The sequence below is a fragment of the Meriones unguiculatus genome, chromosome 1 (genome assembly GCF_030254825.1).
Source record: "Meriones unguiculatus strain TT.TT164.6M chromosome 1, Bangor_MerUng_6.1, whole genome shotgun sequence".
NCBI classification, from domain to species: domain Eukaryota; kingdom Metazoa; phylum Chordata; class Mammalia; order Rodentia; family Muridae; genus Meriones; species Meriones unguiculatus.
In genome coordinates, this window is record NC_083349.1 from 186,125,821 (window position 1) to 186,353,858 (window position 228,038).

The 228,038-nt window shown below is 43.7% G+C and overlaps 8 protein-coding genes and 3 long non-coding RNA genes across 21 annotated transcripts; 5 read left to right on the top strand and 6 right to left on the bottom strand.

Moving 5' to 3' along the window:
- Positions 1 to 227: 227 nt before the first annotated feature.
- Positions 228 to 28,383, bottom strand: Dlat (dihydrolipoamide S-acetyltransferase). The gene is made up of 14 exons (XM_021658638.2): positions 28,108 to 28,383; positions 27,593 to 27,694; positions 27,065 to 27,189; positions 26,755 to 26,911; positions 22,676 to 22,802; positions 19,658 to 19,845; positions 18,417 to 18,558; positions 11,816 to 11,883; positions 11,139 to 11,231; positions 10,718 to 10,825; positions 6,639 to 6,754; positions 3,425 to 3,587; positions 2,949 to 3,085; positions 228 to 2,171 (listed from the first exon to the last, which is right to left on the bottom strand). The coding sequence occupies exons 1-14, from the start codon at positions 28,381 to 28,383 to the stop codon at positions 2,042 to 2,044; spliced, it is 1,932 nt and encodes a 643-aa protein (XP_021514313.1). The 3' UTR covers positions 228 to 2,041.
- A 491-nt stretch (positions 28,384 to 28,874) lies between these two features.
- On the top strand, positions 28,875 to 29,782 carry LOC132649587 (uncharacterized). Its single transcript, XR_009588088.1, has 2 exons — positions 28,875 to 29,012; positions 29,260 to 29,782. It is a non-coding gene; the product is annotated as an uncharacterized LOC132649587 (long non-coding RNA).
- A 4,563-nt stretch (positions 29,783 to 34,345) lies between these two features.
- On the bottom strand, positions 34,346 to 105,959 carry Dixdc1 (DIX domain containing 1). Its single transcript, XM_060373633.1, is given in 21 exon segments — positions 34,346 to 36,429; positions 37,842 to 37,950; positions 39,108 to 39,213; positions 55,090 to 55,156; positions 55,594 to 55,761; positions 56,272 to 56,361; positions 57,233 to 57,304; positions 57,382 to 57,474; positions 57,857 to 57,910; positions 58,328 to 58,432; positions 60,906 to 60,956; positions 62,032 to 62,085; positions 63,349 to 63,438; positions 66,623 to 66,771; positions 68,803 to 68,915; positions 75,488 to 75,595; positions 76,674 to 76,905; positions 79,871 to 79,996; positions 84,869 to 84,909; positions 84,911 to 85,074; positions 105,591 to 105,959. Coding segments are annotated over 21 exon segments (2,133 nt in total). The 5' UTR covers positions 105,651 to 105,959; the 3' UTR covers positions 34,346 to 36,348.
- On the top strand, positions 72,421 to 75,269 carry LOC132649590 (uncharacterized). The gene is made up of 3 exons (XR_009588090.1): positions 72,421 to 72,458; positions 73,092 to 73,310; positions 74,808 to 75,269. It is a non-coding gene; the product is annotated as an uncharacterized LOC132649590 (long non-coding RNA).
- Positions 105,960 to 106,441: 482 nt separating the features above from the next.
- LOC132649589 (uncharacterized) lies at positions 106,442 to 117,279 on the bottom strand. Its single transcript, XR_009588089.1, has 3 exons — positions 117,053 to 117,279; positions 115,518 to 115,609; positions 106,442 to 106,655 (listed from the first exon to the last, which is right to left on the bottom strand). It is a non-coding gene; the product is annotated as an uncharacterized LOC132649589 (long non-coding RNA).
- Positions 117,280 to 117,486: 207 nt separating this feature from the next.
- On the bottom strand, positions 117,487 to 124,493 carry C1H11orf52 (chromosome 1 C11orf52 homolog). Its single transcript, XM_021658635.2, has 4 exons — positions 124,319 to 124,493; positions 120,135 to 120,172; positions 119,142 to 119,206; positions 117,487 to 118,591 (listed from the first exon to the last, which is right to left on the bottom strand). Exons 1-4 carry the CDS (start codon positions 124,390 to 124,392, stop codon positions 118,343 to 118,345), a joined length of 426 nt encoding a protein of 141 aa, XP_021514310.1. The 5' UTR covers positions 124,393 to 124,493; the 3' UTR covers positions 117,487 to 118,342.
- A 3,358-nt stretch (positions 124,494 to 127,851) lies between these two features.
- Positions 127,852 to 129,587, bottom strand: Hspb2 (heat shock protein family B (small) member 2). 2 transcript variants are annotated; one of them, XM_021658660.2, is made up of 2 exons: positions 128,899 to 129,587; positions 127,852 to 128,235 (listed from the first exon to the last, which is right to left on the bottom strand). In XM_021658660.2, exons 1-2 carry the CDS (start codon positions 128,990 to 128,992, stop codon positions 128,069 to 128,071), a joined length of 261 nt encoding a protein of 86 aa, XP_021514335.1. In that variant the 5' UTR covers positions 128,993 to 129,587; the 3' UTR covers positions 127,852 to 128,068. The 2 variants fall into 2 exon arrangements, with proteins under 2 accessions (XP_021514335.1, XP_021514334.1); XM_021658659.2 differs by having other exon boundaries at positions 127,852 to 128,517.
- A 107-nt stretch (positions 129,588 to 129,694) lies between these two features.
- Positions 129,695 to 133,421, top strand: Cryab (crystallin alpha B). Its single transcript, XM_021658661.2, has 4 exons — positions 129,695 to 129,834; positions 129,925 to 130,216; positions 131,303 to 131,425; positions 133,080 to 133,421. The coding sequence occupies exons 2-4, from the start codon at positions 130,016 to 130,018 to the stop codon at positions 133,281 to 133,283; spliced, it is 528 nt and encodes a 175-aa protein (XP_021514336.1). The 5' UTR covers positions 129,695 to 129,834; positions 129,925 to 130,015; the 3' UTR covers positions 133,284 to 133,421.
- A 7,232-nt stretch (positions 133,422 to 140,653) lies between these two features.
- Positions 140,654 to 145,354, bottom strand: Cfap68 (cilia and flagella associated protein 68). Of its 6 annotated transcripts, none has more exons than XM_060373695.1 (6): positions 145,187 to 145,353; positions 143,245 to 143,329; positions 143,009 to 143,133; positions 142,110 to 142,334; positions 141,167 to 141,233; positions 140,654 to 140,963 (listed from the first exon to the last, which is right to left on the bottom strand). In XM_060373695.1, exons 1-6 carry the CDS (start codon positions 145,229 to 145,231, stop codon positions 140,803 to 140,805), a joined length of 708 nt encoding a protein of 235 aa, XP_060229678.1. In that variant the 5' UTR covers positions 145,232 to 145,353; the 3' UTR covers positions 140,654 to 140,802. The 6 variants fall into 6 exon arrangements, with proteins under 6 accessions (XP_060229678.1, XP_060229688.1, XP_060229693.1 ...); XM_060373705.1 differs by having other exon boundaries at positions 140,662 to 140,963; positions 143,245 to 143,359; positions 145,187 to 145,331; XM_060373710.1 differs by having other exon boundaries at positions 140,662 to 140,963; positions 143,245 to 143,355; positions 145,187 to 145,328.
- Positions 145,355 to 145,556: 202 nt separating this feature from the next.
- Fdxacb1 (ferredoxin-fold anticodon binding domain containing 1) lies at positions 145,557 to 150,236 on the top strand. 2 transcript variants are annotated; one of them, XM_021658637.2, is made up of 5 exons: positions 145,557 to 145,773; positions 145,934 to 146,087; positions 147,322 to 147,525; positions 147,783 to 147,941; positions 148,569 to 150,236. In XM_021658637.2, exons 1-5 carry the CDS (start codon positions 145,602 to 145,604, stop codon positions 149,743 to 149,745), a joined length of 1,866 nt encoding a protein of 621 aa, XP_021514312.1. In that variant the 5' UTR covers positions 145,557 to 145,601; the 3' UTR covers positions 149,746 to 150,236. The 2 variants fall into 2 exon arrangements, with proteins under 2 accessions (XP_021514312.1, XP_060229711.1); XM_060373728.1 differs by lacking the exon at positions 147,783 to 147,941 and having other exon boundaries at positions 145,560 to 145,773.
- Positions 150,237 to 151,246: 1,010 nt separating this feature from the next.
- Alg9 (ALG9 alpha-1,2-mannosyltransferase) lies at positions 151,247 to 217,130 on the top strand. Of its 4 annotated transcripts, none has more exons than XR_009588147.1 (16): positions 151,247 to 151,488; positions 152,290 to 152,425; positions 154,806 to 154,940; positions 156,766 to 156,836; positions 158,383 to 158,471; positions 162,271 to 162,406; positions 164,703 to 164,790; positions 164,933 to 165,038; positions 172,312 to 172,434; positions 175,096 to 175,250; positions 177,539 to 177,668; positions 178,483 to 178,630; positions 180,807 to 180,936; positions 199,111 to 199,241; positions 199,360 to 199,476; positions 216,346 to 216,576. XR_009588147.1 is itself a non-coding variant. In XM_060373748.1 (16 exons), exons 1-16 carry the CDS (start codon positions 151,352 to 151,354, stop codon positions 216,408 to 216,410), a joined length of 1,830 nt encoding a protein of 609 aa, XP_060229731.1. In that variant the 5' UTR covers positions 151,247 to 151,351; the 3' UTR covers positions 216,411 to 217,130. The 4 variants fall into 4 exon arrangements, 3 of the variants coding, with proteins under 3 accessions (XP_060229731.1, XP_060229728.1, XP_060229740.1); XM_060373748.1 differs by lacking the exon at positions 199,360 to 199,476 and adding an exon at positions 211,943 to 211,992 and having other exon boundaries at positions 216,346 to 217,130; XM_060373745.1 differs by lacking the exon at positions 199,360 to 199,476 and having other exon boundaries at positions 151,249 to 151,488; positions 216,346 to 217,130.
- The last annotated feature ends 10,908 nt before the right edge of the window (positions 217,131 to 228,038 follow it).

Genomic DNA, 228,038 nt, shown 5'->3' on the forward strand with positions numbered 1-228,038 from the left:
ACATTATCTAACACAGCTAGATCACACTTTCCTTCTTGGCAGTAAGGGTCACGCCTCATCACAGGGTTTTTCTAACCCCTTTAGCTTCTGTGTTAGATTATAGCCTGATGACATCACTCATCCTGCCAGTTATACAACTGAATTTTCACTTGTAATGGGAGCTTCAGAGTATGCAGCTGACACTGGATATTAATTAATGTGAAACAAACAAGTAAATAAAAAATCAGTTCAGACACACTGAAAACATATTTAATTTTTAAACAATGGTTTTTGACCCAAAACACTGTTTCTAACTTCTTTCAGTTACTATGCTGAGCCCAGATTTAGATTACAGGTGAGAGTAAGTCTTAACTGAGAACATTTTGTCAAATGACAACCTTTTATTTTTCTTTCAAGGGAACAATAGAGCATTAGCAAAGAATGAGTCATTTTTCAGTTTCAACATTTGATCGGATTTGGCTTGTGCTAATGATGGACCCTTGTGACAAGCATGGTCTTTCTGTACAGTTTTCAGTGCAACCTAGAATAACTCAGTGCTGAGGAGGCAGGCCACTCCACTGGACTGTCTTTACAGTAACACAGCAGCAATCGGATGTTTGTGGACTGTTTGGAGTGTCACTTGTGCACCATGTAATAATGAACATTTAGAAACAGATTCAACACCAATGAAACACTTCATTACCCACATATTACACACAAAGGAAGGGTTATTTTAAAGTCACAAATAATCCCACATTTATTAAAACACATCACATCAGCAGGAAGTCTGGAATTGTGATAATGTTCCCAATGCATTTCTACTACCCTGAATATCAGCCCTGCTTCCCTCCAAAAGAAAGGTAAAGCATAGTAAAACGAAAAGAGCACGTAGGCTGCTAAGGGAAACACCTATTAAAGTTTTTCCCTCCAACAGGGTCTTAGAGCTGTTATTTTACACAAGACAGGACTGGGGTGAGAAAGCAAACACTTGTCAGTACACACTTTGTTATTGTGGGCATCATTTCTGTTTGTTGTATTGAGATAGACTCTTGCTATGTTGTCCAACTATCCTCCTCCTTTACTGCTCTGAGTAGCGGAGACTACGTGCCAGATGCCCATTTAGACACTGTGAAGTGTCCACTAACATCCTTTCTTCATTTCTTTTCAGGCAAGATCTGGTGATAAATGGACTTTGGCACATATACAACTCTAAAACCATATATTACATATGTACACTTATCCCATATACATTCCATAGTCATTCAGAGTTCTCCAATTGAGTAATAACATGTGAAAATTGGGTTCATTTACAATCAACATCCAGTTCATCTCAAAATGAAAATTCTATTTCTACAACTTGTTCATTTCAATAAGCATGTCCTTTTATTTGGAGGAAACTTCAGAATTCTCAAATTATACATTGAAATTATTTATAAATAAATACATAAATTCTCATTTATACCAAGAAGCTAGCTTATATCTATCTCAAGGAAGGAAAAGCTTTTTTTTATTTAGAGATTCATATAAAAATAACTGTTGGTTGAAAAGGTCTGAGAAAATGCTGACTCTTAAAGTTTCACTTATTTTCCTTGAAGTTCTCATGAATGATAAACGAAGATCATGTAATAGGAAACTTTAACTAGGGTTTGATTGCAAAATAAAGCTTCAGTTCAAACTCTTTTTGTAAGAAATAATTTTCATGACTTTGTCCCCTCACACTAAGCCGAATCAAGCCCTCAACTGCAAGGCCTCACCCGGGGTACTTTTATGAGCCTGTCTGCAGGGGACCATAATCCCACTCATCCCGCACCCCAGCAAGGACTTGGCAGCAGATTTAGCCACATGTCCTGTCATCAGAAGTATACAGCTTTAAACTGAAGTTAATTATAAAGGGGTACATTACTTGGGTGTAACTGGTATTTTAAAAAGATTCACTAATGGCTATTACAAATAAATTATCTGGACCAACTCAATAATAAAATAACTAGTGAAACTTTAAAAGAACCATCTGTTTAATAACATATAAATATAATGTCAGCAGAGAGTGTAGATCTTGGGTAAATTATAACAACATGGTCATAGGCTTTTCAAGGTACTTTTTGAATTCAGCAAGCCACTGGGCTCCAACTGCTCCATCCACAACTCGGTGATCACAGCTGAGTGTAACAGACATCATGCTAGCCACATCAAAGCTAGAAAGAAAGAACAGCAGTGAGTATTCTGAGAGAAACCAACGACTCTGAGACAGCAGCCACCATGTGCTGACTCCTCCCATAATCCTACCTAGGTAGGTTATCTCCCACTCACTCATTCAGAGGACTGAATTTAGGCCTTTTGCATGCTATGCAAATGCTTTGCTACTGAGCTATTCCTGGGCCTCTTTAAAAACAAAAACAAAAACAGGTTTTTAAATTTCTGAGACAGTTAACCAGGTTGGTCTTAAACTTGCCATGCAGTTGAGACAGGCTTTGAACTTCTAACCCTAGAGTAGCTGTGATTATCGATCTGCACATGAAACTTGTTCCATCCACTCTTTATCTTGAGCTCAACCTGGCAGCTTGGGGCAAAACTAAATACATCCGTGGGAACATGGATTACCAAACTATACAACATAGGCCAAATTTTGCTTTCTGTCTATTTTGATGAAGATCTACTTTTCTTGAAGTCATTAGCATATATTTTGTCTGCTCTCACAGTAAAATGGCAAGGACTCAATAACAGACCACACAGCCCAGAAAGCTAAAGTATTTACTATCAGACTCTTTAAAACATGCCAACCTGCCATCTAGAAATTTCAAGATCACATCTCAAATATGACTGACTGAAATCAGTAAATAAGTCAATAAAAATGGCTTACCTTTGCATTTCATGTTGTATTTACTGTATTTAATTAAAGCCATATCTATACAAAAACTAGTAATAATATAATGCAATTGAGTTCCCAACACCCGCTCCACTTTCCCACTCACCCTTTTTCATTATCTGCTGGGAGCAGTTTATCCTCTGAAGCACCAATTGCCAAAATACATGCCTGAGGTGGGTTGATAATTGCAGAGAAATTCTTAATTCCAAACATCCCCAAATTGGAGATTGTAAATGTTCCACCCTAAAGGAAAAAGTATAAAAACAGATTATACTGTCCACATAATACAGAAAAAAAATTACAAACATGCTCTAAAAGGGCAGTGAGATAATCTTTTATTTAAGAAAGCCTTGAATAGGACACAGATGATACGAACCAAAGACAATTGTTTTCCCAATGCAACCAGTTTTTCCATGCAATTATGAAAACATGTCTTTCAGCTTTTCACACGTAACTCAATTGCTTTATAATTGCTTTATTTTCCAAGACTAAGTATATGTAGCAAAATCAGAACAAAAAATCCAAGAGAAGAATGTAGCTGACCTTCAAAGTAATACTTATAGCTCAGGGATGATGTCCTACCTGAAACTCATGAGGCTGAAGTTTACCCTCTCTGGCTTTGGATGCTAAAGAAACAACATCATTCGCAATGGTTTCCAGTCCTTTTATGTGTGCGTTAAACACAATAGGAGTGATAAGTCCTGCAGGGGTACTAACAGCAACGCTGACATCAACCACATGGTTTCTGTTGAAAAAAAAAAAAAAAAAAAAGAATCAAACTCATCAACATCAAAGACTAAGAGCTGCAGGGGCTGGCGATGGCTCAGGGTGGAGAGCACTGGCTGCTCTCCCGGAGGACCTGGGTTCAATTCCCAGCACCCTCATCGCAGCTTGCATGCCTATAACTCCAGTTCCAGGGGATCTGACATACATGCAAGCAAAGCACCAATCGACATAAAAATAAATAAATCTTAAAAAAAAGAAAAGAAAAGAAAGAGGGGCTGGACAGATGGCTCAGAGGTTAAGAGTATTTGTTATTCTTCCAAAGATTCTGAGTTCAATTCCCAGCAACTACATGGTGACTCATAACCATCTATAATGAGATCTGGTGTCCTCTTCTGGCATGCAGGCAGAACACTGTAAAATAATAGACAAATAAATCTTTAAAAAAAAAAAAAAAGGCTGGAGTGATGGGGGTCTCCTTCAGTTCTTTCCTCTGCTCTGCCAAAAAAAAAAGGAAAAGAAAAAAAGACCAAAAACAGCCACCACCACCACCACCACCACCACCACCACCACCCCCCCCCAAAAAAAAGAAAAGGAAAAGAAAACCAAAACCAGACCCCCAAAAAGTACCAGGTTAAATATGGATCTTGGATATTTACTTGAAATACTGTAGGTGCTTAGGATGTAGCTTAGTGGTAGAGCATCTGCCTATGCACAAAGGTGAAACCTCATAACACGAACCACACTCCCCAGGCACACACAAGGTTTTAGAAGCAGCTGTGCTACCATGCAGAGATGTCTATTGCACACATTAACATCTCGCCGTGCCTTTTCTTTCACTTGTACTTTTAAAAAAGGTTGGTTTCACACTTTAATTTCCCTTGACTAATAATACACAGAGTGGCTCGCAAATACATCACAACTAGCATGAAAAAAACTGACCTTTCTGAGTTGTAAGAGCAAGTACATTGGCTTTAGTAGTCTGCAACAAAGCTTGAGCACATGGAGAAGGAGAGAGAGAGGAGGGATACACTGTGGGGATGGGGATGGGGATGGGGATGGTAAGATGGCTCGTGGGTAAAGCACCTGTAGCCAAGCTGCCAACTTCAGTCCTGGGAACTCATATGGTAGAAGGAGAAAACATACTCCCAGAGGTAGTACTCAAGTTGGTCATGGCACACATGTATGTCAAAGAGGGGGGGAAGTAGGTAGGAAGGTAGGTAGATAGAGGAATAGAAAGAACAGAAGGGGGAGGAAGAGAAACAAAACATAAAAAACAGAGACAGGATGGGGGAGAAACCAGAGTGCCCAGGACACAGATGTGGCCATGAACGACTCCGGAGAAACTTAAGGTAGGATTCCCAATCTTTTCTAGAGTAGACCAGCGATGGACTAAAACCCTGAGAGGAGCATCTCAGACTTTATTTGTTGAACTCTGTGTCTCTCTGTAGGTCAAGGTGGTCTAAATTTCATCTGTACAATTTGCAGAGTTTTCAGTACACTTGAGCATTTCCCTAAGCTCTGTGACTTGTCCAGTTAAAGGGGTCCTGGGAACTTGTTTATAGTCAGTTGCCAGATCTGAGAGCAGCATCTCCAGAGGGGGCAGTCATGTGGGACTGGGGCCAGATCTCTGAGATCGGACATTATCTCCAGGTACACATTCAATCAGAATGAAGCACCTAGCTGCTGCCCACAACAAACCAACTGGCTGATCTCTGATGGCACGTATATGTGGTAACACGTGTGGAGACAGAAAAAAAAGGAGGGGGTAGAAAATGTTTTTGTTCTTTTTTTTGTTTTTTAATTTTATGTGCATTGCTGTTTTGCCTTCATGTATGTCTGTAGGTGTCAGATCTTGGAGTTACAGTCAGCTCTGAACTGCCATGTGGGTGCTGGGAATTGAACCCAGGTCCTCTGGAAAAGCAGTCAGTGCTCTTAACCGTTGGGCCATCTCTCCAGTCCCCCTTCTTTTTTATCTTTTGGTTTTTTGTTTGTTTGTTTGTTTGTTTTTAAGATTTATGTTATTTACTATATATACAATGTGTTTTGCATGTACATCTGAACACCAGAAGAGGGCATCAGATTTCATTACAAATGGTTGTGAGCCACCATGTGGTTGCTGGGAATTGAACTCATGACCTCTGGAAGAGCAGCTAGTGCTCTTAACCTCTGAGCCATCTCTCCAGCCTTCCACGTTTTTACTTTTGTTTTTCATTTAGTAATAATTGTAATAATACTGGGGCTGGAGAGATGGCTTGGTTAAAGGCATCCACTGCACCAGGTGGATGTGGTGTGGTGGCATATACCTGTAATCCCAGCACTCGGGGGGGGGGGCGCAGAGGCAGGTGGATCTCTGTGAGTTTGAGGCCAGACTGGTCTACAAAGTGAGTTCAGGACAGCCAAGGCTACGTAAAGAAACCCTGTCTCAAAAAACCATCCACTGCTGTTGCAGAGGACCTGAATTTGGTTCATAGCACCTATGTTAGGCAGTAACTCCAGTTCTAAAGGATTTGGTGCTTCGGGTCTCCTTGGGGATCTGTACTCATTCACAGACACCCATATAAAGAAACACATTCAGACACAAAATTAAAATAAAATTTAAAAATATAAAAGTTCCTACCTACATACTAGAAAAGGCCTGGGCTTGAGCTGGAATGCTGACCCTAACCAACTTACTAACCTGGGAAAAGCTACAGAACTCACTGAGCCTCCGTTTCTTCATCCCCCCCTCCAAAAAAATTATGGATGTGAACACAGTTAAGTGATAAAGTGGTTCCAAAGGCCTAATGAAATGTACCAAACCACTCATGTACCTGTACATTCACAAATACTTTTCAGTATGTTGGCAGAACTCACTGGTGGCCAGGAAACTGACTCCCCCCTGCTTTCTGACAGTTGTTATCAGTGTAACTGGCTTTACACCGGTTTCCTTTTACTGAATCCATAAAAGGAATAACAGCCTTTCCTGGCTGGTCAAACCTGCTTACCACGGGCGTCAATCCTCCCATCCCTAGCTGCAATTAGCAGACATAAGCAAACTGCAGGCTGCCATGCACATTCTCCAGTCACGTACTGTCTTATGACTGTGTCCATCCAAGATGAGTTTGCTTCAGGGACTTTCAGACAAGCCAGAGCTGAAGCTTTTATGATGAAGTCATTGACGGAGATTTTTCCTTTCCCTTCAAGCATCTGTTAAGACAATAACCAACTAGCTTTATTAAACGCTCCCTCAGAATCAGGTTCCTTTATTTGATTAATGGAGGCATTAAGAACTGCTTGGCACTGCAGCATCTGAACACTGTGAATTATGGTGCATTGCTATTTTCATTCAACTGAACCAAAATGGCTTTTTCTTTTCGTTTGTTTTTTTGAGACAAAAAAACAAAAAACAGCTGTGTAGCTCCAGCCGTCCTGGAACTCATTCTGTAGACCAGGCTAGCCTTGAACTCAGAGATCTGCCTGTCTCTGCTTCCCAAGAGCTGGGGTCTTTAAAGGCATTTGCCATCACCTATGGTGGAATTTTTTTTTTCCTTTTTAAAAGATCAAGTAAATGACAACAAACTAACAAATGTTTGGTTGAAAAAGAAAGTCGTCTCAAATTCCTCAAATGAGGAGTGAAACGGGGGACATACTATCTCTCCAACATAAAAAAAGAGGTATTATGAATATTCAACACCAACAAATTAGACAATCCAAATAAAATGTACAAGTTTCTAGAAAGAAACAACCTATAAAGAGTATAAACTGAGAATAAACATAATCATGAGATGAAACTGGTCCCAGAATCTGCTCACACAGGAGACTAGACCTAGACAGCTTGGTTTTTTCAAGACAGGGTTTCTTTGTCCTAGAACTAACTAGCTCTGTAGACCAGGCTGACCTTGAACTCATAGAGATTTACCAGCCTCTGTCCCCTAAAAGCTGAGATTAACAGTGTGTGTCACCACTGCCTAGCAACTGGCCAATTCTACCAAACATTTAAAGGCTAACAAAAAATCTTCACCTAGTCTTCTAAAAAATGGAAGAGCAACTTAACAATTCCCCAGTGTTAGTCTCATTCCAAAAATCAGACAAAAGCCCAGCAGTTAAAACCTAAACATTATCTTATGAATATAACAGAAAAACCCTTAACAAAATATTAGCAGACAAAACCTAGCAATATATAAGAAGACTCATATATTTGTTTCAGGAATGCAAGACTCAGTAACATCTAGAAAACAAAGTGTGTAGAACAGCATGGGACAATAGTCTCATCTATGCAGAAGGCTTAGGCAGGAGAATCATTTGAGTCCAGAAGTCTGGGCTTCATAGTGAGAAATTACTGTGGAACATCCTAACAGAACAGAAAGACCACATGACAGCTTCAACAGCCCAAAAAGACACGACAAAATTCAGTACCACTTTTCACAATAAAACACTTAGTGAACTTGAGGAAACTTCCTGATGATTAAAAGATACACAATCCCCCATAACTATCTCTCCTCATACTTCATAGTAGAAAAGTTATTTCCCCTAAGATCACAATAAGACAAGATGTCTCCAGGGGGATTTGTAGCTGGCCTGCACGCACATGTTTGCACAGATATACAAAATACACAATAAAGCTTAAAAAAATAAAAAGGAAAAACTGATACATGCTATAATATAGCTGAATCTTGAAACCACACGATAAAAGACAAACATTCGGTAAAGACCAGACTTCCTATGATTCTAGTCAGAGAATACCACATTTGCCTACTGGTAAATCTTTCAAGAGAAAAGTGTAAGAGGAGAGTGGGAGGATTGATGGGATTTGGCAAATGGCTATTAGGGGTGATGAAATGCTCCAGGTTTACCCTGGTAACCTGGGTGTGCTCTAAAGACACTGAATGGGACACTACTTCAAGTGTGTGAACTGGGCATGGCATTAGAATGGTTGAATATCTCAAAACGTCATTCAGATTAATACATCAAATACAATGCATACATCAGCTGTTTCAATACTTTGATTTTTAAAAATATTTTAGTTCAGTGGTGGCGCATGCCTTTAATCCCACGACTCAAGACAGAGGCAGATGGATCTCTTTAAGAATAAGGCCAGTGACCTACAGAGGAATTTCCAAGACACCCAAAGCTACACAGAGAAACCCTGTGTCAAAAAACAAAACAATGTTTTTTAGCTGTGTGTGAGTGCGCGCACATGTGTGCATACATGAATGTATGCATGTGTACCACATGCAAATAGGAGCCTGTGGAGGTACAGACGATTGGAAGTTGATGTGTTTGTGGTGAGAATTGAACATAAAATGGGTCCTCTGCAAGAGCAAGTGATCTTAAACCTGAGCCATCTCCAACCTGTTTCAATACTTTGACAATAACTGTGAGCCATCATCTTTAACCCCTGCAGCCACTCACAGCTCTGCTGGTGACTCATGCAGTCAGTTATGTGCCACACAAGTGTCCACTCTGTGCTGGGCCCGTGTGTACGAAGCAGGGAACAGTAAACAAACCTCCGTCTCGGGGAGCATCTTCTAAACGGCTAATAGTGAGACACACAGCATCTTATAAGGTATGGACGGGGACAGGGGGAAAAGGCTGTAAGTTTAGAATAAGGAAGACCAGTCAAGTCCTTGAGGAGGTGGAGAAAAAAGCCACAAGGACAGAGCAGGCTCTACACCAAGAGAACACAAGTACAGAGTGTAAAGTAGGGATACCGAGAAACAGCAAGACATCCAGTATGTCTTCCGTGCTGGGAAACAGAACTCCAAAAGGTCACAAAAACCCTATGAAGGTCCTGCAGGCCACTCTAAGGAGCCGATGGGCTTCTGTTGTACTACTTTTTAAAGAATTTTTATAATTATTCATCTTATGTGGTTGAATGTCTTCATCCTTTGCTCTCTGCCTTATTTACTTATTTTTAAAGACTTATTCTATAGGCATGTACATGTGCATCATATGTGAGCCTGTTGCTTACAGCGATGAGGCATCTGAACTTTGGAACTCAAGTTATGGGCAGCTAAAAGTCCTCATGTGGGGGCTGGGAACTGAACCTGGATTCTCTGCAAGAGCAACAAGTACTCTTAACCACTGAGCCATCTCTCCAGCTCCACTCTGCCTTACTTCTTCAGACAGTCTCTCACTGAACCCAAGCTGGACTAGCCAGTAAGCCAGCACCAGGGATCCTGTCTCTGCCCTCCCAGCTCAATTTCAGCGTCATACTTGGGCAACAAGCACTTCACAGATCTCAAGCTCCTAGTCTTATTTCTACTCCTAAAGCCCTTAACCCTTACAACTTTCAACCCATGAGTTTTCAACTTTCTGCCAATCCAAATACTTCATCTTTTTCCTGGTTCACCCACATTTGTCTTACAGCACTGTGAATTCCCCAACTACCACTGGTCCCCTTTAACTCTCTGTTGAACACACAGTGGGATTCAGCAGACAATTGAGAGGCAGCTTCATAAAGAACCTGGTCTACAAAGGAATACCATCACCTTTATCAAAACCATCTTCCCTCCTTGTCACAGTTAGTAGTGCCCCAATTTCCATTATAAATGTATGATGAAGACAGACTGCTTTTTGCTCTCTATTCTCAAAAGGGCTGAGCTAAGTGCGCATGTGTACCTGACTATAAACACGTGAATATCACTTCACAGCAAAGTGAGTTTTAAATGCTAAGTTCTTTTACTTCTTTTATTATTATTATTTTGGTTTTTTGAGACAGGGTTTCTCTGCGTAGTCTTGGATGTCCTAGACTATGTAGACCATGCTGGCCTCAAACTCACAGAGATCTGCCTGCCTCTGCCTCCCCGAGTGCTGGGATTACAGGCATGCACCACCATACCCACCGGGCTTAAATACTAAATCCTACTCAAGGGTTAACAGATAAACCAGAAAAGGTGGTACACTCCTGTAATCCGAACATCTTAAAAGCTGTAGCAGAGGACTGCGAAGGCAGTGCAGCCTGGGTTATATGGAGTTCCAAGTGTGTGCTACATAGTGAGTCTAGAAAGTTGCAACAAATCAAAAAAGTTAAATGAAGCTTTTGCAGGATATTCCCTGGTTAACAATTTCAAGAGACAGTAACTTTCTATCACTAACCAGTTTCTAACAACAAAACACATGGGCAACACTGTAAAGCTTCCATGCCAAAGACAGAATTTCCGGCTTTACCTTATTGAGCTCTTTCCGTACCAACAGCACCTCTCCCATATTTACATCAATAGATAGGTAATAATGAGGTATGGTCTGCTTCGACTGCATCAGCCTCTGCGCAATCACCTGAAACCAGAGAGTTCAACATTAGGCTGACACCAGACTTTACCTAACTCAATCTGCTTACCTCTTCTTCAGCTCGCTGGTAGCTTACTTCACACAACAGAGCAAGAAAAAAGATTGCCCCTTCTAGTAGATTAGCCAAAACAGAGACTTCTTCATCTCAATACTCAGCTGACCAAATCAAATTTCCTTAAATTAATAATCTAGCACTTTCAACTGGCAAGGTCCTTTTCAGTGTTTTGAACTGTGGAATAACTAAGCAACCAGAATGGAAATGCCCAACAGCTCTGGCCCCAGACTGCGGTGGCGTTCTTACTCGACGAATGTTGCTGATGGGGATATCTGTGAAGACACCCGAAGGAGCTGGAGCCACTGTTGGACCCGGGGGAGTCATGGCAGCTGCTGCAGCCTAAGGGGGGAAAAAAAAGCACTTAGTGACTGTGGCTCGATCTTAGCATGGGCTGAAGGACCGCCTGTGACATGCTACTGCTGTTGAGGACTATACGACAAACTGAAGCAGCAGAGTTCTAAGGGGCAGCTGGTTCCATCCCCACAGAGCAAAAGGGACTCTAATTAAGCTGCTTATTTAAGAGTATTGTTCTTTTCCTTTGTTTGGTTACTTAGAATTCTAAATCATGTTTTAAGAGTTATCATTTTTGAGGAAGTGTATATTCAATGACAAGTTTTTTATTGACGTTTTAAAGGTGGTCAAGGCATGGTGGTGCATACCTAAATTCCCAGCACTCAAGATGCTAACGCAGGAAGATTTTAAGTTCAAGGTTAGCCTGCTTCCTCAACATAACCAGAAAAGGTGGGGTGTGGGATAGAGGGAAAGCAAAGCAGAGAGAAATTAAAGAAATAATACAAAAAGAAAGGCCCTGGGCCAGAGAGGTAGCTAAGCTGCAGGCATGCTTGCCAAGCATGCGTAGAATCCAGGTATGGCTAAAACCAATTACAAAAATAAAATAATTTAAAAAGCCAAATATAACTCACAGGAGCAGCCTTAGAAGGCACGAAAGAGTCAATGTCCTTCTTGATGATTCTGCCTTCTGGTCCCGTCCCTAAAGAAACACATATATATCACATGTGACAGCCAGCACACCACTAGTTCTCCACGGTTACTGTCTGGTTGGTTGGTTGATTGGCTGGTTTTGGAGACAAGGTTTTTCTGCGTAATCCTGGTAGTATCAGAAAACACTCTGTAGACCAGGTTGGCCTTGAACTCAAGAGATCCTCCTGCCTCTGCCTCCCGAATGCTTGGACTAAAGGAGTGAAACACAAGCACCCGGCCAACAGTGGTTCTTTTTAACTACTATAAACAGTAACCATTTTTCTATTAAAGTTTTATTCAGTTAAACTGAACTCTTTATTGTTCTTTCATTTTCTTATTTTGTTTATTTCCTTACTCTTAAGTTGGGAAATACTGACATAAGCATAATACTGACCACAGTTTATAAATCTAAAAGGAAAGTTAGCTGTTGGCTGTGGTTACCTTTTTTTTTTTTATTTCAGTTTATTTACTTTACATGCCAAGAGTGACCCGTCTCTCCTCTCTTCCTGGTCTGCCCCCTTCCTCTCCTCCCCTTTCCCTCTCCCTTGGCTGTGGTTATCTTAAAAAAAAAAAAAATCAACAACAACAACAACAAAAAACAAAACAGAAACCCCAACTCACTGAACCTTGAAACAGAAACTTATTTGACATAAAGTATTTGAGTAAGACTGACAATTTTCTAAAGGAAAACGCTTATTCAGAATACCATGAATAATGTGTAACTAAAATGATCTACTCTTTTAGAATCATTCATTTTCCATAATTTATAGGTTTTTCACACACCAGAGCTAAATTAATACATGTCAAAAACCAAGGAGAAAATACTACAATGCATTTAAGAGACCTTTAAGTTCTCTCACAGGCTTACTTTATTCTATTTTCCCTCTCCCTTCCCATGCATAACTCAGGTTTAGGATTAGGGTTAGGGTTGCAGGTTTAGGCTTAGGCCCAATTACATCATCCTGACCTTGAAGCAAATTCAGAATGCACTTATTATAATACCTTTTCCACTGGCCCACTTCTAGAAAAAAAATTGTCAAATTGATTCATCTTCCCCCATGGCAGCCTTTTAAAGGATTCCCGCTGTGTGCAGCTCTTCCCAATTCCTTTCCTTCATTATAAAAACAGAGTTGGCTAGAACTGTTTATCCTCACCAGGAGCTCTAGAACACAGGCGGTAGGTACCTCTGTTAGATTCCTCACCTTTTAAACACACAGAAACTATAACCTCCCCTACAACCGGCCTTGAGCTTGATGCCACCTCCCTCAACCCCTCAGAGGAAACCAGTTTGCTGAGTTAGCCAAGGCTTTTAATTGCTTTGCCAGCTCCCCAAGAAAGCATAACAGGTGATCATAAACCAATATGGTACGAAGGGAAGACCTAGATTGGCAGTAAAATTGCAGGGTTCTGTTGAATTAGGAAGCTGACTACAGTCAACTGCAAGATGGAGAGTACAGCTCCAGCCCTTGTTCACAGCTGTATGTATTGTGGAAAAAAAAAAAAGGACAGTGAGCAAAGGTGCTGTGCACCAAAATACACAAGACCACCTAGACTGAACACCAGAAGCCTCAGTAGTTTCTTCCTCAGTAGTTAACATTTTAGCTAAGTTTGCTAAACACCCTGCTTCTCTATCTGACTTTTGGTTCTTCTACAATGGAGTTTTGTTTGTTTCTTTCTTTTTCTTGATCCCTCCTCCACAACCCCAATAATGAATAAATAAATTTAAATCCCTGAAATCCGTAACAAACACATTCTTCTCTTTGCAGGTACTGTTGTATGATAAACACAGATGTCTGATCTTTGTTCCAGACTCTTGGCATAGACCTTCCAAAATCTTTGGGATTTCAAGTGGTAAGTATTTGCTCTTTTTCAGTCATGCCTCCTTCCGTTACACCAGCTTATGCTAATGAGGTGACTGAGGACAGTGCTTCTGGATAAAGGACATCAGCGTTGTTAGCCTAAAGACCAAACAAACACTTAACTAAAGTGTGATAACCTTCAATATTCTTTCCACTCTCCCTCCCCATCTCCTGCTTCCTGTGCCAATTCCACTAAACAGAGAGAAGCTGAGTTCAATGAGCACTGGCCAGTGATTTATTCAATAATGTCTTTATGATGACACCTCCATGAAAATAATGCCTTGAGATCCAGTGAGCTTCCTAGTTGGTGAGGACAGCACTGTGATGGCAGGATGGCAAGCCTGGAGAGTGCATGGGTGCTCTGTGTATCCCTTCCCACTATACCTTGTCCTACACATCTCTCCATTGGCTGTGTCTGAGCTGTATTCTTTGTAATATACTAATAATAGTACATAAGGTCTATCAGTCATTTTAGTTAGTTATCAAACCCAAGGAGGATTAGCAATCTTTGATTTACTGCTAATGAGTTATATATACAGACAGCCCCGGGGGAAAAGGAATCTGAGGTAAAAGGAATCTGCTTTCACCTATGGAGTCTCATGCTAACTCTGAGTCAGTAATGTCATACTGGACTGAACTGTTGGACACTCAGTTGGTGGTTATATTGGAAAAACTCCAAACTCTTGGTGTCAGAAAACAGCACACAATCATGGATCCTGAGCTCACTGAGCATATGCCATAAAAGCCTGGGTCAGTTCCCAGGACAAAAATAAAAAATAAGTAAAACAAAGAAGACTCCACTCTACTAGGGGTTGGGAACAACCTTCCACTCTCACTCGCCCTAACCTCCATTCCTTTGTTTTTTCCTCCTTCTCTTCCTCCCTCCTTCTCTCTCTTTCTCCAGATAACATTCCTCAGACTACTGTTAGAATCGTTCCCTTGCAAAACTCTAAATCTTGCTCATCTTTTCGTTAAGGATGACTCAAGTGTTGCTTACAATAAAAAGCATGTGCTTGGCTGACTCAGCTCAGAACTGAAAACCTTAAACAGATGCAGTTTCAGAAGTGCAACTGTCCCTTTAAATTGTTCCCAACCCCTAGGCTACTTTATAATCTCTCTAATCTCAGCCCTTTCCAGATTCTGCAAATTGAAAACCTTAAATTTATACATTAAACAGTAGCAGGGAGAGAGTCTTATCATCCACCACCAAACAACCATCCATAATCTCAATTAAAACAGATAAAATGTTCTGGATTCTATAAAAGTCAATCCCACTTTTTAAAAAATTCTTTATTAATTACAGTTTATTCACTTTGTATCCCCCCTGTACTTCCCTCCCTCCTCCCCTCCCAAATCCCTCCTTCCTCTCCCTTCTGCTTGCATGCCCCTCCCCAAGTCCACTGATAGGGGAGGTCTTCTTTTCCTTCCTTTTGATCCTAATCTATTAGGTCTCATCAGGAGTGGCTGCAGTGTCTTCCTCTCTGGCCCGGTAAGGCTGCCCCACCCGCTTAGGGGGAGGTGATTAAAGAGCAGGCCAATCAGTCTATGTCAGAGACAGTTCCTGTTTCCATTACTATGGAACCCACTTGGACACTGAACTGCCATGGGCTACACCTGTGCAGGGGTCCTAGGTTAAATCTACGAATGGCCCTTGGTTGGAGTATGAGTCTCAGGAAAGACCCCTGTGCTCAGATTTTTTGGTTCTGTTGCTCTCCTTGTGGAGTTCCTGTCCTCTCCAGATCCTACTATTTCCCACTTCTTTCATAAGATTCCCTGAACTCTGCCCAAGGTTTGGCCATGTCTCAGCATCTGCTTTGATAGTTTGTAGGGCAGAGCCTTTCAGAGGCCCTCTGTGGCAGGCTCCTGACTTGTTCCCTATTTTCTCCTTCTTCTGATGTCCATCCTCTTTGCCTTTCTGGATATGTCAATCCCACTTTTTATATTCTCAAGAATTCTGTTTCCTGCCAAACCATCCTACTCTCTCACCCGTCTAGAGCATCAGTTTCTCAAGGATGGGAAGCTACTTGTGTGCTTTGTGAATGCTACACTCACACTAGATAAGCGCGACCACTGTGCTGCAGCCCCAGCTCCTCAGTCTCAGGAGCCCAGCAGGCCCTGAACTGACCTCCTGCCTCAGACTTTTGACCAGCTAGATTCCAGGTGTGTGCCATTAGGCCCAGCTTCTTTTGCTTCTTCTCACCCTTGTCTTCTCTTCTACCCCTTGCTCTCTGTGTTCTGTTATATGCTGTTGGCCTATGGACCTCTGCCAAAATGCTTTCTTCCAACACTTCACAAGGCTGACTCATAGATGACCCCAGGTCTGGAGATGAGATCATGTGTCACCCAGAAAGATCCTCCTCCTGTCTAAAAGTCATTGATAGATTTGTCACTGAATCTATTTCTTTTTAGCTCCTAAGTCACCTCAGTTCATAATAAAAATGTAGAGCAAAGAGAGCTGATATGCTTTCTTTGCACAAGCACTGTTAACTTACTAATCTTCACAAATTATTAAGTATTATTTTTATATACAAGTTACAGAGTCAGAAAAGGTTACACTGTTAGCACATGGCAGAGCTAACATTCAAACCTGATTATTCTGTCTCTGGATCCTATTCTTAACTACAGTGCTAGACTTCTGCTCACTTCGTTCTCTCCTGATGGCCAATGAAGCCAGAATATTCTCCATCTTATGAACAAGTCCTTGATGCACAGATGGTACTTGATAAATATGTGGTTAGCTAATGATAAAGGAATTACTTAACCCAGCCTGCATGAAAACAATACTGGAGTTCTTCAACTTATCCCTCTAGTAAAATAACCAGCACCACCAACTCTCCAACAATTGACTCTACTTGTCCTAGTTCTTCAGGCACAACTATTAACTCTGCCCCTCCACTCTATTAAATGCCTTGTCTCTGGTACTAAGCACAAATTAATAAAGAATGCCACACCAACAAAGCGGCAGCTTGGCGGTGGGTGAGAGCCAGCCTCAGGGCACACAACTGCAGCTGTGGGAACACGACTGTAGCTTTCTTTAGTGATTATGGATGGCAGCACAGGGTAATGGGAACAATACAGAATTTAAAGCAGGACCTGGGTGGTCCAGGCTTGTAATCCTAGCCACTCAAGAGGCTGAAGATAGAACACTGCAAGCTCTGGGCCAGCCTAGGAATTTTTTTTTTTTAATTCCGAGAAATAGAAAATAAAGAGAGGAGGAGCTAAGAATATACATACATGTTACAGTGCCTGCCTAGTATGAATGAGATACTATCTCAACCCCTAGTAATAAAACAAAACAAGAAAAGAACTGAGCTGTTGAGAAGGCTCAGTGTGTAAGGTGCTGCTGCCAAGCCTGATAACTTGAGTTCAACCCCCACGCATGAGGTGTCACACTGTATAGAAGGTCAGAGCACAAACTATTTCTACTATGTGGGTCCCAGGGATAGTACTCGGGTCAGCAGCAGCAAGCACTTTTACCTGGTAAGACATCTCACCAGTCCTGCTCTGCTTATTGCTACACTCAGTCAAACTACTACAGAGCCAAGCCCTCTAACTCAATATTGCCCAACAAACACATATACTTTTGCCAACAATTAAGTAAGACAGGATAAAGAGACAGAGAAATTGTGGGGATATGAGAAGAGAAACAGAAGCCTCTCACCAGCCGAGAAGCAAGAATTCCAACAATGAGCATCTGTTGGCCGATTCTCCTCCCAGTGATAAACCAACAACTTTCTAGGAAGCTCACCATTTATAATAGAAGACTCATACTAAAACCCTGTGCAGTCCTAATGGCTCCTGGTTTTCTCTCTCAGACTATAATTCTATCTACTGCATATCTAGAGCCACCCCATAATCTCACTTAAAAAGGAAAGATGGAGCGGGAAGAAGAGAGCCACCAAAGTGGTGTATATGGCTAATGGTAGGACATTTCATTCAACTCTCCCTCGTGGACCCACACTCACAGTTGGGTATGTCTGACCTTGTCTACTCTCCATTAAAAAGCCCACAACCACACTTGGATATGTCTTATTTCCCTGAGCATATTTCTCTTAACCCCCATGCTTAAAATCTTCATTAAAAGTATCTCTTAATAAAGTGCACTGTTCGTTGATGTGCTTTGATTCTTTTGTGAGTATCTTTCTTCTTTTCTTTGTTTTGTTTTTCAAGACAGGGCTTCTCTTTGTAGCTCTGGCTGTCCTGGAATCCACTCTGTAGACCAGGCTGGCCTCGGGGTGGCCAGAGATCCATCTGCCTCTGCCTCCCAAGTGAAAGGATTAAAGATGTGGGCCACCAACCCGGGTTCTGAATGCCTTCCTACTTTCAATAAAACCCTAATTCAGCTTCATTCTGACAAGCCCTAAAATTCTTTTCTGCATCAAAGCCAAGCATGGGTTTGCCTGAGTCGAGGTCCCTAAGCTCAAAGGAGCTCCTCAGAGTTCTGAGGGCAAATGTGGAGGGAGTGATGCTTCTCTTCCTCACCATTGCTATTAAACATTTCCTATGAATAAAGGACAAACTTACAAGGTCACAGATTACATAGGCAGATCAAAGAAAACACAGTGATGCTCTCCCATTCCACGAAGGCAACAGAGCTCCTCCCCATGCAACTGTATGTGCTGCTCTCACTGACGCACTTACCTGAACTTTAATGTACAACCCCTTTCTTAAAAAAAAACCTTACCTTTAACTTGGGTGAGGTCAATCCCTTTCTCTGCTGCCAACTTCTTTGCAAGAGGGCTAACAAACACTCTTCCCTTTGGTCCAGCAGGAGCAGCTGAGGGTGTAGGCACTGAGGGCTGGGGAGTGGGAGGAACAGCTGCTACCTTTGGAAAAACAGAAAGTATCCACTCATTACTGCAAAGTAATCTGAAAAAGAAAACAAACACTGGGCTTTATTTGTTTGTTTGTTTGTCAAGACGAAGATCCTCCATGTAACAACCCTGGCTGTCCTGGCTGTCTTTATAGACCAGGCTGACCTCTAACTCCTGAAATGCGAGATCCGCCTGCCTCTGCCTCCCAAGTGCTAGGATTAAAGGCGTGTGCCACCATGCCTGGCTACAGGTTCCTATTATATAAGGTAGAAGTTTTTATAATTAAATGATATTTATACACTTTCCTGGTTTAACTAATATAAAATACAAATGGCAAGAATATTTTCTGTCAAAGACAGAAACAGGTCATGCTAACAGGAGAGCTACAGAATTAAAACTGACCTATGTATAATATCCTTATCACCTGTCATTTCTTGTCATTTTTTCCTCTGAGACTACGTAACCTACAGTGATCCTCCTGCCTTAGCCACCCACATGCTTGAATCACCACACACCTTGCTTCTTGCCACTTTTTTATTTTCACTAAGTATATAATTAACATGGTTTCTGCCTAATTTAATCTCATTTCAGGATATAAAATGATACTAACAGGTTTCATGTTTCAAGTGTCTTAAGGAATGGAACACAGAGCTTCCTGCACATCTAAATCAATGCAAGACAGTGAGAAGCCAAGCTTCCTCTGAGAAAATGTACACCTTTTCTAATCCCACGGAGGTATATACCGAAGAGTGAAAGTGTATGATGCTACAAGTCATGTCAGATCAGGGTCCAAAGTCCAAAATGTCTGCTTCAACTACGATACAAAAATACCAGAACTGAAAGTGCAAACAGGCATTAGTAGAGCAACAGAAAATGTGGAGTGAACCCATCACCTTCCTTGGGCATTACCTTCACACCAACAGTAGAAGAACATGTAACTCAGCTTTGTTATCAACTAGAGTCAAGACGGCAGAAGAGCAACTTACCAACCATGAGGTGGACAGCACATACTATATGCCACAGATTAATGAGTGTTGCCAGTCACTTTCCTACATGTAGGATCCAGACACCTGGCTGAAAGGATAATTTCCCAATTCAGAAGCACACTTACCGGGGGTGGGACAGGTGGTGGTGCCTGCGGCTTTAAGCTGGTCACTTCCGTTGGCCTATAATCTGCAAATGCTGCTATATCTTCCTGTTTTTCTACTATGATACAAAGTGGAGTTCCTAGCGGAACATCCCTTGTGCCTTCAGGGATAAGGATTTTTGCCAGATAACCTTCTTCTTGTACTTCAAAGCCTTAAGTAGAAAGAAAAACATTATGAAACTCAAGACTTCACCATTGCTATACCTTCACCAGGGTTTCAGGTAAAGGTTTCATATTCAAACTACTGGTGTTAGGTTTGTTTGTTTTTACAAACTATTTAACTTCTTTGTGCCTCAGTTTCTCTTCTTTAACATGGGAACAGGAAGAATACAGCTAACCCTCTGGCTACAGTTCTGCATCCCTAAATCCAATCAAGTGTGGGTCAACATTACATCACCACTGACATGAACTATGAAGTCAGCCTATGGAAATCTGAACTTAGCATATACACTTTTTATTCTTGCAATTATTTCCTACGTAATACAGTGTAACAGCTATTCACATAGCACTGCTGTTTTCGGTATTACAAGTAACTGGAAATGATTAAAAGTATACAGTTGTAGAGGCATAGCTCAGTAACAGAGATCCTACTAATTTGCTCAAGGCCCTAAATTCAATCCCAGTGACACCACCCTAACCCCAAGTACTATGTCCACTTACATAGGAAACTTTACTCTATAGACTTTCATCCTTGGATCAGTTTGCCAACGCATGTATGAAGGAATGATTAACTATACTATCCTAACATAAATGTTAGATTTAAATCAATTAATATTTAAGTACCTAGAAACAGTATACTCTGCACAAAGTAAATGAAAAATGCAGTTCGCTCTCCAAGTCTTTGAGATCAAAACAATTTGGGAAAAAAACTACCTGGGCAGAACACATACAGATGACTTTCTGGAGCCAGTGCCTTGTGGACACTGACATAACTATGTCTGTTCTACTAAGACTGCAGACAGTGACTCATTCTGAGAGTTACTGAAAACAACTCAAGGGCAGCCCTTATGTGGCACTCACAGGACTTTTTTTTAAAGGTATCTATCTATCTATCTATCTATCTATCTATCTATCTATCTATCTATCTATCTATCTATCGTCTGAGTGCTCTATCTACATGTACACCTGCATGCCAGAAGAGGGCATCAGATATCAGTAAAGGTAGCTGTGAGCCACCATGTGGTTGCTGGGAATTGAACTCAGGACCTCTGAAAGAACAGAGAGTGATCTTATCTGCTGAGCTATCTCTCCAGCCCCACTCACAGGATTTTAAGATGTAATCAGCTACACTGCTAAAAGTCAGAGTTACATGGAAGTCAAATTACAAAAACTGCCAAGCAGGACAGCAATATGGGATTTCAGTACTAAAAGTATTCTCAGAGCTTCTCAAAGGCTATACTTGACATTATGCTAACTACTCCAATGTGATGAAATACAGCATCAGTGGGGTCTCTGTGTCAACAGTTAATGTGCTACTCAGCTACTGTTTTTCTCAAACACTTAGACTTATAAAAGTAAAGCCTAAAGCTGGGTGCAGTGGCTATTTTCTTATAGCCACACCATCAGGAGGCTGAAGCAGGGGGATGTCAAGCATGAAGGCATCCTGGGCAATATAACTTCAAGACCAGACTAGGTTACATAGCAAGGAGTTCCCTATAAAGAAATAGGAGCATGGCATGATGATGCCTTTAATCTTGGCACTCAGATCTCTTTTGAGTTCCAGGCCACCCAAGGTGAGTAAGGCCCTGTCTCAAAAATTGATTTAAAAAAGCAAAATCAGGGTACCGACAGGGGCAAGCTCTGCCTTCCAGATCTTGCTTTCTGGAGTTTATGCCTCTCCTTGATGAACACATCTCTAATGAAGCCTTCCATTTCCCAACTGGAAATACTCAGTAAGAGATGTATTGAAACTGGACAGAGGTAGCACACACCTTTGATCTAAAGCTTGGCAGCAAGCACCTTTATCCACACCAAACCATCTTGCTGGCATTTGCGGTTTCCTTGAGACAGAAACATTTCTTCTAATAAAAGCCATGGGAGAACCAGGCATAGCAGTGCAAGCCTGTAATCCCAAAACTTTGGAGGCTGAGACTGGAAGACTGGAGATTAATGGCCAATCAAAAAAAAGAGAGAAAGAGAGAGAGGGAAGGAGGGGGAAGGGAGGAAGGGAAGAAGGAAAGGAAAGGAAAGGAAAGGAAAGGAAAGGAAAGGAAAGGAAAAGGAAAAGGAAAGGAAGGAAGGAAAGAGAGAAAGAAAGAAAGAAAGAGAGAAAGAAAGAAAGAAAGAAAGAAAGAAAGAAAGAAAGAAAGAAAGAAAGAAAGAAAGAAAAGGCATGAGAATGGCAGGTGTGAAGAACACTATCTGTGACCACTACTTCTTGATGCCTCTGATGTCCTGCGATGGCATGGATGAGCCTCCTGCCCCTGTAAATCATGGAAGAGTGGCAAGAAGCCCATAACACCTAGGATTATCAACAAATACAAGCACAAATTCATGCCTGCAGAGTGGGTTTTGTTTCTGAGAAGAAAGTAAATGAATGAAGGGGCACAAGGAAATGTGGTACATGTGAAGACTAACATTCATGTCACTTTCAAATTAGGAGACTAATCTACACTCTGGGTACTATTTCCCTCCAACTCATCTGAAATCCTTTGGTATTCTCTTGCCAGATAGGGTATGACATTCTTCTTCCTCCTTCCTTCTTTTCCCACATTTAGACAAAGGCAGTTCTGGTACAGCTTCTAATTACCATAAAAATATAGCCAAGAGCAACCCTGGCCTAAGAAAAGACCTCGACATATCCTCGATCAACAAGTACAACTCAGGACTGACATGCATGGCTGTGCATGGCTTTGTTATAACGTATCATCCCCCAGGCAGTAAATCCCAGGAACTGTAAACGTCATGTTATCACTCACTCAGTACAGGAAAGGATGGCCATCCTCCTCCTCACTCAGCTGCCAAGAGCTGAAGAAATCTCACCTATAGTGGCCTTGTCAGTCTCTATCTCTGCCAGTAAGTCTCCTTCACTTAGCTTCTCACCCACTTTCTTTTCCCATCTCTGGACCGTGCCCATGGTCATGGTGGGGGAGAGGGCAGGAAGAAGTACCTGTGGAAACAAACAGTCATTGCTTAACCAGGAAGCACTGTACACAGAGCATTCAGGGGAGTGCTTGCATTTTCATGCAGTGGAAGACTAGTATTTCAGTCACTCATCACACCCAGGCCTGGTGGCATTAATCTGTAATATCAACACTCAAAAGGCAGAAGAGAAGGTTCTTGAATTTGAGACCAACCTGGACTACACAGTAAGACCTTGTCTCAAAAATTAAACCATAACCAAAAACCAAATTACCTAGCATAGCAAGGCTCTGTGCTTAATAGCTTTCTACCAGTCAAATCATCCTTCCAAACACGGGTTACCTGAATCCATCCTTCGCAGTTGAAAACAGGGAGATAGGAAAGATTTCCTTTAGATGGTCAAAATGAAGTCAACACACACATTCTATCTTTTCAACTACGTCCGTGGTTTCCAACCTTCCTAATGCTGCGACCCTCATGTTGTGGTGACCTCAGCCATAAGATTATATTAGTTGCTACTTTATAAATGTAATTTTGCTACTATTATGAATTGTTATGCAAATATCTGATATGCAGAATATCTGATATTTGAATCCTATGAAAGGGTCATTTGACTCCTAAAGGGGTCACAAACCACAGGTTGAGAACCATGGATCTAGGTTAAAATGGGTACTTTTCTTTTCTCTTTCTTTTTTTTTGCTCAAAATCCTGAAGAATAGAATTTAATCTCTGAATACATTATTTTCCAAATAATTTATCAATAGTTTTAACCTTGATAATCTTTGCCTTAATATTTTTTAGAAATAATTTACCAACAGCTTTTAATAATTTTAAAGATGAATCTAATATTTGAAAATTTCTTACATGTCTATAATGCAACCTGACCACACTTACCCTCTCCCCCCTTTCTTATCTGACTTCCACCAAACCTCTTCCAACAGTTTCCTTTACCACCTCATATCTTTTTGTTTCTTGTTTTGTTTTATGACCTACTGGATTTAACAGGAGGCATTAGCATTTTCATGCATGTAGAACTATACTCAGGAGCTCAAGGGCCACACCACTCTTAGTATAACTAATTAATCATAAAATGGGTACTTTTCATTTTCACAGAATGATCTTGGTCTAGACTCTGTTGAATTCGCTGTGTTCTGCAGTGAGCATCTATTTATCTTTTCACACATAAGAAACCACATTTATTTACACCTACTATATATAAAGCTGGGTTTTTTGTTTGTTTGTTTGTTTTATTTGTTTTAAAAACAATTTAAATTAAGGGCAAGAGGGATGGTCGGCAGTGAAGAGCACTTGATGTTCCCACACACGGCCTGAGTTCAGTTCCTGAGATCCGTATGGGCCATTGCGACTCCAGCTTCAAGGGGGTCCAACTCCGCCTCTGGGAGCACTAGCATGCACACGTGCACACACAATTTTTAAAAACTTTCAAACACTAAGAGGTCTTCTCGGAGCAAAGGATGAAGTTCAATAGTAGAAGAGCACTTGACTAGCACGCATGAGGCAGAAGTAGAGGGGGAACCATAAAACTAAACACCATTCTTCACAGACGGCAGCCATAACACATGGTTTTTTAAAAACTGTTAAGAAAAGATTTCTGATGTGTGTGTGTGTGTGTGTGTGTGTGTGTGTGTGTGTGTACAAGTCTGCAGTGCAGAAACCAGAGGTGGACACAAGGTGTCCTGAGCTATCTCACTTTTTTCCTTGAGACAGGGTCTCTCGCTTAGGTCTCTCCAACTCTCCTATCTCTGCTCCCCACAGCACTATAGTTAGAGAAGTTACTCCCAAGTGTTTTCTGACCTCCACACACATAAACAGTGTGTCTACATGCATACTGAACACTTGTAAAAAATTTTTGTTTTTGTTGTTGTTTGAGACAGGGTTTCTCTGTGTAACAGATGTGGCTTGTCCTGGAACACACTTTGTAGACCAAGCTGGCCTGGAACTCGGAGATCCACGTGTCTCTGCCTAAGGAGTACTGGGATAAAAGGTGTACGCCACCACACTTATGCTAATACATATAAAAATAAATTTTTTTGTTTGTTTGAGAAGGGTTTCTCTGTGTAGCCCTAGCTTTCCTGGAACTCACTCTGTAGACTAGGCAGGCTTGAAGGTGGCCAGAGATCCACCTGCCTCTGCCTCCCAAGTGATAGGACTAAAGGCGTGTGATTCCACACCTGGTGGTATAAAAAATTTTTTAATTGTATTCCTATTTATGATTGTGTCTACTGAATTTGGATGCTTATTCACTTAATATGGACTTTATTTGCTATCTTAAGTTTTATAAGTAGCAATAGCCTTATACAAAGGAAAAAGTAATTTCAGTCAAAATGTCTCTAGAAGTGGGAAATAAAACAAGACTTAGAAAATCTTTATAAATTACTTCCTGCTCAGAATTTGTTTTCTTTGTTTCATAATCACTAGTGAAGTAAATGAAAGCATGAGTGAGTGTCTCTGTGTGTGTGAAATACTCACATGTATCACTGTCATCTCAAAAGATTCTTAGGGCCCAAATCTAATACTTGAACACAAAGCACCATAAAATGGAGAAATGTGGTCTTATGTAATAAGATAAGGTTGCTGAACTGAAAGGAATAACTGTGAAAGCTAAAGACCAGGCAACATTTCATCATAAGTGACTGTTACCAACAGAACTGGAACATGATCTCCAAAGACACTGATTTATTTAGAAAACTTCCTATAAAGTTAAGGAAAGGTCAAATCTTCATCCTTCAGATTTTACTTACTTCCAACGTCAAGACCACACAATACACAGAGGAAAACACTAACAGCTAATAAAGTAACTTAGTGTATGTGCTTCAGAATCTGTATTGGTTTATTGTGTTTTTTTCCTGTTTGTTTTGCACTTTTCTAGTTTATTTTAATTTTATTATTGTTGTTTCTTTTTTTAGATGCTGGTTTGTTTTCTAGTTAGAGAGAGAAGGAAAGGCTATGGGTTTGGATAGGTAGGGAAGTAGGGATGATCTGGGAGGAATGTAGGGGAGAACCATAATTAGATTATACATATGAAAGAGAATCTTTAAAAAAAAGAAAAAGCATGACTTAGTTTTGTAGAAGCTGATTTAGGTTCATGGTAATGGCATTTATGGCCACTAGCTTTGTTACAATGTTAACCTGCATATTTATTCTGCACTTTTTTTTTTTTTTTTTTTTTTTGTGGGTGAGGCTCTGGGGTGGGGGACACGGTTTCTCTGTGTAGCCCTGGCTGTCCTGGAACTCACTCTGTAGACCAGGCTGGCCTTGAACTCAGAGATCCAACTGCCTCTGCCTTCCAAGTGCTAAGATTAAAGTTGTGCGCCACCACTACCAAACTCCATTCTTCTTTTTAAATAATTTTTTTATTTTATTTTATGTGTTTTGTTTTCACTGCACGTGTGTCTGTTAGAGAGTGTTGGATCCCCTGGAACTGGAGTTACAGATGGTGTGAACTGCACGCAGGTGCTGGGAACCAAACCTAGATCCTCTGGAAGAACAGCCAGTGCTCTTGACAGCTAAGTCATCTCTATGGCCTCTTCACACTCATTCTTCATTGTTACTTTTCTCATTCATAAGCATTACTGGAATATTTCTATGCTTTGGAAAACCAAAGGACAACTTCCTCTTTCATTCAACAGTCAGCACCTGTTTTCTACTTAAATTTGCTTATATAGGAAAAAAAAAATCATTTCCAAAACCTTTCACAGTGTTTTGAGTGAGAAAAGTCAAGCACTATCCCGTATCTTATACTAAGGCTGAGAAAGGTAAAGAAACTGTCTAAGCTCACACGCTTGGAAACCACAATCAAGAATAAAAGCTGTCAGCTTCACAGGTAAATCTCTGCTGAATGAAAAGCACATATCATATTTAACTAGTTTTCGAGATGCAATCACCACCCATTAAAAAAAGAAGAAGAAATGGATAAATAACAAGTCATCAGGAGCTGGCACTCCAAAGCTGGGCCTCACCTGCATGTGGGTAGGTAAGGAGCTACCAGGAGCCCTTGCAGAAGATGTAGCTGGTGCAGCGGCTGGAGCTGGGGCTGGGGCTGGGGCTGGAGCTGCCTGCGGAGTTGCTGTCGCTGAATCCAATGTATAATTTTTAAAGGCCTCAATATCCTCAGGCCTGAAGAAAAAGAATATATAAACATAGAGTTTATAAAGCAAGTTCAGTCTCCACCTCATCCCTAGCAAGGCTTCAAAGGTCTTTAACTCCCAATTTGAGTTTAAATGTTCTAAAAGCACCGTATGTTCACAAATTACAAGGGTTTTAACTCACTTTTCAACTGTGATACAGATGACGGATCCAACTGGAACATCTCTGGTCCCTTCAGCAACAAGGATCTTTGCCATATAGCACTCCTCCAAGCTCTCAAATCCAACAGTGGCTTTATCAGTTTCAACCTTTTAACACAAAGCAGTAGCTTAGGTTTGTACTGCCAGCATGCAGTTAATTAGAATGTTTCTAGAATTTCATCTGAAGATAAACCCATTACCAGAGACTTGAAAGAATGGTTTAAAGACAGTTTGACTAGCACCCGGGCATTGCTAACATTCGGAGGCTGAGGAAGGCGGAACTCTGAGAGTTGCAGGCCAGCCAGAGCTACACAGTGAAACCCTATCTCAAAAACAGTCAGTTTAGCCAGTCGCTAACAACTTACCTAACCAATCATCTCTAATAACTGTGGGAGGGTGAAAAAAGAGAAGTTTCTTAAAAAGAAACGAGAAACTACCTACCAGAAGGCTAAGTCTCAGTCTCTTCAACATATCCACTCCCTTAGAATCGTCTGCCTATTTTAAAACTTACCTCTGCAATGAGATCACCCTCATTAATTTTTTCACCTTCTTTTTTTTCCCAGCGGGCTATGGTGCCTGCTTGCATCGTTGGGGAAAGGGAAGGCAATGGAACCTGAAGGCGAAAAAAGAAGCAACATTTAAACGGGGATACTTAACTCTTCATGTGGTTTAGAGTTTCAGTCCATCCAATTCCATGCAAAGCATTTACTGAGTCTCATTACAAACCGGTCACTGGGGATAAAAAGGGAGTTCGTCTCCCCAGAAGTTCATGACTTTCAGTGACAGGTTGATCCTCCAGTCGGTCTAGTGGACTTGACAAAGCACGTGAGACTGGGCAGTCCTTTTGCATATAGCCTCAGGGTTGGAGCTCTTCTTTCAATGGAAGAAATCCCTACTGGAAAGGTCTTGGGCAAGAGACCTTAATTGATCCTGAAGGGACCTGCCTCTCCGAGGCCTCTCAAGGAGGATCCCCCACGTCAAGGAGCCGGAGCTGAAGGACAACGGGGTCCGGGGTGGTACACTCACCTTCTGGTGCGGAGGGAGGCTGTAAGAGCGGCGGCCGGGCGACCCCAGGAGCTGCCGCAGTAAACGGTTACGGGGCGCGGTGCCAGAGCCGGAGCTCCAGCTGCACAGCAGGCGGACCCCATAGCTCGGGGTCCCGTTGCTGCATCCAGCCGCGGCGGGGCTGGTCCGCGGGCTCCCGCAAGGGGTCCTGGGGCCTTCCTTCAAGGCTGCCCACCGAGCCCCGAGCCCGGCCCTGGGCACTGCACTCTGCGCCCGCCGCGCACAGACGCGCCACATACTGCCACCGACTCCCACGCCCCAAAGGCTCCGCGGTCTCCGGAGTGACCTCTCCAAGAGCAGCGCGGCTCTGCCGTCAGCCGCGCCCTACGGTCGCGCAGTGTCGTAAAACTGGCTCCTCGGGCTGGCGTACGGAACGAACGGCGTCGGCGCCTCTGCGGAGGCCTCGGGCCGGGAGCGCCCGGGAGGTACCGCGGCCGCCGCTTAGGCGCGGGGAAGGGACGGAGGCGCCTCCAGGCAGTCGCGGGCGGCGCACGTGTGGAGGAAACGGGAAGGCTCGGGGGTGTGGGTGGCCCTGGGAGAGGTGTCGCCGAGGATGAGAAGTAGGGCACGCTCTAAGGCGGGACGGGAGGGTCCGCTCCGCGGCAGCCGGCGGCCAGGGAGGCGGTGCCAACGGCAACGGCCTTCTCTGTTTTAACGAGAAGCTGGGGAATGAACCCGGGCAGACAACCCACAGCTTTAGGGCGGTGGGTGCGGGCGCACCGCGAAACGTTGGAGGCAGGAAAGGCCCTCGAGTGATCTCCAGGGTTCAGGGATGCGTTCTTTGGCTGCAGGTCCCGCCCAGCGCGTTCCTTCCTAGGTCCCTAGCCCACACAAAACGGGAGCACCACGATTTTCTGCCGAGAAAGGTACATTTTCACGTTTCAAGTTACTCTCGGAGGACTATATATAAAGATAGTTGTTTGGAAAAAAAAAAAAAAACAATAGTTACATTACCCCCAAATTGCCACCATATCCTCTTAAGTAGCGAAAATATTTAAGACACACCTCAGACGTGGGGAGGCAAAGCCAGGTGCCAGCTTGGGAACTCTGTCTTTCAAAAGCGAAAGATTTAAGCTACATCTTCGCGAAACGCATTGTTTCACTATTCTACAGTTGTGCGATCTCAACAGAAAACTTTCTTAAACTCTGGAGTGAGGACGTGGAGTCAAAAGAAAAAAGAAATGGCAACCATGAAAAGTTTCCAGACATAAACCACCCAACCCCAAGTTGTTGCCTGTGCGGCATCCCGCCGAGCCACTGCAGCCGTTCCGAGGACACCCTTGCTCTTTGCACTGCCGAGCCCTCGTGCCCTCCGTGTCACGCAAGGCCAGCCAACCTTGGCACGGATTCATCATGTATGGCATGATTCGCACTGGTTTTACTGTACAAAGTTTTCTGTTCTTATGTGAAAAAAATGGTTTAGTTACAGAAAACAAAGGACATTTTTCTACAGCTATTCCCTAGCGTGTAAGCATTACAGTCGTGCGTCTTTGGGTTGGATTGTTTAAATATTTGAATTTTAAACTTGCCATAGCTGATTCAAGTTTCATAGCAAATCATTCGGGGAATTTTGGCCTGAGATTTGGACAATTTCCAGTAATTTCTGAAATATCCCTAAATACACATTTTTACGCTATATATTTTTAAATTTGTATGACATTTATTTCTGTGTATGCTTAACCCCTGAGCCATCTCACCAGCCCTACACAGAGCTCATATGCTGCCTATTTATGTGAAACAACATTCTCAATATCGACAATTATAATTCAAAATATTAATCAACTGAAAAATATTGATACTCCATGTATTGCGGTATCATCTATTCAGCCAAGATTTATCTCTTTTTTTCCACTTGCACATCACCTTTTATTGCAGCACAATTCACACACAATATTTCATTTATAGGACTAAACTATATGTCCATCTTAAAAGAATGGCTAAAATGTGGAATATTTACAAGGCAATTTCTTCAGTCACAAATAATGGAGTTTGTCATCCACAAGATGGGTGCAAACTTAGTTAAGCAAATTAACTCAGTCCCAGAAAGATCCATATTGTATATTTTCTCTCATTTGTGATCCTAGACTTTATCCTCAAAATCCTGTATGTATATATGTCAAAGAAGCCAAAGGGAAACAGGAGCAAAAGGGATTAAGGTAAAGGAAAAAGGAAGAGAATGGGGTATGGAGGTATGGAAAGAAATATACTCAGAATACATTATATACTGTATGAGAATGTCTTTATGAGACAATACCATACATTATGAATTTATACTATGGCATGCATGTGTCTACGCATACACAGGAAAAAGTACATATGAATAAATATTGTTTAGAAAAGTGTCTGCTGAGCATGCACCAAGTCTTTAGCACCTGATGAACTATTTAATCCCAGCGTTTGGGAAGTAGGAACAGGAAAATCAAAAGTTCAAGGTCATCCTCAGCTATGTGACAAGTTCAAGGCCAGTCATGGCTACATGAGGCCCCTAAAATGTACATTATGTATATAAACGCAATATATAAAAAACAGGTGTATATGTACTTAGGTTAGATTTTGCCATATTCTGACCCTAAAGCTTTCGTATTCCCCATCAGCAATGTATGGGATTGCTTAGTTTCCCAGAGCCTCACCACAGAATATGTTCTTAGAATTCCTTTTGTGGGGGAAAGGGGTACAAAAAGGTCATAATCCTTGATTTGTGATTTTTTAATTTATAAATGACATTTATTGCGTCCAGGACACATGTATGAAGGTGGTCATAGGACAACTTTTGAAAGTGCATTCTCTGACCATGTGCTTTCCAGCAAGAGAACTCAAAAGTTAACAAGCTTTGCAGCAAGCGGCTTTACCCCATTGAGCCATTCCTCCAGCCCATGATGGGTGATAGTCATAGACATGGAGAAATTACAGTTAAGGTGATAAGGGCTTTAAATATGTTTAGCTTATCCTTTGAAAATTTCATACATATACAGGATGTATTTTATAGATTTAATTCTGTATGTAAAAGCAAACAAACACATCTAATTGTATAGAAATTTTATTTCATCTTTAAGAACTAGTAACTGCTAAAAATTTTTGAATTACTTATTTACTGTTTTATTTGTAATTGTAAATACCCCTATGATCCCCTCACAGAAGGAAACACAAGTGGAAGAAATTCAAGAAGCCCTGTCACAAAAATAACTGCACTCACATGAACAGTAATGGCTGCAGTGTCACTGAGTGGCATAAACACTTGGTGACATCACATTTACATGCCATACAGTCACTAACAATCCCATGTGGCTCCATAGCTTTAATTTACAGCACAACTCATCTGTAAGCCACTTGAGGAATCTGATCTGTTGTTTTGGTTTCTTCAGGGTTAGTATAGTAACCATAGTGCTGAGTTCTGAGTTATTGACTAATGATTTATGTGTAACATTTATTAAATATACACCCATTGAATAGTTATGTAATTAGAAAGCGTCATCATTTCTGAGCTGACGGTGACATTAAATTAGAAGGAAGCATGTGCTGTATTTATACCAATTCCTCAGTGTGTAGATGGTCAGAGAACACCAAGAACCCAAGAAGAAATTAGAGAAGTTGGACTGACAGCCTCATGTCAGTCATGACTGTTGTCCTAGCACTGTGCAACCAGTTTGAGGCCAGCCTGGGCTACCTACATGGACTCTGTCTAAATGAAAAAATAATAAAGATCTCTTGAAAATCCTAGCCCTTGAGAGGTAGAGGCAGGTAGATCTCTATAAGTTCCAGGCCAGTCAGGTCTACAAAGTAAGACCCTGTCTCAATCATAGCAAAACAAAGTTGGAAATAATCAGAAACCAAGTGAAAGAAAGCACTCAGAGCTAAAGATTGAAATATATCATTTAAATTAATAATATTAAAGTGATAAATGAAGCCTGCTTGAATTTGGGGGAGGCAGCCTTTAAATTGATTTGTGAATTCCAATTCTTGTAGGTATTCATTTCTGGGCTTGGTTTGTAGTCCATGCCTGTGGTCACAGCTACTACAGAGACTGAAGGAAAATGATTAATTATCTGAATCTTTCAGCTTGGATAATTTAGAGAGGCTGTCTCAAAATAGAAAAACATACACTTCTGGCTGGGATCTTGAGTGGCTTGGAGATAGAACTCATGCTTAGCACACACAGGGTCCAGTGTTCAGTCTTAAACACTTCTAAGTCAAGTTCGAATGGCATTTGAATATTAATGTTATCAGTTTATACTCTCAGGGTCTATGTGTCCATACACTTCCGTATTGTTTCAAAGAGGTGCAAAATTAGCTAGTCCCTTTTTATAATAATCTTTCTTGTGCTTATTTTAGAAATACCGACAGTAAAATATCTCTAGCAATAAAACAATCCTTATCTCTGCCCTTCTGATAATGAGCAAACATGCTACCAGGGAGATAGATCACTTGAGGAAATTTACCTTCACTAAATGTAAATGGTTTTACTGGCTGATCTCGGTTAAGAGATATAAATGAAAATGAAGTGGATTTAATTCACAATCTCCATTTTATTCATAGTGTTTGCATGTGTTTTCAACTAGTTCACAATTCTGGTATATTCAGGCAGTTAAAACTGGCAATTTGAAAATCGGAAACCCCTGGCAGAACAAAGTATTTGTGAACACATTGTAAACAGAATACATGGTAATACTCTCTGAAAGCAGTGGTTACAAACATCCATGTTTCTAAGAAAATAGAACTTTATATGTATTTTAACAAGCTGTACCTCTCAAGTTCAATAAATCAGAGTGTGCAATCATGATGCTTTTGAGTAAAAATGAAAATTTTAATTATGATATTTTTCAGTAATTGAGTATTCCTGAATTTGATGTAGAACAAAGATCTTTTCCTAATTTAGTCATCCCAGTTAAAAGAGCTGAAGAGTGGGTCTGAGAGGAGCATTGCTGTTTCCAGAGTATTCCATTGTATGTAGCTAACCCATACTTCTATTTTTTATTTTAACCCAGACACAGATCTCATTTTGTAGCCCAGATTGGCATCAACTGGGTATCCTGCTGCTTCAGCCTCCCAAATGTTGGAATTACAGGCATGAATCTACCACCAGGCAGAGGCTTTAGGTGCAAACTGATGTGTTTAGGGAACCGAGCAAGAAGAGAACACTCTCAGTTTTGTTTTGCTCAGACACAGGGTTTCTTCATGTTGCCCTGGCTGTTGTCCTGGAACTCTCTCTGTAGACCAGGCTGGACTTGAACTCAGAGATCCGCCTGCCTCTGTTTTCTGAATGCTGGGATTAAAGGACCACTGCCCAGCATTCTTCAGTTTTTAAATAACTAAATTAGCATTTGAGGTCATTTTTAAGGTTTTTATTTTTTCTTATGTGTTTACTGGTGTCTGTGTTGGTATATTTTTACACATTACTTTTGTTTTTATTTATTTGCTTGTTGTTTTCAAGATAGGGTCTTACTATGTAGTTCTGGCTGTCATGGAACTATGTAGACCAGGCTAGCCTCAAACTCACAGAGATCTCCTGAGCCACTATGCCCAGCTTACACTTTTTTTTTTAACATAGCTGAGAGATTATTTTATGGATTTCTTAACATTTGAGTCAAGTACTTTTTCCCAAGGAAGTAGACTGTCAGCAATGACAGAATGGACTAGTACACACCAGTACCACTAGGAGACAATAATTTCAAGCCACAAGTTCTCCTAGAGCAGTGGTTCTCAACTTTCCTAATGCTGCGACCCTTTAATACAGTTCCTCATGTTGTGGTGACCTCCAACCAAAAAAAATTGTTTTAATTGCTACTCACAACTATAATTTTGCTACTGTTAGAAATCATAATGTAAATATCTGTGTTTGCCAAAGGTCTTAGGTGACTCCTGTGAAAGGGTTGTTCAACCCCTTAAAGGGTCATGACCTACAGGTTGTTAACTGCTGTTTAGCCAAACAGGAGATTATTTAAAACAGAATGAATTCATGCTTGCTTCTGCTCTGAAGACTCCGTTGTTACAGACTGGAATGAAGATCCCTGATCTGGTGTGTACAGGAATTAATGAAATACAACCTCCAGTAGAGATGCTTAGCCCTTTTACACAGGGTAGATGAGATTAATGAATTCCATTTCTTCCCAGCATTCAACCAACCTCTGCTTTTTATTGAGGCAGTAAGGCCATGAGGGTCCTTTTCAAAAAAGAGATAAAAATAAAACACAATATAGAGGACTTTAAGTTTTTTCTGATTTAATTTTTGCTGAAAAGTTAATTTCATGTAATGTTAAGACTGCTGAAAGAAAAAGGACAATAAAATCAGATTTAGGAGACAGATATTCAAGGTAAATTATACCTGGACTACAGTAATGAAGTTTAGCCTGATCACCTTCATGCTGTCAAATAGCAAAACATTCGAATTCATGCAACAGAGAAACTGGTGATATATGAACATTTTGTCCCTCCAGCTGTCTTGAGAGAAGACGAAAGTAACACTGTTTTCTTCTTTTGGCTTTCACAATGAGTTGTTCTTGCTTATGGCTGACTTTCCTGAACGTTCCTAGTTATAGCTGATGAAAAATTGTTCTTCAATAGAAGACCAGGGTAGTGTGCATGGAAGACATCAGGTCTTTTTGATCTCATGTCTTTTAGAAGAGCAATCAACTAGATTAAAAAAGAAAAACCCTCCAGCACTAAAAACAGGGAAAATTGGACAGGAACTAACCGCCATTAGTATACTCATAACAAAATAAAGCTTGTTCAGAAACCACAAGAGGTGGTAAGAAAAGACAGTAGAAAAGCTACTGAGAGCTCTAGAAAATGGATAGAGTATAGGGAATGTCAGATTACACAGAAGTCACTCTTGAATTATAAAAATAGACATGGTTCTCAGACAAAAAGCAGATGAGTACAAAACAATTTTCAAACATGAACTATTTTTAAAAGATATGTCTATATAAAACAATGAGATGTCATCTCAGCGTTCCAAAGGGTAGTCCATTCAAATGGCTGAAAACGGGAGACACGGAGACAGGCAAGTCCCAGAACTGACCCAGCTATCCCACTCTTCTGTTTGGCAGTGTACAGTGTGGTCAGTCGGTTTTAAGGGACTGTATAAATAGATAATCATGGCTGACTGGTGGTTGGTGCTAGGTGAGCGAATGAGAAAACCCTAAGTTACTGAGTAACCTCTGAAACTGAACTCTTAAGCTTCAGTAGTTGACAGTGTTACAGTAAGAAGTGACTCTTCACCTTGAACCAATCAACCCTGCCATTCACAACTCATGCTCCATGCCCCGCAGGTTTCACTGCGCCCTAAGGGAACAGCCCAGACTCAATATGTAATAGAAAATAACTCCAGCCTTGAAATGAGAGGCAAAACAGTTAAGTCGTGCTCAGTACTCAAATCACAAACACAAATTAATGGTCTGTCTCCTTGTAAATGGGAAGATGCCATGAGTTCAGGTCAAAGAGATGTGGGGAGCAGCACCTTTCCATATCCTCTTGGATTTTTAAGGAGCCCCTCGCTTCTTATTTTCAAACACAAAGTTTATCTGTTTGAAGAAAAATAAATGGCCCTAAAGTTAATGAGTCCTCAGAGAAAACCAGCAGTATGCGAAAAACGCCCTCAACAGGCTAAGGACAAGCTGCAGAACCAGTAAAAAACAGAAGAGGCAGCCCAAGGTCTGAAGTACGGTTTTGGCATAGTACAGCACAATACGGGCAACCCTTTCCCCACAATCCACAAGTCACCATCATCCAGTTCTATATGCAAGTGGGCTTTCATCTTTGGTACCACCTCACAACATAATCATGGTTTGCAATGCCTTGTCTGTAAGTACAAATGCTGGGACTCTGATTGCTGTAACCATTGAGGCCAATTAAATGAACACTGAAACACGAAGGAGTGATGCATCCACTTCCGGGTTCCAGATAATAGCAGCCATGCCCCTACAAGAGGGGTCATCCTTCTCTGTTGGTTAAGGCCTTCGGTTTGGTGTCCTCAGAGCAGAATAAAACACTGTTCCCATGGAAAAGGAGCTCCAGGATGAACCCATGGTCTATGTTTTGGGCAGAGATTTGAAGTACCAGATATGCCAGGCACACAAACAGGACTGGCCTGTGACCATCATACTTGAAGAAGCTTCTTTTTGGCAGCATGACTTAGAAACTTCTCAGCGTACTCTGGTGTTAGTCCTCTTTCCTGAGAGAAGCAGCCAAGGAATGTCCAGGGTCCAGTTAATTCTCTCTATGGTCTTCTTCCACCCAGGCTACAATTTTCCCTTCCCATCCAGGAATGGCATCATCATCATGGAAAACCTAGTTTAAAAAAAAAAAAAAAGCCATAATAGAAACATTGGACAATCCAGCAGACTGAGGCAGGAGGGTAGCTATGAGTCCACCAGATTGGGTCACAGTGTGATACCCCATTTCAACAAAACAGAAACTACTAAGAGAAGTAAGGTAGAGAAGCTGGGCTCTATGGTACACACTGGTAATCCCAGCACTCTAGAAGGCAGAGGCAGGTAGATATCTGTGAGTTTGAGGCCAGCCTGGTCTACAAAGTGAGTCCAGAACAGCTAGGGCTACACAGAGAAACCCTGTCAGAAGAAGAAGAAAGAAGAAAGGGGAAGGAGGAGAAGGAAAAGGAGAAGAGGAGGAAGAAGAGGAGGAGGTAAAGGAAAGTCACTTGAGCAACACTTCTGGTAAAAGGCACTTTAAGGACTCTGAGATGGCTCAGTGGACAAAGGCATCATCACATGACCTGGATTCAATGTCAGGACCCACATGGTGGAGACAATCACCTGACTCCCACCAGTTATCCCTGACTTACAGAACACTACACACACATGCACACACAGAGACAGAGAGGTAGGGAGGGGGAGACCAGCCCAAGAGAAAGAAGCATGTTGCAGTCAACAAAGCTGAGAGGGTTGGCGATCGAAGAGCATCATACACAGAGATGCAGAGTCTAGAGTTTGTCCCTCTGTGTCTTGGTCTTTCTTTGGTTCAGCATTTCCTCACTATACTGCCTTTCCCCCTTCTGGAACAGTAATGTATATCCTGTGCCACATACACATATCTTGTAATCCGCTTTTTTATTCTGATTTTACAGGGGGTTACAATTAAGAGAGTGCCTTGAGTCTCCAAAGAGACTTTAAATTTTTAAAAAGTGCCAAAACTGATATTGCTATGTGGACTTTTGAAGTTGGACTGAATGCATTATTGCATTATCATATGGTGACAAGGCAGTGGGAGCCAAGGAATGGAATGTGGTAGTTTGAACAAGAATGGCCCCCAAATGCTTGTATATTTGGATGCTTAGACATCAGGGAATGGCACTGTTTGGAAGGATTAGAGGTGTGGCCTCATTGGAGCAGGTGTGGTCTTGTTAGAAGAAGTGGATCCTGGGGGCGACTTTGGGGTTTCAAGGGCCCAAACAAGCCCCAGTGTCTTTCTCTCTCTCTGATGCCTGCAAATCCAGATATAGAAGTCTTAGCTACCTCCTCCAGCTCCATGCCTCCCTGTGTGCCACCATGCTTCCAACCATGATGATAATGGACTAAACTGTAAACCAGCCCCAATTAAATGCTTTCTTTTATAAGAGTTGCCTTGGTCATGGTGTCTCTTCACAGCAATAGAGCACCAACTAAGATAGGAACTCTGGTACATCTGGGAGCTAATTCAGGAGTGACCAGTAATATTCCCCCAACTGCCCCTGGACTCTGTACCTCTTCTTTGACAGTGCCAAACTCAGGATCTAGTGCTTTGAAGTGGTACCGGTGATTCCCTTCTCGATCAATAGCCGCTTTAAAATCCTTCAGTGTCACCTCCCCCAGCCTGTAACAAAAGAAGAGTGTACCAAAATAGCCTGTTAATCAATAGGCTGGGAAGGTGATGTGTTAGCTTGAAATCCAGGCCCCCACCAAAGTCAACATGCAGAAGTAGCATGGCTTCAATACTAGGTCACGGCCCCTGATAACCAAGATGTCACTAAAATAGAGGTTTGGGCAACCAGTCAAAACTAGGAATGAGCCTGGCATTACACATCAGGTGATCAAAGAACTCACATTCACTGCTTTTGCTCTTTCTAATCAGGAAAAAAAAAAAAAAGGTATTCAAAATAAAATTTGTTAAATAACCATAAATACACCTAAGTTTTCTCAGTTTCTCCCCTGACATAATGGTCCAGTTTTCTTAGGCTGATAATATTAAATTCATCAGGTGTTTTTTATTTGTTCGTTTTTGTCAGGGTCTCATTCTGCTGCCCAAGCTTCCCTTGATTTTGCTATGTAGCCTAGGGTGACTTCAAATTCACAATCCTGTTCCAGGCTCCCAGGTGCTCAGATTACAGGTAAGTGGCACCCACCTCAAGCATCAGCTTGAGGCTCGTGCCTTTATGGTGACACAAACCTTTAATCCCAGCACTCAGGAGGTGGCAGCAGGTGGATCTCTGAATTCAAGACCATACTGGTCTACATCATGAGTGCAGGCCACCCAGAACTACATAGTGAGACCCTATCTCAAAAAAACTAAACAAAAACAAAACAACACAGTTTATTATTCCTGTGTCTAGCAGTAGATCCTGCTAGTCCCCTATAATGCCACTGGTTGCCAGGGGTGATGGTGCACCCCTTTATTCCTAGTAGAGGGAAGGCAGAGGCTGGAGGATCTCTATGAGTTGGAGGGAGACTAGCCTGGTCCCATAGAGAGTTCTAGGCCAGCCAACGCTACATAATACCTGTCTCAAAAAAGGAAGGAAAGAGGGAGGGAGGGAGAAAGGGAAGAAGGATAAAGGAAGGAAGAAACAAACAAACAAACAAAAACCTGCCAAGCTGGAATTTGAGTCTCCATGTTCTGACAGGCTGCTTTTCAAACACCTTTCAGCCCCTCATCTGGGCAATGACAGGGCTATGCTTCCCTTTCTTTCTTTTGCTTGTTTGTCTGTCTGTCTGTCTGTTTGTTTTTACAATGAAACAATGACATGAGCATCTCACCTCTTTGGTATATTGACCATGAAGGGCGTGAGTGACCGGTCAGTGAAATAGAGCACTTTAGTGCAGGTGCTGCTGACAGTTGGAGAACTCTGGGAGTGAGGCAATGCTGCAATCAGAGACTCTGGTTAGAACATTCGATTTGATCCAAACTATTCCTCCTTTTGTTTACTCAAAATGTCTCAGGACGCTGAAGCTGCCTGAGGTCACAGCTCCTCGATCAGCCTTGCCAAGCACCATGTCCACAGAGCATGGCTCATGATCACCATGAGGACAGGAGGTGCCTTGGGCATGGGCATCGTCATGGGGACCTCATTTCCCATCCATTCCAGGGATTTCTGGCAGAGGAACACCACCAACCCTGACAACACTGTTGCTAAAGATCAAGTGGTCAGAGAACATTCCCTGGCCGGATTTCAGGGGACTTAAAGTATACACCCAGCAGGACCTGCAAACAGTTTATGTTCAGATTTCGGGGGTAAGAATACTCACATGAGTTTTGGAAAGAAAGAAGAATGAAAAAAACAAAAAACCTCAGGACACAGGAACCATCATGGTTTTGATCGTAAAGGCCTGTACTTCAGTCTACTAGAGGGTAGGGTGGTCCTGTGCTGTGCATTTGTGTATGTGTGAGAGAGAGGCAGGCTCTTCCTATGGCCCTGTCTGGCTTAGGACTCATGATAAAGACCAAACTTGCCTTGAACTGACAGAGATCTACCTACCTACCTCTGCCTCCCAAGTGCTGGGATTAAAAATACAGGCCACTACACCTAGCCTTACATTTATTTTAGTGTGGATGTGTGTGGAGATCAGAGGACAAATTTTAGGAGTCAGTTCTCTCCTTCCACCGCCACATGGAACCAAGGATTGGACTCAGAAGGTCAGACTTGGCAGAAAGTGCCTTTACCACTAAGCCAGGTGCCAGCCCCTAAAAATGTGTTTTTGAAACAACATTAACAAAAAGAAACAAAAAGTAGGGCTGGAGAGGTGGCTCAGAGATTAGGAGCACTGGCTGCTCTTCTAGAGGGCCTGAAATCAATTCCTAGCAACCACATGGTGACTCACAACCACCTATAATGAGATCTGGTGCCCTCTTCTGGTGTGCAGGTGTACACGCAGACAGAACATTGTCTACATAACAAGTGAATCTTAAGGAAAAAAAAAAAAAAACTAAAACATCCTGTTACATGATATAGATGATTCTGGTAACATCCATCCAGTTACCAAACAGGATCTGTACTAATAATCAATATAGTAAAATCAGAACAAACAAATCAAACACATATAATTTCAGTGAGCTTTCTAGCACTTTGTGCATTGTCAACCTCCACCTTCTAAAACACAACTTAGAGTCAACAGCTGTCAGAGAAGGAAGAGGAAAAAGAAGGAGGAGGAGGAAGAGGGAGGGAGAATTCTAGGAAAAATATGCATGCCAAACCCCAAACACTTTTATAAGAAAGGATTTTTGGACTTTGCTATTTTATTATTACTTTGCCAAACAGAGTCTCTGTTATTAAGCTTCTCTATTTATATGAAAATTGTAGATTTTGAATTATTTATAAAATCCTTAAAATCCAATAAAGCACCAGGAAATATACCTTTAAAATAAGAGCTGGAGCCCAGTGGTGATGGCACATGTCTTTAATCCCAGCACTCTGGGGGCAGAGGCAGGTGGATCTCTGTTAGTTGAGACCAACCTGGTCTACAGAGTGAGTTCCAGGACAGCCAGGGCTACAAAGAGAAACACTGTCTCGAAACCCCCAGGAGAGAGAGACAGAGACAGAGACAGAGTGAGTTGGGGGACTGGAGAGGTGGCTCTGTGGTTAAAAGTACTTTCTGCTCTTGCAGGAGACCTGGGTTCCCATAACCCACATGGTCCTGTTCTAGGGGTTCTGATGCCCTCTTCTGGCCTCCTGAGGCACTGCACATATGGTATACTTAGATGCCCACAAACACACATAAAATAAAAACAAATCTTAAAAATAAACGATACAGGTGGACATGGTGGTGCACACCTTTAATCCTTGCACTTGGAAGGCAGGAACAGACAAACCTCTGTGAGTTCGAGCCAGCCTGGGCTACATAGTGAGACCTTGTCTCAAACAACAACAAAATGGCACCAGAAAATAAAAGACCCATTAAAAAAAGAAAAGTGAGTTTTGCTTCATGCTTCATCCTCTATAGAAAAAATGACTCTAAACGAATCATAAGCCTTGACTTAAAAGCTAAATATTTACTGGGCTTGGTAGAATATACATTTAATCCCAGCACTGCCAGAGGCAAGTACATTTTTGTGAGTTTGAGAGTCTTGGTACATATAGCAGGTTCTACGCCAGCTAGGACTACACAGTGAGAGCCTGTCTTACAAAAAAAAATCTTGATGTCATTCTCTCCATTTTAGTTATGATAAATTACGTTCTTCAGTGTCATGGAGAGTACTCAGAGGGGCTGCCCCTGTGAAGGGGATCAGCATATCCTATAATCCTTCCAAAACCTTCCTTAAACTGCGAGATTCCTGCCATGTCCCAGTCCCTTGAAAGTCTATAGAGGGAAGGGCTGTCCTTTGTTCTTTGGGTTGTTGCTAGATCTCCACTATATTCCAGCTACCCCTGTTGGGAGTAGCTGACGGTAAAAGGGCTTGATTGGTGTCTGGAGAGATGGCTCAGTGGTTCACAACACTAGCTGCTCTTTCAGGAGTCCTGAGTTCAATTCCCAGCAACCACATGGTGGCCCACAACATCTTTACTGGGATCTGATGCCCTCTTCTGGCATGCAGGTTTACATGCAGATAGAGCACTTATCTACATAAAATAAATAAATCTTAAAAAAAAATAATAAAGAGCACTTATTGCTCTTGCAGAGGACCCAGTTTGGTTCCCAGCACCCACATGGTAGCTTACAACTGCCTGTAACTCCAGTTCCAGAGGATCCAATGGCCTCTTCTGACTTCCATGGACAAAAGGCATATATATGGTATAGATAGATCTAAAAAAAACATATATGTAGGCAAAACACCTATACATATTAAAAAGCACAAGGCCTGACCAAATGTTATGTCTATTTTTTTTTTCTCACAAAGTCCATACTGGCCTCCAACTTGCTATGTAGACAAGGATGACCTTGAATTTCTGAGTCTCCTACCTCCAACTCCAGACAGGACCTCCAGTGCCTGGATAAGGACACCAACCCATCCATAAAACACCCAACCAAAATTTGTCCTGCCTACAAGATGTGCAGGGACAAAGATGGAGCTAAGATTGAGGGAATGGCCAACCAAAACCTGGCTCTACCTGAGACCTACTCCATGGGAGAGAACCAACCCCTGACACTGCTAATGTTACTCTGCTATACCTGTAGACAGGAGCCTAACATAACTCCTCTAATAGGCTTCACCCAGCAGCTGATGGAAACAGATGTGGAGATCCACAGCCGAACATTAGCCAGAGCTTGGGGAGTCATATAGAAGACTTGAGGGAAAGACTGAAGAAGCTGGAGGGGCCAAGGATTCCACAAGAAGACCTAGAGTCAACTAACGTGGACCCATGGGGGCTCACAGAGACTGAAGCACCAACCAAAGAGCATGCGTGGACTGTCCTAGGACCCCTGCACATATGCAGCAGATTCTCAGCCTGGTCTTCATGTGGGTCCTCGAGCAACTGGAGCCCGGCCTCTCTCTGGCTCTGAGGCCTCCCTTTGGATCTGGTTCCCCTAGATGGCTGCCTTTTCTGGCCTCAATGGGAGAGGATGGGCCTAGTCCTGCAGCGACTTAATGTGCCAGGGTGGGTTGGTGCCCATGGAGGACTCCCCCCACTTCTCTGAGAAAAAGGACAGGGAGAACGGGGGAAGAAGGGTATATGTGAGGGTGGGGGGAACTGGGAGGAGGAGAAGGGGGCTTCAATCAGGATGTAAAGTGAATAAATAATTATTTTTAAAGTAAAGACTCACTGAAGGATGGAGGCCACAGAAGGTGACCCTTGATGGTGTATAATCCAGCTCTATTTCCTGTTCACTATCTGCTTTCTAACTCTGGATACAATACAGCCAGCACCTTCCTTCTCTAGTCACCCTCCAGTATGACATGATGGATTGTATCCCCTAGAACTGCAAGCCAAAATAAACCCTTCCTTTCATAAAAATAAATAAAATAAAAGACACAGACCACCAGGTGTCTTTCACTCCAGATAGGGCTTTGTGCTTTTGCAGTGAAAGTGTTCCTGTCCTCTAGGCCTGCACCAGGGGGAGGGGAGTCGTTGTTTGGTTTGGGTTTTCAAGACAAGGTTTCTCTGTGTAGCTGTTCTGGTTTGGCTGTTTTGGAACTCACTCTGTAGTCCAGGCTGGCCTTGAACTCACAAAGATCCACCTGCCTGCCTCCCAAGTGCTGGGATTAAAGGTGTGTGCCACCACCACCCAGCTTTTCTTTTCTTCCTCTCTCTCTCTCTGTGTGTGTGTGTGTGTGTGTGTGTGTGTGTACATTAGCATTTTGCCTGCATGTATGTATGTCTGTGTAAGAGTGCCAGATCCAGCTGAACTGGAGTTACTGACAATTATGATCTGCCATGTGGATACTGAGAGTAGAACCTGGGTCCTTTGGAAGAACAATCAATGCTCTTAACCACTGAGCCATTCTTCCAGCCCCAAGGTTTTCTTTTGACTCTGTCCCTACAAACTATTTCATGCACAGAACATAAGTCTATGGAAAAGTGCCTGCGTGTTATGAACTCCTATGCCCTCAGCACGTGGGTTCCATGTTTAGCCTTTATCAATGCAGGGAAATCTCAGAATTCTTATCTGTGGCACAGTGGCCCATTGCCCTTTCCGGCTTCATTACACGTAAGCTATTTCTCTTTCCTTCTTGATCCTGGCATGTGTCCAACCCAACCCTCTTTCTCTCTAATAATTTGCTTGTTCAGAACATTTCATATAAATACACAAATGTAATATATGTCCTTTTGGTTTTTTAAAAGATATTCTTTCACTTTGTGTGTGTGTAAGCCAGAGATCAATGTCAGATGTCTTCCTCTGTCTTACTTTTTGAGATAGGGTCTCTCACAGAGCCGAGAGCTCACAGATTAGGTGAGAATAGTTGGCCAGAGAGTGCCAAGGACTCACTTGTCCCTGTCTTCACACAGATTACAGTGATGCGCTGCCACACCCACATGGCTGCTGTGGATTTGAGCTCAGGTTCTCACACTTGTGGGGCAGGCACCTTGCCGAGTGAACATCCTTCTGGCTCTGGCATCTTGTATTTAGCATATGGAGTTCATTCATGTTCTAATGTGCATCAGTCTTTATTTATTCCTTTTTATAGCTGAATAATATTCTATTGTTTGCATCTACCACAGTTTGCTTACCATTTATCAATTGGCAGACATTTGTGTTAACTCTTTGGTTTTGAATATTTGTTTTCAGTTCTTTGGGGGTATATATCCATTATTTCCTGTGATAATTCTGTGTTTAGCTTTTTTGCCCTGTGCTTAGCTTTTGATTACTGTTTTCCTCAGTGGTTCCATCATTTTACAACTTGAAAGCAACACAGAGAAGCTCCAGTTTCTCTATTTCTTTTGGGGACACGTGTTTGTTTTTTTTTTTAAGTGTTTTCAAAAAGATTTATTTATTTATTATGTGTTATTTATTCTGCCTACATGCCAGAAGAGGGCACCAGATATCACTATAGAAGGTTGTGAGCCACCATGTGGTTGCTGGGAATTGAACTTAGAACCTTTGGAAGAACAGCCAGTGCTCTTAACCTCTAAGCCATCTCTCCAGCCCTTATCACCACTTGTTACTTTCCATTTTCTTGGAACCATCTAGAAGAAATGAAGTGAAGTGGTATGTCATTGTGGGATTTTAATCTTGTTTTGTTTTTTTGTTTGTTTTTTTGTTTGTTTGTTTTGCAGGTAGGGATTAAATGCAGGACCTTGTCATGTACTAAGAGCTCATTCTACCACTAAACTATACCTACAACCCTCACTGTGGGTTTCTTAAGGATTTTTTTTTTTATTTTCAATTATGTGTCTCTGTCTAGGTCTATGTGGGGTATGTGCAAGTGTGTGCAGGTGCCTGCAGAGGCTAGAGGAGGGCACTGAAAACCCGGAGTTACAGGGGACTATGAGCTACCTGCTGTGGGTGCTAGGACTGAACTCAGCCCTCTGAAGGAGCAGACAGCACTCTTAGCCGCTAAGCCATCTCTCCAGATCCTCACTGTCGTTTTAATTTGCAGTTCCTCATGGCTAATATTTTTTCATTGCTTATTTACATATGTGTCTTTAGAAAACTGTTTACTTGAAGCCTTTGTCCATTTTTCATTCTATAGTCTTTTGTAGTTGAATTTGAAGAGTTCTCTATATATTCTGGATCCCAGGCCCAGATAAATTATTTCTAAATTCTTTCTTTATCTTGTCGATTGTCTTTTTCCTTTTCAACAGATGTGTTTCTTTCTAGTCCTAGTTGGCCTGGAATTCACCGTGTATAATGAAGCTGACTGTGAGCCTGTGATGATCTAAGTCCCAGCCTTCTGAATGCTGAAATGACAGGCATGCGCCACCATACCCAGCTCTTCTGACTTCCCAGACAGTGTCCTTTTATGCAGAAAACATTTTGTTTCTATACCAGCTGTTCTAGCTTTTTCTTCAGCACAAACTTTGTTTGATTGTTTGTTTGTTTTAATTTTTGTTTTTGGTTTTTTAGGACAGGGTTTCTCTGTGTAGCCTTGGCTCTCCTAGACTCACTTTGTAGACCAGACTGGCCTTGAACTCAGTGATCTTCCTGCCTCTGCCTCCCCGAGTGCACCACCATACCCTGCTAGCTAAATATGCTTTTGATGACATACCTAGGAGTCCACTGCCAAGTTCAAAAGTGTATTTCTCCTTTTCTAGAAGTCGTATAGATTTCTTTTTTTTTTTACATATATAGAGCAACTGGTAGGGATCCCATGTTGTAGGATATCCACTTGTCCTAAGTCAAATGATTATACATATATGGGTGTATAAATGAACTCTCAATTTTATTCCACTAACTTACTGTGTTACTTTTAAATAACACTGTAGATAGCTATGAGCCACCATGTAGTTGCTGGAAACTGAACTCAGGACCTCTGGGAGAGCAGCCAGTGCTCTGAGCCATGTCTCCAGCCCCAATAAACAATTCTTAAAAACTCTGAAATAATTGTTGGTTCTCTTCAGGAGTCAAGAACAGGAAAGAAATTTGGCTGGGGCACAGGCGGAGCAGAATGGAAGGAGGAGCTGTGGACGTGCTACCACGGCCTTGCATACCTTGTGTGCCCCCATATTCTGCAGTGATTCTCAGGTGAAGTACCATTTAATGCTCAGATCCTCCAAAATTCTCTCCATTAGACAACAAAGAACCTCAGGCACAGTGCCATTAATTAACATTCTTGTCTGCAGCCATACACTGTGGGGCGGCCGCCCCAAGACTGCACTTCAGAACTGTCTAATTTTATATTCTCTATTTTCCTGCTCTTAGTTTGCATTCATTTTGAGGCAGGGATTTCAAGTGCCTCTGAATTTACAAAGACGGATGCCTCATTGGCATTCAAATGCATCTCCTTGAAGCTCAGATTAGAATGAAACTCTAAAAGTAATCCACACACAAGAATGCTTGAAGCCACATGGAACAGAAGGATCCCGAAAGAGGCTGAGACAGTCTAGGTTTGGGACGAGGCACAGGATGCATACAGCAGCCAAGGGCAAGAAGGAGGAGGAGTTGCGGGGGCGGGAGAGGGTGTCGGAATTAACATTCAGAGAATGTAAGGAAAACTGAGACACTGAGGGCTCCAGCTCAGCAGGCTGCTGCAATGAGAAGCAGCCCCAGCAAGCCCACCGTGCTCTGGTCCACTCTGCAGAGTCTAATACTGCTACAGGATGCCCAATGCTATATGACGACAGTGTGTCGTCTCTGGTGATGGTGGAAAACATTTCCCCAGACTGTTCAAGAACATAAAATGCTTTTGGAAAGACAATGGGAGGCAAGGTTTGAGGTGCAACCACTTGACTACACAAGGAGAAGTCACCTGTGACCCAACAGTGAGAATAAGTGGAGTAACTGAGTGAACTAGATCGGGTGGCCATGGAAGGAAGAAAGGAGAACTGGAGCCGCAGAGATGGTTCAGGAGGTAAGGCTGAGTGTGCTTCCCAGAATCCACAGGGTAGAAGAACTGACTCCTGCGAGGCATCATCAGTCCTCTACATGTGACTGTGGCACACAAACACACATGATAATAATAAATGTTAACATTTGTACAGAGAAATGAAGAGAGTAACTACAGACCTGTACAGAAGTCTGGTGTGGGAGAGGAGGAGAAGTAAGTCTGTAGTTAAAGGGCTTCCGTAGTTACACAGGTTTTTAGATTTGATAAGCCGAGGGATATGCTGGCCTGTTTGTGAAGATGGCGTCACTGGAGGGTCTGCATCAATACTCAATTCTATAAGCAACTATAAACTAAGGGTGATGATTTAAATGATTCTCACGTGCATGAAATAATTGGTCTAGAGAGGAAAGAGCTTATTATTTTTAAAAATGTATTTTTATGTTCATTGGTGTTTTACCTGCATGTATTAGGGTGATGGATCCCTGGGAAGAGGGGTTAACAAACAGTTGTAGACTGCCCTATGGGTGCTGGGAACTGAACTCAGGTCCTTTCAGAGAGCAGCCAGTGCTCTTAACTTCTAAAGATGCTGAGCCATCTCTTCAGCCCTAAGAATTTATTATTTAAAAAGCGTGTCTAAGAATGTAGAACTTTTACATGGACAGTACATATTAACCTTAAAAAAATACCAGAGAGGATAATAATCACATTTAATTTTTTTGTTTGTTTTTGTTTTTCAAGACTGGGTTTCATGGTGTGTAGCCCTGGCTGTCCTGGACTCACTCTGTAGACCAGGCTGACCTCCTACGCAGACAGACCTGCCTGCCTCTGCCTCCCAAGTGCTGGAATTAAAGGCATGCAACACCACAAATTAAAACCTTAAAGAAGCATGGTAGTGCATGTCTTTAACACCAGCATTTGGGAGGCAGAGGCAGAAAGATTACTTCAAGTTTGAGGCCAGCCTCGTCCACACAGGCCTACATACATGGCAGTAGTCCTAGCACATGGGAAATAGAAGTAGGAGAATCCAGAGTTCACGACCATCCCCAGCTACATAGCTTGAAATTAGCCTAGTTTACATGAGACCCTATCTCAAAAAAATGAAACAAAGTTAAATAAAAGACAGACCACAAAGTAAAACCCTTAAGACAGTTGCACAAGTATAAATGTATAAATGTAAAAATGTACAAAATGTAAAAAAGTATAAAATATTAAAAAAAAATTGTAGAACAAATTGTGTTCTCAAATTTCTGATTTAGCATTTCCTTGTGTGAGATGATGATGGGAGAGAAACTGATTGTTTTAGTTCCAAAATTAGCTCCAGAATCTTTTTTCAGGACTCTTTGGAACTAGACTTAATTTTTTTGTTTGTTCAGTTGGTTTGTTTTTTTGTTTAGTTTTGGGATTTTGTTGTTGTTTTGAGACAGAGTCTCAATATTGTAAAAGTAACTTTTATTCTCCTGTAGTAATTGTTGTCTGGAAGGCTTATCACCTCCATCTGCTAACCTAGACCTAGTCCTGGAAGCTTCTAACCTCAGCCTAGAATGTTTTCAGCCTCTGAGACTTACTGCTTAATAAGCTTACCCTTTCTTTTCTTTCTGAGCTCTGGATTGGCTGGTTCAACTCAGTTGTTCTGGCTCAAACTCCTCTCCCAGCTGACATTCAATCTGGCTTCTCTTTTCATCTTTGAATTGCTCTGCTTAGCCTCACACTAACTCAAGCTCTGATCTCCTGGCTCCTTCTCATTCTCTGGCTCCTTCGGTCTTCACCTGAATTCTCTTTATTACTGTCCTGGTAAAACTGTCTCTTTTCCTCTGTGTATTGCCTCTTAAGTAGCTTCCCTTTTCTCTGTCTTTTCGTGAGAGTTGGCCATATCCCATTCTGTCAAGTCTTTCTCTGATTTGTCACTGTTTCTGCCACTCAGTTAGACATCACTTTCAAAGGAAGTTTGTGCTTCCTTCTACAAACTATCTTTACCTTCCTTGTTAGGGATCAAAAGGATGTTGGGAGCCATGCAGGAGCTCCCAATTAAAACAGCTCTAGAACTCATGAAATGCAGAGCCATGATGGGTGTGTCTTGGCACGGCATTGCCCCAAGAACTACGTGTCCTGAGAACTTTATGCTGTTATGAAGCATAGATCTGCTTGTTATCCTCGAGGGCCTCATTATCCTCCTAATATATAAATCGTATGAAAACTCCCAGGGGGCTTCCAGCCTCTCTCTGGGCAGCATCTCTGGCACCAAGAATAACAATGCTTGACCTCTTTCAGGCATCGCTGCTGGTGATTCAACCATCGCCCTTGGAAACAACCTACAGATGCAGATTGTTAGCAATGGCCACTACCCTTAGAAGGAATTTGGAAAAATAGATTGTTTAGCAAGGTTAGGTAAAGATGGTTTTGCTAATGGCTCTGACATAGAAAATCTTAGAGAACAGTTTGAAGTTCAGGAAAATACACTCTTAGTAGTAAAGCCAGGGACTTGTTGATGTTGGTGAGTGAGAACAATAACCCAGTTAGCACTAGCTGACATGACTCTCTCCCTGAAGTTGGGCTTCAAAGTGATTAATTTCTTATATTCATTTTTGCCCTCGGCTTCCTGTCATGACTAATAAAAATTATTAATGAGTAGATGTGCACCGTAAAGATTTTTAATATAGATGGCTGATTGTTTTTAATATAACATTTTATATTTGTAATTCTTTTAAGATTTTTATAAGATTACTTTTTTTTTTTGTCTTTCAATTCTTTTTTTTTTTTTTCAATGCAGTTTATTCAGGAACCTTGAACAATCATCTGACCCTGGGGAAAGCCAGCCCACAGCTTAAATAGCCTCTGGGTAGCCAACCCAGGCGTGCCACGGGGGCAATGCAGATAGGTCCACATACATGGAAGCAAGCCAGATCCTCAGCCTTAGCCAAATGTGGAATTGTTCGTGACAGAGAGCACTCACCATCGGGAAGGTGGAAGGCGGAAACCAGCTCCATCTTTAAGGCACAGCATTCCGCAGCTCTCTACAGTTCCCCCTTTTTGTTTTAGACGCATCAGGCAAGAGTAGAGGTCTGATCTCTGATATTAGAAATAAATTGGGACTTTGTACCGATGTTCATTTAGGTGTCATCCACCCAAAGAGCATCAGACCCGTCCGATACCTTTTTCTCAGAGGCGGGACCTGGGGTATCAACCCGCATGCAATCAGACATGCTCTTCTCTGGGTCCAAAGCGGCTGACCCTGAGTGCAGTGCTTAGCCTCGCATCCTGAGCGTAACATTTTAGCTTTTTATGGTATCCAACCATGCTTGGGGCGAATGTCCTGCTTCAATGGCTGTATAAAGATAATTCTTTCTTTGTAACTGCAAACTGCAGCCTGCCAATAAAAATAAATAAATAGATAGATAAAGGCTGGCTGAGAAATTACCTTGCTTGCTCACCTTGTTAACCTATAACAAGTTTCTCAGTTACAAATGTATATGGGTTCTTGGAAATAACGTGTTTTTTCTTATTTGTTTTTCACCCATAATACATAAAACATTGGCTCATGTGAAGGTATCGGGAGAAATGTTTTTCTTACATACACTCATTGTAATCATTCACTTACAGGAAAATAGAATGTGACCACATTGTGATTTCTGTACCTCTTGAAAGATCTTGCTGGGAAATGTACGCTTGGGAGAATGAGTGAAAGCACTGGCTCTCCAGAGTTTGTTCCATCCACCAGGATGTGTGTGTGTAGGGTGGTTTGGACCTCACTCTCTGAAGTTTGTGTCACCTGCCAGAATATATGAATATGTATGTATGTAAGGCTGGGTTGGAGCTTGATCTCTGGAGTTTGCTCTAGCCATCCATGATGTGCATGTATGCACATATGTATGTGTATGTATGTATGTACGTATGACTGTATGTATGTGTAAAATAAAAGATGCCTGTAAGAGAAGCTAAATTTAAAAAGGTAAAGGAAAAGCTTGTTGGAACCTACCTGCTGAAGTCTGTCTTACTTCATCAACAAGTCTAAGTGTGTGTGTGTGATTTTTTCTTTTTCTTTCCTCCTTCCCTTTTCTTTTTAGATGCTTGCCAACAGCCCTAGCCCCTGCTTACATGGTAGCTGTAAGCCCCCACTTGCCACAATCAGTGAAAGCCCCCTAGGAGCCAACATCCCTAGCCCCACCTTACTTACATGGTATCTATAAGCCCCCACCAGAAAGCTATCAGCACTGGCCTGCTACCAGCAGTTTAATTCTGGCCCCCAGTTTGCCACTGTTGGTGGAAGCCATGGTTGGTAACCATCAGTTCCGGCCTGGAAAATTACCCTCAGAAAAAGTCTCCAGGCAGTTGCAGCTGTAGGATTTACACCCTGCCTCCAAGGAAATGTCGAAGCTGGACTTCAACAAAAGGAATGTACCACCAAGCCTGGACCTAACCTTTTCTTTATATGAAACTGGCTGTATACCAGCCTGGCCTTGAACTCAGATCTGCTTGCCTCTGTCTCCTGGATTAAAGGCACATTTGTATTCCAGTCAGATCACAAAGATCTAGGTGTTTGGATGTGATCTCTTGCCAGAGTAGCAATGTTCTAAATTAAAATTTCTCTACACACTATGGTTGGCTTCAAATGTGTAGTTTTCATGCTTTAGGCTCCCAAGTGCCAAGATGACAGGCAGAGGCTATTGTGCCCAGCTTTCATATGGTTTTGGAAATTTACAAATGTGCTGGAGAAATAGCTCTGCAGTTAGGAGCACTGGCTGTTCTTCTAGGGGACTTGGGTTCAATTCCTAGTACCCACAAGGTGTCTCGAAAATGTACCTCTGGTTCCAGGGAAACTAATACCCTCTCCCGGCTTCCACCATGGCCAGTTACCAAAGTGGCACACAGCTGTACATACACAAAACCCAATAAATTTTTAATAAAAATTATGTATCCATCAAAAAGGGGGAAAGGAAAAATAAATTGGACACACAAAAATATTAGTTCTAATCAGCTATTTGATTTTCATATAAATTGTTTGTATTCTCTACAATTGGTTCTAGATAAAATAAAAAAAAAACATAAGAAAATTTGAACATTACTGAACCAATGCTCAAAATGTGTACTACAGGGAGAATGGCCAGGTGGAGTAGTTCATCCAACAAGATGAACCAAAAAGGCTGAGTGCACAGGAGCTGGTTCAAACACACTTCCTAACCATGACAACTAGGTGGTGCAAATACTTATCAGGCCTTAAATGAATGACCTGGACCCTCAAAGCTTTTAAAGAAAATTTCCCCCAAAATTGAAGTTCGAGCCTCTAGGAAAAGCAGACAGTTTTCGTGTATCTATCTGAGACTAGAGTGATCTAGATGTGTGTTTGTTACTTTACAGTTTATTGAGCATTGTTGGGATAATTTTTCGTGCACCGTGTAAAGGTTGTCTGTAATATTCAAATGTTGACTTCTGTACCAGCAGAGAGCTGAGTCCTGTCAGACTTCAGTATTTTTATTTTTATGAAGCATCACCTGTCTCAGTGTTTTGTAAGCACACTTCCCTCACCTTCTGATTGGTTTAATAAAGAGCTGACAGCCTATAGCTGAGGCAGGAGAGGAAAGGTAGGGCATCTGGGCAGAGATAGGAACTGTGGGAAGAACTGAGGCAAGAGATTCACCAGACAGACAGGGAGGAAGTTGGACTCATGGGACTCAGGAGAGAGAACAGGCCAAGTGGCAGATGTGGACTAGTATAGACAGGGTTAATTAAGTCACACAAGCTAGCTGGGAACAAGCCTAAGCTATAAGGCCTAAGCTTTCACAAATAATAGACGGTCTCCATGTCATTACTCCATCTGCTGGCAGTCCAAAGAAAGTCCAGTTATACAGTATGAATGCTTTGAGCTTGCATAGTCTCTAGATATTTCAGCCCATGTCAGCAGATTCCTCCATATGGCTCATGGTGGTGACGTTATGAGTCCTCATAATCCTACAGCTAATGTGACTCTAGCTGGCTAAGGAAAAAAATCATAAAAGTGAAGCATTGCACAAAAAAAAAAAATGTCTACCCAAAAGCTAGAAGTATGAAAATAACAACACTTCTGATTGGCACAAGAACAGACAAGAGTGATCAGTGGAATCAAATTGAAGATCTAGACATACATCCACACATCTATGGACATCTGTTTTTGTTTGTTTGTTTGTTTGTTTGTTTGTTTATAAAGAAGCCATAAATACACACTGGAAAAAGTCAGCATCTTCAAGAAATGGTGCTGGTCAAATTAGATGTCTGCATGTACAAGAATCTAATACTTACAGATCCATACTTATTTCCCTACACAAAACTCAAGTGCAACTCCAAAGACCTTAACATAAAGCCAGATACATTGAGCCATGCAGAAGAGAAGGTGGGAAAGAGCCTTGAATGCACTGGCACAGAAAACAACTTTCTGAACAGAACACCATTAGTACAGGCAATAAGATCAACAATTAATAGATGGGACCTCCCGAAGCTGAAAAGCTTCAGCATCGCAAAGGACACCATCAAAAGGACAGAAAAAGCAGCAGCCTATAGAATGGGAAAAGATTGTTAGCAACTACACATCAATGAAGGGAAAGTATCCAAAATATATAAAGAACCCAAAAACTAGATATCAAGAAAACACATAGCCCAGTTAAAAACAGGGCACAGATCTAAACAGGGAATTCTTAAAAGAGGAACCTCAACTGTCTGAGAAACATTTAGAAAAATGTTCAGCATCCTTAACCATCACTGAGACGTAAATTAAAACTAAACTTTGAGATTTCATCTTACATCCATCAGAATAGTTAAGATGAATAAAACAAGTGGCAGTGAGGATGTGGAGTACTGGAAATGCTCATCCATGGATGGTGGGAGTGCAAACTTGGACAGACACAATGGTAATCAGTGTGACAGTGCCTCAGGAGATGGGAACCCATCTACCTCCAGACTCAGCTATACCACTCGTGGGCATATACCCCACTGAGAATGAAGGACACTCCATTCTCCCACAAACGGCTGCTTAACCATGTCATTGTTTTTCTATTCATAATAGACAGAAGCTGGAATCAACCTAGGTGCCCCTCAACAGAAGAATGGATTTTTAAAATGTGGTACAGTTACATGATGAAATATTGTTCAGCCTTTAAAAAGAGTGAAATCATGAAATTTGTAGGTAAATGGAGGGAACTAGAAGAAATCTTCCTGCATAAGTTACCCCAGACCCAGAAAGACAAGTACAATGTGTACTCACTTATATGTTTATATTAGCTGTTAAGTCAGTGATAACCAAGCTACAATACAAAGGTTGGGTACAGAGTAAGGGACTTGAGGGGAGAGATAGATCACCTTAGGAAAGGTAAATAGAATAGTTATGAATGGGTGCAGGGAGATGGAATGGGGAGAGGAGGACAAGGGACGAATACAAGGAGAGACAGCTATAATTAAGGGCCACTTGAGGGGTAGTATGGAAACCTAAGATAGAAAAAAATCTTCCTAAAATATATACACATATTAAGGTAATTTAAATGAAATTTCCAAATAATGGGGAGACAGAGCCCCAATTGGACATCTCTTGTCAACAAATGAAGTTTCCATTACCAGGACTGGGTTACATCTGAGTTGCTGGCCAAAGGGGTCCCAGGGGAATCCCAAAACAACCCAGGCTGTGGCAAAGTCTACAGGTTGCTCTCTACAAACCGATGGGAAGGCCCCAATGCTGAAGACAACCCGCACAGTGAACATGGAGAAGGCAAGCTGGTGTCTACATGGAACCTTTACCCCTATGCGCAGAAAGGTACTCTGCACCCTACCAAAAGAGAAACAAAAAGAAAAAGAGAAAGAAACAAAAAAGAAACAATTTTTGTTCTAGCATTCTAGACACTTTATGAAAATGAGACTTACTTGAATTAGGGGGCCAGGATGCCCGGTATTCACTACCTGCTTGAGTTCTGAGTGACCTTCCTCGAACCTGGAAAGCCACAAAGATGTCAAGAGTTATTTATGACCAAGGGAAGAATTTACTCATGAAATTTAAAACACAAAGAAAACGTTAATTATATCTTGTTCTAAGACGTACGAAATGTGACATGTTTGTCTTAACAGCGAGCACAGCTATGAAAGGCTCTCTCATCTCCAGAGCACTTCCCACCTGTTTCCTCATCCAGAGGCAGCTCCTCCTGGGGATGGGGAAGACAATAAGCAGCAGGGATCCCGGGGACTCAAGAACCACAATTCCTTACAAAGCTACAGGGCTGCTGAACACAAGTTAGCACACATTCCTTCCCTGGACTGTCATACCATGTCTAACTGAAGCCCTCAGCAGGGTCCTGTTTTCCTTCATGTAAAGGAGACTTGTCAGAACAGGCTGCCTCAGGAGCTCTCCTAAGCCAGACATCACAGCATTACCTTCCTTTCCTGTTTCTTCTGTGTCTCCATGACATGCAGCCGCTCCATGAGGCTGGAGATGCCCTGCTCCAAGCTGTCGATGGTATGGTGCTGAGGATCATGGCCACTGAAGCTGTTGCGCAGGCTGCGGAGAGCATCTCGGACGAGCTGGAGGTCACTGGTCTGTGGCTGAAAGGAAAGAGCTGGTGGCATGGGTGCAATGCCATATTTTCACCCAAGCACTGAGGTAAAGGGGATTAAACAAAAAGTTCCTAGGATATAGGCTTGAGTTCTGTGGAGGAAAATCTGCCTCCTCAAATACCTTCTGTTTGCCCACTAGTTAATGCTTTTTGTTTTGTTTTGTTGTTTTTGTGTTTTGTCTTGTTTTTTTCCAGATGGAGTTTCTCTGTGTAGCCTTGGCTGTCCTAGACTCGCTTTGTAGGCCAGGCTGGCCTCAAACTCAAAGAGATCCACCTGTCTCTGCCTCTCTGAGTGCTGGGATTCTAGGGTGTTTCACCACAACTGGCTAATTAAGTCTTAATTTTTTAATTGATTTTTAAATCTTGAATACTGAATGCCTTGCATATGCATAAACTATCGGTTGTCAAGAATCAAAGACCTGGAATATTCAAGCTTAGCCTGGTGGTGATGGCTGGGGCATCACTCACTTCAGCTTGTTCTCCAGGGCTAGGAACCTACCCCTCTGTGGGTGACAGTCGCGGCACCTCTCCCTGCCACTGGAAGGACAAAGCCATTGCGCTGAGAGCTGTGACTGTTGTAGTTGGTCATCTAGAGCATCAAGAAGAAACGGCGGCTGTTAACAGGAGAATTCCAAACCAAGACACTTTTCTCTTTACATTGCTCACTTTCTGATACAGCATGGAGTGAATCACTTATCAGTTTGCTGCTTGCATTAAAAGCGTTATGTGGAGGCCCAGGGTAAACGTGGCACAGCGAGTCATCGTGTTGGCCACACAAACCCGAGAACCCACATAAGAAGCCAGATGAAATGATGTACACATGTAAGCCTTACACTTCTACAGTGAGGTGGGAGTTAGAGACACAATTACTCAGAAGCTCATGTGCCAACTGGCCCAGAGTATGCAGCAGAATAATGGAAACGAGGACGGACCCTGCCTCAGCCAGGTTGAAGATGAGAAATGGTATATGTGCATGCACACACAAACAAATAAAAATGTTTTAGTGTCATGGGAGGAGATGTGGTCTCCTTATTCTCCACGGCTATCGCTAGGCTGCAGCTGACACTTAGTGGGCACTGTGAATGCAGAATAAATGAAATGGAAACCTTGGCGTGGAAGCCCATGACCACTCTAGCACCCTTTGCTTTGCTTTAAGTAATCACAGAATGCAAGAACACATGTATCTCAAATCCAACTCTGCTAGATGGATTTAGTAAGTCTGTAGTCAGTTGCTTACACAGTTCAACTCTTTATTACAACAGAAAAGTCACAGTTATTTCATATTTCATTTCTAAGTGTTGAAGCTAAGTGCCATCCCAACTCTGTCCCCCTGGTGCTGGAGAGTAAACCTGGAACTCTAATCACATCAGGCAAGTGCTCTGCTGAGCCACACACCTAGGCCCCAGAGCCTGCCTGCACTCCATACCGTCTCTATGGAGGGTCCTAGTGTTCTGGGTTACCTCATCTGCCTCTCCTTTCATGCAGTGAGCCAGAAGAACCTCTTTATGCTCTAGCTCCCATTCTAGATCCACCTGAAAACAGATCAAATCAGGAAAGTGTTTCCTTTAGGCCAAGGGGCCAGGCAGGCAAGCGGCTGGTGCGTCCTGACCTGCTGGTGACTGGCATCTGAGAGCTTGCGGAGCGCTTCTTCCAACTTGGCCTGCTGCTGCTGCAAGAGGCGGTCCTTCTGTCCCAGCTCTTTCTGCAATGGAGACAAGCTTTCAGGGGTGTAGCAAACACAAGGATATCAAGAGCTTCACACTCTGTAATCCAACCTAAAGAGCCTCATGGACCCAGGCTTCCTTCAGTCTGTACCCGGAAGGCTCTCCACACCATGACAGTCTTACATGGTGCTGGGATTCTTAGAAAGGCAAAGAGGTTGCCTGTCAGAGGGCCTCAATGGGCTTTCCTCACTACTGAGAGGGAGATGAGCCTGCCACTAACTGTTGCCAGGCTCCTGTGCTATGCCATCTATGCTTCAGAGCTATCGGAAAGATTTCCTACTAGACAGCAAAGATAGAATGGAATACAAAAGCGCTCTTTGAGCACCAGCTAACAAAAAGTCACCTGGAGGCTTTTCTTACTTTATATTCGCCTAAGAGCCGGTTCCTGTCCTCTAGCTTCCTCTGCAGATCCACCTACAAAGGCAAGAAAGAGTTCAGTGGCGTGGAGGCATTGTGTAACCCCCCCCCCCCCCCAGGGAAACCAGCCACTTGGTAACTAGAATTCACAGACAGTTACAGTATACCGCACAGAGAGGGCAGGCCATGATAAAAACATGCCAGCTCTTCGTGTCTTTAACAAAATAAGCAGACTGTACAAGCACAATTTGGCCTTAGTGTTCTCCAAGCAGAGCCAAGGACCATGCAGGGTTCTGTAGGCTTAGGTGCTGTGACCCAAGACCAGAAATGAGTCTTAAGGGGATAAAAATAACTACAGACATGAAAGGTAGGCACCCCAGGACAAAATAGGGGAGATAAAAAGGGCAGATTGAACAGAACCTTGCGTACCATCCTGCTTGACTAATGAGGTCAGAGTTCGCACATTTAACTCACATTCTGGTTGCGCAGCTCATCCTTGTCCATATTTGCCCTCAGAAGCTCTTGCTTGAGCTGAAGGACAGATGTGTCCTGCTGAGTCAACCTCTGCTGCAAGGCATCCTGGGAGAATATGAACATCCACTATTACAGCCTCAATCCACCACCAGCCAGACAAAACTTCTTACGGACCCCCTTTCACTCTGTATCTAGCATTAGTTCTGGCAAACTGGGAGAAGAGGGAATGACAAGGACCTTGCTACAAGGACGTGGGTAGAGATTTTTCTCTCCTCTTCCAAGACACCATCATCTACAGGGGAATCACCTCCACTGTCCTACCAAGAGAAACTGGTTTTCCCTCACCTAACGCTCATCCCTACCCTACACATATTCCTGGCATTTTGGTGTCCACATGAGACAAAGAGAAAGGACCTTCTGAGGTCGACAGACCTAGATTCCTGTTAAACATCCATAACTTCCTACTCAGAGGACATTGGCCTTGAACAGTGTGATCCCTCCTGGTTTCCACCTCTACCTCTTGGGTATATAAATACTCCACCTGACTTAGGGCCTTTTCTTCCTTTCTCTGGCCAGTCCCCAAATCCTAGAATAGTGGTTCTCAACTTTCCTACAATGCTGTGACCCTTTAATGAAGTCCCTCATGTTGTGGTGACCTCTGGCCATGAAATTATTTTTGTTGCTACTTCATAACTATAGTAATGTAAACATCTGATATGCAGGATATGTGATGCGCAACCCCTGTGAAAAGTTCCACAGATTGAGAACTGCTGTTCTAGGTAGGGCAGTCAGTCCTTGAATTCATGGTCCTCTTACCTCAGCCTCCAAAACGGTAGGATCACAGGTGTCTACCAGGCCTCCAGCTGACAGGACAGGACATGGCAGAGGCAATCTGAGATTTCCCAAGCACTGTAGCCTGGCACATTTCCAAAGTGCATGCCATCGGACAGATTAGTGAATGACTTAGGGAGCAAGGAGCTTCTGTGCTCAGTTAGCCTAAGTGTTTCTCCAGGGCAGCAGTTTCAGTTTTCAGATCTTTTCTTTTGATTCGGGTGGGGGAGTTGTGTGTGTGTGTGTGTGTGTGTGTGTGTGTGTGTGTGTGTCTGTCTGTCTGTCTGTCTGTCTGTCTGTGGAGTTCAGGTCCTCTGTAAAAGCAGTATCATCTCTTACCCACTGAGAAATAGCAAAGCCAGTCTCTTTAGTCTTTTTATGATATACTTTTTATTTTGTTTTCTTAAGACAGGGTTTCTCTGTGTACTCTTGGCTGTCCTGGACTCACTTTTAGACCAGGCTGGCCTTGAACTCACAGAGATCCATCTACCTCTGCCTCCTGAGTGCTGGGATTAAAGGCATGCACCATCACACCTGACCCCTTCTGAGGTCTTTCAATGTGTTTTAAGCCTATCAGGAATTTCTTAAACTTCATTAGCCAAAGAGCACATTTCTGTTTTGGAATACTTCAATGTACTGAGGTTACTAAATATGCTTTGGGAAAGGTTACCGAGTTAGTTTTGGGCAGTCAATTAAGGTGTGTGCAAGACAGAGGGGAACAGTAGGAGCCTTAGATGAATGCTCAGATGTTATAATCCCATTTGGTGGATAACATATATTCAAGGTCACTGTATATACCAGCAAAACAGCTCCCTCAAAGTAACTAGTCTAAAATACCACCAACAGAAAATGACTATATACATATATGCACACATATATATGCACAAGATTATTAGAGGGGCTAAAGAGATGACCTAGTCAGTAAGAGCACTGTCTGCTCTTCCAGAGGTCCTGAGTTCAATTCCCAGCACCCACACGGAGGGTCACACCATAGGTAACTCCATTTCCAGGCGAATCCAACACTCTCTTCTGGCCCTCCTTGGTTACCAGGAGTGGTGCAGACTTGCATGCAGACAAAAAATCCATACACATAAAAATGTAAAAAGAGCATTATGCAAGTATAAAGAAGACCTAAAAATCATCTTTACTAAAATAGGATAATCTCCCAAACACACGGCTAAGCGAAGGAAGCAAATGTCAAGCTGTATTTGCAATATACTATTATGTGGGTTGAAAAGTGGGGAAAAATGATATAGACACACTGAATAACTGATAAGTTGCCTCAGGGGAGAAAACTGTTGTGGTGGCAGTGGGGTGGGATGGAGCGGGGTGAGACAGAGCTGGCAGGAGAACTTTCATGGTTTATCCTTTTGTGTTAACGTTATTAACCTTTCAAACGCTGTTCCTTTTTCTTTTTTCCTAAAAAGGGCATACTTAAGAACTGAGAGAGTGCTTTCACATAGAGAAAATCAAGGTGGCATAGAGGCAGGCAAGTGACAGCATCATGAGTCACAGCCATGCGACAGAAGCCTCAGCAAAACAAAGACATCTCCCTCAGCATTTCTTGCTGCCCACCACACAGCCCTTTCTAGACGCCTAGCTCCAATCCTGTCAGAGACCCCAGCAAAATCCCAATAGTCCCACAAGTTCCGGGTTCTCAACACTCACCAACAGACCACACTACCTCACAGAGGCTGACCAAAAGCAAAATTAAAAAGAAAGCAAGAATTCAATGTCTTCCTTTTACCTTTATCCCTTGTAAGTTTCTGGCTTCCTGTTTGCATTTCAGCAGCTCTTTCTACAAACCAAATATAGTGAGATCAGATGGTGGCATCTGATTACCTCATTCTGTCAGCAAGAAGACAAAACCCAGTTGACCATTCCATGAAGATTAACCCATCAGCTGAGGCACAAAGCAGATGTGGTCCTGTAAGCAGTAAAGACTGACCCTCTGTTCTCTCTACACCCACCACAGAGATGCCCAGGTGGAAAGAAGACACGCCATCCAGACCACTGGCTCTACACGCAGCAAACTTCACTAACAGAAAAATATGACTACCCTGTCTCCAGTTCAGATCCATGATGGACCTATCTTTGCTGCTGCTGAATAGTTATTTCAATTTCATTTAACTGCAGCAAAGGGCTGGCAAGCTTCTGACTCTCCAAAGGGCTATTGTTTCTTTTTTTGTGGCTGGAGCTATTGTTCTTTGTGGTCCAAACAAAAACAAATTTTAGGTTTTAGAAAAGCAATGCCTGTTACTGAGACTTAGGTCTCTTGTGATTATGTCACATAAATGATTCATAATTAGCTTATCTAAGATGGGGTCCTTGACCTGGCCTCCCAACACACGGGCTCCAAATTTACCAAAAATGCAGGTCTGAGTGTGTGTGCATGTACACAAGCATATTTCAGGGAGGAGGGGAATGTGCTCAGTCACAATGCTCTACCACTGATCTATAAGAACTCTGGAAAATATTCATGAAAAAGAACCACACTAATATTAGATACTTTCCCTGTTTTTGAGGCAGGCGCTCACTATGTTTTTCTGGTTGGCCTGGAATTCAGTATATAGACCAGGCTAGACTCTTAATTTATATATGACCATGCCCAGTCAAGACTCATCTTCTTCTCTCAATTAAAAAAAAAAAAAACCTAGAAATACTTCAAAGTTCCAGAAAGGTGCCCAAAGAGGGCACAGACACCAGCAGACACAGTTCAGATGTGTCTCTCTCCTCCAAAGAAAGGCATGACATGTAATATTCTGCTAGCCCCCAGCAATGTATCCCTTTCCCTCTCCAGAACTGTCCCAAAGCTGGCACATTACATTCCCAAAATTATTTTCAAAGGAGAACATGTACATGTCCAATCGTACCTTAAGGTCTTGATTCTCCTCCATACTCTGATCCAGACGGCTTCGGATTATAATCTGAATGTAAGACAGAGATGGTCACGTACCTGTACTGACGGTCATAGGCCATTCATTCAACAAATGCTTGTTGAGCACCTACTAGAAACCACTGTGAACACATGCCTTCTTGATGCAGGCATATGTCCAAAATACATGACATAGGACAATTAGGGATGAAGTTTAGATAAGTATGTGTGTACTGGGAGAAGCAGATGGAGTCAAGGGAAGAAGAGATGAGGTTCAAAAGGAAACTGGGAGCCAGACCATGAAGGGCCAATGAAGACAATGAGGAATTAATACAAAGTTTTCTTTTGGTTTTTAAAAAGTATTTATTGTTATTATTTATCATTGTGTGTACCTGTGTGTGTCTGCCTATGGGTATGTGCATGTGACTGCAGTAGCCTTGCGGGCCAGAGGCCAGAAAAGATCCCCTAGAACTGCAGGGAGCCATGTGACATGGGCACTGGAAACTAAACTCCAGCAATAAAAAACTTTATACAATGGGAAGACAAAATAAAATGATCCTTAAGCTATTCTTGCAATTTTACTGAAAATGAAGTAGAAAGGTTAGAAGAGGAATCTAGATTCAGAGAAATCTGTCTGGAGGCTGCTAGGACGCTGCATGAAGGCCCAAATGAAGCAGTGGGTGTGAAAATGAAGACACTGGATATGAAGGGAGGATCAGAAAGCCTTCAGGGACGGCATCCAGGTTTCTGTTCGGGGCATCTGAGTAAAGGGGTAGATATGAACACACGTACAGAAGGACAAGTAACGTCAGTGCTTATGTGGAGGACAGAAATACTTGGTTGAGGACCCACTGACGTTGAGTTCTGTACCTGGTACTTGATAACGAAGACCGTGATTGAATAGCTCTACAGCTCTGTAGGGAGACTAGAGAAGCAGGTGCAGAGTGATGACTTGCAGGGCAGATGACACTGCCTCGTGACTGCGTGAGACTGATGAGGACCCAGGTGAGGAGCACCCACATCATGACACAGAGAGAGAAAAAAAAAGCTTTGGGGGACCTGAACATAAACCTTGAAGGGGAGCAGCACCCTGGGCGTCTTTGGTCATTACTATAGCTCTAGTACCGTGGACCTGTGTCTGATCAGAGAGTCAGCATTTGCTGGACATCTGTTGATTAAATCAAGAAAGAAACCAGGAAGGAGTAAGTAAAGGTGGCAGAGAAACTCCAAGAGTCAGGAAAGAGTCTTTTAAGAAGGTGAGGTCAAGTGTGAGAACAAGCCTGGTCTAGAGCCCAGTCATGGGCATGGAGCTTACCAGCTGTTCCTCTGGGTTGACTCCGGGTTCACAGAGGGCCAAGGGTCTTTCCTGTTCGTCTTCGGGTAATGACCCATTGAGCAACAAGGCCTACATAAACCACAAAGAGGTAGAAACTGAACCCCCTGCCACCTGATCCAGCCTGGAGTCAGGGCTTGGTAAGTTCACCATAGACAGAGATCATCAGATAACACCAACATGTTTCTGAAGTAAGGTAGATGATAAATAACCTCTGCTTATTTCCAGTGGCCCTGACCACACAAGGCTCCTTCTCTAGGTCCCTCTTCCCAATTTGAAAACAGAGTCTCATTTATCCCAAGCTATCCTAGAACAGCAGAGGATGGCTTTGAACTTCTGGCCCTCCTGTCTCTACCTCTCATGAGGCTCAGACCCAGAATTCCACGAAGGCTAGGAAGGCACTACCAACTGAGTTACGTGCCCATCTGCAGGGGCTGCTTTCATCCCTCTGGATACACATGGGCCTTCAGCTCTGAGGAGTCTTGGTCTCAGAAGACCTAATAACAAACCTCCCCTTCAGAAATGTCCAAACACATTTCAAACTAGAGCTGTTCAAACACAGCTCTGCCAGCTGAAGGGGGATCGGAAATCAGCGTGGAATTATCCTGGCTCAGAGATGTATATTACAATGATCTGTTTGAAATCTATCAAAAACATGGCCTTGGGACTAGTTGGGTTTTGTTTGTTTGTTTTAAGAATTCTTCATTTTCACCCCGAGGCAACATAAATAGAAGAAAAATTTTTACGGAGATGTCCTCATTCACTGCAACTCCAGGCTATTTTCATTAGAGTATTATTAGTAAGTAGAAAAAGGAGCAGATACACCCGGAAGCTGAAAGCTCGCTTCCAGGGCCCTAGTACACTTCTTCTCCCAGGAACCCATGCCTAATATTATAGTAATAGCTTGTCATCTCATTCCTTCACTTCAAAATTTATTTTGAAACTTACTTTTATTATTGATTGATTGAGACAGGGCTTCACTATGTAGCCCTGGCTCCTCTAGAATTCACTATGTAGTCTAAGCTGGCTTTAAACTCATAGAGATCTGTCCGCCTCTGCTTCCATGCAACACCTTGTTCCGATAAAGTTTATTCTGATTTTTAATGTCTCTGTATGTGTTTGTGCACATGAGTTCAGTGCACAGAGACCAGAAGAGGATGCTGGATAGCCTAGAGATGGAGTTACAGTCTGACATGGGTGCTGGGACACGAACTCTGGTCTTTTGTAAGAGCAGTACATGTTCTTAAGAGCCGAGCCATCTTGCGAATGTGTGTAGGTGCGTGGTGTGCATGGGGAGGTCCGGGGACAGCTTCCACGAGTTGGTTCTCTCCTTCCACATGTGGGTTCTCAGTCTTGGCACCCCATGGCTCTGCCTGTTGAGCCATCTCACCATCCTCGGGAGCTTATCCTTAAAGTGGCATCTTGATATAGTTTAGGGAAAATTTAGATCTGCCTGCTCAGGTAGGTATTATGAAATGTATCAGGTGAGTTAAAGATGGGAAATTCTGTTCTTACTTTGTCACAATTTTGTTTCAACTTGAAAGACAGCTTCAGAGGTTAAATAAATCCTGTTTTAATAAATATAACACCAATTCATCATATGTGTTAATGGAGAATGTTTAAAATCCAGCCAATGGTCCTCTACTAAGCACAGTAATAATGTTTCAGAAAACCAAATGAGCTTGGTTTTCCCATGGAGTTATGATGAGGAGGGATGGGTGGGCAGGCACACAGCCCCAGGGTTAAGGGAACTGCAGAAACAAAGCCATAGCAAAAATAGTAACCCCGGCGGCAGGCTGCTCCATGGTCTCTAATTACGGCAAGTCACAATGAATAAGTCACAAATACTGGATGTGGCTTGACATTCAACTTGTTCTTTACAGAAACAGCTGAGGAGGGCGCTGGACACCTTGAGCCCCTTTGCTCTTCAGCTGAGACTGAATCTTCAGTCATCTCGTGGCAGTGAATTAAAACTCCTCCATTGGAAGGAAATGTTAGGATGTTGCCTATCAACGTTCTTTCTTTCTTTCTTTTTAATTTTTCTGTTTCATTGACTTTCTCCCAGATTAAGGAACACAAATCAAACAGCTAAACTGATAGTTACCCAGACCTTATTCAAACACTGAAAATTATCATGGGAGAAAAAATATGGTTAGGTAACCCTCCCACCCTCAAATTCATGGAACACTTCCTATTAAAACAACAACAAAGAGAGGGGGCTTCAGCTGGGCTGTAAAGTGATCAAATAAATTAATTAATGCAAAATATGTAAAAGAAAAATCATTAAGGTATTCTTTACTGGAGTGGTGAAAGGAATTGAACAGGACTCTTTTTTTTTTTTTTCCCAAACATAGCAAGTTGCACACACCACAAACTTTCTTTGGGAATGTTTGGGATGTAAACCTTCCTCCAATTGTTCTAGGTTCCTGGGGCATACATTATGCAAACTGTTTTACCAAAGCACCAATCTCCTTTCTTCTTTAGGAATCCTTTGTGTCCCCACCCTGTTGCGGGCTGGCTGGGAGCACGCCTTGCACCGCCTGCCAGAGGCTCACACATAATGTGGGCTTTGTTTATGTGTCCATAAATATTTCACAATTCAAAACCAGTGCAGTTCCCAGCACAAACAGAATGGGATATTCCTAGGCAATTTCAGGGTCTTCAGCACACTACAGGGGCTCCTCCAGAGTCAATCGAATAAGGACACAGGAGCGAGGGGGTTTTGGGGTGGACTCTATGTCAAGTGGGTCAGCCAATCTCTGGAGGGAGATTTCCCCTGATAGCACAGGTATAGGAACAACTGAAAGGCTTTGTTGTTCAAGGAAACCCTCTCCCACCAGAGCACTTGCCTTGGCATCAGTTGCTGACGCGTTAGGAGGGAGCCAAGTCCCTCAGCTGGACTCGGCTGGAAACCTGGTGGCATTGCTGCCTCTTGCACCTTTCTGCTGCAGAACTCCTGAGAGACCGTTTTTGCTAGAAGTTGCAACTGCAGGTTTGTATGTGCATAAAAGACGCCTACCTACAAAGCAGGGGTCAGCCAGAGCTTCCGTGCGCACAATCCTAACAGCTGGACTTTAAACAAGAGGCTCAAAGTCCACTTAAAACATTCACAAATAGGGAATTTTCGCTCTCAGTGAATACTCGAACACAATTAAAATCAGGTGGGTTTCTGTTTCTTTGCCAAATGTTACCACTTACAACTTAAAATTAATAATTAACTAGGGCACCGAAAACAAACTGCAAAGGAAAGAGTTACCTGGAGTCCTGAAATCATTTTCTTTGCTTCCTCCATTTCTCTTTCTAAATGTTCTTGCTGCTCCAACAACTGTTCTTCCCATGTAGCTTCCAGATAGACTCCTGGGCTCCCAGGCCGCCAGTCTCGGGATAATGGAGAGTCTGTCTCATCTGCAAAATGAAAGGTGGGAGCATAGTCCATGTTGAGGAAGAGCGATTTCCGGCAGACCTGGCTCAGAGCACTTCACAGGTTTAGGTCACCTGCCTTCCAAACCTGTTTGCACAGATACACTGGGCTCTCCACTAGGTGGGGTTGTGAGGCACAAAGAAGGGGCTGCTAACTGGGGTACTGGGGCTGGAGAACACACAAGCTCTGTGAGGAAAGTCCATCCCTGTGATCCCCCAGGAAGCAGCAAGGCACTGAGACCCATTAAGGCATACAAACTGCCAACTCTGGAATCGACATCCCAGGGTCCCATTTGTAAGTAAAGGAACTGTCTAATGCAAATAGAAACAAAACTCCTTTAGGTGACTCTGAAGCTTCAGACAGAACGCTAGTTCAGCACGGGGCTGCTTGGTTTTCATTAACTTGACACAAACCCGGAAACACCTGGGAAGAGGATCACAAATGAGAAAACCGCCTCCGTCAGATTGCCTGTAGGCAAACCTGCAGGGCGGTTTTCCTGATTAATGATTGGTGTGAACCGGCCCAGGCCATCGTGGGTGTACCACACCTGGGCAGTTTTGGGCCTGGGAGGTAAAAGAAAACAAACGAAGCAAGCCAGTGAGCTATGTGTCTCCACGGTATCTGCTTCAGCTCTTGCCTCCTGTTTCCCACCAGACCTCCTGCCTCGGCAACCCCTCAAAAGGAATTATACCTCTGACCTAAAGTAACCCTTTCCTCCCCAGGTCACTTTTGGTAGTAATGGTTTGTCTGCTTGTTTTTATCACAGCAACAGAAACCCTAACTAAGACACATTCCTTTCACCCCCTTGAGCCTAACTGAGCCCTTTTCACACGTCATGTGAGTCACCCTGAAAGAAAATTAGTAAAGTGTCCTCCCAAAACTTTAATATTACAAGAATTTATGTCCTTGTCCTTAAGACCTCTTTGCTCTGGTGTCCTTGTCTGCTTCGTACAAACAGCATGCATCGCCATTTCATGTGCATTATGGAATGGGGGGGATCTTCGAGCAAGCTTCTCTTTTTCTAAGAGGTGCATAGTAACCCTCTAAGCTGTGGGACTCAACATGTTAATGTAAAGATTAAAAGAGGTAAGTAAAGCAGGAAGGACCCAGCAGTATCCTACAGTGCAGGTACTCAGTCCTCCCCTTCCCCCTCCCCCTCCCCAGCCTTGCATTTGATTCTGGGGGTGACTCCAGGCCTTTGCGACAGGGTCTCGCTACGCAGCACAGGTTGACCTGGAACTCGTTAGGTAGTCTAGCTGGCCCCAGCTTTGTGATCCATCCATCTCCATCTCTATCTCCTGAGTACTGAAATTAAGGATGTGCGGCACCTCACTCAGGCTACTGACTGGTACAAATGCTTGGGCTTGAGGGAAAGCAGAGTAAAGAATTCCATTTTGGTTTTTCTTTTGCAGGGTTCTGTTTCATTGTAACCGTTACGGAAAGAGTGGACTTCAACCCAGTGCTGGTACTTTGCTTTAGCTGTGTTTCTTTTCATGTTTAAGTAGATGGTGAAGAAGAAAAAAAAAGATAAGCAAGAGAGACTCAGAAGTTAAGCAAACAGAACTCTGTGGTCCTTTCTGTAGCCCTCATACCAAGACCTGTTCCTCTGCGGCATGGGCATTTTGGTTCAATCTATGTATTCCTGGATCCAACCTAAGTCAGCAAAGCACCAGCACTACCTCCACAAAATGGGAATAACAAAACTATTTACCCAAATAAGGCTTCTGACTGCCTCAATGCCATTGCCTAATTCGTAGGCAGCCAGCTAAGGGACGGCTTCTCCAGGCTGCTTCGAGCTTTTCTGACAGCTCAATACCAGAAAGGGCATTCTGTAAGAGGACAACTACATTAATTGGCTCAAAGGCATTAGAGCCCTTTAGAGCTGACCCTGACCCTACAGACACAGACTGTGAAGACAGACAAGGCCAGAAAGCTTAGAAGTAGTCAGAGCCGCTGAAGTCTTCAGGCTTTAAAAGCCTTCCCTGAAGCAACCCAAACAGGCAGGCAGATGGTACCTGTTCTATTCTCTAGTCCTTCGGTGGGAACAATCACAAAATCGGCTTTCTCTTCTGACTGGGTTATAATGGATTCACTCTTTGCACTGTGGATTGGACTGGGTGAAGTCAGACTGTGATCAAACAAAAAAGAGAAGCAATTATTATGAGCAGGTATACAGAAGTCAGCGTTCACAGTTCATCCCAGAAACATTTTCTTTACACCATGCCTTACATGATACCCAGCTCACAATTAGAACAAATCAACATTGAATGAAAAAATTAAAAAAAAAATAGTTCTTGGGAGTATTTTTGTTTTTCATGTCATTTAAAGATTTTATTTTTCAGTTACGTATATGTGAGCGTGTCTGTGTGAGGAGGTGGGCTCTATGCAATAGTGCTCCTGCAAACGCAGGTGGGGGTGTGCAATGTGTGTGTGCACGGGTGTGGGCATGTGAATGCAGGCAGGGGTGTCCGGTGGTGGGAGGTGTGCCTGTGAATTCAGGTGCCTGCAGAAACAAGAAGAGTGTGCTGAGTTCCCTGGACCTGGAGTTCTAGGTAGTTGTGAGCCATCCTAGGTGGGTGCTGGGAACTGAACTTGGGGTCTCCAGAAGAGCAGGAAGCAATCTTCACCACTGAGCCATCTCTCCAATACCCTAGGGAGTCTTTTCTATAATACAGCTTTAAGTATAACTGATTGAAATTATAGTTTCCCAGAATAGGCAATAAGTCATTGTTTTAATTTTTGTGTATCTACCACTATCAGTTCCTGGCCCATGTTCAGAGGGTGATGGTTGTGTTTCGTGGAGCTGGATCAAAATCTCTCTCCAGTAATCTGAGTCTCTCAAGCAAACAGAGAGCATCCCTAAGCTAATCTCACAAGAGGAGTATGGCAGGGGACAGTTTGGAGGTAGAGACTGCTGGAGTGCATGCAGTGCCAGGGTGGGTAGAAGGCCAGGAATTCATCCTCAGGGGACCCAGGATATGATAAGAGTGGGGGCTGGCACAATGGCTTACTGGGTAAGAGCACCTACTGCTTTTTCAGAGGACCAAGGTTCAGTTCCTAGCCCCAACATGGTGGCCTTCAACTATCTGTAACTCCAGTTCCAGGGGATCTGACACCCTCTTTGGCCCTTCACAGGCATGAGACATGTATGTACATGTGTGCGTAGAATGCATACAAAACAGTCATACACATATAATGAAAATATTTTAAAAAATAAGAGTGATAGGACAAACGGAGAAAACCCTGCTAGTGGCTGCTGGGTCAATGTTTGCTTGATCAGCTTTTACTAAAGAATTTTTGTTTGACATAGTTGCGAATCACCTCAAGACACCGTTCACTAATTCCTGTTCTGATGTGCATTTGGGAGAAAGTGTTCAGATTCTCAGGGAAGCAGACTTTACGTCTCCCCATGGACAAGACAAGATGGGAACGTGAGGCTAATTACCTCTCAGGGATGGAGGAGGCTGGGGAGCCCTTTCCCCTCGATATGCTATGAGAACATCAACACTAACACAATCTCAGGGGCTGTGGAGTCTACGGCTCAGCCCCCTCTTGGGAATTCTTTCCAAATCCATCACCCAGACAACAGTGAAAGTGTCTAGGACTCACTGACCCCCTTAATGTGCCCCTGACGTCTCCCAGGCTAATCCTCACAGCCACAAGCAGGAGGTAACATTTCCTCTTCCCAGAAACCAGAGAAAAACCAGAGACAAACGCAGTGGCAGGAGCCAGACTTCAAAACCTGTGGGCCAGTGTGTCCCCAGTATCCACAGCGGAAGTGGTGGAAATGATCTCAATTGGTACTATGTTCTCTTCTTTCTTAAAAATTAAAGTTCCAGGGCACTGCAGATCAGAGTAAGCTCATTTACCACATCTGTAGGTGCACAGATTAATCGAGTGAGAGAAGGGGTAGCAGGTAGTATTCAGAAATGTCGAGTGTTTTCTAGAACTCTCTTATCCGTTTTACTGTGTAGGCAATCTGACCTCCAGGCCAACAGGAATTCACAGCCAGGAAGGTTCTCATGTAAAGGGACTGCGTCCTTGATAAAGAGAGATTTATGAGTGCCCAGGCCCCAGCATTTACCACTTACAAAACTGGGAATCCGGGTGCACAAAGCCTTTGTCAGCTGCTCCTCTTCCTCAGCTGACAAGGTGCTACGGATAGCAAGCACCTCTGCCTGCATCTGGCTGGACCGCAGGAGGGATGTGCGAGACAAACCGGAGGGAGGGCGCAGTGGGGATCTACGATGCTGAGAAACAGCTTTCCTAAAAGCATAGACGCATGCTCAGTTCCACCTCTCCCCTCCAAGTGAGCTGCCTCCCATATAAGGGCAGAAGGAGGCGGACGTCTGGATATCCAACCCCACCGGGGGAGTGGCAGAGCAGCCAAAGGAAAACAACATTTCTTTTTCTTGAAATGAGACTGCCAGGGTAAGGCCACAGAGGTAAGACCTCGGTGGCAGGAAAATCCCAAGGCATGTGTCAGAGCAGTAACACCCACCAGGAAGAGGAAGGAGCTTTTAATCCTCGGCCTCAGGTCAAAGAAAAGTATCTTCATGCTAACTAATTATAAAACTTGGGCTCCTCCCTAACTAGCTTAAAAGTCATACTTGACAAACGAATAATCCCTATTTATCATAATCTTCTCTGAGGACTATGATAATCCAGGCAGAGAACTGCTGATTATAAATAGCTCCTATACATAGTCTCTTAATCTAGCATCTCACCAATATGAATTTATCATATCAGCAAACCACAACAAAGATATTGCCAAATTATATTTACATCAAATTTTTAAATGGGAAATAGAAGAAAAGGTGAATTCTCGTCGCCCTCGAAGTGCCTCCATTAGCAAACACACAGAGTCAATCTGTAAGTGGAGCCTCGAGTCAGCTCCAAATTCCTAAAATCACTCTATTTTGTAGTGCTAATCCCAGACCAGCAGCCTGTTCTCACAGAATAGCGCCCCCAGTCATCTCTTGTCCCCCGCCAACCACGTCCCCAGTCCGAGCCCTGTTTCCCCCTCATTTCCCCACCTCAACAGCCAAAGTGGCATCTCACCATTTGACTTGTGTCCCTCCCATGGTCCCCTCCTGGCTCTGGCTTCAGCAAGCCTGCTTCCCTGGGTGAGGTGGGAGGCTGAGAGTCACATCGCTCCTAAATCCTGGCATGTCCCCCCGCGCCGCGGCTCGAAGAACGACTCCAGAGATCAGCCAGCCAGCGAAACGGTTCGCCCGGGTCTCCGGAGAAAGTAGGAAGGGCAGAGGTGGGCGTCCTGGCCCCGGGGACCGAGATGCTCCCTGGGGTGAAGCGCGCTGTCCCGGCAGCTCAGACTCCGCAGCCGAGCCCCGGCGGAAGCCTCCTCCCATCGCCCGCGGCCGACTGCTGGCAGCTGCATCTCCGTCCCTGCGGCCGCGCGGCTCCGAGCATCCTCCGGGACAGCCGCATCTTAACCCATCTCCCCCGGGGCAAGAGGCTCCCGCGGCTCCCGCTGAGCGTCGAGTGGAGTCCGGCGTGTGGTGCTCCGGCTCGGCGCCGCCTCCAGATCCCTCCCTGCTCTCCCCCTCCCGTCCCCACTTCCCCCCACCACCCCCCTTTCCCCAGGCTGTCACACGCCGCCAGGCAGCGCTGGGCTTCGGCCCAAGCGCAGCCGACGGCTCTGGGAGGAGAGGTAAGGGTGGCGGCCGGGACCAGGGGCGCGGTCCAGACCTGGCGGGGAGGAGGGCAACGGGAGCCCCAGGAGCGACGGGGGATGGGCGGCGCCGCGGCAGAACCTCGGGGGTCTGATGGTCCTGGTGAGAAGCGTAGCAACGAAAACGTTGCTGCTCCTCTCTGACCCCTCCCTCCATGGACGCGTGGCTTCAAGACTGATCTACCCCGTGGAGTTCAGCCCGGCTCTCCTAGGATTGGGAGACTCAGGCAGGAGGGACACTGGAGCTCCCGCGCACATGCACACGCGTGCGCGCGCGGGCGCGCGCACACACACACACACACACACACACACACACACACACACACACACCCCGCAACAGTAAACCTGCAGAACTACCGTTGGCCGCTGCTCCCACCTTCCTTTCCCTCTAGCGGTTCTTGTGTTGCTCCCCCACCATCCCCCTAACTATAGGATCGTTCTGCTTGGGTGCAGTGAGAGGCTGGCCTGTTTAGTCGAGCAACAGGAGGGTAGAGCTTTGCCAGAGCATCCTTGAGAACCCGCAGGGGAAGGGACTCCACAGAATGTCTATTCTATATTCAAAGCTACACCCCACCCAAAACTGCAACATCTCCAAGATTCCTGCTCTTTCAGGAGTCACACGGCCGTAAGGCACTGGAGGAAGTGGGCAAATGACAGAACCTGCTAGAAGCTCTCTCCTTTCCTGACGGATCAACGAAGAAATAGAGTGCTGACGCTATCCCATGACACAGAGCATGGCAAAAACAGGAAGGAGAGGAAAACGGGAAAATGTGCACTTCTTCGACACATCTACAAACCGTTTGCCATTAGCCCAACACAGCCTTATGTCTGGTGGGTCCCTCACACTGATCTCACAGCTCCAGCTGCAATCTGAGTCCTGCCTAGAGGAAGGAAGCAGTCACCGTTAGGAGACTCACTCTTTTCCCCTCTCTAATTGACAGGCACACTCAGGCTCAGGAGAGCCAAAGGCCAGCAGGCATGCAGGAAGCAAGAGACCTCATTCTACAACAGAACAGCCTTTGATTCTGTACTGAGCCATAGACAGTCTCAGCCACAAGCAAAAAAGCAATGGTTTAGAGGCTCATTAAAAGCACCCCTACTGCTTCATGGTAGAATTTCTTTAGGTCAAAATGCCTTCTAACCAGAGATGAGGTTTACACAAAATTATAAAGGTACTATACCAAACACTGAATGTTTAATGATGGATTGTATGTTATAAATCCATTTCAGAAACAGAAGCTACACCCTATCTATAAACACTTTAAAGTTGAGCTAGGTTAGCAGTGTATATGATGATGGAAAGAGTTCCACAGAATCTCAATAAATCAGCAAACCGTCTGGCAAAATAGGATGGGATTGTATGAGGGGAAAAAGCAGGAGGAAGAAAAGAAGATGGGGAAATACACATAAGTCACAATTAGACTTAAACAGATCAGAGGAAGCTGGATTGGAGCAGAAGGGAAAAGATCACTAGAGAATACATGAAATACAATTCAGCAACAAAATCAAGTTAGCAAGTAGGCTGGGGATGTGTTTATAGGGGCATAATCTCCACGAGCCGGGAGAGTAATCTTTTCCTGCCACTATACTTGGCATGGTCAGGCTCTTATTAGGGCAGAGTGTCCTGTTCTGGTCTCTGCACTTGGCACTAAGGGAAGCAGACACCCTTCGTGACTAGAGTCACACCCACCCACAGCCCACTTAAATGCATACTAATGTGCCCCAATTCCCAGTCCTATAAATGAATGTGGAAACAGTAATGCGTCAGACAGTTGTGCACGATTTTCTCTCTTGTCGAGAGCTTTTTCCAGCCTTCTGTGGCTGTAACTAAAGAATCAGACTCAGCCTGCAGGGCAGTGCCAGAAAGCTGGCTCTCATAAACACTAGCAGCTGATACAAAAACACTGTGCTGGGCTGGACTCTGAAGGTCCCAGTCATGCCCCATGTGGTCAGAGCTAACTATTGTCACTGGGATGTGGCAGTTTCTGTGTGTGGGAAATTCACTAGCACTGTATTCCATAATTCTGTCAACACACAACCCACAGGCAGTGCTGAGAGCTAGTCCTTGAATGCCAAGCATAAACTGAGGAAAGCAAAAGAGGTTAGGTGCTTTTTGTTTTTCTTTGTTGTGGTGGTGGTCATCGAGTGTGTGTGTATGTGTGTGTGTATGTTTGTGTGTGTGTTTTGAGACAGGGTTTCTCTGTGTAGCCTTGGCTGTCCTGGACTTGCTTTGTAGACCAAAGCTGGCCTCGAACTCACAGAGATCTGCCTGCCTCTGCCTCCCAGGGTGCTGGGATTATAGTCATGCTTCTTGTTTTTCAATACTAGGGGTTGAACCCAGGACCTCTGGCACAGGAAGCACTCTATCACTATCAGCACATCCCGCCAACTGTGGGGAGCTGAGGAAGCCAGGAGTGAGTATGTGAAGAACAGATAAAGTCCTGAGTGAATGTATACTACTGACATGGACACTGTCATGTCAAGGACCAATGCCTCAGGCCCATGGGAAATGGGCAAAGCCTTCCCCACATTGGTCAGGCTCAGAACTGGTAAAGTCTTCCCCTGGTATGAGTGCAAATGTTGACAGTGTACAATTATGAGTATTTACTAATGGTTGACCCATGTCAAACTGGCAGGTCACGGATGTTGGATGATTACAGCCTGAGATTGTTCACTTAGAGACCTACCATGACCAGCTCATTCTCTACCTCTGTGCTGTACCTAATAAATACACTGAGGTTCCAAGTTGCATGTAGTAGGTGGCGCCTCTCCATCAGAGCGTGAGCACCCCTTGCCCCCAACTTCTTGGTGTACATGTGGGTCATTTCTTTAGTATCTGTCCTTTCTTTACTCCCTTGCCACCGCACAGGTTTCTAGATCCAAGCCTCGAGGCACACAGTACTCAACCCCACAGGTGCCCTTTGGTCTTGCTACTTGAAGCTTAGACTCCCCAGAGCAGGCAGCTCTCTGCCCAGACTGTAAAGGTACAGAATGTCAGACACACTCACCTGGAGCAGCTCGACTCAGAAGGGGACCTTTGTTGCCCTTCGTATTGCTGCACAAGTGCGCGCACGCTCCAGTATGGATTCTCGATCTCCTCATCCATGCTGCTGTTCCTAAAGGTGAGGGGGTGGGATGGGAGCCAGAAGAGGGGACAGTGTTAGATATGCAGCTCAGGTCAGCTCTGCAAGTACAGATATCCTGCCACTCAGTGTGCACTACAGGGAAGAAATGAGCGAGGCAGCTGGGCAGCCTGGCACACACCTACCACTCCAGCATCAGGAGGTAAAGGCAGGAGGACCAGGAGTTTGGGCTATGTAGATAGCAAGATCTTGTACACACACACACACACACACAGAGAGAGAGAGAGAGGGAAAGATAAAAAGAGGGAGGGGGGATACATGCATTGAGAAGGTGAATAAGGTAAAATGCTTTCTTCTAAGGCACTAAAACCTCGTAGAGAAGGCAAACACAAAAACGAGTAATTTTAGCAACGGCTGTGACACCGCAGGGTCATGTTCTCCTTTAGCAACTACACAACCCTCAAAGCACTTCCTAGCATGAAGTTTCAAGGCAGACTAGCTTTGTGGATACATCCCAGGATACAGCCTCCCCCAGACTGACTACATATCTCCCAACGAAGAAAGCACATTGTGCCAACTTCATTTATTTAATTTTTGGGGATGACAGCAAACTTTCACACATGGTTCCTTACATTCTTCTAGCTGCAAAGTAAAAATCTCCAAAGAAAAGGCTTAGTGTGGCTTGCTGCTTTGGGCCTGTAATCTGAACTATTAGGAAAGCTAAGACAGCAGGAGCATACATTCTCAGCTTGCCTGGATCAAGAGTGAGTTCAAGGCCAGACTGGACAACTTAACAAGACCCTGTCTCAAGACACAAGGAGGCTGAGGACATGATATAAAAGTAGCCCCCTTCCTTAGTTTGTGTAAGGCACTAGGTTCACTAGCCAGGATCATCATCATCATCATCATCAAAACAAACAAACAAACAAACAAACAAACAAAAAGGCCAAGCTTTTCTCACTAAGATTTCCCTCCTCCACTGTATTTGGTTATCTTTTCTGCAGTGTGGGGCTGTTTGATTGATTGCTGTTTCCATATACTTGCACTGTAATTATCTAAGCAAAGAAATGCCAGGGGGGAAAAAACCCAGTTCCTCTCCCCAGATTTTTACCTCTGTCTATACCGGAAGACATCCCGTCCTGACCGTGACATGTCATGGCACACATCAGCCAGAGCAGCAGCTGCTCCTTGGGCCACAGCGGTAGCACAGTGTGGTTGGTGGCTCTGCAGTGGGGCTTTGGAATCTCGCCCCTGGCTCACCATCCGGCTAGAGCCGGGTTTAAAGTGAGCTGCCAAGGCAAGGACCAGCCTCATGATGGACTTCAGGTTTCCTTCCACAATGTCTAAAGGACAAGACAGAACAAAAGGTGCTGAGAGGGAGGCAGAGGATATATATATATATATACACACACACACACACTGTTATGCTGTGATCTAGTAAACCAGGCAGGAAGTCTCCATTTTCATAAAGCCATGTTGAACAAGGGTACACAGAAGGATTCAAAGCAATGACAGTAAAGTATGATAATATATTGGTTAGACAGGAGAGGTACAGGGGTCTTTAGGAGTTCATGGGGAGTTTTACCTTAGAGATGTCAAGGATGTATTGCTAGAGGAAGTGAGCCCTCAATTGAGGCTGGGTTAGGGGAGATGCTTCATTAGCTAATAGGAGAGAAGGGATAAGAACAATCCAGGAAAAAGTACATTCAAAGTCCCAGAGATCAGTGTAATGGGTGATCTTGTCCATTAGGAGAACTACAGACCAAGTGGCTACTGAGCACTTAAATGTCACCACTCTGAACTGAAATATGTTCTTAAAAAGTACTGCAATTACATGTAATTAAATGTTAAGTAATAACACCCCCCCACACACACACACGGGAATGCAAAAGATCTCAGACAGTATAAAAATAGAATGTGGGGCTAGAGAGATGGCTCAGTGGTTAAGAGTGCTGGATGCTCTTTCCAGAGGACCCAGGTCCAGTTCATAGCACCCACATGGCAGCTCAAAACCATCTGTAACTCCAATCACAGGGGATCTGATGCCCTCTTCTGGACCCTGAGAGCACCAGACACACACATAATGCACAGACATACATGCAGGCAAAATACCTGTACACATAAAAATAAATAAAATAAAATGTAAAATATATTCTACATTTTGTTTAATGTAATGTTTAATATTGAGTTCATGATAAAGTGATCATGTTACGGTCATACTGGGTTAAAATGTATTATTAAAACTATTTTAAGCCCTTGCTGTTTATAATGAGGCCTTAGAATGCATTTAAATTTTTATATGGTATGCAGTGTATGTCTATGGTCCAGCAGTGTGGTGGAGAGAGTGAAAGAGCTGACAAGAGCCCCAGAGCTCAGCAGGAGAACAGAAAGCTAAGACAGGCTGGGAAGTATGGGACCAGGAAAGATGCTGGATTTTATCCAAGTGACTTCCAAGTGTACAGTGGTAACACAATGATATGTGCTCTTAGTTCACTCCAGCTGTAGCATGGAAAGCTAAAGGGAGAGGGAAATCAATGCAGCAGGACTTATTAAGAAACACTGAGGGCTGGAGAGATGGCTCAGAGGTTAAGAGCACTGGCTGCTCTTCCAAAGGTCCTGAGTTCAATTCCCAGCAACCACATGGTTTGCTCACAACCATCTATAATGAGATCTGGTGCCCTCTTCTGGCATACAGGTGTATATGCAAGCAAAACACTATATAATAAATAAAATTTAAAAAAAGAAACACTGAGCCTATTCAGGTAAAAGACAATGATGCCCCAAATGGAGTGTTCCCTTAAAATAGTTCATTTTACTGGGCCAGATCCCCAAGCCCACTCCACATGGGGACCAGATAAAAGCTATCACTGCACTCTAAATTCTGCCCTAGAAAAAAAGAGGAAAGAACACACACACACACACACACACACACACGAGGGAACACGTATTCTGAAAGTTCTGGTTAAAGTTAATGCAAGGAAATGAATACAGTTCCATTGTTCAGCTTTATAGCCTTTCAAATGTACAAAGCATGAAAAGAATTATTTGATGTCTTCTACCCGATGCTCTTAATAGTCACTATTTGTTCACCTGAGTAACTTCAAACATGCAGAACATCAACAACCCAACATGAAAGCGTTCCTCCCACCCTCACTCTCGGCAAACCAGCCTACAGACAACAGACCCAAAAGCTGCTGCTGAAATGCAGCCAGATCTAGTCAGTTCTATAAAGGCATCAAAAGGAGAAAGGAGCCTGTGCTTTCTAAGGACCCCTATGTAGCTTCTTCCTAACAGCATGGGCAAAGGGTCACAACACTACAGAAGGCTACATATAAAGGCTGCAGGGCCCTTTTGTCTGCATGGAATGCTCTCACAGCCAAAAAAAGAAAAAAGAAATGCTATAAAATAATCTCCTTTTAAGCTAAGTGTGGTACACCTCTCTTAAGCACCACAACTTAAGATACAGAGGCAGAAAAAACACCTAAGTTGAGGAAAGCCTAAGATACAGCAAATTCCAAGTCAGCCAGGGTTACACAGTGAGACCCTGTCTCAATGTGTGTGTGTGTGTGTGTGTGTGTGTGTGTGTGTGTGTGTGTATCTCAAGCCTGGGAGGCATTAGAGATGTGTCTCAGTTGATCCAGTGCTTGACTGGCACTCACCAAGCCTTGAGTTCAGTCCCCAGCACTAGCTGGGTGATGGTGCAGTTTTGTAACCTGAGTACTGAGGAGGTAAAAGCTACAGGATCAGAAGGTCAAGGTCATCCTTGGCTCCATAGCAGTTTCATGACCATCCTGGGCTACATAACGCCCTATCTCAGAAAATAAAGAAAAATAGAAGAAATGAGATAGTTTCTTCTAGGAAATTGAATGGAAAAGTGTAAGTTATGATGGTTTATAATAAATACTACTTGATCACAAAACCCAAAGAACTAAAAAAAAAAAAAAAAAAAAAAAATGCAATCTGTCTTCATTCTTGATAATTTAAACGAGACATCCCAAAATTAATGTTTCAGTTTTGACATTTATTCTTGTACCATTAATTTTCCCGCACACATTCAAGCAGACATATACGCAATTCAAATTACTGGAGAGCTTCTACCTCTAGCCAGGTCTCTGGAGCACTGGGATTTCAGTACTCCATCACTGCCTTCCAAGAGGGCCCCTGTCTTCATGAGAAAAGGGTACAAGGCCATGGGCTAATCCTACTCCAGTCTGCTCAGAACTGCTGGCCAAATGGCCAAGGGAGCGTTCAGACTGGTCCGTAGTGGTGAAGCTGGGCATTTCTTCTGAGGACGGGGTGCTGACTAACCTTTGGCTGAGGTCTGGTGCATACGGATCTTCTTGGAAGCCACGAACTGCAGCACCCTCTCCACGTTACTCTTCATCTCTTGCTGGTTACTGGGACTCAACTGTACTCCACTCAGTTTTTCTCCTGCTGTTAAGAGAGGAGGGAGAAAACAACATCATAAGGGAGAAATTTATCATCGTCTCAAAGCAGCCAGGCACAAGAGAGGGGATGCCAACACTAAGAATCTCTATACATACGTGACTTATGTCCTGGTGTGTGCACCAGGGGAAGTGGGTGGAGAAGAGAAAAATGAAAGACTGTCACAACACTTTGGTCTCTCAAATGTAAACCCATAATCTTGTGACGTTATTGCGTACATTTATTAATGCAATAAATATTCATGAGTTGCCACCCTGTGCCAAACACTGTTCTGGGCCCTACAGAGAACAGAGAACAAAGTAAACAAAGTCTCTTTCTCCCGTGAACGTCTAAAATATAACAAGTCACTGTTTAGTGTAATCTGAGTATAAAGACTGAGAAAAAGGAGTGATCCTGACCTTTCTGATAATATAATAGCTTTGCAAAGCCTGAATAAGAGATGTTTATATTTAAGAAGTGCCAGGCCAGGCTAAAGACCATACAGACAGACACCAACATGGGGTTAGCACAGACTATCTGAGGAGCAAAAAACCAGTGTGGCTAGCTAGGTCACATGCCTATGACCTCACTAGTTGGGAGGCTGAGGCAAGAGGTTCAGGAACCAAATCAGGTTAATCAAACTTATCCATGCTACACAGCAAGTTCTGGGTCAGCCTGGGCTACATGAAAATAAATAAATAAACAAACAAAGAAAGAAAAGACCAATGTGACTAGAGTGGAGTTATCAGAGTCAAGAGCCAAAAGAGGCCACAAAGGTAAGCAACGCCAGTCACACAGGACTTTGTGGAACACAAGAACAATCCAGAATTTTATTCTAAGGGTATTGAAAAGCCAGTGGGGACTTCCAGACAGTGTAGTGACATTATCTAGTTTGTGGCTTCCAAAGTTGACTGGCATAGATATAATAGATACAGATCATGAAGGGGACGAAACAGAGAGATTAGTCAGGATGGTTGTCGCAATATTCAAGGCCAGAGATAAGGATGGTTGGGGGCTTAAGTGGAAGAGAATGGCTGGCCAGAAGTCAGATGTTGAGCATATTTTGAACACAAAGCAGAAGGTGTATGTTAAGAACTGGCTGTGATACAGGAAGGAAAGAAAATACGAATGACTTCCAAGTGTTCTGCTTCACAAGTGAGAGAATGTTAACAGGAGGTGCTCCTTGACAAAGATGTGAGCAAGGCAGGGAGGGTAAAGAAACAAAAAGTATGGGTGTGGGTGAGGAGGTAAGGAAATAAAAAGTTCTGATTAGCTGTATGTAAGGCATTCAAGCAACAGTGGTGAACAGGACACTGTCTGGGCATGTCTAGAAATCAAGGAAAAGCTGAAGGCTACATACACAAAATTAGGGAGAGAATATGACGCTCTCTCTTTTCTCTGATGTATGTGTGAGTGCACATGAGGTGTGTGGTGTGTGCACACATAGGTGTGCATGGCTGTACTATGGAAGAAGCTGATATCTTGCTCTGTCACCATACTTGAAACAAACCCTTGAAACAGGTTTGTTTGTTTGCTTGTTTGTTTGTTTGCCTGGAGCTAGGGAGGCAGTCAACATGCATCAGTGATCCCCCTGTCTCCACCCCCACACAGTGCTGGAGTTATGGGTGCATTTGTGATCATGCATAGCTTTTGTTTTGTTGGGTTTTTTTTTTTTTTTTTTTTTTTTTTTTGGTTTTTCAAAACAGTTTCTCTTTGTATACCTGGCTGTCCTTGAATTCACAGGGATCCACCTGCCTCTGATTACAGGCATGTGCTATTGTGCCCAACTACCATGCATGGCTTTTTAAACATGGGTACTGGGGATTCAAACGCCAAACCTCATGCTTGTGCATGAACCATCACCGAGTCGTCTCTTCAGCCCTGTTGAGGTTATTTCAGGCTGGAGATATACGTTACTTGAAAACTGCTTGCCTAGCATGTTCAAGACTAACTCACTTTCCAGAAAATACACACACACTGTTTAAAACCTGGATCTTAGAAAACAAAAACACATATTAATACTGTTTCCATGTCCATGGACTATCTCTGGAAATAACACTGGCTGCCAGAATGGTGGATGGGTAACTGTGATGGCTAACATTGATTATCTATCAACCTGACAGGATATACAATCGCCTAGGAGACAAGTCTCTCCATTATGGGACTCTTCACATTAGGTTAGGCCATGTCTGTGAGAGAAAATCTTAATTAAGTTAATTGAAGAAAGAACCCCTAAAAATGGTCAGCAACATTCCCTGCGCGTGGGTCCTGACACATGAAGGTGAGCTGAGCCCACCAGCATGCACTGCTCTCTCCTGGATGTGGCTGCAACTTGACCAGCTGCCTCAAACCCCTGTCACCACTTTTTCTCTACCTTCACACAGGAAGCCAAAATAAACCTGCCCCCCCCCCCTTTTTTTTTCTGAGACAGGGTTTCTCTGTGTAGCCTTGGCTGTCCTGGACTCACTTTGTAGACTCAGACTCACAGAGATCTGCCTGCCTCTGCCCCCCAGAGGGCCGGAATCACAGGTATGCACCACCTCACCTGTCTAAACCTTTTCTTTTTTAAGTTGTTTTTGCCCAGAGTATTTTGTCATGGAAACAACACAAGTACTAAAATATTACCTGTTAAAGAAATACAGGTAGAAGAAGGGCTTTTTTTTTTTTTTTTTTTTTTTTTTTACTTTAAGTCTTTTGTGCCTACATTTCCTGCTCTTCCACATGCAACTTATTGAAATAAAGAAAAAAGAAATGCTTAAAACGGACTTTGAGATTCTTTTTCCATTTTATTTTTGGTTATGTGCACATGTGTACACTGGTGTGTGTGTGTGTGTGTGTGTGTGTGTGTGTGTGTGTGTGTGTGTGTGTGTGTGTGTGTGTGTGTGTGTGTACAAAAGACCAGAAGAGGATGGCCCAGAGCTGAGGGATGGCCCAGAGCTGGAGTTACAGAAGACTGTGAGTCACCCTACGTGGGTGGTGGGAGGCAGACCCAGGTCCTCTGCAGAAGCGGCACACATACTCTTAGTAGCTGAGCACCTCTCCAGCCAGGAATCTGGAAGTAAAACAGAGCTAGGTTTGCACCTCTCCCTGGATGCTTAAAGTTATGTGAACTTGTGAAGTTGCTGAGCCTCGTAAACTCCATCAGGAAAATAGTACAGGTCGATCATCCATAATCTAAAGCTCTGAACTATCAAACGCCCCAAATCTGAAACATTGTTAGTATTTTATGTATATGGCTGTATGTAAGTATGTCAGTGCATACCCGGTGCCCAGGGAGGCCAGAAGAGGTCACCAGAGGCCCCAGAACTGGAGTTACTAATAGATGGTTGTGAGTCACCATGATGAGTTCCAAAAGACCACGGAACACAAACCCTGGGCCCTGGAAAGAGCAGCCAAAGATCTTAACTGCTGAGTCACCTCTCTAGCCTAAACATCTAAAACATTTTAAGTGTCATACAGGTGCTCAAAAATTTTCTGATTTGGGGGGCATTTGGATTTTCCTCAATGCTTAGTTTTAAGTGGTCAACTCTGTTTTGTTTTTGTTTGTTTGTTTAATCCATCATCTCACACCTACATCCCAAATAAATCAAAGTAACAAACATGGCTTTTTTTATATACACACATACACACACGCATATATATACACTTATTCAGTAGCCATTGTTTATTTTTGTAGATCTTCCTCTTTGTTTCCTGAAAATGGGAATAATAATGTTTCCTAAGGGTGTGATGGTCAAATAAATTAATACAGGATAGAGTGCATTCCATCCTAGGAGCTGCAATTACTCCTGCTACTTATGCTCATTATAAATGAATACTCAATTATGAACTGTCTCAAAAAAATATTCACAGATAGGCTGCCTGCTGCCAACCAGCTTCTCCCACACCACACACCTCTTGACACTAAGCAACATCAACTGACCAATAATAAATGTTCAAAAACTTATTCTGTGCACCAGGGTTTGTGGATCCATGAAAACAAAATAGTGTATTCTCTTCAATAGCTCAGTCTATACCATGATAATTGCCAGCCATTGAGAGAAATCCTAGAAAGCTATAGACAAACACTATAGACATAATACTATAGAACCCTAATAAGAACAGCACCTGGAATTAGAGAGGAAATCCCTTCCATGAAAACACATGGGTCTGAATGTCATAGGGGGAAGTCCTTTTATTAGTGAAATTTTCTCTTTGGCCTGGATGCTACTCCCTTTCCTGTTTTTGTTCTCTCTTTCTCTTTCTCTCTCTCTCCCTCTACCTCCCTCTCTTCTCTCTCTCTCTATCTCCCTCTCTCCTCTCTCCTCTCTCTCTCTCTCTCCATCTCCCTCTCTCCTCTCTCTTTCCATCTCCCTCTCTCCTCTCTCTTTCCATCTCCCTCTCTTCTCTCTCTCTCTCTCCATCTCCCTCTCTCCTCTCTCTCTCCCTGTCCCCCTCCCTCTCCGGCACATGGATGCTGGTAGTTGAACCCAGGTCCTCTGCAAGAGCAACCTCTGTCCTCAACTGCTGGGCCACCTCTCTAGCCCCACCAGTTCTGTTTTTAATTTAGACAGTTCTTCTGGAATCCATTCTCCCCTATTTAAACATTAGTTCTTCTGGTCTGCCATTCCTGAACCCCTAGGACTAAGGCAGAGCATCTCTTCTATGTATCCTCCTCTGCTTATCTCCATCAGAATGTTAAGTACAGTAATAAACCAGACCTCACTTTCCAGTCTTCCCAATTAGAATGGAAACCTTTGAGGGCAGTGACAGGGTAAACAACTTCCCTTATAACACAGTGCCTAATACACAGTGTTTACTGACCAATGTGTGAATTAACCTTGGGCAAGTATTTTTAGGTCTTCCCAACTTTGTTGCTGTGTGTTCTAAAGAAGGAACAACCTGCTTCGAAGGACGAATGGAGAAGAAAGAAGTCAGTTCTCGTCTATGCTACCATCAGAGTCCAAGGCCAACTGACCAACAATCTCGATGAGATAGGCCAGGATCACTCCATCTCGGAGATCCTGTCGCAGGTCCTGCACAGGCTTCACGGATGGCCTCTTCTTCAGCTGGGCATTCACCCAGGCCACATAGGCCTGTAGCTGTTGCTGGAAAATAAAAGGTGGAGATAAGGGAAAGATGGCATATCAGTCTTATCCTCTATCCCCTGTAAGGCAGCTTGAGAGCGTGAGGTACAGTGGGAAGTCTATACCAGGAAGGAGAGAAAGGTTTTAAGATATCATGATCAGGCCCAGAGCATGCTCCAAAATCCCTAGCTTTAGGTTAACACTCAGGGATAAGCTGACCTCTGACTTATTCAATACTGCAGACTCAGATAGAGGCCAGTGTCCCTAGGGCGTCACTCCCACCTCCATGCTCTGTTGATCAAGGCTGAATTCAGGGCCCCAGGCAGTACTCGGGTACAATCACTGCTGCCTGCAGCCCACCATGCTTTGCAGCCACAGGTCCTCACGTACTTTACGCACAAAGGACGGTGGCACTCCTATTAATTGATCTTGTAAGACCCAGATACAAACCCAAACACAGCACTACCTCCCACAGCTACTTTCCTCAGAACGACATAGGTTCGGTCATCTTAACAGGCAAGATTAACCCTCCTGAGCCCATAATCCTGGGATTGCTACAGAGCTAGTTTTAATCTGTGTTTTATATGGTCAAAGAGGATCTGATTGCATAAGACTGATACAGAGAAGGAAAAGGAAACTATAAAGTGGACCGTGGCTCTGAGGACAGAGGGACATTTTCCTTTACTGGGGCACTGTACTGCTGGAAAGCAACGACGCTTCTAGACTGGGACACGTGCGGACCCCATCCCAAGCCTTACACAACCCCACCCGTTCCATTTTCCACTAAACACAACTTGTACTCTGAGAGTTAGGCTTTGAAATCTCAAGCAAACACAAACAACATCACAGTGCGGGTGGCAGATGCTTCACTTCTGTTATAGCCCAAGATCCCCAACCTAAAAATTAAGCTCAAGGGCCAATTATATTAAACTATAATTTGGTCAAAGTACAATTGAGTTCCAAGTCTCAAGCACTTCCTTGGTGAAAGGATGCTGCTTGGAGATTATTACTGGCTGCTTTCCTGGGCTCCAATTAAATCATTAGTTTCTCTGCTGATTTTTAGAAATCATCACCCGGAGACAGTGCTAAGACGATGATCCAGCAGCTGCTTACACTGTAGAACCCACAGTGGCCAGCAGGGGTCGGTAGGAGGAATCTAACATTTATTGAGAGCCTGCCACCATTTCTGTGTTGTGTTTTGTTTCTGTAATACCAGAGATTGAACCTAAGGCCTGGTGTGTGCTGGCCAAGTGATCTAGCCTTGAGCAGTATCTACTGCCCTGTTTCTGGTATTCTAATTTAATTACTAATTCTGGTGTTCTGACACAAAAATGGATGCTTACCAAAGGGTTGTTTTTACATTTTATTTACTTTTTGTGTGTGTTTGCACGTGTGCTGTGTGCATTACGAGGTGTGGGTGTGGAGGCCAGAAGATAGCTAGTGAAAGTCGGTTCTCTCCTTCCACCGTGAAGGTCTTGGAGACTGAACTTAGGATGTTAGACTTAGCAGCCAGCATCTTTGCCCACTGAACCATCTTGCCAATCCTTGTCATCATTATTGTTACCCATATCATCATCTAATTTGATTTTCCCTCCCAAAAAAAAGTGTGTGTGTGTGTAAACAAAAAACAAAAATCACTAGAAAGCCAGTATTATTTCCATTTTATGGATAAAATTTGAAGAACTGACAGAACTTCCCCAATGTGCCCTGGACACAGCATGTCCAGTTCTAAAATCCAGTTGACACTGCCCATGCTTGCACAAAGGCCCCTCATTATGCACTCACTGCAGAACAATCTAAGTCCGAAACCCAACCCCAGAAAGCAGCTGAGACATAATGCTCCAAACCACTGCCTGAGCAGTCAGGAGAAGGGTACTTCCGGGGTGACTGCTCTGGTTTAAGGGAAACAGGTGTAGAGCAGACAGGGCATTAAGAGTAACACAGAGGTGGCAAAACTCCCAACAGGGAGAGGTGATGCATACCCACAATCCCAGCTTTTAGAAGATGGAGCCATCTTGAGGTTAGCCTGGGCTACATTAACGCCTGTCTCAGAACAAAAAACACCGAACTCCTAATCATTTTTTTTCTGTATCTTTTTCACGTCTCACAACACAGTCCTGGCTGGAGCAAAACTCATTACGTAGATCAGGGTGGCCTAGAACTTTTAGATATTCCCCTGCTTCTTCCAAGAACTGAAATTATGCCGCTATGCCACCACACCTGGCTCAACTTCCCTGTAGATAATATCAATCACGTTTGGTTCACCCTCCAAATATTCCTACTTTGAGCTCTTCATTGGCCTCCCATTATCCATTTCTTAGCTGCTCTACAGCAGGCCTGTCTGTTCCGCCCTATGAGGTACTTTGGCTGTGCAATGGGAGTAGACCTTGGGGTATCTGGGATGATTTGTGTCATCACCCCCTGTTCCTCCATGTCCCTGTCACACCTCAGTCTGTCCAGATCATACCCATTTTCCCAAGTGCATCATGCTTTCTTGCCACTGCACCTCCATCTTCCAGCCGGTGCTCCTAGAAGTCTCTGCACAAGCACTACTTTTTCAAGTAGTGATGGCCTCCCTGACCCCCTCACATACCTCAGACTCCACAAGGACTCTGTGTGTGTCATTCAGCTGGTTCACCAATAATCTGAATGCAAGCCGTGGGACTATAAAGATCTTTATCTTTCCGCAGTTTGCAGGAAGGGGCTGGGGAAGTGGCTCAGTGGGCCAACTGCTTGTACGAATACAAGTGTAAGAACCTGAGCTTGGATCCTGAGCACTCACATAAAAACTGGGCACAGTGGATGCTGCGCACCTAAAACGCAGCACTGGGTGTGAAGACAAGGCAAACCACAGAAGCTCGCTGGCTGGACCGTCTACCAAAGCTCCAGGTCCAGGAGAGGCTGTGTCAGAAGGCATGAGGAAGCATCCCAATATCAGCCTCTAGCCCACACACACGTACCCCTGCACACACACACACACACACACACACACACACACACACTCCTGCATACACACACCTGTGTGCACACATACACACACCAGCACACACATACATACACCAGCACACACACACACACACCTGCTCACAAATGTCCTTGCTGAAAGAGGCCTGTGCTCTAAGGGAGCGCACAGGATGCTGAGACGGAAGCCAGGAGGTTAAGGACAAAGGAGGCAAAGCATGAACTCAAAAAAGTCACACAGTGTGAAATATCTCTGTGGGGAGCCACAGAGTTCCGAATTATTTTTTCCTCTTAGAGCAACTAGTGCTCCGCCAATATTTGTTTCCTGGGAGATCACATCAGGTTTCTTCAGGCCCACACTAAGATACCAAAGAAAGCCCACTGTGCAGGGACAGGTGAGTCTTCAGTAGGCCAAGGTGATTTCTTCTAAAGTAACCTGGCCTCGCCTGCAAAGAAGCAAACTGCCTCAGATGCTAAGCACTTCTCATGAGCCTTAATCCCTGCTGGGGTCTCCAACAATCGGGGATCACAGCATGAACGCTAACAGTCCACTTCTATTCTGTATCAAAAGCTACGTTACTTCCCTTAAACGCACTTTTCCCTCCTGTTAATCTGCTTGACTTAGATGGTCTAGCTATGATGAAGACTAAAAACTGAGACTCTGATTAAGGTACTTAATCCACTCAAGGCCACCCAGACAGTGAACTGTAAATATGGGGTTTGGATTCAATACCCAAGGCAAAGTTGAAGTTCTCCCCGCACCCAAATGAATGCATCTCTGAGCTGCAATTCTGGTGAGCCTCGAAGGACGCTCTTTAGTCTAAAGTACCCGTCCTCAGGTGACAAATGGGTCCCTTGTTCCTTGCTCATCTATACTAAGTGGCTCTCTCCTGCGCAGTGCGGTTCAGACCAGCCTTAACGGCACTCCTTGGGAATCCACTGGAAAAGCAGACTCTTGGTACCTCCCAGCTCAACCAAATCAGAACTTGCATTTTAACAGAATCCCTTGATGTCTGTAGGCTCATTTGAGCGTGGAAAAAAGCAACTCAGACCATGGGTCCTCTCTCTCTGGATGCTTGGCACAACATCGAAGAGCTGGGATGTCATTCGTTGCCAGAGTCTCTTCAGTTTATGGGGATTATTATCTTTCTGGCCTAAAGGTCTCTGGGACCCTGACACTTCACACTGCTACAACACATTGTGTGTAAAGGACAGGTGGAGTGCACTCACTCGTTTCTCTCCTTTCCTTTCTTCTTCCTTTCTGTCTCTCCTTCCTCCCTTGTCCCACCAGACCACACTGTTGGCTCATACTGGCGGGGTCATCCAAAATCTCTAAGGATAATTTTTTAATTTAATAACTTTTCATTAGGAAACAATCTCTGACTTATGGAAAGGTAAACGTGAGCTCGGGATATGGTTTCATTGGTAGACAATTTGCCTCCCATGCAGAAGGCTCTGGGGTCAATCTCCAGCACTACATAAAATGGGCATGGTGATGACATGCCAAAAATCCCCTTCGGGCAGGGGTATCAGAAGTTTAAGGCCTTTCAGCTACACAGCAAGCTTGAGGCTAGCCTTGACTATACGTATCCCATCTTTAAAAGGAAAAAAAAAAGTAACACTGCAAAGAGCTCATCCGTATCACTGCCCAGGTCACCACCAGAGAACTACAGCATAGTGATCAAAACAGGAAACCACCACTGGCAGAGTATTTTGGTTTTCTGTTTTGTTTTTTGCTTTTGAGACGGGGCTTCTCTGTGTAGCCTTGACTGTAGACCAGGCTGACTTTGAACTCACAGAGATCCACCTGTCTCTGTCTCCTTGAGTGCTGGGATAAAGGGGTTCACCACCACACCCTGCTCCATTGACATAATCTACAGATTTCCTTTGAATTTCTTCTTTTAAAAGCACACACCTGGGTCCCCAGATCAAACTGAAGTCATCAGACTCAGTGGAAGCACTGAGCCATCTCACTGACCTTTAATAGTTTTTCTCATGATGAAAGTCAGTTTATAGTTTTGAGCAAGAACAGTATGCCTTTCTAAGAGCTTGCTTTTTTTTTGAGATGATGAGTCCGAAGTGAACTTGTTATATATCTAACACCTGATCCTCCTGCCTCTACCCCCAAATGCTGAGATGCCAGGCAGGTGCTACAATGCCTGGTTTTCTGTGGTGCTGAAGATCAAACCCTAGGCTTCATGCATGCCAGACAAGCACTCTGACCCATCAAATATCTCCGGCGGAGAACGTATGGCAGAGTCCCTGGCATTGTGGCTAGACTCTTCACACCCTGACAGACCTAGAAGCAGAGAGAAATTAATTTGGGTGATGCAGGATTCCTTCCTTCCTTCCTTCCTTCCTTCCTTCCTTCCTTCCTTCCTCCTTCCCTCCCTCTCTCCCTCCCTCCCTTTCTTTTTCCTAGACAGGGTTTCTCTGTGTATCCCTGGATGCCCTGGAACTCTTTCTATAGACCAGGCTGGCCTCAAACTCTGAGATCCTCCTGTCTCTGTCTCCCGAGTCCTGGGGTCAAGCGTGAGAACCACCATGCTGGCTAGACCTAGGCATTCTTTACACATTAAGAACATCAGTTCCACCAACAGCACAGGCTCCAAGATCAACAATCAATAAATGGGACCTCGTGAAACTGAAAAAGCTTCTGTAAAGCAAAGGACAATGTCGCCAGAACAAAATGACAGCCTAAAGACTGGGAAAGGATCTTCACCAACCCTATATCTCACAGACAGGTAATATGCAGAATATATAAAGAACTTTAGAAGTTAAACACTAACCAAACAATCAATCCAATTAAAAAATGGAGTTCAGAGCTAAAAAGAGAATTCTTAATAGAGGAATATCGAATGGCAGAGAAACACTTAAAGAAATAAATGTTCAACGTCCTTAGTCATCAGGGAAATGCAAATCAAAATGACCCTGAGATTTCACCTTGCACCCATCAGAATGGCTAAGATCAAAAACTCAAGTGACAACACATGCTAGAGAGAATGTGGAGAAAGGGGAACCCTCCTCCATTGCTGGTGGGAATATAAATTTGTACAACCACTTTTGGAATTTTCTGCTTTCTCAGAAAATTAGGAATGGTGCTACTTCAAGATCCAGCTATACTACTCCTAGGCATATATCCAAAATTTGCTCAACTATACAACAAGGACATTTGCTCAACCATGTTCATGGCAGCTCTATTCGTAATAGCCAGAATCTAGAAACAACCTAGATGTCCCTCAATGGAGGAATGGATACAGAAATTGTGGTACACAATGGAATACTACTCAGCTATTAAAAACAAGGAAATCATGAAATTTGCAGGCAAATGGTGGGAATTAGAAAAGATCATCTTGAGTGAGGTATCCCAAAAGCAGAAAGACACACATAGTATATACTCACTCAGAAGTGGTTATTAGACATATAATATAGGATAAACATACTAAAATCTATAGTCCTAAAGAAGCTAAACAACAAGGAAGACCATAGGGAAGATGCTCAATGCTCATTCAGAAGGGCAAATGTGATAGACATTAGAAGTAGGAGAAGACAGGAAACAGGGCAGGAGCCTACTACAGATGGCCTCTGAAAGACTCTACTGATCGAGGTTTCAAAGCAGAGGCTGAGACTCATAGCCAAACTTTGGGCAGAATCATGGAATTTTATGAAAGAAGGGGAGATAGAAAGACCTGGAAGGGACAGAAGCTCCAAAAGGCGACCAACAGAGCCATAAAAACTGAGCCCTGGTGTCCCTGCAGAGACTGATACCCCAACAAAGGACAATGCATGGAGAGGACCTAAAACCCATGCTCAGATGTAGCCTTTAGACTCAGTCTCCAAGTCGGATCCCCAAGTAAGGGGAGCAGGGGATGTCACTGGCATGAACCCAGTGGCAGGCTCTCTGATCACCTCTCCCTGGGGGGATTGCAGCTTTGCCAGGCCACGGAGGAAGACAATGCAGCCAGTCCTGAAGAGACCTGATAGGCTGGAGTCAGAGGGAAGTGGAGGACATTCCCTATCAGTGGACTAGGGGAGAGGCATAGGAGAAAAGGAAGGGAGGGTGGGATTGGGAAGAGATGAGAGAGGGAGCTAGAGCTGGGATACAAAATGAATAAATTGTTAATAAATAATTAATACAAAATTTTAAAAATAATGTCAGTTCCTTGTTTGAGCATGACACAGATACATTCCAGCTCCTGAGTTATCACTTTATTTATGCTGGAGTGTTATGAGGTTTTTGTTTTTAATTTCTGTTAAGCTTCTAAATTTTGAAGCATAGTTAGAAAGCCTGATTAAAAGGTTAAAAAAATTCATGGCGGCAGGGGGCGGGGAATACAAAGTGAACAGAATGTAATTAATAAAAAATTATTTTAAAAAAGAGGTTAAAAAAATCTACCCATTGTCTCTAGACTTGTATGCTTTCAGTTTTACTTTCAGATCTTATGTTCAGCTGAAGTTTATTCTTACACATGATATAAAATTCAGCTCTAATTTATCCTTTCCCAAATGGTTAACCACTTGCTTCAGCACCCATTTATACAAACAGTCCTTCCCTACTCCAGTGATTTGAGATGACACTTTATCACATTCTAAACTTCCCCAAGTTCTTAGGCCTATTTCTGGGCTTTCTATTCTTCACTTGGCTACCCATGCAACTTGGTGCTGACCAAGTTGTGCAGCTCGGAGAGTCCATTTACTAAGGCAAAGATTCACTCTGTGGCCCAGAGCTGTCTCAAATGCCTGATCCTCCTGTGACAGCCTCTCAAGCACGTGGGGGAAGGAAGTTCTCCAGTTCACTGGCTAGCCAATGGCGACATGACCAGTTTAGACCATGATCCTCACAAGGGTGGTGACAGTTGAGCCCTGGGCCTCACACATGCCAGGCAAGCACTCTACCAACTGAACTATATTCCCGTCCATCCCCATGCAATACATGCTAATATCTTCTCGGGCCAATGTGCTTTCCTTAAAATTTGTCTTTCTGTTTTCTTAGCTATTCTTGTCTATTTATTCCTCCATAAGAACTTCTGTTTCCAATTGTCTAATTTCCTAAACATGGCCACTGGGTTTTATGCTTTAAAACACATTTATACAGAAGCCTACAAACTCCTTTGTAATTTTTTTCCTGTTTCAATGGCTATTTTTTCCATGTTCATTTCTGATTTTATATATTTTTTGCTTTCTCCCTTTTTCTTCTTGATCGTGCTAGCTAATGGCAATGATTATATTTAATAAGGAGCATCTATCATCAAAAAAGGCAATGCGGAGACCAAGTGGTTTAAGATGGGAGCCTAACTGGAGACACTACCAGGTAACAGAGGACACACTCCAGAAACAAATCCAAGGTATGACACGATGCAGCACTAAAAGAAAAGGAAGGGCCCAGAAAGCAATGCCTGAGGACTGGCTGCCGGGCTGTGCTGTGAGGGACAAAGGTGACATGGAGAACAGCAGTGAGCAAAGCAGACAGTTAAGTTTTGGGTACAGTTTGAACCATCCATAGAATGCCAGGGTGGGGATGTTTTTAGGCAGCTGACAAACAAAACACGGATTCATACCACAAGACATGAGGGTTGCATTAAAGACACACATTAGAAGTATCAAAATCATAACTGTGCACATGACTACCTTCCACTGAGCCCTTGCTACATGCCAGGTACTGTGCTAAGTACTTGACCACACACCTCCAGGTACTGGCTACCACACACACACACACACACACACACACACACACACACGCACTTATCCCACAAGGAACTATCATTCCTATATGATGGATGTGAACACCAAGATCATGAGTAACAGCAGAGCTACAGTCAAAGGGCTGGTCGGGGGAAGAATAAAGATTTGAATTCAGTGTTTATAACAAATCCTGTGTCCAAAAAATTTCAAAAAGCGAGACAAACTATAATAAGTTGCTTGCTATAAGAGGAGTGGGAAGTGAGGGCACCTAAGAGAAAATAGAGAGCTCCAGTGCACCAACTGCCTATTCCCGTCCCACTGAGACAGAGGCTGCATACATCCTCTCCTTCAGCCAGCAGACAGGTGTTTTGTCAACTTAGTATCTGGGAGGAGACCCTCAACTGAGGAAAAATTTCTCCATCCAATTGCCTATAGGCAAATCTGCACAGCATTTTCTTGATTAATGATTGATGTGGGAGGACCCGTGCCACTGTTGGTGATGCCACCTATAAAGGTGGCCCTGGGTGGTAGGAGAAAGCAGGCTGAGCAAGCCATGAGCAGCGTGCTAGTAAGCAGTGTTCCTCCATGGCCTCTGCTTCAGCTCCTGCCTGACCTTCCTTGATGATTTCCTCTGATGTGGAAGTATAAGCCAAATAAACCCTTTCCTCCCCAACACTGCTTTTAGTCATGGTATTTTACAACAGCAATAGAGAGCAAACAAAGACAAGACCCAACCATTAAAATCATTATTATTCATGCCATTTTATATGGGAAAACATGCTCAAGATCACACTACTCCTGGGCAGTAAAACCAGAGTTTAAACCCACTCCATCTTACTCCAGAGAAGGTGTTATTTCTACTATAACAAAAGAAACCTGGGACTTATCAACAAGTGGTCCAGTGAGTTCAGCAAGTGCCTTTATCTGTTAAACTGAATTCAATCCCGAGAGCCCATGTAAAGGTGGAAAGAAAGAACTGACTCTACAAAGTTGTCCCTATAGCCATGTGTTATGGTATGCACACGCATACACACCAAACCATCAACATCAGAATGACATTAAAGAGCGGGGACAAGTGTCAGGCTAGAGAAATGTCTCAGCTTACCATACAAGCATAAAGAAAGGAGTTCAGAACCCTGAACCACCTAAAAGCTATGTCAGCATGATGGCCAGTGCAAGAGATGAAAACGGGGATTCCCAAGGGTAAACTGGCTAGACAGGGTAGCCAAAAAAGGAAAGATCAAGGGTCTACCTCAATACAGGAGGAGGAGTGCAATCAAGGGCGATCCTTGACATCAAACTCTAGCTTCCATACATACACTGGCATCCACACATGCATCCACACACATACAAATATGCATGCATGCCACATACACATTTTAAAGGGAGAAATGGTGAGATGAGCAACAACAACAACAACAAAAAATGTCAGGAGATTTAGGAAAAATCAGGACAATATGTGGGAGAGAATTTAGAGGAGAAGTTTAGGACAGAAGCAGCCTGAGGGACGGGAAGGCCATTTGAGGTAGTGACAGACCATGCTGGTGACCATTTGGGAAACAGGTTCTAGAGCAGAGCAAGGCTGAAGTCAGATGGCAGTGAACTGGCAGGATTCCAGGAAGTGGAAAAATAAAAGCAAGATGGAAGGAAGAGAGGATCCCAGCTGGAGAGAAAAATGGGATAGAGAATGAGTGGCTTTTAGGATGAGATTTTTTACAGGCTAGGGAAAGGGGTCGGGGAGGGAAGTGATCAAAAGAAGAGGATTCTTGATGCAGCAGAACAGGAAGGAAAGGAAAGGACTGCTTCCTCCAATCCAGACTGAGGAACTGGAGGAATCAAAGTGGGAAGAAGAAAATCAACAGTTTGATCTCAGTCTCATTTCCCCCAAGTCATTCATTCCTGGAAGGAGGATCTATGGAGAAAGTGAAGGGACTGAGATTTGGAGCACTGAAGTCACTAGCACCAAGAGCTGGGCAGGGGCTGGAGAGCATGATCTACCAATGAGTCACCATGCAAGGTGAAATGATCTGCTCTAGAACCAGATCAGTAGACCTGGACCGTCCATGGGGGGAACCAAGCTCAGGCTCATGGAGAGATGGAGGTAATCAGGGAATGCCAGGATCACTAGGGCAAAAGGGGAGGGGTTGAAGTCACTGGCCATGGAGTCACAGCCAGGAAGAAAAGATGTGGATGAAAAACACTGGCGAGAAGAGAGGTTGGCAGAACGAAAAGGTTAAGTTTAATGAAATTAATAGTGAAAACTGGGTTTGGGTTCAAGACATCACATATAGAGGCAGTGTGAGAGTACACATATGTAATCACAGCACTCAGTAGGCTGAGGCAGGAGGATTGCTGTGGGTTTAAGACTAGTGTGGGCTACACAGGCTTGAGGCCTATAAACCTGAGGCCAGCCTGGGTGACAGAGTTGAGAACCTCTCTTTCTAAAAAAGGAAAAGGTTTAGTTTTGTTTGTTTTTGTTTGGGGGATTGCTGTTCTTGTCTTTTCTCTTTTTTAGGTGTGGGTAGCATGGTGAAAAGTTGCAGACGTGGTCTTGATGAAGTGGCACGGAGATGTTAATCCCAGCAGAAGGGCCAGTGCAGGGACTGGGAACCCAGATCGTCATTACGATGGAGCCAGAAGTCCTCCCAAGGAAGGGGTAGACATTAAGATGCTGGGGCTATGTTTGCATTATGCCCATATTCATATTATTTTAAGAAACTGATAAGCAAGTCTTAAGTTAAATCAGTGATTTTTTTTTTTAATTGACAGCTGGCATTTGGGAAGTCCATCACAAATCATGCTGCTGTAAATCAGCCAAATGGAATCTAAGCAGAATTCAGAGCTTCACAGCTTCATGGGGCAACTCTGTTTTTGGTGGTAGTGGTTTGGTTTGGTTTTTTGTTGTTTTTCTTTTCGGTGTTATTGATGTTTTTAGAGACAGGGTTTCTCTGGGTAGCCCTGGATTACAGGTGTGCACCACCACGCCAGCAGAAGGGTTTGATTGCTCTTTTCCAGGTCTCAGCTCCACCCTTTCCAACTAACATGGAAGGTTGGGTCCAACCTCTAAACTGGGAGTCTCGCCTCCCTGTGGCCTGGAGATACCTGCACTTCTCACTTAAAGGGCAGGAAAGACCCTGCTCCTTACTACCAAGCACCCACTGCTGGCTCTGAAAAACCCACTTAAAGGACAAAGACCTACTTGTAAGGAGACCCACTTCCTCACCAACACATTTATCTTAGAAGAGGCTGTGGAGTAAGCTCAGCTCTGTTCAGCTCGGCTGCTTGGTTTGAACAACAAGGGGTCAGGGCCTTTCTCCCCACAGTGGATGAAATGCTAGACACATTTTTACATCAATTGTTTTATTTTCTTCTCCCTGTTTTTTTAATTACAATATTCTTTAAATTGTAACATATATAAAGCTAGATGTTTGTTTTGCATTGTTGGGTGTTAAACCCCAGGTCTCCACATACTCAAAGAGAACTCCACCCTATGCCTTCAGCTCCCCAGAGCCAGGTGGTTTTAAAAATATTTGTATCATCTTTATCTGCTTATTTGTGTCTGAGTGCGTGTAGGGAGGTTAGGGTGCGTAAACATACCATAACATGCATGTGGAGGCCAGAGGACAACTTGGGGGAGTCAGTTCTTCTACCATGTGGCTTCTAGGGATCAAACTTGGGTCATTAGGCTGGGTGGAAGGCCACCTCCCAGGCCCAGATTTTCTGTTTAGTTAAGCATAGGTTTTTGGTTTTGGTTTTGGTTTTGAATGCATTTGGGTGTTTGCCTGCAAGTTTATCGGCGCACCACATGAGTGTCTGGTGCCTGCAGAAGCCAGAGGTATTAGATCCCCTGGAACTGGAGTTACAGATGGTTGTGAGCCACCATGTGGGTGCTGGGAATCAAACCTGAGCTCTGGAAGAGCAGCCAGTGCTCTTAACATTTGAGCCATCTCTCCAGCCCCAGACTGTTTGGTTTTTTTGTTTTTTTAAGTAGGTCTTCTCTGGTTAGGACCGAGTGAGGGATTCAGAACCTAGATTACTTACTCTCTTTTTTCTTTCTAAACCTCCTCTCCAATTAACCTACCTCCTCTTTGCCCCTGGCTTCTACAAGAACTAAAAAGAAAAGATTCAGTGTGTGTGTGTGTGTGTGTGTGTGTGTGTGTGTGTGTGTGTGTGTGTGTGTGTGTGTGTAGGAGAGGGTAGGAGAGACAGGGAGACAGGAAGACACAGAGAGGGACATATTGACAGAAACAGAGACAAACAGGGAGGGACAGAGAGAGGAAGTGCCTGCAGAGTCCAAAAGAGGGTTTCAGATCTCCTGGAGCTGGGGTATGCTGGCACACACTTGTAATCCCAGAGATGCTAAGATGAAATGGAGACAGGCACATCCCTAGAAGTTTGTTGCCCGCAAGTTTAGGCTAATTGGCAAAGTTCCAGGCCAATTAGGAGCTTATTTTAAACAAATGGTAGAAGGCACCCGAGGAACGACACCTGAGTTTGTCCAGTGACCTGCACACATATATGTGCACATAGGCAGGCACACGTGCACTCGTACCCACACAAACCACACAGCCTAGGTGCTGTGGTAAGCCTGCCCATTTACTGGTAAGAAGCCATCAGAGGTAGAAAGAATAAAGACACCATGGAAGAGTAGGCAGAGAGCTGGAGAGCTTGCTTTCCACTAAGTCTGAAATGCTGCAGTGGCCCTGCCCTTTCTGTGGCTTAAATTCAGATTTTCCTAGGATTCTCTGAGTCAGTGAACCCCACTTCCTATTTCTTCTTGTTCAAATTGGGTTTTGGCACCTGCAGCCAGATTTTAAACAAGAGAGAGGAGGAGGAGGGGGGGGGAGGAGGGGAGGAGGGGGAGGAGGAGGAGGAGGAAGAGGAGGAGGAGGAGGAGGAGGAGGAGGAGGAGGAGGAGGAGGAGGAGGAGGAGGAGGAGGAGGAGGAGGAGGAGGAGGAGGAGGAGGAGGAGGAGGAGGAGGCAGCGGCAAGGCAAGGCAAGCAGTTGGTGTTTTTGCATCCACAACAGGCCAGAACCTGACTTTTTCTTGAGTTTCACTTTTAACTTGTTCTGGGGACGCTATAAAGATGCCAGTGTCCAGGGCTGGAGACATGGCTCCAGCTTAACATTTGCTGCTCTTACAGAGGACCCTGGTTTGGTTTCTAGCACCTATGTGTCAGCTCATAACCAGCTGTAACTCTAGTTCCGAGAGATCTGATGGCCGCTTCTGGTCTCCACAGGCACCAGGCACTTATGTGATGCATATATATATATGCATATATGTATATATGGCTTATGTTACATATGCAGACAATATATATATATATATATACACACACACACACATAAAATAAATACATAGCTTTTAAAAATATGTCAGTGTGGTGGATAATTCTAGGGAGACATAGTTTTGAAGATAGCTCTGAGGCAAGCCTCAGAGGAAGGAGAAATAGACCACTGCTGGTCTCTGCTATCTGAGCAGGATTTAAATCTGGAAAGCCCCATCAGTCCCCATCTCCATCAGCTTTTTCCAAGACACTCCCATGTCCCTTATCATCCAAATTCAAACTCAGTGTAGACAGACATTCCTCATCTGGGCAGGGGCCCTTGACCTTGAAAGCCATCTTGCTGCCAAATGTAACTTTTCCTTCTGTTTTTCTTTAGTATCTGCCCCTCCTTCCAAACAACGTCATAAAGTCAGCATCCACTCTCTGCCCCTCAGGGGCTCAAGATCAAAGACTCTTTGTTGAGAGGATTTGTTTGGTTAGAGCTATAAAAGCGGAGTAATTTTCACCAGGGAGCTCCATAGGACCCACTGTTCCTAGTGTAGAAACATCTCAGCAGTTTGGCTCTGTGGCTCCCTGCTGGCCACGGGGAGAACAGCAAACTTTTCTGCCATGCTAGACACAGTGCAGAAGGAAGCTGAAGGGCCCAGAAAGGAAATTAGTTTTCCAGCGAGAACAGACACCTGTTTAGAACTGAAACCCACCAGAGCAGAAAATGGAAAGACAAGTGTAGGGAGGTCCCCAGACATGAAAGCCCAGGTTAAAGTTGTGACAGGGATTAATTCTGTCACTAGGAAAAAAACCCCACAATATTGTATTTCTTTTCTACTAATTCTATTTATATATTTATTTTTGACACAGGGTTTCTCTGTGTAGCCTTGGCTGTCCTAAAACTCACTCTGTAGACCAGGCTGGCCTTGAACTCAGAGATCCTGAGTACTGGGATTAAAAGCATACACCAGCACTGCTCAGCTCTTCTCTATTAATTCTTCTGGTTCTTTCCTGAGCCAGTGTTCTTTGTTCATTGTACTTGGTGTCCAGTTGGGTCAAAATAAAAGTATCACTAAATGTTCTTCTTCCTCACATGGACAAGGCCGTTCATATCAATGTTCAGTTTTATGACCAAGGGATCATATAGAAAAAGAAGAGGAACTAAAGTGTTTCAGAATGCCATTTCATAAACTTCTCTTAAATTTTCCATTAGTTATAAGCTCCATAAACAGTATCTGTTCCTTTATGAATGCACACTACAAGGAAAGCACTCAATAAAAGAGTGAATCAGTGCATCTACAGTCAATCAATCTATAATCTAAGGTGTCTCTTAATTTAGAAACGGAACCTTTGGCCCACCTTGGAGCTTCTGATACTGGACTCATCCCTTATCAAATGTGGCCGATGAAGGTTAAGTGTAGGACCCCTTTAATGGGGATTAGCTTGGAAGCTAATATGGAAATGCATTCAGAAAAGCCTGAGTTTGAGCCTTCAGTCTCCCTAGCCCAGACAAGGCTCGGCTCCACAGGTGAAGTATTATTAGCACTCAAACTCTTTGAACTGCCTGGGGGAGTGGCGCCTGGCAAACTGTGCCCTATCAAGGCTACACATGTGGGTCTGCCCATCACTGGGCACCAGGAACACAAGGCTGCCTGATAGCTTTCAGCCAGGGAGCATCTGTTGAGCTGGCATTGGTGCCAGTGGGAACAAAGCCAGTCAGCCTGGGTGGGGAGTGAGGAAGTCAGGATGGATAGAGAAAACTCAGGCTCAGAGGTGGGGTGCTTCGTTACATTAAATACCTAACGGGCCTTCAATTTCTACAGCAAAGCACTGAGAGGTTGATTCACTGTGGAAATGTCTGGAGCCTCTTTTTGGCCCAGTGCTGTCATGCTACTCCATGGAAAGCATGAGGAACTAAAGATGATGTTTCCAGCAGCTGCTCTGCCTGTCAGTTCTCTGTATCTGCTTCATAGGATGAGGCCAGACAAAGGCTCACTCTCTTGTTTCTCAGGGACTACCAAGTAGATGAATTCCCTACCCCTATCCTTCCTTTCAAAAAACAAAAACATTTACTTATTTATTTATTTAGAGGGAAGCTGGGGTTCCCAGTTTGTTTGTTTGTTTGTTTAGAGGTGGGTGTACACCTGCCATGGTGTATGTATGGAGATCAGAGGCCAACTTGCAGGATTCAGTCCTCCCCTTCCACCATGTAGGCTCTACACATTGAACTCAAGTCATCAGGCTTGGTGGCAAACGCTTTTCTCTACTGACTGAGCCGCCTCACACCCTTGCCACACTCCCTGCCCCCGTTTTTTCCAGACAAGGACTCGTTATATTGCCTATAGTGGTCTAGATATAACAACATGTGGCTCAGTCAACCCTCCTGCCTCAACCCGCTGTGGAGCTGGGATTCCAGTAATGTTCACTCCCCTCAGTTACACTTATGAACCTTAAGGCCGGTTTTCAACGTGTTCCTTTCCTACTTGGAGACAAATCTGCCAGTTCACACAGCCAGACAGCTGGCTTCCTCCTGACCAACTCTGGTGAAAATCAGTAGTCCCTTAGCTTTCGGCCTCTCAGCCATTCATGTCACAACTAGGCAGAAGTTCACTCTTTCCCACAAGCACGATATCTACATTACCACAAAGTTCCCAAGTATGATGCTTTTTTATCTTCATTGGCCTGTGAGCTCCATTAGGGAACAGACTCTGCTATTTGGCTTCTATTTCCAGAGCCTGGCACAGTGCCTGGCAAACACAGTAATTCAGTGAGCATCTGGTGAGTGACGGCCTGCACGGGTCTACCAGGCGAACAGTGGGAGGACAATCTGGCCTCAGTGAACACAAAGGTGGATAAATATTTGCTCCTCTTCATGCTTTTATTAATTAGAAGCTCTCTATACAATCTCCCATAAACATTACTGTTTTGTGATGTTTATGACATCAAGCATCCTATGGGACTTTTCCAGCAGCATCTGTTTCTCCCTATAACATTTCAATAGCTGAATACATTCCCCTCGTCCGATGAATAAATAAAGAAATGCTTGTTGGTCAAACGACATTATAATTGTATGTCTATTAAAATCTTCTAACTCAAACACCAATGTTTTTTTTTAAAAAAAAGAAGTTCAGGCCCCAGGAAAAACACTGGCAGAAATTCACATTGCCAAAGACAATGTTAATGTAACAACCCATACCAAGTAGCTTGAACTAGGTGTTGTGGAATGTGCTTGTAACTCCAACACTGGGGAAATGGAGATAGGATGATTCAAGGTCATCCTTACCTACAGGTGGAGTGTAGGGCCAGCCTGGGTTTCACAAGACCCTGTGTCAAAAACAGCAGGGCTAGGGAGATGGGTCAGTCAGTGAAGTGCTTGTTATTTAAGCATGAAGACCTGAGTTCAGATGACCACACATACATTAGAAGCCAGGCACCGTAGCGTACAACTGCAATCCTAACACTGGAGAGGCAGAAACCAGTGGATTATCCCAGAGCTCAGTGACCAGACAGGTTAGCGGATTCAGTGAGCTCTATGTTCGGTGAGAGACCCTGTCTCAAAAAAATAAGGCGGAGAACAACTGAAAATGACAGATGACCTCAATTTCAGGACTGTGTGCACACCACACACACACACAGCTTTGAGGCAAATGCAGGATGGTGAAGTGAAGAAGTATAGAAAACCCATCCTACTTGTAGGATGGGTTACCAATGACAGTAGCCAAAAATCTATGGATAACTCACAGTGAAAATTAACCATGTCAATACAAGAGATTGCTTTGCCATCACTGACATGAAACAGTTCTGCGACTCCTTTGCCAGGCATGCTGAGGCCAGGGTTCTAGGTGGGCAATGTGACTGAAGAAGACTCTGTCACACACGCTTATACTTAGTGACATATGGATTGAAAATAGACCAGCAGTAAATAGAAGGGAGCCTTGATTCAAAGGGCAGGGCTTCTCTTTGCTGCTGCTGCTGCTGCTGCTGCTGCTGCTGGCTTTCCCTATAATTACCCAATTAGGGCCATATCCCTGCTTCCTGTGGGAGTCTTCCCTGCTGTGGAGAATGAGGTCGCAGCCCCAACCACACAGATCTATAATAAACCATCTGGGTGATGAAGAATAGCTTCAGATACACTTAGATTATTCCCAAGAGGTGGTTGAATACACGTATGGCACTCTTAGCCTCGGGAGAAAGAATTTCTCAGAGGAATTGTGTATTCTGACACGATCTCTTAAGTGCCCAGTTACAGTCTTATCATATGACTCCAACAAAAGAGGTTGAATGTTACTGGTTCTATTAAGCAATATCGAGCCTGGAATAAATAGATCAAACAAGGCTCCTACCAACCATACCAATTACTCCACTCATCCTGTTATTCAGTAGTATGATTATGTGATAGTATATGAATGTTGGGGGGAATGAAGAAAACATATTATGTATACGAAGAGTTCACGTTAAACTAAGGGGTCATTCAAATTTAAGCTACTAACGTTGATATCTGTATTACTTAGAGGCACAAAATCAAAAGCGCTATCTTCATTTTCAGAGTTCAAATCTCCTAAGGAGAAAAAGTACATGAGCCTGCAGGGAGAGCAGTTTATGGGATGGGTAGACAGCTCCAATTTCAGAGGGGTAAAGACATGTTGTTGAATTGTTCTTAACAGAAGAACTGATTACAAAGTTGTCTGAGTATTGTTTTTAGGAAGATTCCATTACCACCATGGGGGAAATATACCTTTCACTCCCCTTTCCCCTGTTTTGGGAGAACTGAATGTTAGGCAATATTTATGTACAGACACATGGAAATGATGGCCAAGATTTGTTTCCACGTGGGTCTTTAGATGAAGATTTAGAAATGGAAAACCAGGATTTGGCTCTGTGCCAGTTGCCTTCAATTCAGAAGAGAGTTCCAACTCCCAGAAAGCTGGGTTAAAATAGAAAAAGGGGAGAGACCATGTGAGGACCACAGGAGGTTTTGCCACAACTGGTGAATGAATAGGATTTACACAAACAGGGAACAGAGAAGGCCCAGGGGCCGAGAGTGAGGGAAGATGAATGGGAGTGCTGGAGGCACTAAAAGGTGTGCTTCCTGGCTCGTCTGTGTTCACCCCTGGCTCTGTAGCCCTTTGTTAACAGTTCTTTACATGTGTTCAGTCGGAGCGATGGGAAGGTGAGGAGGCCTGCCATACAGGCAGGATACAAGCACTGCCCTTTAGTGAAGGTTGTGACATCCCTCAGCCAAAGGAAAATTCCAGCACAGTTGGTCACACTGGCAGAACATTTCCATTGGATTTTTTTTGCCTCTGTGTGTCAGGAACCAGGCTGGGGCACAGGGGGCCAGAACTGGGGAAGGTTCTAAGGCAGGTCAGAATGTGGGATTTCTTAATTAGAAACAGAGATCAAGAAGGGAGCCTGTCGTGCAGCTGTAGGAAAAAAAAAATCCTACATGGAAATTCATGAGAATGGTTGGTTGCCTCTAGGGGAAAGGTTGGGAAGGGGTGAGCCGGTAATGGCACAAAGGCTCTTCCATCCTGCCTGTAATGTTAATAAGAAGAGAATGCCTGTAGGGTGTTAGCTCAGGGATAGATCCCCTAGTCAGATGCAAGGCCGTAGGTTCACCAGTGCGCACTGCTAGGTGGTGTTTTTACATTATCTGACTAAAAACTGATTTTTAAAAGACAAGGGCTGCCTTAAAGGCTGGAGGAATAGGGCAGTGGTGGAGTCCTTGGGTATCCTGCCCAAGGCCCCCAACACCACAAGAAATCTTAAACTTAAAAAAACATAGAGAAGGGAGAATTGGACTGAGGGGAAAGCAGGCAGGAAACCATGACCAATAGCTTATGCCTTGGAGGCTGCTGGGCTAAGGCACCCAAAATGATGAGTTGGGGGGCAAGTGCAAATAGTAATGGTCTCAAACAAGAATAGCCTGGGTCACAAAAAGGAGCAAATGGAAGAATTCTGAGAGAAAGTTTTGAGGAGAAAACGAGCCTAAGCCAAGCCAGGCCCACCTTTCCTGTCAGACTGAGACTCCCCACAGCAGTTCTCACAGAAGGGAGCACACACTAGCTCCTGAAACTGGGCCTCTGGCCCAAGTTGCTCCTTTCAGCCTTTTCCTCAGTGGTGTAGGATTCAGGAAATTCGTACGTGGAAGGGGCCCCCTCATGTGGACCACCCACAGCCTCTTGCCCTCTCTCAAACTTTCTACCAATGCCACTCCACCGCACCCCTCCCATGACTCATCCGCTTAGTTCCTGAAATAGAGCTTCCCCGTCTCTGTTCAGGGCTTCCCTCGAGGATGTCCCTGGAGAGTCCCTGAGAGGCGTGGGGACCACCTTTCCTGCAAGAAAATGCCTTCTGAGGCAGTGGTCCGAGTCCGCGGTCCGAGCTGTCCTCCACGCTCGGGGAGGTAACCGTCCAGCAGAGAGGGAGGCCCACCGCCCTTCAGATGTCCTCGGGTTCACGCCTCTGCACCACACCTACCACCTTGACTCTGCCACCTGGGCTCTTCGGGTGGGCTCCCCCCCCCGAAAGATGCCCGCCCCCAGGACCCCCTTCCGGAGACTAGCGGGAGGCGCGCGGTGGCGAGGAGCCGGGGGTGGGAGGTGCAGGACAGTTACCTCATTGAAGCCCTCCTGCAGGGCGTCCAGTAAGTTCCCGCGGGTCAGGCAGGCTAGCATTGTTCCCGCCGTGGGGCTCCCCAGATGGGGTCGCGCCGCCGCCGCCGCCTCCTCCCTCCGCACACAAAGGCGATCGGCTCAGCTCCCAGGGATCTCTCCTGAGTCCCGCATGCCACTTACTGGAAACCCAGACCCGGAGCCAAACTAGCGGCTTGCACTGGGCATGCTCGCGCGCGGGCCGCAGCCAGAGGGGCCCGGCGCTGTACTGGTTCCTATAGAAACAGCGAGGCGCGCACAGCGCGGAGAGGCGAGAGGCGCTGGCGGGCAGCCCCCGGTCGCTGGTGTTTGTGGGAGAAGCCGAGGGCGCGCACGCGCGCTCCGGACTGCTGCTCGCTGCAAGCACTCACTCACACGTGCACGCACACACACACAGGCCCGCGCTGACACCAGCGAGCTTGCCAGCGTGAGCATATGCTTGGAATCACTACACTGCAGGTCTGGAGGCGGGCGTCCCCGCCCCCGCGCACGCACACACACGCGTACGCATACACACACTCGCGTACACACACATGCACGCACACGCATTCACTCTGCTCATTTAAGGTTGCAAACACCTCACCACAAGGTGGTATGAAAAGGAGGGAGTCGCAGGATTTCCCTCACCCCACCCCCACCCACCTTATTCTCCAGACTAACAGCAGTCTTTTTTTTCCACGCAGGGATGCAGAGTGAGGCAACCAGCGATCTTTTCCCACTCGGAGCTGGAGAGTGAGGCAACTTAAATAAGAGAAAGTAGAAGGACAAGAAATGACAGCAACAAAAGAGGAGACAGAGGAGAGAGGCTGGGGTGGGGTTCTTTAAGTATTAGAATATAAGTAATTGAACAGCGCTAAACAAACCATACCATCATAACAGAAACATCAAGCACATCAAGGATGACCAAGGCTTTACCACATGCATCTCCTCTCCCTTTACAAAATAACTGCTATGCAGGGAGGTGGGCAAGATGGCTCAGGGGATAAAGGCTCTTGTAGAAGCTTGGCAGCTGAGCTCAATCCACAAACCCTGTAAAGGTGGAAAGGGAGAACTCAGACCTCTCTGTTACTGGCAAACGTTGTGCTCACACACACACACGCACACACACACATACACACTAATTAATTTTAATAATAAAATCACTGCTAAGAGCCAGCATGGTGATGTACACCTATGATCCTTTACTGGGTGCTGGAAGCAGGAGGATCAGGAGTCTTTCTTGGCTGTATAGTTTCTGGCCAGTGTAGGCTACCTGCAGTTCTTTCAAAACGAAAATATGTATATATAGTGGCATATATATGTATGTGTGTACATTACACATATCTATTGTTCAACATATATAAGAGATCTATATATATATATCTATAGATATCTATCTATAAACAATATATCTTATCTATGTACAATACACATATCTATTGTTCAATATATATAGAGATCTATATCTATAGATATCGATTTATATACAAAATATCTATGTACAATACACATATCTATTGTTCAATAGATATTCACTCTGTTCAATAGATATTCATTGTTCAATAGATACGTGTGTTATATAGATAAGATATATTGCATATAGATAGATATAGATATCTATATATATTGAACAATAGATATGTGTATTGTACACACATAGATATATATCTATAGATAGATAGATAGATAGATAGATAGATAGTATATACACACACACACAAAACAGACCTGGCACTCTAGAGGCAGAGGCAGTTGGATCTCTGTCAGTTTAAAGCTAGCCTGGTCTACATAGCAAGTTCCAAGCCAACTACTGATATACAGTGAGACCTGATGTCAAAGGGGGCGGGGTGGAGCATATTTTAATGAATTTTTATAAGTGATTTTTAAAATAAAGCACCAAAAATGCCCTGGTACACTGACAGGTAAAGCACCCTGGGCTTCTTCCTTCCTTCTGTGGCCTGGCTGCCGTCACAGCTCTGATGTTTATTTTAAGAACACTGGTCATTTGCATGTTTGGAGTAACTGATCCTAAGAAGACAGAAAGAAAGAAAGAAAGAAAGAAAGAAAGAAAGAAAGAAAGAAAGAAAGAAAGAAAGAAAGAAAGAGAAAGTCAAAAGAATGTCCACTTTGCATTCCATCTTGTGATCCTAGATAGAAGGGGAGAATTTACAGTATTAAAGCCCCAGAGAAGGTCAGAGCCTTGCCCAAGGACACAGCTGGTCAGGGACATGCAACTCAACAATCAAGAAATCACAAACCATTTTCTAGCAATGCTGGATCCCCCTCAAGCCCCATTAGGACCTAGGCAAGAAAAGTCAGTAATGAGCCTATTGAATCTTATTTAACCTAACGACCTCTCCCTTGGGTCACTAGAGAATAAGAAAATCCTTACTTGAGACAGCCAGACTGGATAACCAAAGCTGCTGCCAGTTAGTTCTTCTGGAAAATACGCGCCTCTGACCACAAAAATCAGGAAGCAGGGTGTCAGCCGGCACTGAGCCAGTTGCTCTGCTGGCCTAAATCCTGAGGGTTCCTCTCTGGCTGGAGCTGGGGAAGATCTGAAACACCAAGTCAAACTGATCCTGAGCAGTTGTCAGTCAGAAGACCTCCCTGTTCTCCACTGTCTAGCTGGGGAGTTTCACCGCCAAGAGTCTTCACCATCCCTCAGCTCATGGCAGAATACCACCAGTAGACTCGCTGAGCTATGTTTCAAGCAATGGAGCCCTTTATGAGCAGAAGCATAAATTTTCCAATTGCATAGAACTGTAAGCAGCACATCTATATACCTAATAATGCAAAAGCAAAGCATCCAGTTGAGGAGTCAGTCAGGCGTCAGAGGGAGGCCTGCACACAGTCTTCTATGCCAAGAGATTCCCATTTCTCAGAAACCAGTCTTTGATAAGAGCAGCGCCTGTGAGCTCAATGATTAGGAGGGAAGACTCACTAAGCAACTGATTTGCTTATCATTTTGGTCTTTTGAGGCAGGTCCCCAACTCCCTAATTAACCAAAGATGACCTTGAATTCCTGTTCCTCCTGTTTCTGCCACCCAAGTGCTACCACACCAGATATAATTGACTAAATAATAATAATGTGTATCCATGTGTCTGTGCCACGTGTGTGAAGGTCCCCATGGAGATCAGACTCCAGAAGAGGTCGGAGCTATAGTTACAGAATGTTGAAAGCAACCCAACATGGGTGAAAGAAACCAAACTTGGGTCCTCTGAGAGAGCAGCGAAGGCTCTTAACCATTGTGCCATATTTCCAGTCCCCATACTGGATTCTAAATCTCCAAAATAAAGACTTTATTTGGCCCAACTACCTTATTTCATATAAGAAGGAACCAAGACTAGGAGAGGTGTTTACAGTCTCTCTGTAAATCAATACAGCGGCTGAGATCTAAACAAAGGCCCTTGAGGCCCGGACTTGTGTCTTTTGCAATAGTCCTTCATGGCATGCTGGATAGAATCATGATGACATGACAGGTGACTTATTTTAAGGCACATGGCAAAAAAAAAAAAAAAAAAAATTGTACAATTCCTGAAAATCTAAAGAAGTAGTGTCTATTAGAACTTTCCAAAATGGAGATACTCTATATTCTATATTCTATATGTCACTTAAAACAGCAGCTAATAGCCAAATGTGGCCATTGAATGCTTGAAATATAGCTAAGGCAATTAGGCAACTAAAATTTTGATGCTATTTAATTTTATTTCATTCAAATATAGATGATATAATTTCAAAACATTCTGTTCTGCTGTCCTACAGAATATTGAGATGTCTCCTCAAACTATATTAGATCAAATGCAGCATGTGTCCCATGACTGGAAAAAGTACAAAATTTCTGTATTATATGGCCCCATATAATGTAAAGTTGCTCAGAAGAGATATGTTTATCGTGTCTAGTAAAGAACTGCGCTTAGCTCTAAGGAACATGAATATATTCTATTCCAGCTCCCCTACCCCATGCTGTTCTGATATAATTGAAAAGTTGGGACAGGAAGTGGGTTGGATGGAAGTGGGTTAGAAGGAATGACTGGGGAAATAAGAAGATGTGCCTGCATATGGGAATAACAGCAAAGCACTCTGGGAGCTGCAGCCCCTTCCACTGCTGTAGGCCTGGGTAGGACTGAGTTCAGCAAACTGCTTTCCACAGATTCCTACTTATGTCTGGCCTCGTCAATCCTGCATTATCTTAGCAGCAATGGCACAAAATAAAAGCCACTCAAAATGTCTAATGGAATAGCAAGGTTGATTTCATTTTACTGTTTCGAGTCCTATATGTATACATTTGATGGTCACAGTTGTAATGAACAGTTGCTATTTACATGAGGAAAGATTGTAGGTAAACATTTTGCTCCTGACCTAATTACTGAGTGCTGAAGCCAGGAATTGAACCTATGACTACACATGCCAGGCAAGTGCTCTGGTACCCAGCCACAGCTCAGCTCAGGAAAGTGCTTTTCTATGATGCATGCAACACAGAAGGTACTAACCTAGTGTTCTTAGATGAACGAATGAACCATTAGCAAATGCATTCAAACCATCTATTAATAAATATAATAACATGTTTACATAATTAACACTTAAGCCTTAAACAAAGCTGTCATTTGGTGAAAACACTGCCTGTGACTTCTCTCTGTGTAAAACTAAAATGTGTGAATTCACACCTATGAAAAATTTAACACAGCCACTGCAGGCTGTCATTCGTGATCAAAAGCAACAGAAAGGCAGTTTAAATAAACCAGTAAATAAAAGTGTCAATGAAACAATCAATGGCCCTCTGAAATAATTTCTTACTCTTCCATTTTTCTCATATCAGCTGGGTTCTTTAAGGGCCACATCCATGCTTACAGCTTCGTTTTCATTTACATTCAGAGGCAGTGGCAGAGACACACAGAGAAAGGCTTGTTGTACCCATGTACTAAACATGTCCCAGGGTATGTATTTCTTTATTACAGTGCTGGGGGTTGAACCAGGGCCTCATGCATGCTGGGTGAACACTCTGTCACTGTACACCGCATGCCTAAGCTGCTCTTTTGTCTCCGAGTTCTTCTACTTGCCAATCCATAGTCACCATCGTCATTCTCAGACAATCATTCATCATGGTGTCCCGGTGCCCATTGTCTTTACACACTTCCTTTCCCTAGCACATCAAACAGAAACTCTTTGTGTCTGGCTCTGAAGGCCTCCCCTGGGATCACCTCAATCCAGACTAGAAAGCGCCCAGATTTCCAAGGCTCATTTTCACACTGGCTCTCTGCTGTAAGCTCCCCACACCCTATTCTCCTGCTACCCACATCATCAGCATGCCCCTTTCCAGCTTTGCTTTCTCCATGAAGCTTCTTTGACCATACTTTGGGTTTTTGTTTTGGAGGTGTTTTTTTGTTTGTTTGTTTTGCATTTGACCCTTCCTTTTATTCTTTTATTTTATTTTATTTTATTTTATTTTTTTCTTATCAGTTACATTTTATTAACTCTGTATCCCAGCCATGTCTTTTTATTCTTTTAAGTGTTGAAGATGAGCCAGGGCTTTGTGCATGCTGAGCATCTTACCACTGAGCTGTTTAATCTGTCTTACTCATCTCTGCATGCCCATGGCTCATTGCTGCTCCTCCTTCATGTCTCTGCTCAAATGCCCACTTAGACCTCAGTCCTTCCCTTACTGCTCTATTTTAAATGACAGTACACCCTCATACTTGCACTCCTAGGTGTCTCTGGTTTATTTTTATTTTTCCCAACAGCATTCACCATCACCTGGGATGTTCCATATTTATATTTACTGGCTCTTTTCTGTGTTGGGGGAGTGGTGGGTACATATGTGTGTATGTGGGCACTCATGTGCATGCGCACTCACACAAGCAGAGGCCAGAGGTCAGGCACCATCCACCACCCTGTTTTTTGAGACAAAATCTTTCACCGGCATTTGGGGCTCATCAAATTGGGCTAGGCTGGCTGAGTGGCCAGCTCCAGGAGTCTCCCTGTCTTTGCCTCCTCAGGGCCGTGATTATAGGTGAACACTACCACACTGGCATCTTCCCAGGGGTTCTGGGATCAAATTCAGCTCCTCGTGTTTTCAGAGGGGATACCTCATTGAGCTATCTCCCCAGCCGTCTCCCCCCCCCCCCCTTGAAGGATAACCTCAAAGCAGCTAGCCTCCTGCCTGGGCCTCCCAGGTGCTACAACTGCAGGCATCCACCACCACATCCCGATTATTGTTCATTTATCACTAGCTAGCTTCTCCCTGCTCATACATTTCGGAATTTTCTATGTTTTGCTACTGGTTTATCCCAGAACTAAGAATATGGAATATGTATTGTCTGGCTAAATACAAAACTGAATGAATTCATTAATCCTTTTCTTTTTTTAATGAAAAGATCAGCGGGGCTGGGTGGGTGCTTTGGTGGTTTGAAGCACTTGTTACTCTTGCAGGAGACCTAGGTTAGATTCTCAGCACCCACACGGTGACTCACAGTCATCCATTACTCCAGCTCCAGGGGCTCTGGCATCCTTTCTGATTTTCACAGGCACAAGCACTCATGTGGTGCACATACACACAGATGACAAAGTACTGATATACATAATATAAAATAAACCTTAAAAAGACTCATAGATCAAACCAGGCACAGTGGCACATACTTAGCACTGGGACTTGGCTGCAGGAGGATCCAGAGTCGAATGGGATCTCTGGCTACATGGTGAGTTCCAAAGCAGCCTGGGCTGTATAAGGCCCTGTCTCAAAAAAGCAAAAGATAAAATAAAACAAAACTCAAAGATCTCAGCCAGGCCTGATAGGCCAACCTAGAATTCCGGCTCCTCAAGAAGCTGAAGCAAGAGGTTCACATATTTAAGTCTCGGTGGGTTACAGAGGGAATTCAAGGTTAGTCTGGTAATTTAATAAGACCATGCTTCAAGATAAACAACGTTTTAAAAGGGCTGCCAGTGTGGCGCAGTGGTGAAGTGTTTGCTTGGCATGTATGAGAACCTAAGTTCACTGGGAAAAAGATAAACAAAACAAAACAAAAACCAGATAAATAAATCCAAAGGTCTAGTACCTTCAGTACTGTGTCAGTTAGCTCTTAATTACAGGTAATATAAGGCTGTGGCTCTTTCTTTGTCTCCTATTGTATTCTCAAACCAAGTAAAATTTGTTATCCTCTTGTATTTTCTTTTTCATTAAACATATGTTGTGTCCCTATTATATGTGTGTGTCAGGCACTACTATTCTTTTTCGCAAAAAAAAAAAAAAGAACGAAAGATCCACTTATATACATCATGCACACAGACAGGAAACAAGGCTGGAGGAAAGAGCAGAAAAGCCGAGAACTCAACCTTAGATGAAAGGACAGCGTGCGCAAGGTGGATGTGAAAGCCAGAAATGGGCAGAAGGAGAAACAAGACTCAGGAGTGAGAGACGGGAAGAATGTTGCCAGAGTAACCATCAGACGGCAAAGCTTAATATAAATCATGCCAAAGCAGATTCGCCAAAGCAGATGATTTGCAAATGTGTTCTACACATTTTTTTTTCCCCTAAATCACATGTCAGGCTGTCTGCCAACTATCCCGAGATTAAAAAAAATAAAAATTAAAAAAATCAAACTAGGACAGCGACATCTGGTGGATGTTGAGTCTCTCTACCAGGAAGATAGCATTCCTCTGCACTCCAGTCACCACCGGCCTCACCGTCACTAATTACACGAGCAAAACCCAAGCTTTCATTAGGGTCCAGGGTCCTCACCTCTTGGTATCTGTATTCTGAATTCATCTGCCCTCTGAAGGATGTATGCAAAATCTGAAACCACCATTCTTCCTTTACAGGTTACTTATTCTGCAAAATGCTCAGATCCGGATATATGGAACCAACTTGCTTTGTATTGCAGCAACAAGAACCACTTTTGCATTAAAAATAATCTAACACGTGTTCTTCCCCCCAAGGAAGTGGCTATGAATGCTGGGCTTTCTTTACAACTCCACTGACCATTAGGACCGTAGGAACAGGAGATACCTAGTCACTGAACACTTTGTCTCACTGATCTACTGAAAGTGATGCTTACCTTTTCTTTCCTGTGGAGAAGGATTCTATACCATGAAACTGCTTCTTTTTTTACTCTGCTTGAAATTATATCTGGTCTGGAGAGATGGCTCAGAGGTTAAGAGCACTGTCTGCTTTTCCAGAGGCCCTGAGTTCAATTCCCAGTAACCACATGGTGGCTCAGAACCATCTACAATGAGATCTGGTGCCCTCTTCTGACATGCAGGTGTACATGCAGGCAGAACACTGGATACATGATAAGTAAACAGTTTTTTTAAAAAAAAAATAAAGTCTTTGATTAGAATTATATGAAACCATTTTATATAATGTTTTTAATATGTAAATTGTATTGTTATATATAAGAAAATATAGTTTTAAGGGGAAAAGTAAAATACCTATCTATGATTATAAAAATCAAGTTCCAGCAGGCATGGTGGTGCACGCCTTTAATCACAGCACTCAGGGAGGCAGAGGCAGGCAAATGACTGAGTTTGAGACCAGCCTAGTTTACAAAGCAAGTCCACAACAGCCAAGACTACACAGAAAAACTCTGTCTCTAAAAACAAACAAAATATAAAAAATAAAGTTTTTAATTTAAGTAGTCTTAAGTTGCTTATTTTCTTTTTTAAATACATGCATGCTTTGCCTGCATGTGTCTGTTCACTACATGTTTCTGATTTCCGCAGAGGGCAGAAGAGTGTATCAGATCCCCTGGAACTGGACTTAAAGGCAGTGGTGAGTGCTGGGACTCAAACCTACGTCCTCTGAAAAAGTAGTCAGTGCTCTTAAAAGCTGAGCCATCTCTCCCTGCCACAGTTGCTTATTTTCCATGTGAGTGGTGGAGAGATTCAGAAGCCCATGAAAGGGGACTGTGAATGGTCAAGATCAAATAGCAAATCTGGGCAGTGCATCCTTGTAATCCCGGATTTCCAAAGGCTGAGGCAGGAGAACCGCCTCACAGTGAGCCACACATGATTTCAGTGTTAGACGAGGAGACACAGCAAAACTCTGCCTCAAAAAGCCAACCAGGCAGGGGCTGGAGAGCTGGCTCAGCAGTTAAGAGCACTGGCTGCTCTTGCAGAGGACCCAGGGTCGATTCCCAGCACCCGCACGCCAGCTCTCAACTCTCTGTAACTTCAGTCTCAAGGAATTTTACACCCTCCTCTAGCCTCTGTCAGCACCAGGCATGTGGTGCACAAACACACGTAGAGACAAAACACCCATACTCATAAGATAAAATAACAAAACTAAAAGATATACATATCACAAGTTAACAATATCAGAGTTTGCAAGTAATAGGATCCAATGGAAAACATTTACACAGATAAAAAGAACAGAAGAATATTGCCTAGTATTCAGTTTGCTTTTGTATGGGGACTTACAGGTTAGTTTGTTTTGCTTTGCTTTTTGAGTTTTATTTTGTTTTAGTTAGTTTGTTTGTTTTTATAAACAGGTTTTTCTGTTTAGTCCTGGCTGTCCTAGAACTCACTCTGTAAGACCAGGCTGGCCTTACACTCAGAGATCTACCTGCCTATGCCTCCCAAGTGCTGAAATTAAAGGCATGTGTCACTACTGCTGGCTAGTTTTTAATTTCTTTAGTCACAATTTGTAATGTTTCTGTTTGCAAATGTTCTGTGGTTAACATTATTTTTGAACAAACTTCACTGAGCTTTTTAAAATAATGCATGTATTCTGACAAGAGTTTTCCAACCTCTGCCTGGTCTTACTAATTCCATGGGGGAAAAAAAAAGTAATGAATTGATGCTCAAATGAGCTAGAAAGGCAATATCTTGTTCCAGGCTCTACATCCTGGTGGCACAACTTCCCAGACAAAACGCAGCACTGACATTCCTGAAAGGTCACCATACTGACAGCAACTTACAGAGGGCGCTCCAGGCACGGAGGAGTTGCAGACTCTCCTAACCACTTGAGTCCCCATCTTCAGGCTCCCTAGAAGAGCCGACTCAGGGCCACCTTAAGATAGGGAAAGGAGATACGTCAAAATACATAGGAGGAGAAGAAAATTCAAAAGGTGAAATTACCTAGGAGGCATCAGGTCGCTCCCTTTAATCTATCAACTTAGGTCATTTTGAAGTGTCAGGCGTTGGGCCCTGACGAGCAGCTAAGATATTGTAATTGCAACATGGTCATCTCCACTACATTTTCCTTTATTTATGTGTCTGTGTTAGAGGAGGGGATGGAGATGACGGCAGAGGCCAGAAGAGGGATGGATCTCCCAGAGCTGGAGTTACTGGAGGTTGCGAGCCACTGGACTTGGCTGTAGGGAACCAAACTCAGGTCCTCTGGAAGAGCAGTATCTACTCTTGGCAGCTGAGCCATCTCTCTAGTTCTTCAGCGACACTTTAAAACAATTTTAACTTAGGTTTTTACAAAAATAAGAAGGACGCTTTCTTATAACCCCCTCCCAATCTTTCCCATCCTTGTCAAAAACAAAGCAAACAAACAAAAACACGGGATACATTTAGATAACCAGAAGAAATGCCAGATGCACATTAAATTGTTCAGAAACTTCTTAAACTTATATTTGCTTTTATTCTCAGGAACTTTTAACTCCCACAGGAAGCCTAACACTGAAGTAGGGGGTGGAAGGTTGAGAAAGGGTCCCGTGAAACCCAGGCTGACTTCCAATTTTCTATGTCTAGAAAATGACTTTGAACCCCTGGTCATCCCGCCTCCACTTTCCCAGTGGTGAGATCACAGGTACACATGTCACACCTGGTTCAGCATCTATAATTCTAAGGCAGAATTTGTCTGCCGGGTTTTATGTTTACATAATGTTGCCTACAGCATTTTATTGACCCTCATAGTTAAGAACCTTTGGAAAGGGTTATTTTGTTTACCCCTAATTAACACATAGAAGATAAGCGATGGAGTTGCTCTGACAATTTGCAATAAGGGCAGCCTTCTAGACCCCACTCTTCTAAACCCACTTGCACTACCCGGGTGGGTGTCAGAGAAAAAGCCTAGCAATTGCTGTAACGGTGGATGGCGTTTGTGGTGGTGATGAAGACGACCGAATTTTATGTGACACAACCGTTGTAAATTTGCATTGGCTCTCTAAAGGTTGATACTATTAACACTGACGTCTGTGGTGTGTTGTAATTCCTTTGTCAGTTCTCTACGCATCTTCAGGAATCATCCTCTTAACCAACGGGTATATTTGGGAAGAACAGTACGATAAGTCAAGAAAAAGAAGTGAGTTACAACTCATCTCCCACCTCTAAAGTCTGAAGCAGGAGCTGCACACTAAGACTCCACGGGGTTCAAGGAGAGCAGAGACCTCAAAACTTCTGCGTTTTCCCCTCGGCACCCTCGTCCCCTCTGCATGGCCCTACTTCCGATGCTCAACAGGTGCTAAAACGATTTCTCAGCTACTCACCACTTTTCGACACCTACCTCATAAAGTATGGGCCCGTTTGGTTCAGCATTTCCCGGGCTGGCGGGCACTTCTACAGAGCTGCGCGTTCCCGCTGCCATGGCGACAGGCAGACTTGAGTCGGTCCGGCCTGCTTTCCCTGGACAAGAGCCAGCCAGTGCAGGCCGGTGGCCTGCCTCCTGCCTTGCAGGCCCCGCCTCCAGCCGACCAAGAACCCGCCCTTACCGCGCTGATGCCGCCTTCTAGCGTCCGGACCATCACCCCTGCCAGGCCACTCGCTTGGCCGGGCATCTTCAAGTTCCCACCCCGCTCACTTGATCCCTCCCACTGCCCGCCTTCAGCCAATGGGAGCTTGCCTTCCGTTCACCAGCCCACCATCCAACCGCTGACCAGAAGAACCCTTCTGTGATGTCGGCTGGGACAAAACTCAGCCCCAGGAACAATCACGAGCCGGTTCTTCATACCATTTATTTATTGATTCTAACGGTTTCTCAGACGAGAGCTAACAGTCCTGCGAGGAGTCTCTCCAAGATATCCTCCTCGGGCTGTTAGAGTCTGCAGCTTGAAATCCTTCGGCCCGTGGTTGGAGGTTTTTGAGTCAGTTCCTGTTCCCATCTCCGTGATAAGGTCTGGAGCCCTGGACCCAGCTATTGTTACTTGCCCACAGCAGTGCTGGGGCTGTGGGCAAAGGCTCAGAAAGCTTTTCTAGAGCGTTTCCTCTTCGGCTTTGGAGTAAAGGTGTGTAAAGTGGATAAAATTAGCTGAGCATAGTGGCCACCTGTCTGTAACCGCAGCTCTGGTGATGGGAGGCTGGGATACATCATTTCAAGGCCATCCTCAGCTATGTAGCAAGTTCCAGGCCAGTCTGGGCGACAAGAGACCCTGTCTCTCAAAAAAAAAAAAAAAAAAAAAAAAAAAAAAAGAAAAAAGAAAGAAAAGAAAGAAAGAAAGAAAGAAAAGAAAAAGCCCAAATAAATAATTAAATAAATCCTATCAGAAAACAGCCAAAGTGCATAGAGGGTTCAAATATCTCAAAGTGCATTTGAGAGTTCAAATATTGTTTAGGGGTCACAGGGCAACCTTTGTGTGTGTGTGTGCACTTAAATGTTTTTTGGAACTCAGCTCACCCACAACTCCATGATAACAGTGGCAAACCAAAAGAGTCATAGTGGAGAGAGTAGGAGGACCCATAACTCCGATGTTCTGGTGTTCCTTTGGATTAAAACGTGGTCACCATCCCTGTTCTCAAACACAGTAGACTGTTCCCACAGGATAGTAGCGTTATGGAAACCGGCGCTTCTCCCAATGGCTCACACCAGGGTTCCACTGTTGCTGTCATAACGAGGTGTGACCTGGGGGAAGCGAAGGGTGGCGTACTCGGTAGCGGCTTCTGAGTGCAGGTGTTTCACCTTCTTCCGAGAGGATGGCTGCGTCTGGCTGAGCACATGAATGTCTGCGTAATGTAAGTTGTTCTCCTCCGGTGTGGAATCTGAACTTTTCTCTTGAGATACAGGCGGGTGTAACACTTGCTCATACATTGGTGCTGTTGTTTCATAGTCCTGTTAGAAATCAACAGAATTAAGGGAGGCTTCCATGCAGGGCCAGTTAGACTGCTGTTTCTTTATTGTACTCCTTTGGGAGGCTTGGTAACACAACTTGAGTTCCTGTCTGTCTCTCTCTCTCATGAGCTCTCTCTCTCTCTCTCTCTCTCGTGTGTGTGTGTGTGTGTGTGTGTGTGTGTGTGTGTGTTTACCCCGGGAGAGGGTCCCTGCATTTCACCTTGTTTGAGACGGGGTCTTTCTTGCTGTTTGCTGCTGCATAGGCCAGGCTAGCTGGCTGGACAGTGTCTGGTGATTTCCTTCTCTGTTTCCCATCTCCCAGAAGAGTTGTGCTGGGATTTTAGAAGCTTCTGCTACTGCCTCTGGCTTTTATGTGAATTCTGGAGATCTGAACTCAGATAGTCAGGCTTGCATGTACGTGCTTTACCTGCTGAACCGTCTCCCCAGCCTGACAGAGCAATTTCTAATGAATCTGTCTTGGGGTGAAAAAGCTGAGCACTGGAATCCAACATGTGGGTGGGCCAGAGGGAGGACAGAGGCCTGTTGTTACCTTTGTGCCATTCTGCAATAGCTGTTGCTGCTTCAGTATGCTCAGTGTGGGTCTTGCTTGGCTCTCTGTGGAGAAGGAAAGCCAACTTAAACTCATTCTCTTTCCTGTCATTACTGAGACTGGCCTCTTCAAATGTCTCTCAGACTATGAGCGTGGGCATGCAGCAGATCCCTCTGGTTGCATTCCTACTTCTCTCACGTCTACTAACCTACTCCCAGACTCCTTCTCAGGATGTACAATCTGGCCCATTCCCTATCTGGCCGTCCTGTCTTTCATCCTCCCTGTTCACCAGCCCTCAGTTCTATAGTATGTGATAAGAGTTCATACTGTACTTGGCTCTGGGCCTTGCTCTGGGGGAGGTAAGGATGAGTAAACATTTCCTCTGCCTTGGGAAATCTACAGTGCACCTGGAAAGGCATAGGAGGCAACAGACTACTACTACAAAAATGTAGTACGTGCTCAGTTACAACAATGGGCCACGTTCAATCAAGCCATTCCCCACCCCCATGCGTTTGCAAGAGCTAACTCCTCTGTCCCTGCTAGCATCCTCTTCGTATTGACTTGTGAACTTGATATTATTCCCATGGCATCAGGGTTTTCTCCATATTCGGTTATAGCACCTATAGATAATTATGTATTTAGATGAATCTGCCTGTCACAGTTGATTTTTGGTTCTTCCAAACTTCAGACCTTGGAACATTCCCCTGGGCCTCTCTTCCTCACTGGGAACTTACAGAACTGACCTACACTGCAAGTGCTCAATTGTATTCTGTAAATAGACGAAAGCATGAGCAACCAACTCTAAAGTAGTGGGAAAGGTAACACCCACGGGTTCAGAGCTAGCCTTGGACTCAGTCAAGATTTTCTTTTTGTTCTATCATCTCCCTTTGTCTTGTCTGAGATCATGTCTCTTTTTATGCCTTCTCCAAAGATGCTGGCTTTACTGGTAGTCTTCTCTGATTTCCCTTGCTCTTAATACCCTTCCCCCATTACCTGTTTTGTTTTTCTTCTGGAAAGTTGATGGGCAGCTCCTGTGTAGAGAAACAGATCACCCGTGTGCAAGAGCTCTATACATTCTCTCCATCACATTTGCTCTGTGGTCTCCACGTTCTTGGGTGACCTTCTCCCACCACCCCAAAGATCCACTCTGTGCCAGGGTCAGCCTGAACGTACTTGTCAAGGATGTAACACCTCTCCCCAGTGGATGGCTCTGGAAAGTTGAGTGGTAAAACTGACATAACCAAACCCAAAATACTGGTTTAGGCAACCAGGCACTACATGCCAGGGATGTTGCTGGCTTGTAGGCTATTCTGGGATTGTCTATCAAGCTAATTCCAGTAGAGGCTAAGGGAATTCTGCCAAATTATGGAATATATTCCTGGATCCAAGGCTGAGTCTTCAGTGCTATTTGGAGGGGGGTCAGGAGGGATCTTTGGCAAACTGGGACTTTAATTCTGGGAGTTAGAGGAGCTGTCACAACCAGGGCTGCCTACTTAGGGCCCCTCAAAACTCTATTCCAGTAAGTGACTTTCCTTCCTGCTTCCCTGTCCTTGTTTTTAGTTAACAGACAAAGTGTGAGATGCTTAACCTTTAATGCCCTTTGGAGCACTCTGACTACAGAACTGGGAACACTGAATTTGGGGAGTGACTCAGCAACCTTGCTGCTGGGGTCCCTAGTGGAGCCTGCATGTCTACGTGATGTCAATGACTGATGCCCAGGGAAACAGCCCTTGTCTGAGGAAACAGGATAAATAGTTTCAGACTTACTCTGGGTGCCTATTCTGGCTAGTATATTTCCAAATCTCACCACAGCCCTGTCTGTCTGGCTTCACCTCTCCTCAGGAAGTTCCCTTCTCTTGGAAATTAAAGAGAAAGGAAAAGAGAAACATGCAGACATCTAAATCATGTTGACTGTACTACTGTGGAGGTGGGGAATTGGGTTTTTTCCACACACACGTTTGATAAAGAGCTCTGTTTTGGAGTGATTTTCAGTTCTGAGGCAACTTTCTGAGAACTAGGAAGTCAGTCTTTAGCTAAATGCTAAAGGTGGTGTAGCAGGAAGCCGATTTCTGCCAGTCTCTCATCTTCTTCCTCTCCTTCTTCAGCTCTTGCTTTGTGTTAGGACTGCCTTATCAGAGCCTGATAATAGGAATCAGTGTCTTGCCCCTTGTCATTCCTGTTTTCCTCCTTGTTTCTGTTTAACTGGACAGACAGAATATTTAATTAGGGAATGCACGACTGCAGCCATCCAATTTTAGTGAACAGAGCCTGTTCTTAAGTTGGATATTGCATAGAACCTGGACAGAACCTGATAGTCATAGATGACAGAACTAGTTTTAGATTAGACTTAGAGAATCTAAATGGGCCGTCATCCACAGCAGATGTAAGAATAAAAATAAAAACAATCATTTCAGAATGCAGTTGGCAACAAGGATAAAGATCCTTCAACATAAATGCATATACTGCCTGATATAGCAATATCATGTCCCAATACATGATCATTTATAGGTAGACATGGATTCTTATTGTGGCATTACAACTTCAAAATAGGAAACATCCTAAATGATCAATATTGATGAGTGACTAAGTAAATGGTAGATATAGAAGGTGGCAAACTAAAAAGTCAGGCAGGGGAGACAGGTGAAGCTCTGTGAGTTTGAGGCTAGCCTGGTCTACAAAGGGAGTCCAGGATAGCCAAGGCCAAGGCTACACAGAAAAACCCTGTCTCAAAAAGCCAAAAAAAAAAAAAAAAGGTTCTGGAAGAATACCTAATAGTATGGAAATTTTCACTGCTTAGTAAGCTAATAAAAAGATATGCTGTCAGATTAAAAACCGCATGTTTAAAAATAATATGAAGAATGGCTCAGTGGTTAAGAATGTTCTTACAGAGGATCCAAGTTCAAGTTCAGTTTCCAGCATCCATGTCTGGTGGTTCACAGCCACCTGTAACTCCAGATCTGAGGCATTCAATGCCCTTTTCTCCCCACCCACCAGACACATAATTAAAACTAAAATATTAAAATACAGCATGGGAGCAGATGAAAATGTTATTGTTTTTACTGCGTGCTTGTACTTATGTCTTTCTCTCTCTCAAGGTTTACCTTTCTATTAATGTGCATTGGTCTTTTGCCTGTATGTATGTCTGTGTGAGAATGTTGGGTCCCCTGGAACTGGAGTTACAGACAGTTGTGAGCTGCCATGTTGGTGCTGGGAATTGAACCAGGGTCACTCTAGAGGAGCAAACGGTGTCCTTAACTACTGAGCCATCTCTCCAGCCCTTTATGGTCTCTTTTTATTTTCTACTCTCTTATTTTTCAAACTTTCTGCAGCAAATGCTTATTGCTTCTGTCTCAAAAACTGCAATAATGAATATTCTATAGGAGAAATTATCAGTTATCATACTATCTTTAGGTCTGGGGTTTTAATGTGATAATAAGAAAAAATTGTCCAATCCTACTTGTGTTTTAAGATGCATATTAGATTTTGTTTAGAATGTTTGGCATTGTGTTATTTCAATGGGCTCTGGAGTTAGAATGACCATTTCTGAATAACTGTGAGACTTTCCACAGGTTTGTAACCTCCCTGAACCTCCACGTTCTTAGTAAGAGAATGAGCATTGTTAATAGAATCTAAGCACCATGGGGTTATTGTTAAGGATTAAATAAAATAGTCTAAGATATCTTGTAAGCATAGCTCCTAACATAAAATGAACATCAACAAAAGCCAGGCAGGTGACTTGCCTGTAATCCCAGCGCTTGGGAGGCAGAGGCAGGAGGATTGCCACAAGTTCACTACCAGCTTGATCTATGTAGTAAGTTACAGACCAGTCAGAACTATAGCTCAAGACCCCTATCTCAAAAATAAGTAAATAAGGGCTGGGTGTAGTGACACACACCTTTAATCCTAGCACTGGGGAGGCAGAGGCAGGTAGATCTCTGTGAGTTCAAGGTCAACCTGGTCTACATAGAAAATTCCAGGACTACACTATCTCAAAAATCAAACAAAAAGTAAATAAATATATACTTATGCAAATATAGGCAAATATAAGCATGTATTTATTTTTGGGTTTTTTTTTTGTTTTTTTTTTTTTGAGACAGGGTCTCACTATGTAGCCTTGGCTAGCCTGGAACGTCCTGTCTCTGCCTCTCAATTGCTGGAATCAAAGGGATGCACCACCAGGCTTAGCCAAATTTCCTTTTATTGCTACTGTCTGCATCTGTCACTTCCTGGTACAAAGCACATGCTCAATAAATATTTGTTTAATAACCAAATAGATAAATAAACTAGCAGGCACAGAACTCGAGTCTGGTATTGTTTTCAAATTGTAAGTGCTTTCCAGTGTATCTCCCTTTTCTCTTTATATTCGATGTTTACTTGTAAATAAATCATCTTTGAACTCTGCTCCACACATGGAATAATATAGCTATGAGGCAGCTGACAGGATTAAGCCATATTTGGGAGTTTGTAGAGGTGATAAACACCCTGGGGGAAAAGCCACAAATTATCTATTATAGGGGCTGTTTTTTTTTTTCTTTTTTATGAAAGTGAGGCCCCAGAGAAATGGTGGGACTGCCTGAGGCCACACAGCAAATAGCAAGAAAGTTACATTCACATTTTCCGCAGACACTCTCCTTCCCACTTTTGCCGTTTCAAACAATCATTTGTCCAAATCCAGTTGCTCAATCCACAATCAAATCTCTGATTACCTCGTGAGGAAAGTATGGGCTCTGAAGTCCAGCAGCTGGCCTTGGAATCTTGCTTTACCTGCTAAGTGACTAGCCATGTGACAAGCATATTTAACTTCCCTGAGCCTTCACTCCTTGACTGGCTATAAGATGGGAGCAACCGTTAAGACCACTAACTCACAGAAGTGTTGGGACAATTGAACGAGGTTATAAAGTGGCTGCATATAAAGAGCAGTCAAACGCTCCAGTTATTAAGATCTGAGGAAGAATGAAAAAGAGAGCAGCAGAAGGAGAGAAGATAGAAAGAAGGCCGGACCCCGAGTCCAGCCACTCTACTGCTTGCTGTGTTTTCCAAGCGTCCTCAGGCGCTGGCTCTCGTGTTCCACCCAGGACGCGGCAGGTGGAGAAAGGCACGGTCTCCAGGCTCTCTGATTCTCAGGGTCTCGTAGCCACCACCTGAGACGGTCCCCTCCGTCTTTCGGCCCTACTCACCAGCTTCCCCCACAGCACAGCCTGTTCCCCATGGCGGATGTGTCTCCCAGGGAGGCCAGCTGGTTTTCAGACATAAAGAGCTTTGCGCATTTCCTGGTTCCCGCTTGAGCGAACCGCAGCGGCTCCCAGGGACTCTGTGTCAGTGTCGGATTTCAACCAAGTAGGCTGGACCTTGGAAGCCACCTGGCGGAATCATTCCCAAGTGATTGCTCCCAGCCAAAGGGATAAGACAACGGGCTTCCCGGTGAGAGTAACCTCACCTTTGGGATTTGAAACTCCTTTTGACGAAGCTGCAAGCTTCGCGCTGCAAGCCTCGATTTATGAAGAAACCTGAGCTACAAAAGAGCTCTGGGTTTCCAGAGGAAATGTTTCTCACTGTATCTCACTGCCTTTGAAATATATCCTCCCTTACGTTCGCCCTGCCACACTCAGGTTTGAGTTTCACTGTCAAGGTACAAGTTTCATGTGTTCCCAAAATGGGTTTGAATCCTAGAGGCTTTTGGAACCTGAAATGTGGGGGAGATGGAATGCTTTCATAGTCTCAGAACTATAACGAATGCGCGCAAATCTAACCTTTAACCTTTTAGATTTCCAGCATGGCCAGGCAGAAGCACTCAAAGTATTACCCAATCCTCTCTCTGGTATACACGGGATGGCTCAGGCACTCGGGCGGAGCTCCCAGTGTCATCGCCCCAGTTCAGGACTACGAAATCTCCACTTACACTGCTTGCAGCTTCTAATTGGACTCATTCCTCACTGGCCAGCAGCTACGATGCAGCTGAATAAATTTCCCTTAGAAAACGTGTTTCCGGGCTGGAGAGATGGCTCAGAGTTTGAGAACACTGTCTGTTCTTCCAGAGGTCCTGAATTTAATTCCCAGCAACCACATGGTGGCTCACAACCATCTTTACTGGGATCTGACGCCCTCTTCTGGCATACAGGTGTACATGCAGATAGAGCACTTATATACATAAAATAGATTAAAAAAAATCTTTTTAAGAGGTACTGGATCTCGTTCCGCGCTTTAGTCTTGCCTGGATATGCTGTGCTTCCCCGCTTTCGTTTGCAAAACTTGTAATAAAGATACTTGTGCAATAAAAATACTTTCCGCCAGGAAAAAAAAATCTTTTTAAAAAAGAAAACATGTTTCCAGGTTGGGTATGGTGGTGCACGCCTTTAGTCCCAGCACTTGGGAGGCAAAGGCAGGCAGATCTGGCCTGCTTGGCTCCAGGAACTCCCTCAGTAAGTCTTAGATATTCCTGCTATTATTACTTCTTGTTCTCAGCCAGTTATCAGATGGCAAGGCACTTTATTTCACTCTCTCGAGTTCTAATCCTCACACCAACTTCTTTCCTGCAGACCATTCTCTATCCTGCTATTAACTGTAGTCTTTTCATCCTGTAACCTGCTTCCCCTCACTGGCTCAAAAGCCAGTGATAATTTCCTGTTACTTTTAGGATAGAATTCTCAAAGCCCTTCATAATCTGCTCCATTTCCAATCACCTCTTTGGTAATTTACAGGATTTTATCCAGATTTTTAGAGGGCCAGAAACTACACAGAAAAGACCAAAAGTACCTGATATGCCTTAAGTGTAGAATGATAACAAAAGCTAATGACTATTCTATTGAAATCTGACCCAGTCAGTCCATGTCTGGAATAACTTTAGGCCTCTTGCTGCCTTTCAGGTTCTATTGTCAGTGTGTTACAAAAGAAAATTGTGTGTGTAAGAAGTGGAACAGAAAATGTCCCAAGTTATGGCTGAACAGACAAGGCACAATATCAGCGGGGGAGGGAAGCTTTCGGAGAAATCAGACAGCACTGGTTGTGCCGTACTGTAGAAAGCCGTGATGTCATCAGTGACGGCCTGCTTCGATATGGGCTTAGGTGTAGGGCTGAAGAAGTAACAAACCTCCTTTTCCTTAACCATTTCCTTTAACTTTCTGCATGAAGATAAAAGCTCTTATTAATCTTATTGCTAATGATACAAGAAAAAGTCAGAAAACTTTCCCCAAACGGCTAGAGAGTAAACATTTAAAATTTTACAGGCCATGTCATGTATTCTTTCTCTTATAATCTTTGAAAACAACACACACACAGACGCACAGACACACACACACAACTGTCTTGGTCTGCAACTGTCAGTTTTCTGACCACTGCTATAAAGTATGTACTTTGTCTAGTCAGAGAAACTGTTCTCTTCTGGCTTTCACTCACCCAGATGTAAGGCGCACTGAGGGTAGCTAATCAAAGACACCCATTCCTTATAATTTATATTTACAGTAGTTGTCTCCATGCTTTATTACTTGGTCTGTGTATTGCTCGACATTTACTGAACTACTAAATGAAGAGTAGAATATAATCAATGCTGTTTCTCTGAGGCTGGCTTTTTATTTTACTCATTCCCTATGAAGCGCTGGGGATCTAAGCAGAGCCTACAGCTGTCAGGCAAGCAGTCCATTCCTCCAGGTCTTGCTTTTCTTTTTAAAAAGAGCTTTTTAAGCCGATAATCAAATTATTTAAAGAAGGGCTTTTACCTCCGGGGTCTACACATCCCTAAGAAGGATGTGAATGGATCTCACAAACTTTGTTGACAAATTTCCATGTGTGTATTTTCCTGGTGAGAGGATTGATAGCTTTTGTTGGGTTTTAAATAGACTTTCAATCCCAAACGTTAGGAAACAACCACATTAATGAAAGAATTTCAGATATCCGCCATACCCTGGAATATATATTCAGTCATATTCATTCGTAAATATATATGAATGGCTAAAAAGAAAGCTCTTGGACACCCCTCAAATCATACACATGCATGCATGGTCTCTTGATTGTGAAGAGTTAAGTGTGGCCACACTCTCCTCCCAACCAGCTGATGTTTCTGAACACACTGTACCCCTATCTTCACCTTCAGCCTTTCCTGACTTTCACCTCTACAACACGGCAGTAGTTGAGTCTTAGATTAGGTATAATGTTCCTTTCTACAGGTTACAAAGTCAGACACAATTGCTTTCTTGCATGGGTCTTCCCTTCCCTGATGGGAAAGTTTGTGGGTTCAGTGACAATGGTGGATTAATGTGTCTGTGTGTCTCTGTATGCACACTCCTTGCCCTTACCAGAGACCTTTCATTGCACAGCCAGTGATATGGGAAAGCAAAGCATTCACTCCAGAGCTTCAGGCACCTCTCTCCAGCCAAAAAACATTTTCCTAACCCCTACCCAAAAAAAGGGCCAGACAGACTGGAGACCCTTGTTTTTGTGTCTCTAATCACCAGCTCAGACAGTGCCCTCTGGGCTGTTTGGATGGCGCATCCCGATCCCTCCCAGGATCATTCTCTCTTTTGTTGCATTGTGAGAAAATTATGGCTAGGAATTTGATCTGGAGCCAGTGTGAGCTTCCGGGTGTGATCTCAGCATCCAAGTGTGAGCTCAGGATGCTGAGACGATGGGCACATTTCACAGTGGAAATAGCTGCCTATGACTTTCTTCCCATCCGTTTGCCATTCGGTCTTCCAGGCCACAGAACAGGAGCAGCACAAACAAGGCTGCCGAGGTTTGGGGTTTATTCAGCTCCGCTCAGAATTAAAGCAAAGGCTAGGATACATCAAGGGACCAAACCAAACACTGTGAACCACGCACCTATCCCATCCCCCGAGGACAGTGCTCCCTCTGGGCTGTGGTGGATTTCTGGAATCACCGCGGGAGGTAGACAGGGGGATTCGCTGGGTGCTGGGTCTACCGCAAGCAGTCAGGGTTCAACTCTGGGCTACCTCTTCCTCTTCCTCGGGATCAGGAGGCGCAGGCAGCAGTGAGATGTAGACCTCATTGACTTCCGTGTCTAAATGCCGGCCACCCCGAGGCGCCTCCAAGTTAAGGATACCATCGTGGGAGAGGGCAGCTCGGACTCGCCAGGGGTCCACATCTGCAGGCAGGACATAGGTGCGACAGAATTCTCGGGAAACGAAGCCGTGGCGGTCCAGACGCTGGGGGTGTCGGGCAGACACCTCCAGCAGGTTGTCCACAGTCCTCACGGTCACCTCATCTGGGGTGAAGTGGCTCACATCCAGAAACGCCTGGAACTTGCCCTCACTGAGCCTGAGCTCCGAGGCCCCTGCCCTGCCGCCCTCCCCAGCTCTGGCGGCCCGAGGCCGGACATAGTAGCCATGGTAGAGGGTGGGGGTCAGGATCTCTTCTGGCAGGAGGCCTAGGGGCACAGAAAGAAAGAGAAGGCAAGAGGCAGGGTGAAGGAGGAGGCAGTGGGCACAGGGCTGAAAGGTGAGAGCAGGAAGGGCAGGTGGGAAACTACTGAAGAGGGACTGGGAAAAGAAATGAGATGGCAATGGAGTGTAAGCTGGAACTGGGAGGACAGAAGCGAAACAAGGCCCCGGTACCCAAAGCGCCGTGGCTCTAAAGCCTGTCCGAAGTCTGTAGCAAGAGGAGAGAGCCTTGCTTGAGGGGGGAGTCTGGGGTGGGAGATGGCTCACCCGAGGAGGTCACTTAAGCCCCAGGTAGGGTGGAGGCCAGTGGAGCTGGGCGGTAAGCCCAGAATTTCAAGAGGTGGGGGTGGAAAGCATCTGGGCCATACCTTCTCCGAAGCGCTGCTCGCCCAGGCGGCTGGGGTTGGCAAATTCGTACTCGGCAGTGGCTGGGTGGGCGTGCGGTACTGTGCGGCCCGACATGACTACAGCGGTTGCTACGAGCAGCCCTGATCTCAAGTGCAGCCCCAACAAGATCAGGGCGACCCCTCCAGTTTCAGGAAGCGCCAGGACTCAGTCGGAGTGGGGGCGGGGTCTACACCACCCAAAATAGTGCCGAGCCTCTGGGGGAGGGCATGGTGCCTGGGCCCATAGTGCAGCGATGAGGGTGTGATCTGCACAGCCTAAACCCCCCAAGTCCCCTCCTCTGCACACCCTTCAGCTGTCGCGGGGGCCTAGGAGGACAGCTGAGGGTCCTGGTCCCGGAGAAAGACAGCGGTGCACTGCAGGAGGTCAAGGAGAAGGCCTACTTGGACCTTCACAAATTGTACAATTCCATATCCCTCCATGTCCTAAGTCGCAGGCACTGTGCACACTACTTAAAAAAAAAAAAGATGAAAAGACTTAAAGTTCCACTAGCCACATAGCATCAAAAACGCAAGAAACATTTTCTGTCTTTTTAATTCCAGGCTCTTCTGAACCTAGATCAAATCAGAGTTCCGGTCAGATACCTGGTCCTGATTTGCTGGCTTTCTTCATGTGTCCACAAAGAGTTAATGTCCCTGTGGCCCAGCCTAGGAAGATTCCAGTCCCTGCCCAGGCCCAAGATAGTTGCTGGCTCAATTCCCCTGGCATGCAAGACTTCAGAGGAGGAGGGGCACCCCACCAGCTGCTTGGGATTCCTAACTCTGTCCTTGCTCCAGAGAACAAGGGTGGGGGTGGGTGCCACTGGGTGTGGACAGAGAGCTAGTGAAACAAGACCATGACAAGTCCCTGGCCGCCCAGCCGTGTCTGTGTTTCTCTTTTCTTAGCTCAGTGAGTACTGGGTATGTGTCACCCTGCCAAATCCCCGATCACAAGTCTCCATGAGCGGGCGATGAGCCGGGATAATAAAACCCCTGACATCACCATTCCAGAAGCTTCACAAGACTGCATATATAAGAGGCTGGTCGGAGCTGCAGCTGAAGGAGTTGACCAGGCAACTGACCCTACACTCATCTGGCCACCATGGACATCGCCATCCACCACCCCTGGATCCGCCGTCCCTTCTTTCCCTTTCACTCCCCCAGCCGCCTCTTCGACCAGTTCTTTGGGGAGCACCTGTTGGAGTCTGACCTCTTCTCAACTGCCACTTCTCTGAGCCCCTTCTACCTTCGGCCACCCTCCTTCCTGAGGGCACCCAGCTGGATTGACACTGGACTCTCAGAGGTGAGTCTCCCCTAGGCCAGGGCAGGACTGTCCTTTCTGGACACTTCATCTGTTTTCCAAAGCCACTTTAGACACGTGTGTGTGTGTGTGTGTGTGTGTGTGTGTGTGTGTGTGTGTGGTGTGTGCGCGCGCAAAGGTATAGAGAAATGAGGGTTCTGTTTCCTTCTTCCCTCGGTCCCCTGCTTCTGTTTGACGCGCCTCTGTTTCCTGTTACATTTTTTTTTCTGTGTATGGTGAAGATCATCTTCTGTACCCTAATGATGAAGTGGGATATCCCTTTCTGGTTATATTCATAATGATCTGTGTTAAGTGCTACTTCAACTGCTTCACTCATCTCTCTAATGGCCGTGGTCCTGGCAGATTTTATCATCTCAAACTGTAAAGATGAGATAGAAACCCACTCATCCTGAACTCTTCATGCCCCCTAGATGGAGCTGGAGACATCAATCAATATTGTCTCTCTCTTCCCTTGTCTATGCTCTTCTGGGTTCCTCGGGGCTACAGCGCACTGACCTCAGTCCATGCCTTAAGAGGAATGGATGTCTGTCCACTCTTGGGAAACCCCCGACTTGTCCTAACAGGGTGGGAGATAAGCTTAGCAGAGGCTGTCACAGATAACGTTCTGGTTTAAAAATATTCCAGTGTGAGGAAAGAGGAGCTGAGTGGGCAAGGGCTTTGGAAGGACAGGACCGACAGAACATTCCAGATGGAGTGGGTAGGAAACTTGGCAGGGGAGTCCAACAAGAAAACGGGGCCTTTGTCTTCTAGACAAATGACAAAGCCTGCACTGGGTAGAGATGCAGCAGAACCCATACCCGGACCCATCCTGTGACTGGTCCCTAGTGACCTGTCTTCTTCCCTGTACCTCTAAGTGGAGTTTGGGACTGATGACCAAGAGGTCATCTCACTCTGTGTCTCACATGCACCAGCCACGATTCAAAATGGGGATTTATCTTTTTAAGCAACCAAGAGGGGGATGAATTATCTGGACAGGAAGTAAATCTGCCGGACAATGAATGAGCCTTCTCCAATCTAACAAACACCCTACCATCTTCTCTCCTCCTCCCCACCCCATTGTTATTCTAGATGCGTATGGAGAAGGACAGATTCTCTGTCAACCTGGATGTGAAGCACTTCTCCCCAGAGGAGCTCAAAGTCAAGGTGCTGGGGGATGTGATTGAGGTGCACGGCAAGCACGAAGAACGCCAGGTGTGTGGACTTTCCCTTTGTCGGTTCCTTCAGTGCAAACTGGATGGCAGGCTCTGCCGTCAGCGGACTTCCAGGCCCAAACAGGAGGGACTAGCTCAGGAGTTGCAAATCAATGGCTACAAAGCGAAATGAAGCTAAATTAGAGACGGGTCTATGGGTAGTGTTGTGGGTTTCCTGAGCTATTTGTTTTGACTGCCTTGTCTTGTCCAGTGACATTAGAATATCGGAAGAATTTTTGAAATTTCCAACCCTCGGGTACCCCCTGAGCCAATTGAATCTGAAGTTTTAGGGATATATCTCGGACATCAACATTAAAACAAATGAACAAACAAACAAACAAAAACAACCCTCAGTCTGTAATCAAAACTGGCAACCATTGATTTAGGGGCAATGTGTTGCACATAATGGTTGTGCATAATGACATTAACTACGGGGTTGAAGGCATTTAAGTCTGTGGCTTTTAGATGTTCAGTGTTTCATGTCTCTTCTGCTCATCTTGATGCTAAGCTATTGGTTTGTCCCCTTTTCGGAGCTTCAGGATTATGACCATGAGGAAGTCAGTTAATTGAGACCTGTTTGTATGGCTGCTCAGGATTCAGGTCTAAGGTATAAGGATTAACATCAACAACGCCTCTTGTAACCTGGAGAGGTGGTACACACCTGTGATCCCAGCACTGGGCAGGCAGAGGCAGGCTGATCTCTGTGCATTCGAGGCCAGCCTGGTCTACAAAGTGAGCCCAGGACAGCCAAGGCTACACAGAGAAACTCTGTCTAGAAAAAAAACAACAACAAAACAGCAGCAACAACAAAAAACAACAGACCCCCCCAAAAAAAATTCCTGTTACATTTTTGGCAATTTTTTTCTTGACTTCCTGAAAAGGTGTTATGATACTCAGCTGGGTATGGTGGCTCACACCTTTAATCCCAGCATTTGGTAGGCGGAGGTAGGCAGATCTCTGGGTTCCAGACCAGCCTGGTCTACAGAGTAAGTTCCAGAAGAGCCAGGGCTACAAAGAAAAACATTCATTACCTATCTCAAACAAAAACCAAAAACCAAAAACCAATCGAAACTCGGGACCTGTGTCTAATGAGTGTACCTTAATGTCCTCAGGCTGTTTCAGTTTTGCTCATATGATTTAAAACTGGACCTTGACAGTGTCCCTGATAGAGTCACCTTATATAACATCAACAATCCCATGGGTTAGGGACATTCCGAGGCATTCTTGAGGAATTGAGACAACTTATGGCTTCAAGGACACAGATCCTCAGTGCCGAAGTTCAAATTCTATGGGTCCAGCCAACAAGGATTCCTTCCTTTGTGGGAAGTGCCCCGGGTGCAATTCTGTCTCAAGAGATGGAAGATCTATGAAGTCCCGGGCTGTTTTAGATTTCTTAGACTCTGACTGGTAGATGTGACCATGTGGGCAATTTATTTTAGCCATAAAGCCTGGACAGACAGCTCTTGACTTAACTATCTGTATATTTGCAGTGTTGAAGATGAAGCTAGGGCCTTTTGCCACTAGGCTGTATCTCCAGGGCCAGATATTTCTTTTTTCCTTATGATACCTAAGGGAGGGGGATGCCTGAATCTGGGGCAAGTGGCCATATTTCCTGTTCTTATTTCTCTGCTTCTTCCTGCATTCTCTTGGATTAGGACGAACATGGCTTCATCTCCAGGGAGTTCCACAGGAAATATCGGATCCCAGCTGATGTGGATCCTCTCACCATTACTTCATCACTCTCATCTGATGGAGTCCTCACTGTGAATGGACCAAGGAAACAGGCCTCTGGCCCTGAGCGCACCATTCCCATCACCCGTGAAGAGAAGCCTGCTGTCACTGCAGCCCCCAAGAAGTAGATTCCCTTTCCTCATTGCATTTTTTAAAACAAGACAGTTTCCCATCAGCGAATGAAAATCTGTGACTAGTGCTGAAGCTTATTAATGCTAAGGGCTGGCCCAGATTATTAAGCTAATAAAATATCGTTCAGCAACAGAGCTGTCTTGTGTTTGCATTGTCAGTGTGTTTTAAATACGTGTCCAGGTGTAACAGATCTGATTTCCACAGCGTGATTCAGGGGATTACAGGGTTTTGCTGGTCAGAATGACTGGCTCCAGTACTTCCTTGCGGGACATCCGTGAGAGCCACTCACTCTCATGGTATTCCAGTCTTCCGTTTGTAACATGCTGTACTAGTTAGAACAGAGTTGTAAGGAGACCAAGGAGAGAGAAATGGGTGAGGTCAAGTCTGCATCAGCTACAGCTAGCCCCACGTAAAAGGTTTCAGTGCAACTCTGAGATCAATTACCTCAGCAGGGAGACATGGTGACCTTAGCGTAATTTGTAAACTAATTCACGGGATGGTAATAAGACATGAGGTGAGCAGCAAACAAGTCTCGTACGTATAGTGGAAAGTATTCAACAGATACCCTTTAAACCAAGATTACACAATATCCATTCTCTCCCACAAACAAATCCATTCTCTCCCACAAATCAAAGAACACCTTCCTCCTAAAATTCCTAAGCCCTGCAAGAAAAAAAAAACAAAATAAAACAAAAAAAACAGCACCACCACCAACAAAAACCACAAACCCTCCCTATTCTTCTTTACTGAGCCCTACACGCTTTCTTGTAACTGCAGCAATATCTATTACCTCTACTAGCTAACTGCTGGCTTCTAGTTTCACTCAAGGGTGTATCTTTTAAAGATTTTTTAAGAAAAAATTTACTTATGTATACAATGTTCTGTCTGCATGTACACCTGCATGCCAGAAGAGGGCACCAGACCTCATTATAGATTGTTGTGAGCCACCAAGTGGTTGTTGGGAACTGAACCCGGGACCTCTGGAAAGAACAGCCGGTGCTCTTAACCTCTGAGCCGTCTCTCTAGTCCCCAAGATTTTTCTAGTAATTATCTGTATGGGTGTGTGTGTGTCCCACAACTGGGCTGTAGAGACCAGAGGAAATATTTGGGAGTCTATCCTCTTCTTCTATCATGGGTTCCAGGGGACCAACTCAGGTTCCCAGGCTTCTGTATCAAGTGCCTTTACTGCTGAACCCTCTTGCCAGCCCACAAAAAAAAAATAATCTTAAAGTTGGATAATTACTTAAACAGAACATACAGTTTGGGAATTGATCATGCTTTCGAAATATTCTTTCAGAAACAATTGACTCAGGTCTTCATGATACAGGAGAGAGGAACTAGGATATTATGAGTTTCTGGGTTTTTTTTTTTTTTTCTTTTCTTTATTTTGATTTTGTCTGTTTTTTGAGACAGGATTTCTCTGTGTAACATCCCTGGCTGTTCTGGAACTCACTCTGTAGACCAGGCTGTCCTCAACCTCACAGAGATCCACCAGCTTCTGTCTCCTGAGTGCTGTAAAGGTGTGTGCCACCATGCCCAGCAGAGCTTCAAGTCTCATAGGTTCAATGATTCCTAACAAAAACAAAATAACCCCCTAATAATCTAATAATAATGACATACAATGACCTACTCAGAAATCCCTTTTCTCTAAAGTCATAATCAATACCTGTGTCTATGTAGCGATCAATATTGGTTACATAAGGAAATGCTATTAATCCTTTTTGGTCTAGCCAATGGCAAGGTTTGATCCAGTGTTCATTATACTCTTCCAAGCCATGTGCTCCATATAACAGAAACCAAATTTAGCCAAATAAAGCAGAAAAATCCCCTTTGTCTGCCGTGATCCAAGTATGGTAAAAGAGACAGTAAGGAGGTAAGGACATGTTTCTAGGAACTATTTTTAAACTATGAAAGCGTGTTGAGGAGATGGCTTAGTGATAGAGTTGTTTAGTACGTATGACTGTGTGATGTCCTACTTCCCACCCTGACCAAGAAAAAATAAAACGAAACACTAAGAAAAAGTTGAAATGAACGAAAGGTGAAGGAGAGAAGTGTATGGGTGTTTGTGTGTGTGTGTGTGTGTGTGTGAGAGAGAGAGAGAGAGAGAGAGAGAGAGAGAGAGAGTGGGGGACTGGGATAAATGGAGACGGTAACTGAAATTCTCGTGTATGTGTGTGTGTGTAGGTCTGATGTTGATGGTGCTGTGTGTTTCAGTTGTCCTGTACCGTATTTTTTTGTGTGTGTGCATGTGCCTGTGTGTCCATATAAACATTTGTCTACATAAACGGGAGTGTGTCTATGCTAAGGTTTATGTGTGTTGGTCAGAGTTTAAACCGCAGGTTGGCGCTTTCCACCTCGTTGGAGAGGAGTTCCTTGTTTTTTGTTTGTTTGTTTTTGTTTTGTTTTGTTCTCCACTGTGTACTCCAAACTAGCTGGCCATCTAAATTCCTGGGATTCTCTCATCTGCCTCTGCCTTTCTTGTGGGACCTCTGGGATCATAGACCTGTGTGCTACTGTGTTTGGCTTGACATTTGGGCTCTGAGCATTTGAACTCAGGTCCTCATTTGTGCACATCAAATGCTTTATTCACTGGTCACTGAGTTGTCTCCCCAGCCTACACCTTATCTTTCTTGAGCCAAGGTCTCTCACTGAACCTTTACCTCACAGATCTGGCTTCCCTTCTCCTCCTCTTCAGTGCTAGGATTACAGCTGCATATCACTGTCTGGTTTTTTTAATGTAGGTGTCGAGGACCTAGTGAAGCAAACTGACTGAATTTTTAATTCGGAACAACTAAGAGTCTATAAAGCTGTATGGACTTTCTTCTCCTCCTCCTTCTCCTTCTTGTTCTTGTTCTTCCTCTCTCCCACTCTCCCTTTCTCCCACTCTCTTTCCTTTCCTCCCTCCCTCATTCCCTCCCTCTCTCTTTCTCTCTCTCTTTTCTGAGACAGGGTTTTTCTGTGTAGCCCTGGCTGTTCTGGACTCGCTTTGCAGACCAGGCTGGCCTCAAACTCACAGAGATCCGCCTGCCTCTGCCCCACTGAGTGCCAGGATTAAAGGCACCATCACCCTGGCTCTTCCTATGGACTTTCTATGTCCGCCCCAGCTCTGAATAATGACATTGAGACTTATTTTTGTTTATAATAGCTTTAGGCCTTAGCTCACTGTTGTTCCCAACTAGATCTTATAACCTATGTTTATTCCATGTTCTGACACGTGGTTCTTTACCACTTCTTAGTTTCATAGTCCAACTTCACATAGGTGAATCTTTTTGGGCCTCTTTCTTTCCAAGAGTTCTTATCTATGCCAGAAGTCCTGCCTATTCTCTTCTGCCTTTGCTAAAAGCAGTTCAGCTCTTTATTCAGCCAATCAGAAGATGACAGAGAACAATGTTTGCTAAAAAATGAGCCAGGTGATGCTTAAACAATACCAAAGCTTGGTCTATACTCAGCTCTCTGCTGGTACAGAAATCAATATTTCAAAAATACAAAGATAATCGTCACTAGTTCACAAAAACATCACTCCAACAATTCTGTTCTCATATGATTTAATGTACTCATTCAAATTGTACAGTGTAGTCTCATTCGTACGCCTATTGTACATCTATCCCTGCAGTCAATTTTAGATTTTATTACTCAATACTTTATTTCCCTCAGCACTAGGCAACCACGTGCCTACTTATTTATTTACTGCTTTGCCTATTTTGGATACTTCCTTGTAGCGTAATTTTTTAATATATGGGCTTTTAAGACAAGCTTTGGGTTTGGGTTTTGGTCTTGGTTTGTTTTTGAGCTTTTAAATATATTTGTTGTTGTGGTGGTGGTGGTTTTCAAGACAGGGAGAGTTTCTCAGTGTAGTCCTGGCTGTCCTGGAAGTTGCTTTGTAGACCAAGCTGGCCTCGAACTCAGAAATACAACTCCGCCTCCTGAGTGCTGGGATTAAGGGCATGCACCACCACAGCTAGCTACGATTTTAAACGTATTTTTATTTGATGTGTGTGAGTGTTTACCTGGATATACATCTTGCCATGCACCACATGCATGCAGTGTCTGCGAAGGCCAGAGAAGGGCACTGAACCCTCTGGGCCTGGTGTGACAGCAGCTGTGAGCTGCTGGTGTGGGACAGCAGTCAGTGTTCTTAACAGCCAAGACATCTCTCCAGCTCCTAGCTTTTTTTTTTTAACCTGACATGACATTTTCAAAGTTCAGCCTACTCTCGCCTACATCGTACTTCTTTCCTTTTATTGACACACAATATTTCACTAAATAATCTACCAGGTTTTATTTATCCTCCATCAGTTGCTGTGTCTACCCTTTGATTATTATGGGTGTTGCTACCATGAGCACAGTTAAGTATTTTTAATAACTGTTTTAAGTTCCTTGTGGCATAAATGTAGCCATGGAATTTCTGGTCATAGGATTAGTCAACATTAACCTCTAAAGACGTAGTTTAGTTTTATTGCAGCGTGTGCACGCGCACGTGCTGTGTGCTTTTATATATTCAGCTTTCTAGGAACCGCCGACTCTTCTTCATAGCAGCTGCATCATTTCACATTCCTTACTAGCCGTGATGCAAGTTCTAACTTCTCCATTTCTGCACCGGTGCCTGCCTTTTCTTTTTTATTGCACCCATCTAATGAGGAATCCGGCAATTTGCATTTGGTTTGGTTTGGGTGATGGGGTAGGACTGAAGGCGTGCTGAGCCTGCACTTTAACACTGAGTTACAATCCTTGCTCTTTACCCAATCTCAGTGGTCTATTAATGTTAGCAAGATGTACATGGCAGGGGCATGAAGTTAGCAAGAGACCATGAAGTTCTGGGGTATTTTAGTATGATTGGAGAACTGAGTATATGAAAAGGAATATGATGCAATGGAGAAAAGGCTCTAATAAAGCCTTTGGGGTTTATTTGGAAGTCAATAGAAGCTAATGAGGGAATTAAACCAAATGAGTGGAATGATCAAACTAGTAGAAAGTAAGTGGGAAATAAGGACATCAGAAAGGTGTTTCAGCAAACTAGAATTAGGAATGTGACAAAGACAATACAGATGTAAAAGACATAAACACAGGTCATATGCACATATAATTAACAGGATTTGGCATCTGTTTGAATGAGAAAGGGAAAGCTAAAATAATTCCTTAGTTTGTATTTTTGATGATTTTGTTGATTTTCATGATTGTGTAGCTTATTATGTAATATACAATATTAAAAGTTAGAAAGAGTAATTAAGATATATAAAAAGCTATTTAGTTCACAAAGATACAGATTTGGAAAATTTTTCAAGACATAGGATTATAAATAGTTTAGATATGTAGTGTCTTTGGGAGTTCAAATGAAGACATTCAGTAAGGAGCTGAGTATTTAATTGTACTGTTCTGGAGACACATTTGGGATGGAAGTATAGGTTGAAAATCTGGAAGTGGGCCAGAAAGATGCCTCAGTGAGAAAAGGTATTTTCTTTCAAGCATGAGGACCTGAGATCCATCCCTGGGATCCTGGTGGAAGGAGAAAACCCACGTGTCCTCTGACCTGTGAAAGTGTACTGTGGAACACAGAAACAAATAAATGTGATTAAGCATTAAGAAATCTGGAAGTATGTAACTATCAGTTAAAGGAAGCGTAGTTGATAGTAGAACCTGGAATTAGTTTACAAAAAAAATGTAAAAAGAACAAACAATAGCAGTGTTGGAAAAAAAACTTAAAGGAACTGCATAGAAAGGTCAGCCCATAAAAGAACCTGAGAAGTAATCAGAGAAGTGGGAGGAAACTGCTTGCCACGGCGTCACGGAAACCAATAGAATGATGGCCTACAAAGAAGAGACAGGTGCTCAAGTGAAGCTGAGGTTGCTGCTAACATACAAAGGGGGGCCTTACAGACAGTGATGCCTGTGATGGATGAGACAGGAAAAAGAAATGAGAGCTGAAGGGCTCAGATATGCCATTGGCAACAAGTATGGCTCATAGCTTAATGAGAAAAGAGGTTAAAAATCATCTGGAGAAGGGAGCCCCCCACCACCATGATCTGCAGTAGGAGGACAAATGCTGCATATAAAAGTCAAATAACACTGTCATCGCAGTGGCCATTGGGTTTGACAAAATGCCCACTTTCATGGATACAGTTTTGGAGCAAGGTAGGTCAGGGAAGTAAATGAGAAGCAGATTCTTGACAAGAAAGCAAAGGAAATTCCTTATGTTCATAAATGTCATGTACAGTGAAAATCTTGTACAAATGTTATGCTTGCCCAAGAGAATTTAAATTGGTTCCCTTTGATATCCTAAGCAAGATGACGGGCCCCTGATCACTCCTGATATTTGACTCTGGCTCCCAAGATTCTGACCAATGTCACTTTAGAACAGATGCAGAGTTAGAGGTGGAACTGTCATTTACAAAGATATAATCATCTGCCAAAATAAACAAAGAAATAAGCTCTAGAAAACTAGAGTTCAGTAAGTCTGCAAGATAAAATTCTATGTATAAAACTATGTTCTGGTTCTTCATTCCTGCCTTTTAACCTACCCCTTTAGTGGCCTGAAATAATTATTCTATTAGACCTTGTTATGTAGTGCATGGATTGGCTAGGACCATTTGGTAATACCTTAATATATATGTATATATACATATATATATATCTAGCTCTATCTGCTGATATCCGAAAGTATCAAGGAGATGTAATTCTTTATCCCTGACACCTGTCCCTGAAAGTGAAGCTCAGAGCAGGAGATGTCCTTTGGTTGGTAAAGTACTTACTTGCCTAGCACACATGAAACCCTTAGTTTGATTCTGTTTAAAAAATAATAATTTTGAGATTATAACTACAAACTTTCCCTTTCCTCCCTCCAAACCCTCCCACATACCCTTTTTGTTCTTTTCCAAATCCATGGCCTTTCCCCCATTAATTGTTACCACATGTATATTTGTGTATATATTGTCTTAGGTAGGGTTTTCTATTGTGATAAACCACCAGGACCAAAGGCAAGTTGAGGAGGAAAGAACTTATTTCAGTTTACAGCTTTTCAAGTCCATCATGCAGGAAAGTCAGGGCAGGAACTCAAGACAAAAAACTGGAGGCAGAAACTGATGCAGGGGCCATGAGAGCTGCTCACTGGTTTGTTCCCCATGGCTGGCTCAGCCTGTTTTCCTATAGCACCGGGATCATCCACCCAGCAGACCTCTGACCCCTGCAGGATGGCCCCTCCTACATCAATCTTTAATCGAGAAAATGTGCTCACTACAGGCTTGCCGATGGGCCAGATCTTATGGAGATCATTTCTCATTTCAAATTCTTTTTTCCCCAGATGTGTCTAGGTGTGTGTTAGGTTGATAACAATCCACCAGGACAGTTAGAGTAAACAAAAATAGAGATTTGGTTTTTTGTTTTGTTTTGTTTGTGAACTGTGGTTTATTTAGACAGAAGTTACATTAAAAGCAAGGTCCGAGTCTACTTAGAAAGTGCCTCTTTCTACAATCTACTCCAGAAAAAAGTGAAGCTACTTTTTATTTCTTTGAGTCCTGGATCCTAACATCGGTTCATGTTTGGAGCACATATACACCACGAGTAATGAGTGGGTACAGGCTCTGAGTAGCTAGACATGTAAATTGACTTTCCTGTGCATTTGTTATGAGGAGGATCCAGCTCAGGCTGATGCCCAGGAAACCAATGAGGCTCTCGCTTAAATCCTAAGAGAAAGAAAAACAAAGGGAGAACAATAAACAAGGAGGTTTAGTAACAGACCTCATACTTATTTCTTAGTCCTGGAAAAACTGAAACAAAGTGAAATTGTTCACTTATTCACACATTCATTTTGCTTTTGAGTTCCTTCTCTCTGCCAGGAACTAAGATGGTGCTAAGAGTTAAGAATTAATAAAAGGAGTCCACCTACTATGAGCAGATTGTGGCTTTTTGCTGTTGTAGTTTGCATCATACGTTGTTTCAAAGTAGTGTCCAAACTATAAAGAAAATGTAATAGATTAATAATCTAGTGGTTGAGACTGGAGAGATGGCTCAGCAGTTAGGAGCACTGACCGCTCTTCCAGAGGATCTCGTTTCAATTCCTAGTATCAACATGCCAGCACAAAACTGGATGTCACTCCGGTTCCAGGGGAATGAATGTACAGCATATAATGTTCTTTTTTTATTGGCTTGTTTTCCATGGCTTGCTCAGCCTGCTTTCTTATAGCACCCAGGACCACCTGCCCAGCAGTGGCACCACCCCCTGTGGGATAGGCCCTCCTATATCTGTGTATGCATTTGGCTTTTCATGACAGGGTTTCTTACTATCCTAGAACTCACTCTGTAGGCCAGGCTGGCTTCAGAACTTACAGAGATCTGCCTGCCTCTGCCTGCCTCTGCCTGCCAAGTGCTGGGATTGAAGTGTGTGCCTCCATTATCCAGCATAAACCTTTAAGGCAACACCAAAGAAGCTACTAGTTTATAGCTAATATAAGAGGTGAGGGATAGAGTAGCATGAATTCAATTGCTCAATCATTTGAGGTCGATTAGAGGTTTGTGTGTGATTAGCCTATCATGCTTTCTTATCTACTGTATGTTTGTTTAGGAGACTGAAGGGTAAGGCTTAGGTAAATAAGCCCAGAGAAGAAGGTATCCTGAGTCAGAAGACTCTTTCTGTAGATCAACAGGTAAGATCCAATGGAAGGAAGAGAAAAAGAGATCTATTCATCAGTTGATAACGTACAGGTAAAATTCAGCCTGACACCAAGGTGGTCTACGTGGTCCAGCTGAAGAATGATCTCTCATAATTCAAAACATAAAGCTCTCACATGACCACTGGCATTTTTTCCTAACAGAAGAGAATGCTGTATTACCTGGGAAGGCAAGGGCTTAGGCGTCACGATGTTCTTCAGGTCGTATCTTTCCTGGTTCCAGTTGCCCATCAGGGTGCGGATGGAGTATGAGTTCTCATTGGTGTTGCATCTCCACCCGTACTGAGAGAACTTGGACGATTTGTTCCAGTCTGTCCATACTTCACCATGGCCGTCAGCATGAAGAAGGCTGCCATAGTGTGGGTTTTTCAGGAAATAGATAAGGTTCTGTTCTCAGGAAAAACAAAGAACATAAAAGCTGACTAAACAGTCAGAGCGTTGAAAGGTCAAAGTGTTAACACAAGCACTCCTTATTAACACTCTATGTTTCTGTCTGAACATCATTTGTATGGGCCTGATTCTTCCCCTTCAGGTGCATGTACCCGCTGGTCTATTCTGTCAGTCACTAGTAATGGGTGACTGGCTATACAGATGCCACTGTCCCATATTCCTTGAAATTACAGAAAACATTTCAGCATCCCCAACACCATGTGAGCAATTAACTCATATGTTTTGGTGATTTCAGGATGTAAGAGTTGAGAGTCTAAGGGTATTGCTACAGAGAGAATGAGAGATGTAAAGTAGAACAACAGATAACAAAATAAATGATTAATGACAACTTCCTTTTTCTAGGCCAGCTTAAATAAGTTAACTCCCCTTTTGCCTCTGTCATAGGTACAAGGGCATACAATATATTATCTACTTATTCCTATTAAGGTCAGGATCCATGTTTTGTTCATTGTTGAATATATCCTCCCAATCAACAGTTACCCTCCCAATCAAGTTCTCTGTGCATACCAGATGGTAAATATCTCTATTTTAAATTTTTGGCAAGCAATCAAAAGCCCAACTTTTTGGTTACAAAATAAACCTGGTCTTTGGACTTAGGAACAAGACGGTACCTGTGCTGTCGAGTAAGTTGATGGTGAACACCATGATTTGGCTGGAAATTTCACCCAAAAACAGTGCTCATTATGTGGCTGTTCCATGTTCCTTAAAAATGTCTCCCAATCTGGTTTTTCCCGTTCTCCAAAAGAGAAATACAGATCACCATGGACACATGATCACAGTTTGGGAGACACAACCCAACTGCCTTTTCACAGGCAGACAAGACCAACACTTCCCTCACATCACCTACCTTTGTGAAGGTATGTGCATGTATATGCTGATGTCACCAAAGTGCATGATGACTTGGGTATCTGGACCCAGAAAGTCCAACAGGCCTAGTGGTTTAGAGGTGATGTTGGTCCTAGCTAGGACAGACATCCACTCAGTTGTCTGGCAGAAAACTAGGGCTTTTCTTTGTGTATTTGATCAGTCAGTCACTTTAGTCTTGTTGATTTCTAAATCAGCCCACTACTTTTCATCATCACTGTCAATTTCTAATTCAGACTACCATCTCCTTTTGCACCCTTTACTGCAAGTAGCCTTTTATCAGGTTTCCTTGTCATCAACCTCGTTCGTGTCTAATCCTTTCTCCATAGGAGAGTAGACTCTCAGTGGCTTTTGTTATTGTTGTTACAACATCTGGATTTCTTCTTTTTTTTCCCTTTTTTAAAATTATTATTTTTATTAATTAGTTTATTCACTTTGTATCCCACCTGTAGCTTCCTCCCTCCTCCCGTCCCAACCCCACCTTCCCTCCCTGTTCTCCACCCATTCCCCTCTCCCAATCCACTGATAGGGGAGGTCTTCCTCCCCTTCCTTCTGATTCTAGTCTATCAGGTCTCATGAGGACTGGCTGCATTGTCTTCCTCTGTGGCCTGATAAGACTGCACCCCACCCCCAAGAGAGAGGTGATCAAAAAGCAGGCTAATCAGTTCAAGTCAGAGACAGTTTCAGTTCCCATTACTATGGAACTCACTTGGACACTGAAATGCCATGAGCTACATCTGTGCAGGGATTCTAGGTTATCTCAATGAACGGTCCTTGGTTGGAGTATCAGTCTCAGACTCTTGTGCCCAGATATTTTGGTTCGGTTGAGCTCCTTGTGGAGCTTCTGTCCTCTGCAGGTCTTACTATTTCCTACTTCTTTCATAAGATTCCCTGCACTCTGCCCAAAGTTTGGCTATAAGTCTCAGCATCTGCTTTGATACCCTGCAGGGTAGAGTCTTTCAGAGGCCCTCTGTGGTAGGTTCCTGTCCTGTCAACATCTGGATTTTTAAGTCCTACTTTACAGGTTACCTAGAGCACTTTTGATTTAAAAAAAAAAAAAAAAACAACTGTAGAAAGTTGGTAACTGCCACAAACAATAGATGGCAGCACATGTCAGTTCCCCAAATCACTCTGCTTTTTGGGATATATGAATGTACTGATTGGGGTCTCTGCCATAACTTGCTGGGGCCACACATGGCAGATTTTAATCGACAGGTCGCTTTTCCCTGCATTTCTTTGCAAATTGTTCAGCATTCTTACATAATTTTTTATGGTCCTTAGAGTATTCTTTAACTAGGTCAGCCCAGGTGGGTGTTTGGGCTGGCTCTTCCCAAATCAATAAACTAGCTTCATCAGCCTGGATGTTATCAAGTTTTCATTTCACATTTTGAGACCCTTCCAAACTACTGCATCAGCCCCCTGCTGGCTGCCATCTTGGATTTTTAGTGGTTTTCTATATTCTCAGAATAAAGTTTAGGCTATTAAATGGTTACAACACTCCATATGCTCCCCCTTTAATTCTTCAGTGTCACCTGCTGGTCACTCTTCTGCCAACTGTGTTCAGCTCAGTCAAACATAACTACTGTTCCCTGACTGTTTTTATAAACACTGTTCCTTCTGTCCCTTTAATCCTTTTCACCTAAATAAAATGAACCCTTCTCAATTTGCTTCCAACTCAGGCTTGCTTCAGGGAATCAACACTTCCCTTCCTCCTTTGTGTATGCTTTATTCATAGTGTCCTCAATTCCTTTTCTCACGGTGGGTACACACCCCGTTTTACTAGAGGTGCCTCTTTAGCTGCGTGCATTCGTCATCAGACAGCAGGCAGGCCACCTCTAGTCCATCCATACACCTAACTGCTCTCACGGTGCCTCGGAAGAGAACAGGCATTCAGTGTAATTTCATAAAATAGGATCTATGAGCACCTGGCGAAAGGATGAGCAGCAGCTGAGAAAACAGGAGGAACCCATTTCCGCAGACAATGCAGCTAACAGGGCCCTGCGCCTCTGGGATACGCAGGACCAGCCCCACCCCTCAGTGACTGTTTTGTGACCTCAAGGAGGCGTGGCGGAGACTCAAGAGGATCGTCCTTGTACTGAAAAGCAAACGAGCCTTCAGAGGCGCTCGAATGAGGGGATAAGGGCGATAGTTCTATTCAACTGACAAGATCGTAGCTCCCTAGCAATAGCTCTTAATTGTTCATCCAGAACCCTCAGGGTTGACACGTCATCAATCAGCGCCGGGTGAAGAAGGGGAGGGTGAGGAGAGACGACCCAGGCAAAGGAAGTGACGCAAGAAAGGTGCGCCGCAGAGAGCGCCGGCAGGGACCCGGAGGAGACTATGGTTCCTCGGCGCCTCCTGTTGGTCGGGGAGGGAAATTTCTCCTTCGCGGCTTCTCTGATCGACACCCTGGAGCCTGGCGTCAGGGTTACCGCGACCTGCCTCCAGCACCGGGCTGATCTGCAGGGGGATCCCGTGGCCTTGGAGAACCTACGGCGCCTGCGCGAGCGAGGTAGCGGGTCCCGCCCCTCCGCGAGGCCCCGCCCGGAGCGTGGGGGTGTGGCTCGCGGAGAGCCGGGCTGGTGTGCACGTGTTGCACAGGTGTTGCTTGTCCGGGTTACTGATCTTAAGACTTCCTTTGATCTGTACTCCACGTCTTTAAACTTTGCCAGGTATCGAAGTGCGTTTTGCTGTGGATTGCACCCAGCTGGCACAGGCTTTGCAAGCCCACGGGGACTTTGATCGAATTTATTTTAACTTTCCGCATTGTGGACGAAAAGCCGGCGTAGCTAGGAACAGGGCACTGCTGGCCAAGTTTTTCCAGAGGTGAGGAAAGAGGAGTCCTCTCAAGGGAAATGTTTCCAGGTGTCCGTAACCAACTTACCGCACACAAACTTGGTAGTTGGAGAAATAAGTTGCTAAGGGTGCACGTGCAAAGAAGATAAAACCCAGAAGAAACCACAATCATGTCTTAAAGTGAGATATATAACCCTAGATGTTACATAAGCACAAATAGGCCTTAGGAGGTAAAAGGCAAGGTTATTTTTAAAATGTTAACTAGTGTGCCTGTGTTTAATGTATGGGTGTGGACGACTTAAACAGGATGGCTCGGGATAGAACTTTGGCTGTCCTGCTTGGTAACTGATCCACCCCGATGCTCCCAAATTGTTTGTTAAAACAGAACTTAAATTTATACACACACACACACACACACACACACACACACACACACACTAATGTTTTGTCGGCATATGTCTGTGCATCATGCGTGTGCCTAGTGCCCCGGGAGGCCACTAGAGGGCGTTGGATCCCTGGGACTAGAGTTGCTGATGAGTGTCTACATTATGTGGGTGCTGGGAACTGAGCCTCTGAACAGCCAGTGCTCTTAAACTGCCAGATCTTCTCTCCAACCCACCCCTAACATGTTCTTAAATTGTAAAACAGTAAGAACCAGTTATAGCCTGATGACTAAGAGCATGGATTTAAGAGCCTCATGGTCTGGATTCAAATCCTGGCTCACCATTTACTAGTAAAAACTAGCAAGTTTTGTCCTTACCTGCTTTTTTTTTCTTGCATCTATAAACTGGGGCCACTAGTAGTAGCTGCTTCTTAAAATGATTATGAATTTAAAATAGTGCTTTACACCATTATACCAAACTGATAGTGTGTGGGCTCTAGGTGTAGAGAAACCTTTAGCAAAGGCAGTTTTTAAAATTAGGTAATTGAAGTATAGACATGTGTGCATGGTGATACAGTGCGCAACCCAGCCCTGAACTACAGAGTAGACGTTTCCTGACAGGGACAAACAGTGCAAATAGTGAGTTACATGGAGGAGCTTTAGGGACACTGGCCTTTCTGTGACATATAGGAAGACAATACAGATGCAAAGCTGGTGACCAATGTTTTTGTTGGGACACAAATAAGACTTTTATTTGCCTAGGTTTAATAGACTACTTGCAAGTCAGATTTTTAATTATTTCAGAGCTGAACCATGTGCATATTGCGGATTCTTTTCGTAATTTCTGTTTCTGATAAATTTCTGGTGTTTGTTCTCCATAAGCTGTGCTGATGTTCTTGCAAAGGACGGAGAAGTTCATGTGGCATTGTGTAGAGGACAAGGTGGAACGCCTGCCGATAAGCCCCAGAGAGAGTGGCACAACAGTTGGCAAGTAGTTGCCATGGCAGCCCTGGGAGGGTTCATTTTAAGTGATGTGCATCCCTTCCGCTGTGGGGCTGTGCCAGGGTACAAGTGCACTGGGTATAGGTAAGTAATACCATAGGCCTAAACCTTCTCCCCTTTTATCTTTTGCATGAAGTATTAAAAAATTAAAGCCAGGCTTTTTCCTTTCCAATTTCCTGATATAGTTTCAAAAATACTTGCTTTGTTTACTAATGAAAGCCTTCATATATCAATTTATATGAATATATATATATATACAATGTATATTTTATTTTAACTAAATTAAATGTAAATATATCATATTTAGCTTAAGGAAGTTATTTGTTCATTTATTTTGGCAGGAGTCAGGATAAGCCCTTTCATATAGAAGGTGCTTTGAACCATATCTTCACCAAGAGCTTACCCTTCGAAGGCTCTCAGCCTAGAACATTCAGAGTCAGATTGGAAGACCGGTGGTTTTCCTTTGCTGAACCAGAAGCACTTGCAGGAAAGTTAAATAGGTAATCTTGTCTGTTGATGTTCTGCCTGCATGTCTGTGCAAGGGTGCTAGATCCACCGGAACTGGAGTTACAGACAGTTGTAAACTGCTATGTAGGTGCTGGGAATTGAACTCAGGTCCTCTGGAAAAGTGGCCAGTGGTCTTAACCTCTGAGCCAGCCCCACAAATATAATTTTATTTTGATGGCAATTTCTTCCTAGTTGAACCATGAATTGCCTTAATGGTCACTGCATTTTGAGTGGGTGCAGGATGAATTGTTAATGATGCTGGTGCTGTGGGCACCTGTCAGGCTGCCAGACTCTAGGGGTGTTGGCAGAGTTCTGCACTGTATGCTAATTCTCCAGGTCTGGGAGTGCAGGTCAGTGTAACCTGTTTGTTGTGCACGAGGCCCAGAATTTGCTCCCATCATAGCAGAAAAAATAAATAAATAAATAAACAAATACCTCCCAAACAAAAAACAACTCCCTAAACAAACCAAAAAATGTACATGCTGTTTCTCCATATGACAAATGATTTATTTTCAGGATCATTTTAAGGGTACTTGTTTTCTACATAAGAACAAATGAGTTTAATTCTTGTAGTTGTAATTATTATTGTCGGTGAGAAGTTATTTTATGTGTTTAAACAGGCGGTTCCTTGAAGCACCTTCCTGTCATCCTGTCAGAACTATCAATGAGAAACTCATTGCTGAATTGGGCAAAACTTTTCCCTTAAAAAGGCTGAAATGTTTGTTCCCTCTGTTACCACGGGGAGGTGCCAGTGTCCTCCCTCCAGGGACCAATGACCTTCTGTCTGCCTTTTGGGTTAGTCTTCATGAAGATAGCCCACACTCTGAGGCCCTGTCTGGTGAAATTACACAGGAAATGGAAGAAGTTCTTGTGTCAGTTTCAGAACGCACCTTTGCCAAGAGTCCTGCAGGAGACGGCTGCAGTGGAGCTCATGAAGGAATCTGTGAAGAGGCCACACTGTGCCTTAGATCTTCCCTTCTAGTCCATGGTGAAGCTATCCTCCATTCACCTGACTTCCTTCCAGGATCTTTGCACATTCTCAGTGGACCTGTCTTCCGGAAGTGCCACATTTCACCTTTTATGATGCCAGCATTTCACGAGACTTTATTTCTCCTTGGACTTAATAAAAATATGGAGGAGAATTGCCTTTCATCACTGCTGGATCACCTGAAGGGCATTCTAGATAACCTTCTGACTGAGACATTGCTGGAGGGCTCCATTGTGAGCACTTTGGTGGAATTTGTCCTTCAGCCAAATGGGAAGGATTATATAATTCATGTGAAGCCCCTCAGTTTTGGCCCAGATTGTACTGAGAATCTGATTATTGGGTCTGTCGTCACATCTGCAACTGTTACACATGAACATCAGTGTTTTGTGTTTGTGTCTATAAACTTGGACTTACTGGCTATGCTTGCCTATGATATTTCTGACTGGAGAATATTGTGGACTTTTGATGGCCGTTTCCTGAGAAGATTTGCCCCTGGGAAAATAGAACGTTTTAAAAGCTATTCTCTGTATCCTCCACACTATGTGCATGATATTAGTTTTTGGTTAGATGAAAAGAAAGGATTTAATGAACTGGAGTTTCACACCATAGCCCGAGCAGTGTCCCAGGACACTATTATTTCTGTACAGTTCCTTGGTCGGTTTCAACATCCAGAGACTGAACAGGTAAGTCTCTGCTATAGATTGATCTATCAGACTTGTGATAAGGCGCTCAGCCTGAAGCTGGCAGCGGCAATGCAGTCCCGGCTCAGAGAAGAGATTCAAAGACAGCTACACGTTTTACTTCGATAGGTCAATGATGACCTTTGTACAGTGTATGTTGTATGTGGGTGAAAAAGAACAACTCGCAACTATTGTTCCTTTCTGGACTCATGGGTTTTTGTGTTTTGTTTTGTGTGTGTGGAAGATTTTTTTTTTTTTTCACTGTGACCAAAACAGTGCTGATGGACCCTAAAGATGCCTGTGAACATACACACACACACAGACTCGCCAGGCTCGGTGGTGATGAAGTCCTTTGATCCCAGTGCTCAGGACACAGAGGCAGGCAGGTCTGATTGAGGCCAACTAAGGCTACATAGTGAGGCCCTGTCTGAAAACAAAACAAAAATTAAACAAAAATGCCTCCATGGACTGGGGGGCAGATGACCGTATTGTTGTCTTTTTGATCCTGAATAATGACTGAAACAACAAACCAAGCATTTTGTACTTTGCTGTCTTGCTGAAGAGGCTGTGAACATGTATGTCTCACCACATGTATTTGTGAATATATTTTTCACATTTTCGGTTCCTCTCTATGGTCTCAGTGAATTTGCAAGCGTTTTGCTGCATATATTACATATCTGGATTATCATCACGGTACTGCTATTTCATCATTGGCTGTTGATGTCATATAACCCACAGGTGTCAGAGCTAGGATTGACATTTGGGTCTGTCTAACCAAAGCTCTACTCTAGTCGAGTCTTTACTTCTCTTTCCCTAGTTTTCATCAAAGGAAGTGATAAATATGAATCTGGATGTTTGGGCTCCAGAACTAATGACTACTTATGGAACTGCTCAATATGATCACTCCATTTTTGAGGCCTAGGAAGTGGCATTTAACCTTTTTAACTGTCAAGCTCAGCGTTCCCTCTATAAACCTGCATGGATTTCCACAGACAGCACTGACTGTTAGGATTAGAGTTCTAGAGTTCTCTTTGTAAAGTGGCTTTGTAAAATGCCGCTGAAACCAAGTCTGGACCCCTTGCCCCCTTTAAAAAAACAAGAAACAAAACTCCCAACAACGGTGTTTTTTTTTTTTTTTTTTCCAAATGTAGGAAGAATAGTACATATTTGTACCCGGTCCTCATTTGGAGTATAGCTCCATTTACTAGTCAGGCAACTTTGGACCTTGGCTTCCTTACCAGTAAAAGCAAGGTGGCTGAGAGAATGAAAAAGACGTATGTAAACCGCCTACAGCATAGCATTTCCTTAGGCTTTTACTTTCAGTCTGTATTCTGGCTTTACTGGTTTGCCTCAGGAACTTTTGGCTGTCTGTACCTCTCAACACGACGAGGCAAGGTGTGAAATGTTAAGTACCGTTTAGAGACCTCTTTTTGGGTAGGCAGCTGTATGGAATAGCTCCACACACTACACTTTGCGGCGCTGCAAGCGCGGCGTGCTGAGAAGTGGAGGAAGCTAAAGGAAGGGAGAGCTACCCAGCGTTATAAGTGGGAGGGGCTGGCCAAGGCTGCTGCTCCCGGCCTTCGCCCCAATTGGTCCAGTGACTCAGTACTTCAGTCCTTGCTGCGCATGTCAAGGCAATTTGTCCCTCGGCGGACACCGTTTCCCAGCTAAGCAATGTCTGCGCTCTCGCGGATATCGTAGCGTGCGGAGTTCTACCCTTTCCTCCGCGCTGGGCATGGCGAGCCGAAGGGCCCGGCAGCGCCTCAAGGGCGGCGGCGGCGGCGGCGGTGGCGGCGGGGACGCGGGCCCGGCCGCGGAGAAGCTGCGGGAGCTGCTGGGCAGCCGGGAGGCAGGCGCGCAGCCGCGGCCAGAGTGCGTGTGCGGCGGGAGGGCGTGGCCGGCGGGAGGGTCGGGTGGTCCCCGCGGCCTCAGCTCCCCGCCGGGGCTCTGCCGGCCGCCTGGGCGCTGCTTCCCGCAGGGGCGCTGCCCCCGCCGGACGTCTCCGCCGCGAGCCGGCGCCCTTACTCCTGCCCCTGTTGGGAGCGTCCGAGTTCGCGTCGGTCCTCGTCCCTCCTCAGCTCCCTGTGTCCTCGGAGCTAGGGTCTGCCCCGCTTCAGGTTCAGGCCCACGTGAGCAGGCTTCGCGCTGGTGGAGTTAGCCGAGCCCCTGTGAGAGCTGTTGGCAGGGGAGTGCACCTTTAACACCGAGTGTCTCCCAGAAGCCGCCGCTTACTGTTTTCTCCCTCTTCCTGGGTCTCCAGCCCTCGAATCCATCAGCTCCAAGCTTGTAGCCTGTAGGTCTGCATTAAAGGGATTGCCAGCATATGGGATCAGAGGAGGTCGGCACCTGCACTTTGTGTTAGGCCTCCATTCATTTGAAGGAGGAGGGAATTGATAAACGCCCCCCGCCCCCCAAAGACCTTAAGGAAGAAATGGAGAGTGAGAGCATTAGGTAGCTCTACGTTAAACCGGCCAAGGTGTGTACCTTAGAAGCAGGAAGTGTAACGAGTGATTGAAAACCCAATTCCTTATCCTACTCAAACATGACAAACCGTTCTTTTAGGTGAATGGCTTTATTGTGGCTTTTGCCATGTCTATCTTTTCTGTCTGGTTTTAATCTTCTCTAGCAGGACCTTCCTGATGCATTAATGGTTTTGCTTTTCCTCTTGAGCAGGTCTGGAAATAAAGCAGGGCAAGTCTGGGCCCCTGAAGGATCCACTGCTTTCAAGTGTCTGCTCTCGGCAAGGTTGTGCGCTGCCCTTCTGAGCAACATCTCGGACTGTGATGAAACCTTTAACTACTGGGAACCAGTAGGTGGTCTAGTTAGCTGGTTTTTAGTTTCTGCAATCCTAGTGGTCTAACCTATGGTTTTGGGCATGCGAGGCAAATGCTTTAACACGGGATGTAGCCTAGGGATGTAGCCCCTAGTTCTGGGATTTGGCCTTTGATCCTGATCTGGTACTTAGGACTAAGTAACAAAAACATAAAATATAAGTGTGAAAAACACTAAACTAAACTATTTTCACTTTTATGTCCTGAAAACTGTTGATTTGTGCTTGGAGAGATGGCTCAGTGGGTAAGAGAACTTGCTGCCCAACCATGAGGATTATAGTTCAAATTCCAGCAGCTCAAATGTAGGTGACCCCAGCACATGCTCAAAACATGACAGCCCAGTGTGGTGACACACACCATTAATCATAGTACTCTGGAGGTAGAAGCAGTCAGATCTCTTATGAGTTCAAGGCCAGCCTGGTCTAGATATTGAATTCCAGGACAGCCAGGGCTACATAGTGATGCCATGTCTCAAAAAAAAAAGAAAAAATTCTGATGCCCTCTTATGGTCTCCATAGGCACACATGTGTATGCATGTACTCATGTAGATATCCACACATAAATAAAATAGGTCTTAAAAGAAAGCCCAAACTGTTGATTTATTACTATTGAAGTCTATAACCTTTAGCTGTCATACTCAACCTTGAGACTTATAATTATCTTTTAAATGGTTTTGAAAAATCTAAGTAATACTTGTGGATGTAGCTTTTAAAGCTAACAAATATTTCAGAACTTTAGGGAAATACAATTATGCATTTTTCTCATGTCTAAAACCCACTTCCTAGAGGGAAGCTACAAGAGTGTCTTAATGATTTATTTATTTTTATTTTATGTGCATTAGTGGTTTGCCTGCATGTATGTCTGTGTGAGGGTTATGGATCTCTGGAACTGGAGCTACCGACAGTTGTGAGCTGCTATGTGGGTACTGTGAATTGAACCCAAGTCCTCAGGAAGAGCAGCAATTGCTCTTAACTGCTGAGCGATCTTTCCAGTCCCCATTCTTCCAACTTTTTAAGTTCTGATGTTTGCCAAAATAGTTGTGCTAGCTAGTTTTACGTTGTTCTGACACAGCAAGAGTCATTAGAAAAGGAGAAAGCCTCAACTGAGAAAATGCCTCCATAAGACCTAACTGTCGGGCAAACCTGTAGGGTATTTTCTTAATTAGTGATTGATAGGAGAGGGCCCAGCCCATTGTGGGTGGTGCCATCCCTGGGCTGGTGGTCCTGAGTTCTATAAGAAAGCAGATTGAGCGAGCCATGGGGAGCAAGCCAGTAAGCAGCACCCCTCCGTGGCCTCTGCATCAGCTCCTGCCTCCAGGTTCCTGCCCTACTTAAGTTCCTGCCTTCACTGCTTTTGATAATGATCTGGTATATGGAACTGTGAGTTTCCTTTTGTTGGCTTTTCTTGTCCAACTTTGTTGTGGTAGTTTTGTTTTATCTTATTATATTCTGTTTTGTTGAAATAAAAAAAAAAAGAAAACCTAGGTACTAGGGTAAAGACTAACAACTGAACTGTCATTTATACCTGCTGAGAGAGAGAAAATCAGTTTTCTCCACTAGTGTGACACTGCGTATATCAGCCACTCCAGGGCAGGCCTCATGTCAGGAGTAGTTGACCAACATATAATTGGACTCCAACAGTGTGTGTGTGTGTGTGTGTGTGTGTGTGTGCATGTGCATGTGTGTGCACGCCTGTGTGCCTTTTTGGATGTGGTTTTATTTTTGTTTTCTTGTTTTGTTGTTGTATTGGGTCTTTTTTAAGAAAGAATTTAAAAGTTGGGTGCAGGGAGAGAATCTGGAGGGATTTAAGGGTGGGGAAGAATATGATCAAAATATATTTGAATTTGAAATTGTTTTAAATAATGGAAAATATAAGAATAATAAAGAAGAACTGAACCCTTTATCCACAAGTCACTTTGGGTAGTGGTGTTTTACCACAGCAGGAGAAGCCTTAGCTAAGACAAAGCATTACTGACAGCACACTTGGAGTGTTGTTTCTTGATCTATACATTTATGTAGTTTTTTGCTGACTTCCTATTACAGAAAGTTTGGAAGTAAGTTATCCAGTTACATTTTGTATCAAAAACAGAAAAAAAAATCTTAGTGTGTGTAATTTAAGGAAAAATAAAGATCTTCAGTTTTTCTGTTTTTGTTAATCATTATTTTAACAAATATAATAAAATCTTAGCTTCTTAATTTAAAAAATATGAGGCCATTTGTTTCTTTTCTTATTCATTAGTTACAGATGGTAATTCTCAACATTTTTGACTCTAACAATTTCAACACAGGCTCTTCACCTGTATCCCCTCAAGAGGGGTTTTGCTGGTACAACCCTGAACGCATCTGTCTCTGCTTTCAGACACACTACCTCATCTATGGGAAGGGGTTTCAGACATGGGAATATTCCCCGCTCTATGCCATCCGCTCGTATGCTTACCTGCTGCTGCATGCCTGGCCAGCTGCATTTCATGCACGGATTCTGCAAACTAATAAGGTAAGAGCAGCTTTACCTGATAACAGTCACATCCATCAAGAGGTAATCTGATAGCAGTTACACCAATCAAGAGATAACCTGATAGCAATCACATCCATCAATAGGTAACCTGATAGCAGTCACATCCATCAATAGGTAACCTGATAGCAGTCACATCCATCAGGAGGTAAGTCTTGGAGCAGTTTTGAAAAGAGAACAAAAATCTGTTTATGGTTAAGAGGTGGATTTCTTTTTTTTGTTTTACTTTTTTAAGATGGAGTCTTGCCGAACTTTGTAGACTAGTCTGGAACTTTTGGACTCAGATGCTTTTCCCCTCGTTTCCCAAGTTTCCTACTGTGTCTGTAGGCCATCAGGCTCAAATGTTTTGTTTTGTTTTGTTTTTTTCCTTCTTCTAAATTGTGGATGTAGGTGTGCCAGCCATGCAGAGGCAGAGGACAGTCTTTTGGATACAGTTCTCTCCTCCTGCTGTAGATGCCTTGGATCAAGCTCAGGTTGTCAGGCAAGCACTTTTAACCTGCTGAGCCAGCTTGATTTCCATCTCCTCTTACAGGATTGTTTGTGTCTTCATCATTCCACACATACTAAAAGAGCAGCTTTGACTTAGTATAGATTATGTTAAGTGATGGAACTGTGACGAAGTGGAGTCTGCTTTAATGGACGTGACAGTTCTTGGGGGAAGAGTGGGAGAAAAGTACAAGGCATGGTGGGGTAGGGTAGCATATTAAGAGGGTCTAATTTAAGCAGAGTGCTCAGGAGTTAGTTGGACCCTGACCCTGCTTAGGGTTAAAATATTTGACATGTTTTTGGTGTGAAAAAAAAATTTTTTTTTTTGAGTTTGTTTTGTTTGAGGTTCACTAAGTTACTTGAATACTTAGGCTTATGCCTTTTGCCAAATTTGGGGAGGGGGATGTGTGCACATGTGCGCACACACATACACACACACACAGGTCTGTGTGAGCACATGTGTCTGGGCACAGTGCACATGCCAGAGGAGATACTGGCTATCTTCTTCTGTTGCCATCCACCTTATTCTCTCAACACAGGGTCTCTCATTCAACCTGAAACCCTCCATTTTACCTAGGAGATGGTTAGTGGGCTTCCAGGAGCTGCCTGTCTGCCTCCTGATGCTGGGGTGCAGAAACACACAGTCAGCCTGGCTTTCATATGATTACCATGTCTGAATTCACACTGTATGGACTGAGCCAAGGCAGCCTGCTGCAAACGATAGGTTCCATAGCTGTAATGCTGATGTGTTTAGAAATTATTGGTATTTACATCTTATGGCTGTTTAACAAGTACTGTGTAGCCGGGTGAGGTGGCTTACATGTGCTATCCCAGCACTTAGAAGGCTGAGACAAGAGGGTTACTATAGGTGTGAGGTCTTCCTGGGATCCACAGCGAGTTCAGGATAGCCTGAGCTATAGTGTGGACCCTGACATAGAAGGGGAGAGGGAGGGGGAAGGAGAGGACTTGTTGAGTGAGCAGCAGATGAGCAGCGTGTCACAGGTTTTCCCATCTTTGCAACCCTGAGTGTTCACGTTTGTTCAGTACTCTCTACCATAGAGCATGGTTAGTTGCATACTTTTAATCGGAGACCTGTAGTTTTACTAAATTAATGTGCTGCAATAGGTGTTATTATGAATGGAGGCTCCCACCCCTCTTAGAGTAAAAGAAGTAGGTACACTGAGCCTGGGGATTTGAAAATTTGTGTGGTTCTCAGGAGGATTGTGCCGGTACAGTTTACGGACAACAAATGAGAGTTTTCATCCTCACAAGCTTGCAGCTCCTGTTGCTGACTTTTTTTTTTACTCTGGGCTTCTTTCAGATTCTTGTATTCTACTTTTTGAGATGTCTCCTGGCTTTTGTGAGCTGTATTTGTGAACTTTACTTTTATAAGTAAGTAACTGCGTCCAAAAGTACGAGCCCCTCCCCCCTCCACCGGCGCAGACGATCTGAGAGCTCAGGCGGCTTTTCTTCTACCTCCTGGTGTTATGACTGCAGAGCAGCTTCTCATCTGAAAAGTGATTGAGGAGGAGTCTGAGCTTCTGTTCCCCGTGGTGCATTCTGATTTCAATTGTCGGTACACGCCTCACTAGTCCTAGTAGGATTTAGTGAACCCCTAGTTTTGGTTCTAAGTGAAAGATTAGTCCGCTTCTTCCCCAGAGCTGAGCTGATGGGGCACTGTTCGCAGTGTGGGGCTGTGTTCTCATTTGCACTCTGTGCATTGCCGCACACCAAGGAGTTTTCAGTTGATTGACTGCTAATGAATGCATTATGCATTTATGTTTCCTAGCAATGAAATATCTTCCTTTTAAAAAATGTAACACCTAGAAACATTTAAATTTCATAGTGCCTTAACATATTAGAAGATACTCAGACTTAGGGCTGGAGAGATGGCTCCACAGTTAAGAGCACTTGGTGCTCTTCGAGAGGACCTGGGTTCAATTCCCAGCATCCACCAGTAAAAACAAAACTCACAGGGAAGTGTCTTGGTGTTGGTATTTTCATTTAATAATCCATGTTTTTTGGGAATAGCATTGTCTTGTTGAAACTTTATTTTTAAAAAAAGACATATTTTGATTAGCTTGTAAAGTAGTAGGCTTCCATGGAATTTTCATACATTTTTAGTTTTTATTAATCTGTTCCTCCTCTTTGTCATCTCTCCTCCTCCATCACTGGGTAAACCTTTAACCCCTTGTTTTAGTCCTCTCTGATTTTGTTTTGTTTTTATCTTTCGAGACAGGATTTCTCTGTGTAGCCCTGGCTGCCCTGGAACTCACTCTTTAGACAGGCTGGCCTCGAACTCACAGAGATCCACTTGCCTCTGCCTCCCGAGCTCTGGTATTAAAGGCATGTGCAACCATTGGCCTGCCATCCCTCTCTGCTTTTATATCATCTGTGTTGAGAACAATGACTTACTGAGCAACTTTGTGCTAGGTGCTTTTCTAAGTACCCCACTGGCAGTAACCCTCACAGAAGCTTGGTGTAGTTGTGGGTACTGTCCTCATCTTACAGATGTGGACTTCTTGCAGGTTGTGTAACTAGCCACTGCTGGTAAATGGCAGAGCCAGAATTTGAACCTGCCTGGGCCCGAGGTCTGTTATTTCTCACTATATCATGCTATTTCCCTACTGATTGTAGACATTTTTAAAATATGGAGCTTTTCTTAAAGAGGAGGCTTTTCTTCTGTGCCAAGAGAAAGGTGTTTCTCATGCACATGAAATTCCTAACACATTGGAAGCACATTTCCTCTTAAGAAAGGAGCTTTTCTGTGTCAAGCTTAAGAGTCCTGGGTTTTTTGAACACATAAAATTCCTAGACAGTTCTATATTTGACGTTAGCTCTTCAATGTTATATCTCATATAGGCCTCCATTTTTTATTTGCTTTGCAATGTCTGTCTCTTACTATCCACAGTATTAATGGCCTTTATCTTTCTTCTAGGGCTGTGTGCAAGAAATTTGGGCTGCATGTGAGCCGGATGATGCTGGCCTTCTTGGTGCTCAGCACTGGCATGTTTTGTTCATCGGCTGGTAAGTAAGGGGCAGGTGAGGGGTAGCAGGTTAGTAAAGGGGCAGGTGAGAGGTAGCAGGTAAGTAAGGGGTAGGTGAGGGGTAGCAGGTTTTTCTGCCTGTACAGCTGTATTGATGAGAGAAAAAAAGCACTTGTCTGATGAGGTTATATTCTTGTGATGTGAATACTTGCAGGTCACTGTTGTGTGCATTATCTTCGTTTTTTAAATATTTAAAAGTTTTTGTTTACTTAATCACTTTACTGCCTGGTCCAAGCCCCTCCCTCCTCTCCTTGCAGTCCCGTCCTCATGTAGCCTACCTTTCAACTACCTTCTCTCAGAGAAGGGGAAGCCCCGAAAGAGTACTGAGCCACCCTGGCCCCTCAAGTTGCCATAGGATTAAGTGCATCCTCTCCCACTGAGACCTGACGAGGCAGCCATTGAGTTCATGTCAGAAATAGTCCTGTTCTCCTTACTAGGGAACCCACTTGGATACTGAGCTACCATGGGCTATATCTAAGCAGAGGTTCTAGGTTATATCCATTCATGGTCCTTGGTTGGAGAAACAGTCTCATAAAAGACCCCTGTGCCCTGATATATTTGGTCCTCGGGAGCTCCTGTCCTCTCCAGGTCTTACTAACTCCCCCTTACATCTGACAGAGGGCTAATATCCAGTATATATAAAGAACTCAAGAAGTTAAAAAGCAACAGATCAAGTAATCTAATTAAAAAATGGGGTATGGAGCTAAACAGAGAACTCTCTGTAGAGGATTGTAGAATGGCAGAAAAACACTTAAAGAAATGTTCATCGTCCTTAGCTATCAGGGAGATGCAAATCAAAACGACCCTGAGATTTCACCTTACACCCATCAGAATGGCCAAGATGAAAAACTCAAGTGACAACACATGATGGAGAGGTTGTGGAGAAAGGGAAACCCTCTATTGTTGGTGGGAATGTAAACTTGTACAACCACTTTCTTTTTTTTTATATATTTTATTTTATTATGCACACAATGTTCTATCGCATGTACGCCTGCGTGCCAGAAGAAGACACCAGATCTTATTACAGATGGTTATGAGCCACCATGTGGTTGCTGGGAATTGAACTCAGGACCTCTGGAAGAGCAGGCAGTGCTCTTAACCTCTGAGCCATCTCTCCAGCCCCGTACTACCACTTTTGAAGTCAATCTGGCGCTTTCTCAGACAATTAGGAATAGCACTTCCTCAAGTTCCAGCTATACCACTCCTAGGCATATATCCAAAAGATGCTCAAGTACACAACAAGGACATTTGCTCAACCATGTTTATAGCAGCTTTATTCGTTATAGCCAGAACCTGGAAACAACCCAGATATTCCTCAGTTGAGGAGTGGATAGAGAAATTGTGGTACATTACACAATGGAATACTACTCAGCAATTAAAAATGAGGAAATCATGAAATTTGCAGACAAATGGTGAGACCTAGAAACAGTCATCCTGAGTGAGGTATCCCAAAAGCAGAAAGACACACATGGTATATACTCACTTATATAGACCTATAAGATAGGATAAATATACTGAAATCTATACACCTAAAGAAGATAAACAAGAAAGAGGACCTGGGGTAAGATGATCAATCCTCATTTAGAAAGAGAAATGGGATGGACATTGGATGTAGGAGAAAACAAGTAACAGGACAGGAGTCTACTACAGAGGGGCCTCTGAAAGACTCTACCCTAGCAGTGTAGCAAAGCAGATACTAAGACTCATAACCAAACCTTTGGCAAAGTGCAGGGACTCATATGCATTGTCTTAACCTGTGCAGACTGATGTAGAGTTGGCAGTCTCACGGGATACTGTCTGTTCCCTCCCTTTACTAATCATTCACTTCCTTTCTTGGCCACTAGGGGGAGTAAGGTATTTTTGTTTGATGGTTCTGTTTTCTGCCTGTTATTTGAGATGTATTCTGTAGAGGTTGCATCTCTTGAGCATCTATCTATTTTTGGTTATTCAAAACGGGGTTTCTCTGTGTAACAGCCCTGGCAGTCAGGGAGATCTCTTTGTAGACCAGGCTGGCCCCAAACTCACAGAGATCCACCTGCCTCTGTGCTCCCGAGTGCTGGACTTAATGGCATGTGCTACCATGCCCAGCAAGCATTTATTTTCATAGTTAGCTTCTAGATACTTAGAATAAAAAGCTCATGTTGGGCTGGTAGCTTGCCAGCTGTGCTTTTTGTGAACACTCACATTGTGTAGACTGAGCTAAGGAAGCCTGCTGCAAAGGATAGGTTGTTCCCCATTCTTCAGAAAGATTATCTTGCTAAGTATAACTTCCTAATTTTGGTTTACGCTTCTATAATCAAGAATAAATACATAAAAGGTACTTTCTACAAAGTTACATGGTTAGCGTTTTCTTCGTTGAATGTATTAGAATGAATGTTGTTCTGCAGGGACACTGAGCTCCACCCTAGGCCAGCTTTGAGGTTCACCATAGTAAACATGTCTGCGTCATCAAGATTAGCAGAGCCCTCAGAGATTTCTGCTCTTTTGTGTTTGCATTGGCAGCCAGAGTAGACATCAATGTTATTTAGCATCTATTGATGAAAGTTGCATCTGACACGTTTTATGTTTTATTTACTTTGCCAATCCAGAAACATGATGTGTGTGGGGAGCTTCCTGTGAGTATCTGTAGTTTTACAGTATCAGTTCAGAGGCTTTACTGTAGAGTCTTTGAAGTGGACCCTGGATGAGTGTCTTAAATCTCACAGCCTAGTCCATTGTAGTTCTAGTTAGAATCAATTGGTTTTTCTGTTCCAGGAATGGGCCTTCTGAAGCGTAAGAAGCCACATTTATATTTATTTATTTATTTTTAAGATTTATTATGTATAGTGTTGTGCTTGCATATACACCTGCAGGTCTGAAGAGGGCACCAGATCTCATTGTAGATGCTTGTGAGCCACCATGTGTTTGCTGGGAATTGAACTCACAACCTTTGGAAGAGCAGCCAGTGCTCTTAACCTCTGAGCCATCTCTCCAGCCCAGAAGCTACATTTTGGTTGTGAGTTGTTAGGAGTATTTTGCTGCTGTTCCAAAATACTTAGATTGTCCAGACAATTGCATACTATGACAAAGTTATGGTAGATGTAATAGTTAAGGGGCTATGTTAAGGCCAGACTGTAGCTCTGAGCCTTGAGGACGCTTCCTAGAATCTGTGTAGGGTACTGGTATGAACCAGGATGTCTTAGAGCACATCAGAACCAACATCTCATCTGCAAAGGCTCCAAGTCTTTTGAATCATTTTCTCTGCATGGAAATAAGTCTGAGGTTACTGGAAAAACTGGATTTGTGTTAAGCTTTAAATTTAGGTTCAGGCCAGAAAAGGAATGGCATGGATAGTATTGTGTAACTTAGGGCCTTTTGTACTTGAACAGAGGTGTGAGAAGATAAAAATCAGTGCATTTGGTTTTTTGAAAAGGAATGTACTCTGACTGCCTATTTTTTTCCTCCACTCCTTCTCTTTTGTATATTTCTACACAGGGTCTCATGTACAGCTGAGGATACCCTTTGACTTCAGATCTTCTAGCTTGTACATTCTGTGGACTGGGATTATAGTTGTGCGCCACCATGCCCAGTTTATTTGTGGTTCTTGGGAACGCGGGGCTTAGTGTCTCTTAGGCAAGCACTCTACCAACTGAGCCACATTTCCAGCCTTACTGCTTATTTCTAATAGAGTGTTTTGCAAAGTATGTTTACAATTACTGACATTTTGCAGTGCAGGTGAACTTTGAAAAATCACCATTTCACCTCAGACTCTTGTTTCTTTCATTTCTTTACTCTTGCAGCATTCCTTCCTAGCAGCTTCTGCATGTATACTACGTTGATCGCCATGACTGGGTGGTACATGGACAAGACACCCATTGCTGTGCTGGGAGTGGCAGCGGGGGCTATCTTAGGGTGGCCATTCAGTGCAGCTCTTGGGTAAGAAACTAATGTTAATCCTGTCCTGTACGTTACTGGGCATTTGGTCAATCCTAATGTTGGATCAGATGCAGACTGCCTAGGCGGCACCCAAAGTTAGAGATCAGTGTGATCAACAAAGGCTGGGAACAAAAGCATATTGTTCTCATTGTTCATTCCTGAGAGTTATTCTAGGAAGAATGGTGACTGCTAAGCTCCTACTGAAGGTTACGCATTGCTAGCATTACCAAACCTTCCACAGATTTTCTAAAATTTATATCTCTACAAGAAAACACAATACAATTAGTTTTTATAAATGAGAATATAGACACTAAGATTTGGGGTAATTTGCCTTTAATATTATGCTTGCTTTTAAAAATGCTTTACTAGCAAGTATTTATTAATTATACACATCTCATTTCGTTGTGACATTTTCATACATGTAAACAGCATTTTTCAGTTCTATCTCCTGTGTTAAACTCTTTTGTCCCCCTCCTTCCCTCTGCTGCTAATTCCTTTCTTGAAAGTTTGCTGATGTTTTCTTCACACTCCATTCTGTCCTGTGCATCTTCCTTGACACCTAGGATTGAAATGTTTCCTTTTGTCTTTCTTTAAGTTTTTTTTTTTTTTTTTAAATGTTCAAGGGGTATGTCTTGTGTCACATGTATGCAGTGATTCTGGAGTGAGCTGCCCTATGGGTCCTCTAGAAGAGCAGCCCATGCTTTTAACCGCTGAGGCGTCTCTCCCACACCCCTTTTCCTTTCTTACTCCAGCACCTTCCCCTGAGTTTGTATCTCCACTTTCTTCTGCGCTCTGTTTCTACTACTTCTTTCCTGGTTTGTGCTGCCTTAACTTCTTTTAAAAAAATATATATAAATATAAATACATATAAATATAAATATATATATATAAAATTTTATGTGCATTGCTGTTTTGCCTGCATGTATGTCTCTGTGAAGATGGCAGATTTTGGAGTTAGAGACAGCTGTGAGCTGCCATGTGGGTGGTGGGAATTGAACCCGGGTCTGGAAGAGCAGTCAGTGCTCTTAACCACTGAGCTATCTCTCCAGCACCCCTGTTTGTTTCTTTAACATCTATCTATGTTTATTTGCATGTACGCCTGCATAACAGAAGAGGGCATCAGTTCCAATAAAGATGGTTGTGAGCCACCATGTGGTTGCTGGGAATTGAATTCAGGACCTCTGGAAAAGCAGCCAGTGCTCTTAACTGCTGAGTGAAATGGTTTGTGATTAAGAGCACATGCTGCTTTTGCAGAGAATCTGAATTTTGTTCCCAGCACCCATGCTGGTAGCTCACAACTACCGGATCTGCCATCCTCTTCTTGACTTTGCAGGCACCAGCACTGAAACATACAAATATACATTATAAACATAATTAAAAATGTATAGCTTAAAAATAGTTTAGTTGTTATTGAGGTTATTTTAAATATAGTATTCCATATTTTTAAAAGTACCTATAGTATATAGGTCAGTGGTAGAATGTTTGCCTAGAGCATATTAGACTTTAGCACAGCTACAAACAAAGCAGGTTATTAAAGTAGGAGTTCTTGGAGATTTGGGGGATGATGGCATGCAAGCAGGAGGACTCAGGTTCAATCCCCTTGACCCACTTACAAGGCAGGTGTGGTGGTGCTTCTGTAATGGCAGTGTTGAGGGGAGATGATGAATTTCTAGAGCACTGGCCAGCTAGCCTAGGTGAATTGAAGAGCACGGGATCTGTGACTCAGAATGAAGTGGAGAGCAACTGAAGGAGAGTTGGCTCAGCAGGTAAAGACACTTGCTGTGCACATCTGGAGATCAGAGTTTGATCTCTGGGATCCAAATAAATGTGGAAGGGATAGAATTGACTCCTCAAAGTGATCTCTAACCTGCCATGACATGGGTGCCTGCGGACACCCCACACATGATAAATTATTTATAAGTTAAAAATATATAATAAAATCCTAGTTAATTTCAGGAGAGAGAGAGGTCAGTATTTATTTGTGAGGTAGGTGTAGGATAGCCTACATTAATTTATAATCAATATATCTTGCATATCCAGATCATACAGGTCAGTGTCAAGTTTGTCCAGCAGGTTAGTGTTTGCATTTCTTGTCCATCTGTGGCAAGCATAGCTTTCTGATGGGTCCTGGGGAAAACTAGCTTGTTTTTGAGAAGGCATCTTATCACATACCAGCTTCCTTTCTTCTCTGCTTCTGGGAGAGCCATTTTGTTCTCAGCTCAGCATAGGCTTGTGTGCTCTGTCCTGAGTGTTTAGTGCTTTTCTTAACGCCTCACTTTGTGTTTCTGTTGAATAGTTTGCCCATCGCCTTTGACTCACTGGCCATGAAACACAGGTGGAAGAGTTTCTTTCGTTGGTCCCTGGTGGCCCTGATTCTTTTCCTGGTGAGTTTCCTTTCTTGCTTTGCTCGTGTGTTCTCAGCAGCTTCTAGTGTGTGGAAGGAAACATCAGAAGTTTGTTTTATTTCGTTCCCAAGTTTTTCCACTAACATTTTGAAACTCACACCTGTTTCTTCTTCTGCTTTAGGTGCCTGTGGTGGTCATTGACAGCTACTATTATGGAAAGTTGGTGATTGCACCTCTCAACATTGTTTTGTATAATGTCTTCACTTCTCATGGACCTGATCTCTATGGTAAGGCTTTAGAAAATTTGAAGAAAAAGGAGAAAACAAAAACTGTGTTTCACAGTTTTAACCCAATTTTCTCATTTCACAAAATACACCCTACCTTCTCCACTCCCTTCCTTCCTTCTCTGTGGGCTTCCGGTATAGTTCAGGTTGGCCTTGAACTTCTGAGTGCTGTGGGGATATCAGCATGCACTGGCCAAGTGGCATTTTGTGCTGTGTCCTTCTACTTATTTGAGTGTTTTTCTAGAGAGCAGCAGTAGCACAGCTGCTATGTCTCCATGGCTGGGGTGGTAGTCAGCACTGACCCTCGGGGCTTTTATTATATTACAGCGGTAGCACAGGTAGCACAGCCGCTGTGTTTCCGTGGCTGGGGTGGTAGTCAGCACTGACTGTCAGGGCTTTTATTATATTACAGCGGTAGCACAGGTAGCACAGCCGCTGTGTCTCCGTGGCTGGGGTGGTAGTCAGCACTGACCCTCTGTGCTGCTGAGCATTATTCCCAGATCTAGACTTGGAGAGCTCTGAGAGTGCCGACTATGCATGGTGTCATTCTGTAGCCAGAACTAGCCTCAAACTTGTAGCAGTTCTCCTGCCTCAGTCTCCCACGTGATAGGATTAGAGTGTTGAACCTCCATGCCTGGTTTTTGTTTTGTTTTTAAATCATAAACTACTTTTGAGCTGGTTGCAGTGGCATGTGCCTGTAGTTCCAGCACTGGGAAGGTTGAGGCAAGAGGAGCAGCAGTTCAAGGCTAGCTACATAGCAAGTTGAGGCTGGCTTGGGCTACATGAGACCCCATCTTAAGAAACAGCAATGACAAAAAAAACCCTCCAAACTTCTTAGTACCAGAAAATAAATGTAATAACAAAAAGAAAATAAAAAGTGTCCCATCACCTTCACGTAGAATTACTAACTTTAAGGATTATATTCCTAAATATGTTTTCTATATATACACATTTGATGTTAGTTTTTTTCAGGAAAGAAAGTTTGTAAAAACCCGCAAAGTGAGCAAATGAGACTAGAGTCAGCAAGAGAGAGTGAGTAGGTTGGCCAGTTTAAGATGAGAAGAAAATGCCTGTAATTCCTCTGGGATGTTGTCTGCAGGTACCTGGGTACCTCTGCCTCTTTCCCACCTGACTCCAATCTCATTTAACTTCTAAGGGCATCTGAGCTGGTGACAGTTACAGATGGATGAGTAGAGATTTTCTAGATCAGCCAGGACAGTAAATGCTTTATGAACCAATTCCCCCCTTGATGTTAGCGTAGTTTCTTTTCCTTCAGTCTATTTGAATGTCCTGGCCCATTAGGAATCGGGTTGATATTCTATCACAGGTCAGCGTCTGTGTCTACATTTGCTTGGCGACGTGCCCAGTTGAACCAGTAGCTTACTTGATAGCCTCTAGATGTCTCTCTTCAGCTAGGGAAAGTTTGCGTGTTTTAAATTGCTCCTTATTTTGGAATATTTATAAGATTTTATTTGATTCCAGTCAGTCCAGACTGCATGGTAAAAATCAATTTACATGTACTCAGTTTGAAATATATTTGTTCTTTGTAGGTGAATAGGTTAATTTGTGTTAATTTTGAAAAACTGGCTTCTCCATTTTCACAAATGGGTCATTATATTCTGGCTGCTTATGAAACTTTTGTGAGAAAAATATGAAAGTGGTGCATTTTTATAGCCCTTTAGATAGCTCTAGAAATAATCAGGCTAGTAGGGAAAGTAGAGAAGACTTGACATTCCTAGGGTTTGGTCAGGGACCCAGGGCTAGTTTTGGGGACATAGTAGAGCTATGGACATTAGCATGTGCTGGTCATTTCGCTCAGTGTTTGGTTGAGTAGAGTCCCAAGGTTTTGTGCCACTTTGTAAATGTGCTTTAATTTGACTCAATTTAATTCTGCTCTACAGGATGTAGAGTCCTGGTTGGACTCTTAGATGAGGCAGAAGTTTTGCAGGGTTTCTCTGTGTTGCCCTGCCTGTCCTGGAGCTAACTCTGTAGACCAGAGGCCTCAAACTGGTGATCCTCCTGCCACAACTGCTGAAAAATTTTTATACAAGTCTGATTTCCATTCCTTAAGAGGGTTAACTCCTTGCTTCAGCATGTCTCTTACAGAGAGAACACTCTCATCATAGCTTTAAGTTGGAACTCCTTGTACATTATAGATTTATAGTAAAAAGTTGACAACAAGGACTGATTGATATCTAGAGTATCAATCAGGACCCTCATTCTTTGTCTTAGGACTGCTTTGGTTGGACCTGATGAGTGCTGACTTGGGATTGATTTGTTTTTTTACATAAAATAAGGATAATACATGTAAAATACTTTAAAATCCTTGCTGGCTGGCTATTGGTTCAGTGTCAGCTGTTGTGGGTGCTTTGAGGCTGCAAAGTCATCAGGGAGGCTGGGTGTCTCTTGTCATGGGAACTAGAGCTCTTTCATCTAAGGTTTGACACTGTTTTGCATTCTTTTTACTATTTACAGGAGTTTCTTGTTTGAAGTGCCTCATTAGCTGTGTTAGGCACTCACTTAACCTGAAAATTAAGAGTTTCCTCTGGTGATAGGTTTTGCGTGTGTGTGTGTGTGTGTGTGTGTGTGTGTGTGTGTTTCAATTAGTTTTTCATGTGTAAGAACACAGCAAGCCTCTTTATCCCCTTTAGATCAATGAGTAGTCTTCAGTTAAAGAAACACTGCACTTGGCTCTTGTCTCACAAAACTTGCTATTTCATAAGACTGCAAACCTTTAAGTATAACATAGTAGATTGTCTGTATGTGGGAAGGCAGGCAGACGGTCACAGGGACAAGTCCCTCTGCTGGAGTCAGGATCAGTGTGAGTCAGGCAGGAAAAGCAGGAGCCTGCCTCGTAGGTGCTGGGTGGGCTGCACTGGGTCTCCCGTGCACACTGCTCTGGAGGACAAGGGTACCATTGTCTTGTTTGTTCTGTTTGTTTTAGATGCCAGGATTAAAACGGTCTGGCACATACCAACATTCTACCACTAACCTGCATTCCCAGCTAAAGACTAGGGTGATAAACTTGTTTTTACAGCAGAGGTAGAATTTTCTGTTTAAACATTTCAGCTGTGAGCCAGGTGACTTAAGTCTCTCTGTTAGATTGTAAGCATGGAAATAGCCTCTCTTTATTGGTTCTGGTATCAGGGGGGTCCTCTATAGTTTGTTGGCTTAAATAGTATCCTGAAGAATAAGCTTGTTAAAAGGGGCATGGGGCTGGAGAAATAGCTCAGCATTTAAAAGCACTGGCTGGTTTTGCAGAAAGCTTGATTCCCAGCACCCACATGGTGGCTCACAACTGTAAAACCAGTTCTGGGAGATCTGATGCCTTCTGTCAGCCTCCACAGGCACCAGGCATGCACTAGACCTACATGTAGGTAAAGCACTCATACACATAAAATAATAAAATAAGGGCTGGAGAGATAGCTTAGAGGTTAAGAGCACTGGCTGTTCTTCCAAAGGTCCTGAGTTTAATTCCCGCACCCACATGGTGGCTCACAGCCATCTAAGTTGAGATCTGGTGCCCTCTTCTGGCATGCAGGCACACATGCAGACAGAACACTGTATATATAATAAATCTTTTTTAGAAATAAAGTAAATCTGAGAACATGAGTTCAAGGTGTAGAAAGGGCAGCCCATCCCAAAGAATGGCTGAGAAGTGCCACTTCTGGAGTTCTGTGCATTTGTTTGGAAGATGGTCAGGAGCCCTGGCCAGTTAGAATGATGGAGTGACGCACAGACACATGCTGACAGCCTGCTTCACATGGAATATTGTGCCAAGTCCTTGTTGAGAAAGGATGAGTTTGGTTAAAAAAGGAAAAGGAATGAGACCTTGGTATTTGGGAAATACAGAGTAGTGTAGACTAAAACTGCAGTCATGGACAAAACATCTCTATGGGGTCAAAGGTCAGAATGTAAAATTTAACACAGCAGCAAAAGAAGCGGTTGGTATTTCTACCAGAGGCACCAAATTTTGCCTCTGGTAGGATCTCCAGTTCTCAGGTGTTGCTCTCTGGTGAGTGGATGTGCTTCCTTAAGGAGCACATGGCCAAGAGGAGGGTCTGAAAAGAGAACAATGGGTTTTCTCCAGACCTGCGCTTTGCAGCTCAGGTCAGAATGCCATAGGCTGGTGATGTGTTTTGTCAGTTTTTGCTGTTACCGGAGGTTTTAGGAGAACCTAAAGGCAAGAGAGAACCTTTGTTAGGTTTTTCTATTCTTAAGCTGAAGGGTGAAGCCTCATGGGGTTCTGATGCAGCCTGCTTAAAGTTGACTGGCAGGCAAGGCTATCCTGGAGCCTCTGCTCTTGGTGACCTTGGCCTCTTGGTGCCAGTGGGACATTTGTAAGAAGACCTGTTATTTAGGCCTCACAGTTCTATAGAATTACAGGCCTTTAAAAAGAAGTTCCCCGTCATTTAGCCTATGGATCAGTAAACAGTACTCCTACTTTTGGCCTCTCTGAAGGCTCCCGTAGCTCATTAAGTGAAAGGGACTGAGGCACTTTCCCTACAGAGAGGAGCTGGTGAGTCATCTCCTGCAGCAACGTTGCTGCAGAGTCCTTTTGTGCCCCTGTCATGCTCAGCTTGTCATGAAGTGTGTTTTACTTGGATTGTCAACTTAGAGCTCAGCCTTCTGAGCATGAGCATGCTAATGCCTGAGGTAGAAGCTGATGCCCTGTCAGGGTGTGTTTGCCATCAAGGATGGAAGGACACCAGCTAGCAGAATTCATCCTTTTCTATCCCTTTTTGCCTTTTTTTTTTTTTTTTTTTTCTTTAAGACTTTGGTCACTTGACCTTTCTTCGGTCTTGGCTTATTTCCCAGTGCTTGCTCCATCCTTCAGGGAAGCACATCTATTAGGAAATGTGCACGAACTAGCTGAGAACTTGATTTATGAGCTCACCAAGATCACACAGGAAGTGTGTGGTATGGTAAGCTGTGGTGGAGAGAGTTGCTTCAAATGGGGGTGCTTACCGAGAAAACATCCGTATAGCAAGTATCAGAGAGGGCAGCCTTCCTCCACTGATGGTTAGCATCCTTCATGGTTTCACAGAGAAGGTTCCCATTTTCTCTGGCTATCTGCTTTTCTCTACAGGCCCAGGTTTCTAGACTTTTGCTATGAAATACAGTGAGTCAAAGGTTGCCTTGTCTCTGTACTGCTGGAGAGAGTGGCTGGTGAGGTTTACCTCTCAGGAAGCTGGATTCTAAAGGATTCAGTTTAGAAAATATGCTGTTACTAACTGAAACCCAGAGAGAAGACATTTTCTTTTCTCTTTGGTTTTTCGAGATAGGAATCTGTGTAGTTATCCTGGACTCGCTTTGTAGACAAAGCTGGTCTCGAACTCACAGAGATCCACCTGTCTCTGCCTCTCTGAGTGCTGGGATAAAAGGCATGTTCTACCACTGCCTGGCTGAGATGACATTTTTTGTCTTGAAAATTAAACCATCTAGAGGTTTTACACAACTCAAAGATTAATGGGGGAGAAAAGGTTAAAGATGTCCTGAATTGGGACAGGACTTCTGTTCCTAACCATTTAGTTGTCTTTGATCGGGATGAACTTTTCCCAGAGGTGGCACACAATTGAACTTGAGCCCTTCCTTGGCAAACCCTCTTCCCTCTTGCTCCTCTAAGTGTCTCTAACATTATGGTTTTAGTTTCTAACCTTATTTTGCTGTGCAGGCTACAAAATGTTAGGTTCTTTTGACTGTTCCTCTGCCTCTTGATTACCCTTTTAAGCAATGCTGATTGCAGGAAATTGCTATGGTGCAAGGCAGATGTCACAACACACACTGATTAAAACTGCATGTGTCACTCACTGCTGGATTCAAATAATCATACAGAGGGAAAGGCAGATAAGAAAACAGCTGAATGTTCAGTGAGGGGGCTGTTTCTTATCATTCAGGTTTAAGGATTTTGAGTTGCAGAATAAAAACCATGTGAATGAGACTTGTTTTAGCCATTTTGCTTCATCTGAATCCTTTGGGTTCGGAGCAGGATCTGGGTCTCTGATCATAATCTGGAGGAGGCGGGGGTGGGGTGGAGCTGGGGAGGCTGCAGAGGCGGCTCAATGGTTAGGTGTGCCTGCTGCCCTTGTAGATGATCTAAGTTTGATTCCCCATACCATGTCGGGCAGCTTACAACCACATGTACCTGCAGTTCTAGGGCAGTGCCTCTCAACCTTCCTCCTTATGCTGTGACCCTTTTATACAGTTCTTCATGTTGTGGTGAACCCGACCATAAAGTTATTTTTTTTTTGGTACTTCATAACTGTAATTTTGCTGCTGTTAGGACTTGTAATTTAAATATCTGATACATAGGATATCTAATATGTGACCCCTGTGAAAGGGTCATTTGACACCCAGGTTGATATCTAGGGGCTCTGATGCCCTCTTTTGGCCTTCATGGGCACCTGTACTGGCACACACACACAAAACACAACACAACAAAACTATGCTAAGCTTTGCTTTTTATTAAGTATGTACATAGTTATATGTATACACATACACTACACATACACAGACACACACATGCTTACGCATGCTAGGCATGTACCCTACCATTCAGCTCTACTCCCAGCTCTGAGATAGTGTTTCTTTTGAAGCACATGTACCTATGTGTATGACTGTGAAATAGGAGTAGAACTTTTCAAGGGGCTGCATAGCTCCAAGCAAGTTTATCTGTTGGTTGTGATCATTTGGTCTGCAGATTGTTGAAATTATAGTTTAATTCAAATTATATCTTGTGTTTTAGCTTCACCTGGTTCTGTGCTTATAAAGCTTCTAATGTCAAAGTGTTGTCCCATGAGGGCATGGCATTTTGGGAGTAGGTGCAGTCAGGGTCTGTCTGAATCTGTGGTGCTGCTGTAACAGAATTGAGGCTGGTAATGAAGAGGAGAAATAGTTTCTCCTTCTGGAGGCTCCTGCAGGGTCAGGCCCGGGTGAGGGCTGAACCCATGTGTGTGCTGTGGCACAGTATTACCACATCCTCAGGAGAAGAGGAGTTCTGCATCCTCTACGTAGAGGACAAGATGGACTAGATTTCTATTGCTGGGAATAAGGTGAAGTAGTTAAGACCCAGTAATTGCCATCACGGCATCTTAACCAGCCTGTTTTCCATCTTCTGCTCTTGTGTACGGCGGAGCACTGAAGAAGGCATAGGCTTGTGGATTTTCATTCATTTGGGTGTTACATTGTCAGTGTTACTGGAGCAAAGAGAATGAGGGTCAGACACTGTAACAGGTGCTGAAGGCATCACTAACGATTTCCTGTCTGTTCCCCTCAGGTACGGAACCATGGTATTTCTATTTAATCAATGGATTTCTGAATTTCAATGTTGCCTTTGCTTTGGCTCTTCTGGTCTTGCCACTGACTTTTCTTATGGAGTACCTGCTGCAGAGATTCCATGGTAAGTTGTATGTGAAATGGTAGGTTTTGGGGGAGGAGAAGCAAGTAGCAGGTTAAATAGTCAGTGGAAAATCTGCTCATTTTAGTCTCCATTTTCTCTGTGGAAATCGTTGAGTGACTGAAATTTCAGTCTGTATTTGTAGATTATTTGAACCCATGTTACGGTTTGGTTAATTGTTTGAATTAAACAGGCTGGAGCTTTGTATCCTCTTAGGCAGTGGTTCTCAACCTGTGGGTTGCACCCTCTTTGGGGGTCACATATCAGATATCCTGTGTATGAGATCTTGACATTAATATTCATGCTGGGCGTGGTGGCGCACACCTGTGATCCTAGCACTCAGGGAGGCGGAAGGCCTTTTCTTTTCTTCTCGAAAAGAAATTCATAACAGTAACAAAATCACAGTTATGAAGTAGCAACGGAAATAATTTTAGGTTGGCGGTCACCACAACATTCAGAACTGTATTAAAGGGTCACAGCATTAGGAAGGTTGAGAACCACTGTCTAAAGGGAAGGAGTTCAGTGCGATCTGATGTCACCAGGAAGCAGAGACACTGGGAAGAGTTGAGGAGAGCAGCCTGTTTGAACCATCCCACTTGTAGTCTTGGATGATTGTGCTCAGCGCTGCATAACCCATGTTGCAGGCAAGCACTCTGAAGCAGGAACTGAAGCAGCAGCAGCAGCTCTGGACTTGGCAGAGCGCAATGCTCCCGGCACCCTCTGCTGTGTGGCAGCATGTTGCTTGCTCTGACTGAGTCACACAGCTGCTGTTTTCTCAAGTGGAAGAGCTGGGTATCTGGTGCCTGCACTGTGGAAGACAGATTTGAGCAGAAATTCACAAGAGATTTGGAACGATTTAGCTCAAGACATCTCGGTTGGATTTGCGTGGCAGATGATTGATCTTTCCCTCTCACCCATTCTGCTTTTCTTGTTAATGGTTTATAAAGCATGCTCTGTCTAGACAGTGAGGGGATCTTCACTCATTTAAAAAGATTTAGAAAATGATCTGTGGGAGTAGGGAAAAGAAAGGAAAGGGGAGTGGGAGAGAGATGGAGAGGAGGGTATATCTTGTAACGTATGTGGAGGTCAGAGGACAACTTTTGGGAGGCAGTTCTCTTCCATTGTGGGTTCTGGGGATTGAACTCAGGTTGGCAAGTTTATATGGCAGTGCAAATCACTGAGCTGTCTACTGACCCAGGGTCAGGAGTGTTTACTTCCAAAGAGTTCATAGTTGCACCAATGGTCTAACAAGCTAAATCGGGCAGCTTGGGAGGGCTCTTTCTGTCATGCTGTAGATGTAATGAACACCAGGGGGGGCTGTCTGTCCACCTTTTGCCAGCATTTTTCATGTCCCTCTCATTGTGACTGGAATTCTCTAGCAGGAGCGTGGGCCTCAGTGACCACTGTGTTCCTTCCTTCCTTTCAGATTCTTCAAGTACGTTTTGGCTCCAACATTGTGATTCAGAGTAGATGCATACTATAGAGGAGAGAAAATGTAATCAGGAAACACCTTTTTAGAGTACATTTATGTTTGTTTTGAAACACTCCCACTGAACATGGTAACACTCCTGTCAGCAGCACTCCAGAGAATGAGGCATTTGAAGCAATATGGACAACAAAACACAATGGAGCAGACTGGATTGGGGCTTGATGAAAAGGGTTCAAGAATTGTACCTCCGCCCCCTTTTATTCATGCCTGTTTGCAATATTTACTTAACTTACTTAGAGCTATTTTATTTCAAGTTCCATGTCTGGACATCACCTATAGGCCTCCTTTTGAGGCTATTTTATTTGGGTTCTTATACCTCTCCCTCCCTTCTCCCTTGTTCTATCCTAATCCCTTCCAACACTAGGTAGGAGAGATAGGAGGTGAGTGGGGAGAGGGGTATTGAGATCTTTTTTGCATTACTTCCTGCTGATTAGGAGTGTTGAGTTTCTTGGGGCAAGTCCAGTCTTCATCTCATCAGGATATCTCCAGCTTGTCTCTTTCTGACAAACCAGCAACAGCAGTAGCAGCAGGAGCAAGAACCAGCAGGAGGAATAGCCATGCCTCCTCTCTTGGGGCTCTGGCATTTTATACCCTCTCTAGAGTCCCCAGAATTAAAACTGGCAGAATCATGCCTCTGCCAGAGCACACATGAGGCAAATAGTCTGCTGCTAGGAACAATCTGAAACAGCTCGTTATCTCAAACCTGGAATTAAAACTGTGGCTTCTGTTATGTAAAGACCAGAATTCTTACTACACATGCCTATTTTAACAAACCTGCTGGTGTTTGCATGAAAGGACTACTCAGAAAGTGGATTTGACTAATTTAAGGAGTCTTCAGTCCTAGTGGCAGGACACATCGCAAAGAACATGCTTTTCACCTGTACCCAACTAGAATTTACCGAGCTCTGCTATCCATTAACTGTCCTTCTCCTTGTGTTTTAACCAGATCTAGCATATTATACCTCCCTCTACGTTTTAGATCTCTTGGAAGAAGAACTCAAGGAGTGTGTTCCTTTCTGTTCCGTGTCTCCGTAATATTAAGAATGAGGGTAAATTCCTAAGCTGAAACATTTTATGGGATGTCCTAGGATATAGTATCAAATTAAATAAAAAAATTTAAACTAAATATATTATTTTGTTCTCATGTGATGACATGAATGTTTTCTGTCTTGCAGTTCAAAATTTAGGACATCCATATTGGCTTACCTTGGCGCCAATGTATATTTGGTTTATAATTTTCTTCATCCAGCCTCACAAAGAGGAGCGCTTTCTCTTCCCAGTGTATCCGCTTATATGTCTCTGTGGTGCCGTTTCTCTTTCTGCACTTCAGGTGAGTTGCAGGGAAGCATTCGTCTGCATAATTGCTCAGAAAACTTAAGGGCAGCTGAATGTCTGAGTTTCATGCCTAGCCAGGGCTATTCACTGTGACCCTGTCTCAGTCAACAGCAGCAACAACAAAAACTCTTAAGACAAAATACCGAGTGCACCTCTATCCATAACATAAAACCTGCTACAGAACAGACTCTGAAAGCTTTGTGTATTGACAAGGATATACGTCACTCTATTTAAAATTGTCAAATTTTAAATAATGTTCATTTGTCTCCTGTCTACAGGATTCATTTACTAATACATTTTAACTTATCTTATGGGACACTAAGTATGGTGGCACTGGGGCAGACTACACAGAATGTGTGTTTATAACTATTAGGTCAGAGTCAAGCATAACCAGGGCTTTGGGACTGTATCGACAATTACGGTATGGGACAGTTTGTAAACCTGACTTAAAGCTGGTCCAGGCCATTTCTCTGGCAATTGTTTTTATATTTATTTGTTGGATTATCTTGTTTATGACCTCAGTAGTTTGGAACTCTCTTGTGCTCTTGCTACCATTTGCAGTAGTCAGGGAGAGAGAAAAAAAAAAGATAGGTTTTTGTTTTTAACAGATTTAGTGAGAATTCATAAACAACAAGTTCAGCTTTGCCAAGTGTATCTTTTTTTAGAAAACTTTATTGATTTTTGTGAGTTTCACATCATTCACTTCAGTCCTGCTTATCACCCCGTCAGCTCATATCACCCTTCACTCTTAAACACACACACACACACACCAGCAACGAGAAAGCATAGAAAACATCTCATCATGGAGGCTGTGGTGTGTCGCAGTGTGTTCCACAATGTGTCCTCTGTCCACACATCTTCACTTGCACATGCTCATTGCAACGAGTCACTCCATGGTCTGGTTGGAGATCTCTGGCTTCTGTGACACCCTCCATATTAGGTCCCCCCTGGGCCTCTTTCGGGTTATTCTGTTGTTGCCTTGTGTCATGGGGATGCTGCAGCTTTGGGCCAGCAGGGCTGGTCCTTTCATTTGTCCCAGCCTTTAGCAGATGATATAGATTTTGGGGTGGGCCAACTCAGAGCCCTGGATCTGGGCCTGGGTGGTCGCTGAGCTGGTCAGCGCACTGGCTCTCCCTTCTCCGCACCACTAGAGCGAGTTCTCCAGCGCTGCTCCTCCAATGCTGCCATCAGGAAGAGGCGGGGTCAGCTCTTCTGTTCTCGTGCCCTCAGGCCAGTTGACCTGTACCCACGCCTCCACTGTGCTGCCCAAGCAGGTTTGAGGCCCACTTCTCTAGTGCTGCAGCTTTCAAGGAGCTGGGCCAGCTCTCTCTGCTCTCACACCTTGGGGCTGGCACACTGTACTCCGTCTACCAGTCCAGCTCTGCTGTGCTGCACAGGCAAAGTTTAGGGCTCATTCTCCCAAGTGTTGCAGGTGGTGAGGGGCAAAGGGGGGAAGGGCATCACCCCCGAATCTATGCCACCTCACAGCAGAGGAGTGGCAGGCTGGCTTTGAATCATAGTGCTCCATATGGCTATACCTCACTGTCTGAGACTAATAGTGTGTGCCACCATGTCCATCAGAGCAATAGTTTTACAAGGTAACTTTATTTATAAAAGTATAGCGTTATGTGAGATAATTTAGAAAATGCTGAAAACACTTAATCTTTTGTCAAGACACGTAGCACTTTTGCATATCACATCACATTGTATATCAAGTTTATTGTGATTATAATAAGCATGTATATGACTTTATATATCATTTTAACTTTTGTTATACTATGTCTGTATTGCCATATATAAATTACTGATTTTTATTCAGTCATTAGATGGCAGGGGTTGGACTCGCATACATAATTCTATATTTGTGAGGCAGAAGCAGGAGGATTGCAAACTACTCTGAGCTACAGAATAAGAGCCTGCCTTAAAAAAAAAACCAAAAAGAAAAAAATTAGAACATTATTAGCTAGCCAAAACATGCACATAATTTTCCTTTGACACCAAGTTCATTCTTGGCATTTTGGCCAGCTGGGCTGACCTGTGGACAGGCTTTGGTCTTTGGATTTAGAATTGGTACCGAGTGTTTGCAAATGCTCAGACCCTTCCTCATACTCCTAGTTCTGCTTCTGCCTCCCCAGTGTTTCTGTGATGTGTGGCTGTGCGTATTGTCTCTGTATGGCGTGTGGCTATGTATATTATCTCTGTTTCTGTATGGTGTTCGGCTGTGTGTATTGTTTCTGTGATGCTATGTATCTTCTTTATTAATATAGTTGCCTTTCCTTCTAGAAATGTTACCACTTTGTGTTTCAACGATATCGCCTGGAGCATTACACTGTGACATCCAGCTGGCTGGCATTAGGAACAGTTTTCCTGTTTGGACTTCTGTCATTCTCACGCTCTGTGGCTTTGTTCAGAGGTAGATGTGCTGGGAGTGTGTTCACCCATATTCATAAAGAAATTGTCCTTAGGATTTACTTGTGGCATGTAGTTGGCTTATGCTGAGAAAAGGCCATCCCCAAAGGGAAGGAATGTGGGCCTGATAATGAGTGGGATGGGACCTCCATACCTCAGGACTAAAAAGGAGATTGCTATTTCTTTTTTATGTCACAAGACATTTTTCCCTCCAATAGCATTGATTTCCCCTCTTTTTTTTCAGTTTTAAATATTTTTGGATATAGATATTTTATCTGAATGTATGGGAACCACATGTGCACCTGATGCCTGTGGAGGCCAGCGAGGGCATTGGATCCCCTGGAACTGGCATTACAGACAGTGGTGAGCCTCCATGTAGGTGCTGAGAATCATTGAACTGGGACCTCTGAAAGAGCAACCAGTCCTTTTTACTGCTGAGCTATTTCTCCAGCCTCTTTCCCCTCTTTTTAAATAGCTGCTTCTAACGTAATGAAGCCTAGATTGGAGCTAAGTTCTCATGGCTGTGTATTTACTAATAATCGTTACTGGGGTCGTGATAGTAAAATATGCCCAAAGAGTAGAAAATTTAGAGGGTAAAACGGTATAGAAAGAACAAGAAAGCAAGTTACATTTGTTAAAGCCTACACTGTGGCGGTTGTCCCAGCTAGAGAGACGGCTGCACTGTGCAGAGCAGCTTCCTGGTGAGCTGCTGTGGGCCTCCATACTTGTTAAATTTCATGCAGGTTATTGTAGGGTGCTAACATGAATTATAAGTTAGAACCATCTCTTTGGCTTTTCTGAACTCTTCTCCTTTTTAGGATATCATGGGCCCCTTGATTTGTATCCAGAATTTTACCGAATTGCCACAGACCCAACCATCCACACTGTCCCAGAAGGCAGGCCTGTGAACGTTTGTGTGGGGAAAGAATGGTATCGATTTCCCAGCAGCTTCCTTTTGCCTGATAAGTAAGTTTTCTTTTAATTCAAAGGATTTGTGTATGTGTGGATGGTGTTTGTGTGTGTGTGTTTGTGTATGTATGTGTGCGTGCTCAAAAAAACCGTCAGAGGTGGCCATAGAGTGTCCTCGTCTATCATTCTGTGGCTGTTCCTTTGAGGCAGAGTCTTTCCCTGAACCTGGAACTTGCTGCCCCCCACCCCACCCCACCTCACCCCACCCCATTAGGCTAGAAGTGGGTGAGTGGGTACCCTCCTGTCTCTGCCTGCCTTAGTGCTGGGGTTTCAACGTGGGATGCCTGGTGTGTTGACATGGGTGTGTACCTGAGCTCCAGCCCTCATGCTTTCACAGCTTGCACACTAACCATTCAGCCATCTCTCCAGTCCCTAAATCTCAGCATTTTATTTAGTTAGTTCTAAAGATTCACTTATTCTTAATTTTTACATGCATGAGTGTTTTGCTTTCATGTTCATATGTGTACCACATGCATGCCTGATGCCCAAGGAGGCCAGATTCGTGCATCAGACCCTTTGAAACTGGAGTTAAATTGTTAGCTTCCATGTTGGTGCTGGGAATGAACTCAGGTTCTCTGCAGGAACAGCAAATGCTCTTAACTTCTGAGCCATCTCTTCAGCCACATTTCCCAGGAATTTACATCAAAAAATAGCAATTCTATGGCAAGATTGTGTTAGGGTTTGTTTGTTTTGGGGGGTTTAAAAACTTTTTCTTGGGAGGTAAATGTGTGTGGGCACATGTGCAATGTGTAAGTGTGTATTGAGGCCAGAGGTCAGCTTTGGCTGTCCTCAGGCACGTTTCCCCTGGGTCATGACCCAGGACTTGCACTTCTAGTCACCGGCATCTAAGAACTTGTGAAGGCAGTTTGTCCCTAGGCTAATGCTAGTAATCTCTCCCTCTGTATGTGTGTGTGTACATATGTGTTCACACATGCTCTTGCATGTTGATGTGTAGAGGCCAGAAGTTGATGTCATGTATCATCTTCTATTGCTCTTTGCCTTTTTTTGTTTTAGAGACGAGGTGTCTCTACCTAGCCCTGGCTGGCTTGGTACTTGCTACACAGATCAGGTTGGTCTCTTCTCACAGGAGATCCACCTCCCTCTCTGCCTCCAAGTCCTGGGGTTAAAGCTGGGTTAAAGCTGTGTACCACCATGCCCAGCTCTGTCTTATTTTTTGAGACAGGGTCGGTCTTCTTGATGTCCCTGGAGCGCCTGCAGGCTCTTCCTGTGTCTCCTATCTGCTGTGCTGTGACGGGTGCATGCTGCCATACCAGCTTTTATTTGCAGATCCACAGTCAGGTGCTCATGCTGGAAGAGCGAGCACTTTATCCAGACCCTGCCTCTTGAGGGTGCATCTTCTCCTTCTGCAGTTGACATTAAGCCGCTCCTAATAGTGGCATAGAGACCCTGGCAAGAAGAGTGGCTCTAGAAAGGAGTTTTTTCCATTCAACAGTAAATTTTCACACTGATTCATATAGGCAATAGGGAGAGCTGTGATTACAGTGTACCAGTGTCCTGTGTTAGATGTGACAATATACCACCCTGGACTTCTGTGTTTTTCCTATTTGGTCCATTTTAAGTGAAAAAGAAGTCTGGTTAAGATGAGTAATGTTGCTGATTTCAGCAGCTCCTCACCTGGTAAGATAGTAATTTTTTTTTCATATGAAGATTTTCTATCAGTCATTAAGGATTAAGGTGAAACTTGTATTTTAAATGTTGACCTTTGCCTGTTACATTTGAGACAGTTTCATAGCTGAAAAGCCTTTGAGGATTATTCAGACAAAAATAGTATTCTAGTGTTTTCTTAGTGCATGTGCCATTACCTTTCTTTGCACCTGAGTTGGCTTTAATTCTGACTAGTTTCTGACTGTGTGGGAGTTAGTGACATTGTGACACTCTTCTCCTTGTTCTGTGGTTGGCCATTTACTTGCAAGCTTTGAAACTAAGTCTTGAGTAAAGGATTGAGAGACCTTTAGTTGTAAATTTTTTGATGACTTCAGACTGACTCATGACCTCTGCCTCTGCTCCCTGACAGAAGTTTTAGCAGAAATCATGTTTTCTTTAAGTGGAATGTTTTTCTTATGATTTGGGGTTAAGGGTTGTTTGTTTCAAATGTGTTTAGCAATATTACCGCCTTGTGTTTTTTCATTCTTCTCATTTGTGTTTCTGACAGTTGGCAGCTTCAGTTCATTCCATCAGAGTTCAGAGGTCAGCTACCAAAGCCTTTTGCAGAGGGACCACTGGCCACTCGGACTGTCCCTGCTGACATGAACGACCAGAACCAAGAGGAGCCTTCCAGATATGTAAGGGCTGCCAAACTTCTCTTGTTGCCGCCCAGAGAAAATTCACCCCAAATCTCTAGGCATATTACATTGGAGCACTGACCAAATGAGCTTCTCAGAAAGTGATTTCTTGAGAGTGAGAGATGAAATAATGCATACGTGGGAGGAGTGAATGGTATCCTTTCTTTCTAAATTATTCTTTTAATTTTCTATGTAAAGCATATAGTTCAGTTAACTAATGAAAAGTTAAAGGAGCTGGAGATTCTTGGATGAGAGAGTCTTGATCTATCTCTCTGAGAACATTGAAAAACTCACATCAGTCCTTGATCTATTAAAATATGTGATGGCGAAGTTCCAAGTGACCAGGTTACCTTTGACCTAGCTTTTGCTCTGTTGTGCTATCAGCACAGGAACACTCAAAGGCTGTTTCCATAGTGAGTCCCATGGAGCAATCTCAGTCAGTGCCATGATCTCCTACCTACTTGACTTTACACACTCCAGAGTCATATGAATTTTATTCAGCTCTTTGAACAATAATACTTTTGACATTTGATACTGTTGGAATCTGATGTTAAAAGAGGTGAGAGCTGGCCTGTGAGATGGCTCAGTGGTAAAGGCATGTGTTATCCTCTGATTTACATACTGGTGCCTGTGTGTGCGTGCACCCCCTTGACAGGCACATAAGCATATGCATCTATAATTAAAAACTTAAAGTGATTGTCATAAAGAACATTTTCTTCCTAGTTCTTAGACAGTAAAAGACCATTCGGTAAAATGGTTGGAAAGCACTATTTTTTGGCAAGCTGATATTAAATAGGTAATAGTTTAGATGTCAGTATGTTTAATTTAGGATCTCTTGTGTTGCATGCACAAGCTAGAGCATGGTGAAGCTTTTTGTTGTCTGCTGACACAGATTGGCAGTCACATTAGGCCTTGTGTCTCCCTTTTCAGCGCCTAGACTTCCATGAGACCTTTGGGTCTTAGGAGTCTGGGGATCTCTTGTGTGAGCACCATGATGTATGTAGTCCTAGGAACTGAATCCAGGGTCTGTGTATGCAAGGCCTGTACTCTGCCAGCTGAGCTGCACCTCTAGGAGCCTCTCATTTAGCAAAGTCTCTGGTAGTTAGGCTTTTCTCACAAATGCTCTTAATCTGACAAAGGATCCCTTACTGAAGTCTGCAGCCTGCCCAAGTCTTTCTCCTTCCTTACTGTTACTATTCCCCAGTGTAGTTTTTATTTCAGTTTGTCTGTGCTCATTGTCTTTTTCTTATCAGGGTCTTTGCTTGTGTTGGTGACCATGCCTGGACTTCTAGTCTCCCACCTCATGCTATTGAAATTCTCTTCAAATGTGGAGTGAACATGTGCACTTGCGCTTTCCAGGGTTTCTGTTAACGTGCATGCAGTGTCTGCACAGTCACGTAGTCACTAGCCTTCCTTTCTTTTTTTGATTTAATAAAGTTGTAGTTTTCTAGATGCACAGCTGATTGAACCTGTTCATGCATCTTCACCAGCAGCTGGGGCATCTCCACCCTTTGTGTTTCTGGTGTAAATTACTTGGGCTCTGTGCTTTCAAACCAGCTTGATAAGTTCCTTTCCTAAGTAGCTCCCAAAGGGCTGCCCTGGCCAGGGAACCACGAATCTTCAGTCTCTCAGAAACCATGCCTAGAGTAATAAGTTCTAGTTGGGAACTTCCTTACACAATTGTCATATGTGGCTTTGTCAAACAGGACTAGATTGTTGAGCTTGTCCTGAACTTTATCTTTGGACCACTTATTCTTTTTGGCCTTGCCACCAGACTATTTCCTGGGTCTTTTTTTTTTTTGTTTTTGTTTTTTGTTTATTTGTTTGTTTTTTGTTTTTTGCTTTTTGTTTTGTTTTGGCTGACTTTCCGGCATCCTTCTTCCTGTCGTCCTTGGGTGGCATGGCAAAGCTCAGAGAATGGTGACGACCACTGCAGCCTCACTAAGATGTCAGGAAAAAAGGAACTATTAGCCTTTCTTTTATCTACATGCTTCTGATCTGTTTAACGTTTCTCCTAATGAGGGACCTGAGTGCTGTGAGGGGGATGAGTACCCCTCGTCCCTCTGTGTTCACCACAGTACCTAGGATAAGGTTGTAGACCTAGTAGCTAGCCTGGTGGTGTTATTCTAGTAATAATAGTTAGTATCACTCTGCCTGTGTGTCTGTGTCTTTCTGTCTGTCTCTCTCATTTTTGAGTCAGGGTTTCTCTGTGTATGTCACTCTGGTTGTCTTGAAACTCTCTATGTAGGCTAGGTTGGCCTCAGACTCAGAGATCCACCTGCCTTTTGAGTACTGGGATTAAAGGTGTGTGCCGTCATGCCTGACCTTTTGCCAGTTCTTTATCTGGAATATCCCCAGTGGATTTTTGAAACTCTAGACATGCCATGATTTCTTTTTGTACATATATCTATGATAAAGTTTAATTTACAAATTAGGGACATTAAGAGTTCAATAATAGCTGGGCGTGGTTGTGTACACCTTTAATCCCAGCACTCGGGAGGCAGAGACAGGGACATCTCTGAGTCTGAGGCCAGCCTGGCCTACAGAGTGAGTTCTAGGGCAGCCAGAGCTACACAGTGAGAACCTGTCTTGAAAATCCACCCCCTATGAAAAAAAAAAAAAACTAATATTTTAAAATAGAAAAATTATAATAGGACACTATTATAAAAATGTGGATATATTTTCTCAGAATATTTTACTATAAATTTTGGTAACCTCAGCATAGAAATTTTTTTTTTCTTCAATAAATTGAGAATTTGTCTTTTTACTTATAGGAAATACTTTGTGACTGCTCTTTGCCATATCCAAATTATCAACATTTACTTTGTGCCTTGGAACCATTGCTAAGTAAAATTGGAGTTACTTGAGCATAAGCACTGATGTGCTTTGATAATGAATGTGATAGCCAAGATGCTACTGTGTGATTAATGTGCAGGTAGTGTATACGCGTTATACTGGATACAAAGATGATTCAGGTGCTCGGTGGGACCGTGAGATTTCATCATGGTACATGTCTCAGTGTGGGTTTTATTGCTGTGAAGACGCACCATGACCATAGCAACTCTCATAAAGGAAAACATTTAATTGGGGCTAGCTTGCAGTTTCAGAGGTGTAGACAATTATCATCATGGCGGGACATGGTGTATGCGGGCAGACATGGTGCTGGAGAAGCTGAGAGTTCTACATATGGATTGTCAGGCAGTAGAAAGAGAACTGAGATACCCTTCCTCCAACAGGGCCACATCTCCTAGTAGTGCCACTTCCTATGGACTTATGGGGGCCATTTTTTTTTTTTTTTCAAACTACCAAGCAGACTTTATCATGGTACTTAGCAGTGTGCAGCTGAACACTTACGAGTTGTTTATTTCTGGAATATTCTGTTAATGAAGGTTATTGAAACCATGAAAATGACACTTTAGATGATGGGGGAATGGGTTAGGGGCCTAGCTGATAAACCTTTTCATCTTTGGGATAATGTTAAAAGCTGGATATAAGATACATAGTGGTTGTCTCTGTTTTTATATTTCCTGCTATCAGACATTGCTACAAATGATTAAGTGACTGCATTAGCTTTACTCCAGAGGGGAAGATTTTCATAGTACCTACCAGTAGGAGTCAGCAAAATGTTAGCTATTAAAGGCAAGGACAGGCAAGCCCACGGATCTGCTGGGTGTTTGGTAGGAGCCCTGTGCTTATCCATGTTTCTACAGTTGAGAGTTTCCTACTGAACTTGTGCTATGGCTTCAGTGGGTTTCCATGTGTGGTGGGAAAAGTGCCTCCCAAAGCCGGTCTGTTCTCTTTGGACCTTTGGAAATTTGTAGGAACACTTGATGGCTTACTGTTGATTCCATATGAGGTAGGACTAGAGATTCATCTGTTGGACCCAACTAGAGATTTGTTTTTCTCTGACAGTATAAGCAGTGCACATTCATTGTGTAAAATAATGGCAACTACAGCCAAGAAAAAAAATAATTTTGTTGTGCAGCACCACCATTACTATTTGTGTATGTGTGTGCTTTTAAAGCTCTTTTATTTTTATTTTTTCCTTACATGGGTTCTTGGTGTTTAAGCTCATGTCAGGCTTGTCCAGGAAGACCTGGGCTTGCTGAGTAGTCTTTGCTGCTCTTTCACTTTTCACCTTTCCTTCTTCTGTATATATGTTAATTTAGATAGGAACAGCATATTTATTTTTAAAGTTTTTAGTCATGTTTAACTATTTACGAAATAGTGCCAGAATTCTGACTGTAACAGCCAAATATCTTTGCCTGATTGATGGAAGCACATGCTTTCCTTCACTCACACTCGTACCTTTTGATATGAGTAATGTACCACTATTCTGTTACCTGTCTTTGCAGAGCATGCTAAATAGTACTGCATTTGTTTGCATTACATTTTTTATATCATTATTTAATTTATTCTCTGTCTGCCCACGTAGAGGTCAGAGGACAACTTGGAGGAGTTTGTGGTCGGGTTGAACTCAGGCCTTCAAGGTTAATAGCAAGTTCATTTATTTGCTGCTGATGTTGACCCTTGTTGCATTTTTGAAAGAGGCTCTTGCTGTGTAGCTCAGCCTGGCCTGGTCTCAGAATTGTTGGGGCTATGGGAGTGTGCCACAACATGCAGCTTGTGGCTTATCTACTGTGCTTGTCTGCTTGTTGGCTATCAGTGATAGGTTTTAGTCTGCTTGCAGTCCAGGGTAAATAGTTCAGTCCCTCTCCTATTTCTATCTTGCATGGAAACCAGAGAAGGTGGATGGCTCCTGTCGTTTTACTGTGCCCCTGTCCTGAGGAATTAGGGGTATTGTGAAGATAGTGGTTTCTAGTGTACTGTCATATTTGTATTGCAGAAATAATTATTTTTGCCTCGTATTTTATCCATTACTAAAAAATGACTTTAGTGGGTCACACCAAGATTTCTGCTAGAAACCAGATCCAAGGTTAAGACACATTTAGTGTTGCCTCTCTTGACAAATTGAGATTTTTTTTTCACTATTTCAAAGCAAATTGTAATGGTCTGGCTCCTAGACTTATCCAGACAGTGATGGACATTGGAGAAGACAGCTGTTAAGGAGGAAGCTGAGAGAAGGCTTTGCTCTGAGTTTGATTTGGTTTGTGTGGAGTTGCTAGGTGTTTGCCCGTGTGCTGTATTTGAAAGAAATAGATTGGTTAATAAGTTTTCCCCCGCAAACAGTAGTAGAGACCATTCTGTTACAAGATGGCATAGAATGGCTAAGTGTCATTGTGAAGTAAAACCCACAGAATTTATAGGGAATGGGATTAGGGCCACAATACTTGAAATATTTCGTTAATAAAAGATCAGTTGGTGAGTGCCTGTCTAGCGTCTAGAAGGCCCTGAGTTTGATCCCCAGCACTTAATGGTGACACGCTTGGTAAATTGGAAGGTAGAGGCAAGAGGATCTGTTCATGGTCATTCTTGGCTACCTAGCACGTTTGAGTTAACCTGGGATGCATGAGACTGTCTCAGACAAACTGAAAAAATGATAATGATCCCAATCAGCATGTAGCCCAGTGTTACGCTTGCTGATCGTTTAAAGGTACATACCGTCTATGATGAGTATGGAACTTGTCTTGCGTAAGTGTGAGGTGTGCTGATAAGATGGCATCTGTAGAGCTGTGAGAGGTCTTGTGAAAGCTGACACAGCACCGGAGGTGCACCAGTGAGTGGCTTATCGCCCAGAACTGAGGGAGCCGTCGGTTTTAGTGTGTGGTTTGTGCACCGATTGATTCAACTATATGCAGTTTTCTACATTTACTTACCTGTTTGTTTGTTTTAGTTTTGGTTTTTTGAAACCGGGTTTCTCTGTGTAGCCCTGGCTGTCCTGGATCTAGCTCTGTAGACCAGGCTAGCCTTGAACTCACAGAGATCCACCTGCCTCTGCCTCCCAAGTGCTGGGATTAAAGGTATGTGTCACCACCACCTAACTACTTACCCTTCCTTCCTTCGGTTGGTTTTTTTGGTTTTTTTTCGACAGGGTTTCTTTGTGTAGCCTTGGCTGTCCTGTACTCTCTTTGTAGACCAGGCTGGCCTCAGACTCACAGCGATCTGCCTCTGCCTCCTGAGTGCTGGGATTACAGGCATGTGCACCACTGCGCCCAGCTTATTTACCACTTCTTTTGCATAAGCAATAATTATTAATTAATAATTATATTATGCTTGAAATATTCCCCATTATATTCTTGTGTTGGTATGAGTTTATATTTTCAAAATGAGTATTGAAGCAGAAGCACCAGGCTGACACCAAGCATGATTAACCCAATTCTGCAGACTGTCCTCTCTGAACACACGTTTTTTTTCTTTCCTTCTCAATAAATAAACCCATTCTTCCATCCATCTATCCATCCACCCGCCCATCCATTCATTCATATATACATAAATGCAAAAAAAAATCATTTAAAAACAGAAACATTGTTTATGGAGTCACAGTTCTCCCAACTTTACTTTTTATCCATTGGGCAGTAACTTGTGGATTGGAAGGCGAACTTAAGGTGTGAATTCCATGCTTTCTTCATTTTGTAGGCTCAGGGTTGTTGTGACTTGACAAAGGTTAGTCCTGGATGAGAACTTTGGTTTCAGGGTTCTGCATCACCCCTTTTACTTGGATGTTTTCATGCCTGTGGTTAATTGTTTTGATGCAGCTGGACTCATAAGCATAAGTAGCTGAGCATTACTTTAAAAAAAATTTTTTTTTCAGGAGCTCATTTCATTTGTGCCATGTACTTTGTTTATTGATAGATATCATATATTTAATAAACAGAAATGACCAGGATCCCTGTTCCTCTCTTTCTCTTATCATTTCTGCTGACCTTCCTGGATCCTTACTTGAGGAGAAAATGAAGTATCCTGTTGGTTTCCTGGCAGATTGTTACCATTCCTTGTCTTCAAAGCAGGTGGCTTTACATTGCTGTATTTATGCTGTAATGGGATTGGAGTGTACTACAAACCTAGTTGAACAGCTTTCAAAATACTTCAGAATTATTTCCCTACTGTCCATTGTATTGACATTTTAAAATTAATGTCTTTATAATTTGTAGTGATTAGGTGAATTTTTACCTGTGAGTTTATATTTTTTACAGTGTGGTAAATTTTTGCTTGTGGGTTTAAAATTTTGGCCAACAAATATGTAGTTAGCAAGGCAAATACATACTGAACAAGGCTGTGTGTGGCACAGAAAAACTGTAGCCAGTCTGTACCTGGCTTTAAAGTTTAGCTGGAGCTATCTCGATGAAGAAATGCGAGCTTTGAGGGTTTGGCTCAGCAGTAGGGATCTTGGCTAGTGTGCACCAGCCCCCGCTTTCCATTCCTGCTACTACTCTTCAGAACTTTGTTGGGTGGTAGAAAAAGAAAGAAATCACAGAAGACATTTATTCCTAGAATGAGTTGTAACCACCGAAACAACTCTTCAGCCCTAGGCTTTCGTGTTTAGTTCACTTTTATTAGTTTGAATATTCTTTCTCACCTTTAATTGTTTTGGCTAATGGCTGGTTCATCGTCACTTTGCAGAGAACCAATCCTGTTTTATTGGTCCTTTTTGTTGTTTTCCATTTTGTTAATTTTAGGTCTGATAGTTTTTTCAGTATATAGTGATTTTGGATTTGGCCTATTACTTTCTGGAAACATTGAGTTATATCATGAAACTTTTATTTATAATTTCTCTGGTTTTTTACTATAAGTGCTCTTAGAATTGCCTTTTCTGTATCTTTCATTTTTCTGATAATGGTGCTTTTGTTTTAATTTGATTTTAGGAATTTTTAAATTCCCTTCCAGGGGTAGCATGCGTACTCCTGATGGAGCAATCAGTAGTCCTACTCAGGTGAAGTTGCTGGGAACTACAGTAGTGCGGGCCTGGTACCATAGGCCCAGTGTTGCAATAGTGGCACACGTGGCATGGCAATAATAACTACTTTCTATTCTGATTAAAGCCCATTTCACAAGATGCTCATGTCTGGGACTGTTCATGGGGCTAAGAACCTGTGGCTAGGTAGGTCATACCTTGCCAGAGCCCACCGGCAGAGTCAAATGGTTCTTGAGTCAGGAGTGAGATTGAAAGAAAAATTAATAAACCAACACATAACACATAGGACCTTTCTGAGAGGGCTCTAGGAGACACTAGTCACTTTGCTTTATTCCAGACTGACCATTTTAAGTCAGAGCAAAAGCACCTTAGTACAATGAATGAATTCACAGAGAAGTCAAGCAAGAGGTGTGACTTTGACAAGACATCCCACCTGCTGTCTCAAACAAAAGGGTATAGACCTGGTAGCTTATAACTGACTTCAGTGAAGGCCAGGATGAAAGCAGTCTTTCCACGAAGATCTAAATAACAAAGCAGCCTGGCAGACCAGCGTCTCCCCACAGGACCTAGAGGAGAACCTCCTACTATTATTTTGCCTTATGGGCATAGGATTAAACTGACTCCTAATGATTTAGACTATACCCAGGTTAGTGCACCTCTTAGCCGGTTTGCTTTTTTTTTTTTTTTTTTTGAGACAGGGTTTCTCTGAAGCCTTGGCTGTCCTAGCTTTGCTTTGTTCATTCTGGCCTTGAACCACAGCAGTCCTATACCTCTGGTTCTGAGTGCTGGGACTAAAGGCATGTGCCACCACTGCCCAGCAGGTTTTGTTTCTTAACCATACTCTAGAAGTACTGGAAGTTGTCATAGTTTTTTTTTTTTTTCCTTACTGTTTTCTAAATTACTATTTCTCTACCTTGTCAGCAGTCTCTGACCCCTGGTATTCTTTCTTTCGGTGGATTAGTCCTCAGCACTGCTGTCCTTTGGCTTTTTTTTTTTTCTTTTATATATTGAGGTCCCCCTCCTCCCAGTTTTGTGTTTTTTTTTTTTTTTTTTTTTTTTTTTTTTGCTGACTTTCTCATCTAGTTCTTGAACTTCATCAATTTGTGTCGTCTTTGAGGTAATTGGTTATTTTAAAAATTTTACTTTTGAAATCTTCAGGCAATATTTCAGGCGTTTTGATCTCTTTGGATTGGGTTCCTGGAGAGCTAGGAACTTCTGGAGGAGTCATGTGTCCTTGTGTTTTCTTATTTGAGTTCTGTGTTATGGTTTGTCCATTGGGGTTGATCCTGATTTTTGTGTGTGTGAGTACTCTTGGTGTGGTCAACCCTCACTTCTATTTTGGGAGGAACAAGCAGACTTCAGTAGCAGTGCAAACCTCTAAAAGAAAACAAGTAAGATAACTTACATAATAAAAACAAGTAGAAGTAACAACTGTGCCCCCAAGAAGGATCATAAAGAGAAGAGTTAAGATCATAAAGGATAAGGTAGGAAGTTGAAATGTTACTTTTGGGGCAGAGAAAAGCAGCAAAATAGGAAAGAGTGAAAGCATGTGAGATGAAGTTAGGAGAAATGAAGTGAGGAAAAAGAGAACAGATGCACAGCAGGGCAACAAGAACAAGTCCAGAAGAGAGAGAAGGTTCCTGCTGTGCCAGAGACTTAAACAGAGAAGGAATTTCAGAGTCCAAGGTAAAGTGCAGTTAAGTGCCTGTGTGAGGAACACGCAAAGAGGAAGTTTGCCCACAAAAGAGCTGACTAAGCACTGTCATGGGGAGTATAGATAGACAGAACTGAGTTTCGAATGGCTACCATGGCAAGAAAAGCTGCATCTTCCATGACCTGCAGAACCCAAGTTGTCATTTGTCATCAAAACCTGTCACCTTAGGTATATCTGCTTATTTATCTACTTATCAGTCTGTCATGTCGTCTGTCATCGACAGTCAGTCTGTCATTTATCAGTCTATCCTATCAACAGTGCTACAGGCCCAGAGATCTGTGAGGTACTACAGCTTCTCTGTGAGGTACTACAGCTTCTCTGTGAGGTACTACAGCTTCTCTGTCCACACCGGATAGTCATCAGCACGTTTGTCGAGCTCCACGGGGCTTCAGCTCATGTGCTGAGGGGTGGGAGACCATACATGGCACAGGAGTGCCCCATCCTGGAGGCAGTAATGAGCTAATCTGTAAGGATGGATGGCAGAAATCAATAAGAAGCAAATTGCTTTGACAGTTAACCCTTTGATTACTTAATCTCTTGGTAATTTTGGCATCATCTGCATGGAGGATCTGACTCATGAGACTTCCTGTGTCTCTTAAAATTATTTTCGCTATGAGGTGGGTGAAGAAAAAGATAGTTTTGTGGAATGTGGAGATGCTGGTAACAGGGGAGGTCCAGATCGACAGGCCCACTGGAAGGATGGAGTGAGGCCCGGCTCCTGTGGTAGTTTGTTCCCGGTCAATAAAATGAGCAGTGCCTGCTTGGCCAGCTGGAAAAGCAGTCCAGCCTGTAGTTATTGCTGAGACTGAGGATGGCGGGATTTTGCTTTTTCCCAGGTTTTGTATTGAAGTTCACTAGGAGGAGTGGGGAGGGCTATGAATCATTTTCTTTCTCAGTTCAGAACAGGTCAAACAAGAAAAGGCTGTGAGGAGGCCGAGCTCCACCCTGCCCCACATACTGGCCTGTGGTTAAGACAGTGACCTTGGAGAGACAGCTGCTGCTGGTCTCAATTCATGCCAGTGGTTCTTGCCCAGAGACCACAGTACAGCACCTTCAGAAATCCCTCAGCTTGATTGAGCCAGAACCCCACTGCTTCAGCTGTGGACTGTCTCGTTGGATGCTCACTGTGCCAGCGATGCTGGGCCAGCACGTGGGTGTGGGCAAGAGCTGGGCAGAGGCCGCACTTCCACCTAACATCTCTGGAGCTTGAAGAGAGGAAACGGTCTCTTTCTGGTTTCGGTGTTCCCCTTCTGTTTTCTAAGCGTGTCCCCCATCGCCCTACCTTCCCACCTCCCTTTCAGCCCCCTCTTCTGCCCTCATGGCTCTCTGGCTACCTATACCCCTTCCTCAAGTCCTCACTTTTTCTCCTCCCCCAATAAACCTCTTTACACCAGGAGAGAGAGAGAGAGAGACAGACAGACAGACAGACAGATCCTGCCAGAACAGTTTGTCCTGGGGATGGCACGGGGCTTGAGACTCAAGTGTTGGGTCACTGACCTGCCCATGCTTCCAGTCTCTGTTCCAGGCTCCACTGTATTTGTGCCGTCTTGGTTTCTTCTATCCTTCCTGTGTGGAAGCGTGCTGATACTTCGTCTCACATACACCTCTTGTCAGAATCAGTGTCCAACTTGTAAAGGTTTCCCTGAATCCGTACTCCCAGGATGGCCGTTCACGTAGCCAGTGGAGTAGAGAGGCCACTGGGACTCACAGATGTAAAAATGCAGAGGCCTCTGTTTCCTTCAGTCATTCAGTTTGGTGGTAAGGCCGCCCATGACAGTTCTCCACATGGCACCAGTGACTAAGGTAGGGAGCCGAGGGCCTCCCTCTAGCATCTGCTGCTTGCTGTTCAGATCTGTTTTAACTACATTTTTTGCACCACACCAGACCTTAGGAGCTCACTACCACTGTCTGCCTTCTCTCTCTTGCTAAAGCTTTGCTGAGGGGAAATGTCGTCCTTTCTACAGTGTATTGAGCATCCAGTATGAGGGCCTTTCACTTCTTTCATAAATCTAAATTCCAGTATTTTTGGATTTCACCACTCTTTCTCTTGATTCCTGAAGTCTTTCCAAACCACATCACTCCCTGCAGCGCTATTCTTTTCCCTTTGTTCCAGTCCCGAGGAGACTTGAGTGTGTGGTGGGCGTGTCTAATCCATTATATTTCCTCCCAAATCATACCTTGCTGTTGATAAAGTCCTCAAAGTTGAGTAAGTGCTATAAAAATCCAGAATTTTGTTTTTGTCTCTTGAGACAAGGTCTCATGGAAACCAGAGTAGCCTCAAACTTGCTGTGCAGCAAAAGTAGCCTTGTATTTCTGATCCTCCCGCCTCCACCTCTTGACAAATATGTGCCTCTCACTATGGAATTATTCCCTTTCTAGAGTTGAGGGTGGTCTCGTTGTTTGTTCTAAACCATTTGGAGAGGTGGTGAAACCTCTGAGGGCAAGTGATAGGATGTGGTGTTTAGCTGTCCCCTTTCCTGATGCAATGGAAACATTAGGTTTGAATAAGACAGTGAGCCAGGGCTGGAGAGATGGCTCAGAGGTAAGGGCACTGGATGTTTTGCCAGTTGGTGTTTGCCAGTTGCAACCTCAGGGTGGCTCACAACCATCTGTAGTGAGATCTGGTGCACTCTTCTGGCCTGCAGGCACACATGCAGCCAGAGTAGTGTATAAATAATAAAATAAATCAATCTTTTAAAAAGAGATACGCAAATATGGTAAATATGTGTGCAATAGGCTATGCTCTCCCTTTCCTCCCCCGTTCTTTTCCCCCCTCTTCTCTCTACTTCCATATTATCCTTTGGTTACTCGTGTATTTTTTTTCTCATTTGAGTCCAGGTGTCATGTAGTTCAGGCTGTCCCCAGCCTCACTCCTGCTGGTTCAGCCTCCTGAGTGCTGGGATTGCAGGCAGGTGTTACCACACCTGGGTCAGATTTGCTTCACTTGTTTACTTTTTTTCTGTTGATTGTGAGGATCTAACATAGGGTCTTGATCATATTAGTTAAATGTCATATCTCTGAGCTCTAGTCTCAGCTTTCTGTTTTGTTTTTGTTTTTAATGAAAATTGTGGTTAAAATGATACCAAAGATACTGTCTTAGAGCAGGCCTTCACATACACACAATTCTGCAAGCTGCAGAGCTGCACTTGAAATCATCTCTAATATCTTGTCTGAAAATTGAAAGTTGGTGTTTTAGACTTTGTATATTCAAAACTGATCCCCAGCAGTGGTGTTGGGAGGTAGTCTATTGGGAGATATTTGGGTTGTAGGGCACCACCCCATGGACATGTCACTTGTCCATGAGAGAGTTAGTGTTTTATAAAAGGGTGAATTTGGGCCTCTGTTGCTGTTTTGCTGTATAATATCTTCTGTCTGAAAGGCCTGCAAGAAAGGCATTTATCAGCTTCTACATCCTGATCCTCAGGCAGCAGGAAGTGACTGAGACACCCAGTGGGCCTATCTTGAACTTCTGAGACCTCAAAGCCCCACCCCAGTCACACACATTCTCCAACAAGGCCACACCTACTCCAGCAAGGCCAAACCTCCTAATCGTGCCGCTCCCTTTGGGCCTATTCCAGCTACTCCAGGAAACAATGGTGACCATGCTGAACAGACATGGAGACTTCTGGGATGCTTGAGACATCCCAGGTGTGCTATCAGGCACCAGGGTGACCAAGAAAGACTCAGTCCTTGCCTTTATAGAACTTGGAGGACTTAGCTGTAAGAAAGTTTGGGTCTCATTGCAGTTGCCTACGGGGCATATGAGGAGACATTAGTCAAATGTTGTGTGTTTGGAAAAGACATTTTTTTCCAGAGGTTAATGTTAAATTAATGGCTCACGTCAGCCATAGTTACTGTTGGACAGCCTCAGTACCAAATTGTAGCTATGGGGAAAACATCTGGGTTTTTTCATCCTTGTCTTGGATGTTGGAGGATATCAGATTTCCATTGATTGTCACATTTTCTTACATTCATACAGACCTTTTCTGTAATTGTTTACTAGAGATTTTGAGTGACATTAGAGAAACGAGACCTGTGCTATATGTGGATATGCTTTCTGATCCTCCTGAATGTTGCACTGGCCTTGCCAAAGATCTCTATTTTTACAGTGTGTGCGTCATTGCCATTTCCAGCTGATAGATGCCTGAGTGCGGATTCACATCTTTCTTGCTTTAAGACTTGGGGGGGTTGGCTCAGGCTTCTGGATGGACAGCAGGGACTATCACTGAGAATAGGAGGTTGGGCTATTTTCCTTGTCCTCATACAACGTTGTAGTGGAGATAAATACACTTGGTGTAACTGTTGACCATTTCAGGAGTTACCTTTGGCCAGTCTTTAGGCTTCTCACAACTTTTCTGTAGAGTTGGAATTTGTTCACTACCATGTACATCCCTTCCTCGCAGATGGTCTCTTTCATTCTCGTGTCTTTCATCTCTTCTTCCCTTCTTCACTTTTTCAGGGTATGGGATGGAAGTCTCTTGAGACAGGACCTCACTATATAGCTCAGTCTGGCCTCAAACTCTCCTGCCTCGGCCCCAAACTGGAATTATAGGTATATGCTACCATGTCTGGCCTTCCTCTGGTTTCTGCCTCTCTCCCTGTCTCTCTCTGTCTCTCCTCTTTTTCCCTCTCTCTCCCTCTCCCTCTCTACTTCTCCTCCCCTCTCTCTCTTTCCTTCTCTCCCTCCTTCTCCTTTCCCCTCTTAAAATACAGGGGTTTATTTTTCCTATTCATTTGTTAAATACACATTTACTAAATACCTGCTGTGTGCTTTGGAATATAAGAATGAATCAGATAGACATAGCTCCAGCTTTTTGTAAAGTGTATAGAAATTTCACTGTTTATAGATAATTGTGAAATGTTTTGAGGAATACTTGGTGCTATGAGAACATATAATTTGAGGACTGTCCTAGTTTTAAGTGATCATTGAAGTTAGTCCTCCCTTCCATTCCCCTCTTCTTCCCTCCTCCCTCTCCTGTGTAGGCTTTTAAAAAACAAATATTTATTTGCATGTGTGTGTGTGTTTGCAACTTATGTGGTTGCTGTGGGAACCCAACTTGGGTCCTCTGCAAGGGCAAGTGCTGTTAACTACTGAGCCATCTCTCGAACTTGCTGATGATGGATTTTTGACACCATTTAGTGGATGCTTCTGATTCAGTCATGGATAGCCAGTGTTTTACCTGCTGGGTGTAACTTGACTTGGCAATAGATGCAGTCAGAGTTGAACTAGGATTGTTGGTGATCATGGCCGCTGATGCCTCAGGTTCTCCTCAGTTATATTCTCTGATTTTGCAAGCTGGTCACATTCCTTTATTATTTAAGCCATTGGTGTATTTCTTCAGAGTTGATAAGTTTTGTTCAAATATGTCATTAATCTTCTTTGCAACTCGTATAGGTTAGTGGCAGTATGTTGATTTTACAATTGAACGAATAATGTAAAAAACTTAAGTGGATACGGCTCATACATAATTTGTGTGAAAATAATTCTGATGCTTTAAAGTTTCTTTTCTCCCTCTGCCCCCATTTCTTTTCAAGACAGGTTTTTTCTGTGTAGCCCTAGCTGTCCTGGACTCACTCTGTAGACCAGGCTGGCCTATTACAGGCTGGCTGCAGTAGACTGTGCCCAGCCAAGCCTCCATAATTAGACCTGTAGTGGGCCTGGCAGGGAAGGGTCAGGCTAAAGGTTAGGGATTGTAGCCATTCAGGCCTAAACTCCCTGTGGGAAGGAGTCTAAGCATGAGACCGTCAGACCCTCCAGCTTTTTCGAGTTCTTTTTAGAGGCACAGCATTGGAAAGCCATTGAAAAATTGCATCATGTTCTTACTGTTGCCTGGGAGCTACAGAGTGGGTGTTCAGTCAAAAAAAAAAAAAAAAAAAAAAGCTACTTCCTGAAGTGTTTATGCAAAGGACCATTTTTAGAGAGTTATGTGGAATGGAATTGGGTCTGACGTCAATTCTCAGTGTGCTTTCTCTCCCCTGGAGGAATAGCCCATATGTAGAGACAGATGTGAGACTAAAGTCCTTTTAACATAAAAAATACTGAGAGAATGAGAACATTGCTGTGAGGTAGATGCTGGAAAAGAACAGCTTGCTGCAAGCCAGGGAGAACCAGGTTGCTCTTACGTGCATGCACTTTAAAAAGTCTTTCCTCATATTTTATACATTTTAGGTTACAGGTTACAAGTATACATTCAATTGTTGTAAGAGGACGTATTCATGAAGCATTTCCTGAGACAAAGAATAGAATAATTACAGACCCTGAGGCTTCGCAGTGATTCCTCTGGCCATATCTACATCGTCTCTGAGGCAGCCTGCTACTTTTATAGTAATAGTTTTCCTTTTGTCTTTTTTTAAAGTTTCTTTCCATTTGTATGTTTTTATATGTGCATCTGTTACTTGTGTATATGTGTGAGAGCACGTGTGGAGGTCAGAGGACAGCTTATGGGAGTCAGTTCTCTCCTTCCACCATTTGGCTCCTGGGGAGTTGTTCTTAGATCCTCAGGCTCTGTGGAAAGTGCCCTCCCATACTGAGCCCTCTTGCTGGCCCTGCTTTGAACCTTCTTGAATTGTCCTAAGGAGATGGGTATTTCTGTTAGATATATTTCAGGTTGAATTAGATGAAATTATAGTTTCCTGTGATTTTAAGAGCATAAGAAATACACTCAGTTTTGGTAGATCTACCAAATAGTTTTCTCAAACTTTTGTACCACCTTAATGTATAATTGTTGCTTTATATTATAGCCACTGTTTTCTATTGTGATTCACCTTTACATTTTCTGCTTACTAGTGAGATTGAGTTCTTTTCCATTTGTTTCATTTAGAGATCTTTGAAATAACCTATTAAAGTTAGAGGTGTTACAGCTCTGAGGGGAAAGGCTTCCCCAGTGGTTGCATTGCAGCTGTGAGGATACCTGCATCCTTAGGACAAGAAGAGAAAGTTCAAAGTAGGGCTGCCAGGAAAGGTATCCTGGCAGTTGGAAGCCAAGGAGCACCACAGAGTAATACCACACAACAAACCCCACACGAGAGAGACATAGGAGGGTGGCTGCTGCTGCTTTGGTGGATGGACATCAGAAGGAGAAAACAGAAAAAAGGACAGGAGCCTACCAAAGAGGACCTCTGAAAGACTCTACCCTGCAGGGTATCAAAGCAGATGCTGAGACTCAGAACCAAACTTTGGGCAGAGTGCAGGGAATCTTATAAAAGGAGGGGGGAGATAGAAAGGCCTGGAGGGGACAGGAGCTCCACAAGGAGAGCAACAGAACCAAAAAATCTGGGCCCACGGGTCTTTTCTGAGACTGATAGTCCAACCAAGGACCATGCATGGAGATAACCTAGAACTCCTGCACAGATGTAGCCCATGGCAGCTCAAGTCCAGTCCAAGTGGGTTCCCCAATAATCAGAACAGAGACTGTCTCTGACATGAACCCAGTGGCTGGCTCTTTGATCACCTCCCTCTTGTGTGGTGGGGGGAGCTCCAGCCTTGCCAGGCCACAGAGGAAGACAATGCAGCCACTCTTGAAGACCTAATAGGCTAAGGTCAGATGGAAGGGGAGGAGGACCTCCTCTATCAGTGGACTTGGAGAGGGGCATGGAAGAAGATGAGGGAGGGAGGGTGGGGTTGGGATAGAATGAGGGAGGGGCCTATAGCTGGGATACAAAGTGAATAATCTGTAATTAATATAAAAAGTATTAAAGAAAAGCACCAAGGAACTGAGCAGTAGGCAGTCTTATATAGGGTTTCTCAGGGGAAACAAGTTTTCTAGGGTAGAGATTTCTAGAGTAGGGATTGGTGGGTCTTGGTATGTTTTCCAGCTCAGAAATGGGTGTGGGCCTTTTACCCCACAAAAGTAGCTTGCCCATTCATTGTTGGGTGGTTTCTTTTATTTTGCTGATTGATGGGAGCTCGTCATATATATTAGGAACCTTGATTCCTCAATGGATCTCATCTGTCTTCTAGTTTGTACTTACTGTCTTACTTTCAAAATGGGATTTTGATGAACAGGGCTTTTGGTTTTAAGATGGAATGCACTTAAATTCACCTATAGGTTCTAGGGTATCCAGGTTGTGAACAGTTGAGTGACTGCTGCTGATACTCTGTGTTCTTCCTGCTCTTCAGTCCTGTAGTTGAGGTTCCTCAGTTGTATTGAGCCTTGCTGTGGTGCCATTTCTATGCTCTGTCTATTCTGCTGACTTCCTGCAGGAGATGCTCATGATCCTGCTGTGTTTTTATGCGGTGCAGTGTAGCCTCTGGCTCCTTCAGGAGAGTCAGGGCTTCCTCACAGACTGGTATCTGTGTTAATTGTGCCCTTTAGCTCTCCAGAATAAGATCTATGGCCGGGAGCAGTGGTGAGCACAGATCTCTTCTAGAGATGAGCTGTGTCTGCAAGTAGGCCTTATAAGTGTGTGGGGGCTAGAGGGACTTCCAAATATAGACCAGCACAGCCCACCCACTGCCAGCTCTGTGCCCATCAGAGCAAGTGCATGCTGTCCCCAGGTGCCTTGGTGATAGCCTGTGTGTTAGCACAGGTGGCGTGGGTGCTCGGCCCCTTCCCAGCCTTTCGGGAATTGTTAGGGTTGTGTTTGGGTCCCCACTATGCAGGCATCTTTACAGTTACTGATGAAGAGCTGACCTTTTCCATTTCAGATTGACATCAGCAAATGCCATTACTTAGTGGATTTGGACACTATGAGAGAAACACCTCGGGAGCCAAACTACTCATCCAACAGAGAAGAATGGGTCAGCCTTGCCCACAGACCATTCCTGGATGCCTCTAGGTATGTGACTTCAGTTGTGAGAGGTGTCCTAATCAGTGTAAAACTGAATGCTGGAGTTGAGAGAATCCAGTCCTGGCTGTCTTGAGTAACTCTTATTTCCTTTTTATTTGATTCCAAGGCATCTTACAGTTTTGCCCATGTGTACTGAGAAATTTTAAGAGTACTCTCTTCTTGAGGCCTCGGAATGCAAAGTACATTCTATTATTATCGTAATGAAAGGTCCTGAGTAGTACAGGTAGGTCTATTGTGGAAACTCAAATAAGGTTTTGATTAGTTTTGGTAACTGGTTTTAACTGTCTTTACTGAGCATTCTGATGTTGCTAACAAGATTAACTGTGTACTTTGATGAGCTTGAGGTCCATAATTTTCAGAATCGAAGCTCAGCAAGTACTGGGTAATTTGATTTTATCTTGGTTGTTTGAGACAAGGTCTCACTTCGTAGCTTAGGGGTGGCCTGGAACTCATTAGGTTAGTCTTGAACTTAGGTAATCCTCCTGCTTCAGCCTTCCAAATGTTAGACTGCAAGTATGCCACACTGTGCCCGCCTGATCTAGAGAAGATCTTAAAATAAAGAGCCAGGACTTGCTGGTTCTTCAGAAAGACCTCAGAATTAGCGGTCAGAGTGATGGGAAGTGTGAATTGTAAGTGTAAGGGTGTTTGTAAACTTACTGTTTGAAGATGAATAAGGGACACAGCCAATAAGAAAGGAAGAAATAGATTATATGGTATATTAAGGTTCTTAAGAAGAAGAGATCCAATTGAATATAAATGTAACTATGAAAGGGGATTGTTAAGAGCATACTGGATGTACTTAGTAGCTGGTCAGTCCAAGAAGATAAACACTTAGAACAATTTTGAGACCAGTGACATAACCCTTGTCCCAGGCTGAAGACCTAGACTCCCCTAGAGAGTTGCTGGTGTGACTCTTTCTTGAAAGCCTGAAGCGGGTGAGGTCTGATGTCTCCAGGTGGCGGTAGTAGCCATGGAGCTTTGCTTGTGCCAGCTGGTTTCCTGATTCTCCCACTTTTGTCCTGTGCAGGCCTGCAGCCCATTGCGACAGTGTTCATATTTGGGCTATATCTCCCCTCCCCTCATTGATTGCTGTCCTGTATATCAAACCTCTCTAGAAAAACCCAACAGATTATGCTTTACTAATCTAGATGCTTCTCAACCCAGTCAAGTTGACAGTCACAATTAGTCATTGCACATAGTCCATTAGAAGACCATAAGTACTGAGGGAAAGTTAAAGAGGGCGGGACCTGGGTAGAGCCAAGAGTTATACCTTCAGGTGGGTGGGCAAAGTAGGCTTTATCTATCCCCCTAGCAAAGAACTGAAGAGCTTCCAAGATTCTACAATTGTTTCAGCTCATGAAACTGGAACAAATTACCCCAGACCGAGTGGCTAAACCTGCAGACACTTTATTCCTTATGGTCTTGGAGGCTGGATGTTTAAGGCCAGTGTGTTAGCAGTCACATTCTGGTGTGTCCTCCTGCAGGTTTCAGATACTGACTTCGGTTATCTAACATGAGAAAGAGGGTGGGATGAGCCAGTTCTCTGCTGTCTGTAGGGACTAACCCCATCCTGGAGGGCTCTGTACACATGGCTGAGTGACCTTGCAGAACCTCCCCTCCCCACACCATCGCGTTAGATTAGAGCACTGGAAAAAGTTTTTGAGATGTGTCTTACTATGTAGCCTTGGCTGGCTTCAAATTCATAATTCTCCTGCCTCCACTTCCCAACTGCAGGGGTTGTGGGTGTGAGTCACCATATCTCTTTGAACATGAATTTTGAGAGGATATATATGCATAGTCTATAATAGCAGTTGTGAGTAAAGCTGTTATAGAGTGAAGTGCTTCAGATGTCATATTTTGGAATGTGTGCATATACATAATAAGATATCTTCGGTACAGAACTCAGGTCTGTGCAAAAAATGTTTCATAAATATATACGTGTGTGTGTGTGTGTGTGTGTGTGTATACTTTATATATATACCTTGTGGGTAACTTTTTAAAAGACGTTTTATTTTCAATCAGTTATATTTGTGTGTTTGTGTGAATGGATGCCATGTGTGTGGGTACCCACAGAGGCCAGAGGCATTGGATTCTCTGGAGCTGTAGTTACAAATGGCTGTGACTCACCTGATGTGGGTGCTGTCTATAAAATAATGACTTCTGTAAGTTTAAAGCTTAGGCCTTTTAGCTTAGGCAGTCTGCCAGCTGACTATCCAGCTTTACCCGACTAATCCTGACCCTGCATTCCGCCACGTGGCTAGCTCAACCTCTGCTCTCTTCTGGTCCATGCTCACCTCTGTGTTTGCTGGCCAATACCTCCCTTTTCTTTTCTTTCCTTTTCTTTCTTTTCCCACTGTCCCTCTCCCTCTTAGAAGTTCCGCCCTCTCCTTCCTGCCCAGATATTGGCTGTCAGCTCTTTAGTATAACCAATAGGTGAGGGGACTGGAAAGATGGCTCAGAGGCTGCTCTTCCAGAGGTCCTGAGTTCAATTCCCAGAAACCACATTGTGGTTCACAACCATCATTATGAGATCTGGTGCCCTCTTCTGGCACCAGCTGTAATGCAGGTGTACATGCAGACAGAACACCTGTCCTTTTTAAAAAATTTTAAAATTAATTTATCTTTTATTAATTATAGTTTATTCACTTTGTATCCCAGCTGTAGTCCCCTTCCTCATCCCCTCCCAATCCCACCCTTATTCCCTCGTCTCCTCCCATGCCCCTCTCCAAGTCCACTGATGGGGGAGGTCCTCCTCCCCTTCCCTCTGACCTAGTTTATCAGGTCTTATCAGGACTGCATTGTCCTCCTCCGTAGCCTGGTAAGGCTGCTCCCCTCTCAGGGGGAGGTGATCAAAGAGCCAGCCACTGACCTGTCTTAAATAAATTTTAAGGACGATTATTTACAAAATATGAGACAGGTGATGGGTCATAGAAATGGGTCACAGTGCCAAGATCCCGCTAGTATTCAGCTCTCTGCCAGTTCAGCAGTCAACAATTGAACATACAGGGACACACTTCACCACAATGTAACCCAGCAGCTGGGAATCAAAGCTGGGTTCTCTGGAAGAGCAACGTTGCTCTTCACTTCTGAGCCATCTCTAGCTCCTATGGTGATTTGCATAATGATTGTTGTACAAGAAACAAGTTTTTTTTTAAAAAATATATTTATTTTATTTTATGTGCCTTGGTGTCAGATCTTAGAGTTACAGACAGTTATGAGTTGCCATGTGGGGAACTGAACCTGGGTCCTTTGTAAAAGCAGTCAGTGCTCCTAACCGCTGAGCCATCTCTGTAGTCCATAAGAAACAAGTTTTAAACTTTAGATGGTTCTGGATTTCAGTCAGATTAGGGTTGCTCAATTTCCATAAATATATCATATGCACATTTTGAGCAGGGGAGTTTTTATCCTGTCTGAGTCAGTACTGAACAGTGTGGTATTAGTGTGTTTAGCCTTGTAGAAAGCTGCTATTTTACATTCCAACCAGCCAGGAGTGAGGCTTTGTCTGCTTACAGTGAGGAGTGTGGTGTGTCTTGATGTGGCTTTTGTTTACTTTTCTCTAGTGATATATGGTGGGAACATCTTGTTATATACCTATTGTCGTCTATAAGTCTATTTGAATGATGTATTTTTAAAGCCTCTCGTATGTTTTTTCCAGCTCTGGGGCTTGAACCTGGGCCCTTATGGTTGTTAGACAGGTACTCTGCCATTAATTTGACTCATTTTTTTTCCTTTAAAAAAAAAGGATGAGAAACGCTTGAGCACGTGCTGATGAGAAGACTCTTGTTAGAACTGTAAGCAGGTGACGTGGGGAAGGAATGCTGTGGCATCACCACTGAGTTAGATGAAAGAAACTCAAGCAAATAGAGGCTCGAGCCATCGTGTACAGCCCATCTTCTACAGCCCATCTTCTAGAGTTTTCTGCAGACTGAGTAGTCTCTCTAATGTCACAGCCCCAGGCCTCGTGGGCCTCTCCAGCTAATGTTTCCGAGGAGTGGTTTGAAGTTTTATGTCATCTTAAGTTCACAAGATTATAGTCAGCGGGTGTGTATGATGAGTAGAACGCAGAACATTTCTTGTGATAACACCAGTTTTTCTCGGGGAATTAGGAACTGTGGGATATTTCATTTGATAGGAAAATAAGAGATGACGTATTGAGAAGTTGAGAGAGTGGCTGTAAAGTAATTACGGATGGTAAGCAACAAAAAGAGCAGAGAAATGAGTGTGATAAGGTGAAGCCATTTGTGTTTGAATGGGATGAGGGTAATACCTGCTTTCTCTATTTAGGTTTAGTGTGTGTGTGTGTGTGTGTACACTATGGCTTTCAGGTCAGAGGACAACTCACAGTGGTTGATTTTCCTTCTGCCTTGTGAGTCCTGGGGATTGAACTTAGGTTTTCAGGCTTGGTGGCAAGTACCTGTACCTGCTGAGCCATCTTACCAGCACAATTGCTGTTTTAGTCCCTTCAACTATAGTCGTACTTGTAAGGTTACTTTAACCAGTTTTTCAAAAAGCAACTTTATTGGAGTATCATTTACATGCCAGATTAGACAACTGCAATCATATGTCCTCACCAGCTCCAACTCATAATTTACTTATTTATGAGTATGCATCTTTTGGTCATTTCTTGTAAGTGGGGTCATACAATACGTGTGGTTTTGTATTTGGCTTTCGTGATGCACTGTATGAGACTATCTCCCTCAGCTCACATTTGAACACCCAGTTGGTGGCACTGCTTGGGAGTCTTCAGGAGATAGCCTTGCTGGAGTGCGTTGCTGGGGTGGGCTTGGAGGGTCACAGCGCCATCCCACTGCAGTTGGCTCGCTTTTCTTCCTGTGTATGAGTGGGACTGCGGTCAGCCAGCTTCTGGTTCCAGGTGCCTGCTGCCATTATGACTCTACCTCTATAATTGTGAGTCAAATGAACTCTTTTCTGTAAATCACTTAGACCATGGCGCTTTGTCACAGCAACAGAAAATAGCAGCTTTTTTTCCCTCAGCGTGTTCTCAAGGTTCGTTCGGGCTATAGCACGGAGTAGCCTGTCTTAGTTAGGGTTTCTCTCACCGCAGCAAAAAACCATGACCAGGTTGGGGAGGAAAGGGTTTATTGAGCTTATACTTGCACCTCACTGTTTACCATTGAAGGAAGTTAGGGCAGGAACGCCAACAGGGGCAGGAAGTGAGGCAGAACCACTGAGAGTGCTGCTTACTGGCTTGCTTCACATGGTTTGCTCACCCCTCTTTCTTAGAGCTTTCTTTATAGCTGTATCTCAGGGAGGCATTTCCTCAGCTGAAGCTCCTTCCTCTCTGATGACTCTAGCTTGTGTCACGTTGACCCAAAACCAGCTAGTTCACAGTCCTTGTCCCTTTTTCTTGCTGACCATGCACATTTTTGTTGTTTATTTCTTCTCTGCTGATAGACTTTCAGATTGTTTCCACTTTTTGGCATTATGAATAATGATGCTGTAAAGACATATGTTTTTTTGATAACAGTTAAGAAACCACGGCAGAGAAACAGACAGAAAGGTTGGAGATTTCCATGAGGAATCTATTAGTGACCATGGCTTTAAGTTGGTAAGGAGGGAAATGGGAGAGCACTGAGGAGTGAGACTGTGGAATGTGGCAGGCTGTGAATGGAGCAACTTGCTGGGTAGTGAAGCAGGAGGGACAGTGTCAGGACCTCTGTCTGTGGCATGTGTGTCCCTGGTGCCCGGCTTCTGTCTGATAGAATACTTGAGCTAGATCTTAATTGTGTCTTCAGTTTTATGTTGAGAAAGCTGTGATAATGAGACCTGTGTTCGGAAAGATCTTTGTCTCTGAGGAACAGCAGATTCTGAGCAATCTTCCCATGACTGGATGTCTCCAGAGGGTTTTAGCTTTTCTTTTTTCTTGTCCTTTCTTTTCTTTTTTCTTTTCTTTTCTCTTCTTTTTCGTTTCTTTTCTTTTCTCTTCTTTTTCGTTTCTTTTCTTTCTTTCTTTCTTTCTTTTTTTCTTTCTTTCTTTCTTTCTCCTTTTCTTTTTTTTCTCTCTCTTATTTTTCTTTTCTTTCTTGCTTGCTTACTTTCTTGTTTGTTTGTTTTCTAAGACAGGGTCTTACTGTGTAGCTCTGCCTGTCCTGGAACTCGCTCTGTAGGGCAGGCTGGCCTCAGACTACAGAGATCTGCCTGCCTCTGTCTTCCAAGTGCTAGGATTAAACGCATGCAACCACTGTGGCCAGAGAGTTTTAATTTCTTATAACTCGTGTGCAGAGGTAGATTTTCAAGATGATATGGTAAGAAAGAAATCCATTGGCTAGTGAATTGGAGAGGTCTGGTTCTCACAAGGACAGGGGGTGTAGTGAAAGCATGGAGTTTGAAGACCTGTCATTTTAATCCTGGCTGCTTGCTGTTGGTACCACCCTGATGCCCAAACTTCCACAAAGGTGTTTTATACATTTTGTAGGGATTAAGTGAGAGGAGTGTATGAAAGTGCTTTTAAGTTTAAAGCATTTTAAATGTTAGACCTTTCAGTAAATTAGCAAGCTCTGCAGGGTTCCAGATTGTATTCTTCCATTTCATATGTAGATTTGTACAGTTTTACTTGATTTGTTTTGCTGACCATCCTTGCTGACTGAAATGGAAGCAATCAGGATAATTTGAGTACCAACATATTAAAACATATTCTTAAAAAAAAAACAAAACATTCTTGAGAGAATGATACTGGAAAGCCTTTGCAAGAGAGAAGCAAATTAAAGAATAACAGGGCAGCTTTGTGATTGGGGCAAGGTTTTAAAATGCTTGGCACCAGTAGCTGTGAGGAAGCCATTCTCTGTTAAAGGTAGTAGGCCTTGGCTGCTTCACTCAGGAGACTCGCTTAGCCCATTGGGACCATGGGAGCCTGTGCCCTCGTCCTCTTTTTGGAGTTGGCTTCTCTGTTTTCCCGAGGCCTAGAGACCCCTGGCCATCTAGCTGGAGCATCCAGGCAGAAAATTTCAGCGACCAACTTGCAGCTCTGCTTCCCCGGGCTGGTTCTAATCCTAGTTTCTGGACCTTGAGTATCTTGACAGGGTCTGGCTGTATTTATAAGAGCCATCAGACTCATGGGAGATGAGGTTTGATCTAATTGACAGTATCACTCAAAAAACAAAAAAACAGTGTTTTTCCTACATGTATGTCTATGCATCAGTGTCATGCCTGGTGCCCTTCATGGGTGTCAGATTCCCCTGCAACTGGAGTTACAAATGGTTGTGAGCTGCCATGTGGGTACTGGGAATTGAACCCAGGTCTTATGGAAAAGCAGCCAGTGCTTTTAACTGCTGAGTCATGTCTATAGCCCCAACAGTAAAATGTGCAGAGTTGCCATCCTGTGGTCAGCTCATATTACACAGTTCGTGAAACAAGAGGGGGTTTTTCATTCTTTGAACCAGGACATAATTGCTACTCATATAAAATAGCTTGACAAGTGGGTGAATGTAATGCTTCCTCTAAGAGTCCCCTGAGAGGAGTGAAAGGAGAGTGCTGAAATAAATTGACAGCTCAGTGATGCAAGTGGAGCTGAGGGAGCCTGGTGGCAAAGCCTCTGCAGGTTGTTCGATCTGGCCTTCAGAACAGTGGGGTCTGGCTGCAGCTTTGGGAATGGTCTAAGAGGCCTGCACAGCTGTGTGCAGTGCTCTCCACCTGCTCAGAGGCCCCGCATAACCACTTTTGTCTTGTTTAATTGCTTCTGCCTGTGACTCTTCCCATTTTGGAGCATTTTTGGGGACTCAGCTGAATTGTAGAAGCATGATTAGAAGCTTGAGACAGTTTAGGGGAACCTGGGCAGAGTTTCAAACTCCTGTAGATTTATAACAGGTGAGGAGAAGAGGCAGGGTAAAACAGCAGCTGACAGGATGGAGTAGGGGTCCTCTCTAGTCAAAGGACCTCAGTTGTACCCAGGTGGGGATTGTATGATAACATTTGCTGCTTTGTTCTCTCAGTGCCCAGCACAGGAACCTGAACTTTGGGTAATGTAGAGAATTTCCACAGACTTGTGGCCTTTTAATTATCTTCCAAGAAGTAAATCTAGCAACTATGAGGCCTGAAGACTATCACACCTATATACCTATATCCATTTGTGCCCTGTGTAGTAGGGTTGTCTGGTTGATGGGAGCCGGCATAGGCAGAACTATTTATTTCTGTAAAATGATAAGGTTACTGGAGTAAGTGTTGTGAAGGGTGGGTTAGTTGAAAGTTCATTTCAGTTTAACCATCACCCATTCTTAAAGATGTGAAAGACTGCAGCTGGCTCATCTGGCCAGCTCTTCTCAGGGTCTCTCTTGCATTGACCATAAGGTGATAGCTGAGGTTGAGGCATCCCATTGTCTCACCTACACCTCTGGCCATTGAGACTAGTGATTGGCTAGATCTCAGCCAATCACCTGACCACCTGCCTGTGGCTTTTCCTTTCAGCATGGTGGCTCATTTCATTTCAAGAGCTCTGTTGCTTTTGTGACCTAGCCTTGGAAGCCAGACAGTGTTACTTCTCCCTCATCCTCTTGGGGGGTGGGAAGCAAGCCACAGCCCATGCTCAAGGGGTGGAGAGTAGAATCTCTTTTACTTACGACAGTGCCGTTTATGGAGACATTATAAAATCACCACAGCTTTTTAAATGCCATTCTTCTTCTAAATTAATTCTTCTTTTAAATTAATGTTTCAATTCAAAGATTTCTTACAAGAGAGAAAAGGGCAGTCCTGAAGGCCGTTTTTCCTTCTACCGAGGTGGAAAGGAGACCACACCCACGACAGGATTTGATGGCCAACAGTTGGCACACTTCACATGGCATGTGGTCCTTTGGGAAGAATCAGTTCTTCCATGCGACCCGCGAGCGGTAGGCTCTTGTCTCTTTCCTGACATGCCAGTCGTGATGGTGTCTAACCTTCCTCATTGGTGCCAACGGTGCTGAGAAACAGCAAGAGTACTCTTATATTTGTTTATCCACTTGCTGCTCTACAGTCTTGAATTTTCTGTCAGCTGCCCCCCCCCCCAAGACCTTCATGTGACATAGCTACCCTGGACCAGATTTGGTTTCAAAACACTTTGCATGTTGCCTAATGTCTTATTCAGTCCCTTAATCATTGAAATCTGTTGACATTTAGGAAGAATAAAAAGAATTGAAAGAACCTTTTAATCCCTTTTGGAGCCCAAAGATCTCTGCTTTCTTTTATTGTGGAACAAGTTCTCTAGAAAGACCATTTCCACATTGCCCCAAGTCAGTGCTGGAGACTCGGCCTGGAGAGAAGATACAGTGCTTCAGGATGGCCCCTGCTTTAAGCCAATGGACCGAGCAACTGGCATCAGTCTTTGTTCTAGCTCCTTTTTGACTCTCAGAATGTTATAGGGTCTTAAATATATTTTTTGTGGATCTACATTCTTTTTAAAAAGATTCATTATTTTTCTATGTGTAAATGACTGCATGTATGTATGTGCACCATGAGTTACAGGTGGTTGTGAGGCACCTGGTATAGATGCTAGGAATTGAACATGCGTTCCCTGAAAGAACAGCAGGTGCTCTTAACTGCTGAGTCTTCTCTCTAGCCCTAGATTTACGTTCTTAAAGCTGGATTTATGTAACAGTGAAAAGGAGAGAGGATAAGATAAGGATCTTGTCAGAAGCTTGTGCCTTAAATAGATAGATACTTTGAGGCAAAGTATCTCATTGTTTACTTCAAATCTTTGAACCTTGCCAGAATGTTTTTCTTGTCATGGCTTCCAGTGCTCTTCTACCACATAGACAAAGCCCAGATATGGGTCTGAGGGGCAGGGTTGAGAGTCTGGTAGACAGCGTTGTATTCTACCTATATCTCTTGATAGCTGTCAGATAGGAAAACACTGGTGAAGATCACATCCCCCCCCAACCCTCAGCAGGACTGAGGATCAGAATGTCCAGTTGCCTAACAGCAAGTCTTTCTCAGCTCCACTGTTGTGAATATTGGGCTAAAGGTAACTGGTGCAGAGGCTCTGGTGTTATGCCAGATGTTGTACACATCAGCAGCATGATTCACATGTGCCCATGTTGCAGTGCTGTGATTCCAATTTGTATTTCAGCAGACTTCCTAATCATGCCATATCACAGATCTTTGGAGGTTACTCTATTTTTTTTAAAGCATTAAAAATTATTACTAAGGAGTCTATAATTGAAAGGAATAGTTAAGGAGAAAGAGCACAGGTGAGAGAGAGAGAAAAAATAAATTGGGAAAAGAAAGATATATCTCAATGCTGTATCCCTCTAGTTATGAACCATGTAACCAGTGTCAAACTCGTGAGAGGAAAATTATTTCCTTAAAAAGCAAACAGTCTTATTCAGGTCATAAGAGAGGACAATGAACCAAACAGTTCAACCTAAAAGAAACAAGGAAGGATGGGCTTGGCTTGGCTTTTTTTTTTTTTTTTTATCCTAATATCAACAACTGAAAACTAGGAAGTGGTTCCTGTACAGACAGCACAAGTTGTTATTTTAAAAACAAGACAAGGTGCATGGGAAAGTGTATGGGAAAATTTAACAGGACAGTTCTGCATGCTGTGGATTATTTTTTGTTTTCTTTATAAACAAGCTAGCAAAAGAATAAGAGTTGGAGGTTACTCTAAATGGTCAGAAATATGGCCATATTTTTCCTCGTGGCCTGAATGTTGGATAGAACTGGTGAAAGTCAAGCATTATACTGGCCACGTGGAGCAGGATGACTTGGCAAATTCTGTGTAAACTAGAATCTGAAAGGGTTATCTGACCTCTTAGAATAACATGAACACCTTCCTTCTGTATCATCTGTGCCAACATCCCACGGGCCACTGAAGCTCCCTCCTCCCTTCTGCCCATACTGTGTAGTTTCCTGCTTTGCTCTTCTCTGCCTCAGGACTTTAGGACTAAACATTGGGGAAAAAAAAACCAGAAAGAACCTATTTTTGCTTTGACGCTTCATTACCTTGTGGAAGATGAACTTTAGATGCTAGGAAAACAGACTATATAATCTGATTTGAGAGTCTCGCATACTCTTGCATTTCAGAATCAAGAGTGTTTTCCATGGGGCAGTTCTAAAGCTGGAGATTCAGCACTGGATAGAGTCCTCTCCCCAGAAGTACAATATCTTAACTGTTACCCCTGTGTCCACCTCATGGAATAGGAGTGTGAGTCATCTCTGTGCTGCTTACTGACTCTAAAGCAATGTCTTTCATCCCATGTCCTGGTAAAGGCTGCTAAAGCAGCCTCATCTTTGCCCAATCCCAGCCTTTTGAATATTAGAATTGCTCCGCAAAGGCTGGCAGGTTGACTATGACTGAATCCTGAAGAAACCTAGATTGCCTTTAGGGCTGAAGGTGCTTTGAAGGGCCTGTTCTGTACTGGCAGGTGTAGAAAATCTCACTGAAATGAGCACTGCATGGAAGAGAAAAAGAGCAGCTCCAGAAAGTGCCCAGTGGGGCTGAACCAGCAAGGCTAAATGTGGTTTTAATGCTTGAATGAAGGGGGGCAAGTGGTTGGATAGATGATAGGCAGGTGAATGCACAGATGGGTAGAAACAGGAGAGAAGGCTTTTTAAGCTGACAAATTGACCCAGTATTTCCACCAGCTGGCCTAGTGGTATTGGGGGACTAGCTGCCAGTCTTCTGTTGATGTCAGGATGTGCATAATGCTCCCGAGCTCCAAAATTGGGACTGGTAATTGAATTAGGACACATTTTGAACTGTCAGCTAATTATGCTGGTCAGACAATTGTTTTGTCCAGGTCTGTTCCATCCCTGCATTACTTAAAAGACTTTCTTACTGGGGCAGAGTGCTTTGGCTTCTATGACATGTATCTTGTTTCTCTCAGTTGCATGCCTGTGTTCTTTTAGGTCACACTGTGGCGTATCATTTCATTACAGGCTTTGTGGCATGAGCTTTGGTAGGTATCCATGTTGTCCTAGCTTGTGATCAATCTGGTTTATGTTTTTCACATGAGTGAATGTGTGCACATGTGCAGACGTCCTCTTCCAGTGCTTGGCTGTTCTATAAATTTGATTCCCCTTTCTTAGAAACAATACAGTGTAACACCTCTTCCTTAACAGCTAAAACTGCTGCAGATACCAATGGTTAAGAAACTAATGTCACCAGGGATTCCCTTGTTGTAGTGTCAAAGCAGAGGAAAGAAGGAAGAAATGTAGACCAGCAGGCAGTATCAGACAGGGGGAACTCCAGCTAACTTGTTCTACAAATCAGGTCAGACCTTCCATAGACTCATCTCTTCCTGGCCTAGAGGTGGGTGTGCACCCGATGCTGCCAGCTTCTGCCTTATTCTGGAAGCAATCAGTAGTGGTTCTGAGGCAGCTGCAGGGAGGGGGCCCTGTGTTTTCAGAGGATTCTCAGTGCTGTGCTCTCTTCTGTGCCGATCCCCTACCTTCTGTACAGTGTTTATGTTCAGGTTTACCTATAAAAGCCTTCTTTCGAGCTGGATGGTGGTGGCACACGCCTGTCATCCCAGCACTCAGTGGGAAGAGGCAGGTGGCTCTTTGTGAGTTTGAGGTCAGCCTACAGAGTGTATCCAGGACAGCTGGGGCTACACAGAGAAACCCTGTCTTAACAAAATAAAAAGCCACCTTGCTGAATGCTGTGTTTAGCACTTAGTCCTAGTTTTCCATTGGCTTTACACTGGTTGAATATGGCAGAACTGGGGTGTCTTGGTTTACTTCATGTTTGTCCTTAACAGGAGGATTATCCCAAACTACCACTTCTTAGACCTGGAATTCCTCGTTGGGGGTATGAATTGTCTGTTATTTATCCTTCCCTTCTGCATGTATTTACGCCAACCCCTGATGGTGCTTAGAGGCTTGAGCCCAGCCCAACTCTTGTGTGTGATACACTTTTTCTACTTTCTTTATCTACCTATCTGCCCTCCACCTACCCATCCATCCTTCCAATATATATGCTGTTGATCATATATATTGTACCAGACATAGATAAAACATGCTCGATCCCTGAAGTCCACATGTAGGAGTAAAGGGACTTCAGCAAGCTAGCAAATAAGTACATACAAATTATGAAAAATGCAATGGAAAGGCCTGACTGGCACTGAGCCCCAGGAACTGGAAGAAGGGTTATCAGAGTTCCCATATGACCACACAGCCACCAGCGAGGTGACTGTGTGATGGAAAGCTGTGTGCTGAATGCTTCTTCCATTCTAGCCAGTTCTCAAAAGAAGTTTGACTTCTTTTCTGAATGTATGTATTTTCACTCTGAACTTGTATGTTGGTGCTTTAATAGGATATATGCTAAGGTATGGTTATATGTCATTTGTATTCAGATGAAAATAAGTTATTTGTGAACCAAGAAAATAAATGAGTCATCATAAAGTAATAAAAGCCCCCTGCTAGACCGTTTTAACCGATTCTGCTAAAATTGCCTGTCCTCGAGGCAGTGTAGATTTAACTGTCACTGACGCATTTGTCTCCTGGTTCTGTACCAGTGTTTAGCATTGTCAGACTTCATAGCTTTTGCAAGCCTGGTTGCTGACTTGGTGTATACTGCCACATTACCTTAGCCATTTGCACTTCTCTCTGCTATTCATGTCCTTTGTAGTTTTTTCCAGTTGAGTCTCTTGTCTTCCTGAATTGTAGGAATACCCGTAAACTGTACATAGCAGTCCTCTGTTGTATAGACTGCATGGGTTGTGTCCTGGCCTCTTCTCTCGTAAACTGTGCATAGCAGTCCTCTCTTGTATAGACTGCATGGGTTGTGTCCTGGCCTCTTCTCTCGTAAACTGTGCATAGCAGTCCTCTCTTGTATAGACTGCATGGGTTGTGTCCTGGCCTCTTCTCTCGTAAACTGTACATAGCAGTCCTCTCTTGTATAGACTGCATGGGTTGTGTCCTGGCCTCTTCTCTCCCGTTGCTCTGGCTTGCCTTTTATACCCAACAGTAACGAAGAGTGAGCCTTCCATTTCAGTATAGTCAGTACTTATGGTGATGGTATATTTTGTGTGCAGGCAAGGCATCGTTCTGAAATATGTAGGACTCTGGTGTCACCTGTCAGCACACCAGGAAAATGGTCATCAGCATCCATTGTCCTGTGGAGTGGACCCTGTGTGCCTTTTCTGATTTTTAGTTATTTTATACATTACTTAAAAGAGTAAGAATAGGAGGGTAATGAAAGATTCATTTGAAGATATAATACATGGAGGCTGGAGAGATGACTCATTAGTTTAGAGTAATTGCTGCTCTTACAGAGGACCTGGGTTCAGTTCTCGTACCAACATCGTGGCTCACAGCTCTCTATAACTCTAGTTTTTTAATGCCTTATCTGGGTACATTTGGGCACCAGGCATGCACATGTAGGCAAACACTTGTACACATAAAAAGAAATCTTTAAAGAAAATATATGACTATATGAAAATACATGAAACAACTTTCTCCATATTTTTCTGGTTGTGGATAAGCACACGCTCTGGGTGTTGATTTTTTAATTTCTTGAGACGGGGAATAACCATAGAAGTCTGGCCTGGAACTGGCTTTGTGTGCCAGACGGGGCTTGACCTCATAGGGTTCATTCTGCCTCTCCTCCCAAGTGCTGGGATTAAAAATGTGTGCCACCATGCCTGGCTCTAGTTCTGAATCTTTATTCTGCATTGTCCTCGTTGGGAACACACACATGCACACGCATTACTCGGGAAATGGATGTCCCTGATTACAGCCACCTGCTAGTTAGCTGTTGTGCATGAACCTGATACATCCATCTTGAAAGATTGTGGGTTTCAGACCTATCACTAATAAAATCCAGCTTCTCATTCTTGCATCATCAAAAAGAGCACTTGAATATTTATTTATTTTATTTATTTGTGTGAAACCTTTAGAGATTCAAATAATCTTCTTTTTTTTCTAATTCAAACTTTTTATTGTTTTTTGAGACAGGGTTTCTCTGTGTAGCCTGGACTTGCTTTGTAGACCAGCTTGGCCTCAAACTCAGAGAGATCCTCCTGACTCTGCCTGTGCTGGGATTACAGGTGTGTGCCAGCATGCCTAACTAACATTTTTGTATCTAGAGATTAAAAGTCAATTAGACTTGTCAATGATTTTTAAAATTTCTTTGTCATCTCTGTTCCTTCTGTCACTATTGTATACCTTCCTTCAGCTTATCCACTTGTGAACTGTAGCAAATAAACTTAAACATTTTGGAAAATGAAAGGATAGGGCATGACTTTTTATTTATAATAGGAATCAACTGGTGTCTCATTGCAAATACTGCAAGGTGACATCCTTCTGGGTGAAGGCAGAGATATATGCCTTTTCATGCCTTTTCATGTTTAGTGATCAATTCTTTATTTTTAAAATCATATTTACTATGCATTTTGTGTGTTAATTTGGGGAGGGGGAAGGAACGCACATAGGGAAGTAAGAAGAAAACTTGTGCGGTCAGAAGATAACTTTGAGGAGTCTTTTCCCTTCTTCCACCCTGGGGGTCCTGGGGATCAATCTTGGGTCGCCAGGCTTGGCAGCAGGTGCTGGCCCAACTCATCAGTACTTGAATGTGAGAAATTCGCCTAGTCTTACAGCTGCCTGAAGACCCTTGGCCATCTGTTGTCTGCTTCTCATCTGTGTGTATATCTGATTTGTCTGAGAATTGTGTCATCTTCCTGTGCCCATCTTCTTACGACATTGGAGATGGGAAATGTTTTAATAAAGATTCTGAATTGTGTTCAGTGGAGGATGTCGGTGTCTCCAGTGGTTCATTCTGCACTGGAAAGCTACAGAGCTGATTCTGCAGACCCTGATTTTAACCAAGGGCCAGTCCTCTGCAGCATAGTCGACTGTTAATGGATGGGAGTCATTTCTGCAGTGGCCGCTGACCTGAAGGAACTGGAGCTGTCTTTTAGACTTTCTGTTCAGAACATCACCTTATCTGTGTTCAGTGAACAAAAAGAGGAACATAACTTTTGTCTGAGGCAGGTGCATCTTCCTGGTTACTCTGCTCCCAAGAGCCCTGCTTCATCTCCAGAGTCTCCTAAGCCTCTTTCTCTACCCAAATCCTGGAGCTATAGAACTGAAGTGCCTCTCTCTGCTGCTCCCAGGGCACTGCCAGCACCTCAGCTGGGAAGTGTCTCCAAGAGCTGTGTTTGCCAAGTGCGATATCATTGTGTGCAGGCACCACAGGAGTCTGCCAAGCCCAGAGGTAGGCTGCCAGTGCAAATGCCACGTTGACATGGCATTTACAAGTTTAGGATCTGGAAAGGGACTGGCCATGGACACCCTTCAGCTCTCTCATTTCCTGTTATCAGCAAGTGGGCCAACTTGGATTTTCAGACTGAAAAATTCAGTCAGGAAGTTATACTTGATGCATTTGAAGTTATCATTACATCCTCTTCCAGGAAAGGATAAATCCGTAGGCTACAGGATAAGCCACCACTGTTAAGCTTACAGACTCAGAATCAAAACTGGATGAAACTCTAATTCAGCTCTTATCAGTCACAGCATGAACTTGAACAAGCTGCTTAATGTGCGTGACCCAAGCAGGCCTTTGCCCTCTGGCTGTGAAACAGGGTGTTAGTGTCACTCCCCTCAGAGGTTTATCAGATGGAGTAAAACCAAATCCCTTACCAGCTCTCTCACGCCAGTCATGAGTAGAGCTTTTGAGAACATACTGTGCTAATGTGAGCTTGTGTGTAGATGGGCTGTCTGATTCAGGCACTGCTGGAACATGGCACCGGTACCGAGCACACAGTTTTTCTTGTCTCTCTAAGGAGAAATTAGAGTTTGGGCCAGGATTGGTTGAGCATTCAGCATTTCTATAATTGTTTAGATGCAGAAATTATTTGGGTGTTACAAGTGGGTTTCAGTCATCACAGCCTTTGTATGCCCTGGACCTTTTCTGTGTTGCATTTGAATGCAAAATGCAGACCTATAGCCCTTGCTAAGCTGTTTAGACTTATTAGGCAGGCAGACATTTGTTTGGCATGAGTAACAAGATATATGGTCTATTATGATCTAGTACCTAAATAGTAGACTTTTCTGTATTTATGTAAACTATATCCTTGATGTAGCACTTGGTTTCTTTGAATTATTTGTAGAGCCATCAGTAAAATGATGAAATTCCTCCCCCGCTCTTTGTCTTCTTTTTCAGGTCTTCCAAGTTGCTCCGGGCATTCTATGTCCCCTTCCTGTCGGATCAATACACAGTGTATGTGAACTACACCATCCTCAAGCCTCGGAAAGCAAAGCAAAGCAGGAAGAAGACTGGAGCTTAGGAACGCCCCTGTGGCTCCAAGGGACAGCCATCATGTTAACTGACAGCTCCACTGAGCTGACTTCCTCCAAGTCATATAACACTTGTAATAAAGGTCGGCTGACAAGATGCCAGATTCCGGGTGCTCTGAGCTCGTCAGTATGTCAAAGTCTAATCAGAGTCACACACATCCTGCCCCTGTCTGGTCTGCATGTGAGCTTTCTGCAGATGGGCAGAGTCCCTAAAGCCTGGAGAGGTACATTGCTCCGCTTCTCATTGTTCTCCCTGTTGAGTTATTTATTAGCGCGGAGAAAAGCTGAGCACCCTGACTGGGTGTGTGCTGGTGTTCTCCACTCTCTGGCCTGGCATCTGAGAACTAGCAAGCCTTCCTTAGGCCATATGGTTTCTCCACTAAAGTTGTTTGGCAGCTCCTAGCAGACCTTGTTCAAATCCTAGTGCTGAGAAGAAGCACAGCCTGGTGCCAACTGACATGTCCTTTCACCGCCAGCAGGCTTCAGCTTCTGAGAGCATTCCCAGGACTGACACCATGTCCCGAAGCTCAGGAAAAAGGCGACCGTGAAAGAACTGTGACCTAATATTATCTATGATGCTTCTAATTTTCTTTAAAACCGGTCTTAATTATTTGGCTATTTGGGAAGTGTTTTAAGATTTTTAATGTTTCAGCATGCTGTGTCTTGAATTCTAGACTCTGTACAAAGATAAACTATATAGGGTCTCTGGAGAAAAGTGTATCACTAGGTTTGGGTGACATCGTATTTTAAAGTGCTCTGAGGCCATTTGGGGGAAATCAAGAACTCCTTTTTGTGCAACAACAGCCCTAATGAAATGAAAGTGACAGCAGTGTATACGTAGCACCCATACTTCAGTCCTGCATGGCCCCCTGCGGCGGGCACCTCTAGTTGCGTAGGTGTTGGTAGAACTCAGCCAGCAGGTAAGCCTGCCTGTGACTTCACCTTCCCTTCCAACACGGCACATCCTTGAAGCCATTTCTCAGTGTCTCATTTGATCCTCTAAACACTGAGAGGACCCACTTTCCAGAAGAGGAGACAGATGAAGGCAGAGGCGGGAAAGTGGCTTATGCAGTGTCACAGGTCTGGACAGTAGTGGGCCTGGGAGTAGACCTAGGCTGTCTGGCTTCTCATACGTGCATGATTGTCCATGCTTCTGGACTCATCTACGAAAACACTACTTGGAAGGAGGAGGAGGTAGACCAGAGACCCAGGTTTGTCGACTTCTGTTTTAGGGAAGATTTTCATACCTAGTTCTGAGTTCTTCAGAGCCTGTGGGTTAGCCCTTCTTCCAGTGCTGTGATAGTGCTGGGCTGAGGTAGAAACGTCCGTGCTTTGGAAGTCACAGCTCTACTGTACTGCGTTCTTGTCCCTGTGAGCCGTGTTACGGGTGCCTTATTTGCTTAAGGGTGGCAGGTTCTAGTTGTGCAGAGAGGGTAGATCAGATTTTCACAGTTCCCATTTTCCTGTTTTTCTTTTTAAAGAAAATAACTTTCTAATGTAAAGGAGGAAAGCAGACAGACAAATAAGTAGTTGAATGGGTCCTCTTGGGGGTTCCCCTCTAAAGGAACATCTGATTGGAGATGAATGAAACAGAGGTGAGGTAGTGGGTCCAGAATGACAACTGGTAAGAAAGGTAGATTGCAGCCCTCCTGTGTGAATATCCCTGAAATTTCCTTCTTAGTGTTTTATCACCATTTTTCAAGGCAAATACTGGGAATGTGAAGAACTGAGAACATGTTTGAGAAGCCAAGGCATGGTAGGATGACTAGAAGAGTTGGTAATGGAGCTCGCTGTAGAGTGGCTCTTCTCTTCCTAGAGCATGGCGGAGTGGTAAAGCAGGTGTTTACTGCATGTAAGGCTCTGGGTCCAATTCCCCACACATGCAAACACACACACCTAAAAGTGTACGAAGATGAGCTGTTTGATCATCCTATTTGCCTGAGAGATGTAAAGATCCCTCTAAAGGTGCCTGGCACAGATTTTTAATTTTAGTTTTTTGAGACAGGGTTTCATTCTGTAGCCTAGATTGGCCCAGAACTCCGTATGTAGCCCAAACTGGCCCAGGATTCACAGCAATCCTCCTGCCTCAACCTCCCAGTGTTGTGATTATGGGCATGGATCACCATGCCCAGCATCTTGGTTTGAATTCTTAGAGACAGAAAATACAGCAAGTCATGAGTCTTGAGAACTCAAAGGGAAGCTTTTAAATAAGCCTATTTGTGTGTGTGTGTGTGTGTGTGTGTGTGTGTGTGTGTAGCTTAGCAGTTCTGATCTCCAGACTTTGGCACAAGAGCACATTCCCCAGGGTTGCTTCTAAAAAGAGCTGCAAGGCTCTTTATGAAATATTTATATTATCTGATTTTAGAGGGCCAGACTTAGCCCAGATGTCCTTCTGAATGAGTTTGGCTTAGAAAACCTTGTAGGTGTAAGGGGGCTTTAAGCCCTTCCTGTTTCCTGTTGTTCACAGAAGATGCCCAATTGTAATCTGGATTTGTATGCACACATTCAGATTGAATATTAAGTATCAGGTTTGAAGAGATGGCTCAGAGGTTAAGAGCACTGGTCCTGAGTTCAATTCCCAGCAACAACATGGTGGCTCATAACCATCTATAGTGAGATCTGGTGCTCTCTTCTGGCCTTCTAGCTTACATGTAGGCAGAATACTATATAAATACTGAAAGCTGAAAGCTGCCCTGGATATCCCAGTTGTGGAATTAGACCTAGACCCGAGATTAGATAGAGTTCAAATCACCACATTTGAGCAGTGGAATGAGAGAAATTCAGCTTAGGGTGTAAAGCTACAGTGGCAAGGGCAAGCTGGACTCTTCTGTTGAGCTTTGTAAACTGAATTGCTTATATTTAAGTGAACAATTTGGGTTTAAGTGAACACCTCAGCATATTTTTTCTTGAAATTTAAGTGCATCTTGAAATAACTTTAAGACCAAGGTAAGTAGGGACCTTTGTTTGCGTTTGCATTTGTTTCTACTTTCCGGGCTTTTCCTGTAATTTGTTACATGGCAATAAGCATAAACTAGGCAACTTTTTGATGGGCCTTAACAGCTAGCTGAAGGGCATGATTCAGATAGGTTTCTTCCTAGAGGGGGAGTTGGACTTTTCAGGGACCTGACTCACAGGATACAGATAGCACCTGCTGTGAGAAGGACTCTCTGATCTCCATTTGTAGAAACAATCAGGCAACTGGCACCCTTGACCTTTGGTCAGTCATTTAAACTTTCCGGTCAGCTGCATTGCCAAATACGAAGGGCAGGGTGCCTCTGTTTATTTGCTGTCTGTTTTAGAGGCATTGTGCTCAATCTGGAGGAATTATAACCAGTAAAGCAGCAATTCTTAGCCAGAGCTGCAGGGCAGGAACATGCACAGTCCTACCTCAGGAGTCGTGAGCTAGGGCCAGGGATGAGCAATGACACCATCTTTAGAAAGCTCTAGATGCTGGGCACTGGTGGCGCATACCTTTAATCCCAGCCCTTGGGAGGCAGAGGCAGGCGAATCTCTGAGTTTGAGGCTAGCTTGGTCTACAGAGCAAGTTCCAGGAGAGCTACACAGAAATCCTGTCCCCCCCCTTCCCCCGCCAAAACAAAAAACAAAAAAAAAAAAACAAAAAAGAAAGTTCTAGATGGTTTTTCTAGTGTGTGCCCAGAGCTGAACGCTGCCCTTGATACAAGACTAGATAAGCATCACACCAAAGACAGCTAACGAAGCAGGCAGAATGCACGTGTCTTTCTAATGCAACCCCTAGTCTCTCATGGCTTCATCTGGGCCTCTGTCCTTTCTAGGCCCTAAGTCTTACTTGCTCTGTCTTCCATGCCCAGTTTTCCATGGTGGAAAAGCAGATAATTATTATGACACCGACATACACTAGTGGGTGCTAGTGGTCTCCTGTTTGTTTTTTTCCACCTAATGCATCTAGGAAAAAAGGAAATGAATACAGATCTTGCCACTTATGGATTGATTTATTAGGAAAAGAAAGCTTGAGTAGACAGATGCAGTTGCAGTCTAGGGCTTGGCCTCCTCAGGAAAGGACCTGTGCTGAGCAGGACCATGAGTGCAAGTGTTGAGCCATCTTCAAGCCAGCTCTGTCTGACACTTAGCTTTTCACTGGAGCTCAGCATGGTTCCCCCCCCCCCCCCGTTGTTTTGCTACAGGCCTGCAGACAGTCTCTTTGCAGCTGCTGCTAGCTGGCTCAGACATGAGAACAAAGGTTAATCCCATTTTTAAGAGAAGTGACCTGAAATGTGCTCACTCAGGGGCCCAGAAGACGCAGCGTGCCGTTCATGAGTTTGTGGTACCTTTTTCTTGTGTCTTTATAAGCACCATATCCCTAAGTTTCCCTGAAGTCTCCTATACAGTCTTCCCATTCTTCCAGCAAAATCCTCATGGCAGTGCCTAGGGAAACAGGTGAGTTTCTTAGTGTGACATTTAGACGAGAATCTTGGAAACTTTCCTGATCCTGCCTATTTCTATTTTCTTGAGCTTTTTCTATATTTGCATATTTAAAGCCTGTGATGATTGGGTATAATACAGTGTGTGTGTGTGTGTGTGTGTGTGTGTGTGTACACGAAGTACCAGCGATTAAATTTGTTGCCCTGTTTGTTTCAGGTTTAAAACCCTTTCTGAGGGCTTAGGCAGCCATCATGGAGCCTCAGTTGTTTCCAGCAGAGGGCGCTCTACTCTCACTAAAAATTACAAAGTTCCTTTCCCTCCAGGAACTTAGTTGGGTTTGGTGATTGCTGTCTTCCCAGTATTTGTTGAAATATCCAAGCTGAGTGCTTTCGGACTCGACCTTGCAGTGCCTCGTGCTGCATGTCTACAGCTTGGGAAGTTTCCCGTGTGGACGAATTGTCCATCACACCTATGATTCCCTGGTTGGTATCTTGTAAGTTGACACCTATCTGTTAATTTCAGTTGTATTTGTTATGTCCTTGTCCTTGTTCTTGAAGAGGAGGCACATCTCACTCTTAGGGACAATTACCCACCACCTGCTGGTTTTCAGGCTTTTACCCAAAGCAAACCTTATCACATACACATTCCTAACCCCACCACTGCTGAGGCGCTGCTGAAAAAGGCAGTCTGGGGGATATATATCAATGTCCAGAGTTCTCACCTTTTGATGCCAGCAGCCAACCTGTCATTTTACAGCACAGTAGCTCAGTAGAAGGTGATGGCATTTAGCAGGGTGTGAGCCTTGTGCAGTAAAAGGCCTTAAAACGCCTCTGATTGTGTTTGCTCCACTTGCCTAGCCCATGAGGTAAAAAGCAAACATTTGCAGAAGGAAGTAGGATTAAACATGCAGATAACTATGTAGACAGTTTTGGGACCTGAACAGAGTCAGCTGTGCCAGATGTGGAAGGAGAAGCCATTCCTTTAGGTGTGCCGCCTGAAACCATAAGTGTGGAAACTGTGGATTGAGGCTAGATTTATGGAAAACTACAATGGACAGCTAATACTAAGTTTGGCCTTGTAGCTTAGTGATAGGGCACTGCAATCCAGGCACATTACCTCTCTTTTTGTAGATGGGGAAACTGATATTCCTAGTTTCCCTCCCCTTCCCCTGTCCCTCCTTTTGTCCCTCCCCTAGGAATCCACCTCAGGACCTCAACTGTGCTAGATAGTACTCTATGACTGAGCTCATCCCCAGTCCATCATGACATGCTTGAAGTCCTGCTGTCCTTCAACTTCTTTGGCATGCTAGGATGAAGAACCTGGAAGAAGAGATGAGCAAAGAGCTTGTGATCTGGTCAAGGCCACTGTAGTTTTTCTTTAATCCCCTTCAGTAACCACAGCCTGGAGTTTGCAGAGAGAACACTCAGTCTTTGTCAGGGCCTTCCTCGAACATCGTGGACCCCAGCTAAATTTAATCTTAGATCAGAGAGGGGCCAGATTCCCTGTATACATTCTGGTTTGTGGTTATAGTCCCAGCTCTGTTTCTGCTGAGTTATGAGAGGCATGCACAGGGGATCTTGACACAGGTCCTTTCTTATGCCCAGTGACTTCTCTCCTGGGAAGCTCCAAAACGGAAGAGAAGGAACATTACCTTTGGGAGGGGGAGGGGCATCAGGCAAGAGCACCCAGGAGAGCAGGAATGTGTGAAATTAAGTCCCACTTTGTGAGAGCAAATCTCTGGCCCAGGACAAGTTCTTGTTCTTGTTTCTGAGGGCTACTACTTATGTTGCCTGGGCCTCGTGTAGGTTGTGATAAGATGCTTCTAAAATAGAGAAGAAGGAAAGCTGGGCTCTACCCTGTGGGCACAGTGGGACCAAGCAGAGAGTAGCTGGGCATCTAGCTCGGGGAGGCTGCAGTGTGCAAGACACAAATATTTGTAATAGTCGTCATGTCTCAAATTCAAAAGGCTTAGATGCAGTGAGTCTAGCAACCAAAAAAGGGCATTATCAGAAATGTGGGAAAATGGGTGATATTTGAATAAAATCTGAGTGATATATATCAAACTCACAGAGATCCATCTGCCTCTTCCTGAGTGAGTGCTATGGTTAAAGGTGAACAGCACCACACTGGCTTGATTTTAAACTGTGATCATCAAGGTTAAGGAAGGAGTGGGAAGAGGGAGGCATGAGCCAATGGTTCAGGCAGCACATCCGTAGGATGAGCTGATATGTAGCATGAGGACTATCACCAGTGGTATCATATTCTGGACATGTTTATGAAATAGAGTTATAGCCTCCGGGGGAAGAAAAAAAATTGATATGTAGCCTAGATTGGCTGGAATTCTTGATCTTCCTGTTTATACCCTGCGTGCTGCTTTGTAAGTGCATGCTGCGCTATCCGGCTCTCAGCATCATGAATTTGATCTTCTGACCAGCCACACAAAGTAAGCTGGACAGACTGTAGACACACAAGCCAAGATTCACAGAGAAGTTACTCATTCAGCATCATACAGCTGTTAACTGGTGGCATTGTAGCCCACAGCGTTCCTGACTACCAGAATGACTTTCCAAGGGTCATATACCTAAACCAGACCTCATTAGACCAGCTCTTTGGTTTGCTCTTACCAAGAATTCAAGTGGTGTGTTTTACCCCAGCTGCCCAGGGCATGAGGGACAGATCAGCAGCTGCCATGCTTACGAGTACTGGGGCTTTTTTCCATTGCTGTCTAGCCTCAGCTAAAGCCTGTTCTTACTGTTGGAATATTGCCATTTAGAGAGGGCGTGAGGTGGGGGTGCTTGCCACAGAGAATAAAAGAGGGAAAGACGGTGAAAATATCGATATAAAATTGAGGGGAAAATACTTGAGTTCCTTAGAATGAGACAGTGTTCCTGTAAATATGAGATGTCAGGAGTGCTACCATGGGAGCTGTTTCTTGTAATAAATTAAACATGGACCTGGGAGTCCGCTTACAGGGTCATCCTGCTAAATGAAGATCCCAATCTTCTTATTCATAGGTTCTGCATCCGTAGATCTAAATGAAAGCTTACTGACCATGAACAGATGTCTTTCCTTGCCACTGTACCTAAACATACAGTTCCAGCATTGACTGTGAAGCGATCTGGAGATGATTTAAAACACATGGCTAGGTGCAAACTGAACACCGGTACCAAACCATTGTAAGAAGGTGCCTTAAGCATTGTTGGCTTTTGGCGTAGAGGTATTCAAGCCCTTGCCTGATGCCAAGGGATGGCTGATTTGGGAAGGCACCTGGATGGCTCAGTTTTCGCTGGTGCTGCTAATGGGATGGAAGCGGAAGTGTGCTGGAACCTACAGGTCTCCCTCTGTGCTAGCTAGCTAGTGACTGTGGATAAGACCAGCATCGCCGTTGTACCTGCTGGTAAACCTTTGTGAGGACGAGGTGAAGGGCCCATTGAGATGATAGTGCCCTACAGATTTCAATCTGCGCGGCACAGAGCTGTGACGGCTGTTGATTCCGACACCCTGTGCTTCTGTGATCTTGCTATGCTATTGTACAGGACCTGGGCATGTCTGACCTTGCCTTCTCTCAATTCACACTGGACGAGTGAACTGATGTGTGGGTGTCAGAGCTCTGTTTTAAGCAGTCTCGTTTCCAGACAGCACTGTCAACCCTCAGCCTAGACTCTGCTGTCTCCCCTGGGCTCCCTGGTCCTTAGCTTCTCCTGGTGTGTGTGGGCAGTGGAGAGAGGGGGGTACGGGAGTAGTTTAACACCAGAGGCTGTGTTGGCCGAGCATGGCTGGCTGCTGGGAACTTAGCAACATGGGATTATCTTTCTAATCAGGCAAAGCCCATAGCCAGTAGGGAAGGATTTGCTTATCGATAAGCAGTTAGCATGACTGTTTGCTTTTCCTGGACAGAGGTGGACTCCAAAGATTTCAGTTCCTTTCTGAGCCAGTGCTTGTCTTTCTGGATAAACTTTTTAATTCATACATTTTAAACACCAGCCACACTGGAGTCTCTGGAGAGTCCAGAAGATGCCTGGCTCCAATTGTGGGGACCCTGTACTCAGTGAGTCTGACACAGAGGCCAGGAATCTGCATTAAAATTTTTTTTTTTTTTTTTTTTTTTTGAGGCTGGGTGTTGTTATATAGCCCTTGCTGGTCTGGAACTCACAGAGATCCACCTGCCTCTGCCTTGAGTGCTGGGATGATTAATTATTAATTATTTTTCGTTTTTATTTTCCTTCTGTGCATGCATATGTGAGGGGGTCTTGCTCTATCATTCTCTACCACTTACTCCCTGAGACAGCCAGCATCTCTCACTCATCCCAGAGCCAGGCTGGCAGGCAGCAAGCCCCAAGGTTCCCCCATATTCCACCACAGCGCCAGGGGCATGGGAGTTGCAGCCACATCAGGCTTTTTAAATGGGGATTTGAACTCAGGAGCTCATGTGTCTGCAGCAAGTGCTCTTACCCGTGAACCTGTCTCCCTAGCTAACTTTCCATTTTTCATTTTGTAGATTAAATCCAAAGCCCTGAGCATATGCAGCTTAGCATATTGTTGCTGAGCTACATCCACAGGCCCAGGGACCTACGTTTATGAAACTCACATGGCGATCAGTAGGTCATCTTTCCCCAAAGTCTGCCTTTGGACTTGGCCCTTTTTCTCCCCGCCGTGGCCCATTTTCATTCTTTAAGGAAGGGTTTATTAGCATCTCTGTGTTTATTGCCTGCTTTGTTCTCATAGCTTCACAGTTCCTGGCTTAGGAACCAGGTGGTTTGCTGCATTTTACAGGGGTGAGAGGGTGGAGAGGGTGACTGAGGCTTGGGGAGAGGTAGGTCACCATGAGTCAGAGACACAGGTGGGAATTGAAGTCTGGCCTCCATGACTTGCAAAGCAGGCAATTTTCTGGGTTCTCTTTCCTCAGCTTGTGATTTCATGTTTAATCATAGTTATTCTGTAGGCCTCCACCTCATTGTGCTTGGTGAGCAGCTCCCATCTGACTCTGAAGCAGAGCAGCTTAATGCCAGTGTTCCAAGTTTATGAGCCTATCAAGCTGTGGGGCCGGCCAGTCTCCTCTCTGTACTGCTTTTATCATCTTGGGACACCTTTTAAGATAAAGGAATAGAATTTTCTTCTCCATGTCTTAGGAACCCTGCGGACCCTCTCACTGGTGAAACACTAAGTCGGCCCTCTTAGCTTAGCCCTGTTTTTCTTTGCTAGGTATTGAGAAATGGAATAGTGTCTGCTGCATGCCAGGCAAGTGCAGGTAGGAGCACAGGTTTGAGCTTCGCAGGCCTGGCTGGCCTAGAGGCATGTGTCCTCCTGCCCAGCCTCCTAAGCACCTGGTTATGCCCATGCCCTTGGGTGCACTTTTTTGGGGAGGGGACAGGGTCTTACTCTGTAGTCTTGGGTGAGCCGGAGTTCCCCAGGTGGACCAGGCAGGCTTCAAACTCACAAAGCCCCCCCCTCATCTGCCTCTTTCTAGTGCTGGGATTAAAGGCATGAAGCCTTAAACATGGCTTGGACCCACTTTGAAAGAGAAAAACCAGAAATCTCTAGGACTCAGTCAGATTATTAAACGTTATTTAAATTTTCAAATATAAACCAATAATATTATGTTCTTTTAAAATTAGTCTTTATACATCTACAAAGCCAGATTTATAGGTTAAATGAAACTACAAGACCAATATTATTAAAATCAATAGTGTTGATAGTTTTGTAATTCAGTATGACAGATGTGTCTTTTACTAAAAGTAAGCCATATTTTGTGAGTCTGGGCTGCCTGCCCGAGCTCAGCTTCTTTAGGGTTTGCCACACTCATGCCCCCTGTTTCTTGTTTTTTTTTTTTTTTTTTTTTTTTTTAAATCACTTTTAGAACCATTGAGACAGTGTAATTGCAGGATGCCCTTTGGCTTTCATTTTGTGCATAAAAATATTTTTCATTTAGTATCCACCTCTGTTCATTTTTCTTTTTTTAAAGATTTATTTATTTTGATGTGCATTGATGTTTTGCCTGCATGCATGTCTGTGTGAAGGTACCAGATTCCCCTGAACTGGAGTTATACAGACAGTTGTGAGCTGCCACGTGGGTGCTGGGAATTGAAGTTGGGTCCCCTAGAAATGGCTCTTAACCACTAAGCCATTTCTTCAGTCCCACTGTTCATTTCTTATAAGCTCAGAACAATAAAAGCTGTGTGACACTCATGCAAATACAGGTGCTGAACTCATGTGGCAAGACTGATTCAAACAGTCTCTGGGGTCAGCTAGACGGCTCAGTGCATAAAGGGGTGTGCCACCAAGCCTGACAACCTGAGTTCAGTTACGGGAACCCACTTGGTAAAAGGAGATAACCCACCCTGCAAGTTGTTCTCCGACCATACTTGTTCAGTGGCTCGTTTTTGTACACACACCACACACGCACATTTTTGAAATTTAAAAAAATAGCTACCCCAGCAGTCCAGACTGTGAATCTAAAAGTTATCAAAATGAAAATGAGAGCCTTCAAGCATATGCTCATGGACAGAATTTGAAAACAAACAAACAAAAACAAAACTCAAAACTAAAACCCAAAACTGCATAAGTATGTTGGTTTTCGAGTTTTGAATATGAAAGGCTATCTCTGTCCTGCTAGGAGTCCCATGCTTTAAAAAGAAAACATACAAAAATCTTACCTCCTAAACTTCATTTATTAACAACTCGACAATTTTAAGTCACAAAATAGTGTCATTTGAGAACCTATGACAGTCATACAGAGCAGCCTGTCTTAAGTGGCTTATATTTCAGCAGAAAACAAAGACAGGCATTCGAGTTACTTTGTGCTGTTCCAAAGGGCAAGTGAAAACTTTCCATTAAGTTCTGCATGAAATGCTCAGGACCACCTCCTCCTGGGGTCCTCTAGGACTCCTGGAGGCCTAGGAGGTCAGTTTCCATCTTACCGAACTGGGGTGATTAAAATGAGGCCCAATTATACTTGCTTGTTGTGCTTCTTACTAAAGAACGAAAAAAAAAAAAAAAGAAAAAAAGGAAGACAATACAACAGAAGGCGCCATTCCAGTACCACACTGAAAAGAAACACAAAAACAAGAGAGCAGCATGTTTTGAACAGCTTGCGTAGAAAAAATATTGACTGGGGAGTTTGGACAGCACTGTTCATTTTCTCTCACCGCCCTCATTATT

Coding starts and splice junctions, on each gene's coding strand:
- Dlat (XM_021658638.2), bottom strand. CDS start 28,383: ATGTGGCGCGTCTGTGCGCGGCGGGCGCAGAGTGCAGTGCCCAGGGCC. Junction 27,695..28,107: donor GCCTCCCTCCGCACCAGAAG/GTGAGTGTACCA, acceptor TTTCGCCTTCAG/GTTCCATTGCCTTCCCTTTC. Junction 11,884..18,416: donor TGACCTCACCCAAGTTAAAG/GTAAGGTTTTTT, acceptor GTGTTTCTTTAG/GGACGGGACCAGAAGGCAGA.
- C1H11orf52 (XM_021658635.2), bottom strand. CDS start 124,392: ATGTCTGAAAACCAGCTGGCCTCCCTGGGAGACACATCCGCCATGGGG. Junction 120,173..124,318: donor CTGTGCTGTGGGGGAAGCTG/GTGAGTAGGGCC, acceptor TTCTCTACACAG/GAGCTGCCCATCAACTTTCC. Junction 118,592..119,141: donor TATTGCAGAATGGCACAAAG/GTAACAACAGGC, acceptor GATTTCTAACAG/GACTATGAAACAACAGCACC.
- Hspb2 (XM_021658659.2), bottom strand. CDS start 128,992: ATGTCGGGCCGCACAGTACCGCACGCCCACCCAGCCACTGCCGAGTAC. Junction 128,518..128,898: donor CGAGCAGCGCTTCGGAGAAG/GTATGGCCCAGA, acceptor CTGTGCCCCTAG/GCCTCCTGCCAGAAGAGATC.
- Cryab (XM_021658661.2), top strand. CDS start 130,016: ATGGACATCGCCATCCACCACCCCTGGATCCGCCGTCCCTTCTTTCCC. Junction 130,217..131,302: donor TTGACACTGGACTCTCAGAG/GTGAGTCTCCCC, acceptor TTGTTATTCTAG/ATGCGTATGGAGAAGGACAG. Junction 131,426..133,079: donor GCAAGCACGAAGAACGCCAG/GTGTGTGGACTT, acceptor CTCTTGGATTAG/GACGAACATGGCTTCATCTC.
- Cfap68 (XM_060373695.1), bottom strand. CDS start 145,231: ATGGGTTCCTCCTGTTTTCTCAGCTGCTGCTCATCCTTTCGCCAG. Junction 143,330..145,186: donor GCTGCTCATCCTTTCGCCAG/GTGCTCATAGAT, acceptor CTAAACCACTAG/GCCTGTTGGACTTTCTGGGT. Junction 143,134..143,244: donor ATGCACATACCTTCACAAAG/GTAGGTGATGTG, acceptor TCTCTTTTGGAG/AACGGGAAAAACCAGATTGG.
- Fdxacb1 (XM_021658637.2), top strand. CDS start 145,602: ATGGTTCCTCGGCGCCTCCTGTTGGTCGGGGAGGGAAATTTCTCCTTC. Junction 147,526..147,782: donor TACAAGTGCACTGGGTATAG/GTAAGTAATACC, acceptor TTATTTTGGCAG/GAGTCAGGATAAGCCCTTTC. Junction 147,942..148,568: donor CTTGCAGGAAAGTTAAATAG/GTAATCTTGTCT, acceptor GTGTTTAAACAG/GCGGTTCCTTGAAGCACCTT.
- Alg9 (XM_060373745.1), top strand. CDS start 151,352: ATGGCGAGCCGAAGGGCCCGGCAGCGCCTCAAGGGCGGCGGCGGCGGC. Junction 165,039..172,311: donor TCATGGACCTGATCTCTATG/GTAAGGCTTTAG, acceptor TGTTCCCCTCAG/GTACGGAACCATGGTATTTC. Junction 178,631..180,806: donor AGCTTCCTTTTGCCTGATAA/GTAAGTTTTCTT, acceptor TGTTTCTGACAG/TTGGCAGCTTCAGTTCATTC.